General features: G+C 39.6%; 10 protein-coding genes across 13 annotated transcripts in view; 5 read left to right on the top strand and 5 right to left on the bottom strand.

The window, feature by feature from the left end:
- Positions 1–6,665, top strand: part of LOC133454642 (uncharacterized) — a 14,309-nt gene extending 7,644 nt beyond the window's left edge. The window contains exons 2-3 of the mRNA XM_061733363.1: positions 4,706–4,846; positions 5,903–6,665. Of these exons, the coding sequence (XP_061589347.1) occupies positions 4,706–4,846; positions 5,903–6,087 (326 nt within the window). The 3' untranslated portion in view covers positions 6,088–6,665. The remainder of the gene's footprint in view (positions 1–4,705; positions 4,847–5,902) is intronic.
- Positions 6,666–13,086: 6,421 nt separating this feature from the next.
- rab14l (RAB14, member RAS oncogene family, like) lies at positions 13,087–40,160 on the top strand. The gene is made up of 8 exons (XM_061734102.1): positions 13,087–13,229; positions 27,262–27,320; positions 29,442–29,495; positions 31,068–31,245; positions 34,148–34,214; positions 36,233–36,320; positions 37,003–37,033; positions 37,788–40,160. The coding sequence occupies exons 2-8, from the start codon at positions 27,269–27,271 to the stop codon at positions 37,963–37,965; spliced, it is 648 nt and encodes a 215-aa protein (XP_061590086.1). The 5' UTR covers positions 13,087–13,229; positions 27,262–27,268; the 3' UTR covers positions 37,966–40,160.
- Positions 40,161–40,290: 130 nt separating this feature from the next.
- On the bottom strand, positions 40,291–86,803 carry abl1 (c-abl oncogene 1, non-receptor tyrosine kinase). 3 transcript variants are annotated; one of them, XM_061734099.1, is made up of 13 exons: positions 86,324–86,803; positions 82,722–83,103; positions 79,253–79,324; positions 53,254–53,418; positions 50,737–51,032; positions 48,301–48,573; positions 47,557–47,641; positions 47,228–47,405; positions 46,026–46,210; positions 44,909–45,061; positions 44,745–44,834; positions 44,486–44,614; positions 40,291–43,455 (listed from the first exon to the last, which is right to left on the bottom strand). In XM_061734099.1, the coding sequence occupies exons 2-13, from the start codon at positions 82,846–82,848 to the stop codon at positions 41,801–41,803; spliced, it is 3,408 nt and encodes a 1,135-aa protein (XP_061590083.1). In that variant the 5' UTR covers positions 82,849–83,103; positions 86,324–86,803; the 3' UTR covers positions 40,291–41,800. The 3 variants fall into 3 exon arrangements, with proteins under 3 accessions (XP_061590083.1, XP_061590084.1, XP_061590085.1); XM_061734100.1 differs by lacking the exon at positions 79,253–79,324; XM_061734101.1 differs by lacking the exons at positions 79,253–79,324; positions 82,722–83,103; positions 86,324–86,803 and adding an exon at positions 60,625–61,193.
- Positions 86,804–90,306: 3,503 nt separating this feature from the next.
- exosc2 (exosome component 2) lies at positions 90,307–97,159 on the bottom strand. The gene is made up of 9 exons (XM_061734106.1): positions 96,829–97,159; positions 93,831–93,932; positions 93,649–93,694; positions 93,423–93,512; positions 93,281–93,346; positions 93,128–93,196; positions 92,620–92,793; positions 91,223–91,351; positions 90,307–90,691 (listed from the first exon to the last, which is right to left on the bottom strand). The coding sequence occupies exons 1-9, from the start codon at positions 96,948–96,950 to the stop codon at positions 90,611–90,613; spliced, it is 879 nt and encodes a 292-aa protein (XP_061590090.1). The 5' UTR covers positions 96,951–97,159; the 3' UTR covers positions 90,307–90,610.
- A 10,894-nt stretch (positions 97,160–108,053) lies between these two features.
- Positions 108,054–153,996, top strand: ric1 (RIC1 homolog, RAB6A GEF complex partner 1). Of its 2 annotated transcripts, XM_061734097.1 has the most exons (27): positions 108,054–108,633; positions 115,920–116,027; positions 131,606–131,685; positions 132,802–132,909; positions 134,612–134,757; positions 134,863–134,999; positions 136,018–136,109; positions 136,571–136,659; positions 137,183–137,327; positions 137,461–137,509; positions 138,702–138,872; positions 138,971–139,183; positions 139,691–139,729; positions 141,936–142,046; positions 142,269–142,358; positions 142,455–142,615; positions 144,114–144,252; positions 144,343–144,459; positions 144,539–144,946; positions 145,870–146,181; positions 147,586–147,744; positions 148,316–148,452; positions 148,585–148,865; positions 149,685–149,897; positions 150,044–150,221; positions 150,306–150,494; positions 150,598–153,996. In XM_061734097.1, exons 1-27 carry the CDS (start codon positions 108,493–108,495, stop codon positions 150,911–150,913), a joined length of 4,329 nt encoding a protein of 1,442 aa, XP_061590081.1. In that variant the 5' UTR covers positions 108,054–108,492; the 3' UTR covers positions 150,914–153,996. The 2 variants fall into 2 exon arrangements, with proteins under 2 accessions (XP_061590081.1, XP_061590082.1); XM_061734098.1 differs by lacking the exons at positions 108,054–108,633; positions 115,920–116,027 and adding an exon at positions 131,017–131,220.
- A 70-nt stretch (positions 153,997–154,066) lies between these two features.
- LOC133455181 (endoplasmic reticulum metallopeptidase 1) lies at positions 154,067–176,682 on the bottom strand. Its single transcript, XM_061734096.1, has 15 exons — positions 176,359–176,682; positions 172,372–172,676; positions 170,116–170,243; positions 169,891–169,996; positions 169,621–169,767; positions 169,381–169,473; positions 167,427–167,639; positions 167,072–167,292; positions 163,223–163,397; positions 162,934–163,124; positions 162,645–162,797; positions 162,252–162,454; positions 162,035–162,150; positions 160,493–160,656; positions 154,067–157,908 (listed from the first exon to the last, which is right to left on the bottom strand). The coding sequence occupies exons 1-15, from the start codon at positions 176,631–176,633 to the stop codon at positions 157,732–157,734; spliced, it is 2,667 nt and encodes an 888-aa protein (XP_061590080.1). The 5' UTR covers positions 176,634–176,682; the 3' UTR covers positions 154,067–157,731.
- A 19,856-nt stretch (positions 176,683–196,538) lies between these two features.
- Positions 196,539–201,924, top strand: oaz1b (ornithine decarboxylase antizyme 1b). Its single transcript, XM_061734095.1, is given in 6 exon segments — positions 196,539–196,735; positions 199,171–199,222; positions 199,224–199,310; positions 200,314–200,486; positions 200,749–200,834; positions 200,931–201,924. Coding segments are annotated over 6 exon segments (654 nt in total). The 5' UTR covers positions 196,539–196,610; the 3' UTR covers positions 201,062–201,924.
- On the bottom strand, positions 201,418–256,058 carry LOC133455179 (E3 ubiquitin-protein ligase UHRF2-like). Its single transcript, XM_061734094.1, has 16 exons — positions 255,744–256,058; positions 241,841–242,236; positions 240,154–240,470; positions 223,042–223,260; positions 222,632–222,741; positions 222,361–222,547; positions 220,295–220,418; positions 215,832–215,939; positions 215,596–215,700; positions 215,376–215,482; positions 215,094–215,256; positions 210,916–211,053; positions 210,494–210,761; positions 210,129–210,277; positions 207,068–207,166; positions 201,418–206,978 (listed from the first exon to the last, which is right to left on the bottom strand). The coding sequence occupies exons 1-16, from the start codon at positions 255,894–255,896 to the stop codon at positions 206,832–206,834; spliced, it is 2,790 nt and encodes a 929-aa protein (XP_061590078.1). The 5' UTR covers positions 255,897–256,058; the 3' UTR covers positions 201,418–206,831.
- Positions 256,059–263,278: 7,220 nt separating this feature from the next.
- Positions 263,279–281,467, top strand: LOC133455177 (uncharacterized protein KIAA2026). The gene is made up of 10 exons (XM_061734092.1): positions 263,279–263,671; positions 264,911–265,568; positions 268,595–268,795; positions 268,894–270,461; positions 270,594–270,655; positions 270,771–270,860; positions 270,975–271,090; positions 271,239–271,435; positions 275,000–276,940; positions 278,486–281,467. The coding sequence occupies exons 2-10, from the start codon at positions 265,144–265,146 to the stop codon at positions 280,435–280,437; spliced, it is 6,552 nt and encodes a 2,183-aa protein (XP_061590076.1). The 5' UTR covers positions 263,279–263,671; positions 264,911–265,143; the 3' UTR covers positions 280,438–281,467.
- mlana (melan-A) lies at positions 280,787–283,850 on the bottom strand. Its single transcript, XM_061734093.1, has 6 exons — positions 283,782–283,850; positions 283,572–283,675; positions 282,689–282,781; positions 282,391–282,487; positions 282,014–282,121; positions 280,787–281,472 (listed from the first exon to the last, which is right to left on the bottom strand). The coding sequence occupies exons 1-6, from the start codon at positions 283,809–283,811 to the stop codon at positions 281,404–281,406; spliced, it is 501 nt and encodes a 166-aa protein (XP_061590077.1). The 5' UTR covers positions 283,812–283,850; the 3' UTR covers positions 280,787–281,403.
- Between the last annotated feature and the right edge of the window lie 4,508 nt (positions 283,851–288,358).

Below are 288,358 nucleotides of genomic sequence, written 5' to 3'. Positions count from 1 at the left end.
TACACTGCGATCCACGCCGTGTCTTCTTTTGTGGCTAGTATTGGGTAGTCTTGCGATGTTTCCGATGATGACTCAGGGGCATGTTTTATTTTCTGATTCCACTTTGACGCCGCGGTGCGAGCCTCTATAGATGTAGCAAGGTCTGTTTTTCAAAATCCCACACTCTTGACAGCGGGCTATAAACCCTTTGTGGGATGGAGCCATGAAGCTGCGCCAACGCCGTAGCTGCAAGGCAGTGTTTGAGATCATTTCCAGTATCGAGGGTGTTGTGGGGTGACATTCGCTGAAATGAGAGAAACGCAGGAAAACACACAACGGGCACACAAGCCTTTGGAATCTGCAAGAGAGAAAACAAACAAACAGACAGAAGAACAGGCAGAGACACAGACAGCAAACATTTCAGGTCTCTAAAACTGAATCAAGACTAGGCTACTGCGATTATCTGTCCCCCAAAACTGTGGAGTGGGTATGTAGGTGAGTGAGCAGGTGTGTATGTCTGTGCAACTTTGTGTGTGCAAAGTGAAAACAAGGTTTTACTTAAATTGCAACTACAGTGGAGGGGAGAGGGCACAACTATGCCACCCGAAAGACCAGAAGCCAACAAGGAAGAAACCTGAACCCAGGCCTCCAGAAGCCACACGGAGGACCAGAAGAGGGCGGGAGGAGATCTCCAGCCAGCAAGCCCCGCCCCCTCCCAGCAGATGACAGAGGAAAACCCCGGGCAGAGCCCTGATGACCACGTGAGGAGGCAGCCAGGAAGCCCACAGTGATGGACCAGGACCCAGCCGAGCACCAGCCACCCGACATAGGCCGATCACGGGGCCAAGAGGTCCACACCCTCCACGCCCACAAACTCCACCTGGCAAGAGGCCAGCCTGCCCGGAGAGACGGGGCTACCTTGACCGTCGACGCGGGCAGGCCGGCACCCGCCCCAATGAAAGCGGGAACTCCAGAGCCAAAGGTGCGCCCAGCTGTAAGGGCAGCGAGGGGGAAGTGGAGATGGGCACGGAGCGCGAGAACGCCCCAACAAGGAGCCACCCAGACACGCCCAACAGCAAGGAGCCCCAAACCCAGGCTGGACAACGGACACCCATTCATCCATCCATCCATTTTATATACCCGCCTTATCCTTTGCAGGGTCATGGGGGTCCGCCAGAGCCCGCCACAGCCAACTACAGCGAAAGGCAGGGGCGCACCCCAGACAGGTCGCCAATCCACCGCAGGACATCCACCCAACATACACTCACTGACAAAGACATGGACATTCATTCTCTCACCACTCCCATCTCCCCCCTGGAGGCCCGGCACAGCCCAGCAGACACCCTCCAGGCAGCACGGCGAGCCCATGCCTGGGTCTGGCCATCAGCCCCCGTGGTCCCCCCGCCCCAGGCCGAATGTGGGAAACATGGGTGGAGGAAGACCTCACTCCCGCCCCTGGTGATGAGTGTGTGTGGGTGTGACTAATGTGGTAAAAACAGGGAGGGGGAGGTCAGGGCACCACATTTGACAATGCCCCCCCAGTGGTACTGGCCCCGATAGGAACCCACGTTCCCCACAGGCCACTCAGGGGTGGGCGGGCTCTGGTACACCAAGCCCGGCCGGTGCTACACCGCACCCCCAGCGCTGTCAGAGCCCCCAGTGTGGAGCGGGAGATAGCACATCAATCCTCCATTCACCCATGACAGAGAACATAGAAACCTGGGAATGAGTCCCCCAGCTGCTGCTGTGTTTTGGACAGAAAGGTCTGATGAATCTCTCAGATCCAATGATTATCCCACCTTTTCCTGTCTGTAGACTGAACTGTTGGATGGTGAGAGCTTCAAAATTCCCAGAACTGTGGTGGAAAGGCTTCAGAAAGCCCCAGCCATTTGGGGATGCTGTTCTTGGCTTTTGCATTCTGGATAGCTTTAGGGGCCGCAGCAGCTGGCTATTTAGAGTGAACCACAGCATTGCTCTGCCTAAATTTATGGATTAATCAATTAAATTCTATATAACTTTAGTATTTACATTTTTGGGGATGTTTGTATTTGACAAAAACCTCAGTGAAATGTATATACTATGTATGTACTAAAGGCAAAACTGAAAAAGTTATGTCCAAGATATTGAATACAAATTCACTATTATTTTTGATGATTCCTAAACGATGTTATGGCATTTATGATATCAAGAGACAAAAGGTATTTTTATGTTTTTGGGTGACGTACAGCACGGTTTTCAAAGTCAGCAGGACAGATGTAAGACATCTGTGGTCTATGGCCCAGCATAATTTGTGTATTTAGTCAATGGTACTCATCAGCCACTAATCCAGAAAGAGAATATTCTTATTATATATTATTCTGTCATGAACAGGTGTGTTTTGATAATGGGCTTGATGAAAATCAGCACCTTTCAACACCTTTACCAAGAGGTTTTGAACACCCAACATTAATAAAATTGTTTGAACGGTGCAAGAAAGTGATATTACGCCAAATAATTCCAAGAATGGCATTTCAAATAATGTTCCTTAAAGGTCAGCGGTTGGGATTAACTTCAAACCGTTATTTTTAACAGTAGTGTGTGTAGCATCAACTCCAATCTCTCCGACCTCCATTCCAGGATTGTTGCCTGTTAATTTTGATGGTACTGTCCTGTTGTGGATATTTTACAATATATGGCAGCAATGTACAAATAAAGAATGTCATAAAACAAAACAAAAAAGCCATTCAAAAAGGAAAGTCTGTTATCGCAGAAGTAATCTTCCAAAACTCCTCCGTGGAAAATAAGTGACTGCTGTAGTGAACTGGGACAGTTATCTCAGCACAGAAACCAAAACATGAAAAGGCATCTAAAAACTGCAAAATAAACACAAGAAACATTGGAGAGCTGGCATATGGTTAAAAAAAAGAAATATAATTTCTGTAAACCATCATTTACACTTTAAGAAGAAAACAAGGTAACAGTGGGCTAAAGAGAGGCAGTCACGCACTGTGGATAATTGGATGAAAGTGATATTCAGTGACTAATCGCAAATCTGCTTTCGGCAAGGAAAGATGCCAGAACTTCTGTTTGGTGCAGATCCAAAGAAACATAAAAACGACTTCTTGAAAAAAACAAGCACATATCCACAGTCAGTGATGATGATGTATCCAGGCTTAAAGAAGCAGTATCCTCCGTGGCAAAGAAGGCTGGAAGCTAAGATAAAGACAACAAGGACAGATGTGAACCAGCCATCAGAGCAGCTGTAGCTACAACGAAGAAAGATCTTCAAGATGAAACATTATACTCTCCATTACTGAGGCTTTGGAAATTGTCAAAGACTCACAGCTCTGGTTACCTGACTGAGAAGGTACACTGCTGAAGCAGACACCAGAGGAATAAACAGAATGTTCTCCACTGAACCATCTAAAGTCCATCCATAGTCTAAGTGGCTGGTGCATGGGTCAACAAGTGAGTGACGTCCAAAAAAGAATTGAAACAAATACCAAAGCCAACACCAGCCACTAAATGGCAGGGCAGTTGCTCAAGACTGTAAGATCAGATAATTAAATCTGTGAAAACCCTGGGCTCAGTACTAGAAAAGCTATAACTTGATGTTCCAAACATGGATACTGGGATACTTGAAGCTGTCCAACATCAACAGTACATTCAGAGCCCCTATCAGAAACTCAATGGTGCCGTGGAAGACAATGCTAGATGTCAATTCAAAGCCAACTGCAAAGGTTGCAATCAAGTACCAAGGAGATGCTCTGTCCCTGCTGCTGTTCTGCATATGCCTGAAACCTCTTAATCAGATTCGAGTTTAAAAAAAAATGAAGGAAAAGTGGCAATAGTCCCAAAATTGAGAAATCATCACCAACCTCCTACATGGATGACATCAAGCCAAATGGCAAATCTGACTGAGACGTTGACTCACTATGTCACCTCAAATGGTATCAAAGAGAAGCAAGATGACTGCAACAGAAAATGTTGGAATACTTGAAAGCAATATTGCACCTGTTTAGAATAGCTACAAATACTTTGATCTCCTGCAAGAAAATGGCACCCATGAAGAGACTACAAAGAAGTCAAGCATAACCAAACACCTGCAAAGAGTATAGGCCAGATCCTGGAGAGCCAGCTGAAAGGGAAGGATAAAGTGTAAGGCATCAGCACATATGTCCTGCCATGAACCTGGACACAGGACCAGATGAAGGTCACTAATGGCAAGGCAAGAAAGCACGTCACAGCGTGTTATGTCTTATCTATGTTCTCTTTTTCTAATCTTCCTTTGCAGAATTATAGGTGACTATATACAATTTTATTTATATAGCGTCTAATACAACAGATGTTATCTCTAGACGCTTTCCAGAGATCCAGAACATGAACATAAACATAAACCCCCGAGCAATTATTATATAAACAATGGCAGGTAAAAACTCCCATAGTGGGAGAAAAGCCTTAAGCCAAACAGTGGCAAGGGATTCTCTCTAAATCTTTAGTGTAGTGGAGTGTGTGTGTGTGTGTGTGTGTGTGTGTGTGTGTGTGTGTGTGTGTGTGTGTGTGTGTGTGTGTGTGTGTGTGTGTGTGTGTGTGTGTGTGTATGTATGTATGTATGTATATGTGTCTTTGTCTTTGTTGTTTCTGTCATTTCTTCAAACAAACTGTTTGCATAACACTTTTTTTACTCTCTATGTATGCAATAAACAGTACTTTTCTTCTTGAATTTTGTTTTGTACCACCGTTGCAGTCCAGGGGCTGCAGTGCTATGGCTGCAACATCATCCAAGGCCAGAGGTATGTGGACGTGGGCTGCTCCAACCCTGAAGTCATCACCTGCACCCACTCACACAAGGGCTTCAAACACCGTTTCTGCATCAAGACAGAGAGCAGTGAGCAAAACCTTCCATGAAGAATATTTTTGTGTCTTTTTCCATAACTCAGTGAGATAATGTGCTTGACAATAGGATATTGTTAAGTTATTATACAATAAACTCAGCATGGCATACCACTGGACATTAACATTATCGTTTCCAATCATACTTTTATGCTTTTTTTGTCTAATGGATGTGAATATAATATTTCTCTCTGCATAGAGGAGAGTTATATAAGTGTCCTGTGCTTTACTGAGTGAATTATAAGTCATTCATTGTTTCATGTTAAATCAATGAAAAATGTGGACATGTGAGACAGGGTGATGATGGGCAGATGAGCATGTCCAATGCAGCGTTGGCAATCCAGCTGTTTCTTTGCTTGACATCTCAAGGATATGCTCGCGTTTAAAGGGCTGATGAGGCACCTTTTGCCAGTTGCTCACAGAAACAGCAAGCTCAGATGGCCTCTTCCTGTCACGCACGACAAGCTCACGACAAGTCAAAATCTTGTAGCGGTATAGGTTAATAATCTTTGGCCAGTTTGCCTGTTAATCTTCACGTGACCCTGTCAAAATCAACCAGATGTTGTGTAGCTCTGGCCTCGTTTGCCCTCTGATACCAGAAATGTGTCCTTCATCAATTGGAACTCCAATGCCCTTTTACTCCTTATGTGCCTACAACTCAAAACCCAGGAACAGATTTTCAACTGGGCAATATATGCATTAGATGTCAGCACATTTAAATAATGAGGCTTGACTTTTCTTTTTTTTAAGTTGCTGCTCTTACCTGAAAACAATCTTACTCTGTGTTCAATTTGGATTTGAATAAATAGCTCTGCATCAAAGAGCTCTTGCATTTCCTCTGTTAAAGAGCCCAAAATGTACTGCTTGTCGGTCAACTGTTTTTTGCATTTCTCTCTCTCCTGTGTGTTCTCCAGATCTCTAAATGAACTTGCCATTAACCACTTGGAGCATTTGTTGCTTAGTTGTGCTCTTTTTTTCTGCTGAGCCAAACACCAGCTCATCATTCTTATCTGACTGACTAACTAACCGTCTCCTCCATCTGTCCCTCCAGCGGCCCTGGGTATCGTCCTGACCAGCGGCTGTGCTACTTCCAGACACTGCCAGCAACAGGAGCTGCCAGGGGTGCGGATCCACTGCTGTCATTCTGACCTGTGTAACAGCACCCCCCTCTGGCATTCAAGCACAGTCCACTACGTCTGTGCGCTGTTCAGTCTCCTGCTGAGGTTGTGGCTGTGATCTGAAATCGGTCTCTGGATAAACATCAGTGGACTCCTCTCTCTGCTGCTCATGTTAGTGGCAGAATAAACATGGTACTCAGTATGGTGTTACTGGTAAGCACCTGGGAAAAGGTTTTGCCTCACTGTTGGTTCGGACCAACAATCACACTGAAGGCAAAACAACATGATGAACATGTTTGAGAAACAAAAATACGCCACATACCACAGTCACCAGTAATCTATTATGTATATTCACTCATTCCATAAAAATAGCTTGTCTATGGGAATATATTCAAAGATGTGTGTTCAAGTAACACTGTCAGTTCAGTTGAAACACCTTGTAAAAGGCGATGTTTCTTAGATACATTGGTGCAGGAAGACATGCATCACTTTTCTGTGTTAAAGAATTTGCTATCTTTTTCAAGGTCAAATTTGTGTCTATTATGTTCTCCTAACATCACATGCTACTTACTTTTTAAAACAAAGTATAACTGTTTTTTAATTGTCTTGTGCAGTTCTTACTGGCCATACTTGAAAACACACCGCATGTAACTCTCCTATAAAATATTGTTCAGTGGCAGCATGTAGTGTTGTGATTTACTGCATTAAAATGTTTCACATTTTTCAAAAGAAAAATGTTTTGATATTATTGCTATTCATGCAAAGAAAATAATCTGAATCTGAAAGCCCAGCCTCAAATGAGAGAAATAGATGTACAGCTGACATTGTAAGATTACTGCAGTTTAACATAGAATAAAACTAAATATTATTATTTTAGGCTGATATCAGTTATTATGGGGTGATCAGACCAGCAAGAAAGTTGGTTTAGTTTTGTGTAAAATAAGGAGCTGTTTCAAAAATGATAACTTGATGTATCAAGATATAAAATTTGTGATATTTTGCACAAAAAGCAGGCCATTTCCAACAGGAAGGGTTGAAGTTACTATCAAAGTTAGTTGCACATTTGAAATTAACTTAGGTTGATTAAAGTGCTTTACATTTTTTAAATATGGTATCAGTTAAAAATAAAAACAACATAATATAATTAATGCACTTCACGACAAACAGAGCAAAAGCATAAAAAAATAAATATCGACAAGGTGTCAAGTTCGTTTCAAAGTGGAACCCAACAGGTGGGTATTAAGGTAAGATTTGAATGGAACAACAGATTAACTATATATGACTGAGCTCTTCCAGAGAATGGTGGCAGTTACTGAAAAAGCATGCCCTATTTCTGAGTCTTCTGATTGGAAGATTTCAGTGCTTTGACAAAAGGGTGCATATGAAGAAGCTCAGACAAATAAGTTGGTGCAAGCCGATTTAAAACATGAAAAACAAGCAATAAATTCTTCAAAATATTTCCTAAAGTGGACAAGAAGCCAGAGAAAACGGTGCCAGAACTGGAGTAGTAGTTCATTTCAAAAGCAAAATGGCAACATTACCGACTTACAGTAATCAAAGTTTATGGTTTAAAAGTTTAGTTTAGTTTAGTTTAGTTTATGCTTTTGAAAGCATTATGACTCTTTCAAAATCATTACAAAACAGTCAAGACCTCAAAGGGGCAAAAGTGGCAACACAGTCTCCCAGTAGATCAGAGCAACCATACAACAATTTCTGTCTTGCCTTCATCAAGATAAAGAAGCCTAGTTTAATGAGGGCTGCAGTGAGCTGGAATGTGTGGATTTTAGGAAATACATAGGTTTGGACATGTCAGTATATCAATTAAAGGACAGATTATAGTTCTGAAAGGGAAAAAAAAGAATCCCAATGTATGAATGTACAAGGAAAAATAGTAATAAACCAACATAGACTCATGGGGTACTCCACAAGTGAGAGGAGCCACAAAAGAGGAGAGCTCCTATCAATCAAATGGCTTGGATGAAAAGACTATGTCCACACACTGTTCAAGACGAGATGAAGAGTAGAGTAGCAGAAAAAGCATGCATTCTTTTGCAGCCCTTTTGGAAGGCTGGCACCTTGCAGAATCTTATTTGAAATAGTCTTCTTGGCACAACTATTTTTTCCTCACATTTAATTTTCAGATAAAAGTTACACATACTTGAAAATCTGAATGAGCAGTCTTGACATTTTCACATAATTGATTAACTGACATGGTATTTAACCTTCTAAGGCCTATGCTCTCGTTTGGTATTTTTATATGTTGTCGCTTCGGACCCCCTTATCATCATCATCATGTCTACATACATGTGGACATCACAGGTCTTAATCCCTCACAAGTGTTGTACGGAATACATGACTACATGTAGGATTGAGTCAGAATGCATACAGTCATCTACTGAAGAGAAGACACATGAAAATCTTTGCTATTATCGATCATATTCATGTAATCTGAATACCACTGGATGATTTTTGGATGACTTGTGAAATCAAACTCATGGCACTCATTCCTATTCTACCTTTCCCCACTGACACACAGCTGAACATCCATCACTCCATCCATCCATCCATCCATCCATCCATCCATCCATCCATCCATGGATTTCCTATACCGGCTTTATCCTTTGCAGGGTCACGTGTGTCTGCTGGAGCCTATCCCAGCTCATTACAGGCAAAAGGCAGGGGTACAGCCTGGACAGGTCGCCAGTCCATCGCAAGGCCACACATATAGACAAACCATACACACTCACACACACCTACAGGGAATTACGAGGATAACATGCAAGATCCACACATAAATTCTCCTGCTGCGCCAAAGAGTCGAACCAGGAACCATCTTGCTGTGAGGCAACAGGGCTTATCACTAAAGCCCTCTGCCATTATGGAAATAGAAATGGTTGAAGAAATGTGCCATAAAATATGGGTTTTTGAGATTTTCAAACGATTACATTCTGTTTTTATTTATATTTCACAAAGCATCCCAACTTTTTTTTGTAATTGGGGATTACATAAAACCCGCTGTTGCTTTACTTTGTTCCATTTTTTGTTGTGTTACAAACTCAATTAAAATGTAATAAAACTGATGTGTAATTATGTTTCTTTTTGTTTGTTTGATTGTTTGTTTGTTTTTAGAGTCTTTCTTTTTTTTCAAATTCTTAAAGAAAAAGAGTTACTTTTTTTTTTTAAACATTTTTACCTAAATCTATTATGTCTTATATAATTATATTTTATTATATCTTATGGGTCATTTGTCTTGCTCTATGCACCTGTTATGGTGATTGCCACCCATTAAAACCTCTGTGGGGTTCTAAGACCTCTAAATTGACCATAATTCATCAAATCTATCTGAATCCTGTTGTCCCTTTAGGAGGACATCCTGGGTTTTTTTTATGCCACACATGTAGGGGTGAGGCTTTCACAACTCCTGAACTCTTCAAAATGAAAGCAATTTCAGTTTCCACATTTAATGGCAACAAATGATGTCATCATTTTTTTGCAGATATCATGTTTGTGTTGCTAAAAATCCAATTGTTTCTTTAATATAAAAGTTAAATTTAGTACATTTTTTAAAAAGTCACTGTCATTTGAACCTGTTGACAACAACTTTTATTCAGTGTCCTTGGACATCATGAAAACCCCCATGGGTAAAATCTTGGAGCAGAGGGCTAAATGAGGCTGTAATGATTTGTCCAAAAATTATGGGAAATTAATCTGATTTGGAGCTGTCTGAAGATGAGGTAGCGCCAGAGGGGGTGGGGAGGATCCGGCCAGAATAACGTGATCCTTCCACGTGCTACGTCCGGCCGGAGAAACCCCACCCTGTCTGGTGAAAAGATGCGGCCTACTCACTCCTCAGGTTAAGGAGGAGACCTGAGCTCAGTGCGGGGCCCTCCCGGGGTTGGTAGACGATGGCAATGCCCAGGACTGTTAGGTAGGAGCACTGGGTGATAACATTTTTTTTTTTTAAAGTTGTATCTTTGAGGTTTAATTTTATTATTTAACAACTGCAGTGCTCTCAGTCAATCCAAAATGTTAATAATAATAATAAAGGTGAGGTCTGACATGCTTTTTTTTTTTTTACATTTATTATTGTATGTAGAACAGTGATCATACCATGGTATGATGATGACTAGTTGTGTTAGTGGAGCAGGAAAATAAATTATATTTCTATTTGCAGATCAAGGATGAGGGGGAGCAGGATCCTCGTCTTCCCAAGGAGTATCTGCGGAAACTGACTTTAATAATCTGTTGATATTTGTCTGTTCAAATAAATTGAATTGAATTGAAATGACTAGAAATCTTGGGCCAAGACACAACTTTTGCAGTATGCGTTCATGGTTGTGTCTAAAAATGATGCGCAGTGCCCACCCAATCAGAAACGGTACAGATATTGTGTGATATTTTTGAATGGATGATGAATGAATGGCACGATGGGTCCACACTTGAAAATGGAAATCTTTTTATTTTAAAGGCCATCGGGGGAAGGACCGAGCCGGGGGCGGAGGCTGTGACACACACTAATCCAGCAGCACCCCAGCACCCTCACTTCCCACCAACCTAACATCCCCTGGAGAAAACCAGCCACCACAGCGCCATCTCGGTCCTTTCTCCGGTCTAATGCTGCGTTCCATTTGTCCTCGGAAGTGGGGATTTCCCGGTTCCCAGTTGGATTTTTCAACTGGAACGCCCCTCGAAGTGGGATTTCCCACTGGGAAAGTGGGAGAGTCTTCACCACCCCCGAGTTCACATTCCAAGATGGCTGCCCCGGTTGTAAACAGTAGAAGAGAGCTCCGTAAAAATTCGTAGCACTTCATTCTAGTTTTGGTCACACTAAATCAGTCGTATACAAGTATTGTTCGGCATATATATTCTGCTATAGTGTAATTTACATTTTTCATGTGGTATATGCGAACTACAAACTTGTTTACCTACTTTGTAACTGGAACGCTGATAACTCGGCTGTGACGTCATTCCGAGTTCCGACTTCCGAGGTAAATGGAACGCAGCATAAGCGCTGAACTGCTTCATACGTCACTCAAACGTCACGTTGTCACGTGACCGATTCACTGACTGGGGTTCGGTCAATACCAGAGAGCCACATGAGTGAAAATGACAAAAAAAAGGCCTTTGACAGAAGGGCACTTTGGGCATCTGAGGGAGTAAAACACAGTAAAATTGTATCTGTACAAAGGTAGAAAACCATTAGGGAGCATTTTTTGGCAAAGCAGCAAAACTTGGCAGAACACTGGTCCCAAGCCCGGGTAAACGCAAAGTGTCAGGAAGGGCAATTGGGTTAGCATACTGTTGGTCAAAGAAGGAGAAGATAGATTAGCTGATATGATGATAGCATAGTTTTCTATGCATTTCGGGGTTTGACCCCCCCAAAATGTTTTCGCCCAGCGTCACCCACCCTACATATTAGCCTGCCCACCTTAGTGGGCCTCGCTAAACCCGGCCCTGTTGTGAACCGCTCTTAATCTGGCCCGTCACCTAGGACCTGTTTGCCATGGGAGACCCTACCAGGGGCGTAATGCCCCAGACATAGCTCCTAGGATCATTCGGCCAACACAAACCCCTCCACCACAGTAAGGTGGCGGTTGAAGGAGCAAGTAAGCAGTAAGATTTTAAACTCTATCCTTTGACTCAATAGAGAAAATAGAGGAAAACCCCCAATGTAGAATCTTATAGAAAAACCTTCATCCCTTTAAACAATTTCATAAAATCCTAACAGTAACTGTAAAACATGTATTTAGTGTTCTACTACATTCACTAAATTCCAGTATTGTGCATGAACGCGTTCATTGAACACGTTCATTTCTGCGAGAACGTTGAACTGAACGCAACATATTTACAAATAATGAACTTGAACGTGAACTTGTTCAGATCTGCAAATAAAGAACTGGAATTTGAACTGTTCAGATTATGTGAGTTTCAGCTTCACTGTTTAGGTCCAATTATTACGGAATAATCCTTCTCATTTCACAAACGGGCGGCCCGGACATTTAAAATACTCGACGAGACGACGACTTCACATTACATTACCCACGATGCAGCGCACACACTAAACATTCCTGTGCAATATTTTAGTAAAGCCACTTATTAAAAAATAAAAGCCACTAGGACAATACATGATTGTATACAGCAGGGGTCTTCAACCCTGCTCCATGGGACCCCCTGTCCTGCATGTTTTAGATATCTCCTTGCATCGACACACCTGATTATCTGGATGTGATCAGAATCTGAATCAGAATCAGAATCAGAAAGGGGGTTTATTGCCAAGTTTGTCAACACACACAAGGAATTTGTTGTGGTGATTGGTGCAATACAGTAAGAATAAAAAAAAAGATAAAAAATTAAAATATAAAAGCAAACAAATATATATGGAGATAAACTGAGAGATAGAATAAAGTAAAATGTATAACAGGGATAAACAGAAATGTACAATATATATGTATAGTCCTTATACTGATAATAATTTGATGCTGATGTGCAAAAAGGTGAAGTATTTCCTTATTTGTGAAACCGATACCAAAATATAACTTCACAAGATGCTCAATATTCCTCATTTTAACACAGGGAGAAGACTGCTCAGAGTTCTCATAAATTACGACTTTATTCTCGTAATATTACGACTTTATTCTCGTAATTTTACAACTTTATTCTCGTAATATTATTCTCGTAATTTTACAACTTCATTCTCGTAATATTACGACTTTATTCTTGTAATATTACAACTTTATTCTTGTAACTTTACGACTTAATTCTCGTAATATTACGACTTTATTCTCGTAATTTTACGACTTTATTCTCGTAATTTCCATGTTTTTTTTTGTCTTAGTTTGGCCCTAATACTCGTCGTATACCTGAGTAATGAATGTGAATACTTTTGACGCCTCTGTTCATGAGAAGTATGAACTTGCACAACACTGCTAAATTCAAGGTAAAGGTTATTTATTTATTTATTTATTTATTTATTTATTTATTTATTTATTTATTTATTTATTTATTTCTTAGGACCACAATACTTAAACTATCATAAAAAAAAAGGCCAAACATATTTTCCAGTGGGTCTCAGGAGGTTGAAGTGGTGGTGCAGAAACAGGCAGTAAACGAGGCTCTTTGTCCCAGAAGCCCCTTGCGTTGCGCGTAGGAAACCCTGTAGCGACGAGTTGCCATCTTGGACAGTCAGTCACACTCAGTCAGGATAACCCGCTCCAGCTCCGTTCTTAGCTCCACAATCACACCTTAAAGACCGCATTCCCGGTAAGGACAGACCCTCACACACGCACTATGTGTAATAAACCCAGGGCCGCCGCAGGCCTGGTTCAGCAGGAGCTGTGTTTGGTACGAGTTAGCTGTGGGGGAAGCTAACGGAGCCTGCTAACAGTAGCAGTTTTCTACTCATTACTTTCGTTTAGCTTCACTTAAAATGGTTTGATATTGGGATAATTACAATTACAACTAGTGCCGTGAACGATCCGTGGCTCTATCCGCCTCGCTTAATGAGGAAAATCTGCTGTGTTGTCCACAAACTAACACGTTCAAGCTACTGCTTTGCCGTCGTCAATTTAATGGTGTGTCCTGGCTTTTGTGGAATAAAGCTCAATCCTGTTGGTTTATTTTACTGCAGCCATGCCTGCTGTGTCGTGTTTAAATGTGGTTGACAGAGGAAGCAGGCTAAAGAGGTGTGTGAATCATTGTTATTATTAATATTATCGTCCATTGTCAGCGTTGGTTGCTATGGCTAACGAAAACTTTGCGGCAGAAATGATGGGCGGTGAAATATATATCTGATTTGAACATCTATCTAGTTGAGCAAGGCTTGGTTAGTTGTTATCTGGTGTTGTGCTCCGTGTTGTTTAGCCAGCCCGGTTAACCGCGGTTGAACTGGTTTGATATTGGATATTCGACATTCAAAGACATCCATTTAACTTGTGATACATACCACTGATTTTGGTCATATTGTTTGTGATGTGTTCATGGTCATTTAGAGTCTAGACTATATATCACAAGAGAGTAATTATTATAAAATCATATTATGGGCTGATTTAATGAGGTTTAATGAATTCAACACCCATAAAACTTGTGATACATAACACCGATTGTTTTCAAACCACTTGTGATGTGTTCATGGTCATCCAGACTATATAGCACAAGACGGTAATTATTTAAAAAAAAATCATACTATGGGCTGATTAATGTGGTTTAATGAATTCAACACCCATAATAAACAATTGGTGTTATGTATCACAAGTTTTATGGGTGTTGAATTCATTAAATCTCATTAAATCAGCCCATAGTATGATTTTATAATAATTACAGTCTTGTGATATATAGTCTAGATGACCATGAACACATCACAAGTGGTTTGACCAAAATCAGTGGTATGGATGTCTTTGAATGTCGAATATCCAATATCAAACCAATTCAACCGCGGTGCCCAGTCATGGAGCTGACGCCAGGCTGATGTCAGGGTTCTACATTGAAGCATTTTATACCAGACATCCAAAAAGGGTTTGCTAATTTGATTGTACGTGGAAGGTCTGGTTGCTTGTAAGGAAACAATACAATTATAGACTTTAGAGCAGCTTTTGCACTTCAGATTTAATGTAAATTATTAGCCATCGCATCATTTTCTCCTCTCCTCCTTCAAATATTAGACACATTTAGTTTCTGGACACTATTTCTGAATAATAAGGACCTTTTGTATCTGGCTCTGGCTCTGGCGCCACAATAATCTTAATTACCGTTACTTGTTTTGTTTTTTTAGGGCTTTTATTTATTTATTTAACAACTGCCATCAACATTTATTTGGCTTAAATGAGAGTATATCGTGGTAGAGCTTTATCGTGCCTGTAATTGATCATTTACATTTTTCACTGTTAACTTTAACTTAAAGAAGTCACATGATTTCAATAGTAGGCCTAGACATCACGTAGGCAATGTGACAACCGTGTGTGCAACACGATTTTATGATTGTTCACATTTTAGGCATCCAAAACTATGACTGAGTCTCAGATCATGAAATTTTAATTGACACAAATCGCTTTGTGTCAAATTCATTGTATTATATTTTATACCAATATTGTAATAACCTTACAATCGTTTAATAAATCCCATATAAATTAAGAATGACCTTTCATTAGCATTGAGTGTTGAGCCTTTAACCAAGTTATTTCACTCTCTCTGTTTACTGGAAATCAATATTTGCCCACTGCTTCCTGCAGTTGGACTTTGTAATTAAAGTCATGGCTTATATCCGTAGAAGTTTGTGGAAATGTTTTAAATTGTATCCTGTGTGTGTGCGTGTGCGTGTGTGTGTGTGTGTGTGTGTGTATACATATATACACACGTATGTGAACACCTTGCTTGTACTAAGTTGAACATCCCTTTGCCTTTTAAAACTCTTTTATGACATAGATTAAGCAGGGGACGGGAGACAGGGTTTCCGCGGGGTTTTAAAAAGTGATAAATGAAAATTGCCAAATTTAAGGCCATTAAAAGTGTTAAATTCACTCTCAGAGGTATTTTAAAAAAAAAATTGTATTTTTTTCAGACTACGAGTCGTCCTATTTTGATCGAAATTTGTTCCGTTAAAGTTTGCGTTCGAGTGGGCATCAGCACACAATCAAAGATCTTTGTACGTTTGGTGTTGATGTCATATTCAGTGGTCGATACACTCTGCACGCTCAGCTCAGCAGCTCCGTGGACTGGATGCAAGACCCGACATATAAGGAATGGCTGAGACCTGTTCTCGGAAATAACCGGCAAGCTTATTGTTTTGTTTGTAAAAAAAAACGATAAATGTCAATTGGATGGGAGCTAACGGGCTTCGGTCACACATGGAGTCGTCCAAACACACGAATGCAATGCGTGGTCTGCGACAACAGTCAACTCTGAATGTTTCGACTTTGTGTGCTGCTACACCACCACCACCACCACAGACGAGTGCCACGGGTCAAGCCAGCATTAACGCTGCTCCTGCTGCAACTTCGTCCAACCTCCGGGCGGCCATGGGCAGCACGGAGACTCTGTGGTGTCTGAACACTGCCATCAAACACCACTCCTTCCACTCGAATGAAGGACTGGCGGATGTATTCAGAGCAATGTTTCCCAACTCCGGATGTGTTTCTACACTCAACACTCAGTACATCCTATGCTGACCTCTTAAGGTTCTGCCAGAGCCTTTTGCTTCTGTCTCATGGACAAACCACGTAGAGAGAGGCTTCTCCATAAATAAGGAGGTGGAAACCTGCAACCTTTTAGATTAATCTTTGGAGGCACTGAGGTTAGTTTGTGACAATGTCAAAAGCTGTGGTGGTGTCCTCAAAGTGCCCTTAACCAAGGGCCTGCTGGCCTCTGTTGTCTCAGCAAGATCTCAGTACAGGCTACACCTTGAGCAAGAGCGCAAAAAGAAAGAATGTTGCTCAGACAGTGAAAAGGAAGGCTGCAGAGGAAGAACTGGAGGAGCTCCGACGGCAACGAAAAGTCCTGGATGATGTTTATACCATTCTTGAAAATGATGCCAACAAGTTGGCCGAGGAGGCAGAGGGGACGTTTGGGTCAAAAATGGCCCAGCTAATCACTAAATCAAATACACTCAGAATGGGATACAAAGAGAAAAAAGAGGAGCTGGTTAAACTATACAAAACCATCGAAGAAAAGGGCATGCAACTAAGACACTTGCCATAATTTTTTTTGTGCTCTTGAGGTCATATTAGCTTATGTTAATTAGCAGTTCACCAGTTCAGAAAGCTAATACCAGTTTGTAATGCACACATTGTTCTTGTTTTGAATGCCCACCAGTGTGCTGGAATTATCAGTATTTCACATTTTAAGCAGTCTATTTTATTGTCACTCAAGCGAAATAAATGTGAAACATCTGTTTAAAGGTCCATGATTAACACTTTACACTTAATGTTGTGACAGTTTTTTTTTTTTTTTTTTAAATCTGAAGGTAGTGAAAAAGGTATTAAATTGGTATTAAATTTAACATAAGGATTGCTGTATAAACCCTGGAGAGATGTCCCCTCAAGATTTCAGTCCATTTTGACACGATGTCACACAGTTAATGCAATTCTGTTGACTGCACATTCATTAACCTTCCATTCCACTGCATCCCAGTAGATCAAGATCTGGTGACCAGGAAGGCAATTTGAGCACATTACTACAATGCCTTTTTTGAGAAACTGGTTTACAGTTTCTCAAACTGTAAACCAGTTTGAGAACGGGTTGTAAAGATGGGTACACTGGTTACAAAGAGATGGGTATGGCCTTCAACAAAATCCATCTAGGCCAGTGGTCTTCATTCCTGTTCCTCGAGAGCTGCTGTCCTGCACGTTTTTAGATGTTTCCCTGCATCAACACACCTGATTCAAATTAGTTGTCGTCACCAACTTTTCATCAAGGTCTACACAACTGTGTTGGTGACACAGTCATTTGTTTCAGGGTGTGTTGAAGGAGGGAAACAAATAAAACATGCAAGGCAGTGGCTTTTGAGGACCTGGAATGAAGACCACTGATCTAGGCTGTGAATTGCCAAAACAGTTCTGCTACTATTCTACCAAAGGGGTTACAAGGAAAGGTGTTTCCATGATTTTAAAGTCCTGACCCTTCCATCTAAATGTCACAGCAGAAATTTAGGCCCCCTAGACCAGGCAAAGGTTATGTTTTTTCCCCTGTTTGTTCAATTTTGGTGAATGCCTGGTACATGCAGACAGTAATGGCACTATGTGGTCATGGTTGTGGTTCAAAATCGCAGTAGATAACTACAGTCATGATATATTCAGTGTCACTTAAATTACATTCCTTCTCCTTTCTGCTGCTTAGTTTTAACTTCAAGTTATATCTATTATGTCTGCAGGCCTAAATGCATTGAGCTGATGCCATGTGATTGGCTGCTTAGATATTTTGTGAAGGAGAAGTTGAACAGTGTCAAGTGTCCAGTAAAAAAACAAAGTCAGTTTGTTGATTTTATTTTACAAGTTAAACCCTCTTTTACTCTATGAATACTGGCTGTTAAGTGGAGAAGAGGCAGTGGTACTTCCAACTCTGGAGAGAAATTCAGTGTGGCAGTGAGTAATGAAAAGTGCTTAGATTGCAGCAGGTCACATGGTCTTTACTTCTTTTTTTTTTTTAGTGGCCCTTTATTGAAGTTGCAGACAGGAAGGGAGTAAAGAGAGAGAATGGGGATGACATGCAGCAAAGGTGCTCAGGCCGGGATTCAAACCTGCAACCACTGCAGGAGGACAGTAGCCTCAGTATATGAGCTGCTTGCTTAACCCACTGCGCCGCCAAGCGGCCCGGTCATTACTTCTTGATGGATACTTGTTTTGGTTATTTCAGTGACCTCACTTTTTGTTTTTACTCTTGCTGGCGATATCTATACGTAAAGATTAACCACCTCATCACATAAACGATAGAGGGAGAGTGGCTCCATGGAGGTCTAAAAAGCATTATTTTAAGTTCACCCCAGTATGTTTTGTAGTTTCATCAAATCAAATGCAATACGCCAGATCACAACGTTGAACATTAACTTTGACAGAGGCCTGCTATCCATATCTATTCAAAGGGTCCAACCAGGCATTACGGCAAATTTGGAAAAAAAAATAAAGTCAATTGTATATATAATCTTGTCTGAGTTCCTCAAAGCTCGCTCACACTTCAAATTAGCAAAAGGAAAACCTAATTTTGATGACAGGCAGATTTTCATTGAAGTACATGGTTCACTAGTATATTAAATATAATAACTTGTAATTAATTTATATAATTTTGATTGGATTTTGAAAAAGAAATGCTCTATTTTCCTCTTGTTTTTTTACTTTTCCAAAACGTGTGCTTGACTAAGTGACAGGTGCAGAGAAAATCCTCTTGCAGCTGTAAAGACCATAACACATTTAAGCACCAAGTCCCTAAAATGTCTCTCTTCCTCACTTGCAACTTTTATTCTTTACTTTTTTCTTATCACTGCTCATCCAGATCTTTTGTGCCTGTGTCAGTGTCAGTAATCTGTCCAGGCAAACATGGTCACTGAACTGCAGGTATGAAAGTGACAACAGCCTGGGTTCTGATTAAGCACTGACTTCTGTTCAAAGGTTCTGCTCTGGCAGCAGAAGAGCCTCAGATTTAAAATTAAAGAAATGGTTTATAAGCAGAATATTAAACACTGATTGCCCAGTTCAGATCTTGTGAGGCAAAAGGCTAGTATGTATGCAGTGATTTGAGTGTGAGCAATAAGGAGCCTCTGAATTTCAGAATGTTGTCAGAGCTAAAAATATCTTTGGCACCAATGATGTTTTCTTGTATTCTTGTGTACATAGTAATGTCAGAAGTATCTTGTGCTGGTATCATGCATTTTTTTTAGGTTCAGGTGATGTATCAAATTTCTTAAATATCTGTCCTTGACAACATCCACATGGAAGATGTTAATGCTGAATTTGTCATTTATTCAGTTTCTTCATTCAGTTTCTATACCAACTTCAGTTCTGTTTACAGTCATAGGAGGTGCTGCCACATCTGTTTCATGAAGTGGGTTGGAGGTTACAACACCTGTTGAAGAAATAATGGTGTTCATGTTTCTTTTAGTGACATCAGTCAATACAAACGTTTTAAAAATGCAGATATTTCTGTCTCTTGTTTCATATTGTTGATGTAATATATTTTACAAGATCCGTCTGCTGGTGGTAGTCTCACCTGTGAATGCGTGCATGTCTCGTGAGAAAGAGCGCTGCTGATACAAAGAGCAAAGAAATTTATAAGTGTTTTGTGAGCTGGCGCATTGAAAGTTGTAAGCATGCCAACATGCTTGGCATGTTTTTTTTCTTGGACTAAGGTCCAAATATTTTAGAAATCCCTTTCCAAAACTTCCCACAACTCTCTGGTCAAAGCTGCTAGTGGTTGCTTCTGCATACATTTATTGTAATGTCTACTGCAGGGGTGCTAAATGCATCTATCGCGATCTACCAGTCGATCGCAAAGGTAGTAATAGAAGATTGCATGTCATTAGAAAAAAAATTAGACGCTGGTGTAATGAAACTAATTTACTGGTACCATGTAAGTTTTTGTATTAGCAGTACAATCGAAGGCAGCATCAGATAACGGTTGAATTTTTCTGACCTTTAGGTCTCTGCACATGCGCGAACGACTCTAAGCCGTTATGCCAAATGTGGCAAAACTAACAACCGAGTTGTTACGTCCCTGTAAATGTACTATTTTTGTTTACTATTTTTATTCATTTATGAGTGTCTGCTACTGGGGTGCAGAGGTTTAATTGGCCATCACTAAATCACCTGTGAGCTCAGGTCCTCTGGTGTGGGAGGAGTTGGAGCTGCTGCAGGTGTGCTGATGAAGAGCGACGCCCACCTCTACCAGAAGCCAACCAGAGGGAACCTCTCCCCCTACAAAGCTGCTGCTGGAGCAGTGCTCGTTGGCAGTTGTCTCACTCAAACCCATGTGTGAAGACGTGCTGTCCGTCCCGGAGGTTGTGTGAGCTTTGGGGCTAAATGTTTGGTTTCCCTCAGCCTTTCTGCCCTTAAGTTTGGTTCCTGCTAAATCTTGTTTGTTGAAGCACTTGTGAATGGAAGCAGTAGGATCAATACTAGATGGCTCCAACGCCTGACTATGTAAAAGCCTAATTTTTTTGGAGGATTGATTTAGAATAGTCAGTTTAGTATAGGTAATTTTGTTGTACTTTTGTTTTTGTTAAAGGTTAGGTTTAGTTAGTGGATTTATTATTTTAAGGTTAGGGTCCAGTTCTTATGCTTGTTTCTTTGGTTTACGTTGGAGTCATTTTCTTTATATAAACTTTAGTTCTTTGGATTTAATTTGTAAACTGCTTCCGATCACTATTGTAAATAATCACGTGCATCATTTTTTTTTCAACCTGAACAAAAGAACCATTGGGTCAAAAATAAAACATATCTTTACTTGCAAAACATGCCTTTCATTTGCGGATTCTGTGATCCCTGTAGCAGAGTACGTAATATGGGGGCTCGTCTATTTTAAAAGGCATGGTTGGTGAGTAAGGTTGTGTTTTGTTTTTTTCTATTTGGCAAGGTAAGACTTGTAAACGCTTTTTGTGGGTTAAAGGCGAAAATGGTGGTCTTTGATTTGGAGGATTTTGTGGGTGATCCCACCATTGGCAAATTTGATGCTTGTCGCAAAGATGACTTAATAGTCATTGCGAATAACTACGGGATTGTAGTGAATGAGGCCTTGGTAAAACGGAAAATTAAGGATGTGATTTTTGTGAAGCTGGTGGACATGGGGGTACTGGTGGTTCCGGCAGTGGTTGAGCAGGAGGAGGAGAAGGAGGAGAAGGCCGAGACGGGGGCGAATGTGGCGCTAAGAGGTGATGCAGAGGATAGGCCCGAATTGGGAGGTACAGTGGAGCCCGAAAAAGTCGTGGCAGCGGCGGCAACACTGACTCCCGGCCTGGCGTCACCGGGCCTAGAATCAAGCTCGGACTCGGCCGACTCTGGGAGTTCCAGAAGTAGCTCTGCAAGAGCTAAGGCGAGGGTGCGCATAGCGCGCCTTCAGACCGAACAGCGAGAGCGGGAGAGAGATCGAGAGGAGAAAGAGAGAGACCGGGAGCGGTCCTTTCAGGTTGAGCTAAGGAGGCTCCAAATAGACTCGGAGACAAAAATCCGCATCCGCCAGCTGGAGCTGGAGAGTGAGAATCAGCGGGCTGCTATGTCCGCTAACATGTCTGGTGTCTCTCTCTCCCCGCCCGCAACCACTGTGACTGCGGCTGCAGTCACACAAACTTCATCATCATCCTCATCGCTCTATGCCGGTCCCGTTACCAGTGCTACCCCGGGCCCAAATCTGGGTACAGCTTCCCCTTTCGATGTTTCCAAAAATATTGGCCTTGTTCCTACTTTCCGTGAGTCTGAAATTGACTCTTATTTTGGGGCATTTGAGCGTGTGGCTACTGCCTTACGCTGGCCCAAGGACGATTGGTCCATTTTGTTACAGTGTAAATTGCACGGCAAGGCGCAGGAGGCTATCGCCACACTCTCTGTTCAGGAAAGTATGCAATATGATATAGTTAAAGCCACTGTATTGAGAGCATTTGAAATGGTTCCTGAACATTATAAACAGAAGTTTAGACAGCATGTCAAGGGCTCGAGTCAAACTTTTGTGCAGTTCTCTAGAGAGAAAGAGAGCCTTTTTGACAGGTGGTGTGTGGCCAGCAATGTAACTGATTTCAAAGCGCTCCGTGAGCTCATGTTATTAGAGGAATTTAAGAGATGTGTTCCTGAGCGCATAGCTATGCATCTGAATGAACAGAGAGTGACCACTGTGTCCGAGGCCGCGGGTTTTGCCGACGAGTTTGTTCTGACCCACAAAAGCGTTTTCAATGTGAAGCCAGCGGGTTCAAGCTCGCAGAGTAAATCGGGGTACGTGCGTAATAGCGCACAGCAGGCAGGCCAGGCTCCTTCTGAGCACGGCGGAGAAAAGAAAAAAGAGGAGCGGGTTTGTCATTACTGCAAGAAGCCGGGGCATTTAATTGCAGAGTGCAGGAAAAGAGAGTGGAAAAACATGCAAAATGGTTCTAAAAGTTTGGGTCTTATTAAGACAGAGAAAAAACTTTCTGATTCCTCTGTGTGTGTCCGCCCCGGGCCTGATCCAAGTTGTGAACCGTTCATTTTTGATGGTTTTGTTTCTGTGTCTAACAGTGAGAAGTCTATTCCTATTCTGATTTTGAGAGACACTGGTGCTCAGCAGAGTGTCATACTGTCAGGGGTCTTACCTTTGGGTGTAGAGACGGCCTGCGGGTCAAGTGCCATTATGCAGGGGGTGGAAATGGGTTTCATCGTGGCACCGCTGCACACTATTCATGTGAAGTCCGCTCTGGTTACGGGGCAGTTTAGAGTTGCGGTGCGCGATGCATTACCTTTTGATGGCATTTCTTTTGTCATGGGCAATGACATTGCTGGTGACAAAGTCTATCCTGTGCTTGAGGTACTTGATAATCCTGGTTTTGATGATGTTCAGCAGGACGAGTTGGGAGAGAAATATCCTGACGTTTTTGCGGTGTGTGCGATCACTCGTGCACAAGCACGCAAAGTAGGTACGGATGATTTTTCTAATTCCATTGTGATGCAGGCCCTTGCGGGGGACGAGCTGCCTTCTGCTCCTAAAGTGTCGGCACAGCGATCGGGTGTTAACATTAAGGGGGGGGAGGTAATCGGCATCCCAAAAGAGAATTTAAATCTGCCGGTTACAAAGGAAAGCCTCATTAAGGCACAGAAAAATTATCCTACACTGGAAAAATGTTTTGCTGCTCGAGACGCAGTGCAGGAGTCGTTGGGTTTCAGCCCGAACGAGCTCATTTTTGGCCACACGGTTCGCGGTCCTCTCAAGGTCCCCAAGGACAGAATTATGGCCGCGAACCTCTCTCCCCAAATGAATGTGTCTGACTTTGTGAGTAAGTTCCGCGGGCGTCTTAGTAAAGGCTGACGCCCTATCTCGGGCTTGGTGTTAAATCGTATCAACATATTTTTGAGGGCATATGTTTGATTTTGAGGGTGGGGGTGTTACGTCCCTGTAAATGTACTATTTTTGTTTACTATTTTTATTCATTTATGAGTGTCTGCTACTGGGGTGCAGAGGTTTAATTGGCCATCACTAAATCACCTGTGAGCTCAGGTCCTCTGGTGTGGGAGGAGTTGGAGCTGCTGCAGGTGTGCTGATGAAGAGCGACGCCCACCTCTACCAGAAGCCAACCAGAGGGAACCTCTCCCCCTACAAAGCTGCTGCTGGAGCAGTGCTCGTTGGCAGTTGTCTCACTCAAACCCATGTGTGAAGACGTGCTGTCCGTCCCGGAGGTTGTGTGAGCTTTGGGGCTAAATGTTTGGTTTCCCTCAGCCTTTCTGCCCTTAAGTTTGGTTCCTGCTAAATCTTGTTTGTTGAAGCACTTGTGAATGGAAGCAGTAGGATCAATACTAGATGGCTCCAACGCCTGACTATGTAAAAGCCTAATTTTTTTGGAGGATTGATTTAGAATAGTCAGTTTAGTATAGGTAATTTTGTTGTACTTTTGTTTTTGTTAAAGGTTAGGTTTAGTTAGTGGATTTATTATTTTAAGGTTAGGGTCCAGTTCTTATGCTTGTTTCTTTGGTTTACGTTGGAGTCATTTTCTTTATATAAACTTTAGTTCTTTGGATTTAATTTGTAAACTGCTTCCGATCACTATTGTAAATAATCACGTGCATCATTTTTTTTTCAACCTGAACAAAAGAACCATTGGGTCAAAAATAAAACATATCTTTACTTGCAAAACATGCCTTTCATTTGCGGATTCTGTGATCCCTGTAGCAGAGTACGTAATAGAGTCAGTGAGTTACCACAAACTTGAAGCCCTCGCCTTTTCCTTTTAAACTAGAGAAAGTTTTGGTCATCAAAAATGAGTGTTACAGCTAGACAAAGAAGACAAAAACGTATCAATCTCATGAGGAATGGGAGCTGGACTTTTTTTTCCACAATGTCATTTTCCAAGTGCATTTGTCTCATCTGCCACTCTACCATCGCAATACCAAAGAAGGGAAATGTGGAGCGGCATTTTTGGACTGTTTGAGAGGAGTTGAGAGAGAGAAAGGTGAATGAACTAAAATCCCAGTTGTCCGGACAGCAGTCATTTTTCACACAACATACTTCAAAAGTGAAAGCCACCACTGAAGCATTTTTCCGTGTGAGTCATCGCTAATAACAAGAAGCCCTTCCAAGATGGAGAGATGGTAAAAGATGAATTCGTTGAAGCAGCTGACTCATTGTTCCAGGACTTTAAAAATAAGGCAGAAATATTACCTTCAATCAAACCTCTGCAGCTGTCAAGAAGTACAGTTACACAGCGCTGTGAAGCCATGTTTGAGGATCTAACCCAACAAATGTGGAAGGACATTGGAGATTGTGTTTTTCATTGCAGGTGGACGAATCTACAGACGTGAGTGACACAGCCCAGATGTGCATTTTTATTCGTATAGTGTTCAGTGATATGACTGCAAAAGAGGAGCTATTAAGAGTACTTCCCATGAAAGAACATACACGAGGAGAGGACATATTTCAGTCGAAAAACTAATATCCCTTTGTACAAACTGGTGTCTATAACCATGGATGGAGCACCCGCAATGGTTGGCCGCGTGAATGGATTTATTGCCAAGTGCAGGCAGGACGATGCTTTTCCTGACTTTTTGAGTTACCATTGCATACTCCACTAACAAGCGTTATGCGCTAAAATGCTCAACATGAAAGAGATCATGGATGTGGCAACAAAGATTGCCTGTTCTATTCGAGCCAGATCTCTTCAAAGACAATTATTCCCTGCACATCTGGAGAAGGCTGACTGCGAACACTCTGAGTTGTTGCTACACACTGACGTGAGATGGTTTAGTCGAGGGAAGTTCCTGCAAAGATTTCGAGAGCTCTGTCCGGAGATTAAGGAGTTTTTCTTTGTAGCTGGACATGCAGAATACAAGCAACTAAATGACGGCCAGTGGCTGTTAGATTTGGCATTTTTAACCGATCTGACAGACGTGCTTAATGATATTAATCTAGAGCTGCAAGGAAAAGACAAAACGGTGATCAAAATGATCAGCTCGGTTAATGCTTTCAAATGAAACTTCTGTCCTCAAAGCTGAAGTGCCATGAGTTTGATGAACGCTTTCAAAACTTTTCTTTGCTCGAGCCAGTCGATACATTCATTTGCTATTCATTTCGGGAAGATGCTGTCACTGGCATCTATTATGTGGTGTTGCACAATATTGTGTCATTATACATTGTACATATAAAGAATCCTCAATATGTTTGAAAATAAATATGTTTTGCATTTTTGTAGTAGGTAGATCATTTTGACTTGGTCATTTTATAAGTAGCTCGCATGCTGGAAAAAGTGTGGGCCCCCCTGGTATCTTATGCTACACCATCGAAAAGCTCTCATTTTGTACTTTCACAGAACCATTAAAATTTTTGATTTGCACCAGCTATTTAGGAAAAACAGTAGTGAGAAGCTAACATTAAGAGTTTGTGGCCATAGACCATAACTACATCTGTGACATGCTAGTGAATCTTGTCTGTTTTCATACTTCAGAAGGTTCATGCGCGCAAAGCTCTATATCTCTTCTTTCCAGTCTTATTCTCCTTTTGGACGTTACCTTCAGGGATTGTCACAAAACCCCCTTCAGAGAAACCAAAATGTTTTTTTGAACCACGTTGTAAATATGGTATTTCTGCTTTTAAGTTGGACATTTTAACATGGGAGTAAATGGAGATTTTAGAGCCACCCTCTATCAGTCAGTCGAGGAACTGCAACAATCTTAGTTCCGCATGAGTGTCAATGCAGATATAAGATAGTTGGGCTTAGCCTCCATCTAACCCTATCTTTTGCATTCTTTTCTCTCACACCAACAAGCTTCATGTCCTCTTTCATTTCCTGTAGCTTTTCAATTTCCTAGACATCTAAAAAGGTTTAGGAGTTATGGTTATGAGAAGTACTCTGCCAAATCCTATTGGTGATGACAAGATTGTTATACAAAAAATAATGGGTTTTTACTTTGACCTAATTTTACTTTTTACAGTCTTAAGCGCAGCAAAGTTTGATCATCATATTTAAATAAAGCTAAATAAATCACATAATGACAAATATTTTTCAATGTTTCTTGTTAGTTGGCACATGCATTAAACAATCTTAGGGTAATTTTAACCGTAAACCTAATGGCTAATAAAATGGTTCAAGTTATTGCACATTTCATAATCCAAGAACTCAATTCATCATTTCAATAATTGACTATGAAAACAGTTCTTAGTTGCAGCCCAAATTACAACTGTCTTTTTATTTAGATATTATGAAAACGTGTTGGGGAAAAAAACATCCCTACTGTGATTGAGTTGTTGTCAAACATAAATGCTGGTCATTTGGTACAAGGCTGTGTAATTGGCAGCACTCTGTTTGTCATCCTATCACCTGATTTTACGTGGCATGAAAATATTCCATTGAAAAAACATGGAATCACAAGAAAGTGAGCTTTTTCCATTTTAAACATAAATGCAAAAAATTTCACCATCAGTGTTTTATCCTGAGTTTCCCATTTTGTTAAAATAAGTTTAAAAAAACACTTGTTTGAATGTGCTTTTTTTGTTTTTGTATGTGGACAGTAAGATTGGCATTACAAGTATTAATATATTTGCACTCTAAAGTCTTTAATTTAAGCCATCTGTGATTTATTCTACACCTGTTGCCCTTCTTGTGCTACTTAAAGTTTAAGTGACTAAACAAGCCCATTCTTTTCTGTTCCAGAGCCACGATGGCCACTGCACCATATAACTACTCCTACATTTTCAAATACATCATAATTGGTAAGTAAGCAGTGCATGTGACCATGAGTATGGAGCCATTACTTTCATGGAGATTAATTTTGGGGAGCATTGCGCTTTTGTATAAAGTCCTCTTTAATATAAGATATGATATATGTAATATAAACATTTAATGGATTTGTTGTAGCTGATCTTTTATCACTGTATTTTTTTTAAGATCTACACTTTAGTAGATTTTCTTTTAAGGCCCTTACATACTGGCTTTTCTTTGCAGAACATTCCCCCCTTTTGCCAGTGTCGGTGCCCGTATGCAATTGCTGGTTTAAAAAAAAGTCATAAAATCTGATCACCTGTTTTTTCCGCCTCCCGAGATAGACGAAAAGGAGGGACCGGTTGTATATGTATAACCGATACATATACCGCCATTCTGTAATCAAGTAAAAAGTGTGAGAATTTAACAATTTTCTGATCACGTAGTATGTGTGCTGACCATAGTTATAAGCACAGAGGAGCCGCACTTCACTCCAGTGAAAACCCATTCACAAATGAAACAGCAGCGGGTGAGGAAGACCCGGACACTTACTACTGGAGGAGACACAACGCTTTTATTTACTTTACTGATTCTGTACATACGGCTGAATCTGTCTAGTCCAGGGGTCGGCAACCCGCGGCTCTAGAGCCGCATGCGGCTCTTTAGCGCTGCACTAGTGGCTCCTGGAGCTTTTTCAAAAATGTTTGACCTTTTTTTTGTTCTTTTTTTGTTCTTTTTTTTGCTTCTTTTTTCTTCTTTTTTCCTTTTTTCTCCTTTTTTCTTCCTTTTTCCTTTCCTTTTTAATCTTGACATTTCAACTTTTTTCATGAAATTTTGACTATTTCCTCAACATTTCAACTTTTTTCCCAACATTTAGACTTTTTTCTCTAAATTTTGACTTTTTTCTTGACATTCTGACTTTTTTCTTGACATTTCGACTTTTTCTCGACATTTTTCATGACATTTCGACTTTTTTCTCTAAATTTTGACTTTTTCCCAACATTTCAAATTTTTTCTCTAAATCTTTACTTTTTTCTCAACATTTAGACTTTTCTCTCGACATTTAGACTTTTTTCTCAAGATTGTACTTCAACATTAATCATGACATTTTGACTTTTTTCTCGACATTTCGACTTTTTTCTCGACATTTCGACTTTTTTCTCGAAGTGCATAATGAAAAAAAAAATCTTCCCCCAGTTATAACTAACATAGATACATGCAGCATGTGTTTGTCTTCATTCTAAGGATTATACAAGACTTTTCATTTTTTGCGGCTCCAGACATATTTGTTTTTTGTGTTTTTGGTCCAAATTGGTCAACATTTTGGGTTGCCGACCCCTGGTCTAGTCAAACTGTTCAAACCTTTCCAGTCAACTTCTCCACACATCAGCGCGCCACACACACCATTACTCTCATCCAAGCCCCTCTCATGCACATCCATGCTTACACACACTCAGCCAGTTAAAAGGATGTGACACCCTTATAGCCTAATATGAAGAAAGTTGACAGCGTCATCTACTATGCTGTGGTTTTAAAAAAAGATTTATTTACCTCACCGTGTTGAGTCACCCTTTGTTTCTGGAAAGCTGGTTTTGTGTAAGCAAAGATGAATCTTTTTCAGGATTTTTCTCTCTTGCTTGGGCCAGTGTGTCAAGGCCAGTGGAGTAAAATTGGTCGCCCACTTTTACGTAAATGTTAGAGCGGCAGTATGCAAGCGCCTTTTTAGATTGATTACATTCACCCAGCATTCTTTTTGTAAGAACTATCGAATGTGATTCTCAAGACTTTGAAGGAAACATATTACTGTCTCATATGTCTGTACCCCTGAACATCAGCAACAATGAGGAGGGGTGTATGTTTGTATTTATTTGTACTTAAAACACCTACTACTTCAAAATTTTGAGCTTAAGGAGTTTAATGAAACGGTATACAAGGGAAGCCGTAACAGATGGCAGCTTTCTTCAATTTCTGCAATTTTTTTTCCGACCATATGAAATTTTAAGTGTTGTTGCTGAATGTCACAGATGAACTGCTTCATCATGTATGGGGACAACACTGCAGGCTTGAATAGAGTATTGTTCTTCTGCTGTTTTTCTTGGTTGACTTGAGCTTTTCTCTGTCTGTCTTCACAGGGGACATGGGGGTTGGAAAGTCATGTTTGCTTCACCAGTTCACAGAAAAGAAATGTAAGTGTTCCTCTGATATTTGATTCCTTTTCATCTGTGTGTGTGTGTGTGCCTCAGTGTATGTAAGGTTGCCAGGTTCTTCTGGTGTGCCTAAATGGCTTTAGATTCCTTTATGCGACAGCGGAACTCAGTAGCATAGAAGATAAGTGTGAGCTCAACACTGAGAGTCTCTTCTCTTGTGTTTGAGCCAGCTGCAGCCTCCCATTGCCATTCAGCCTGGCTGTGTTTACTGGTACTATTAACAAGCCAGATGCTGTGTTTCTCATTCATTTATCCATAATCATATCCTGAAATGCCTGTACACATATACTGCAATGATTCAGAAAAGGGTTTTGTGTCGATTTAAAAGAAATATGATATTTTCAATTTTCATAGGTCTGTGATTGCAAAAGTTTGGTGCTAGGGAGGGAGGGAGGGAGGGAGGGAGAAAAGAGGAAGGGAAGAAGGAAGGAGAGAGCAGGAGGGAAGGAAAGGGGAGAAGGAAGGAGAGAAGGAAGGAGAGAGCAGGAGGGAAGGAAAGGGGAGAAGGAAGGAGGGAAGGAAAGGGGAGAAGGAAGGAGGGAAGGAAAGGGGAGAAGGAAGGAGGGAAGGAAAGGGGAGAAGGAAGGAGGGAAGGAAAGGGGAGAAGGAAGGAGGGAAGGAAGGAGGGAAGGAAAGGGGAGAAGGAAGGGAGAAAAGAGGAAGGGAAGAGGGAAGGAGAGAGCAGGAGGAAAGAAGGAAGGGAGAAAAGAGGAAGGGAAGAGGGAAGGAGAGAGCAGGAGGAAAGAAGGAAGGGAGAAAACAAGGAAAAGAGGAAGGGAAGAGGGAAGGAGAGAGCAGGAGGAAAGAAGGAAGGGAAAAAAGAAGGAATGAAGGAAGGAAATGAGCCAGAAGAAAGAAAGAAAGAAAGAAAGGGGGAAGGGAAGAAGGAAGGAGAGAGCAGGAGGGAAGGAAAGGGGAGAAGGAAGGAGAGAAGGAAGGAGAGAGCAGGAGGGAAGGAAAGGGGAGAAGGAAGGAGGGAAGGAAAGGGGAGAAGGAAGGAGGGAAGGAAAGGGGAGAAGGAAGGAGGGAAGGAAAGGGGAGAAGGAAGGAGGGAAGGAAAGGGGAGAAGGAAGGAGGGAAGGAAAGGGGAGAAGGAAGGAGGGAAGGAAAGGGGAGAAGGAAGGAGAGAGCAGGAAGAACGAAGGAAGAAAGGAAAGGGAGAAGGAAGGGAAAAACAAGGAAAGGAGGAAGGAAGGGAGAAAAGAGGAAGGAAAGAAGGAAGGAAGGAAATGTGCCTGAAAGAAAGAAAGAAAGAAAGAAAGAAAGATACATTCCCGTTGATGACGTTTTTGTGTAACAAACATGGCAGATCTGAGAGCGAGATAGATTTATAGTTGAAAAGATGGAGTTGAATTGGTAATTTTTTATTCTCATTTCTATCGTTATCGGGATAAATGCCAGAAATAATCATGATACATTTTTTAGTCCATACCGCCCATCCCTACTCGGAACAATAGAAAGGTGTCAGTAAAATCCTATTATTTTAGTGAAATGGTAGCGGTAGATTACTCACAGGATTATATAAACTTTGATCTCACTTCTGCTCTACAGTCATGGCAGACTGCCCTCATACAATTGGTGTTGAGTTTGGTACAAGGATAATTGAGGTGAGCGGACAGAAGATCAAGCTGCAGATTTGGGACACAGCTGGACAGGAGCGCTTCAGGGCCGTCACTCGCTCCTACTACCGTGGAGCTGCAGGAGCACTTATGGTCTATGATATTACCAGGTAAAAAAGGTTAATTCTACACGTAATGCAAATCTACAATTGCTGCATGGTCTTCATGTGACATGGTTATCTGGAGTATATTGCAGGAAACCTGTTAGATGAAGTAAATGAAGGTGAAAGTATCTGATCACTTAAAAAAGAAAAAAAATTCAAACATGTCTTAATCCATAAACAAGTATGTGTCTAGCTTTTGTCCAGTCCTCTTGCAAAGTTGATATTATAGGTTTGCCAAACAAATGTGGGATTGTTTCCACGCTACAAACACCTCCAGTAGTTTCTAGGGGTGTAACAATATATCGTGCCACGAAATTTCGCGATACAAAAACGTCACGATACGTGTCGTGGAGGTGACAAAGTGTATCGCGATATTGGGTTATTAATATTAATCTATTGTGTTGACTAGTAACGCGCATCCAACCGCGACCGCACCTCGACCCGCGGACCAAAATCTTACTCCGCTCAGAAGAAACTAGTCCCGTTTTGCGGTCCTGTTTTGAGCTCTGAACCTTTACTTATTTAAGGCTGGTGTAGAGTTAAGCCTTACCTTATTAAATTAAACCTTTTTGGGGTCGTGAGTAGGATAAACACGGGGACAACTTCTGCTGAGCTCCAGTGTACTTTAATGTCCCTCAACAGTGTAGGATTTTAGAACATAAACACAGCACCTAGTGCTGTATCACTCCGCCCAATCTAAAACATATTAACAACTACAGATAAACTGACTAGTGTCATTATAGTCCCTGATTTACATCAGAATATAAAGAATATATTTATAAATAATGAACCCTGAATTACCAAAATTACCTTCTTAACAAAAATAAATCTCCTCTTACACTTATAAGGTGAGCATGAATCAATCTTTTTTATGATATAAAAATGTATTTATTTACTTTTATTTATTTATTTATCTAATTTTAGTTGTTAAATTAGAAAGAAAAAAGTCAAATCATACATGAGAGAAACTATTCAGTTTGTGGCAAAATATTTGTACTTGTATGAAACTGAAGATGCATAATGCAAACCTGACATTTACTTTTAGTTCAGTTTGTGGAAAATGGTTGGCCTGGCTTTCTCTTTAAAACTTAAACAGTTATAAACCATTACAAACTGTAACAATAGGGCAAATGTACAGTATTTTGTGTCTTTCAAATAAAATACATTTTTTCCAGTCATATGTTCCTCATTCAAGGTTGTTAAAAAAAATACTGCCATAATATCGTATCGTATCGTTATCGTGACCTCAATATCGTATATCGTACCGTATCATGAGATTAGTGTATCGTTACACCCCTAGTAGTTTCCCTAAGAGATTGGAAAATGGTTCCTAACTGAAAAAAGTAATTGTATTGTTTAAATTACTTGTGATTTTCATGCTGTGCTGGTGTAATCCACATTTACATTAAAACCAAAGAGGAGTGCTTTACCAATGCTTGTTTGATTGCTGTCAATGCAGCAATCGTATCTTGTAATTAAAGGGGTGCGCATTTTTCCCTCTAGTATTTCAAAAGGTGAAACCCGGTCCAAATAAGTCCTAATTGCTGAATGAAGAATGGGTATGAGATAAATGTTAATGGAAAATGAGAAGCCTTTAAACACGTATCTGTGGAGTATGTACAGATGTACTTTTAGTGCTTCAGATAAGATAAGTTTCAGTACTAAATATTTTAGAGTTTATCCTTACTTTTTATTGTGCACTGCTCTTGCCCATCATTACTGAGGGCAGGGCTTCTGTGTGTCTGTGCACTCGCCTTTGCAAGTGTGAGAGAGGGAAAGCTGCATTTCCACACAGACTCAGATAGTGGCACATCTATTTATTTATTTATTTTTTTTATTTATTTTTTGCACAGTGATAACACAATCATTTTTTTTTTATCATACAAGGACAAATAATTTGTGCAGGAGAGGAAAAGAAGCCCGAAGGGCTTATAAAAAATCCTCCCCTCAATACAAAATCACCAAAACAAATCAGTCAATAGCAAAAGAATAATATATAAATATATAAATTATATTATATAAATAATAATATCTATCCTGGATGAGTTGGATAAAATACATCATAGACTAATGCTTTGTGTATGGAAAAAGTGGTAATGTTTGTTGGCAGTAATGGATAGGAAATATAAAAGTTTCTTGTTACTAAAACAGGGTTTCCGCGGGGTTTTAAAAAGTATTAAAAAGTGATAAATGAAAATTGCCAAATTTAAGGCCATTAAAAGTGTTAAATTCACTGTCAGAGGTATTATTTTTTTTAAATTGGTATTATTTTTTACCTTTTACATTTTAATCAGTCTATTTTATTGTCATTCACAAAGTGAAATCAATGTGAAACATCTGGTCAACATCAATGAGTCTATAAATCTGTTCTGTATAGTGTTCTATAGTTCAAAATCTGTATTAATGTTAAAAGGTCCGTGATTAACACTTAATGTTGTGACCGTTTTTTTTTTTAAATCTGAAGGTAGTGAAAAAGGTATTAAATTTAACATAAGGATTGCTGTATAAACCCTGTCAGTTTTGGTTGAGATCTCTGCTTTTGTGCACTTTGAAACCAACTCCTTCTTTACTTAAACTTTTTGACATGGTAGTTGTTATTTGGACTGTAATGTATTGAAATAGTACGATTTTTGAAAATGAAGTTTAGACTATAAGAGAATAAGTAAATTACCAGGAAAGGAGATGGTTGATGTTGTAAAAGAAGTGAGATGTTAAACATCTCATATGAGATAAGCTACAACAGTATTTTCACGTGCATCCCTAACCTTCAGATTCTTAACCCTGTACTTATCTTGTTCTTGCTATGTTGCAACTGCTGCTTCTGTTAAACCGGGTTTTAGAGATCGCAGGATAGCATGACTTGGCTTGTTGTCATGGTGACCTCCTTTCCCCTGTTCATGTCATGCAGGAGAAGCACTTACAACCATCTCAGCAGCTGGCTGACTGATGCTAGAAACCTCACCAACCCCAATACTGTAAGTTTTAAATACCAGTTTGCTCTTGGATCTTTGTGTTTTTAGTTCCAGTATCTCTAAAACGTGTCCCTACATGTTAAAAAATGTCCCTTTATAACCACACTTCACTCTATATCCTTTCTCCTCATTTGTTTGAGTCGTATCCTCCCATTGCTTCATTTTCAGTGTCCCTCGTGTTCTCCCTCAGGTCAGCTTAAAACCACATGGCCTGTCCATTACTTAAATAGGTTTTCTTGGCAAATATGATTGGCTCTAAATCATCCTGCTCTTCGTCAGCAGATCGATTGTGCAACAGGCACTTCCTGCTTTTTATAGCAGCAGCAGAAACTTAGTCTCTTCCTATTGAATCAAAGACTTGTGTATACACATACGTAACACAGCTCATTCTGTTTTATCATAGTATATAACCAAGTCATTATTGGTGATTTAGATTTTTTTTTTTTTTTTTAAACAGATTCTACTAAGGGTAGGCTTGCCACCCGTCCCGTAAAATACGGAATTGTCCTTTATTTGAGAAAAAAATGTTGCGTCCCGTATTGAACTAATACGGGACACGATTTGTACCGTATTTTCATTAACTTTTACACCATATTCTAGTTGAATTATTGAAATAAATTAACCTTTACACCATATTCTAGTTGAATTATTGAAATAAATTAACTTTTACACCATATTCTAGTTGAATTATTGAAATAAGTTAACCTTTACACCATATTCTAGTTGAATTATTGAAATAAATTAACTTTTACACCATATTCTAGTTGAATTATTGAAATAAATTAACTTTTACACCATATTCTAGTTGAATTATTGAAATAAACTAACTTTTACACCATATTCTTCACCTGTAGGCTATATTCTACATCTGGGCTGATGTGGACATACAGTAGCATAGGAGGATATTTCAGTTGCTAGTATGGTTGGCTGTCTGTACAGTCATGCAAATTCAATGCTATTGAAGCACTTTAAATCAAAGCGTTTTGTTTTTTCATAGAAAATAAATACATTTCTATGCATTTTAGAAGTTTTGGGGATGTCATTTTTTTTGGCGCCTGCGCTGCTGAAGTCCCTTATTTCTATTTCTGAAAGGTGGCAACCCTAACTAAGGGGGTAAAATAAAGTTGCAGGTATTTTAAATTGAACTCTGAGAAGATGTCATTGGCCTTCTGGTGTAGTTGTGCATATGTCACATGTACTGTGTTGAAGACGTGCAAGAATGCGGATCCAGAATCAATCAAAACTGGCATAACCATTTTCTTAACTTGTTTTCGCTCAAGTATCTTATGGTGACCAGGTGGTGGCACTGTTGCATTTTATTCCAAGTAACATCGGGCCTCTTTGTTTTTTTCTCCTCCCCTTTGCTGAACTGCTGAGCACATTTTAATCATATGACTATCCAAATGAAAAGCTCATCATTCTGAGCTTAATTCAGTAAGCCATTTCCTCATTTTCTACTGATAGAAATAATTAATATAAAAAATATATTTGATTAAAGTTTAATGTTAACTCATTAAGGCTTTAAACATGGGCCCAGGTATAGTTATATATTACATTAGGCTTTAAACGGTCGATTAATGATTCATTACACCGGAAATGGAGCCGCCGTGAAGGTGTTGAACACAGTCGGTAAACTGTTTCCTCCACAATTAATACTGGTGATCAGACCATCTCTTGTCAGACAGTTTCTGAAATGCAGAGAATATTCACTTAAATAAAACATGAATATTTCATTTTAAACATGTTAGTTTCAGAGGAGTTACTGTTTCCAGACATACATTATTTGCATATGTACATTACAGGTCACAGATCAAAGCTGCTCAGAGTTCTGTCCCATTTGTCCCTCAGTGAATCAGTGTCTCAACAAAAATCCCAGCCTGTTTTTTGTTTGTTTTGGTGTTTTTCTTTCCTGTATTGCCTTCAGCTCTATTGTCTCTTGGAGGAGAAAGAAGAATTCCCTCAGAAAGTCTTTTCTGTCCAGGGGATTGTCACAGCTCTTCTTCCCATGTGTCTATTTTCAGGTGATTATCCTCATAGGAAACAAAGCAGACTTGGAGGCCCAGCGGGATGTCACATATGAGGAAGCAAAGCAGTTTGCTGAGGAAAACGGTGAGCCAGACACCAAATAATGCATGTGGGGAAGCTGGCAAAGCTGATTAAGATCATAGTTTGTTGGTTTTTAGTATTACTGAATAGTGGGCGAATTCGATACTCATAATTTTATTAATAATCGGTATCGGCCCCCCCCCCCCCCAAAAAAAAAATCGAAAATAAATAATTTCGTTTTTTTTAATTTATTTTTTTAAAGAAAAATTAAGAAATTTACTGAAATACTGCATTTTCTTTTTGTATTAAGAATGTTCAACATGCTCAAACTTAAGTAAACTTAAGTAAATATTTGCACTTAAAAAAACAACCTGTGTAGCCTTTAACATTAACTGAAATGCTGCTTGTTTTGTTTGATGTTCCATAATTTGCACTTTTGATGTGTGAGCCGTGCGAAGTGAATATTGCTGTCCTTCCTAGTTAAAGCAATAAATTGTTAAATGAATTCTTGTATTGAAATTTGTTTTCTCCCAAAAAGGTAAAAAAGGGTAATAATCATATCGGCTATCGGTCTTTTTGATTTCCCCCTAATCGGTGATTGAAATAATCGAAAAAAAGGCTGATCGGTCGGACACTATTACTGAATCAGTAACTTGATGGAAGAGCAGTGACAAATTAACTGGAAAGTTAAAAAATAACGTGATTTTTTTTTTTTTTTTTTTTTTTTTTTGTGTGTGTTGCACAGGTTTGTTGTTCCTGGAAGCCAGTGCAAAAACGTAAGTCTTTGCAACCTGTGCTACAGCACAATGTGGAATATAACTTATACTATGTTTTAGGGCTGGACGATATTTCGAGATTTTAATATATATCGATATATTTTCAAACACGATATGGTACGACACAATATCGTTTATATCGATTAAAAAATTTTTTTTTTTTTTTTTTTTTACATTTTTTTTAATGATTTTGATATAGCTTATTTTGTGACAAATTGACTTGAATGTTTTATTTGAGATTTGCACAAATGTTTTGTTATTTGCACAACTGTCAACCTCAGTGGAAAAGTCTGCCTGTTACTGTCTACATTGTATTAATTGTACAGTGTATTTTAATTTAATTGTTATGCAGGAAAGGGATATTTGTTTTATTTTATTCAAGAAGCATTTTTATTCTATATATGCAGGCAGTTTATTTTTATTTCATTTGTTTTATACATTTTGATATTGTGCAGACCTCTGTTAACAAAGGTACCTGTGTGACATTTGGCACGAGGCTTTGTATTAAAACTGACTGTTTTTTTAAGGGTTTGCCTCAGAAAAAATAAAGCTAACAGAGATGCTATGCTATAATGCTTTGGGGGAAATCCCAATTAAGGCACAGAAAAAATATTGAGATATATATCGAGTATCGCCATTTAGCTAGAAAATATCGAGATATGACTTTTGGTCCATATCGCCCAGCCCTACTATGTTTAATTTATTTGTTTGTTTATTTTAAACTCTGGTTTGCTGACATTTCCTCTGTTTTCAGAGGTGAAAATGTTGAGGACGCGTTCCTGGAAGCTGCTAAAAAAATATACCAGAATATCCAAGATGGCAGCCTGGACCTAAATGCAGCTGAGTCAGGGGTCCAGCATAAGCCCTCGGCCCCTCAGGGTGGTCGGCTAACCAGCGAACCACAGCCCCAGAGGGAAGGCTGCGGCTGCTAATGACCAAGCAAAAGCAACCCGTGCCCTGCCTTCCTTTCTGTCTGTTCTGCTCGCCCTCCCTTAACCCCACCCCTTCATTCCGACACCTCCTTATGTTCATCCCCCATTGCACCAGGAGCTTGGGAGAAGGGCTGCAGAGGAAAGGAACGGGAGGAAAAACATCGACCAGGGCCAGACTGAGCTGGGCTATGTGGACTACATCTCCTCCTCCTCCTCCTCTTCTTCTTCCTCTCTGCCTGTCTCCCTTTGTCACTGTTCCACTCCTTTTACTCTGTGTGTTTTTTCCCCATTACTCTCCTCTTCTGCTCCTCTCCAGTCATCCTGCATCATTCAGTCTCGTTCCCCTCAGTCAGTAGTGTTGTAGATGCCACCACACGTTACTGGTCACTGACACTTTAGATAGATATAATGTTCATACAGTAACAAAGCAAGACTGTTTTAATGTTTGGTTTTATAGCTATATATGAAATGTAAACACTGCATTAATTTTAATTCACCAATGATCAGTTTTGTCTAAGTGGAATCTGAATTATATTCCCAAACTCTCTTGCATGGTTTATGATTCCAGCATTTTATCCAAACATGCAGATGATATATCCCACTCGTGTTTAATGAGTGTCGGGGCAGAAGGCAATGACGTAGTTTATTGAGCAGCCGTACAGGTAGAGGCTCTGTGTGTGTAAGAAAATTGTAACCAAGCAAGCTTTTTGGATCCAAACCTATTAGTGGCTTTTATTTGTTTTTGCCACTACGCACAAAGCAAATCCTTTGCTAAATCAGATTAACTTAAATAAGATAAAGGTGGATATAATTTAGGAGATAAATCAACACTGAGAATGATAAGAATTACCCACAAATATATTTTGGGTGAATCCTCTCTCTGCTTTGAGACATCACAGGAAAGAATTATGAGTGTTTTCCAGCTGGCCTGTGTATTACAAAGCTGGACCGACGGTTTTTGGGGACTTAAGTTAAGATGTCACTTTATCAAAAGTCTTTTCTCTTTTTTGGTGGAAAGATTAATCTTTTTTTTTTATTTTGTTTTTTTTGCACCAGCTCTCCTTCTCATACATCCATCCCCAAAACACTCCCCATTGTCATATCAACAGGTTCTGTCTTTACCAGCATTTCTTTGTCATTGTTTGTTGCCTTATTACAATGAATCTTTGTTTTTCTGCACTTGTTCATACTGATAACAGGTTCCCCCTGATGTAATAAATTTGCTCTGTTATGATAATTATTGCATTTTACTGGAAAAATAAAATGCGGTCATTCATGGCATTACCATTAGCAAAGTGTCAGCCGCATGGATTTACAGCCACATCTTTACTATTTGGTTGTAAAAGCATAAATATGTTGCACTCCTTTCTGACGAAGCTGCACAGAAGACCTGATTTCTTTTTCGTGCAGTTGCGCTGCCTCATAAAATACCAAGCAGCATGGCCTACTAAAACCTGATGAAATCAAGTTATGTTTGTTTCCTTCAAGTACGATTTCTCTGTATCATAGCAACTCCCTGATTAGACGGCTGTATATATTGCTTCTAAACTGCTGGTGATGACATAGCTAATGTACTTTGGATTTAGAAATTTATTTGGTTCTGCCAAGATCTGTACAGTCGGTGTGCTAGTGGGTTGCCTGTAATTCATGCTTGGGAAATTCTGTAATATAGTTTCTATTAATAAATGTATGTAAAGGACAGACCCATATACACCCCCCAACCACCCTGTCTGCACAATGCTGAACCTGCAGATGGATTGATGGGAGCAGAAGTGGATTGAGATGATGTGCAAACTAGTATTTAAGTCAGCAAGCATTGCTCTTATTTCTGTACAGAGTGGAGAACAGGGCGCGTCTGTGTTGATTTATTGTTTTCGTTTTTTCACCCCATCATGGCTTCTGTGTGGGAGGGGCCAGCATCACTGTCTTAACTCTTGGGGAACAGGGTTTGTTATTGTGGAAAGTGGGTGGGCTGGGGCTTCCTTTTTCCTGCATCCCACTTCTTTGCAGTTTGAGTGACCACTTCCTGCTTTTGTCTGTCCAAAACTACAAAAAAAAAAGTACATATGTATAAATTTTTAAGCTGTGCTAACATTTAAATGCGTTCTTGCGTGTATATGATTTTAAAATGTTGACATTTTGATTTTAATGACAAAATACTCTAGACAGGAAAAAAATAAATTATACATAACCTGTTTGTGTTTGCCTTTTGTTTCTATCATGTTTTATATAAAGAAGTCATATCAGTTCAGATCTGGAGAAAAGCTCTCCTTTCAGTAATTTAATTAACTCAAAAAATCACACAAAAAAGACAAGATTCAGAAGTGGAGTTCAAGTAAGGCAACTGCTTTGAATTTTATTGCAACAAAGATTGCACCCAGGTTAGAAAGACGCACACACAAAAAAACATTTACAAATGAAAGCAGAGTTTGTCTACAAAATTGGTGATTGAGGCTTAGACAAATGAGTAAAGTAGTGGTATGTTTGGTAGAAGGAATGGAAGAAGGCAACAATAGCAGTACCATATTGAAGTCAAGGCAGGTAGCGCTGACTTGTCCTCTTGCATCGCATTCAGACGCCACGTGGGGTGACACTGACTGCACAAAGGCTGAAATGTCCAAGATTTAGAAACTAGATAAGCTAAAGATTGTTTTTTTCTCTTTTATCTGTACTTGTCACCCTCTGTTACAAATCATTTTGTGGCACAGCAAGTGACAAACGCTTCAGTCCAGTGTTTCCCCCAGGATATTGTTTTTTCTTTCTGGGGTGGAAGAGCCTCTGAAACAGCATTTAGACAATGTGGAATCATACTGCCATTCTCAGGAAGAAAGACCTGCTGGAGAAACGCTGAGTCAGTTGAAAAGCCCTTTGAAATGATCAAACAGCATACGAGGCCAAGTTGCTACTAATGGCTTTTTTGACTGGCAAATAGAAAGTTAAATCAAACTCATGTAGACACACACGTATATATATATTTATATAAAAAGGTCCAGTCTGAGGACAATACAAAACAGATCCACTGAGTTGTGGATCATGCACCCTGGTCCCCATCCAGTACAGGCTGCAGACAAAAGTTTTTGGTATGGTAAACATTTATATCCAATGAACAAAAACAAAGCTATTCTCAACCACTTGGCACGATTTATCAAAAGCCAAACTTCTGCATGTCAATGTTGAATGAAGAATGAAACAGCCCTGCTAATAGTGTTTAATGCACCATGTGTTAAAGTGAGCAGAGAAATGAGAAGATGAAGGCTGGAGGCTCATGGTGCCAGTAATGCCAGCTCACAATGCCGCTTTACCGCACATGGTTGCAAATACTGCAAAAAGCATCCATACAAAACATACACTAATACTATTTTTTTTTTTTTCTTTCGGCACACAACCAGTCACCAATAACTCGATGCAATAGTGTTGTAAGGTGCCCTGGAAAACGAGTTTTAAGTGTTTGTTTTTGCTCATTGTCGCAGCATCGATGAAAACACACCATCAGTGAGGGAGACAAATATCACAGGCTTATATGTTATTTTCGGTCATAAAGGGAGAAACGACAAAATAATATGTAAGACACTGATCCAAAAAATGATTCATGTCAAAGAATTGGCCCCTAGCCTTGTATTAAGGCTAAATGACAATGTGCATTCATAGTTAAGGCTGTGTGACGACATCCACGTATGGTTTCCTTAAGATTTCATCAATTGTAACCACAGGCTAAAAGTAAGGCAGGGCGTAGTGAAGAGTGAACTTGCACTGCTGCTGTCATTCAGACGTTCAGACAGAAGAGATACTGTAGCATACACAGTTTCCAGTCTAAGTAGTGAATGATTTCATGGGGCTACCTCTGAACAATGTCGCTGATCTCTTTGACAGAGGACAGCAGCTTGCTGAAGTCCTGCTGCATGTTGGAGCCCCCTGTGGCAGCAGGGCAGATTTGCAGGTCACACAAGTTCTTGTCTAGCTTGTTGATGGCCTCTCGAAAGGCAAACTTGTTCCTCATTTGCTGGATGGAGTCAACATAGCTCATGCAGTACTTTGACAGATTCTTGCCGGCCTCCAGCACGGCGCTGTGGCTACCCGTCTGCTCCGAATTGCGGGAGATGGCCGCCCGGAGCCGCTCGGTTCCCTCCAGCACCATCTCGCGGGTCACGGCTGAGTTTGGGGTGCGCTCGGAGGCCTGTCGGGGTGCAGTCTTGCGAAGAGATCGTCGGGTGTTCACTAGAGGGGTGAACGCAGTGGAGCTTTGATCGCCGGGGGAGCTGAGAGAGGAAGACAAGCCTCCGAGGCTCAGGGTGGTGGGGGAGGTGTTCACCAAAGTTGAAGAGGTTTTTAACGGTTGAGGTTTAGAGGTGGAACCTAGGGGCAGCTTTTTGGAGCTCTCGCTGATGGGTGAACGGTCACTGAGAGGGCCTGTGTGGTGTGGGTCTGGGATGGAAGGAAGGTACTTGGATTTAATGTCTGAGGGGGAAGAGGAGGGAGAAGACGAAGGGGACGGGAGTTCTTGAGTGGGGCTACGGGAGATCTTGCTGCCTCTGGTATTGGTGGGGGGCGGAGGCGGGGCTGGCTTGGGTTTCTGTAACTTTACTCTGTCCCTGGCGGGTAAGGGGTCTACAGTGTGCTTGTTTCTGCGGGCCCTGCACTCTTCTCCAGCTGCCCCCAAAGCAGGGAACTTAAGAAGCTCAGCATGTAGAGCATTGGTCCTGAAGTTTTCCTGCCCTAGCACACCTGCTCCTTTGGCCACCTTAGTGGTCAGCACTTGTGGACTCGAGCTAAACGTGGGGTCTGTATCTTTACCCAGGAAGGCAGAGGAAATATCTGGGGATGTGTTTAGACGTGGCGGGGGGGTCAGGGTTCCCATTCGAAAGGTATTCTCCCCTTTCTGCTCATTGGTCTTCTTTCGTGGCAAAGCAGGCTTGCCCCCTAAGGTGCTTGAATCAAAATGCCGTTGGCCCATATCTCTCGGCAGCGTGACAGATTTCCACTCAGTGCCATCTCTGCCATTGGACATAGAGGACCAGAGGAAACGCTTTGAATCGGAAAAGGATTCTTCCTCACTAGGTGGTGTTGTAGCTGCCTTGCCTCCTGGACCCGGCACTGCTGGAGCTCCTTTCTTTCGAGGGAACAAAGGTCCTGGGTAGTTTGGAGCCCCACAGCTAATACCTGCTGCCCCGTTGTTGTTCATCCCCAAGAACTTTGAGGATTCAGGGCCATGCGTGGTATCATTACAGGACAAAGACGCACCGTTATTAAAAGTGTCACTGTCTCGAGGATCTGGAGTTACAACTCTTCTGTCTGGGTCTCTGAAAGAGGAGCTGCGTTGGGGAGGAGCCGGGGCGTTCTTTTTCTTTTTCTTGATGAGGCTGAGAAATCCACTTCCCCGTGACTTGTCCTTGTCTTTGGGTATCAAGCGGTCGTCCTCATTTAGGTTGTTATCCAGGCGCTCTTTCCTTGGAAGCATTGGTGATGACACAGCCACTTCTGGGTCCACTGGGTCTGAGAAACAGCACAAGCGAAGGGAACAATTTGTGTAAAAATAAAGAAATAAAAAAAAAAAAGAGCTGTCAATTTAACCAAACTTGATTGCAAAATTACGACGGAGTATTAGGGCCAAACTAAGACAAAAAAAAATTGGAAATTACGAGAATAAAGTCATAATATAATGAGAATAAAGTCGTAAATTTACCAGAATAAAGTCGTAATGTTGCGAGAATAAAGTCGTAATAGAATAAAGTCGTAACATTACGAGAATAAAGTCGTAACATTACGAGAATAAAGTCGTAACATTACGAGAATAAAGTCGTAACATTACGAGAATAAAGTCGTAATATTATCGAGAATAAAGTCGTAATATTATCGAGAATAAAGTCGTAACATTACGAGAATAAAGTCGTAACATTACGAGAATAAAGTCGTAACATTACGAGAATAAAGTCGTAACATTACGAGAATAAAGTCGTAATATTATCGAGAATAAAGTCGTAATATTACCGAGAATAAAGTCGTAATATTACCGAGAATAAAGTCGTAATATTACCGAGAATAAAGTCGTAATATTACGAAAATAAAGTGGTAATTTATGAGAACTCTAACAGGAAGAGCAGTCTTCTCCCTGTGTTAAAATTAGGAATATTGAGCAGTATCTTGTGAAGTTATATATATAATATATTTAATATTACGACTTTATTCTCGTAATATTAAGACTTTATTCTCAAAATATCACGACTTTATTCTCAAAATATTATGACTTTATTCTCATTATATTATGACTTTATTCTCGTAATTTTAATTCTCGTAATCTTAGTTTGGCCCTAATACTCAGTCGTACAAAATTGACATAAAACACTCAAAAAAAAAAATCACTTTATCTTAGTGTTGAAGCCCAGTATTCATTCAAAGGTAATCCAAACCATATGAAGAAATAGAACGCGTTTGAAGAATAAATGTTTCTTCAAAGTAGAAAACAGTGGGTGACTATTTTACAACAAGCAACAAAAAGGCACATGGCTTCAGGCTTGCATCCCACCTGGACTGTCCCCATCCCGGTTTTCCATGTGTTTCCGGAGAGTTCTGGTCTTTGTGGGCAGCTCTGGAGCTTGTTGGATGGATGGTAATGTTCCTTTCTTCCCCTTCTTCCCCAACTCCTTCTCCACCTCTGCAATGATACATTTTGAACATATTCAACTAACCACATGGATTAAAAATGTGCAACAGTAAAACAAGATGTTGTGTTTGTTTATTTTAAGTTATTTGTGTAGTGTTTTAGCAAAGAAAGAAATGCCGACCATCAGAGATGCTGGATTCCTGGAACATGGTCTCGAACGCTTGGTGTGTTTCAGCAAAAGACGGGCGTTCTGCGGGGTTCCACCTCCAACCTATGAGAAGGGACCAGTAAGTATTAATACGAATTTAGGAGACTTTTCTAGACGGATGTTTTTTTTTTACTCACAGGCTGTCATGAGCTCGTAGACTTTCTCCGGACAGCCCTCTGGTCGGTCCATACGGTAGTCTCTTTCCAGTAGCTCATACACCTGGGACAGGTCAATGCCAGGGTAAGGAGACATCCCATAGGTTGCAATCTCCCACAGCAGCACACCAAAGGCTATAGATGCAGGAATATGACAATTATTCGTGTTTCACACAGCATCTCTGCAAGAAACACGCAAAGAGTTAAAAATAACAGACTACTTCTGAATAGGGGTGGGCAAAAATATCGATATGGCAATATATCGCGATACTTTTCCAGCCGATTCAATATCGATATTAAAAATTTGAATATCGATTTTTTTAAATTTTTTTTACATTTTTTATCCCTGATTTTTTTCCCCATTCTATCACCCAGTGCTCCTACCTAAGTGACAGTCCTGGGCATTGCCCCTCTCTACCTGGGAGGGCCCTGCACTGAGCTCAGGTTTTATTTCACGTTTTATTTCATTTTATAATTTATTTTTTATATAACACAATTGCCTGTCCTTAAAAAATGAAAAATAATGGACAGAGGTTTATTTATTTATGGATTTATATCTATACTGACTGATCACTGTGCCTGTCCCTGGTTTTAGTACCATCTTTCTTGTGTTTATTATCATTTGCCACATAATTAAAGCAACCTCATACTAAATTTAATGTTAATTTCATATGATGTAAATAATATGAAAAACATATACAAATAAGTTGTAACTTTAGCTTGTATAGTTATAATAAAACATTGTTTTGACTCAGTTTGTCCCATGAATTGTCACTATAATCTGATGAACGTGCAACTCGGATTTTAAGATCCATCACTATCATCTGATGTACATATATACAACTTGGATTTTAAGATGTGTAATGCATTTTTTAATTTTTCGGTGAACTATGTAGAATATAATAATCGGGATATCGCATAATCGGGATATCGCGATATGTATCGTATCGTGATGCGTATCGTATTGTGAGGTCCTTCCCAATACCCACCCCTACTTCTGAAGGAAGGAGCTTACACTCAAAAACAGCACTGAAAGGAGTATTAACACCAGTTAAAAAAAGAGCAAAATGTGTTGTTTACTGAACAACATCAACTGTACCCCAGACGTCAGACTTTATAGAGAACTTGTTGTAGGCCAGACTCTCTGGGGCCGTCCACTTGATGGGGAACTTGGCCCCAGCATGAGCCGTGTACGTGTCTCCGGTCATCAGTCTACTCAGGCCAAAGTCTGCAACCTTTACCAGGTGGTTCTCCCCAACCAAACAGTTCCGGGCTGCCAAGTCCCTGCAGGGAACAAAAAAAAGAAAGGATGAACAGGCTTTGGGTGCCATGACTTTCATTAAGATCAACAGCATCTGCTGCGGTGTTAAGATAGCTGTATTGTTTCGTCTGCTACAGAAGCACTGAATGAGTCTTAACAAGCTTCAAAATTAATTAAAAAAAAATTGGCATACAGAAAAGTCATAAATCCTCTTTCAGCACATTCAATAAAGAAGCTCGTTAAACGTGCCAGAACAGACCCTTTATGTCACAGTGGCTTCTTTGTGAAGCAAGGAGAAAGTGAGAAAAAGATGCTAAGGAATGAGGAAAAGAGAGATAAGATATTCTTACAGCTATAGTATAGGACAGGGGTATTCAACTATATTCGGCCGGGGGCCACATCTGCAAAAGGACTGTATGGAGAGGGCCGCACAATTTGAAAATTTGGGGGTTTTCAAAATGTATTTTGCACTCAAAGACGAAGACTTATGTATATATAATACATTTGTATATATCTAGTTTACATATGAATTATGTATTAATTGTCTCCAGATTTAGTAATTGTGAATGTTAAATATAATATTCAGATAAAGAAATATTTTAAATGCAAGTTCAATTTAAAACCATGCATTGTGCAAACTTAATGAAATTGATATTGACCTACTTTTAATAAAACACACCATAATGACAAAGCACCACTTTCCACCAAGATTTCCTTATTTCAATATTATATTAAGCATTGAGCACAAGCATTTCAGTCCATAGTAGCCAGTTTGATGTTATAAATAAGTAACCAAAATATTAACCATAAGCTCCTTATGACACAAAAAAAAAAAAAAAATCTTTTTTTTAATCAAACACCCCCTTTTTTTTAAATATGACCAGGGGCCACATAAAAGCTCCTGGCGGGCCGCATGTGGCCCGCGGGCCGCCAATTGAATATCCCTATGTTGTTGTCAGTATAGGACCTATACTGACAACTACCAGTCTCAGGAAAAAAAAAAAAAAAAGATTGAGAGAGTGTTTGAGCTGTACACCCACCTGTGTATGAAATTTTTTTTCTCAAGGTACTCCATGGCAGAGGAGATCTGTGTGGCCATGTACAGCAGCACCACAGCGTTGACCTCCTCTCTGTTGCACTCCCTCAGGTAGTCCAGCAGGTTACCGTGGGTCATGAACTCTGTGATGATGTAGAACGGTGGCTCTCGTGTGCACACACCTGCCAACAGCCCGGGGATACAAAATAAAACAGAGCAATTCTGATGCAACGTGTGGTTTTATGTTACTTTGATGTGCATTTATGGAAATAAAAGTCTTTTGGACCAAAAACACAAGAAACTGCGTCAGCTTTGCAAAAGTTATTTACATACCCAACAGTTGCACCAGGTTGGGGTGTTTGATCTCTTTCATAACGGCAGCTTCCTTTAGAAACTCCTCCACCTCCATTGTGTCCTCCTGAACAGTTATTGGCCAAAAAAATTTAAAAAAAAATGAAGATGCTTGTAGTTGCACCTACGTACCATCAGATGGTATCAATGTTCCACTAAATTTAAGCTCCCTATTTTATTGTGCATTTCATTATTATATATCCACAGTAGGGTTGCCACCTTTCAGAAATAGAAATAAGGGACGCCCTGATTTCAGCAGCACAGGAGCCAAAAAAAAAGCCCCAAAACTTCTAAACTGAATAAAAATGTGTTTATTTTATATGAAAAAACTAAATGCTTTGATTTAAAGTGCTTTAATAGCATTGAACTTGCATGACTGTACAGACAGACAACCATACTAGCAACTGAAATAGCCTATGTATGTCCACATCAGCCAAGATGTAATATAGCCTACAGGTGAAGAATATGGTGTAAAAGTTAATTTATTTCAATAATTCAACTAGAATATGGTGTAAAGGTTCATTTATTTCAATAATTCAACTAGAATATGGTGTAAAACTTAATGAAAATACAGTACAAATCGTGTCCCGTATTAGTTCAATACGGGACGCAACATTTTTTTCTCAAATAAAGGACAATTCCGTATTTTACGGGACGGGTGGCAAGCCTAATCCACAGACACTCAGAAGCAGAGGACCCTACATAAACATTCACATGGCTTCATACCTTTAGTGTCTTGACAGCCACGGTGAGATTGTACTTCTTCCAGACACCTTCATACACCTCCCCATACTGGCCCCCTCCCAGCTTGTGTTTCATGGTAATGTCAGTGCGCTCCATCTCCCACTTGTCATAGTTGGGGGAAACTCCATAGATGGTGGGCTTGTTGCGCTTCGGCGCAGGGTAGTGCAGCGTGGTGATGAGGCCATCCGACACAGTGGAGTGGTGGTGGACCAGCTCTGCCAGTGTGTTGAAACGGCTCTCTGATGAGACGTACAGCTGGAGGAGAAACAGTTTCTAACTGAGCAAATGCATGAAGAGGGCAGGTTTTATTTTCTTCTTCTTTTTTTTTTTTTTTTTTTAAGTCTACTGACAAAAAAAAAAACAAAAAAAACTCCTTGTTTTTGCATTTAATTGCAATATAAATTCTTGGGTCTGAAATGCATTTTCTGAAAATTGTGAAAGAAAAAGTGAGACTAGTGATAAATGGAAAAGTTCTGATCTTTGCCCATTCCAAGCTTGCAAAAGGCATTTGTCAGGAAACTGGTGGACGGAAGGATATTGGTCAGGGCTCAGTGGACACAGACTGTTCCATCATACAAGCCTTTCATATTCAAAAGATGTTTTTTCCTCAACCTTTTTCTTTTGCATAACTTTACATTTTAATACTCAGCATTGCACAGACAACAGCATATAAAAAAAAGACTACCCCCGTAGACTAATAGATTTTCAACAAATTTAATTGTCAGTTGGATGTTCTCCAAGCTTTAAAACAAAAAAAAAAGACAAATGCAAGAAAGAAAAATGTTTAACCCTTCTTCTTTTTCTTTTTTTACTGGAAGAAGTGAAAAAGTCAGTGGGAAACAAAAGCTGCTACTTGAGGGAATGCTGAGGTAATCTTAAATTACTGGGGAACTTTATCATACCAGACTTTTGACTTCGCTGGGAGGATGGAAAACAATATGAGAAGTGACCTTGTGCCTTGTGCATGTGTCTAGCCGTGTCTGCCTGCGTTTCTCTTTTTATTTTACTTTATGCGTTAGTGCACATAACTTGGTTACAGCTGTCTTCCCCCATGCACTTCTTAACATGGGTGTCAGTGTCTGGGTCACATCTCACGTCTGCTGGCTGTTACAAGACGCACAGACGTGGTTGGAGGCATTCTTGCCATAGTTAGAGTTCCTGAAGCTAGCTTACCTCGCTGCAACTCAGACAAGCTACGTGGAAGTGACTTCATGGGGCATTGCCAAAATGAGAATCAGCCATTTTCTTTACCAAAACCAAACGACTTAAGCACATTTAAACATTTTAGGGGCAATAAAATATCCAAATGATCATCTCCAATTTTTGACTTTGTGAGTGAAATTTTAATAATCAAGTTTAAGAGGAACAAAACATAACGCTGGTCCATTCTTGTCAGGCCATTACGCCATCTCTCAAGTGGGACTGGTGTGATACTGGATTACACAACAGGAGAGTGTTAAATCCTTTATTTGTCAAGTTCAATTTAGGACAAAAATACCTGCAGCCAGCAGGTTTTTAACCAGTTAAAGAAAATGAGTGATTTTAAGTCACTTTGATCAATAGTCATCTTTAAAAAGGAACTGAACACATTCTTGGTGCATGTATACTAGGGGTGGGCAAAAATATCGATATGGCAATATATCGCGATACTTTTCCAGCCGATTCAATATCGATATTTAAAATTTGAATATCGATTTTTTTTTTTTTTATTCCCGATCTTTTTTCCATTATATCACCCAGTACTCCTACCTAAGTGACAGTCGTGGGCATTGCCACTCTCTACCAACCCTGGGAGGGCCCTGCACTGAGCTCAGGTTTTATTTCACGTTTTATTTCATTTTATAATTTATTTTTTATATAACACAATTGCCTGTCCTTAAAAAATGAAAAATAATGGACAGAGGTTTATTTATTTATGGATTTATATCTATACTGACTGATCACTGTGCCTGTCCTTGGTTTTAGTACCCATCTTTCTTGTTTTTATTATCATTTGCCACATAATTAAAGCAACCTCATACTAAATTTAATGTTAATTTCATATGATGTAAATAATATGAATAACATATATAAATATGTTGTAACTTTAGCTTGTATAGTTATAATAAAACATTGTTTTGACTCAGTTTGTCCCATGAATTGTCACTATAATCTGATGAACGTGCAACTCGGATTTTAAGATCCATCACTATCATCTGATGTACATATATACAACTTGGATTTTAAGATGTGTAATGCATTTTTAAATTTTTCGGTGAACTATGTAGAATATAATAATCGGGATATCGCATAATCGGGATATCGCAATGTGTATCGTATCGTGGCTCAAGTATCGTGATGCGTATCGTATGGTGAGGTCCTTCCCAATACCCACCCCTAATGTATACCATATGCATGTGTGCCTCTGCGTGAACCCACCTTGCCGTCAGATGCAGTGTTAATCCTGTAATGGTAGACTCTGCCTTCATAGCGCAAAGAGATGGATCTCTGTCCGGGGCTGCTCTCGCTCTCTCGGACCAGAAAGCTCCCGTTGATGCCCGAGCTGAGCAGGTACTCTGCCGCGTTGCGTGAAACAGGCCCATGGTACCAGCTGTGCTTCTCCAGGCTATTGACCGGGGTGATGTAGTTGGACGGCACCCAACCTTGGCCATTCTTGCTCTGTGCCTCGCACCATTCACCGTTGTGATTGTAACCCAGCACACGCAGCTTCTCTCCTAGTTAGGTAGAAAGTTTCACATTAGGGCTGAAACGATTCCTCGAATAATTCGAGTAATTCGATTACAAAAAATGGTCGAGGAATTTTCTCTGCCTCGAGGAATCGTTTAATTTTGCAGCTCAAAGCAGGTATTTCGCCCGGACTACGTTTAATGCGGCACAACGCACTGACGCCGCGCACGTAAAAGGAAGAAGAAAGAGGCAGCGGATTTGTTTGGTTTTTGTAACATGCCGTGCTCAGGCGGGAGACACATGTAGCTCAGTGCTTAACTTTTATTTTCAATCCACTCTATACATACATAGGTTCCTCTAAACATCTGTTCCCGCTACAGTTTTAACTAAAAGAAAATGTGCTCCAATACAGCAGGTCTCATAATTTTATTTTGAACACTGCCAAAACTCAAAATCTTAAAGACTTTAACTTAAAACTTACCGTAACTAGAACTTAAAATGTGTTTGACACAAATGAAAGTTCAATTGAAACACGTGGGAAAAACACCTAATCTTTTAAGTGATGTGTGTTATCGGGTGTAATGGCATTTTTAGGTTAGAAATAAGAATATTTCTTGGTAAGATCCATAGTTTTTTGAGTGAAGGCAGTGAATTTGGTCGACTGGTGTAGGTTCAGGGTTTTTAAATACACAGCCATGAACCTACTGTATTATATAATTTAGTCTTAGTGATGTCAATTAACATCTAATATCTTATGTATATTTATAATTGCTCTTTAACTAAACAAAAATATGTTTTATCCGATTACTCGATTAATCGATGGAATTTTTGGTAGAATACTCGATTACTAAAATATTCGATACCTGCAGCCCTATTTCACATCCTAAGATTATACACGAGGCTGAGGAACTCAACAGGGCAGTTAGAGAAAAACAAGTTTCAAGGATTTTTTATTTTTTTGTTTTGACATGAATCTGGACAGTATATGATTGACATACTGTATCAGCACACTCTGGAAAATTATGTTGTGCTGGACATTTTCTTGTTTACTCCAGTGCCTGTGTTCCCTCCTTCCTTCCTTCCTCCATTTGTCTCTGATCCATCTGCAGTATTGTTTTACAGTTTGTTCAGTGGAAAAAGACCCATGTGTGAGACCATTGTCAGGAAATGAGAGTCAGATGGGAACGAGGACAAAGATGGAAGGAGAGGCGACACAAATAAGGACATTCCCATTGGCAGTCTTAACCATATGAGGACATCTGTTATCTCCAGATATGTTGTTCACTCGTCAAATCCAAAGAAAAGAATAGGAATATTTGATATACTGGCAAATCTAATTTAAATTGTTATGAATCATTTGTAACTAAAACATTCCATCTAAAAACTGGGGAATGAGAGTCCTGGTTTGTTTATGTCTGCAGACCTGAGCTACATGCTATCACTCTTTACATTCTCCATCTGTTTCCTTTTCTGCTTTCTATGTGCATTTAGGGCTGTTCGATTTTGCCCAAAAATAAAATCTTGATTTTTTTTCTCTCAAAATCCGATTTTCGATTACTTTGTGAATTGACAAAAGGCAAAGAAATGATTTCAAATATGCTGTTTTTTTATTGAACATTTGCCCCATTGGGCTTTAAGTGCAAACTTTGCTCTTATTAAACCAAAAATGAATGAATAAAGTGCAAAACTCTGTAAAATAAGTTGAAAAAAAGTTTTAAAAAATATAATAAAATATAAAGTTTTATCTCTGAAAAAAATCAGCACTTGCAAACATACAGTACCGTAAGTTATATTTCCAATTAAATAAAACAAGACATTTTCTAATTAAACTAAACTGGGTCTTTGCATGCTAAATAATAATGCAACCCATGAAGGAGGTAGAGGTGTGTAATGTCAGTCATTACATTTGCTATTCACATGTGCAAGTTTTTTGCAAGGAACACGAGCCGGTCTACCCGGTGGCATGTTACAACGCCCCCTCCTACACTAAAGAGCCTCTCCGATGGGGCACTTGTCGCAGGTATTGAGAGGTATTTCCATCAATCATTAATATGGTATCAATCATTAATATGTGTGCAGACAAGGTATATATAAAAAAAAAAAAAAAAAAAAGTGAAAAATCGATTTTACGATTTTCACTTTTTAACATCGTTCTAATTACATAATCGCGATTACGATTTAAAATCGATTAATCGAACAGCCCTATGTGCATTATGTAACTGAAACATGCCACCCCTCGAAAAAACAACAACGTAAATACGCGCTCACCTTTTGTAATGCTTAGTGTGTTGTCACCGCTGGCGACAAAATCATATAGTGCAACAAACAGATTGGGGTCATTCTCGCTGGGTCCTGCCAACAGGTTCTCTTTGGAGTTCCAGCGAGCTGCTTCAGTCAGACCCTGACCCTCAAACTCTGGTCTCTGGAGAGCTTCTGTAAAACAGGAACAGTGAGAGTGTCAGGATAAAGTTTTACTAAACAAGGACACAAACATCAGTGTGACAGAAATTGTGAGATCTTTTGTCTTCTAGTTTTACATAACCCCAAGAATTAAGCGCTTGTGCTGAATGATCCCTGTGTCAGATAAGTTCCTACACATCCCCTTTAACTTGCTGCTACAAGAAGATCATGCGATGTAATCATACTGGGGGATTAGAGTAACAAGCTTGATCATGTGACCTACACTGTCCTTCCTGTCTCTAAAGCTTTTCGTTTCCTGCATCATCCTTCTTGCATTAATTTTCTTTAATACCTTTATGTCAACAACTACTCCACATCACACCAGAGAATGTGTTTCAACGTGACACCTCATGGTATTCGTAAAATGGATGTGCTTGAACCGCGCAGACAATCGACTTGAGTTCAAAGGCTTTAGTAATGTTAATGGTAGACATTGCTTGAATTATGGCTATTCAGAGCAGTAAAACAGCTGGATAAATCTCAGAATGTGAGAAAATGGAAAAGAAAGAAGATTGTGTTTAACAGGAAGGTAGGAAAAGAAAGCAAAGTGAAGGAGTTTTACTGCTGTTTGGCCTAAACATGAGCTTGACTGCGCAGTTTCCTCAGATGTTGGCACGCATGTCCACACGCATGTCCACAGCTCACACAACTTTTTATCTAAGTCAAAAGGCTGCAGTACCATTAGGTTCTCATCTCCCAGTGAGACGTGTGAAGGAAATATTTCAAAATAATAATAATAATAATTCAAGATTACAGTGGAAACTAAATCATACAATCTTCACAATCAGAAAAACTGGAAAATTACATTCCTTGCTAGTAATGTGACATATTTATGAATTACTTATCAGGGTAACTCAGCAGACCTCACAAACTTTGTGAAAACTGGCCCACATTTTTAGTCCTCGTTTCCAACAAGTTTTACCGACCTTGCACCAGGTCTTTTGGTTTCCAGATTCAACACTTCAACATGTCCCAACATTGCCTGTTTTGCCGATGTGTTCATCTATCCACACCGCCGTTTTATGCATTAAAAAAAACAAAAAAAAACATAACGCAAACGATTGTGTAATGCTACTCTTAATTTTTAATGCAATAGCAAAACTGGAATTTAATGGCTTCTTTTGGTCATTTACTAGTTAAGCCCAAAACTTATCAATAATGCTTCTAACCTTAAAGAAGCTATTCCAATGCTAGAAATTCTTGAACCATGAGCAAATTTGGGTAGTTTATACAGAACAAGCACTACTGCAAGACACTTGGATATCCAGCAGGCTTAAAACGATTAAATTAAGCTGATAATGCACGTGATTAATGCCTACTGGCAAGTCAGCAGCAGCTTTTATTATCCGTTGGTGCCACGCCAACACCACCTGGCTGTGATCTCTGAAGGTGTAAAACCCAAACAAATTATGTGCATTGTTAGCCAAGGGAGCTCTGATAATCAAACTCTAGAAAATTTACTCAGACCTCACAAACTCCAAATGTATTCTGTAGATCCATACTGAACTGTTCAAAATAGTTCTAAATAATTATCAAAAGAATTACAGTTGCTTTTCTGAGCTTCAGCTCAGAATAGCTCATTGACACACAAAGGCAGGTTTTACCAAACCATGTCAAAATTGTACTGGAAAATGCCCGAGAACAAGTAAGCTCTAAGTTGAATAATGAAGTATAATATGACTTGGCCTCTACTCTTATTGTATAATTTCATGTTGACTGATAAAGTTGCATAAATCTGGAGGATACCTCTGCAAGCAGCAAGACGTACACTCGACGGCCACTATATTAGGTACACCTGGTATTCCTAAAGGTGGCTGGTGTGTGTATACCATGTTGCAGAAGAAAAAAAGCTAATAAATAAATAAATAAAGATAAGTTATGTTTTGAACCAAAGTTTGATTTCTACATTACATAATAATCCTTCCAATCACAAGATGTAAAACAAGAACGTGGTCTACGGGGAAGAAGACGCTGGTGGATTTTATGAAAGTCAAAGCAGAGATCCTCCTAGGAATACTACAAAGATGACACTTTGTTGCAAAACAAATTAACCAGAAGAGTCACATGCTGCCGCTCCAGATCATTTGGAATGTTTTTAAGAATAAAGATTCAAGCTAACAAATTCTTGAGGTCTTAACTAAATCTAATGTTTGTGACATACTTTGGTAAAAATATTACACGGACACAAAGTTCCACAGATTTTATAACTTCTAGGCAGAATAACAAAAACAAAAACATGTCTCATTTTGTTAGACAGATAGCTTCACCGAATAAAAAGAATGATTCATTTGTTCTTTTTGATCAAGGGGAAAGTACTGTAAATGCATTAGACTTTTTTTTTTTTTTTTCTTCTTGCAAAACTATGTTTTGCAAATCAAATGAACAATCCCTGCAACTTAAAGATTGGGAACAGAGTGTCATACATCTCAAGAAAAAATGAAAAAAAAAAAAAAAATCTGCACATTTGGTGAACCACATAGAAGCAGCTAGGATGATAAATAAGTGTCCATCAAAATGATGATTAACTTAAGATTTCTGACACTGAAGTGATCCATAATATAAACAAAGATGCACATGACCAGCGATCACAACTAATGACTAGCCTAATGGTCATCAAAGAGACCAGGAAAGTACAACAACTAGGAGAACCACTGGCTATACTTGATGCTCTAAACAGGAACCAGTGGACAACTGAGCTGGACTGCTGGTGAGTTACTGATGTTAGCTAATGATTGCCCATCTTGTTTTCAATTTACCTTTAAGGTGGCCATTTCCATCACACAGTTGAGCACCATACACGATGGCACTTCTTATCAGAGCTGTGAAATCTCATCTTTTCACCTGCATAACATGCACAGAGACAGGAAAGCTAACGTTCTTCAGTGCAGGAAAACTATAGCCTGTGTCCTGAAAGGCTGGAGCTTGTGTAACCTGCATTAATATTCAGCCTCAGGTTTGAGAAACAAACCAGGCATTTAATTCAGCAGACAATAAAAAAAAATGTGTACACAAGACAAAACTAATATTTACAGTCATGAAGATATTACAGTGACTCATATTCCAAAAAGCAGACCTAATAACTATCACGACTAGAAAAAATCTCAATATTGCCTATAAGATACACTTAATCTTCATCATAATCACCATCAAGATGTGAGTGGAGATAAAGATAGTCAGTTCAAAACAGAATCCTGGAAATATAAACCAACTGATTGCCACATTTTCTGACCGAGTGTCCCCAAAGTGACACGGTTGCATACTGGAAGAGTTTTGGGCAGTAACTGCGCTCTTTCAAGGTGACTGTTTGACTAGAATGATGACAGAAATCCCTCGACACATACTCCTCATGTCCTATTGTAATCTCCACTTTACAAATTTGGTCACAGATTAGACAAAATTTCAATCTGACGAACTTCTCTCTTTACAGGTTATTCGCAATAATGATCTCTTTCTCCCAGCCAAATTAGATCCTGTCTTTGTCCAGTGGCAGAGGGCAGGATTAAGTACATTCAGTGATCTCTACATAGATGGAACTTTTGCTACATTTGATGCTCTTTCCACCAAATTTAATTTACAGCACTCTAACCTGTTCTGCTATCTTCATTTTCACCAGTTTGTTCATACCATCAGCCCATGCATTCCTAGTTTACCTTCAAAAAAAGGAATAGATATCATCCTGCAAACTCCCATGCACCAAATGGGTCTCATCTCAAAAATGAATAACAGTGGATGTATGGAATAAATTAGATATAGATTTGAAATTATGTAGAACTTTAACTTTATTTAAAAAAACATTGAAAAGGAGGATGATTTCCTTATATTAAATTAATGAGTGGCTTGATGTTGATTTGGGTATTTATTTATTTAATTGGTGATTTGCTTTGATTTTTTAAGGATGAAGGTAACATGTAGACTGCACCTTTATTTTAAAAATCTTTTATTTTTTGAGGAATGTTTGTTATCCCTACAGAGGCAATTTGTTTTACGGGCAGTCTTTCTCTTACTTTTTGCTTTTATTTTATTAATTTAATTAATCTTTTTGAGGGTAGGCAAATAATAAGCTTTTCTTCAGCCTACCCCTTTTTCGGTCTAGATGTTATTTGTTTATTTGTATACTGGAAACTTTTTTGTTATGTTATCTTTGAACAATTGAACGTTTTCTTGTTGTCAGTTTTACTCTTGGTTTTTTTTTTTTTTTTTTTGTGTCATGACCGAAAATAAACTAAACTAAACTAAACATCACTCAATAAAGTCATGCTTGATAAGATCCGAGCAGATTGGGAAGAAGAACTTGGAATAAATATCTCAGATGCAACCTGGGGTGGTGCACTATATAGAGAATGGGTCAGCCTCATGTGCTCGCATTGGCTTGATTCAGTTCAAGGTTCTCCATCAAACCCATTATAGTAGAGTCAGACTCACTAGGATATACTCTAATGTCAGTGAAACATGTGAACGTTGTCATATAGCTAAGGTCGACCTGGCCCATTTGTTCTGGTCCTGTAATAAATTGCCTGATTTTTGGACTACGATATTTCAAACTTTATCTGAATCTTTTAGCAGAGATATCCAACCCAGTGCTGAAATGGCTATATTTGGACTCCCAGGGGAGGGTATATCAATGACAAATAAAAGTAAAAATGTATTTTCTTTTTCAACTCTCCTTGCCCGGAGAAGAATCCTGTTGGAGTGGAACATCAGAACATCAACCCAAAGCTTGCGCCTGGATGAAAGACCTGATTCTATTCCTCAAGCTAGAAAAGATCAAATATTGCATTAGCGGGTCCATCCAAACATCCCATGATACATGGGCCCCTCTACTGTCTTATTCTGAGACACTTAAAGTCCTCCCACAAAACTGAAAATTAGGCCGGAATAAATCCTTTTGTGCTTGTACCTCCTTGGGGACTCAGGGACCTCAGAAAACCTGTGTAATGATGATCACATAAGACAAATACCCTACTTGAATTGTCTTGAATATCCACCTTTTCGCATTTTTATTTAATTTCATTTTAATTAATTAATTTATTTTTATCCTACATATTTTCATTTTTGAAACCTTGCACTGGCAGCGTGGTGGGGACGAGTGGGGGGGAAGGAAAATTAGAAAAATGATTTGTGTTTAATATCTGTAACCAATGCTCATTTTCTGGAATAAAAACCTGTTTAAAAAAAAAAAAAAGAAATCCTTCCACACAGATACACAGAAACCTAAACATGCTAATGTGGTGCTGCTTTGACTCTTTGGCTGTGGAAACACACTTGATACAGTCTTGTGGCCCATAATGGGCCCCGGGCTCAGAGTCTCATATATATATATATATATATATATATATATATATATATATATATATAAAAAATCATTATATCAAACTTTTCTTTTTAGCTGCAACTTCCAAGCTCCATTTGTAACTGAAGATTCTAACCTTCTCAACGTGAAATCCCATCATGTTAAGGCTGACACTGTAGGATATCATGACTAGCAGCCAAAGTTTTCAATTCAGTTTATCCCTTGGTAACACTAACAAGAGTGGTGTGTTCCCAATGAATATTGTAGAATGAAAAACAGATGGCGTCAGAGATTCAGCCAGATAGAAAGAGGCTCGAGTGAAAAAGATGGAGATCTGAGAGTTAGCAAGAGGAACTATACTGCTGAGAGTTTAGGTCATAAAGTGTGGGCACTGCATTTGAGCAGCTCATACCACACATGTCCACTTTACGGGCCGCAAATACCACAGCTCTTTGTGAGAGGGTGACAGCACACAGACACATGGGCCAAGAAAACACACACTCAGAGGGAGGGGAAGGGACGAAAGATCATATGATAAATGAAACACGAAGAAACTAAAATAAAATAAATGCACAGAAGATCCTTTATCAGCCTGCAACAGTTGGGAAGTGGGAGAAATTACAGCATGTCTTGGATTCATTAGTGAGATGACAGACGCGATGATTAAATGTGTGTGGAACTAGTAAGGAATTCATGGTCATGACTGCATTGAGAGTCACGCTGATGCAAGATGTAAAACTTCTCCAAAAACCAGGCTGCCTAAAGAAGCTTAAAACAAAATTCTGTGATGATCTTGGTGGTCCAAGTTACATAAAATGTGTTTGTAACCAACTGGCTGGAAAATGTGTAACCAGGTAATAGCCCATGTCCAAAATCATTAGTGTGGTCCACTTCCATCAAGTCAGCCCAATTTCCAATCATAGATTTACAAAGGCACATATTTTTCCTTGCATCAACTAGGACAAAATGAGCGGAAAGTTACTAAAAAAAAAAGGGGGAATAGTTTTAATTTTACTTTTATGGCTCTATCTATTGTAGGTGACGATGAGAACAGGGTTATTGGCCAGAACCCAATGAAGAACACCAGTGGACAACTAAAAGATAACCCTGTTAGGCAGTTAAACACAGCAGAAATACAGTTTACAATATTTAGACTACAAGCCTATTGCTGCTGTACTCATTGACTAGAATTATCCCAACCATGTTAACTAGCTTACATCAAATGAATAAATAAGAAACTGTAATTTGGATGAGTACATTTCAGAATAAGATCTACTGTTACTTGTACCATATGGCCTAGACTTCTTTATCACCATCATCGACTTCAATGATGAGGATACCAGGGGAAAAAAAGACTAGAGTGCATTACTAATCAAATACTTTTCCCCCCTGCAAACCCATCTTGTCCTCCTTGATTCATGTGCAAATCGATTACCCATAATGTCATTAATAAGAAACAATATTTTCTAAATTCCTCATGTTACAGTGAGCAAATTCCAAGCAATGGAGAACAGCAAAGAAGTGAACGGGAGAGTGTAGGCTGAGATCAGACCTCTCTAATAAACAAAAGTTAAGTGGGACATGGTCAGGAGTCAAATTTCCTTGTATTCTCTTCTCTGTCTTTTTTTCCACTTTTTTCTTCTGCAGCCAGCCAGTGTGTCTGGCCTCCCTCACCCTCCCCTTCGCTTATTCTTCACTTTCCCCTCCCCACTCTTTAGTTTCCACATCTCAGAAGTCATTGTTGAGACTTAATGCTGTAATACCTAATCCTGATCCTTCTGCCTTTGCTCATTAACGCTTGACCCCCCCTATCTTTCTGATATTTGAAAACTATAAAATCAAGGCCCAAATCAAGAAACACCACCACAGACTTCAAGAAATATCCTTACCTTCCAAATAGCAGCTGGAAGATGACGAGAGGCCTTTCTTAGATTTACACCCCACCAATTTCAGGCATATCTCCAACATTTTCATTTGCTTTCTTTCCCTTCCAGCTGAAAATTGTGTTTTCTTGTTCAAACCAGATGTTCCTTGAACGTTTCCGTCTACATGTGTCCAACAAAAGAAAAAAGAAAACTCATACAAAAACACTAACAAAATGTGAAACAAGACTATGCTTAATTATATAGTGCGCTGCTTTCCCAACGTCCTTCCAGCTGCTTTCAAAAAATATTTCCTTTCCTTTCAAAAAGTGTGGGCTGTCCGGCAAAGTCTACCAACTTTTCCTTATGAGCGTCTCCATCTTTTTTTTTTTTCCCTCCTTATTGACCTCGGATTTTCTTTTGTCAATTCCACTCTAAAGAAATAATCATCAATCCAGCAGGGCAGATTCGATCCGAAAGGTTGCTTGACTTGCAGATGTGTCAGTTGAGTAGGCAGCAGGGCAGTCTGAGCGGTGCCATTCCTCTGTCCTATCCCCCGTGTGAGTGCGTTTCTGAGCAGGGACTACTCGTGCTACAGCTGCCAACAAAGGGCCTCTTTCAAGCTCGGCCTGCTGCACTCAATGACATCAGCTGAGCCCTCCCACATCCAAAAGTAGGAGGGAGAAGCTGCTATCACACCAGCGCTACCCCACACTCAAAACAATACAAACAACACCTCACCAAAAATCCAAACTTCATGCTAACATGTGACACAACAGGCTGGTTTCAAAGTTTGCACAAGTTGAGATTCAGTAAAAGGTGTAAAACATAGTTCCTCTACCTTTATTGAAGTCATATGATGATTACCAAACGCTCCTCCTCCAACTTTTGAACCCCCTCCCCCCTCTCCGTTTCTTCTACCATTCTCTCTTCCCTTCTCTTCCATGGTTTTTCCCACTCTTTCTCCGAAATGTTTACAGGTTGAGGAATCAGTTATGGAAACAGACCCGGGTTGTAAAGGCATAACTGAAGCTTTGATTCAACAGAAAAGAAAAAGTAACTGCAGCCAGTTTTCTCTGCACTTCATATTTCTCTTAAACTACGGTCATTTTCCATAAGACAATAAGAAATTAGTTGGGTTTTTTTTAAATATGAAAAATAAATATTTGAATCCAGTAAAATTAGGTTAATCTTGTGACCATGTAAATTTGAGACAGCATTGCTTTCCTATGTCTGAATAAATCAAACTATCCAAGCTTTCAAAACTATAATTTTTACTCTAATACCGTCACTTCATATTCAGCTCAATTTCTTTGTTTGAGCTGTTGATGGCTGTACATGACGGCTCTTCATCTGTTCAAAGCGATATTACAGGAAAATAAATCCTGTAGGTGCATTGAGATTTATAAAACAAAAACAAATACCATAAACGAAATACGGCATTTGTAAATCTTAAGTTGGTGATTTATGAGGTGTGCTTTATGTTTTAGCGTTAAGTACTTTGTGATTTTGTTTACTCATCCCACGTGCTTTGAAAGGACAATTGATCATCATTACTCTGAAACTGCTTTAGTCACAAGAACAGCTGCAATCTACTGACTAAGTCTGGCAAATATTTTCCATATCAAGGACAAACATCCTTGTGTGTGTGTGTGTGTGTGTGTGTGTGTGTGTGTGTGTGTGTGTGTGTGTGTGTGTGTGTGTGTGTGTGTTTAATTTCAGAGATAAGTGGCCTGTATGTGGGTGATGACATATTGTTTGGTATGCTGATGACACCATTAACATATTTCATGAATGCCAGACCAGTTAGCTGCTTCACCTGGTCACCGGAAATTCCACATGGTGAGCAAAAACGGCTAAGAATAACACTTACGAAAAAGTACACTAATTTTAAAAGAGCTGTATGTAAGAGCAATAATAAAACAAATCATAAAATGACCCCGATATGTCAACAGATATTTAAAAATCATGTTCATTTCAAATACTTATGTCACTGACAACAGCACTCAAGCCAGGATATTCTAGTTTAAAAAGGAGTTGCAGCCCTCAACTGATGTTTATGTTGTCATTTTTTGTTTTGGCCTGAAGCTCCACCCTCCACCTATCTCCCAATCATGAAGTCAGTATTGTTTCTGAAGCTCCACCCTCCACCTATCTCCCAATCACCAAGTCAGTATTGTTTCTGAAGCTCCACCCTCCACCTATCTCCCAATCACCAAGTCAGTATTGTTTCTGAAGCTCCACCCTCCACCTATCTCCCAATCACCAAGTCAGTAATGTTTCGGCATCCGGGTTGCCAGCTCGGCTCTAATTATCGCAGCCATGGCAGCCTACGTTCCTGCTGCATTCTGCAGCCTACCTGGCAACCTCTGGTCGGGGGGAGGAGGGGGAGGGTACACGCCGCTCAACAATATTTTGTTTTATTTTATTATAAGTGACTGCAGTACCAGTTTTGGCCATTTCTTACAGACGGCTCCTTTAATTGTTTAAAAAGCTTTCAAAAACAAAGTGAAAAGTTCTGTGAGTTACCCAATTTACCTTTGTCAGAGGAGAAGACCTATCACAAGTAAACAGTAACATTTAGCCAACTGTCTGAATTTGTTATAAGTTGATGAACCTGAAATATGTGTACACACTTGTGATGGTGGCACAAGTTGTTGTAGAAACCAACTCAGTGCCATTTTAATTTTTAGAAGAATGAAGTCAATCAGCCCATAATCAAATTTGACTTAATATTAAATGGATATCATTGTAATGCATCCTCCATATTTAGGTCAAATTTTGACTGCCCAAATTGCTTTAAACTCCTTTTCAAGAGGTAGCAAACACACACCTATGGCGTCAACAACGGCAAACAGTGCACACTGAAAATTAAAATCTGACAACCAAAATCAAAAATCCAGGCATCTTTGAGCATGCCTCAGTCTAACTGGCTTTGTAAGCAGCAGCTTCACCACCCCAACCATCGAGTCCCTACGCCTCTACGTCATTGCAACTGTGCTGGTATGGCAAACATTTGTCTTCCTCTCATCCACTGCCCCGAATGCCAATTAGGAAGAAATGTAAAACTCCTCGAACTCTGAAAAAGGCCTATTAACTTACCACAGTCACAAAGTGTTGAGGAGATGAGAGGATAAGGGCAAGAGGAGAGGGGCTGTTAAAAAAAAAAAAAAAAAAAAATGGAGGCAAGAGGAAAAAAGGTTGCAGATGGAGAAGCATGAAGCACATTGTTTGGAAATGAGCTCATAGGAGAATCGCTCTCATTTTATAATGTGGACCTAGTATGTTAACAGTTTGCTGACGTACATCCAGCCAAGAAAATGCTTTTTGGCAATTTGTTTCTCGTGTGCCCAGTACTGCTTTCACGACTCCTTTCTCCAAACCTTCACGTGGAACGCAAACTGTACTCCCATGCTCTCCTGTTTCAAATCAAACCATATTGGTACAAGACTTTTATTACTCACAACACATTAGATTTGGCACCGAGTTGACACTGTTTGTTTTTTGGGCTGTTTTTTTTTTTTTTTTAACTATTCGGCTTTAAACATTTTGAAGAGGGCAGAAGTTGACCAATGTTAAAAGTCTGCTGTATGTTTGTTCTCCTACTCACGCAAACATGGTCATACTGTCAAACAATGATAGACATGGAAGCTAGCCAAACACTAAGCAAAAGTCCTGTACATTTATGTTATGATCAACCAAGCAAATCTTAGAGTAATTCCATAGTCAGAAAAGGGTGACAAACTGTGAGTGAGGCACGGCTACATTCTAGTCATTCTGCTCTGCCTCGTCTTATATTAAAGATTCTAACACGGCACTTAAAAACAGTCTATAATTATAAAATAAAGCTAAAAATCACATATTCAAGAATACTGTATTACATTTGTGGTATATGTATGGATGCTTGCATAACAATAGGCGTTTTTATATTGATTGTGCTAATATCGCTGGATGATGAAAGCGTGTTTAGCGCTAGTTGGCAATGTAAACACGAGGCCTATTATTTGTCACTTCAACCTGAAGGCGAGTTGAGGGAAGGCGAGTCGGGAGGCGTTATCCTCGAAAAAAAACGTAACTTGTGTTGGTGTGTAGGATGGCGTATTGTCCCCATATCAGCAAGATTCATACTCCGTCAAACAGGTGTACCTTTCAACATGAGGATGGATGAACATAAGGATGATGGTTTTGGGCCGGATTTTTCATCTTGCAAGGCCTGTTTTGTCATTTTTGTGGCCAGTTGTTAAACAATGGACCATCCTTTGTGGTTCTGGACATACGCCGATTTCTGGTGTCCTCGTCTCCGAGGTTAAGCAGCTCCTGGATCTCCTCGTCTCCCCAGTTACTCATCTTGCAAATATAGATCCTACCTGTAACTTCCTGCTGCTGTTGTTACTCTCATCAGATGTGTCCTTATTTTACAAAATAATAAATAAATAAAAACTTCCCTTGTGGGCAGCACTGAGGTTATGTGATCTACAAACCCCTCCCACAAACCGCCACCCCGGGTTAGTTCTGTTTACATTAGCTATAAATACTATCAGTCCAAATGTTCCTGCTAATTAGGTTGTACTCAACACTGAGACACTGTGGTGGTCTGGCTAAGTAAATGCATTGCTTAAGAATACTGTCTATATTATGTAGATTAATACAGCCATCCACACCAAACATAGCAGAACACTTGCCACAACCACAAGCTTTTTTTTTTTGGATGGATGGATGGATTAAATCGAGAATGATCGAGACAATGGCCATATTTTTGAGGAACCATGTCATCCTTAGAGATGTTTTAAATAGTCATCAGGAGAACAATGTTCAGAGCAAACAAGATGCCTCTTCATAACTTCAACTGGCTGGTTGTTGACTTCGCTAAACAAAGCAATTAACCTAAACACTCACCTGCCCAGTCCCCCCACCCTCAGCCCACCACACTTGGTGACCTATGTACGTGCATTGTCACCTAATGAGAGCACTCAGCCTCCATCTCCTCGTCCACTCTTCTCTCCCACCACATTGTCAATAGGGGATTCTACGATTAAAAAAGTTTGTTACTTCAATGCAACCACTCTTACCGGTGCCACCACCCTCATAATCTTGGAAAAGCTACAAAATGTACTGCGTTTACTACAGACTCGGCTGATTATCCATGTGGGAATATGTGATACAGCCCGTCGACAGTCAGAACAGACCAAGGTTGATTTCAACAACCTTTTCAACCTCCTCAAACAAACTGTTAAATCTGTCTTCATTTCAGGTCCCATGGTTTCTACGCGACTCAGTAGAATCCTCTACCTTCACTACTGGCTTCAATCCACCTGCAGAGCTCATGGTGTGACTTTCATGGATAATTTCAATCTGTTTTGGAACAGTGGGTCTCGTTTTCACAAAGATGTTATTCACCCAAACAAATGGGACTCCCATGTGTTATCCACAAACATTCAGCGTGCGGTGGAATATGCCCCAGTAGACTGACTGACTGACTGACTGACCGACCCTGCACTCCTCCCCCCAGGACCCTCCATCCCTAGTTTCAGCGCAGGCCAGTGTCTCTCAGGTCACCGTTTCTAGTGCCAGCCCCCCTTACTGCCCTCCCTTGGTACCAACACCCAAATCTGCCCCCCCTTCCTCTACTATGCACCCTGGCTCTCCTGGATGTTCTGAACGCATTGCTGCTCAGTTTTCCCTCATTCCTGTTCACATCACCAACACACAAAGGTTTTCTCATCCACAGGGCAGTTGCAACGCTATGAACAAAAACAACCTCACCCATGTTAAATTTAGCGGCTCAACTTCCTCAAAACAAAATAGAACAATTGAATTTGGACTGCTAAACATTAGATCATTGTCTTCCAAAGCTGTATTAGTAAATTACCTAATATCAGATTATCAAATTGATCTACTCTGTCTTACCGAAACCTGGTTACATCAAGACGATTACACAAGCTGAAATGAATCCAATCCTCCGAGTCACACCAATACTCACGTTCCTCGAGCTACTGGCAGATGAAGAGTTGCAGCCATTTTTAATTCAAACCTATTAACCAACTAATCGTACTGTCAAACATAAGTAATTTGAAAGTCTCACTCTTAAGTCTTTCTCACCCAGTCTGGAAATCCTTGCAGCCAATCATGTTTGTTGTAGTGTACTAACCTCCTGGACCATACACTGAATTTCTACTTGAATTTTCAAAGCTTCTATCAAAGATCGTCCTCACCATTGACAAAATAATAACTGTAGGTGATTTTAATGTTCATGTAGGTGTTGATGGTGATTGCATTAGCATTGCATTTCACACTCTATTAGACTCAATTGGCTTCCATCAGAATGTTGATAAACCAACTCATAACTTTAACCACATCCTCGACCTTGTCCTGACATATGGAATTGATATTGATCATCTAGTAATCTTTCCACACAATCCTCTTAACTGACCATTACTTGATAACATTTGATTTCATACTGCAAGACTACACCCCACCTGATAAAACATTTTGTTCTAGATGTCTGTGAGACAGTGTCATAACCAAATTCAAAGAAGAAATCCCATCAGCACTATACACAATGCTGTGCCTTAACATAATTGATGGCTCCTATAATGACTTCAGTCCCACACAAATCGACTTCTTAGTTAGCAGGCCTGCAGACATTACGAACAACACTAGACTCTGTTGCTCCCATAAAAATTAAAATAATAAAACGAGATGAAGTCCGCTCCCTGGTATAACTCCAATACTCGACAACTGAAACAAAATTTACAGAAGCTTGAAAGGAATTGGCGTTCATCCAAACATGAAGAATCCCACCTAGTCAGGCTACATAGTCTCAGAACATACAGGAGAGCCCTGCGTAATGCCAGAGCTACTTACTATTCATCATTAATATAAGAACATAAAAATAACCCCAGGTTCCTTTTTAACACTCTGGCCAAACTGACAAAGAGTCATAGCCCTACTGATCCATGTATTCCCATAACTCAGGGCTGTAATGATTTGATTTTATAATGATAAAATCATTAACATCAGAGACAAAATCCTTCACCTCCTCCCTTCAATTGATGATGAATTAACCTCAGAAATAACTTCAAGATCTAATGTATATTTAGACGTCTTCACCATGATCGATATTTCTGAATTTACTTCACATCTAAATCCTCTGTCTTTTAGATCCCATCCCAACCAGATTATTTAAAGAAATCCTACCGCTAACCAGCTCCCTCTATAGATATGGTTAATCTGTCTCTATCAACAGGCTATGCACCATATTCTTTTTAAACAGCTTTAATAAAACCCCTCCTCAAAAAGCCGATCCAGACATTCTAGCCAACTGTAGACCCACATCCAACCTTCCCTTTCTGTGCAAGATCCTTGAGAAAGCAGTCGCTAACCAGGTCTGTGATTTTCTACCTAACAATAATCTATATAAGGATTTTCAATCACATCCATACACCATCACAACACAGAAACTGCTCTGGTTAAAGTTACAAATGACATCCTTACTGCATCCGACAATGGATTTCTCTCCATACTTATTCTATTGGACATTAGTGCTGCATTTGATACTATCGACCATAACATCCTTCTAAAAAGACTAGAGCATCGAGTTGGCCTTAAAGGAGCTTGAGGCCGGATTGAGGCAGAATTTATTGAAAAAATTTGTATACGTTTTAATTTTTCTAGTAATAATGTCAGATGAAGCGTTCCAAACCCAAAAGAATGAGCCCTCTAGTGTATCTCTCCGTTGCCTTGAACAGGCTGTGTGCTGCAAAATGTGCTGCAATTCCGGGCCCGAATTTCCCGCGCTGGGCTGCGGATGTGACGTCACATGACGCTGCATGCACGTTCTCCCCGTTCTCCCGTGCCGGCTTCACTGTTGGCTGCAGTACCCCCAACGGCCGTCGCGGTGAAGGGTGGCGCTAGAGAGTCTCATTTCTTAAAAGGAGCCTCAAGCTCCTTTAAAGGAACCGCATTAAACTGGTTTGAATCATATCTATCCAGGGTTTTTCCTGCATACAAAATTAGGAGGCGGCCGCCTCTGCCTAATTTCGTGCCGCCCCCAGCTCTCAAAACTCCGACGTCATGAAAATTGTTATTTTATGGCAGGCGTTGGGCTGGATGGATGTTATTTTAACTGAAGTTGCAGCATTGCGCCGCTGTGGAGGCGTTGTATCAACGACAGTGCACCAGAAGAAGAGAATTATTTTCTGCATTTTTCCGCAAGTAATAGTAAAAATCGGCGTCCTGGTTTTCCCTGGCTGTTCAAACAGGTAAATATTGTTTCTTTTGCATCCAAGCATGTTTATTAAAAAAAAGTTTCATCGCAAGGAGAAAAAGCAAGAGTGCACGTGAAACGGTGCAGACAATTAACGTGATGCGGCAATTTTGTCAGGGCTGAAAGTAGTGCACAAATATGCATGGAAAGTAATAGCAAGGGTCAGAGTGCAGGACAGGACGAGTTGGCGAGGTGAGGGTAACGTTAGTCAGTTTCCAAGTCATTAGGACCATATCAACGCGAAGCCAACGTTTATGTGATTTAAACATCACTTTTTATTCATCTTTACAGATCTTCTCAAAAACACAGAGCCAGTGGGTTTGACAAACGGTGGCTGAACCAATTTATCTGGCTCAGGCATACTGAGGAAGGTTTGGTCTGTTATTTATGCCAAAAGCACTGTGCCCGCATGCAGCAGGCACTATTTACTTTCCTTTAAAAAGACATCACAGTACCTGTTTGTAAACTATATGCTAGGTATCCGATACACTCCACTGACTTTCTCAAACTCACTGATCAATTGCACACTGTAGCCAGGCTCACACAAGTAGTTGCAATCAGTCAAAATGGGAATACAGTCACAATATGCAGTCCACTTCAAGTGAGATGCTAATCTCAGCTAGCACGAACTTTGTCATACTGGGTTACTGAATGCAGAGAAGAGAACATATTCACCACCTTTCATACCTCAAGAGTTTGAAGGCAAAAATAAGCCAATTACCAAAATGCTGGCGTATCCCTTTAAGGGGCTTAAATTTTAATGCATTTCTCTCCTCAGGAGAGTCCAAGTGGAAAATTACAATGGAAGATCTAGGTTAAAGTTAAAGCAGATAAGTGAGATAAGTGAGATAAGTTCCTAAAGCTGGCATACTGTGAAAGCAAACACAAACATATTTAATAGCTTACAAACAAAAGTTGTTGTATTTTTTTTAACATAAAGATAATTCATGGTTATTTTCACTGGGTTTCTGGGCATCATTTTCCTTCTGAACTGAAAGAAACTAATGTATGTGCACACTTGAGCATAATATGTATCACTTCAGTCATATCCCACTCATTTTAATTGTCTCATTGCAAATGCAATAAACTCAGTTTCACACATACACAGGCTGAGGAGCTAGTATGCTAAACTACCACTGTGGAAGATGAACATTAGGAATAAGACAAAGCAATTTTGTTTGTAGTAGCCAATATAAAATCGCTTTACAAAAACTATGTGAAAAACCTAACCCTTTGGTTGTTTTGACACATGCAATGCTTTTACATTCAGTGAAAGGCAGGCAGGTGAGTTAAGATATTTATCACTTGTCATCTGTAAAATGCTCCCTAAAATGGAAGAAAAAAAAAAAGACACATTAACTCTATTGCACATATGTGGAGTGCGGAAGGTGCTAATCTAGTTGTTTTCAGAACTTAGCCAAACTACTCAATTTTGACAACTTTTTTCTGTTCAGTTGTTTAATGAGTGTCCAAACTAAGAGCACCAAATTCCTTATGGCAAAGGCAGCAAGGAATATGCTTCATGGGGAATAAATGAGTGGGAGGTCTGCAATCCTATGATACAGCAAACAAAACAGACATTTTTGTTTGCTGTTATATTCTCCACTGTCCCTTTGGACTTAATTCAGTGATTTAACAGCACAAAAACAGTTTGATAAGAGCTTACAAACAACCTCTACATACTGTTTTTGTCCTGCTTTAAACCCTAAATGTTTTGCATACATTATCTACATGCCTGGGGAAAGACCCCATTTGTCCGTATGCCCACTGGAGTAAAAAAACAGCAGCACAGGAGAGCAACTCTGGCTACGAGACTCTTGAGCTGCGGTGGTGGACCTGCTCGGGCTTCTCTAAGTGTCTAAGTGGATCCAGATGCAGCGAGCATTGCAGGCCCCCTCTTATTCTCTTACAGTGCAATGAAGAGGAGTTTAATGCAACACAAAGAGACACGACAGCATACAGTTTAAGTCAAAACTGGGCTCACAAGGGAAAATAAACAAAACACATAATAAAATGGGCTAGACGAGGATTACAAAAATTAAAAAAAAATAATACATTCAATAAAAATAAAACTTAACATACAGAACATAACTCCTACAGTTAGAGAAAGAAAACATGAACACATTGGAAACTTACACAAAAACAGTTTCACAAAGAAGGCAAATGCCCCTGTGTCAAATGATGTCAGAGTGGCACAACTATAATATGTAAGCGTAAACTTTTCCGCTGATACCAGTTCTGCCTTTTTGGCATCTGAGGTAACAGGTTGTCTGTACAAAAAGTAGCAGCTGCTCGGGCATCGAGCAGTTTTAGGGTTCGTTTTTTTTCCCTACTGTGTGTGTGTGTGTGTGTGGAACCAGGTGGCGGCAAGCTCCCAAACTGCATTCCTGAATCAACTTGGAGGTTCTGTCTGTGAGCATGTGAGTGTTGTATGCACAAAATCTGTTTGTACAGTGGTGGAGGGAAGAAAAGAAAACGACCAGTCATGCTGTTTTGTTACCACGATGATACATTAACCAACCATAAGACAGGAATGGGAAATAGGGAGAAATCTTTTAGGAAATCGAACTCGGCAACACAAGCTTTAAGATATTTCAGCAGATACTGGTCCCAATCTCAATCCCAGATTCCTTAAATTATAGCATTTCAGATGTGGACATGAATTCAAATGACAAAAAAAACAGAGTGAGTCAGGGACTCAACAGAACTGTTTGTCCCGAACTGACAAGCACACACTTTCAATTGTTCTGTGCAAAACTCGGTGTCCCCAGTATATGAAAAATTATTTCGTAAAGCTCTTGTTAGCACGGGTTTATGTGTTATTTTTTTCCTTAAAATTAATCCCATTAGGTTTTTAAGTCTATAGTTTCACCGTTCAAGAATTTAAAGCATGAACTTATGATAATGATTAAATAAAGATGGCTGTGAATAATTTCGTAATCATTTATTTTTTAATCCCTTTTGCAAGTGTGAATAAATATGTGCACATGGAAAGAAAATTCAATTTACGGATACAATCATTACCCCAACTCTAGCCCATCACCCAACCCCTGAATTTGTCAGAAACATTGGAGTTTTTCTTTTAATCTCAGTACTGAATATCATATTTCAAAAGGTTATACCAGTTACATGGACTAACAGATGACTTCAACTTCCCAGTACGACCATTTGTGATAACTCTGTAATCCTGTTGATTTTTATTGGCCTGTTCCTTGTTTCTGCTTTTGTTCTCAGTGCTTATAATAATGTTTTTTGAAATGTATATTTCAATTATGAAAATGTAACAAAGAGGGGACGGAAAAAAGAGAAAAAGAAAGAAAAGAGAAAAGGGAGGGAGTAAGGGGGATTGCACCAGTTATTTGAGAGAGGAATGCGCAAGAGGTCACATACTTCTCTTCACTGCTGCAGCTTGCCCTAAGTTTAATTCTCCCAAGTTTTCTCTCTTTGCAAAATAGGCATTATTACTCAACACACCTCTGATGAAAGACATCATATGAAAACATATTTGATTCTCCAGGGAGCAGGGTGAACTGGCTCAAGAACCGAAGAGGCTCAGGAAGGAACACATAAATCATATAATCATACTTATTGGATAACAGTTGCACAACTTTTTCACTGAAGATGTTTTAGCATGAAAGAAGTACAGGTGAAATGTGTTAAATGAAGATTCACATATAACAGTTAAATGCTCTGGGGCCTCATTTATAAAATAGTGCGTAGGATTCATACTAAAAGTGTACGTGTGCTCAAAAGCCGAAAATGGCGTGCGCACAAAAAAATACTTATTTATAAAACCGTGTGCACGCACATCTGCTCGCAATGTTCGCTTTATAAATCACAGTCCAGCTGGAAGGTTGCGCATGTGAATTCGCCTCATATCCCGTCCTCTACACGCCCACATTATACCATAAATGGTCAATGCAAACTACTTGATGACTGTATTTGCATATAAATGAGCCTGCTGAGCATGCGCAGCGGCTGCCTGCAGCCTGTTTCTGCTGTGCGTCAGGATGAATGAGACATATGTTGAGCCGGTGTTCTGCCGAGATGTCCTACCTCGGCAGAAAATACTATTGTACGATCCCCGTTTCTTTTATCTCAGTTTCTTTTTTTTCCATGCAAATAGACGATTTAACAGCAGGAAGTCAGAATGTGCTTCCACATAGATATATGTGTGCGACGCTTCGGCGGAAGAGGATGATTTGACAGATGAAAATACCCTGTCAGATCACGCTTCCACATAGACATCAACATTTATCTACAGTATGTGGAAGTGTGATCTGACGGGGTATTTTCATCTGTCAAATCATCTTACCTGCCAATATCTATGTGGAAGCGTGATTTGACCGTTCTTTTTCTTCCGCCGACACGTCGTACACATAGATCTATGTGGAAGCACATTCAAAGTCAAAGTAGCTTTATTGTCGATAAAGTATGTCAAGACATACAGAGATCGAGAGGGACGTTTCCCACTTCCCACGGTAAACATGTAAACATATTAGGGGTGTAACGATACACTAATACGATACGATACACAATATTGAGGTCACGATAATGATACGATACGATATTATAGCAGTATTTTTTTTTAACAACCTTGAATGAGGAACATATGACTGGAATAAATTGTCTTTTATTTGAAAGACACAAAATACAAAACAATGCTGTGCGTTTGCCCTATTGGTACAGTTTGTAATGCTTTATAACTGTTTAAGTTTTAAAGAAAAAGCCAGGCCAACCATTTTCCACAAACTGAACTAAAAGTAAATGTCAGGTTTGCATTATGCATCTTCAGTTTCATACAAGTACAAATATTTTGCCACAAACTGAATAGTTTCTCTCATTTATGATTTGACTTTTTTTTTTCCAGAAATTTAACAACTAAAATTAAATAAATAAATAAAAGTGAATAAATACATACAATTTGACATCATAAAAAAGATTGATTCATGCTCACCTTATAAGTGTAAGAGGAGATTTATTTTTGTTAAGGTTATTTTGGTAATTCAGGGTTCATTATTTTATAAATATATTCTTTATATTCTGTAAATCATGGACTATAATTACACTAGTCAGTTTATCTGTAGTTGTTGTTAATATGTTTTAGATTGGGTGGAGTGATACAGAACTAGGTGCTGTGTTGATGTTCTAAAATCCTACGCTGTTGAGGGACATTAAAGTACACTGGAACTCACGCAGAAGTTGTCCCGTGTTTATCCTACTCACGACCCCAAAAAGGTTTAATTTAATAAGGTAAGGCTTAACTCTACACCAGCCTTACATAAGTAAAGGTTCAGAGCTCAAAACAGGACCGCAAAACGGGACTAGTTTCTTCTGAGCGGAGTAAGATTTTGGTCCACACGGTCGCGGCCGCGGTCGGATGCGCGTTACTAGTCAACATAGAATAGATTAATATTAATAACCCAATATCGCCATACACTTTGTCACCTCCACGACACGTTTCGTGACGTTTTTGTATCGCGAAATTTCGTGGCACGATATATTGTTACACCCCTAAAACATATAAACATAAAAAGTGCGCAGGCGCAGGCACAATTCTGACTTCCTGCTGTTAAATCGTCTATTTGCATGAAAAAAGAAACTGAGATAGTATTTTCTGCCGAGGTAGGACACCTCGGCAGAGAAGTATATCATTTTATCCTACGGGTAAGACGATTCGCGAAGGTAGGACAACTCGGCAGAACACCGGCTTGGGTGTACATGGATCTATAAGTCTGATATGTGATTACATTAAAAGTATGACATGAATCTGGCTTCATTTCACCATCTCACCGCCTGCGTCGCCAGTTCCCCATATCTTCAAAATGTTTGTGCGCGAGGGTCAGGGTTGGCGTAAAGATACACACATTTTTCCGTTAGTTTTTTTTTTTTTTTAAATCCCAACCTTTGCGTAGAAGGTGGCGTGCGCATCTTTCAAGCCCAGTTTTGTGCACATGCAAGCTTTATAAATGAGGCCCCTGGTCCTGGTCTTAGACTGTAAGTTAACAGAGTTCGAGAAAAGGGGGAAAAAATAAAATAATTTAATCCAGCCAAAATTGGATTCTGAGATGTTTGTTAGCTCAACTAAATCCATTTTCAAAGTTGAAAAAATAAATAAATAAATAAATAAAACACGACACCTAGAAAATGTGGTTGGAAGTCAAAATACTCCTGTATAAATACATCCAATTTAAGTCAGACTGGCCTAGGTGCATGTTCCCCTGCTCCAGACCCAGGCTTTGACGTAGAAGCAACAAAGGAAGCCAGTAACAACAGGGAATAACGACCATGCATCTATAATAGTGGAATCGGAAATAACGAGGACAATAAAAAGACATCCCTCCCATTTTTGTGGGTAAAGGACAATGAAGTGGTCTTATATAGCTAATGTTACGCCCTGATAAAGACCTTTTATAGGTTGTAATTTAACATGAATGTATATAGTCATCTAATAGACAGCTTGTAAAGCTGATCACATATCCATTACATTCAATAATGTATTAATAAATGTATCACAATGGCACTCAATGAGTGAATGTAATGTTTGTACGTTTATCCCAGGGAGAAAGTCTTCTCATTAGGGTTATGGTTTCAGGGCTAACCTGAAACCCCAATGATACCATTAAAGCATAATTGTGTAGAGCTACAATTCTCTCACTTCAGATCTTTTTTTTTTAATGCACAGTCATGATTGTAGATGTATGCACCAGCATATGTCTTAAGTGTCCTTGTGAAATCTGCAAGAGTTAAAAAGAAAACTTTTGATAGTTTAGAAATAAAACTGACTGTTTTTCAGGTAGTCAAGACTTAATGAGAAAGGGAAATGCTTCTCAGCTGCAACGTGTCATCCACCTAATATCAAAGGTAGTGTCTCTCTCACACACACAGTGTGTTTGTGTGTTTAATAGTGAATAATTTGAATACAGTGGTTAATAATCTTTAACCATAGCCCAGCCTTTAGACCCCATGAGCCCTCAACAAAGTCAGTGAATTCCAAAAAAGGGTTTCACTGAGAAAACTGAAACTAATACACACGTATACACAGACTCAAACACTGATAAGCTTGTATAAATTCTATTAGGGGAAAAAAAACATTCACTATAAATCACTATAAAGTTCAGGGAGAAAACAGATTAGATAAGTAAGAATCCATTCTTCCTGCAATCAGTGTGTGTGTGTGTGTATTTGCGTGCTCATAAATGTGGAGACATGACCAACCACAACAAGGGGCAAGCCACCAGGGCCTAACAGCTGGCCTGAATGAACGTGACTATGAGGCGCCTGTCTTGTGGGTATGCACAAGTGGGACACGCACAAATAGACATACAGACACATGCACGTGCACACACACGCAATTCCCATCTTGAGGATCATGGAAGGAGATTTGGTGTCTAGACTATATAGATTCCTCAAGTTCTAGCCAAAAAAGAGCCAGTTAGTGACTCAATGATTGATTCAGTTACAGAATACACAGTAATTGCAGCTGTCGTATTAAACACTCACACAGAATCAAATGATGTCACAAGATTAAGACCGTCTACCCTGAACCTTGTGTTGTACTTTAACTTTAAGTAAAAAAAAACAAAACAAAAAAAACAGCATCTTAATAATAATATCAAAATGCAAGAATCTTCATTTCCTATTGTTATTTTAGATTTTTAATAAAACCTTTTCTCCACCACTCTTGATTTAACGAAATTTTATCTTAGTCCAGCTGTACAGCCTTGAATCCATGATATGAATACACACCCCTGCATTGGTTTCTCATCTGACACCAAAAGCTTTATGATCTAAGCTGCTGAGATTTTTTGTAATGTAACTGATTATGACATCTCTGCACACGTCACATTTTTTCAAGATTACACCAAGATTACCAAGATTACACCAACTGTTGTGTGTGTGTATGTATGTATATATATATATACATACATACATACACCGTGTGTGTATATATATATATATATATATATATATATATATATATATATATACATACATACATACATACATACATATACCGTGTATGTATGTATATATATATATATGCATGCGTGTGTGTTTTTCCATCTCATATGTAGATCACATAGATAGAGATCACATAAAAGCAGGGTGTCATCTTTCTTGATCCTCACACTTGTTGACGCTTAACAATACTTGATGCGTTGCAAGGCCAGCCTCCAGCACTCAGAGGAAAAAAAAAAAAGCTGGGGTGAAGTTTATGAGTAAGAAGAGATTATCTGTTCTAGTAGCTTTTCGGGTGCTGGCAGCTTCTAGATTTACATACAAGGTACATTTCATAGACAAACTTTAGCATAAGTCATAAACACAATCTAAAAAAAAAGTATCCCTTTGTCAAATTTGTTTCAATAACTTGCGTGACCTGCTATGGCCGTTCATGCAAGAGTGTTGGCCTGCAATAAAAAAAAAAAAAAAAAGCCATGACAAAAAATCAGCTGAGCTGGACAACAGCCTTAAAGAGGTAATAATTAACACGTAGCGCAACTGGAACTTCCAAAGATGGCAGCAGCTGATATTTAACGTCACCTTGTTCTTCCATATAGTGTGAATGTGCTCTTTTCCATTAAAAAAAAAAAGAAAATCATAAAAAAATACTAATGAAATAAAAGATACAGGAATGCAACTTGCTTTTGAGATTTTAACTGTCATAAAATGTACTTTTTTTAAGGAAATTTTTAAACTGTAATTTCACATCTTGCATCTAGAAAAACTTGCCAGTGAACACATCTTCTTTCGTGGATGCCACTTGAACAGAACAACCTTCCACTCAAAAACTAGCAGTTAGGGATAATTTTACAAAGTTTAGTTAAATTGTACATATATGAAAAAAATGACAAGCATATCAATATAATACAGGATGGCTATGAAGGATCAGATTTAGCAGTTATCCTTATTTGTTGCCACAAACTTTATTTTTGGACTTTATACACTAAAAATGACAGAAAAAAAAACATGTCATGTGCAGACCTGCTATTCTAAAGAGGCCTGTTAACATAGTATTCCATTGAGTTGCGAGGTCTTAAAAGCATATTTAGTTATCTGAACCACATGCAGAGATACCCATGTGAAAATGCGGTGGGAGCTATGGCTCCAAGAAATACACTATTCTGCTATGTCCTTGCAATCCGTGCGAGATAGCCACCGAGATCGTACTTATCTGCTGTACAGAACACAGAGAAGCTAAGAACAGACAGGTCTCTGCTTGCCCCTCTCAATACCTGTGTCTCTCTCACAGGCAGCTGCATACAAAGGTCTGAACCTGCCTGCTGGGAAGCAGCATGGCGCTGGCTGTCCCAGGATTAACGAGCTCAGGCTTAACAAAAAGAGGGCGTAAAAAAAAAAAAAAAAGTTGTGTTGATGTTACCCTCCTCTTGCACCATGACTCATATCCCCTCTTATGGTCTAACCTGCTCATCACAGGAGGAAAGGGGCAGAAAGGGAAAACAAATACGCCCTGTCACTGACCCTTTGCAAAAGTTGACCCATTTATTGACAAAAGCTTTGGTTCTGTTTTTCTGACCTTCCTTGTCCTGTCCCCCTTGGTGTTATGCAAGACTTTGAGTCAGTGAAAAAAAAAACATCAGTGCAAAGTGTTTCTTCCAAGGTAAACTCCTATACTTTTGGTAAACTTATCAGTTAATTGGCTGCATGCAGAACATTTTTTAAATGCAAATCTCTCTCATTATTATAATCATATTTATAGTTATTACTGGAAGAAAACAAAAACTTTCTCCAAATAATCTCTTCCTGGTCCGCAGTATATGACTCAGACCAAGTCGCACATGCACACTTACACAAACACACAGACACTATAACAGAATAAGATGAAATTATTATTATTTGACATAAAAGGTGTGGAGTGTCAGTTTAGTTCCCAGACTCTTATGGTGGTTCAGTTTTCTTCTTCTTCTCTCTAAAGCAAGGTGAGGCCTTTCCCAATAATAATAATAATAATCTCATGTTATCTGAACTGATCAAATCAAATCAAATCTTTGTTGACATTGTCCAGACAACGAGACAGCAAGGCAAGTCCTGGGCACCATAACGTAAACAACCCAATAATGCAAGATAAAAAAAAAAAAAAACCCACAAGAATATATATGAATAAATATATATACAGTATTTACAGTTGGAGCAAATGTGCTCTAAATGCAGCATAAGGATCTTATGATTAAAAAGTGTAAACATGGTATAGTATTTGTGCAATAAGTAAAGAGCAGCATAGGTTGCAGCATTCAAATGAGGTAAGACAGAGGTAGCTTAGTGTGTGTGTGGGGAAGGGGTAGAGGGGAGGTCTTGTTGACCAGTCTGACTGCCTGTGGGAAGAAACAGTTCGTCATTCTGGTAGTTCTCGCTTTGATAGATCTGTACCTTCTTCCTGAGGGGAGGAGGTGCAACACGTCATGGCCAGGGTGGGATGAATCCTTAATGATCCAGAGGGATCTGTGGAGGCAACGGGAAGAAAAGATGGAAGAAATGCCTGGAAGCCGGGCTCCAATGATCCTCTCAGCCATCCTTGCCACCCTCTACAGAGAGCGTTGCTCTGCCCTGATGCAGCTGGAGTGCCACACAGCTAGGGAGGTGATCAGCACACTCTCGATCGTGCAGCGGTAGAAGTTCACCAGCAGCTTCCGGGGAAGATTAGCTCTCCTGAGTTTCCTCAGATAGAAGAGGCGTTTATGAGCTTTCCTGAGCATGGCCCTGGTGTTGTTGGCCCAGCTAAGGTCCCCTGTAACTTGTAGCCAGACAGAAACTTACCACTGGCCACCTTCTCCACAGCTTCCCCCCTAATAAGAGTGGTGTGTTGATCTGCTGCCCTGTCCTGCGAGAGTCCATGATCAATTCCTTCGTCTTCTTAATGTTTAGAGTCAAGTTGTGATCATCGCACCACGTTGTCAACCATACTACCTCCTTCCTGTATGTAGACTTGTTGTTGTTAGTGATGAGGCTGATTACAGATGTGTCGTCTGCATATTTAATGATGGGAGTGGAGGGGAAGGAGGGCGAGCACTCATGGGTGTAGAGGAGCTGACTGAGCACGCAGCCCTGTGGGGCCCCAGTGCTCAGTGACAGGGGAGGAGAGACATGTTTTCCCAGCCTCACAGATTGTGTCCATGTGGTTAGGAAGTCCAGTGTCCAGTTACACAGAAGAGTACTGAGGCCCAAGTCTTGGAGGTGGGGTATGAGTTTGTTTGGCAGTATGTAATTAAGGGCAGAACTGTAGACTATGAAGAGCATCCTTGCATATGAGTCCTCATGTTCAAGGTGTTCCAGCACAGTACGCAGGACCATAGCTACGGTGTCCTCCATTGACCTGGTTTCGTTGTAAGCAAAGTGGTGAAGATCAAATGAGGCTCTGATGTGGATAATTCTCTTGCAGCTAATGTCTATATGTCAAGCTGAACTGTCTCTCTCCTCTCCTCAAAATTCACCTTCACCAGGCTTTAAGGTTTGTTTTGCAATCCTTTCTTTTATTGCAGGAGAGTAGGGCTGGGCGATATGGACCAAAAGTCATATCTCGATATTTTCTAGCTGAATGGCGATACTCGATATATATCGATATTTTTTCTGTGCCATAATTGGGGTTTCCCCCAAAGCATTATAGCATAGCATCTCTGTTAGCTTCATTTTTTTCTGAGGCAAACCCTTAAAAAAACAGTCAGTTTTAATACAAAGCCTCGTGCCAAATGTCACACAGGTACATTTATTAACAGAGGTCTGCACAATATCAAAATGTATAAAACAAATGAAATAAAAATAAACTGCCTGCATATATAGAATAAAAATGCTTCTTGAATAAAATAAAACAAATATCCCTTTCCTGCATAACAATTAAATTAAAATACACTGTACAGTAACAGGCAGACTTTTCAACTGAGGTTGATAGTTGTGCAAATAAAACATTTGTGCAAATCTCAAATAAAACATTCAAGTCAATTTGTCACAAAATAAGCTATATCAAAATCGCGTTGATATCGCGTTTGAAAATATATCGATATATATTTAAATCTCGATATATCGCCCAGCCCTACAGGAGAGTTATAAGTTTTATTTGTGGACACATTTATGAACTATGTTCATTGAGAACGTTTTTTAAGAAGTACTTTAAGTTAATATTGTGCTTTTTGGAAAAGTGGACTGTAAATGGTCCAAACATTTTGGGAAAAATGGTGGTGGCATCTAATTCACTGTGAATCCATCAAAAAACAACTAAAAACTGACGGGTTTTGATTTATGGTAGACTACAAGAGCATTCCTGTATCTTAGCAATTTTATGTGCTGTGTTATTCTGGGTAATAAACACACAGACCACCATGAGGGCATTTTCATTAAACTATTACTAATAACCTGCTAACTATGAAAACAAGAGATGAAGTAGAGATGAGGTCACAACAGGTATTTATGAGTTATGTTTAAAACTATAAAAGTCAGCTCTCTGTGCACTTCCAGGTTTTAAGATAATTTTGTCTGATGGAAAAAAAAAAAACTAAACATAAGGCCCTAACCAGCAGAGGAACAGAAACAAACAGATTGCTTCATGTAACCCCACATTAAAAGAATCACAACCCAGCAGAGCCCAGGAGTTGACACCTCCAGGTAAAACATCAATCCTGACACAGTGGATATTGTACTCTAACTTGGAAAAGCAAGGCGTGGCTTCGTAACTGCAGTCTGTTACAGCCCAGGACCAAAAAGGCCTCCTTAGGTAGTGTAAAATCAAAAGAAAGTAGTAGTTTTCACATGCATCTTAATGAGCAATTTCAAGCAGTACACTTTAAATTTGGTTAATGTTATGTGGGTTTGATTTGTTCAAAACATTCCAAACAGCAAGACAGTAGATGTACTCATTAAAACACTGTTACAGGTCCTGAATAAACCTTACTGTTATATCACACTGTGAATGACAGTTAATCAGTTGACTGTGGCAGATACAGCAAGTGAACCAACACAACACCGTTACGGCTGTAATTTATTGCATTTTATGCTTGCCAGCAGCAATAAGTCATGATTTCCTGCTTCACTTCAAGAGTATTCACACTTGTTCAATTCGAGGTTCTGATAAATCAAAGCACTTCTAAAGTTTCTCCACATCAACTTTTGACAGCGAAGAATTATGCTGGAGACCGCCTGCATGACCAAACTGTGGTGCATCTTATAAGCTGCTAAAATGTATTATTCCACGCTTTAAATAATCCACAAGCGTGAGTCTGTTATCCAGCTGGCAACCTACTTTCTTAATGGAACGATCATTATTGAACTGATTGCATCTGTATGCACTTATGCATCATCTTTGATTGCGTAAGGACATGATCAACATCTTGAATTCTTCCTCTTGAGAGGCATTTTTGAACCCTTTTAATCTGGAGCTGTAAATACACATAAAGGCTACATCACATATCTTGGTTACCACAAAAATATTTAATTTTTTATAATGCAGGATGAATAAAAGCAACACATTTTGGAACAATTTGAAACCACCAGGTGTCTGATATTTTTAAATGATTAAAATGATTTTTATCCTGTTTATGACCATGAGGGAACTGCCGCAGGTCCCAGCTGTTCAATTAAAATTGATTATCAAAACAGTTGCTAATTAAAAGTACAGTTGATAGTCTCCTCATAGTGAATGTGTAATTTAGTTTGATGTGGCTCTGAAGACAATGAGGCATTCAATTATCTATTTCTAGACCAATGCACATATTACGCTTACAAAACTTTACTCAAATCCTTAAACCTACACTGCTCAACCAACTGCTGACGGTTTGAGAAATCATTCAACCAGCAACTGTACATATTCCATAACCTTATAAAAGAGTTTAGAAAAGAGCTTTGAGCTTACCGTGTTTGTCAAAAACATTGCAGGGCTGACTCACATGGCGCGAAGATTCCCTCTTTCCCCCCTTAATGAAGGCTGGCAGACTGGGTCTCCTTTGGTCCCCTGGAAACTTTCCCGGCTGCTGCCCCATAAGGGCAGGGTGCCAGGCTGCAGCCGGGACTCTCCAAGCCGGACTAAGTTGCTCACCTTCCAATGGATGGCTGCCAGGCAAGAAGAGGATCAGGAGAAGACAAGAGCCCCTTTCCTGACTCAGACTGTCCTTTCTGGGTGAACGGGTGATGCTGGCTACCTGCGTAGATCCGTATTACGCCGGTATGTCCCTGCTTATCATGCATTAATGGAGTATGTGTGCTTTAGATGACAGAGTAAGGCGTGGGACAGCAATCTAGAGGAGGGAAAAAAAGGACAAATGGTACTCAGTGATAACTTCAGTGAAAGAAATAGATTCAACATTAAAAAATGTTTTACTAATCTTCCAAGGGCAATTAATTATGTAAACTGTGACTATTGTGACAGTTATGACAGGAGGACTAATTATTTTAGGATAACAAACAAACTTCTGAATGCAAAAAAAAATTAAGTCTGTTTGACACTTCAATAAAAAGATACTATGACATTGTGACATTTCAATATAAAGATTACTTCTAGGAAAATATTCAGTGCACCTCGCCTTTGATTTTACAAATTTGGGATAATTTACTAGAAAAATTCTGCTGATGGAGAGCACTGTATGAATTGAGCTCTGGTGGTGCAAGGGCCACATATTGATACTCATCAAACCATTCAGTGAAGCCTCAAACCATTATTGATATAGTTAACTTGACAGACCTGTCCCACCTGGGTAAACACTTTGTTATAATCAGTCGATGATTTGCATCAAATCTTAACTCCTTATGGAAAAACTGACCTGAACCATGTCATCAAAATATTATTTAATGTATAACTCCTCTAAATCTTGGTGTTTCCCTCTATTCCTGCTCTATGGAGACAGCTGTTCCACTTAATTTGTGTTTTTAACGCCAATCATGCTTAAAAAAAACAAGTTTACTGCACTTTACTGTGGGCTAAACCCTTAACTTTCATGTTATTTTTTTATATTAGCAACAAAAGTGAGCTGGAAGCAAAAGGATATTTACTACGAGTGCACACACCCGTAACTCTACCACTTGTTTTATTTTAAAAGTAATGTCACAAACACTTCACCATCGATAATAAAGCCCCAACGTGACGAGGACTAGAATCTAACACTTGCCACAAAACACACGTAGGTAATGCGGGTGAGACTGAAAACTTACACGACTATAGAAACACTTATACTGTTGAGTATCTGGCGACCTCCAGCTAGGGTTGCAGAAATAAGGGACGCCCCGTTTCAGCAGTGCAGGAGCCAAAAAAAGGGACATCCCCAAAACTTCTAAACTGCATAGAAATGTATTTATATTATATAAAAAACAAAATGCTTTGATTTAAAGTTAAAGTGCCTTAATAGCATTGAACTTGCATGACTGTACAGAGAGACAACCATACTAGCAACTGAAATAGCCTCCTATGCTTGTAGTCCACATCAGCCCAGATGTAGAATATAGATACAGATGAAGAATATGGTGTAAAAGTTAATTTATTTCAATAATTCAATTTAAAACGGGGAAACTAATACATTACATAGTCTCATTACATGCAAAGCAAGATGTGTTAAATCTTTATTTGTTATCATTTTGATGATTGAATTGTTTATCGATTTTATAATATAGATTTTTTATGTAGGGTTTTCACCAGAGGTGGGTAGTAACGAGTTACATTTACTCCGTTACATTTACTTGAGTACGTTTTGGGAAATGTTGTACTTTGAGTAGTTTTGAATCACTATACTTTGTACTTTTACTTGAGTAGATTTGTGAAGAAAAAACTGTTACTCTTACTCCGCTACATTAGGCTACATAGAGCTCGTTACTTTTCTTTTATCCCTTTTATCCGCGTACGCGTCAATCTCATGACATCACTGGGTGATTCTTTGGGAAAAATGTTTGTTTTTGCATGTTTTGTCACATTTACACAGACTCAAACACACAGAGTTTCTATGAGTTCATGGGCTTGTTCTGCCTGGTTAAAAAAGAAAAGTACAAAAAGAAATTTTGTGCTACTTGTGCTTAATTTATTTTTTTATTTTGTTATTTCATTTATTTTATTATTTATTAAAGCACTTGCATTTACTTTAAGATTATTTTAGTTTAAGCTATCTTTTATTAATTTAAATTTATTTTATTATTATATTGATTTAATTTGCCTGAAGATGATTTTTTTTATACTTTTGTCTGTTTGAATGGTTGTGTTAAAAAAAAAAATCAGACGTTACTCAACAGTTACTCAGTACTTGAGTAGTTTTTTCACCAAGTACTTTTTTACTTTTACTCAAGTAATTATTTGGATGACTACTTTTTACTTCTACTTGAGTCATATTATTCTGAAGTAACAGTATTTTTACTTGAGTGCAATTTTTGGCTACTCTACACACCTCTGGTTTTCACAAGCCATAATCACCACAATTATAACAAAGGCTTGACATATCTCACTTTGAATGTAGTGGGAAATAATATATTTGTTTCACCTTTAGTTGAATTTACTATGAATTATTTTTTATTAAAATATAAGTATATTCAAATTTTCCGACCTTCACCTGTATATTATGACATCAATAAATAAGAGCATAATATATGTCCGTATTGGTTCAATACGGAACGCAACTTTTAATTCCCAATTCCGTATTTCAAGGGACGGGTGGCAAGCCTACCTCCAGCTAGGGTTGCCACCTTTCAGAAATAGAAATAAGGGACGCCCTGATTTCAGCAGCGCAGGAGCCAAAAAAAAAGCCCCAAAACTTCTAAACTGAATAAAATTGTGTTTATTTTATATGGAAAAACTAAATGCTTTGATTTCAAGTTTAAAGTGCTTTAATAGCATTGAACTTGCATGACTGTACAGACAGACAACCATACTAGCAACTGAAATATCCTCCTATGCTCTGTATGTCCACATCAGCCCAGATGTAGAATATAGCCTACAGGTGAAGAATATGGTGTAAAAGTTAATTTATTTCAATAATTCAACTAGAATATGGTGTAAAAGTTAATTTATTTCAATAATTCAACTAGAATATGGTGTAAAAGTTAACTTATTTCAATAATTCAACTAGAATATGGTGTAAAAGTTAACTTATTTCAATAATTCAACTAGAATATGGTGTAAAAGTTAATTTATTTCAATAATTCAACTAGAATATGGTGTAAAAGTTAACTTATTTCAATAATTCAACTAGAACATGGTGTAAAAGTTAATTTATTTCAATAATTCAACTAGAATATGGTGTAAAAGTTAACTTATTTCAATAATTCAACTAGAATATGGTGTAAAAGTTAACTTATTTCAATAATTCAACTAGAATATGGTGTAAAGGTTCATTTATTTCAATAATTCAACTAGAATATGGTGTAAAAGTTAATGAAATACGGTACAAATCGTGTCCCGTATTAGTTCAATACGGGACGCAACATTTTTTTCTCAAATAAAAAGGACAATTCCGTATTTTACGGGACGGGTGGCAAGCCTACCTCCAGCTAATGTTGAAGATAGCCATGAAAGCTAAGCTGCTGGTTCGAGTCCCAGACGCTCATGCAGCAGTCAACAGTTGGTTTTTGCACTCGCAACTTCAGACAAGTTCCCTTAAAAAATAAAAATAAAAAAAAAACATGTTTTTGTTCCCCTCTCTTTTACACCGTGCAACTGGGCCCTTTCCAGAAATCACAGCTATGTGTCTGTTTCAAACTTCCGTGTCCAGCTTCTTCTCCCCATTTGGTACCCGGACCCTTGAATCGAGGAGGCGGAGGGAAGTTGCAGGAGCTCGGCCGGCCGGAGACTGGTGGCAAACAACCCCGTCTCCCGGTGCTCTCTGCTCGGTCACAGTTGGCGAGCTCTTCGTTGTCGAGTCCTCCGTTCGCGTGCTTATTCATCGCGTTTTCACGTGAAAACCTGAGCAGTGGTCTCCGGCCGAACAGCAGCAGCAAGCGTCGCTGGCGCCGCCATACTCCCAGACGCAAGGTGGTTTGCACAAATATGTGGGTGGGGCCACGCGTGACGTCACCAGCCTGCGTGGGCTCGCATACAGCCTGATTTATGGTTTCGCGTTAAATCGACGCAGAGCCCTACGCCGTGGGTACGGCGTATGCTCTGCGTTGGTGTAACGCGGAACCATAAATCTGACTTACGAGCAGAGGTGTCAAAAGTATTCACATTCATTACTCAGGTAGAAGCAGTCTCGAGTTGTAAAAAAAAAAATCAGGGGGGATGGTGGATTTTATCATATGGGGACAGATAATTTGTGCTGAATACAAATAATATAATATATTACAAATAATAGCACTGACCAAAACACCTGCAGAAATACTGCAGGAATGACATAGCAGCAGTTAAATGCAGCCTTCTGTAAGCTTTAAATATCCACTGGGCTTACATCAAGTGCATCAAAACACAAAAATAAAAAACAGTTTTCTGAACTTATCAATATGACTCTGTCCTTCACAGGATAAGTAAAATGGATCACTGCAAAAACTCAAAATCTTAACAAGAATATTTGTCTTATTTCTAGTCAAAATGTCTAATTTTAGTAAAGAAAATCTCTTCACTTAAAACAAGACTCATCACTGGAAAAAACAACAATTTTCACCTGTTTCAAGTAGATTTTAACTTAAAATAAGTAGAAAAATCTGCCAGTGGAACAAGATTTTTTTGCTTGTAATGATAAGATAAATCTTGTCCCACTGGCAGATTTTCCTACTTGAAAATTTACTTGAAACAGGTGAAAATTGTCAAATAAGTTATTTTTCTGGTGTTATTTTTCTGGTGATGACTGTAAATGTTGAAATAGCAGTAATACCACATTCATTAATGAAATGACATAAGGGAAGGAAAGGGGGGGGGGGGGGGGGGGGGGGTAGCAGTTTTACAGGGGGGATGATTTTGACCGTATATATTTCAGGGGGGATGCCATCCCCCCTCAACTCCAGTACTGGGTAGAAGTATAGATACTAGTTTTAAAATATCCCTGTAGAAGTTGAAGTATCAACTCAAGTTTTTTACTCAAGTAAAAGTATAAAAGTACTGGTTTCAAAACTACTTAAAGTATAAAAGTAAAATTAATGTAAGGGAAAAAAAAGCCATTTAGGACAAAAGCCATTGAAAATGAATGCATCTTAGTATAATGCAAATATATTAAAGAACCTGCCGGAGGAACTCAGGGCCGCAGAGACTGTTGATGCTTTTAAAGGTTGGCTCAAGACTCACCTTTTTAAATTAGCTTTTAACTGAGTCTCCTTTTACTTGTTTAGCACTACTGACTAATGTCCTCTATGTTATTTTATTCCTCTTAAGTTCTTTAATAATCTTAAGCTTTTATTAATTACTTATTTATTTTATTACTTATTTACTTATTTATTTTTTAATGTTGCTTCTACTGTCTTAGTGCCCACAAGTTATCTTTTATATTAACATTCATTTATTCTGTTCTTAGTATGTTTTACACTCCTTTTAGTTCTGTTCATATCTTGTTTATTAGTTCTCAGCTCTCAGCTCCAGTGTTTTCCTCATGGGGGCCCTCCACGTCAGGAGCTTCGTCTGCCTACGGGGGACTGTCCAGGCCTGGATAGTTGGGGGTCCTGCTCCAGGGCCTGGATAGTTGGGGGTCCTGCTCCAGGGCTTTATAGCCGTGGTGTGGGCCCCTCTCTGTCTGGGTCGGCGGGGTCTCTACAGCGCGTCCCCTGTAGTCGTGGGCTTGGACGGCTCTCGGTGTGGATGGTTCCCATAGGATGGTGTTTCCTCACCTGGTCTATCAGTGCTCAGCCATACTCCATTTTTATCACAAGGGTGGGGGTGCCGGGTGTGTATGCATCTATATAATATGCTGTGTATATGTGTGTGTATGTCGTATGAATGAGGGTACGGGCGGTGAGGGGGTCAAGGGAGATTGTTTTTTATGTATCAATGTAAAGCACTTTGTGTTGCACCCTGCATGAAAAGTGCTATATAAATAAATAAAGTTTAAGTTTAAGTTTAACCATATATGTGTACTATTGAGCATTAACAAATGTTTCAGAGAGCAGAAGATATGATGACTAGTTGCCTATAAGTATTGTAATGGCTCAAAAAGTCAAACTTCAGAGGCATGTTATCATTTATCCTAACCTTTATTGGAATGTACATCCAAGTTTAGTTGCAGGAATCTGAAGGCAACGGATGTAAGAACAAAACTGGAAAAGAACATCTGAAACAACCACAACCAAATTCACTCTATCCGGATGGCGCAATTTAACTGGATAGTTTTTTTTTTTTTAAAGGCCGAAATTAAATAGAGTAACAAGGCTGTTTTTAAAATGTTTTAACGTGGAACCATAAATCGCTGGCGGCTCTTCTCATCCCCGAAAACGTCGGAGCAAATTTCTTAACAGGCGTTATTTGTATAAACTGAGCCCAGGTTGGGGATCTTAACGGTTACTTTAACACCTGAAAAAATATTAAAACTTAATAAAGTGGCATATTAACAGCGCTACAGCGGAAATTAAAACAGCTTTTAGCTCTCGGCTTCCTGATATGGTGTGACGTATGTGCAAACGTAAACCACGCAGTGACGTAGCAAGTGGTGTCCCAGTCCCTAGGGAAGATTACAAGGGCCCTACCTATTTTTAGGGTGAAGTGGTAGTGGGTGAGGGCTAGTGCTAGAAAGTAGGGTGAACATTGGGATTGGCCCTTTCATCTTTGATAAACCCTGAATGAAGGCATTGTGACGTAGAATTGTCAAATTGGTTTGATTCACCGCACAAATCGGCACAGATTACTTTGTAATACTGTATTTGACCCCGTCTTTGTACGTTTTGACCGTATAGAAACGTAATTCTTGCCATTTTAAGAATGAGATGTGTACCTGCTGTACTCTACTGCCGTTACTTTTTAACAACTTGTGCTATTATTTTACCTCTTATCATTTTATTTGTTATTTATCTTTTAATTGTGTCTTGCCGCTTTTAATGTTGATGTAAAGCACTTTGCTCTACAAATCAACTTGCCTTGCCTTGCCTTTGATAAGAACAGTGTGCCGTGATGACACAGCGACAACTAGGCAAGGCAAGTTTATTTATATAGCACAATTCAACACAAGGTAATTCAAAGTGCTTTACATCAACATTAAAATAGCTGACAGTTGGAGCAGACCTCAGGTCTACAGGAAGTTTGTTCCTCTGGTGAGGAGCAGAATAACTGAACGCTGCCTCACCTTGCTTGGTTCTTGCAATATGCCATTGCAATAATCCAACCTACTGAAAATGAATGCATGAATACGTTTTTCCATGTCTTGTTTAAAAAGTAAAAAGGTAGTTAATATTTTTTTTTAAACAAACTGTCGGATGTGTCAGTGTCCTGCTTATGTAAGAGGTTTTTGCCCTTACGTAAAGTTGTGCATTTTGACACATTTTCCAAAATTTTTTTGAATTAGTTAAATTATCCCCAAAGGCCAACTTTCTTTTTTTTTTTTTTAAACACAACACCAACCTGTCGCTCAAATGTCAGTTTGCTTTCAATTAAAAGGCCCAAATAGTTGTACAGGATGACACAAGTCACACTAAAATGAGTACAAATGTATAGAAAGTACTGAGTTTTATTCGCACACCATCATCCACTTTCAAATGTGTCTTACAAATGTTAAATAGTCTTCTGAAACAACCAAGCAGTTCACTTAGACATTTAAGACATTGGAAAATAAGCAAGTTCAGTCTTCACATGAAGTAGTAAGTGGTCCCATCTCAAAGCTGACCAATTTGATTTGGCTTTTGCGAGGAAATCTTTGAAGCTCTTTAACCTTCTTGTTCCAACAGTTTATGATGCGTCAACATTACAATCTCCTCCATCACCTCAGGTTTTAGGATGTCTTTGACCTACAGAGATCAATTTAAGAAAAAAAATATATATTTAAGACAACAAAATAATGCTCAGTTGAAATTTTCTTCAGAAATTGTGAATTCAGCATTTCATTGAATCATTTTCATTTACTGTATGATACTGTTAAACCAGCAACTTCTCCAAGTCGCAAAATCGGTTGAACTTGTTTAGCCACTCTACTGAACAAATGTTTTAACAAAAAGACAATAGTTTTTGAATGCCATTAAGTCTAACTTTTCGTAGAAAAAAGTAATGAAATAATCTTTCAGTTCAGTTGAGGTTGATACAATAAACCATAGCTATTCCAACCTGAGAGAACTTCTAACGTCAGAGGTAGAAAACGGTAGTCAAATTCACAATATGACCACCAGATGGCGCAATAAATACTGGAAAAGTCTACTTTATTTGTTGCAATCTCCTTCTATCAGCACTGTTTCCTTGTGAGAAGCAGCGGTTACATATACAAAATTACTGCTTAGAGTTGAAGGTGAAATGATGACATGAAAGAGCTCCCTGGTGCCTCCTACCTGGTGCTCGAGCGAAGATTCGAAGCAGTAGAGAACACTGGTGTCATACAGCGGGACTTTGTGTGCAGCCAAAGCCAGCAGGCAGTTTCTCAACCTAGAAATCACCTCTCGATCCGACAGGCTAACAGGCTGTGGGGACAGAGACAATGGATGGGTACAAAAATAACTTCAATTTACTGCAGTCCATACGTATTTGAACTGTGATGTACTTGGATTTATATTCTTCAATGCATTCACCTCAGAATAAAATGTTTAATTTTTCAATAATATGAAGTCTCAGCTTTGAGTTTATGAGACTAGTGTAACAACGTATTAAATTCACAACATAAAAAGCTTAAATATTCATGACTGCACTGATAGAGGCTTTCAGATTTTTGATCCACGGCTGTTTATTGTTGTTTCTTTTAAGAATTGTCAACTTTGGGAAATTACAGTGGCTGCGGCGTAAGTTTTCAGACATTCTCATCCCTGTGTTTTGTGAACTGCGAGACATCAAATGGGACATACAGAGGTGTTTGTTTCTTCTAAACTAAAGGAACATTCCACATTTAAATCAATCCTTGGTTCGATATTAGATGCTGAAGGAGTGCAAAATGTAATTAAAAACCAAAACAACAAGAATCAAAGCAGTTCTAAGTGGGACCAGACTGCGTTTGAAGCAAAATGGCAATTAATGTCTGTACTTAGGACAATGGAAAACAAATGAAGATAAAGTGCTATCTTAAGCGATTGTTGTGTTCATATATACCAAAACGAACCGATCTTTAGGGGGAAACGCTCCCTGTTTCGGAACAACTGCTCCAAACGGGACAGGTGTGAAAGCACCCTTAGTGTGGACAGGGTGGACTGAGGTCAATTTCAATTTTTTTTTTAAGTGTACAAAAAAGGACTTCGTACAAGTACCTCCTTCCAATCTATTATAAATCGACTACTTATGCAACACAAACTAACAGAGGAGAGTTCACAGCCTCTGCTTTCATAGAACTGCATCCGTTCTCAGATATTTGTGACAAAACAGGCAAGTGCTCTCATTCAAAACTGCTTCAATTCATGTCTTGCTATTTCCTAATAAAGGTTTACACTCCTTATATTTCTTAACTGGGACCAAAAACGCCCATAAGACACTGAAGTATGATCAACCTAAAGTTACAGTACACAACTCTTTCGGACTATCAACTGACTAAATGACACCGTTAGTCTGAAAATGTAAAAATACCAACAAGTGAAAAGGTCTGAGAACTTTACATTTGCACTGCTTTAGGATCTATGTCTTTTGTAAGGGTAACTAAATGAGACCAGTGGCATTTCTCAAACAAATAGCTACAAATAATTTGATCATGTTTCTATTAAAGAAAAAAAAAAGTGCAGTTACATTTTCGTTTCGGTTCTGATCTTACCTCCAGGTCGGTGTAGAAACCCCCAGCTTGCTCATCCTGTTCCGATGTGGGAAACAGCCACACATAGCCATTATTTCCAAGGATTATGGATGCGCCGCAAGGTAAGTTGTGGAAATGTGACTTCTGCCTCTTGATCAGAGAAGGGGAAACCTGTACCAGTACTCCCTGACCCAACTGGCAAGTCAGAAACACATCAAATGAGGGCTGTCAGTAAAATACTTTTTAATCAGGCAAAGCAAAAAATGTATATTAGGAAAAAAAAGATTAAAAGATGCATACATACTGGTATTATGTCTGAGATATCTATACTTGACTAATACATTTATTTACTTGCATCTGATCCCAATACTACATGTATAAATGCCTCTACAAGGATTTATTTTATATAAATGTTTACTGTAGAGTTTAAAACCCAGGTATTTGAAAGCAAACAACCTCAAAGCTCTAGATATCATTGAAGCAGGCGTATTATCACAGTGATGTTGTGCTTTAGTCTGTGCATACTTACTTTTCCATACTTTAAACTACGAGTATGAAGAGACAGGGAACCATCTGAGAACACAGACTGCACCTCTGCCTAAAAACAGGACAGCACAGACATTAGAAGTAGAAATAAAGACAGTTTCAAGTATAAAATTAATCAAAAGGAAATCTAACTTACACTGATTAGATCGCCCTCTTCAAGATACTCCCTCATGGTGAGTTCATCTTCTACTGATCTTCTCCTCTAAAAGACAAATTCAACCACTTTGGATAATGCAGTACTTCTAAGACTCACTCAACAGCCTTTTCTGTCATCTCACCAGTTCTCCTCCAGGCAGATTGATAGACGACAACAAGAGCATAGAGTCAAGTCTGGAGTTGGTCTCCACCTTCCACCTTTTTTGTTGTACCTACAATTAACCAAGAAATTCACAAATATTGGAAAAATAAAATACAAATAAACAAATATGCCCTTACTGATCAAAATGGCAACATAGTGTTGTTATCACACATTTTTTTATACAAAAAACAGATGCAGTCTTTCACCTCTGTAATTCTGCCAACCACAACATCTCCAATCTCGCCATAGAATCTGCAGATAAACGTTAATGCTGTGATACTGTAATTACATAATTTCTGCAAAAGCTGTAGACAAGTCAACTCTGAAAGATTCTGTCCACTGCAGACTTACATTGTAAATGTTTAAGAGCTTCAGCCCAGTGACTTACCTGGTCTGAAATGGTCTGACACATATAAGTTTGTCCACCCTCTCAACCTGCCCAGCTACTGAAGCAGTCAGCTTGTCATCGTCAACATAGGTGCCATGACCCCTTGGAGGGAAAATATGCACACATTTTAGATATTTCATATCATATTTTCATCAGGTGTTGTGTTAGTCTAGCAGCGAAGGATCCGTCATTATTGAAGAAATCAGATTATTAAATCAACATTTATATTAAGAGTAGGGTTGCCAACCGTCCCTTGAAAAACGGAATCGTCCCGTATTTATAAACTAAAGTAGACCTACGCGTCCCGTATTGAGCTGAAAAGGGATGCACTTTGTCCCGTATTACTGTGAGAGTCAAAAAATATTCATAAAATACCAATGAAAAATGGCAGAAGTTATTTTTTTCTGTTTTACTACAACTGTAGCCTACAGTCATGGCCTTTGAGGCACAAATATGTATAAGTTTTCTACAGATTTTCGGTTTGCACTTTTGTTACTGCACTAAATGTGCACTATTACAGAATGGATGTTCTGCTTTCTTTCTATTGTTTTGTATGCATTTATACAATTTTATGTTAAGCAGGACAGGTTTCTGTTTAAGAAAGATACTTATTTTATTCTGTTCATTTTGTTATTTTGTATTAAAGTGAATTGCTGGATAATAATTTGTTTTCCACGTTTTCAAAAATACACCCGACACCCAGGGCTCCTACCGAGCGCCGGCCAGTGCGTTTCCCGACGCACCAAATCTGCATGGAGGTAGGCATTTCTTGGCTTTGCTGCCGAACTTGGCGTGATAAAAACACATCCCTGATGGCTTTACCCGGCTGGCCACAGCCGTGGTGGAGACAGAGAGCGGTCGGAGCACACAGTCATCCACCGAGGCAGTCGGGACGGAGGTGGGCGTCGCCGCAAAACACTTCTTCCCAGCTAAGAAAAATGTATCTGCCTCTCTGGCCAACTGGAGAAAGTCTGTCTTGACAGAGTTAGTCACGGCTAAACGGACATATAGTCCAAAATTTCACTTGTCAGTACCACTCAAGGTGAACAAACTTACTTGTGATTTTTGAAAAGATCCATGTCTATAGAGGATTTAGGTATGATAACCTTCCTGAGTGGCAGCTGTATCATAGTTATCAGCTCATGAAGTCACCCACCCCCTTCAGAAAATTACATTTTAGATGTTGGTGAATATCGTGGTTTAGACTCATGTACAGGATATCTGTTAATGTTTCACTATATTGTGTTTGGTATCATTTTAAAGGGGACTTTCTAAGCATTAATTCAAGCTAAGATGTGAATCTTTCTGACCAACATAGAGGTCACTGCAGCTCTTTAAACTATAAACAACACACATTTTTACACAATTTTCATCTAAAAGATATACTATTTTTTAGCCCTGTGTTATCTAAGAACAACAGAGACACAAAATACAAAAACTGGAATACTCACAGGACCATAAGGATTCAGGAAATGTATAATATACCCATACTACATCATTGTTACAGGTCATTGTGAGGCTTAAACTAGAAGAGCATCATTAGGCTCCCATGAAACTATAACAGCCACTAATGTCACAAACTGGTCTTTATCATGCAAATACAGGATGATACAGCTGCCACTCAGGAAGGGTTATGATACCAAAATATCATCTACAGAAATGGATATTTTCAAAAATGATAAGCAAGTTTTGTGACTTTTAGTGGTACTGGTATCTGGTCTGGCCTATGGACTAATAGTCGGGGAGCTGTTGCAGGAAAAGCTCCTTAAAAAGGAAACATGGCTGGTGGTCGCCCAGCAGAGCCAGCATGTGATCCATCAGTTCAGAGGGCTTTGAGTCATCAAGCCCAGGCAGGGGAAGGAAGCTGGCGAGCGCACTCAGACTCAGACCGGCCACACGTCTCCTTCAGATGCGCTTTCAAGGTGTCAGACTTGTCAGCTGCCGGTGGGTTTTCAAATGAGACTCACCACCCTCGCCGCAGGTGAGTTGGAAAGAGCTGCTACTACATAGTAGTATTTGGTGCTGTCCGCCGTAATCTCTCTCAGTGCAAACTGCACCTCTGCCTGAGCAAACCAAGCCTTAACATTCTGCTCCCAAAACTGTTGCCATGTTGCTGTCTTTCCAGTTAACTCTGGAAATGTCCGAAGAAAATCGGGGTCACCAATGTAGGAGTTTGGGAACAAAACAGCTGATGAACGCTTTTTGTGGACGAAGGAAAAACTTGTGTTTTATTTATTTCAGTCTCTCCTTTCAACTGCCGGTAACCAACAGTAACAGAACACTAACAGAAAAGTCCTCATCATCATCATCTAACCCACAGAAACTACATACAGGACTGTCTCAGAAAATTTGAATATTGTGATTTTCTGTAATGCAATTACAAAAACAAAAATGTCATACATTCTGGATTCATTACAAATCAACTGAAATATTGCAAGCCTTTTATTATTTTAATATTGCTGATCATGGCTTACAGCTTAAGAAAACTCAAATATCCTATCTAAAAAAAATTAGAATATTCTGGGAATCTTAATCTTGAACTGTAAACCATAATCAGCAATATTAAAATAATTGCAATATTTCAGTTGATTTGTAATGAATCCAGAATGTATGACTTTTTTTTTTTTTTTTTTTTTTTTTTTAAATTGCATTACAGAAAATAAAGAACTTTATCACTAATTTTCTGAGACAGTCCTGTAGTGTCCTGCTAGTGAGTGGCCACTACAATTCATCTAATTAAATTCAGGTTCGAGACAAATAGTTTAAAAAAAATCGTTTCACTCACAAAAAAGGGGCCAAAAAAAAATCACCACGCCAGGAAAGGTGAAGGCTGCCGATGAGGTGTCCCTTATTTATTTTTCAGGGAGTTGGCAACCCTAATTAAGAGTTCAATCATGAAAGTCGTGTTTTTCAACAGCCTTGCATGTGACGCTATAACTGACCACACATCATTTAATCCTACATTTCTCCCTCTTTTCCATATATAGTCAGAACCCACCTCATAAAACCAGCTTCTGGAGTGATGACATCGCCAGGGACCACCAGATCTTTTTGGTCTGCAGCAGAAACTGAGAAAGGAATTAATTTCCTAACACTCGGTAATCTCATGTCCGCAGCCATGCTTCCTTCTGCGTCTCTTCTTCTTGTCTGCTGTTTCAATTGTTTCCACACAATTGTATAGACAACTTTTACCACCGGGTAGTTAGGAGTGATTCAAAGTGTTTGTCCTCCCAAAACATACGGGTTTTAAAACCGCCAGCGGATTCAAACTATAAGAAGCGTAAAATAACTACATCAGAAACAAAACACTTCCAACTCAAAGTGTTCCGTATCGGTGATAGAGGCGCAGTACCGCCCCCTTCTGGTACGGAGTTTCAAGCAGTCACATACTATTCTTTCTCTTTTGAAGTCTCTGTCAACCAGGGGCGTCAATTGGGTATGGCAAGGTACGGCAGCCACCACACCTTGGCTTCAAGGGAAAATGTAAATGTTTTTTTTTTTAAATACATTTATGGAATTACTCTGTGTCTATTTGTATTGATTATTCTATTACTTAATACATATAGAATAACTACAAATGCAAATCAGAGCAACATGATCGATTTCACTCGTTATTTTACACTGCAAAAACTCCAAATCTTAAGAATATTTGTCTTATTTCTAGTTAAAATGTCCAATTTTTAGTCAAAAAATCTCACCACATTTAAGACAAGACTCAAAAACAACCATTTTCACCTGTTTCAAGTAGATTTTCAATTAAAATAAGTGGAAAAATCTGCCAGTGGAACAACATTTTTTTGCTTGTAATGAGAAGATAAATCTTGTCCCACTGGCAGATTTTTCTACTTATTTCAAGTGAAAATGTACTTGAAAAAGGTGAAAATGGTCCAATAACAAGTTATTTTTCTGATGATGACTCTTGTTTTAAGTGTAATGAGATTTTTTGACTAAAAATGAGACATTTTAACTAGAAATAAGACAAATATTCCTGGTAAGATTTTGAGTTTTTGCAGTGAGCGAGACTGCATTTGAAAAAGTTCCAATTTTCTTGACCACACAGATAAGCTACATAGCAGACTTCTGTGATGAGTATTTGCTGGACGTGTTGATTGATACTCTAGTTAAGTTCTGTGACTCGTAACCTTGCCATACCTTAGCTTCCACTGAATTGACGCCACTGCTATCAACATACATCTACCTCAATTGCCTGTGTTGTCCCCCTACTATAGTTACATATGTAACTACAATATTTATATTGAATGCCCGTTTGTGTAAGTGTACAAATGTCCATCTTAGTTCTCTCCTACACTTTTTTTATTTGTTACATTATGCAGTGAGTTCACTGCACTCACTATATTCTTAGTCCCTTGTTTATACTAGCCTTCTCACGGAACTAAAAATAAATAAATACCAATTTCATCTCATAATCCTCTTGAATTGTACAACTTTCTTTTTTGAAAAGACAATAAAGTGTTATCTTATCTTAAAAGCACATTGCACTATTTATTTTACATGAAGTAGGCAAAAATATGATCTCCTTACACAAACCCTCTGGTAACAGGATTTAATTGAAGGAAATTTTGGTTTATCTATGCCTTTATCTCCTCCAGGCATGTAGTCAGCGTGGTCAGTGATGGAAAACGAGATTGAGCTGCAAAGATAGTTGTATCAGTGTTGATGTAGATCTGAGTGTCAGCAGCATATCAATGGAAATAGATAACGTGACAGAGGGGGAGTATATATAATATATAAAATGAAAAGGAGTGGACTAAGGACAGACCCTTCGGGGACACCAAAGGTGACAGGAAGACACTGGGACTTGGGAGCCCCCATGCAAACATATTCCATCCTGCCATAGAGATAGGATGTGAACCGGTCAAATGTACCAGATAGTCCAATTTCATGGTGGAGCTGGTTTAGGAGAATGTGGTGATCTACGGTGTCCAAAAGCTAGGTCCAGAAGAATGAGTAGGGAGGGAGAACCAGCATCTGCTGCCCATCCAAAGGTAATTTGTAACCCTAACCAGAGCAATTTCCGTGCTGTGGTAAGGCAAAAACAGCTCTTAAATATAGCTTGTTGTAGATATGCTTTTATAGGCCTATGCTGCAGGGGGACGCCAGCATGATCCACTACGCAGTGCCCATCACCCTTTCTTCTCTCCTCTTCTTCTCTTTCCTTTCTTCAGATCAACCCTCAGTTATTGATTAGAAGTATCTCATCACCATCATTGTTCTCCATTGTTCTTGTAGTTTGTTGTTGTGGTCAGCCCCCTCCTGTTCTCTGCTGTGCATGTTTGCCGGCCCATGCCTCAAGAGCTGCATGCTGACCTACAGCTCCACCCTCTGATCACCCCCACTGCTTGCTTCCACCGGTCTGTATAGTTGTCTGTTGGATACCTGCTACTGCTACTGTCATTTAGGAAACACTTTTATCCAAAGAGACTTACATCGGAGACAACAACACAAGCAAGAAATCACATAGGAGGGTCCAGCTGGATAAGAGCTGGTCAGATTGCTGAGAGTCCAGTTGGACACAGGTGCTGCCATGCTAGTGCTAGGGTTTTTTTTTTTTTTTTTTTTTTTTTTAAGTGTGCCCTTTCCACCCAACACAACAGTCCCTACATCTTAAAAGACACCATCATACAATCATCTTGTCATAAGTGCTTGCAGCTTACTCAGTGCCGAGCCATGCAAAAAGCTGGACATATCTTCTCACTAATTCTGATGAGCAGAGAAGTTTACTAGATGCAGAAGTGCTCCTTAAAGAGCAGAGTCTCTAACTTGCTCTTAAAAGTAGGTGCAGACCCTCTAGATCGGACAGAGTTTGGTACAGTAGGTCATTCCACCAATGAGGAACAATGGAGGAACAGAGTCTAGTTACTGATTTCACACCACGTTGTGTTGGAAGCACCAGGCGTCTTCCACTGGCTGAGCGGAGCTGTCGAGAGGGAGTGTAGCTCTGGATGAAGGAGTGAAGGTAGGCAGGAGCCGTTTGGGTAATTGTTTGTTAAGTCAGAAGCAGAGCTTTGAACTTGATGCGCGCCGCAACTGGAAGCCAGTGCAGGGTGATTAGCAGCAGAGTGACATGAGCTCTCTTGGGTTGATTGAAGACCAGACATCCTGCTGCATTCTGGATCATCTGCAGAGGTTTAATTGAGCATGCAGGAACAAGGAATTACAGTAGTCAATGCGTGACATGACCAGAGCCTGAACCAAGAGCTGTGTCGTATGTTCTGTCAGGTAGGGTCTGATTTTCCTGATGTTGTAAAAAGGGAATCGGCAAGACCGGGAAACCGAGGCAACATGCTCCTTAAAGGTCAGCTGGCTGTCTAACATGACACCAAGATAGAAAATGTGGGCACAAGTGTGGTGGAATCCAGCTGCACGTTTATTTGAGGATGTTAGGAATGACTGGCTGGACAGACAATAAGCTCAGTCTTGGACAGATTTAGCTGAAGGTGACGGTCTTTCATTCATGCAGAGATATCAGAAAGACAGGCCTATATTCGCATTGAGACAGCCGTGTTGCCAGGTGGGAAGGAAAGGAAGAGCTGGATGTCATCAGCATAGCAGCGGTAGGAGAACCCATGAGAGCTAATGATTTCACCTAGTGAAGATGTGTATAGTGATAATAGAGGAGGGCCAAGCACCGACCTCTGTGGTCTCCCTGGTCCCGGCTCATGCGATCTGGAGACTTGTCCTTGCCATGACACTCTGATGGATCTTTCTGCAAGGTAAGACATGAACCGCAAGAGGACAGATCCTGAAATGCCAAGCGTTGAGAGTGGAGAGGAGGATGTGGTGGTTGACCGTGTCAGAGGCAGCAGACAGGTCAAGCAGTATGAGGACTGAGGACAGACCAGCTGATCCAGCAGCCCGTACTGACTCAGTAACTGACAGAAGAGCAGTTTCAGTTGAGTGGCCCTGCCTAAAGCCAGACTGATGTGGATTGTACAGGCTGATGTTGCAAAGGAACTGTGAGACCTGACTGAAGACGTCTCTTTCTGGAAGTTTAGACAGGAACGGGAGCAGTGAGACCGGCCGTTAGTTTTCAACCTGGGCAGGGTTGAGTGTGGGTTTTTTAGCAGTGGGGTGACCCGGGTTTGTTTGAAGGCAGAGGGAAATATTCCAGATTTAAGAGAGGAGTTAATAATGTGGGTTACTGCAGGTTTGACTGTCAGTAAAATGCTCTGCAGCATGTCAGTATAGGAACAGGATCAAGAGGACAGGTCGATGGTTTTGAGCCAACTAAAAGTTTAGAGACTTCACCAGCATTAAGAGAAAGGAAGGATCAGAGAGAGGCGCCAGTAGCCGGTTGGTGTGGGCTGAGATGGACAGGCTGAGAGAATTGATTACTGATAGTAGCAACCTTTTCAGTAAAGTAGGACGCAAAAAGAGAGTTAAAAGGCATGAACAGTTGTCAGGTGTGGGGAGCGTTTTGGTTTTTATTCTGGTAAAAGGCTATCTTGGCAGCCTTTAAGCTGGATGTGAAAGATGACAGTTCTCTGGGTCTCTGGAAAGCACCTAGAGACAACTGGTGTTGTAACAGATGCTATATGAATAAAATTGAATAAAATTGAATTGAATTGAGTTGTGTATTTGTAAGTGGACCTAAAGCTGAGCGGCACCAGCTTTTTCCAGCACTTTTGACAAAAATGTGAGGTTGGATATTAATCTATAATTGGCTAGGAAGTCCGGAACAATGGCAGACAGAAGGGAATGATTTATCATTCTTGCTACTGTTTACTACTGTAATGATTAATGTGTTGAAAAAAAATAAAATTACCGGTCTGTATCAAGCAAATAAATCAGCCTAAATAGATTACTGAATCTAGTAAAACTGAATAAATATCTGCCCCAAAGTATTATTAAAACCTGGAAGGGCATGGGGAACCATCATCCTAGAAGAACAAACGACGAAGGAAAAGATCCTGAATGTTAAAGTTATTCCCCAAGTTTCCCCAATAAGGTTGGTCTCATCAACGAAAAACAACGGTAGAACTCAGGCAAGGCAAGTTTATTTATATAGCACAATTCAACACAAGGTAATTCAAAGTGCTTTACATCAACATTAAAAGCGGCAAGACATAATTAGACAGTAAATAACAAATAAAATGAAATAAAATTATGAGAAAAGAAGGTAAAATAATAAAAAGTACCAGTTGCTGAAAACTAAGGGCAGTAGAGTACCGCAGGTACACATCTTATTCGCGGTTTTCAGAAAGTATTTAATTTAAGAGTACGCTTAAATAACAAATAAATGAAATAAAATGATAAGAAAAGAGGTAAAATAATAAAAAGCACAAGTTGTTAAAAATAAGGGCTGTAGAATACAGCAGGTAAGTAGGGGCCTTTCTGTGTGGAGTTTGCATGTTCTCCCCGTGCTTGCGTGGGTTTTCTCCGGGTACTCCGGCTTCCTCCCACAATCCAAAAACATGCATATTAGGTTAATTGGTGATTCTAAATTGCCCGTAGGTGTGAGCGTGAGTGTGCATGGTTTGTGTGTATATATGTGGCCCTGCGATGGACTGGCGACCTGTCCAGGGTGTAACCCCTGCCTCTCACCTGAAATGAGCTGGGATAGGCTCCAGCAGACCCCCGTGACCCTGCAAAGGATAAAGCGGGTATAGATAATGGATGGATGGAAGTATTTAATTTAAGAGTACGTTTCAGTAAACAGTAATGTTTTTAGGCCTGATTTAAAGGAGCTGACAGTTGGAGCAGACCTCAGGTCTACAGGAAGTTTGTTCCACCGGGGGGGGGGGCAGAATAACTGAACGCTGCCTCACCTTGCTTGGTTCCTGTTCTTGTGACACACAACAAACCAGATCCAGATGACCTAAGTGGTCTGGGTGCTTCATAGGGAAATAACAGATCCATCGATCCATCCATTTTCTATACCCGATTTATCCTTTGCAGGGTCTTGGGTCTGCTGGAGCCTATACTAGCTCATCACAGGCGAGAGGCAGGGGTTCACCCTGGACAGGTCGACAGTCTATCGCAGGGCCACATATATACAAACAACCAGACACACTCACACTCATGGGCAATTTAGAATCACCAATTAACCTACTACGCATGTTTTTGGACTGTGGGAGGAAGCCGCAGCATTTTGGTCCAAGCTTTGTAGACCAGCAGTAAGATTTTAAACTCTTTGACTCACTGGAAGCGATTTCATGGTAGATTATTCAAGGTAATAATCTAACGGTGCAAGAATGCAAATAGTTTATTATTGGGGAGTAAACCGTTTGTAAGGATCAGGGATGTGCAGAGACCTTTGGAGGGGCAGGTGCTGAAATTTAGAAAGGGACACATGGAACACAACTTTAACACTTTCCGACAATAACTTTGTTACATTCCTTTGTTACATTACAATACAAAACACTGTTGTGTGTTGTATTGTAATACTTGCTCTGAACTTCTTAAACCTTACCCACAAACCATGCGTATTATAATAACAAACTAAAATTAATACTGAAAGTAATGGAAACTAATGGAAAAATACTATAACTATAATAACTCTGGTTACCCAATAATCAAAACTAAAGTATTGACAGAAAAACATTACAGATCTGAAACAACATAAATAACTGTTACATGTGCTGCCTGCTGTGCTCTTTGTTATCCAGCTGGTGATGGATCCACTGTTTTTAGCACCTCACTCCACTCCTCTTCCCTCTCTCTCAACCTCCTCTCCTTACGAGGCATGTCTGCACAATTAAATATCCTGATAAATAAAATAAAAATCTGATGCATCTGATTAGAAGATATTGGTGAATTAATGGCATGATGGGTCCACACTTGAAAATGGAAATCTTTTTATTTTAAGGGCCATCGGGGGAAGGACCGAGCCGGGGGCGGAGGCTGTGACACACACTAATCCAGCAGCACCCCAGCACCCTCACTTCCCACCACCCTAACATCCCCTGGAGAAAAGCAGCCACCACAGCGCCATCTCGGTCCTTTCTCCGCTCTAAGCGCTGAACTGCTTCATACGTCACTCAAACGTCACGTTGTCACGTGACCGATTCACTGACTGGGCTTTGGTCAATACCAGAGAGCCACATGAGTGAAAATGACAAAAAAAAAAAGGCCTTTGACAGAAGGGCACTTTGGGCATCTGAGCAAAGGGGGCGGGTGCTTGAGCACCCTCCGCACTCCCCTCTGCACGTGCATGGTAAGGATCAATAATCAGACAAAAAAATTATGATTTCTGCTAAGACTTAATTTCGCCGACAGGTGTCAGTGTCGAGCCACGTGGCGTCCATCTAAAAACCTTTTTTTTGTTGGTCACAATTTTTATTTTTTATTTTAAGAAGCTATACAAGTAAGAATTATTTCACATTTCACTCAATTCAAAACAGCTGATGACTATGATGTTATCAAACTCCAACATAAAGCCATATTTGTTAAATTTTGTTAAAAAAATTCTCATGCTCTGATTCTGCTGTTACACAGGAAGTAATACTTTTTTTTAATTTTTTTTTTTATTGAAAATCAACATCAACCATCAAAATCATACATCAAAAACCTGAAGGCTGATTTATGGTTCCGCGTTACACCAACGCAGAGCCTACGCCGTACTCTACGGCGTAGTCCTGCGTCGATTTTTTTTTTAACTTCTTTTTATTTCTTTTAACAAGTTCAGACATACAGTGCAGTCATATAGCCAAAGATACAGCAAGGGTGCCAGCATGAAGTAGTCCGTGGGTTTCTGCATCTGTTCATTGTCCGTGTGTCACATAATTAGGGTTGCCACCTTTCAGAAATAGAAATAAGGGACGCCCCGATTTCAGCAGCGCAGGAGCCAAAAAAAAAGCCCCAAAACTTCTAAACTGAATAAAAATGTGTTTATTTTATATGAAAAAACAAAATGCTTTGATTTAAAGTTTAAAGTGCTTTAATAGCATTGAACTTGCATGACTGTACAGACAGACAACCATACTAGTAACTGAAATAGCCTCCTATGCTCTGTATGTCCACATCAGCCAAGATGTAATATAGCCTACAGGTGAAGAATATGGTGTAAAAGTTAATTCATTTCAATAATTCAACTAGAACATGGTGTAAAAGTTAATTTATTTCAATAATTCAACTAGAATATGGTGTAAAGGTTAATTTATTTCAATAATTCAACTAGAATATGGTGTAAAAGTTAATTTATTTAAATAATTCAACTAGAATATGGTGTAAAAGTTAATTTATTTCAATAATTCAACTAGAATATGGTGTAAAAGTTAACTTATTTCAATAATTCAACTAGAATATGGTGTAAAAGTTAATTTATTTCAATAATTCAACTAGAATATGGTGTAAAGGTTAATTTATTTCAATAATTCAACTAGAATATGGTGTAAAAGTTAATTTATTTCAATAATTCAACTAGAATATGGTGTAAAAGTTATTTATTTCCATAATTCAACTAGAATATGGTGTAAAAGTAAATTTATTTCAATAATTAAACTAGAATATGGTGTAAAAGTTAATGAAAATAAGGTACTAATCGTGTCCCGTATTAGTTCAATACGGGACGCAACATTTTTTTCTCAAATAAAGGACAATTCCGTATTTTACGGGACGGGTGGCAACCCTACACATAATCCCTATGAGGATGAGTAGTCCATAGGCAGAGGGGTATGAGTACACATGTACTACAGTGCACGAGTGCAAGAGAGAAAACCAAAAAAAAAAAAAAAATCAAGAATACAAAAGAAAGTCACTTCTCACATATAGCAGATCACACATGTGGAATTTCTTACCGACAGCCATAAAAGAGAGCAAATCCCTAATCTCCTTCAAGTCTGCCCTAAAAAGCCACCTGCAGGAGGCTGCTACTCGTAACTGGGAATAATCAAAGCCTCTACTGCACATCCCGCTGTTCCTTCTGATTATTGTTTCTTGTTTTTGTTTTTTGTTTTGTTTTCTGCTTTTGTTTTGTATTACCTAGCTTATTCTATTTGTCTCATCACCTTTTTAGTCTCTCTCGGTGCAAAATAACAGTAATTCCCCCCTTTTCTTTTTTGTTACAATCTTCCCTACAAAGTACTGCTTCTTACCTGTATGTCATTCAATGTTATATGAGTTTAAAAAAGGTCTCCAATGTAAACAAGTGTAATGCTTTCTTTGAATAATGCCTTTTAGTTGACTTTGTATCAGCGAATCTGTCATGAAACTGTACCTGATCCTATGCAATTTCTTCTAATAAATTCTTCAATCAATCAATCAATCAATCATCAGTTGAGGAAATATGAAATAATTGGCGACCATTTAATCGAGAAGACATCCATCTTTAAATGTAGCCTTGCTGTTATGTTTTCTATGTAAAAAAGCTCCTTAACCTTCTCTCTCCATTGGGTTACTGTGGGGGACTGGGGTTTCAGCCAGGAGACCATGATCATCTTAGCAGAAACAAGAAGGACTCTCAATAACAATCTTTGATTATCATCTAGATCTGGGCTCTGCGTCGATTTAACTCTGTGGACTCTGTGGACTCTTTCCGCTTTCTGGGACTTAACATCTCCAGGGATTTGAAGTGGGAACTGAATTCCACGGCCCTTCTGAAAAAGGCCCAAAAAAGACTGTTCTTCCTTCGACAGCTGAGGAAATTCAGGCTGCCAAGTTCCATGATGGCCCAGTTTTACGCTGCCATCATCGAATCCATTCTCACCCACTCCATCATCACCTGGTTCCCCGCTACAGCAGCAAGGGACCTCCACAAGCTGCAGCGAGTGATACGCTCTGCAGAGAGAGTGATTGGCTGCCCCTTGCCCTCCCTGAAGTCTCTGTACGACTCCAGGGCCTTGAAGAGGGCTAGGAAGATCATGGCCGACCCCTCTCACCCTGGCCATGGCCTCTTCACCGCCCTCCCCTCTGGTAGGAGGCTGAGGCTACCTAAGGCTCTGAAAGCCCGCCACAGACTCAGCTTCTTCCCCTCAGCCGCCAGGCTCATCAATGACCCCCCCCCCCCTCCCGCTCCTCAATGATGACAAAAAAAAAGAATAATAATAATAATAATCATAACTGGACTATAATTTACTTAATGTATATATGCCTGCACTTTATTTTTGCTTATCCCTCACTGCGGTGTTTGTGTCTGTGTTTTATTTATTTACATGTGAAAAGAATACTCTGAGTAGGCACACTGTAACCAACATGACAATTTCCTATGTGTGTTACCAGTACTCGAGTTGAGGGGGGATGAGGGGGGATGGCATCCCCCCTGAAATAAAAACGGTCAAAATCATCCCCCCTGTAAAACTGCCACCTCCCCTTTCCATTCATTATGTCATTTCATCAATGAATGTGGTTTTACTGCTATTTCAACATTTAGAGTCATCACCAGAAAAATAACCTTTTTGACAATTTTCACTTGTTTCAAGTAAATTTTCACTTTAAATAAGTAGAAAAATCTGCCAGTGGGACAAGATTTATCTTTGCATTACAAGCAAAAAAATCTTGTTCCATTGGCAGATTTTTCTACTTATTTCAAGTGAAAATCTACTTGAAACAGGTGAAAATTGTTGTTTTTTCCACTGACGAGTCTTGTTTTAAGTGTAATAAGAGTTTTGTACTCTTTTTTTACTTTTTTACTTTAATCAGCACAAATTATCTGTCCCCATATGATAAAATCCACCATCCCCCCTGATTTTTTTTTACAACTCGAGTACTGTGTGTTACACAAATGGCAAATAAACGCAATCTGAATCTGAATCTGAATTAACGCGGAACCATAAACCGGGCTTGATGCTGCGTTCCATTTACCTCGGAAGTCGGAACTCGGAACTGGGAATGACGTCACAGCCGAGTTATCAGCGTTCCAGTTACAAAGTAGGTAAACAAGTTTGTATTTCGCATATACCACATGAAAAATGTAAATTACACTATAGCAGCATATATATGCCGAATAATACTTGTATACGACTGATTTAGTGTGACCAAAACTAGAATGAAGTGCTACGAATTTTTACAGAGCTCTCTTCTACTGTTTACAACCGGGGCAGCCATCTTGGAATGTGAACTCGGGGGTGGTGAAGACTCTCCCACTTTCCCAGTGGGAAATCCCACTTCGAGGGGCGTTCTAGTTGATAATTCCGACTGGGAACTGGGAAGTCCCCACTTCCGAGGACAAATGGAACGCGGTGATGAGTCCTCATAACAGAGCGGTGACGTCATATGTCAACACCACGCAGACGTCTCCTCCTGTCCAATCAGCGGCGAGTCTCGCCGCCTCTTGTAAAGATGGCGACGACGAGGCACCGAGATGTGAAGACTGGACGCTCAGCCCTCAATAAATACCGCTGGTCCGGACTCCGCACCAACTAACGCGGCACGGACGGAAATTCGCTCGATTAATTTGTCAGTCGCAGCCCCGCTATTCAACATCGTCTGCGGCTGTAGGTGTCTCTCCCCCCCCCGGTTTCACCGCTCTTAGCTCGAAGTTGGTGCGGCTCCAGAGCTGGCCCGGGGCTAGCCGCGTAGCTGCGGCGGCTGCTCGGCTCTCCCCGTGCGGCCACTGTGCGCCAATACCCCCGGACGGTGCCAGAAACTGGGTTTATTTTAAGTTTTTTCTGCTTTCACGGAAACAGCCGCTCATGGGTCACCTGAGTTATTAAAATTAAACCAGCACTGTTGCTTCAGAGTGTCTGGCGTTGAGTTTTCCGTCATGTATTTCCTCACCGGCTGGCCCCGGAGGCTGCTTTGTCCGCTGCGGAGTGAAGAGGAGCTTTTCCACATCCAGCCCAGCTCCCAGAGGTTTTACTTCGCCCTGCTGTCAGACACACAGCTCAGCATCTGGTTCAGCCGGGTAAGTTGTGTAAATCACACACATGAACGTGTATTTCATGTCAGTAGTTTCACTTCAAGGTGCAGTTATCGGACTGCGTATCAGTCAGTGGAAGCTAAGGTATGGCAAGGTTACGAGTCACAGAACTTAACTAGAGTATCAATCAACACATCCAGCAAATACTCATCACTGAAGTCTGCTATGTAGCTTATCTGTGTGGTCAAGAAAATTGGAACTTTTTCAAATGCAGTCTCGCTCACTGCAAAAACTCAAAATCTTACCAGAAATATTTGTCTTATTTCTAGTTAAAATGTCTCATTTTTAGTCAAAAAATCTCATTACACTTAAAACAAGAGTCATCATCAGAAAAATAACTTGTTATTGGACCATTTTCACCTTTTTCAAGTACATTTTCACTTGAAATAAGTAGAAAAATCTGCCAGTGGGACAAGATTTATCTTCTCATTACAAGCAAAAAAAATCTTGTTCCACTTATTTTAATTGAAAATCTACTTGAAACAGGTGAAAATGGTTGTTTTTGAGTCTTGTCTTAAATGTAATGAGATTTTTTGACTAAAAATTAGACATTTTAACTAGAAATAAGACAAATATTCTTAAGATTTTGAGTTTTTGCAGTGTAGAATAACGAGTGAAATCGATCATGTTGTTCTGATTTGCATTTGTAGTTATTCTATATGTATTAAGTAATAGAATAATCAATACAAATAGACACAGAGTAATTCCATAAATGTATTTAAAAAATTACTGCAGCATCTGGCTGTGTGTTCTTGTTGTTGAGTAAAAGTGTAGCTGCAATAAGAATGAAGAAGGCAATCAATAGTACTGCCGTTGGGTATTGATCAAACTCCCTATACACCTGTGAAATAGGTGCCAGATATGGTTTTTGGCGTCTTCATAGTTTGAGCACATTCCTACACGTGTACATCTCACATAGGCGTTAGTTTCTCAGTCTTTCCTTCATCTAATGATTTGTCATTTTCTTTAGACTCCCCATCACTGCTCACAAGTAAGGCAGACTCTGAGACAAGATGTAATTGTAGAAAATAGAAATAGAAAGCCTTTATTATCAATGTACATGTACATTGGAATTAGGCAGCAGCTCCGTCAAAGTGCACACATGCAAAGACTATGTAAGCAAGGAAGCATAAATGTATATATATGTACACACACTATAAACAAGAGTGAATGGGAGGATAAAAAATGTACATGGATGGGTGGGGGGATATTGCACTTAAATGAATGGAAGAATAATATTGCCCTTGAAGGGATGGGAGTATTGCACATAGATAGTAGAATATTGGGACATTGTGGATAGAAGGTAGAAAAATATTGCACAGAAAATATGAGGTAGCTTATAGGCTGAGAAAGTTCACAGCTTTGGGGAAGAAGCTGTCCCTGAATTGTAATGAAATGTTAATTTAACTCTAATATATGCATGGGTTCAAAGTTTACAGTACTGCCAGCTCATTGGTAGTTTGTTGACCTCTACTCTGTTTGGTAGCAGCTCAGCGGTAAGTCAGGAACCTTTCAAGATAAATAAAAAACACAACTACACTGTCAGCACTTGAAGAGATTCTCACAAATTGGAAAAAAAAATACTTAGGAACAAAACAGTGACTGAAATAAAGTCATCTCTTGAAATCCTCCACTCACTTATTTCCTTTGACAGGGTTTTTAAAACAAGGCCTAAGATAATATTTTTCTTTTATCACGTAGGTTTAGTCATACACAAAAATAAAGAATCAAATTATGAAGACAAAACTATTACAACAAATACAACCTGATGCTCAAAAATAAATAAATAGAGGAAGTCAGCAAATGGAGTCTGAGAGTGAAATGAGGATGTATGGTATGAGCACTTAGTTTCTGTCAGAAGTGTTAAAGGTATTTTCTTTTCTACTGGTGAGGATGTTAAAATGTTGGTGGAATTTGGATACATAATTGTGAGATCTGCTTGTCCAAAAAATATGCCAGTTAAAAAAATATGCCGTTTGTTTGTTTACTCATGTGATTATTGATAATCTCATATAGATAGATAGATAGACTTTATTAATAGACTCAGGGTCCATTTAAAAAAGACAAACACACATATAAACGTCATCATATGATTCCTGATATGTATTATTTATTTTTATTGTTAAGTTTAACATCTGAAGCAACAGCAAACACACTATTTAATTATAAAACCACAAAAGGGGGGGAGGGTCTCAGTCAATATAGCAATTATCTGAAAATACATTTTAACATGTGGTAAATAGTGATTCTCCACCTCGACTTCATCTCAGCTACACACATCCTTAATGTAGTCGCAGCTGTCCCCAGTGGTCCCATGTCAGCACAGAACCCACCCATCACTCTGGAGTCCTGCCTTATCCATTCTTTACTCCCGTGGATGGCTAGTTGGAGAACACCAAAGCAGTAGGTGGTCTCAGTATGTTTGCTAGTAAAGATAACTATAAATAAACATGATAAACACCACAAATATTTATCATAATGTTGGAGAACTACTAGAGTTATCAACATGATGAGCAAACTTTACTGCTTTTCACAATAGTTGGTAGTATACTAAGTTTATGCTGATTACAGCTGCACCAGCTGTACTCACTGATCTGTCAGCATTACTAGGTGTCAGGAAATCATCTGCTTTGATCTCTGTTTCTTGACAAACACAAACCAATGCCTATACAAGCAAGGCAATTGCCACGTTTGAAGTTAGCCCTTTGGAAACTGCAGTCATACCACACAATAGCTCGCAGTGACGTATGATGCCGTAAAACAAAGTCATAGGAGTGTGCTAATTCTTAAGATGATATTTTTAGTCCTCTGTTTCAATGGGTATTGGTAACGGTAGAGGAAAGGGGTAGATGAAAAGCTGGGTAAAAGTGAGATTGGGCCTAAGATTAGAGAACTGTGACATCCAAGTCAACTGTCTGTTCTTGCAGCTGTTGAGCAAAGGGACCAGTGATGCAAGATAACGCCATAAACTGAGCACAGTCATCAAATGACTAGTGATACATCATTTTGAAGAGAAAAAAAGAAAAAAATAGTATTAGTGATTAGCTGTGAGAGTGAGGAATATCTATCAATAATGGAACAAGTCATTAATAATTGAACCCATTGTAGTTGTAAAGGTTAACACTTCATGCTGTGCTGTTTTTAAATTGAAATTTCAAACCTTTGCGATAATGGAGAATTGTATAATTCTGCCTTTTCGTTGATAACACAAAAAGGGGCCATTAGTCTCAATAATAGTCGGCAGTTTAGCACATTGTTTACAACAATCTGTGTTCCATGGCGTCTGTATATTATTGAGATGCAGCAACAATGGCTGAGGCTTACTGTTAATTTCCTGAGGTGCACACAGGATATGACCATATTTTGCTTCCCCTCTTTCTCAAGAGCTCTGTGTATCTATAGGTATCAGTGAAGCATCTAGGAAAAGGAATGTCTCTGCAGTGTTGATTGGAGCAGTGACTTCCTCTTGACATGCACCTCTGACATCTGCTATGTCTGTTATGTAGCCCTGCTGTACACAGAAAAGAAATGTTATGGAAGGTTGTGTTTATTTATTCAATTATTTTATTGAACCTATAACAGACGGGAAGTTCAATGTAGTATCAGAATTTTGATAAGAGATTTAGTATTTCATTTGTGTAATAGCTTGCTGCAATATCATTATATAACGGTGATATTTTTCCCTCTTCCAATCTCAGTTAATGTCTATGAACATGTACATATTTTTGTAAAATGTACTGGTGCATTGGAAAATTACATTTCTGTCTGTATTTGGTCAAAACAACAAAACTTGTTTTGTCTACACTAGGAGTAAGTTGACCCCCAGCTGGCTTCTTTATGTTCTGCTGCATGTTTTTCTTTTCATAAACACGTGCTTCGGGTTATTTGATGAATTAGCTGATTATACATTTTCCATTTCCATTCTTTGTTGCTTTTTCCATTTCTCTTAGCCATCATTTTGCCAACAGGTGTAGTCTGTTTCGAATTGACATATCCTCAGCTGCAGACTGTGTAACACAGTAGCCTAGCCCGAGTTGCTGTTCTGTTCTGCCATCCCGCCACAGCTGTGCATGTTGTTTGTGAACACTTGGCTCTTGGTACTTGCAAAAAAAGAGGGGAAAATAAAACACACCAGTGTTGTGTTCCACATATAAGTGAGAGCAATTGTGCAATCACTCATTCCCCTGAGATTTCTTCAGTGCTACCAACTACATGGGTACATTGAAAATGGTAATGCAAGGGAAGCATATCTGGGCACGTTTTTCATTTGCACTGTGCAAGCTGTTGCAGTTTTGTGTATTTTGTTTCTTTGAGATGTTTTCTTGTTAAGGGAAATCTTTCAAAGACACTTCTCCATCTTTATGGTTTGGATAAGTGCTATAGGGCTGTCTGAATGTGCAATGTTTTATAAATGTGATCAGCATCTTTAAGAGGGTAAGATTATATTACATGTCATAGAATTCTTTTTTTAATCAATATGTAGCGTTATTAAAGACACAAAGCTGGTCCATGGCATAAAAAAAAAACACAGTTAAGAAAACAGACATAATCCAACATGCATCATTTTTATATATAGACTAAATCGCCAGTGATTCCAAATGCAAGAGAAGAATTTGACTGAACTTATTTCACGGTTCATCATTGTTGAAATTACACTGTTTTCAGAGTCCAATAACCTGCACATAAGTCTGTACATGAGATTACGCACCACAGCAGAGCCATCGCTGACAGACATTTGACTTCAACGTGTAACCTTGGCAGCAGCCTCATGCCATCATTATATGCTACATTAAGTTTCTGCTTGCTGCTTTTTCTGTAGCACTGCCACAAATTGGCAGTTTAGCTGGAGTTACAATGTGCTTAGGTGTAATCTTCAGTTATTGAACACATACTAAATTTGCAATTCAACATATTACCTTGTCCATACATCATATGACACTCTGTAAATGTCCCTAATTTCAGACAAGTCGTCAGTTATATAAAGTCCTAAGTACGGTATTTAGCCATATCACAGACTTGAAGGACTACACCAGACAGAAATCAAAAAATTACACTTTACTGTCCTCCCTACTCCTAATGATCATAATCTTACTCTTTTTTTGCATTGTATTAAATGCCAAAGCCATATTGAGAGCAAACACTTAGTAACTGCTGAAGACCAGCCCCATATGGACAAAAACGTCACCAAATTATCTGCATACATTAAGTGGTTGGTGATAGTGCTACTGATCATACAACAAGTTTTTCAGATCCATATAGCATTAAAAAGATAGAGACGCAGTACTTCCTTGTCCAACTCCATTGCTTACGCTGAAGGGAGGTGACAGAGTTAACAATGGTTTACTATTGATGTGATTTAATTGTGGAAAGTTATGTTTGTGGAAGAAATGACAGCAACGATTTAGAGATTGTGTTTTTCAGGTAGAAGGCAGCAAATAAAGAAGATTGGACAACTAATAAAACATTTTAATTCTGCAGTTGCAAAAAAAAAAAAGTTTAGTGGTTTTGTTGTGTAATTAATGAAAAATATTCTGTTTACGGTCTCTGAAGTTTTGGACAGGATGCTATTAATGGCCAATGAGGTTAAGAATGCTTTCATTTAGTGAAAATATGTAGTTCAGTTTTCATGACAACTTTCCAAAAGCCTGAATTTCTTAGAAATGCCCCCAGTTGGTTCACAGGAAGCCAAGTCGAGCTGCATTGTCATCAGCCATTTGTTTGTAACTGCTGGAGATGTTTATCTTCATGCAATTTTTCTTCTCTGCCTTGCTGATTTTTCTCTCATTAAAATCTTTGCTTTGTCGCTCCTCTCACTTCAACAGTCTATGAAGCTGCGTGATGCTGTCTTAATCTGTTCATTCAGAATATACGTAAAAATTCAGACTAGTTCGGTTTCTCCATCCAATTTTATGCAATTTTCTTTTATGGTAACAATTTAGGCTGGGTGAAATGGGAAGAAAAATCTTTCATACATTTTAAAGCTGAAGACTGATGTAGGATATAAATTAGTGTTTAATATGAATTGGGTAAGATGGTAATTTTTAACTTTGTGAAGTTACTGAAAAGGTAACCTTAAAAATAGAAAATAATTCGTCTGTATAAAAACATTGACCCTGTGACTTTAAAAAAAGAATAAGCAGGTATTCTTGAAATACTTTTTTTTTCTTTTTCTGTAGACTTTCAAAACTGTATGTACTGTAGTGTTACTGAGACATGATCATAGTCAAACTCTTAATCCAACATTAATGTCTTTTTCCATTTTATCTCTTAAGAGGAGATGGGTTTTTGTTTACCAGTTAGTTGCTTTATTAAAATTTAATTTGAAGAAAAGGACACTGTAGAGCAGAAACCTTCTCTAATTACTGTAACTTGGTATTGGCTTAGCTAGGATCACGTGAAACATTTTGCTTGCTCTTGTTACCTGACCAACACACAGTCATGGTTCTCCTGCAGTGTCAAGCCCTGTTGTGTCTAACTGTAAACAGAAACATCTATCTTTCTTCAAAAGATTAGAGGTCACCATAAATACTTTTTAAAATGTGGGTATGAAGCGATTAAGCTTAAGTTTTATGTCTCTGCATGGATCTGGAAGGCCATTATTACATCCATTATCAACAGTAATACTGTTTTCAGGATGGTTTAATATCTTTTGAAATTCTTTTGAAAACATCCTGAGCTGTTTATAACCAAAGTAGTTAAAACTCTTCAGCTTCAAAGCATGGGGTTATACATTTCCTGTCGGCAAACACCTGAACTTCCTGCAGACCATTTCTGAAAGGCTCAAGATTACGGCTTTGCCAAGGGTTGAAGTTTTAGATGATGAGTTCTTTTATTACCAGCACTCTTCTTAAACAGCTTTGTTTATACTCAAGGCTTTATTAGTTGTAGATAAACCCCGCTAAATCAACTCATTGGTTCTTGGTTCTTAAGGTCAACAAACTCAGCAGCAGTCTGTGTTTTTAAATATTTTCATTTTTTTCCCTCTATTGCATAATACAAACAGTATCCCACTCTTTTATATGCTGAGGTTAATTTCTTTCCACATCATATAGACCATATTTGGTAATACTTAAGGTATGGTGGGGTTTTGCATGTTTTTTTTGTTATTTTTTTAACAGAAGAGTTAATGCACATCAACACAGATGGAGACCTCTGACATAACTGTAATAAATGTGTGAAATGTTTACTTTATGAGGCAGTCGGATTCTGTGACTTGGAAGACTTTTGAAGTGCTCATTTTCTTTTCCATTTCCCCTCTTCTTCAACCTCAGCCCAGCGTTTTGATAGTCAGCTATATCGAATCTGCAAAGGCGGCGGCCCAGTTTGGCTTCTACCAGAAGGCAGAATGGAAACCAGATGACTCCATGATAGCTGTGGCTGTAAGTACAATGTCATCTTATCATTTTTCTTCTATTTTTCGATGATTATGTCATGTTTTGTATCATGCGGTTGGTGCAAAACCTTATAAGAATGTACGGAAAGTATTCAGACCCCTTTACATTTTTCCCTCTTTGTTTCATTGCAGCCATTTGCTAAAATCAAAAAAGTTCATTTTATTTCTCATTAATGTACACTCAGCACCCCATCTTGACAGAAAAAAACCCAGAAATGTAGAATTTTTTGCAAATGTATTAAAAAAAAACTGAAATATCACATGGTCATAAGTATTCTGACCCTTTGCTCAGTATAAGCCACCGTTTAAGCGAGTACAGCCATGAGTCTTCTTGGGAATGATGCAACAAGTTTTTCACACCTGGATTTGCGGATCCTCTGCCATTTTTCCTTGCAGATCCTCTCCAGTTCTTAGAATGTGAATGTTGGTGAACAGCCATTTTCATGCGAGTGTACATTCATGAGAAATAAAATGAACTTTTTTGATTTTAGCGAATGGCTGCAATGAGGGAAAAATTAGGGGTGTAGCGGTACAAAAAAATCACGGTTCGGTACATACTTCAGTTTTAAGTCACGGTTCATTTACGGTTTATTTTCGGTACGGTACAGGAAAAAAAAAACATAAAAATTGCTTTTTGTTTAATTTTCAACTTTTGCAAACTACGGTTTATATACTTTCTTATAAACAGAAACATTAAAAAATAAAATATAAAAATAGAGATAAAAAAAATACTGTTTACATCTATTATCAAGTCCTCCAATAAATAGACTATTCTCAAACAAAATATAAAATGTGTGTTTAATACTTGTGTTCTCAACAATTGAGTATGGTCGCAGATCCGCCGCTATAAAAAAACAGATGGCATTAGTTATATCTTTAGCCCGATCTGAATTACTGTTTTAAGTTGATACACTGCTGCTTTCTTTCCTTGAGCAGCGGTATTCACGTTCGCGTACTGCCGTTTCAAATGTGTCATGAGGTTTGACCTGTTGCTAGAAACATGTCCGATTGCTGTTGAACAATGTCTGCACACTGCTCTCGTGTTATCTACTTGTCCTTGTCCGTTGTTGCTTTTCACCGGGAAACTGAAGTGTTCCCAAACAGGAGCCCTTAAAGATAAGAGAGGGTCTTCAAGCCCCGGCTTCTTGTTCGTATCAGCCTTGAAAGTCCAGCGCTGACTACAAACTTCGAATCCGCCAGATGTCCATGTGGGAACTCAGATTTGAAGTATGCGCTGCACGCAAAACAACCCTGTTTACTAGCTACTGTTAAATATTGTACCGTATTCGAATCAGTACACATCTGCACCGTAGCAACGGCCCTGTACCAAAATGGTTAGGTACGAATGCGTGTACCGTTACACCCCTAATACATATATAATTTTCCAACAAGTAGTACATAGTCCATAGTAGACACATCCATCATTTTATAAACAAAATCTCAACCAAACTAGCTGACTCTTTTCTTACACTTTGCTACATACCTTCTCTATCTTCATACTTTGTACTCTGCTGATCATTGTGAGACTGTGATTTAATCTACTCAAAGTGAAGCAGTGTGGACTGCTGTGAGCCGTGTACAGGGAATTAATACATTGGTCCAAGAATACAATGCCATTTAAGCTCATTTGGTTAGTCTAAGAAATCCGCACTTTTGTCTGTTTTTGTAGATGTATGCACATCACCGATAAGATGAAATTACTTGTTTTAACCCAAATCTTTCTTTATGTAAGCCCCCACAAGCTTATTGATCTTATTGACCTTTGCTCTGCAGTTACACACTGGTTTCATTTTTTTACTTCGTAAAAGTATTGGACACTCATCAAAACAAGATTAAATTTAACTAGTAAGATTTACCATTGAGCTCGTCTCTGAATTATCTGTTTTTGTGCCTTTTCCACCTCATACACACATTTTAATACCTTTTTAATTGTTTTTTTTTATTGACAAATACTGACTTTATCCCATATAAAACTGAAATCAGAGATACAGCTAAAATGAAGAAATGAACAGTTCAGCAGCATTAACAGCCTCTTACAGCAGAGTGCCCATCAGGCTGAATAGTGCTTGCCTGGAGCGATGAAGATGTTATTTGAAATACTGTTTCCTGTGACAGTTTTATATAATCTGGTCTTAATCCACAATTTTACTTCCTTGACAAGTAAAAAGTAGGAGAGAGCACTTTCACTCAAAGAGAAACTGTTTTGCTCCTTTCATCATAACTGAACATAACGAAGTGAAGGAAGTGCCACGTTAAGTAATCTCACAGAGAGCAAGTGCCTGAATCAGCAAATGAGTCACTTCAGGTTCTAAAGGTCATGTGATCAGCAACACAAAAAACAAAAGTAGACGACATCCAAACGAAAGTGTCATTATTCAGGAGAGTCATCAGCATCTCTCGCAAAGATCCACTCATTTGTGTTTGAGCATGTTTGTATCCATGCTCACAAATGTGTTAAGACTGTCAGCTTTCTGAGGTAAAACAACAATTTTGTCATTGTTTTTATTAAGCAGTTTTGGTATATACATCCCTATCTTCAATGTTATGTAAAATATGAGAATGGAATGGAAAATCACTAAAACCTGCAGTTTATTGAAAGCGGAACAATTTTCTTTTGTCTTCATTTTCTTTGAAAAACATGCTCATTATTAAGGCTCTAGAGAACCACTCCACTGAATATATTAAGGAAAGGTGGGAGAAAGAAGGAGGTTTACAAATAACAGTGGAAGAATGGCAGGATATATGCTCTTCTCAGTGGAAATGCACAAAATCTCATGCATGGAAGGAATTCTGCTGGAAGAATGTCGCAAGGTTTTTTATTACCCCACATGTGAAGTCACATTACGACAATGGTAACTCTCAGTGTTGGAGAAATTGTGGTTGTCGAGTGGTAAATCACTTTCATATTTTTTGGGCTTGTCGAAACATATTGAAATACTGGACTGACATACATGGAGCCATACAAACCATCTTTAACATACAAATACCTTTTGATTTTAAAACCATATACCTGGGTCTTTACCCCCTAGAATTGAGAGGTATTGATACATACTTAATGGGTATATTATTGACAGCTGGGAAAAAGGCTTTAACCAAAAAATGGATGATGGCTTCGGGGCCTACCTCAAACGATTGGATAGATGTGACTTTTGAAATATATAAGATGGAAAAGATCACCTTCTCGATAAATCTTAAGATGGGCTACTTTTTACAATGTTGGGAAAAATGGAGGCAGTATATTGGCCCCCAGAGACCAGATTTGGATATAACAATGCATTGAAGGACATTGTTTTTTTTTTTTGTTTTTTTTTGTTTTTTGCATCTCCATAGGATACATTCATCTTGGTGCCTGTTTTGACCATTATAGTATGTTTATGAAACAGTGAAGCCAAACTGCTGTATGTTCCTTTTACTTTATCTCTCTCTGGATGTATATAGTTATACACTTATCATTCAATATTTTTATTTTTATGGTACGTATATATGTATATGGGTGTAAGGATGTGCTTAAGTATATACGCACAGGTGTGGGTATGGTGCGTATGAATATGCACATGGCTTTGCTTATTTGTTGTACCCATTTAATTTTTTTCCTTTTCAAAAGTAAGAAGAAGTGGACTATAAGTTGATATAACAGGAAGAAAGGCTGAGAGACAATTCATGTATGATTTCAGCACCTCTGGAAGTACAGTTAGGTCCATAAATATTTGGACACTGACACAATTTTCAGTATTCCAGCTCTGTACAACACCACAATGGATTTGAAATGAAACAATCAAGATGTGCTTCAAGTGCAGACTTTCAGCTTTAATTTGAAGGTATTTACATCCAAATCAGGTGAACGGTGTAGGAATTACAACACATTTTATATGTACCTTCCACTTTTTAAGGGACCAAAAGTAATTGGACAACTAACATAATCATACATCAAATTGTCAATTTTTAATATTTTGTTGCAAATCCTTTGCAGTCGATGACAGCCTGAAGTCTGGAACCCATAGACATCACCAGACGCTGGGTTTCGTCCCTGGTGATGCTCTGCCAGGCCTCTGCTGCAGTTGTCTTCACTTCCTGCTTGTTCTTTGGGCATTTTCCCTTCAGTTTTGCCTTCAGCAAGTGAAATGCATGCTCAATCGGATTCAGGTCAGGTGATTGACTTGGCCATTGCAGAACATTTGACTTCTTTGCCTCTTTGGTTGCTTTCGCAGTATGCTTCGGGTCATTGTCCATCTGCATTGTGAAGCGCCGACCAATGAATTTTGAAGCATTTGGCTGAATATGAGCAGATAATATTGCCCGAAACACTTCAGAATTCATTCTGCTGCTTTTGTCAGCTGCCACATCATCAATAAATATAAGAGAAGACTTCACCAGAGGAAATACAGAGGAAATACAGATGGGTTACACAAGGTGTAAACCATTGGTGAGCCTCAAAAACAGGAAGGCCAGATTAAAGTGAACAGTTCCTTCCCTTCTCCATACTCTTCTCTTTCCATCATTGTGGTACAAGTTGATCTTTGTCTCATCTGTCCATAAGATGTTGTTCCAGAACTGCATTGGCTCTTTTAGACGTTTCTTAGCTAACTTTAATCTGGCCTTCCTGTTTTTGAGGCTCACCAATGGTTTACACCTTGTGTAACCCATCTGTATTTCCTCTGTATTTCCTCTGGTGAAGTCTTCTCTTATATTTATTGATGATGTGGCAGCTGACAAAAGCAGCAGAATGAATTCTGAAGTGTTTCGGGCAATATTATCTGCTCATATTCAGCCAAATGCTTCAAAATTCATTGGTCGGCGCTTCACAATGCAGATGGACAATGACCCGAAGCATACTGCGAAAGCAACCAAAGAGGCAAAGAAGTCAAATGTTCTGCAATGGCCAAGTCAATCACCTGACCTGAATCCGATTGAGCATGCATTTCACTTGCTGAAGGCAAAACTGAAGGGAAAATGCCCAAAGAACAAGCAGGAAGTGAAGACAACTGCAGCAGAGGCCTGGCAGAGCATCACCAGGGACGAAACCCAGCGTCTGGTGATGTCTATGGGTTCCAGACTTCAGGCTGTCATCGACTGCAAAGGATTTGCAACAAAATATTAAAAATTGACAATTTGATGTATGATTATGTTAGTTGTCCAATTACTTTTGGTCCCTTAAAAAGTGGAAGGTACATATAAAATGTGTTGTAATTCCTACACCGTTCACCTGATTTGGATGTAAATACCCTCACATTAAAGCTGAAAGTCTGCACTTGAAGCACATCTTGATTGTTTCATTTCAAATCCATTGTGGTGTTGTACAGAGCTGGAATACTGAAAGTTGTGTCAGTGTCCAAATATTTATGGACCTAACTGTATATCCCTTCTCTCTTTCTGTTCTCTCATGTTTGGAGATTGTAATATATTTGAGTGCACTTCGAAATAAAAACAAAATAAAAAAAAAAAAAAAAGAAAAAAAAAAAAGAAAAACATGCTCATTTTGAATTTGATGTCTGTGAGAAATTGAAGAGGCTGGGACAGGGCTGTGTTTGTTGTATTGCACCATCCCTTCTTCTATCAATGCTTTATTAGCTGTGCAGAGCTGGGGAAAACAGTTTTTAGGTAATACTGCTATGGACACGAGATTTGGTTCAGAAGTCAGTATGTCAGTGAGTTGCACATGTTTGTCCCAAAACACCACTTCTTGACCTTCAGGGAGGGTATTTTGAGTCACAAAGGCCTGTTGTGCAAATTAGACAAGGTTACATAACTTTTTAAATGAAAAATTTGGCAAATGACAACTTTGCTACATTGTCTAAGAAACATGTCCTAGAGTATTTAAGGCAAAAATGTATTCTCCAAAGAAGTAGTGAAAATATAACTTTATATTGGCTGTTTGATATAGCCAAAGAAATTGAATAAAGGGGTAAAATTGAGAAAGTAGCTATGTGTATAACAACCACTTAGCTGGAGGATGTTCATCTACTCTTTCTTTTCCCTTGTCCCAAACTCTTGTCTTGATGCCAAAATATACATGAAGGAATGCTGTGAATGTGTCTGGGAAAGCAGTCAGTCAGACTCTCTCTCATGATCCGTTAGTCTTAGCACTACAGGGAACAGGTGCAGAAGTTAGAAATACCAGGGCTAAGTCACTACTAACATCCTGGGTTTCACTTCCACACTTCATCTAGTCAAAGGGCTGAAGATTGAACCACAGATCTTCTACTTATAAGAAATCAATCTTTATTGCCTGTAATACTAAAGATAAATGTTATTGGCAACTCTAACTGTTCTGCTTTTGTCCATGATTATTATTTCATTTTGGATCATCTCCAGTCACTCAAAAAATGGACAACTGCACTGCTAAAAATTTTATAGTGCCAAATTTGAATGTCTTTACCAGTCTGTTCTTGCCTCTTTTGATGGTTTTGTTTTGTTTGTTTATTTTGGGTGTGTGTGTGTGCGTTTTTTAATCTTTTTGCTGTCCTTTTTAAACTGGACATTTTAAACCAAGTGTCTGAAGTGACAGTTCAGATGTCCTCTCATACATTTTGTTAAAAAAATTTGAAGGTGTGTAGCAGGCCATTTGTCCATAAATATCTATTTAGTTATTGACACCTATTGTATATCATTTCATGAACATTACCTTTTTTCCCCCAAAAAATGTCAGTAATTTTATATTAAGAAAAAAAGCTGTTTTTATGTCATGTCGCAAGCCTCTACGTCTTATTAGCTGGTAAAATTGGACCTATGTGAACTACCTTTTTTTCACTTTTATACACATACACCCACACAAACATGCCACTTCTCCACACCATTAGTATTGTTGTTTAATTACATAGAGAGAGCAGATGTGGGCAACAAAACAATAAAGACTAGCTTTGGCCTTTATAGTACCAGCTGCTTCCCAGATGTTTGGCTGCTCACAGATCCTGCAGACCTCAAGGCTAACGTAATCATCCTCATAAACCATGGCTAGGACTATCTTTAGCTGAGTGTGTGTCTGTATGAAACTGAGGGTACAAAAGAAATAACTAAAGCAACTGACAAAATGAAATGGGTGCCCCACCCCCTCACCCCGAAAAAGAAAAAAACAGGAGTCAAAAAATGGTTAGTTCTTCAAGCAGGGGAAATTCTTCTTACCATTTAACTTTTCTTTTGTGTGTTTTGGGATCAGTCCGGGGCCAAAATGTTCCCTCTGTTTTTAGACTCTCACAGCAGCGCTCAGAAAAGTGTTTTCCCCAGACTTGTTTTCAGTCGGCAAGAATTTGCTGCAGTTTTTTTCCCCAGAAATGAGGTGCACATTCATACATTCAAGCAGCTTGCTTGAATGTTCCAGGTTGTATGTAAAGGATTTATGCGATGTGTGGTAAGAGTTTGCCTTTGTTCAGTGAGAGTCAGCAGACTCGGTGTTAATAAATAAGAAACCAAACATTAAAGATTATAAGATTCTGCCACACATGATGAAAAAAAGTTAAGATGAACATATCCTGCAGCTATTGTTTTTCTTTTTCTGTAAACATAAGGTTCCGCTTAGATTCAGATGTCCTTTGCACTTATGTACAATGTAGATATAACAAGAGCATGCAGTACCTGTGGTGTAAATATCGCTGAGACTGCATCAGATGGTTTTTCGGGTCTGAAATGCTGATACCGGGTCAGTTTTTCTTTCTTTCTCACTGTGTCAGCTGCTTGATTACACTGATCTTGTTTGTTCTGCTTGGGATGAAGCCAGTATTTGAAAAGTTGATCTGGTTTTGTAGAATGTATTTATTTATTTTTTTAAAGATGTTTTGGCCCTAGTGGCCTTTTATTCAAAGTAGGTGGACAGGAAATGTGTATAGACAGAGGGGGGAAGACACGCAAGAAAGGATGACAGGCCGGGATCATCCTCAAATGCTGCCCATCCTGTATCACTGTTGTCTTCTATTTATTTCCCTCTTTGCTTTTTTTAACTTTACAGTTAATTCTGGCTGTACCCATTGACTGTTCTGGTCCAAGTGATATGTGACATCATATTGGTGATTGATTTGTTTTGTATTATCTAGTAATCAGTACCTATGAACAACACACTGATGTTGATGATATCTTATGATTTAAAGATGTCTTTAGATGTCTCATGTTTCTGTTTGGACAGTTGATAGCGTTCAGAGTACTTCCACATGCCTTTGCTCTTCCATTTTGTAAACAATACTTGTAGCCAAAGTACTGTTTCTCAGGAAAACACTGCTCACCTTTGCTTTGTTAAAAATTTTGCTTGCATTCTTGTTCATTCTAGTCACCACTTGCATTTCTTATCTTTGCCTTAAATGGAAGGCAGTAGTTTCTAAAACACAGGTAACTTCAGGGAGTGCAGAGTCAGACAGTCTCTCTGGGTCTTGTTTAGACATGCAGAAGAGTCTTCAGTATAGTTATAACCCGCTTTTGCCAACCTTTGCTCTTCTTTCCATGAAAGCTTTCTCTTTCACTCTGCTAGCAGCCCTCATTTAAGTTCTATGAGGTAGTTTTTTTTTTCTTGTTCTGCTCTTGTTTTTAAAGTACTGTACCTAGAATATAATCTAATATTTGATTATCACATCTTCACATACCAGTCATTCAGTATTTATATGCCTCCATCCATCTTACCAGATTAAACGTTCTTGATTTATGACATGCACTTCAATAGTCGCGTTATTCTGGGCTCACAGGTCAGATCTTAGTCCCGTGTATTTTAACTGCACGTTTTCTTCTCTTTGTGTTTTTTTTTTTTTATTACTTCACATGCACACTTTGTCTTGAGAGTCATCCTGTTTTGCAGACTTGTGGCAGAAACTGAGATTCTTCCTATCTGTCCCAGGTGCTGCAGCTCATTGTTGCAGCTCCCATAAATGAAAGCACACAAACAAAAAAGCTTTTCAACTTTTCCTATGCTGGGCCACTGATTGCCCTCGAATCTCAATGCCTGCTTCTTTATGGGGCTTGAGTTGACAATGACTGGCATCCTGGCTCTTCCTGTAGCATTACCTCCGCATGTGTGAACATATTGAAGCCGTTTTCACATTGGAACACTAAAGATGTTCGGGAAAATTTGCAGGCAATTTGCTCTAGACTTTTTTCTGCAATGATTGTTTACTCCCGCACTTGACAGCAGGAGATTTTTTTTGCTGGACATTTGCGGTGTGAAATACAAGGTAAGAGATTAATGAAAGCAGCTGAATGCCCAGGAGGCTTCTGTAGCACTATTAACTCTGACCCAGGTCCAGTGCTTTAGCAGCCAGATAGAACTGGTTCTGAGCTGGGCACTGAAACCATTCTGGTCCACAAAGAATCGTTAGATTGCATCTCAAAGGTGGTCTTCTTCCTCTATTCATTATTAGTTTCAGCCAAAATTTACACTGTTATGCATTGAAATAAACTTTGTTAGTTTCATGAACGGTATGTATGCGTGAGTGCTTTTAATGTGTTTCTGTGAATATACTACGGATGAAAGGAAGGAGGTGTTGAGAATAGGAGACACTACTGACAGTAGTCCTGAGCTGCCAAATAGATTTCCTGCCCCTCCTTCTGCAATCTTTGATGTTTCATTGAGATCCCCGTGTCCTGTAGTTGGTGTGCTTTGAATGCATAGTGGCTGGTTAGTCTCATGTGACTTCCATCTGTCAAAGACTTATGATGCTATTATGACTTCGTTGCTCCCGGAGGCTTGTTGAATAAAGATCTGTTCTACTGTATCTCTGGGAGGTTTTAACCAAAGCATGTCACAAACAGTCTTAGCAACAGCCAAGATAGCAGCCCATTTGACCTGATCTGTTGGCTGCCTCCAGAGTCCCAAGTGTTGACCAGACTTCATAATTCTCCTTCTTCAGCTCAATGGCCTACTACACCTGGGGTGTCTACCCTTGGGTTGAGGATCTCTGCTATATCAAATACCTGGGGGGTGCAGCTCAGTTCAGCTGCCTAATAAATATAGACAAAAAATATTCCTCATTCGAAGGAATTCTTTCCAAGACATTCTTATGCCAGAGCCCTCCCAGTAAACCCTTACTTTGGGCCCACTGGGGATGTCTAGCGTGCTAACTTACCTCTAGATTGTGATCATTTGACAGTTCTGCTCTCCTATTCACCTGAGTGTCCAAAACAGACAGCTTTAAATCCTATGATATGACTACAAAATCAGTCATCTAACTGTGGCCTACAGAAGCTGGATGTTATGTCTTACTTATAAAAGCAATTCTGTAAACTTCCAAATGAATCTCCTCTGTCAGCACTTGTTTTTTATTTAAACTACACAAACTCTTGCAAAAGTATTTAAAAACATTCACTACTTTGAGGAGGATCTGAAAGTCTTACAATTGCTTCATTACTTCATTAAACTGTGAAATACTTTAAGGGAACCTATTATGAAAAACATGTTTTTTCTTGCTTTAACATATATAAAGTGGTCTCCCCTCAGCCTGCCAACTCAGAGAAGGAGGAAAGCAACCAAATTCTGTAGTGTCTGTACAGCCGCCCGGATCAGCCATCCAGTGTGATGTGGCTTCTACGAGCCGTTCAGATTCAGCTCCCTTTCGTTACGTAACGACGGGCGCGATTTACATAGGTTGGCCTCCGATGTGTGAAACCACACCCACAACTAACTCCGCCGGCCGGAGCTTCCGCCACTTTTTCGTAGCGGTGTATCGCGTCATTCAGGCAGCCAATCAGCACAGAGCCTCATTATCATAGCCTCCCCGCCCACTCAGAATCCCGCATAGAGATGGAGGTTAGAGACTGGGATGATAAAAACATGGCTCAGAGGCTGAATTTCTAATTTCTTTTAGCAAAAACAATCAAAGGCTTATTTTAAAGACATTCAAGGCCTGTTTAAAATAGGTATTAGATGCCATAATAGGTCCCCTTTAGTATTCTTCAACCAGCTGTGGTGGGCTGAAATGCAGCGGACAGGATATTTCTGAATTTCTCCAGGTGCGCAGGCTTGTGTGTGCGTGTGTGCGGAATCAGCACTAATTCTGAATCTTGAAATTCTGTTTGTTGACTTTCAACAATCGTATCAATATTCTTCAAAAACGGTTCAAATCGCTGGTGTTTGCAACCAGTGACATGACAAACTACTGCCCCAGATCTGAATCTGAAACTAAAGAAGTTATCTTTGCTGATGTCTGATATAAGTCGAGGTATACAGACCGTAAAAAATGGGTGCTCTTGTAATTTTTCTTGTTGTATTTTAACCGCAACATTTTTTATTTTTTTAAAGAGAAAAATATTAAATGATCAGCCAAAATGTTTGACTACCTACTACTAGAACCTTTTTTAGAAGTGTGCAGTCAAGAATTAAGGATATATTATTATCTTTAATCAACAGAAAATGGATAAATTCAAGGTCTGGAGGAGAATCTGTGAAGTGAAACAAGCATACTTGTACAAAAGTGGTAACTTTAGCGTCAATACTGACTTTATGTTGGTTGGGAATTTTGACACAGTTGTAGCACAAATATCGATGAGTGAGGGGAAAAAAATTCCAAGAGCAAAAGTTTCACAAGCATGCAAAAGAAAACCAAGTAAAGAAGAAGTGCTTAGATTGGAGAGTAGCAGTAAATCTGAAAGCAGAAACGGTTTGGAGGTAAAGAAGAGCAAATTTTTACAAACAAGTAAAGATATTAAATGTAAGGGCTAAGCTTTGAGGCAGAGCAGAACAATATCTGAGCATGAAAATGAAGAATTGTGCTTTCAAATTGCAAATGTACATTCTTGATTGAAGATGGGAGTGCTCGCTCAAATTCATTTATGCTGTAATAAGTAACTAAAACAATGTGATTATCTTTACTATGTATAGTGCCAATATGGAAATGAGAAACTCTTCAAACTAACTGCATAACTGATTTCCTTAGCTGAAGTTTGTCAAACAGTAAATTATCTGAGTGTCCTTCCTCACTTTGCTTCAATTGGAGCAAAGAAGACTTCTAATGGTGTATCATAGTCAGTAAATCCAGATTTCAAACTCGGAACAGACATACTTCTGGTATGTTTTATATTTTTTATTTTCTGAACATAATGTGAATATCTTGAAGTTGGATTCTGATCAAAAACACAACATCTGTGACTGTTATGTTTACTATGTCATGACTTTTTTCCCTTTCAAATATTTTCACTTTATTTTTATTCATATTTGTTATTGGTCACAAAATGACCAAACAAATTGTTTCTTCTTTTGAAATTGAGGTTTTTTAAGGTGCTTTTCATATGAGAGGTATCCCCTTCTGTCTTAAGTATAAGCAAAAGTAACAGTGTTGTTCTGCAGTCTGCCCTTTTTTAACTCAATATCACTTTTGTGGAGCTCCAAGGCTGATGATGGGTTTAGCAGACCTCAGTTTTGGCTCCCTGTCCTCTGTCCTTTTATAAACTAGCTGCCAGTAACCACAACACCACACCATGGAAGTGAAGGGTTGCCGTAGTATGCCATCACAAACAGAGAAGAAACTTTTTATACAGAGGGGACAAGTGAATAGAATGTAAATAGAATAATTTTGTTTTGTTTTTTTTGTTGAACTTACTTTGTTTTTATTCATTCGCATTCAAGAAATGTATGTACAGCCACAGGAAAGTATTGGCAAGGTGTAGCTGACATTGGAGTCCAGAGCAAGCGTTGTTTCATGTTTCAGTCAACAGGCTGAATTACAGAAGTTTCCTTAACAGCAGTGTTTGTCTGCCTTTTGTGTGTCTGTGCAGTTGTGATACTATATATCAGGGGTCTCAGACTCCAGTCCGAGAGCACCACAGTCCTGCATGTTTTCCATGTTTCCCTGCTTCGTCAAGGAGACATCTAAAACATGGCGGCCTGGCAAGGGTGTACCCCTGCCTTTCAACTGTAATGAGCTAGTATAGGCTCCGGCAGACCCCACGTGACCCTGCAAAGGATTAAACAGGTATAGAAAATGGATGGATGGATGGATGGTTGGTTCTTGCAACAGAGTTTGTTTGTTTTGTTTTTTGTGTATGGGTGTGTATCATTCATTAGCCCTCTTGACAATACCATATTTATTGACCCCTAAAAAAAACAACCTGATTCTGTCAAAGAAAACTAAAATCACCAACAGTGAAAGCAGGAAAGGAAAGACAAGAACGGACAAGATGGTACAGTAGGAACCGCTTGGTGACTGTATGGTATGTTGCAGGGCACGAGTGGGCATGTAACATGTTGTGTGGTGTTGAAAGTGTATACACAGTAACGTAAGACAAACAGATATACACAAACAGAAAAGGGGAGGAGCATTCCCTGTTTAGTTTTATAATTTGTGTGGGATGCCTGTAGGTCTGTGACATGTCTGAATGTTTGTGTCTAGGCTGGGGTTTTGGGGTTGATAAATGGGTCAAAGACGTATAAGGCCTCATTTGGGGCGACCGTACTTTATCTCAAAATTAATAGATTTCCATAACAAAATTTATATTTTAATAAGGATCAGTAATTAAATTAACTGTTCAAGAAAGATAGACACATGTTTCCTTTCATTTTTTGAAAACCATTTTAAAATACATTCTATCCATAATGGCAGTGTCATCCTCTTACTTACTCTAAAATTCATAAAACTGATTTAAAATGTGTACAAGGTGTATCCACTTATGCATGCTATACCAATAATTCACATTTGAACCAAAACTGATAGACATTCAATTTTGAATTTGATACAGAATTGCCATTTGTTGGTTACCCCACATGACAGGTGGTCACCCCACATGATGCTTTCAAGTTTAATCAAATATAACAGGGTAACAGTTAGCTATATGATCTAAGCTAGCTACTTCTCACCACATATCAGTAACAAATTTACCTTCAAAATATAGATTTGCAAATAAAACGAATTATTTACAGTTTTAGGGTGGTCACCCCACATGATATCAAAATGTGACGTATACACTGCAGCAGTTAGAAAGAGGATTTATTTGTAAAGGAGAGAGAGACTACTGACCTGCAGGTTGTCTCTCTGGGACCCTCATGGAGTAACTGGCTGATGCAACATCCTCTTTGAGATGATTGTCAATATTAAAGTCCCTCAATTGTATTTTTTTCATGGTCACCCCAGATGATAATTCAGACAATGAACGTATTCGGACAAGATTAGTTTGTGTATTATGATTGAAATGTGTGTACAAATGTTCCATAACTTTGTCAATAAATCTAAAACAAGTTTGAAAGTATGCCCAATAGGGCAAGCATTATTTTTAAATTGTTTTAATGTGATTTAAAACCAGTTGTCCAAACAGAAGTCAAGGCTGGACGGTCACCCCACATGATGTTTTCACACTTCAGATGGCAGAAAATGACCAATAACCAACATGTTTAAATAAAATAAGAGTGGGCACATGTAGAAGGAACGTATTAGACATACATGTTATATTTTTTATTCATTTTTATGTTTATTATTAGGTAAAAAGTTCCATCGGACAGAAAAAGTAAGCGTCACGTCTTTGACCCAAATACTGATTACATGAAAGTAACATGTACATACTATCTGTGTAGAAATATATGTACATGTGTCTTTAATTACTCATTCAAGTGTAAAAATTCCAGAGCACCTTTTTAAAGGGAGCTTAAAAAGGTTCAGTCATCTGAGGAAATGCAGATGCTACCTGGCCTTCTTCACAATTGTGTTAGTATGCTGTCCAAGACAGGTTCTTTGAGATGGTCACTCCCAGATATTTGAATGTGTCCACTCTTTCCACTCTGAGCCACTGATGAGAAAAGGGGGGAAGCTCCTGTGCTGCTTCCTGCTGGAGTCCACTATTGGTTCTTGTTTTGCTGATGTTCAACAAAAGATGGTTCTCCCAGCACCTGTCCCCAGGTGGATGGCCTCCCTCTATAGGCTGTCTCCTCATTGTGGGATATCAGTCCCACAACAGTGGTGTCAGCAAACTTTATGATGACAGTGGAGTGAGAAGTGGCCTCGCAGTCGTGGGTGTAAAAGGACAAAAGAGGGCTGAGGACACAGCACTGGGGGGAGGGATCAAATGTCACTGGGGAGGCGCAACGAGATGGGGTTGACCCAGCCCAACCACTTTGGTAGACCCACTGTACACCCACCTGCACAGGCAGGAGTCCAGGCATAGGTCTGGATGAGACTGTGGTTTTAAATTCTGAGCTATAATGAACAAACAACCCTCACATAGTTCCCTATACCAGTATCCACACGGGAGAGGGCCCTGTGGAGGAGGAGGATGGATATGGCAATGTAAAACAGTCAATGTGCTTTGTATTATAATAAAGCTGTCCAATTTATTTAGATGTTTTATTTCTTATTCACACATCTGCTCAGCTCTTGCGGTGGTGAAACAAAATTGAGTGTTATTTGCAGTAACAGTAGTCATATTTCATGTTCCTTCCTATTCAATGTTTCCATCTCATAGCCTGAAATGGCATTGAGAGGCTTTGTAAATTTGTTAAGACCATAATGTAATCTAATTTTAGTGTTAAAATCCTTTTCACACCCATGCTTACTTAAAAATCACTCTCACTGTGTCTGTTGAAAATGTGTTTTTTTTCCCTCTAACGCTCTATTTTTCGCCCATTCTGTAGATAAAATATGTGATTGTGATTGCTTCTCCCTCTGTTTTCAGACTGCCAAAGGCTACATCCTCCTGTTTGACGTGTTAGGTGGAGGGGAGGAAAAGTACCTCTATGAGCCTGTCTATCCAAAGTGAGTGCAGCACACATTCAGACTTGCACACAGATTAATACATATTAAATGGAGCAGAAAGAACAGAGCTGCAGCAGCCTTAAAGGGATACCCAACGGCTGTTAGTACAGATATCATTGTCAAGTATTACCTATATGAATGATGGGGGTTATGGGTGAAAATGCAATACTGCATGTTTTCTAGCCACAAAAAAGGACAAAAAAAAGCAATGCAGCATGATTTGTGTTTTATCTGCACTGATGAAATAGTGGACATGGCAAAATAAGCTCAACAGACTTAATCCTGTGTTTGTTTGTAAACGTTGAATTAAAACAAACAGGTTTTATTTTCATTCATACAAGTACTTGACATCAATAGATATTTTTATCTGTGGGAATTTTCAGTGTGCTGCTGTTGGTTATCTTTGAATAAAATGTAGTTTTAACATTGTGGAGGCAGCTGAACTTCATCAGAAATCAACCCTGTGATGTCTGTTGGTGCAGATGGTAAATAGTGGAAGGATGTTTATTATCTGGGAAATGTCCCACACAGCTTCTCATGAAAATCTTTTGCTTTAGTTATCTGGCTGGGGCAGGTGCTTTTTTGGGTAGCAAATACAAGACACAGTCAAAGCTAATTGGAAACTCCAGCTTTATTCTTATACCCAATTCTGAATCCAAAGCAATCACTTTGTCCATCTGAACAAGAAACTGCAGAAAGTAGTCACCTCCTTCACCTATTTAAATATCTGCAGACCTGTTACCATATTTCAGAATGGGATATTAAGAGAAAATTGACGGGCAGGGAAAGGAGTTATGCATTTAAAATTTTAATCGACAACATTAAAATATTCAGGAAGTCAAAAAGTCTTGAACCACGTCTCCTGCTTTCCCCTTATTCTTTAAGTTTCCCCCTATTTCTAAGCTTATTTTCAAAGTGGTTATGTGCAGGCAGCAGTGTGTATCTGTGTTTTTCACATTCCCGGACAAAGTATCAAAAGAAGCCGGACAAGTTGAGGCATATTCAGTCATCTTTGTCAGCCAACAAGCTTCAAAAGAACTAACGTTTTGCATACACTAAAAAAAGAATTTCTGAAGGCGTGCTGGTGGATTAATGTGTTTCTATCTGTTTCCACAGAGGTGCTCCTCGTGTAAAGGTGACCCCGGGTTATAAGGAGGAGCAATGTGCCCCTGCTCTGTCTTTAGAGATGAAGAAGCCTGTGGATCTGGAGGCCCCTATCACCAGGTAGACGCTCTCTCAGGATCTTTTTATGTTCCTCTGTTGTGTCTGCCTCACACCCCACTCCTACTCTCTGTCTTTGGTTGGTCAACAAGCCCTCATTTAAACAGACATTTAAATAGTGCTTATGAGCAGCCTGAACGACATTTATTTTCTCTATCTCAGCGGATGTGCTTCCTGTAAACTATAAGCAAGTGGCATAAATATTGCTTGTACTTGTGCATAAATTCAGCGCTTTATCTATCTCCATGAACAGATGCTTTCTGGTTTTGCACATTCCCTTTTAAAGCCTTAGAAAACAACGCTATCAAAACAAAATCTGTAGTTTTTTCTTCTTTATTATACATTGCCATCGATTTATACACACCAAATTTCATTCACATTATTTTGCTTTACCCTGGATTTTTTAGCAGTGGATATAAACCATTAGCTATTTATTTAGTGGATATGACTGTTGTAATTCTTATAGGGGCATTCGCCTCAACATAATGGCTTGAAAAAGTCTCTTCCGCTTCAGTTGAGAGTTAGTATTGGCAGTGAGAGAATGCTGCGATCCTCTGAGAGGCTCAGCCCACTGTTGTTTGGAAAGACAGAGTTCTGTAGAGAGAAAAGCAAAGCAAAAGCCGGAGGAGCAGAGTGATGGACAGATGAAAGGAACTGAGTGGAAGTGATGAGTGACTTCAGTTGTCCCAAAATAATAAATTCTGTAATTTTAAGGATTATAATTTTCTGACCAGATTCCACATTGTGGTCTGTTTAATCTTAGTTTAGGATTCTTGTGAAATTACCCCCATGACAATTTTGTTCTCACTTCCTGTAGCTGTAATGTTTTTGTTTTATATACCGCCAGTATTAAGGTTTGTTCCTTCTCTTTAAAAGGGCATTAAATCTTTAAAAATGGTTCAACCTCATTTGTAGAATTTGAAAGAATACTAAAGTTCTATCAGCTTATTTAATGACAGCATAAACCATGTCAGCATAGTCACTGAAATTGTGAAATTGTTGTACGTTTAGTATTCATGAAATTCTAAAATAACAGACGAAGAGAAATCCCCTTATTAGGAAAATAAAGAACCTTCAAAAGGGACTGCCAGTTAAAAAGCTTGTGTTCTGTCCCTTATGGTGTTTTATTTTATGGTTGTTTTTTTATGTTCTTTTTGCTTTTTTTTTTCTCCAGTTGCTCACCTTCCCCAAATTTACCCACACTGCCTTGATCTACACATCCTGTCTTTTGTTTTCTGAGTGACACCGACCTTGATGTTAGAAGCTTCCCTTTTGTCTGTATATTTCTTGTTTGTCATTCACATCTCTGCACTCATCTGCTAGTTCTCTGCTGTGTGGCGGAAATTATAGGCTAGTCACTTAAACGAAAGTGCTTTATTGGCATTTGACAGGCACAGCTTTGATTGTACAGGAGATGCGTGGGTATCTCCTGCTGTGAAGCTGCAGTAAAAGAGCTTGCCTCCTCCACAGTCGACTGTGCTTGTACTCTTTGTTTCTTTTCATTTTCCTGCTTCTGTCACTCTGAGTTGTGCTGAAGAATGGGGAAGCAGAGGGAACACTTTTTCAGACAATGGCACACACACAAACACATTGTTCTTGCTTCCCTTGTAGGTTTGGAGACAGTGAGATAAAGCACCACAGCTACACCACAACTGGTCAGAATCAACATTTATTTTTCTTCTTTTTTTCTCCTCCTTCCCAACAGTCTGCAGTCCCTCCAGGAGGACTTACTGGTTTGTACTGCAGATGGCTACCTCCATGTTCTGCACTGGGCCGGGCTAAGCAGCAATGGACGCAAGGCCATCTGCCTTACTACAATCCCCTTTTCATTAGACCTGCAGTCTGCTAGAAGTAAGAAAAGAACCATTGAAATTTTAATATTTAAAAGTTTATATCAACTTTTCAGGGTGGAATTCTCAGAAAGACACTTTCAATCCTCTGCATGCGTGTTTTCAGGTGGTCCCTCTCTGGACCTGGAGGGAGTTTTTATCCATTGTATGGAGTATTGCGTAACCCTGGATGGCTTCGCTGTGGTTCTCAGTGATGGACGTCTGGGCTTCATCACACCTCTGAGCAACACCATCACAGCAGATGTAAGGCCACACACGGAAAGCAGAACATTTCTTAGAGTTTGCACTCGAAAGCAATGCAGAAAACTGTACGTATGGCGCTGTTGCTCACTGATAAGAGAAGCAGTTTAACTCTGTCAAAGTGTGTGCTCTCTAACAGCACGTCAGTGTTGCAGAATTAGTGTCTAAGTGGTGTCTAATATGGCATGTTCTGCAATACTGACTCTCCCCTGCATGTACAAACTATTCAAGTATCCTCCATTCCATCTCTGTCCATTACAAACATGAACAAACTGTGTGTAATAAGTTTTTAAACAAAGGTTAAGCATAGAATGCCAAGCAATTAATTTATCATGGCATTGACCAGCTGAACTAAACTGAAGACAGGGAACCATGCTTGAACTTTTTCAAGCAGTAAACTGTGTGGTAGTATTATAATTTCTATGTTTTATGATGATAACCATGCTTTACCTATGCAAAGAGACTTGCGCTTTCAATATTACTTTCATCTGTTAAATCATAATAACCACTTCTCAATGCATACTGTGGTTATGAAACTTTAGCATATACTTTTTCTTCTAGTTTTGAAGCAGACTTTGATATAAGCTGTGGATGTTCTGCAAAATTAGTCTTTTGATCGGAGAAGTGCTTTTTTCCAAATTAAAGAACATAGAAAACAACAAAATTGTTCAGACTGATGATGCAACATGTTAATTTGAATAGGTTTTGGTTTTTGTGATTTTATAAACCTGGCATCATCTTAATGTCACTCCCTATAGTTGCGCAGCCATGCTTGTTCTTGGCAGGATATGAACAGTTATAACTGCATTGCCACAATATTTTTCACATCCTAAATGGGCAAAAGGAGTCGTTTTTATGCATGGAATGGTGGTTATAAAACTAGATCAGATGGGGGGTATCAAGGTTAACCATGACAATTTAAGTGCACATTACCCATCCTGTTAAGCTGAAAAATGGAACCATTATTATCTATATTACTGTTATTGTTTAAATCAAGTCATAAATGTGTCTGTGTGTCCAGCAGCTACAAGGGGTTTGGGCAGCAGACGTGACCGATGGCACCTGCGTGGCTGTCAACAACAAGTACAGACTGATGGCTTTTGGCTGTGCCAGGTCAGTGTAAGCTTCTCGCTCTGTCTATGTATTTACAATACAGAGTAGGGTGTGTTTGCTTGCATTTGTGTGTTACAGCAGGATTGTTGCTCATGCGGTGTGTGTTCGCTCTGAGAATGTGTCAGTCTCTGTTTGCAGAGGGTTCCTAACGTGTGCTTGTGAGGATTTCCTTGTGGATTATGCAATCTGCCTGGTTGGCAGGAATTTCTCTCCTCACCGCTTCCTACTTTTACCTTTTCAGTGTCAGAACCAACTCTGTTGGCCTTGTATCGTGTTTTTTTTTTTTTTAAACAACTGATTTTGTAAAGCATAAGTTGGCAGCAACTATAATCATAAAATGTATTGTGCTTTGATTATCAATAATCACATTAAGAAAAGTGCCTTGGCTTGATGTTGATGTTTCAGAAATAAATATATTAAGGATCCAGTGCATTTATATATGTTTTTTCTTTTAAATAAAGCGGCTCAGTGCTGGTGTACATGATAGACACCACAACAGGGTCCATGCAGCTTTCCCACAAACTGGAGCTCACACCGAAACACTATCCAGGTATCGTATCCCTTCATCCCTTTCTTTCCCCCTGTCTTCCTTTAAATCTCTTTAATCTCTTTACAAATCTGCTCTAAACCAAATCCTACACATATTTGTTTCCCTGTTACACACACATACAGAATATGTGTGTACGTATGCATGTACACATACACAGCTCCCCCTAGTGGGTGAACCCCCACCCCAATCCTAATTTTGATCAAATAATATGATTGGTCATCTGGGAATGTATTAACACTTGATGTCATTCAGAAGTTTTGTTATTCACAAACTTTTAAAAGAAATATACAAAACCTGAATGAACATTAAGGAAAAATACAGTACATATACAATTCTTAGTGACTAAATACAATTTATGTGAAATGATAAGTGGGCTCACATGAAATCCCAATAAAGAGCGTTAATTAAGTAATTTATTTTAGATAAAAGGAAATGGTCAAATGCTTTCAGTGGAATTCATTTAATAGACAAAAATAGCAATGACATGAATCTAATATATACATCTTAAAATGTTCTTGTTTAGACATTTATAACAAGACGGGTGCTGTAAAGCTGATCTGCTGGTCACCTGACTACAGCGTTGTCATGGTTACATGGGAGTGTGGTGGCCTCTCACTGTGGAGTGTTTTTGGAGCTCACCTCATCTGCACTTTGGGAGAGGACTTTGCGTAAGTGGACACACACAAACAATACCCTGAACATACTCTAAACATGACTCTTGTCTGGATGTCCAGTATTTATACTTCTTTTGTTTGATTGTGGTTGTTTTATAATCTTTATATTCTTGTGATGTCCCCTCAGGTATTGTTCCGATGGTACCAAAAAGGACCCTCTTAAAATCAGCTCTATGGTATGTGAACATATCCACATGGTGCTGTGACTATTTTAAAGATTAAATATTGTTGAACCTTCAGTGGGCCTTTCAGATTGGCAGTGGATTGTGACATCACACACCCAGTTGAATTCATCTATGTGTCTTTGACCAACTTTAGCCTCTTGTGACAGCCATCAGTGGCCAAAAGACAAGTATATAGAAATATTCTATATTATAGAAATATAATCTGTTGAGCTTTGACAGTTTTATTATTTTATGCTTTCTTAAACTATTTTTCAAATGTATCAAAAATTTGGCCCCAGAGCCACTTTCAGTGTTTATTCAGAGACAAAACAGCAGCAGAGTCACCAGGAGCTCTACAAACTGTAACTGTCAAATACCTTACCGCATAACAACATTCGGACAATCAGCTTTCTCAGTAAAGAGCGGTCATCTCTGGAATGGACTCCCGAATGAAATTAAATTGGCATCAGATAGCAGAATCTTTGCATCCATGGTTAAGAACTGGCTGAAAACACAACAGGATTGTACCCACTTTTGAAATGTTGTTAATGTGTGTGTTGTGATGCGTGTTGAGAGGGAGTGAATGAGTGAGGGAGTATGTGTATGATGTGTGGAGATTGTGGGATTATGTGACTGTTTATTTTGTGATTGTTTTTAAATAGATGTAATTTTATATTTTGTATTATAGGTCTTAGATATTGTTGTATTGTATTTTATTGTTAGAAAAGCCCAACTAGGGACAGGAGTTGCAAATTAGCAATAGCTATAAACTCTATGTGCAGAACATCAGTTGCTGTCATTGTACTGAAACTATGTTTAAACTGCATTGTCCCTATCAACTAAACTAATAAAATAAAATATTTGAGAATGTAATAAACAGTCTAGTTTTTTTCAAAATACTCAATGTGTTTTATGGTCTCTCGTTGGTGTATGGTTGTGAGAGAGTTCTCAGGCTAGGTACCATACAGATATATAAAGCTTTAAGCGTTATTGAGAAAAAGTTGTGCCTAAATTTACCTTTGCGTGGTAGCTTGAACCTGAAGGACAGATCTCAAATAAGACGCACCCTGCTTAAGACGGGTGGAGTGTTTTCAACTGACACATTACGCCTCATAAACTCAGTTGCTCTGAAAGCAGCTGTAAAGTCATGCTTTTGTTGTGTGGTCATTATGTGTAATAAAACTTGTACTCTGCCCCTGTCTAGAGCTGGGGAGCAGAGGGCTACCACCTGTGGGTGCTCCCTAACAAACAGGAGAGGAGGAAAGAGGATGAAGCACAAGATGTTGAAATGGTTTCACCTCCTCGGCCTTCTCTGCAGGCTGGCATACTGCAGTTCCACTTCATTAAGAGTGCCCTCACAGTCAACCCCTGCACGGTGAGATTTACAAGGGGAGCTCATTACCGTCCACTCACAAAAACACAGTCACAGTAAAGCTTCATGTTGTCCGTTTTGCTTCTCTCTCACCTGTACAGAGTAACCAGGAACAGGTGTTACTCCATGGTGAAGACCGCCTCTACCTGACTTGTGGCGACCCCACACAGATCCACAGCACCTCCGATGCACACCCGCACACACACTTGCACCCGCGTGACGGCAGCCCGCTGCACCAACCCTCCCACCCAGACTCTTCTCTCTCTCAGGGACTCAGCACTTTACTTGGACACAAGCATTGGCATGTCGTCCAGGTAAGGACGTGTAGACATCACACCTAGCACAAGTAAGAGCTCAGAAAATGCTTTGCTTGCCACATCAAGGATCCCACCTTTACACCCTCAAGACATCTTGAGCAGACTTAGAGTAATTGCTTTGAAAGGTAAAGTTAATTTACATCATTATAGATTATAATCTGTTAAAAGACAGCTGAGAGTTTGCTCCAATTAGGAGGTTGACATGGTGGCAGGGTTTTCTCTCTGTGTGCTTTCTTGCACATGTCCAGCATTTGGTAGTGTTGGCAGTTAATTAGTTTGTACTTCATACACAGAGACCAACTCCATGAGTATAAACGTTTTTATTGGATCATTGAAAACAAGTAGAAAAAGCCCATGAATATTTGGTAACAACTAAATGCAAATACTGGTCACATCATCAGGGGACCATTAACTGGAACTTTACAGTCTGTGTGGGTGTAAAAAGTTTGTTCATCCTATTGTGTCTTTTTCTTTCTTCCTTTCTTTTTCCTTTCTATTCTGCAGATTCACAGCACATACCTAGAGAGCAACTGGCCCATACGGGTAAGTGTACGAACCAGTGTGTTTGTGAATTTTATTCCTGGTCCTTTCTGTTCTGGTTCTTTGAATCTGAACGTCATTAAAGTATTATTAGATACACCCTAAATTATTGTTTTTTTTAAATGTAAAAACAAATTAAACAAAGATCAACTTTCTTTTTCCACAGTAGCTGGTAAAAATGCATATTGTACAATAGAGATGAAAATAAAATAAAACGCATCATAAAGAAGGAAAAAAAGAATCTTTATCAGGTTGCACATCCCCTAAACTTTGTTTATTTATTTGTTTATGCTACAATAGCCAATTTTTTTAATACAAGGCTATTGGTGTTGCACTTTCTAACCATTTATGTGTTTGGTTGGGTTGTTTCAGGACATTTAATCAAAAAGCACTCATAATTAAAACAGCCTTGTGCTTTTGTCCAGGTATGAATGATCATTTCAGCACTGGGTCTTTTGCGTTTCCGTTCAAGTTAAATAGCATAACAGGCAAATTAAGGTGTTTTAGTTTTTAACATCTCCTCTTGGAGGAGAATTGGTGCCTCAGCACTGGTTAAACCAGCCTACACAGACTGTTAAACTAAGAGGTACTTGAGTTGCATTGACTCAAAACTTGCTTACGAATTTGTGTGTTTTTGTGCGTCTTCTTAAGAAACTGCTGTGTCTGAAGTTTATCATTTGTTGCTTTGATTCACTCTTTTTTTATTTTAATACTCAGGATTGCTGCTCTCGATCCTGTTATTCTGTCTTGCTCAATTATTGCAGTTTACACTGCATGCTTGAACCTCCCGTTGATATGCAGCAGGCACGAATAACTAAGATCGAATGTTTGTTTGCAAACATACGTGATCATTCCTATTCTAAAAACTTACAAATTATAGCAGTTGTTGTTGATAATAAACATGAAATGAGAGATGAGGATAAAATAGTGGCAATAGTCAAGTGTTTATCACTGCAAGGCTCACCTTAACAGGACAGGATAATCTCAAAAGTACTTCATACCAGCACTGTTTTTAAGGATGAGATATGTCCCCCAGATCTGGTTCCTGTAGTCGAGGCAAAACCCATGAAATTCCTTAGTTCCTTCAGAGTTTCTCTTGTGAAAGTACAGCTTGGGATTTATATATTTTGGACACCTTCATACAGAAACCAAAATCCCTCTTCATCTGAAATTTCCTAGCTGACACCTTCCATCCACCTTAACTGAACCCTACAATTGCAGATAAAGAAAAGGCGTCACATAGCTTGATATTGACACCACGGTGTTTCCTGTGTGCATGGTGTTCTCTTGATCTGCTGTTGATGTGCCAGACAAACCTTTTGTAATTTTGGACAAGTTCTACCTTTTAAGACACTAGATTTCTTAAGGAACATCTTTTTCTTGATAGGGTCACTGTTGAGATTTTTTTTCTTTACATGATTCATTTTAATCTAATTGTAATTATCTAGACTCTATTGCAATACAAATTCTCTCAAGAGGCTTTTCAGACCCAGAACATGGCCCCATTAAACAGATGATAATAGTTGTCCAAATTGTACTCTTTTATAGCTAATCCCTTGGGTATTCTTTTACACTCACAATGTTATTGCTTTTCAATGACAAGGTCTCATTCATGATATGAAAGCTATTTGTGAGCTGTGAATTTTGAAGTTGGAAAAGATTTGACAGGAACACCTAAACTTCTCTTGGATTGCAGGAGTAAATCAACTCGTTGATGCTATGAATTAGAACAGTGTGGATCCAAATGATTGTGAGGTTTAGATTTACTTTTCTTTCGGATTGTGATTTGTTCTAATTTTCTTTTAATACGCTGCAATTTTTTTTTTAATCTAGAAAAAGTTACAACATGATTTACTTGTTTTATTTTGATTTCCATTTCACACAAACCGTCAAACTTTAACCTTGGTTGCATTAGTAGTCACTGCACTGAACCATTTTTCATCATTTTTAGTCATTTGGTGGAAAACTGTTTTTTTTATTTTTTTATTTGCTCCTAAGATAGGTGTGTTTTTAAATGGAAATTTATAATTGTACATGGAAAGTTTTTCCTGTTTCTCGTCAGTGACGGTTTTTTGTATATTACCGCACAAGTAAAATGTGTGCAATATAAAACATCTAACACCATCAATGCCGTGTTGGCTTTGTGGGTCGTTCTATGGTCTGTCAACACTTGAAAGACTTGTATTAATTGCTTTGTGTGCGTGTACAGTTTGCAGCCATAGACACAGCAGGCCAGTGCATGGCGGTGGCGGGAAGGCGGGGCTTTGCACACTACTCCTTATTCACAAGGAAATGGAAGCTGTTTGGGAACATCACTCAGGTATGTTGATCCTGTTAGTTTAGGGATATAAAAACCTCCTTAACGGCATCAGTGCAGTTGTCAGAAAATGATACATGACCAAATCTTTATCTGAAAACTCACAAGTCGTATTAGATGTAGGGTTCCTCATTCATGGTTTGCAGCTACGTTTTGTTAAAATATTTCAATTCTCGAGTTTAACTATGTTTCAGATGAAATAAAAGTTTTTGTTTTCCAATGAAGGAGCAGAACATGACAGTGACAGGAGGTTTGGCTTGGTGGAAGGAGTTTGTGGTCGTGGCCTGCTACAATTTTACAGACCAGCAAGAACAGGTGAGAGTGAAAACACCACTTAACCTCATGAATGCATTTAAATCCCACTTGACTAGAGTTGTTTGTCTCACGGTGATGTCTCTCTGCCGACACCAGCTGAGACTCTATCAGCGCTCTTCCAACCTGGACAACGCCTTCGCTTCAGTCACGAAGCTGCACTCAGATACTCTGCTACTCAACGTCTTCAAAGACATGGTGATCCTTTTCAGAGCTGACTGCTCCATCTATCTGTACAGTCTAGAGAAGAGGAATGATAGGTGGGTTGTTTGTCATTTGCAGTTTACCACAAATCTTTCTTTTTTTCTTAATAATGTCATATGTTTGCATTCAGTTTTTTGTACCTGGGGATTGAAATGCCTGAAAATACATCTGTTGCAATGCCCAAATGTGGATTAAGAGGTAGTTGCATCCAGATCTCATGGTGTTTTTTTTAAACTGGATACTGTTTCTTCTTGTGATGGACTTCAGATTCTGAGAAATCCCTTTCATCATTATTGTTAGATAATAGTGCTATCTTGCTGAAATTTCCAGAGGGAAATTAGGCTTAAGTAAAAGCTTTTGATCTACGGTAAATCCAATCACATGCTGCGACTGAGTCTGTGAATTTTCATCTGGCTCAGATTCTATCTTTAAACATTTGTCTCCCCCGACTGACCAAATGAGTAATTACACAAATGTTGACAACATTTATGAAGTATACGTAAAGCAGGGTTGCCCACTTCTACGACGGAGTATTAGGGCCAAACAAAAAAACAAAAAAAGGAAATTACGAGAATAAAGTCATAATGTAATGAGAATAAAGTCGTAAAATTACGAGAATAAAGTCATAATATGACGAGAATAAAGTCATAATATTACGAGAATAAAGTCGTAAAATTACGAGAATAAAGTCGTAAAATTACGAGAATAAAGTCATAATATTACGAGAATAAAGTCGTAATATATTATAAATATATAAATATAACTTCACAAGATGCTCAATATTCCTCATTTTAACACAGGGAGAAGAAGCTCTTCCTGTTACGACTTTATTCTCGTAATTTTACGACTTTATTCTCGTAATATTACGTCTTTATTCTCGTAATATTACGACTTTATTCTCGTAATATTACGACTTTATTCTATTACGACTTTATTCTCGCAATTTTACGACTTTATTCTCATTATATTATGACTTTATTCTCGTAATTTCCAATTTTTTTTGTCTTAGTTTGGCCCTAATACTCCGTCGTACACTTCTGGTCCTCTTTTAAAAAAAATGTTTTTATTAGGGATCAAGGTTTAAAAAAAAAAAAAAAGAATATAGCTCTTTAATCTCTGTCTGCTGGCAGACACCAGAACTGATTGTAGCCACTTAGTACTGGATGTGTCCGGACTTGTTTGAAAGGCATCACAGATTTATGATGGAAGTTGTATTTGAGCTAGCTTGGAAAAAGCAATAATAATAAAAAAAAAAGATCTAGCTGTCTCCCTACCGTCCTGAAGCCAGGCTCTGTGAGAATCATCACCATGGATTTTGGGTGGTAAAGTTAGGTAACCTGGTTACAAAGTATGTAATTTTGCAGATCGTCAGTTGTACAGTCAAGTGGACAGAGTTCTTTGTCCCTGTCAACCCCTGGTGCGGCATGATGCCACAGGGAAATCAGAATAGCTCACTGATGAGATGCTGTAGGCTTGTGTACGGTGAAATCCTGGGATTGGTTTCTCCTTGGACTTACTGACTTATAACCAGCTTCGTTGTCCTGGTCATTTCAGTCCAAACCCGTCAGTCAGTGTGGAGTTGCTGCAGGAGGTGTCGATGTCTCGCTACATCCCTCACCCAGCTCTCGTGGTCTCTGTCACACTCACATCCGTGCGCACCGAGACTGGCATCACATTGAAAGCTCCGCAGCAGGTAGCACAAAAATGATTAACACACAAGTCTGCTGAGCTTTAACCAGCTGTATCTAATGTATCTCCATGTATGGGTGTGTGTTCACATCAGGCCTGCATGGCAGAGAGCATCATGTTGAATCTGGCTGGCCAGTTGATCATGCTGCAGAGAGACCGGTCAGGACCACAGGTACGAGAGAAAGAGACGCCAGCCATCAACAAAAAGCTGGTGAGTCCACACTCATCTATTGGATTGAAACTTTTCATTTTCTGTACTTCTCTACCAGCTCTTTCCTTTTTTTACCCAGCTACCATTCAGCCCTCCTGTCGTGCTGGCCCAGTGTGTGGAGAACGTCTGGACCACCTGTCGGTCCAACAAAAAGAAGCGCCACCTGCTGGAGGCCTTGTGGTTGTCCTGTGGAGAGGCAGGAATGAAAGTGTGGCTGCCGCTTTTCCCTCGAGACCACAGAAAGCCCCACTCTTTCCTGTCCAGGCGCATAATGCTGCCTTTCCACATCAACATCTATCCTTTGGCGGTGCTGTTCGAGGACGCCCTGGTGCTGGGCGCAACCAATGAGACTGTTCTCTATGATGGGCTGCAAGGATCATCTGAGCCACTGGAAGCCGTGTTTCCCTACTGCACCGTAGAGAGGACATCCCAGATCTACCTCCACCACATCCTGAGGCAGCTGCTGGTTCGCAACCTGGGTGAACAGGTCTGTCCACAGGCATCATGCTAGTTTATGGAAGGGGTTCTGTGAGGGAGAAGTATGGAGCCAAATCAATGCCAAAAGTTTTGCTAATTTGAAAATAAAATTTGAACCTGAAAATTCTTTTTTACCGTTTCAATTTTTTTTTTCCGGTTTCAGAACTTTTTATTTCAGTTTCAAATCCTTTTTTTCAGTTTCACGTCTTTTTTTTTCAGTTTCAGTTTTTTTCAGACTTTTGGCCCCGATGTGGCGTGGGGGGCGTGGCATACTAGTGACACATTTCTGTTTAAAAAGCTGTTTTAGACCGTACTTGGCACCAATCGCAGTATAAAAGCAATAAACTATGCCAGACTGTACAGTTCAACAGCCACACTTTAAAGTTTGACATTTCCCACTTCCATGTACTACCAAGTACGGTCTAAAACAGCTTTTTAAACAGAAATGTGTCACTAGTATCCGTTTTTTCCACTGCCAATCACGTGAATATGGTGTATATACAGTGTCGAATCATACTTCTACTGATAACTTCTGCAACCTACGTTTCCTGAAGGCAACAGGACTGAGTAACGTCCCCCGCCTTCTCTGTTCTGCTGTCACTCATGATGCCACGCCCCTCTCAGTTGATGCCACGCCCCCACGCCAGATCGGTCTGAAACTGAAAAAAAAAAAGTGAAACTGAAAAAAAAGATGTGAAACTGAAATAAAAAGTTCTGAAACTGAAAAAAGATCTGATACCGAAAAAAAAAAAAATTGAAACTGTAAAAAAGAATTTTCAGGTTGAAATTTTATTTTCAAATTAGCAAAACTTGATTTGGCTCCATAGTGAAGCAGCTCAATCGCATTCTTTGTTTGAATTTTTTGAATAAAACACATCTGACAAAATGCAAACAGTTTGAAGTAATTAAATGTGACAATGTTTCCCCTGGCAGGCTTTGATGCTGGCTCAATCATGTGCGTCCCTCCCCTACTTCCCTCATGTCATGGAGCTGATGGTTCATGTGGTACTGGAAGAGGAGGCAACGTCACGAGAGCCCATACCGGACCCGTTGCTGCCAACTGTGGCGAAGTTCATCACTGAGTTCCCCCTGTTCCTCCAGACCATCGTCCACTGTGCTAGGAAGACGGAGTACGCCCTGTGGAACTACCTGTTTGCTGCTGTGGGAAACCCTAAAGACCTGTTTGAGGAGTGTCTGATGGCTCAAGATCTGGACACAGCAGCCTCATATCTGATTATACTCCAGGTACTGGCTTGAAGAATAAAAGATAAAAACAGCAGATGTTGCTGTTCACTTAAAGCAGCACTATGTAACTTTTCCACCTTAATATAATATTTCCAGAGTCATTGTGATGGTACATCAACTTCCAACAGGTTTAATGACACCTCTGTCATGGTCTGAGGGGTCTGTATCGCCTTCACTGGCACTATGTAACTTTGAGGAGCATGGTAGGAACCCTGCCACACTAAAAAACTAAAAACTTTTACGGCTTTGACTGCTTTACGGCATACGTCACTTCCCCTTCCTTCCCGATTCGTAGTCGAGACGAAAAAGGGCGGGGCGTGGAGCGAGAGCTCAGGAGAAGCTGGTAACCCACTCCACACTTAACAGACGTGGGGAAAAGATCGCTAATGGTTTAACTTTTCACCGCTTTCCTGCTTGGAGGCAGAACCACGGAGGCCGAGTATCTGAGATAAAAAAGAGTCGTCGGCTTGGTTGGATCGCGGCTGTAACGACCAAATAAAACCTTCCACAGTAAACCACAAACAAACACTCACACAGACCGGGGTCGGATCATTCACACGGGTTTTATTCCCCACTTCTCCAGCTAAACGCAGTTGCTGGCCAGCTCTCTGCGCTGCAATTAACCCCAATCTTAAGATAAAACTAGTTTGTTGAGGAAAAAATATTAACTCTTATTTGTAGCTGCAGAGGAAAAAAATAATCTCACGAGGAAAACAAAAATATTGCTCACGCCTCGGAGCCTCTTCAGCATAATATAGCAGTGAAAAAAGTAAGAGTAATACAAAACATGTACTGTATTTTGTACTATTATATACATTTATTGAAACACATGGCGAGTCAAACATTTACCAAAGCAGCTGCCAAACACTCCTAAACAAGGTAGCCGGAGACGGTGGTTCTGCAGAACTGCGGCAGTAAGTCCCTACTAAAGAGTGGCGCTCCGACGAGGAGCTCCATTCTTTGATAGGGATTTGATATGGCCCCAAACCGTTAATAATCATTATTTTCTCCATATACCGCTCCCTGGCTTCCTTGTTTAAGGTATCCCGGTAAATTCCAGTTCCTTTCCAGCAGTTTAACATCTTTTTTTTTGTTCACTTGGTGAAACAGAAAAGTAGTTTTGAAAGTCTGTCCCGTCTTCATTCACTATCAAAACAAATGCACGCGACGGGGACAGGATCTTTCTGGCAGTACGTGCTGGTGCTCATGGGAAATGTAGTGTTCTTTCTGGTAAAACACTACCGCTTTTGTCCAAAGCAGCCGACAAACTCAACAAAAGCTGAAAGTTACATTGTTCTGCTTTAACTTTTCACAATACAGAAATTATCATCGCTACGTACATTTTGGGTGATCAAAGCTCACATCTCACAAACTTAATCTTGTCTTTCCTCTCTTCCATTACAGAACATGGAGGTTCCAGCTGTGAGTAGACAGCACGCCACGCTTCTCTTCAACACAGCACTTGAGCAGGGCAAGTGGGACCTCTGCCGACATATGATCCGATTTCTCAAAACCATTGGTTCAGGGGAGATGGACACTCCTCCAACAACACCCTCTACCCAGGTGATGAACCTCAAATTCACTGCAACCCTTTGTTTAATCTGTCCACAATGTCACCTGCCAGTGCTGAAATGAAATTTGTTTATCTAAACATCACCGGCATTGTTGTAGTAAAGACATTGGTGCTGGTAACCATACCTCTGGCATAATTCCCAGCTTTATCTGTGCAGAAATGATACTGAAAGGAAATCAATATTTATAATATTATCTATTTAACAATTCTGCAGGAAAATCAGCAACAGTTCATTCTCTAACTATCAGTCACAGTGCTGCAACGCAAATGTGTAAATGATTTAATATAATTTAATTAGAAACAGTTGTTTGAAAGCTTGCAGCACAGCAGGAATTGATTAACTCTTGCGGTACAAACAACTGCATACGTCTGAAATGTGGCATCTTGTTTTTCAACATTTACTGTTTTTGTTTGTATGATCTGAACCCTGGATTTATGATTATATATGATATAATATCTGTGGTTGCTGGGGGTCATTTTTAGAGTAGGAATTTCACTGCTCTCTGCTGTTGTGTCCTGTTTAATGTAACAAAGAAACTCAACATGTGAATCATTTTTCAGGAGCCCAGCTCAACTGGAGGCTTTGAGTTCTTTAGAAACCGCAGCATCAGCTTGTCTCAGTCAGCAGACGCCATCGCAACAGGAAAATTCAACCTGCAGAAGACCTTCAGTATGCCCTCTGGAGCTTCTGTTAAAGGGTATGTACACACATTCAATCATACATAGCTTGAGTTCACTAAAATTACATTTTGTTCAACTGTTTCCACATTAACATCTGACTATTTCCATATGTTCCCTCTCCATGTTGCATGTGCTATCCCCACCCCCAGTCGGGACGTGGATTGTCCAGAGAACATGTACATCGACATGATGCTGTGGCGCCACGCACGCCACCTCCTGGAGCAGGTCCGCCTCCGAGACCTGGGATGCTTTTCTGCTCAGCTGGGCTTCGAGCTCATTGGCTGGTTGTGCCGTGAGCGAAACCGCGTGGCCCGAGTTGAGGATTTTGTTTCAGCTTTGAAGAAACTGCACAAGGATTTCCTCTGGCCATTCCCCGTTATTCCTGTGGGAAGCCTCAGTTCACCGCTGAAAAACGGCCGCTGTCGTACAGGTGAGTGAACAAGATATGGAAGGTTTACTTTAAAAGTTGACCCTGGGATAGGGCTGGGCGATATATCTAGATTTTAATATATATCGATATATTTTCAAACACGATATGGTACGAGACAATATCGTTTATATCGATTTAAAAAAAAAAAAAAAATTTACATTTTTTTTTTTTAATGATTTTGATATAGCTTATTTTGTGGCAAATTGACTTGAATTTTTTATTTGAGATTTGCACAAATGTTTTGTTATTTGCACAATTGTCAACCTCAGTGGAAAAGTCTGCCTGTTACTGTCTACATTGTATTAATTGCACAGTGTATTTTAATTTAATTGTTATGCAGGAAAGGGATATTTGTTTTATTTTATTCAAGAAGCATTTTTATTCTATATATGCAGGCAGTTTATTTTTATTTCATTTGTTTTATACATTTTGATATTGTGCAGACCTCTGTTAATAAAGGAACCTGTGTGACATTTGGCACAAGGCATTGTATTAAAACTGACTGTTTTTTTAAGGGTTTGCCTCAGAAAAAAATTAAGCTAACAGAGATGCTATGCTATAATGCTTTGGGGGAAACCCCAATTAAGGCACAGAAAAAATATCGAGATATATATCGAATATCGCCATTTAGCTAGAAAATATCGAGATATGACTTTTGGTCCATATCGCCCAGCCCTACCCTGGGATAACTACCAATCAACGCTAAAGACAGCCTGTATTTACACGGCATTCCTTTAATTCTTAACCTGAAACATAACCAGCATGCAAACTAAGGTTTCTCCTACTCTAGTTTACTTATGTCTTTTATGTCACCTGAAGTGCTGAGCTCACGGCTATTGAAGTCGCAGTCTGCAGACAGTCTGCTGACCAGCGACATGGACACGGGCCCACCACTGACGTCTCCTAGCAACCACGCCTGGATGGACAGGCTCGGACAAAGGACCAAAGACGTGGACACAGCTTCATCCGCTCACTCCAACCAGCACTCACCACAAACACACGACGCCTTCCTGTCGCTCCTCACAAACAAAGGTAACGTGATCTCAGCAGTTAATCGATCTCCAAATTGATTAAATAGAGAAAGTAACTTGGGCACACTCCTGTTATTTAAAAACATGAAATGGGATGTAGCTTTTATTTTTTCCTGTACATTTTTCTTTCCCGGTTCACTCTTCCAGTGGAGGAGTACAGCATCGGATCGGCCACAGACCTGACGGAGACCAGCTCAGTGGTGGACGGTGACTGGACAATGGTCGATGAGAACTCCTCCACTTTGAGCCTAAGTCAGGCTGAGCTGGAGCACATCTCCATGGAGCTGGCCAACAAAGGCCCACACAAGTCACAGGTGCAGCTCAGGTGAGGCCCTCTCTTTCAATACTGGGTTTTATTTAACATGAAAGTGAAACGGATACTGAATCTGTGTGTTTTTTGTTTTTTAAGGTACCTTCTACATGTGTTCATGGAGGCGGGCTGTTTGGAGTGGTGTGTTGTGATTGGTTTGATCCTTCGAGACTCGAATGTCATCAAGCAGGTGATAAGCTTCCTGGACTGTCCCGAGGTTCCTTCTGAAACTGTGCAGAGTATCCGGAACGGTCTATTGGCTGTGGATACATGGGCGTCCACTGACTGGTGGGTTGAATACCTCCTATGTCCATGTGTTTTCTGTTCCCAGTTTTCTCTCTTGTAACCTTTTTCTCCTGTTCGTTCTCTCTCTCTCTCTCTCCTCCTCCAGCCTGGGATACAAACCATTTTTAAGTTTAATCCAGCCACAGATGCAGGAACTCATGGAGTCTACGTCTGAGCAGGTGCAGCCCGAAGCTTTCCAGCCCACAAGTCAAAACTCCAAGCTCGGTGTTTCCGAAGGACTGGGAGGAGTCGCGGTACCTCGGCCCGAAGAAAGCAGAGGAGTAGCCACTCCGCTGGGCCTGGCCTTGCCTTCCCTCGAACCTGCAGGAGTTTTTTCTCGTCCCCCCTCGGAGGACTGTCCTTCTGACCAGTCGGAGGAACAGGGAGACGAGGAGGGGACCTACGACTGCACCTTGTCCTGAACCACAGAGCCTCTCCTGGACTTCGACCTGTGACTTTCGGATTGATGGAAAGAAATTAGGAAGCAGCTGACAGGAAACATATTTTGTGTTTGTGTGTGTGAGTGACTGTGACTGTGTGTGTGCACAAAAAGTACCTCTCTTCGTAGGTTCTCACTTCAGTCAGTATTATCCAATCTTGATATTTTTTCATTTGTTTTTTTCCAGTTGAGCCTCCTGCAGATTCTGAACTACCTGAGGCGCAACTTTCATCCCAGGTTCAGTCTGACGTTCCCTCTAACATTTTGCCAAAATGCGCTATTTGGGGGGAAAAAAAGGTCACCTGTGTCAGTTTTTACTTATACGTAAAGTGCAGCACATTAAAGCACCAGTTTTGTTTTATTCCCAGAATTGTCCAGACAGAAAGCACCTATTTTGAGTCAATGGGAATGAATGAGAGTCAGTTCAAAGAGTTGATCATGCTACAGAACAAAGCTTCAGTCATGAACCATCTAAAAGATTCACTGAGGTGTGTCTGAACCTACATGCACAAGAGGTGTTTCATACTTTCATACCTCATTATTTTGATACCTTTTCAGCAATGTTATGTAAAAGGGCGAGAAAAAAAGATTATTTTTCTACCAATTGTCCATCTGGAGTTTCCCTGTGAAAAATTCTCCTTATATGAATTCTGTGTAATTCTTGAAACGTTATAGGACCCCTGAGGTTATTTGAGAGAGGAATCCTTGCTGTTGCAAGTGCATACTAGTTTCCTAGCATTCATTAGTGCTGTTTGTCTAGTTTTTATACACCAAAGCCCAGACCTTTCAGGTCAAGGTCCAACAGTGTCCGAGCCAGAGTCTGGCCACACCTTTTAGGCCCAAATGCTCACCAGGCCAGACCCTTTCTTGAAGTAGATTTGAGGCAGTGGTGCCAGGGGAAACATCTGCTACAAAAACCAAATCCTGTGATCATGTGTCCACCTTTTTTCAAATGTGGTTTCAGTTTTTGAGAGTTGAAAATGGTCTCCATGGTCATTGCATCAGATCATTGTTTTTTTTTTTTCAATTATTTCCCCACTTTGTCACCCAGTGCTCCTGCCTAAGTCAATCCTGGGCATTGCTCCCCTCTACCAACCCCAGGAGGGCCCTGCACTGAGCTCAGGTCTCCTCCTTACTTGAGGAGTGAGCAGGCAGCTTCTTTTCACCAGACACGGTGGGGCTTCTCTGCGCGTGGAAGGATCACGTTATTCCGGCCAGATCCTCCCCACCCCATCTGTCCCCGGCTGGCCAGATGGGGGCAGTGTATGGCTGCATGTTTTTGAGAGGGGAGCACGGGAAGAAAATGCAAACTCGACACAGAAAGGCCCTTTCGCCCTGGGTGCTGAAGTAATGAGGGGAACTTAACTCAGCACCCAGAGCGTCCCCGGCGAGAATTGAACCCAGGACCTTCTAGCTTTGAGGTGGCTGCACTACCAGCTGCCCCACCATGCCCCTAGATCGGGGGTCGGCAACCCGTGGCTCTTGAGCCGCATGCGGCTCTTTAGCGCTGCCCTAGTGGCTCCTGGAGCTTTTTCAAAAATGTTTGACCTTTTTTTTCTTTTTTTTCTCTTTTTTCTTTCCTTTTTTCTTCTTTTTTTTTTTTTTTTTTCTCTTTTTTTCTTCCCTTTTCCTTTTTTAATCTCGACATTTCGACTTTTTTCACGAAATTTTTACTATTTCTTCGACATTTTGACTTTTTTCTCGACATTTTGACTTTTTTCTCGAAATTGTACTTCAACATTAATCTCGACATTTCGACTTTTTTTCTCGAAATTTAGACTTTTTTTTCAACATTTCGACTTGCATAATGAAAAATAAATCTACCCCCAGTTATAACTAATATAGATACATGAAGCATGTGTTGCCTTCATTCTAAGGCTTATACAAGACTTTTAACTTTTTGCGGCTCCAGAGATATTTGTTTTTTGTGTTTTTTGTCCAATACGGCTCTTTCAACATTTTGGGTTGCCGACCCCTGCCCTAGATCATTGCTTTATTTAACCCATTTCCATTTTAAGATCTTTTCCATCATTATGAGACTGCAGTTTTATTCCCGCACAGCAGTGTTAAAAGCAAAGCATCAGTATTGTTTGAAATCACCCGATAAGAGAACTGAAACTTCGTCCAGTACAACATGCATATCACATGATTTTGAGTGTTTGTGTGATTCTGTGTGGATTTCTGAATTTGTGAACTGCATTGTATTCATAATGTGTTGTGACCGGGGACATCGATCACCTGGAAATTATTTTATCGTATTAGTCTTCATTATTGCTGTTATTTATTGGCATTACAGCTGAGTGATAATTTCTGAATTGATAAAAGGTTGTTTTTTTTATGACTGATGATAACCTTTCCCACCTTTCCTAATCAAAGTGGTGCATTGGCTCTCAACCACAAGCACTAAAGGTTTGTCGGAAGCATCAGTATTATATTGTGCAATCTATTGAAATGTTACTCGAGCTTTGTTTTATGTTCACCACTTCACTTCTCTTTTAATTCATTGTAAACCAAAACACGTTTTACATTTTTTATTTCTGTTCAAACTTGGACTCTTGTTTTGCTCGAACCTGCAGCAGAGTGTGGGCCCCGTGTCCACTTTGAACAAGCCTACAGCCTCACTACGCTGCTCCGCTGTAAGCTTTACTTGACTTGAACGTGGTAACTCCATGAACCAAAGACTTTAATGTCCAGAGGCCTTCTGTTAAAAACCGGCTGCGAAGTCGAGTCGTTGTGCAGAGGACAAAACCTCAGACACAAACCCACTCTCTCATCCTGGAAATGAGCTCAAATGCTCCGAACTGATGCTGACGTCATACCAGACCGTCTCCCGAGGAAATTAAAGCTTCAGATCGTTGGTGGATCCAGGTGGACAGCGTCCCTTACCTGTTGTAGTCTGAAAGTATTGCCTGACGACTTGGATTAAAGTATTTTATCTCTGGGCCAGCTGACATCCTCAATGCAGTCTAAAGCTACTTTCTTGTACATTACCCTTTTCTACTCATGTATGATTTTCTACTTCATTTCCCCCCCTTGTACATAATGACGAATAAATTATTTTTAAAAGGGGTTCGTTTTTGTCTTGAGATAACCAGGTTTCTCGGATAAAATTCAAGCACACAAAACACGATGCAGGAAATATTAAAGAAGCATTTTAATTGTTGCGCAAGTGCTTAATTAAATCAAGCTTTTTGCATAATAAATCATCCTTCCCATTTAACAGATATCCTGTTAACCAGATGAATCCCAACCATCCAAATAATCAACACCAACAATGACAAAATGATCAGTTTAACAAACAAAAGGTTAAGATCATCAACAAATTTAACATGAATAATAAAACTGACAAACATCCACATTTAGACGTGTTCCAGTTGGTTCCTCATGTGAAAGTCCGACAGACAAGAAAAAGAAATTAGTCTACACCGAGCAGTGCTTGGTCAGTTACAGCAATACATTAGATTCTGTCGCTAAGTTACCATTTTAATTCAGTTCATTTAACAGAAGTTTGTATTTTACACGAATCTCTCTAGCAGCTTAGGAGTCATTTCACAGCATTTATGTCAAACTTCTCCCCGTTCAGCCGGTCCGGATCGGTCCCGCAGCAACAGCAGCTCATCCCGTGTTATTCATCCACAATCACACTCTTCATTATACACATATAAAGTCAGACAGTAAAATCTCTGCCACAGCTTGAAATGTTCAGTGACTCGTCTTTCGATTAAAAAAACAAAGCTCTTTTTTTCTTTTTGAGTGTTTGCATAATAACTGAAGAGTTTTCTGCACATTTGTCATTTAAAATCCGGCTCTGGTCCACTTTTGTGCACCACCAAGCTGGCTTTGAAGACATATAGTAGTTGACTTTTGTCCCCAACTGTGACATCAGCTATAAAGTTCAATGATAATCAATAACCCTGCTGGCTGCTGTTCATATTTGTGTCTCCGGTACTAACAGCGGAGTAGCCTCTTCTGTTCTCCCAAACGTGCATTACTAAATATTTCAAGAGGCCACACTGGTGTTCCCTACATTACGTTTTCTAGTGGAGTTGCTGTTGCAAACCATTTACGCCTAAAACGTGGACAGAGAAAGTGTTTTTAATCTTAGTCAAACATCAAAACTCCTGTCACCTTGTAGTCAAAAGTTTTTTTAAGCAACTCTGGCGCCAGCAACGCGTCTGCAGAAAGCTGATAAGAACAATGACTTCTGACAGAATAACCACAAAGCTTATCTTCCGATTAAATCACACCAGCTTCTCCAGAAATTAATTCTGGGAAAAGTCTGTTTAACGCAATCAGGAGCTCCAAGAAAGCTTCAGCATGGACCTGGTGGTTGTGTCGTCACTTTTGCCCAAATAGTGCATTAAAAACAAAGACTACGGTATTTGTTTAAGACTGTGATGTTCACTTAGGGCTGTGCGATTAATCGATTTTAAATCTAAATCGGATTTATTAATCAAAATCGATGTTAAAAAAGGAAAATCGGAAAATCGATTTTCCTTTTTTGCAGCTGGCTGCATTACAGACAGATCACTTTACTAAACTCAAGGGGGATTTACAGTATCTTTCAATTGCACTTCATTCCCAATAGGGAAATTTGTTTGCTATTTTTCTTTAAAAATAAAGATAAAATATTTGAAACAATTTATTCCATTGTCTTTTGTAGTTTTACCAAAAAAATCGAAATCGAAAATCGGGTTTTCAGAGAAAAAAATCGGGATTTTATTTTTGTCCAAAATCGCCCAGCCCTATGTTCACTTACACAAAACAACAGTTTTTGAGATCACAAGTATGTTCTTTGTCAGATTTCATAAACTTAACTGGAATTTAACCCTTGATTACATGAAACGGCGTGTGAGGGTCACCCCGTGAACAAATATGCTGAAATTGTTGGGAGCCCATCAGAATAATCTCCCCTTTTAATAACAGGAGGCCTCAGTCAGCTACACATCAACTTTAGTTATAAACATTCATCCTTAAGAGCTTTAAAAAGCGTAATCTTGGTGTTGGACATTAATGTTTGATCACTGTGGAGGTAGTGGTGCGTTACCATGCTGACACATGTAAAGCAGGTCTCAAGAACTGCATTGATGGTGTAAAAGTGGACCAAAAAAAACAACAAATAAAACACCCAACACAAAAACACGTGGGCACTTATTAGTTAACACCGCAGCCTCCCTCCAGAAGCACCGGTGGATCGTTTTACATTTTTACATTCCCAGACGCACAAACACAAAAAAAGACCCTCTAGTTCAAGTCATGCCAGTTGGAGCAGGGAGACGTCAGGCCGGGGATCGAACCCCGAAGACGGAACTTTATGATCAAGATATCTGAAATATTAGACCAGTTGTTTTTCAAATCCAGCCACTTTTGCAAAGTGCATATCAAATGTACCCCTCTATTCTCCCGGGCATCCCTGTATATAACCGTTAATTTATCAACAAGGACAGATACAGATTTTTTAAATCAAATTTTTCATATTTTGGAAAACATGGAACAAAACTGAAACAAATGAGGGGAAACAAAAGATCAAAGGACTAAGGTAATTCCTCATAGAGTCTTATCTCCACAGGTGTAAAGATGTAACAGCTGCTGCTGGAGACCCCTCATAGCAAAGTCAAGTTTTTACAAAAGTATAACTATAATTACAGTAAGAGCAACTGCAGCTAAGCGTCACTTCAGTGTGGAACAGAACAACATGAACGTGGTGCAGTCTGACTGCAGAGCTGCATTGCTGGTTTTCCCACATAGCCACCTGGAGTCAGGGAGTCACTTCAGATCACAGGATTGTCCTCGTTTCTTTGCACTTCCAAGTCTTGTCAAACAGGCGACCCTGAACACGTCAAGTGAAATGCTCCAAGGTGTCAGACAAGAGTCAGTATTTTCCTCTTCCTCTAAGGAGAGCTACTGTTCTAAGGAAAGCCATTGTGGTTTTAGCCTGATGCATTTGTTTAACAAGCACAATTTTCGGCATCCTGCACTCCACGTCCTCGGACATTTTGCACAAATATGCTCTTGTGGTTAGGAATGATGAGCATTTTCACAGTTAACTTGTTTGCTAATGTAAAACCTACTTCCTCCAAGTATAGAGGGTACATAAAACAGACTTTCAAATTATTAAGTGTGCCAATTTATGAGCTAAACAGAAACCGATCTTTGTTACTCATCAGTATGTTACTACACCTACAGTGCAGATAGTGGTAGGGGTGTTATTTCTTGTTTTGTTTTCCAGAGGAGGCTTTATATGCATTCAGTCTGACGACAGCGGACTAGAGAGGAGGGGAGATGTACATGCCATACTAATCATTTGACAGGAGTGCTAGCAGAAGAGGTGAGTGACACGGGGAAGGGGGTCATAGTGAGGAAATAAAAGGCACAACTGATTTGAGTAGAAAAAAAATAAAAATAAAAAAGGTAAACTCCTTTGTTTCGCCAACCCAGGAGTGAGCACAAGGCGTGTGGGAGCCTGAGTGTCTGTCTGCAGGCTGACTGCTCAGCTTACCTCTTCATGTCTCAGTTAGCTGCTAATCCTACTGACACAGTGATGGAGGTCTCTCAGGCAAAGCTGGGTCAGTGTGTGTGTGTGTGTGTGTGTGTGTGTGTGTGTGTGTGTGTGTGTGTGTGTGTGTGTGTGTGTGTGTGTGTGTGTGTGTGTGTGTGTGTGTGTGTGTGTGTGTGTGTGTGTGTGTATATATAAAGGCAGCTGGGCCAGTTCTCCGTATCTTTCTTTGAAATGTCTCGGGGGTTCCCCCTCCCAAGGCCCCTGGCTCTCCTCTGTATCCACCTCTGTGATGTGTGACGTCCTCAGTATCGGTACATGTCGTAAGTACTGACCCAAGAAGAGGGAAAAGCCCATGTGGGAAACTTCTGGAGGATGTCCTTCAGTTGAGCAGTCCTTTGGTCTTCACCAAAGAAATAGTGGGAAGAAAGGGCAACTGAGATCATCCCCTCAGGGCCGGCTGGATCCGGTTCGCTGGGAGGCTGATAGACGGACAGAAAAGTACGAATATGAAAATAAATGAATATGTTAATTAACAGAATGATATCTTATACCTCTATAGGGCTGGGCGATATGGACCAAAAGTCATATCTCGATATTTTCTAGCTAAATGGCGATATTCGATATATATCTCGATATTTTTTCTGTGCCTTAATTGGGGTTTCCCCCAAAGCATTATAGCATAGCATCTCTGTTAGCTTCATTTTTTTCTGAGGCAAACCCTTAAAAAAACAGTCAGTTTTAATACAAAGCCTCGTGTCAAATGTCACACAGGTTCCTTTATTAACAGAGGTCTGCACAATATCAAAATGTATAAAACAAATGAAATAAAAATAAACTGCCTGCATATATAGAATAAAAATGCTTCTTGAATAAAATAAAACAAATATCCCTTTCCTGCATAACAATTAAATTAAAATACACTGTACAATTAATACAATGTAGACAGTAACAGGCAGACTTTTCCACTGAGGTTGACAGTTGTGCAAATAACAAAACATTTGTGCAAATCTCAAATAAAACATTCAAGTCAATTAGTCACAAAATAAGCTATATCAAAATCATAAAAAATAAAAAATAAAAATAATCGATATAAACGATATTGTCTCGTACCATATCGCGTTTGAAAATATATCGATATATATTAAAATCTCGATATATCGCCCAGCCCTATACCTCTATATTATATCTTTAGACAACCAATTTTTAAATCTGGAGCAAAGTATTAGAAGCAAAGAGTTATTGAGTTTGTCTAAGCCTTAATGAAGAAAAGAGAAGGGGAAAAAAAGTAATACAATCAACTTTCACAAAAAAGCAATATTCAAACACAGGAGAGAAGTGTTCCAGCAGGAACTAATCTCCTGCAGACATCAATAACCTTCAGATCACGATCGGCTGGAATCCTGATATGTCAGGAATGAAAAAAATGAATAGCATTTGAAATACTATCAAATCTGTCTGAGCTGGCAAAACTGGTTTACTTTACTGGTGGCACTTTACTTTCTTTAAAAAAAAAAATATTTTAACAGATGCAGAAAAAGACGGGGAGTATTGTATTATGCTAAAATAAAACTTAGTGGAACATTTCAACATGTCTTAGGTAATGAGGTTAGCAGGTCAATGAACCAGCATTTTCTGAACCTACAGCCACACGGTTGCACCAGATAAAATGAGCCCCTCTCAAATAAACACATTTGTTTAAAAAAAATGATTAAGTGTTAACTTAATCTTTCACAGTCCATAATAGTTGAAATAGCTGAAAGTCTGTACTGAATGGTTGATATTTTCTGGGCTTCAAACACACTTCTGATGTAGAAATCACAACATTAACTCAGAAACTCTCAAAAGAAAAAAGAAATAAGCACCGTCAGAGACCACAATTGCATCTGCAAAAGTTAAAAACTTAAACAAGATCACAAACGTCTTCTTTGGGCCTCAGCTTTAGCAAAAAAGAATTATTTGAAGAAGAGTGTAAAACTCTCCCGGCTAATTAAAGTTTTAAATTATTCTTCAAAACTATCAATTGCCAGCCCTAGACTGAAAAAGAAAGGATGCATCTGAATTGCTGCCGTCACCCACCTCAAAAACCAGCATCTGTGACGACACTGAGGTCTGTGCGTTCATGTGGCAAGAGGAACTTAAGGCACCATTAATGTGGAAATGCTTTCTGGGTTTTGGAGCGATAGAGACGTTCATCTAGATGACATCTTTTTTCATGGAAGATCTTGCTCAGTGAAGCAAAGCCAACTAACATGCTTTACAACATGACTTTGGATTAAAATAGTAAAAGGTGAGCCGCTCGGTGGCACAGTGGTTAAAGCAAGCGGACCATGTACTACAGCCCTCCTGCAGCAGTCGCAGGCTCAAGTCCCGGCCTGCAGCCCTTTGCTGTATGTCGTCCCCATTCTCTCTCTCTCTAAACCTTGAATGAAGGCCACTACAGCCACAAAATCTTTTTTTTTTCTTAAATAGTAGAAGGTGCTAAACTGGCCTGTTTGTAGTCCAGACCTGATGAAAACACTAAACTCATTATGAAACAAAAACTAGATCCAACAAAGTGGTAAACAAGCCTCTGGTCTATTTTGGAAAGTCTGAAAAAACGCCTGAAAAATAAAATGGAAAAAAGAGATTTAAATGACATCCAAGTTATTTATTTCTCTCTGTATCTGTATCGTTGACAGCCCAGATTTTTGGAAACAGAATTACAGACTGTTTGACCTGGTCAACAGCCTTAAGGATGACCACTGAGACCCGACTCACATACTAACACCACATAACTACCCAACCATGACATCTAAAATACATATTTAGAAACATTCTAATGTTTTAGAAAATTAAATGGATAACTAAGTTATATTACAATGCTGAATCATATATTTTGTCTTTTTTTAATTTAAATACTAATCTGAAGTCCTACTTTGATCAATTCATTCAAGACATTACTTTCACTTACTCTGAAAAAGTCAAGCTAAATAATCTGCATGGGGGAAAAAAAAGCAAGAGTAGAAATATGAAATGTTGACGAGAATAAAAAGTTAACAATGTCCTTCAAGCTGCAGATATTACCTGTATTTCAAACCAAAAGGTCCACCCGGTGGTACTGATGCCGTGGGAATAAAAGATAAAATATTCTCCGCTCAGGTCAAACTGAGGCGTCCCATCTCCAAACGACCAGGTGGAGAGGCTGGCCCCTCGGTGGGGCATCAGATACAGAGACATGTGGGAGGGTCCTGCATGAGAACATTAGTACTTCAGTACATTCAAATACTAGTCACACATAGTATTAAAGTTAAAGTAACTGCCTTGTTTTGTGATGATGAAGCTCTAATTCAAGCTAATCAATCCCAGATCCAGCCTGGTCTAAACATGTGGTGTTTCACGGGGGTCTGTTTTGGGCCCACCCTCTTTTTGTTATACATGTTGCCCCTGGGGTCTATTTGTAAGAAACATAATGTATTTTTTCATTGGTATGCTGCTGATGTACATCTGTACATGCCCTTCAATTCAAAAGGTAAGGGTTCACTACAACATCTGCTTGACTGACTAACAGACATAAAATCCTGTTTGGTTAATTTCTAAAGTCCAAGCCTTTCTCCCTCTTTCTGACCTGGAGAAAGTGATACATGCTTTTATAACATCCTCCCTTGACTAATGCACTGCCCTGTATGGGGGTATGTACCACACTTCTATCAGGCACCTGCAGCTGGTGCAAAATGCTACTGCTAAACTTTTAACCTGTAAGAAAAAGAGGGACCACGCATCTCACCAGGGTTCATCTCCCATAATGGGACTTTTTAAATCTCTTTTGAAGACACATCTATTCTCCTTGGCTTTTGGCACAGATTGGGTGCCCCCCCCCCCCACACACTTTTTATCACTTTTATCATTGTAAAGTTTCATTTTAAGGGTGCTGTTACATTATATTTAATCACCATTTATAATTTTATATAATATACTGTGTTTGATCTTTGTTTTGTGAAATACTTTGGTTTCAAATGTGCTATATAAACAAAGTTGACAACAAGCCATCTAATTCTGAAAGTAAAAAACATTTTCAAGAGAGATCTTTTCTAAGAGAATCTAATGTCTTTTTTACGACGGAGTATTAGGGCCAAACAAAAAAACAAAAAAAGGAAATTACGAGAATAAAGTCATAATGTAATGAGAAAAAAGTCGTAAAATTACGAGAATAAAGTCATAATATTACGAGAATAAAGTCGTAATATATTATAAATATATAAATATAACTTCACAAGATGCTCAATATTCCTCATTTTAACACAGGCAGAAGAAGCTCTTCCTGTTAGAGTTCTCATAAATTATATTCTCATAATATTACGACTTTATTCTCGCAACATTACGACTTTATTCTCGTAATGTTACGACTTTATTCTCGTAATTTTACGACTTTATTCTCGTAATATTACGACTTTATTCTATTACGACTTTATTCTCGCAACATTACGACTTTATTCTCGTAATTTTACGACTTTATTCTCATTATATTATGACTTTATTCTCGTAATTTCCATTTTTTTTTGTCTTAGTTTGGCCCTAATACTCTGTCGTACTTTTTTGATATACTGTGACTCAAAGAGAAAATTTCACCTTTCACACTGAACATCATCTTGACGGTTCCCCAGCTTGTATCCTCTTTGGAAAGCAGGCGGAACTCCACAGGAGACCTTGGAGACACTTTAGCGGCAGGAAGGTACCAATTTTTCCTATAAATGCATCAAAATATTTGTGAAGAAAAGTGTAATACATAAATAAAATCTGTAGTGATTAAATACATATAAATGTGAGAGAAAGCCATAAGGCTGACCGGCTAAGGAACTTCACAGGAAGGAACCAGGGGTAACCGCAGAAGGGTCGGTCCTCCTGGCAGTGCGTCCGGACGGTGTCGTTGATCTCAGGGATGTGGGGTGTGACGTGCTGCATGCCCGTGAAATCAAAGCTGTTTATCCAGAGGCCGGAGTCTTGGCTCTCTACTTGGCCCTGGAGATTGTGGAAGGTCCGACTTGTGTGCTGCAGAGCGAATAAAGTAGCTTTGAACTGCTGTATTTGGTTGATTTGACATGCCTGCTAATGTATTTATATTTTTCCTTAATTTGCCTTATACATGCATATTTAATGGTTATGCATATGAAGTGTTATGAAAACGCCAAAGTTTCTTGCAGATCTTGTACATTTGAGTGTGTGTTCTGCAACGTCAAACCTGCAGAAAGACTCTCTTTGGCCGTGGGCTGTCTGGACTGTCCGAATAAGGAAAGAAGAGGCCTCCAGCGACCAGCAGGAAGATTATGATGAAGACAGAACCCAGACCGGCCAGGATCCACTTTGTGCTCTTCACCAAGTAGATGAAATGCAGCTGAGAGACATAAACATGGGTTAGGGGACTGGACTGGATCAGCGGTCCACTCTGCTATCTTTTCTAACAAACTAATAAAGTACCAAATTTTCATTGAAATCAATATGGACAAAAACCTAGACCACAGAATACTCACAAAAAAAGAGGAGAGGAAGATGGTTGCCAAGGTTACTAAAGAGGCCATCACCACCTCAGGAGGTATCTCTGTTCCACTGCGACCCATGATGGGGGTGAAAATCTCAAACACCACCCAAATGAGAAACATGAAGTGGACGTAGGGTAGGGCCAGGCCCAGGAGGTAAAGCACGCTGTATTTAAAAGATGCTCCTGGAGAAAAGCAGTCCGTTAGGAATCTTGTGACTACACCCCACTTGCTCTTTGCTTTAAATAATATATTTTTAATCACTAAGTGTTTAAGTGTTTACCTCTGTGTTTAAATTCTCTTGCCAGTAGCAGTCTGGTGACTAGCGGGAAAGCAACCATTAGCATGGGCACGTAGGCGGAGCACAGGCCCAGATGGGTCAGCCACACCAGGCTGCAGCACCACAGCAGCAAGCTCACATCAAAATAAAGATCACCCAGCTCCACCAGACGGACGCCCTGTAAGGAGAACACACAATTAAGACATATGACCTCATAGAGAAACTGTGACTGGTGGAAAATAAAATGAAATGTAGGTAAGGCATTATGCTTTTTTGGCGGGGGGGTTGTGGTGGGGCAACCTCAAAGTATACTACTCTAAGAGCTTGGGCTCATTAAAGCAATATAAACGTCATCTAAGTCAGAACTCAATGTTCATTTGTATTTATTTTGAATATTGAAACAATCACAAATGAACCACAGGTTTCATCACTGTTCATTTCCTTTTATAACTGTTTATTAACCTTTCAACCTAATATTTAACTGTAGAAAAAATCTCTACTAAAAATAAATAAATAAAATCTAATTTTAGCTGAAACTGCAAATCAGGTAATATCAAACTATGATCTTTCATGGGCAGAAAGAGCTGGAACAAAAAAACTTATAATAATAATATTTGAATTTATAGTTTTCGACAACAGCTAGTCCTCTAATAACTGAAGCTAAAACTGAAGCAAAACTAATCATAATTAAAGCAGCAAGCAGCGATGAACGGGCCCTCGCGCGTGCAATTTCCACCAATAAAGGTCAAGGACTAAAAACTAAGTCCGATGACACCACCCATGACTCTTTATGTCAAACCATTCAAAAGTTATGGCAGAAAGTAAGAACTATCAAATATGGACCAATCAGATGAAGGGGGGCGCGCTTTTTGGCGTCTATCGTCGCCACCGTAACGCTTTTGACTGAGAACAGTAATGCCCATCATCGCAGGATCAAGACGCACATTTTGATGTATAACAAACCTGGGTGCACGTTACGGTTCGGGGCGAAGAAGCGGCCGAAGAAATGGCATAAATTTCGCCAAGATTACACAATTAATTCAAAATGCCCGACTTCCTGTTCGGTTTCCGCCATGGCGCCAAGAGACTTTTCTTTAAGTTGCGCCATGATACAGGTGTGTACCGATTTTCGTGCATGTACTTCAAACCGTATTGTGGGGCTTGAGGCACAAAGTTTTCTAGGGGGCGCTGTTGAGCCATTTTGCCACGCCCATTAATGCAAACCATGAAATATCAAAATTCAAAAAAATATGCAAAACTTGGTGACTTTTGGGGCACGTTTATGGGGGCAAAAAGGCCCTCATTTCGTCGGAAGAAAAACAAAAAGGGCCTTCGCACTGTCAGTGCTCGGGCCCTAATAATCTTTAAGGAATAAAGAAATCTGTCTGCTCCAATTAAAAACAGCAGATGCATTTGGATCTATGTTGTTTTTTTGTCCAAGGAGAGATTACGCATTAAGGAAAAGACGTACACTGCTCTTTGAATATAGAGTTTGTTTTATCAAATTGACATGCAACCAGATACAAGTTTCGTCCTTGTTCTTTCTGGAGTTGATGTTTCTGTAGCTTCAGTTTCTGATAAAAACTCTTCTGTGGCTTTGCTTCCAAGTTCAACTCTTCATTATCAGCTAAATGTCAAACACACCGTACCACTCAATCTCAGCCATACATTCCAAGAAAATCGTTTTTTTTTTTAAAAACAAGAAAAAAACCTTTCAGACTCTTTTTAAATGAGGCTTTATTTTAAAGAAGAGATGTTATGTTAGATAGCAGAAAAAGCAAATACTTCCTCCAGCACTATCAAAAACCTAGACAGAAAGAATGAGAACATGTCGGTGAAAAGTCATTTGCTTCATGAGTGTGTACATGTGCCTGGATGACGACAGTCTGTCTTACAACTGTGTACGTTTATAATCCACACAAATAAAAAAAGAGCAGTTGTGCTGTCCTAGAGTCTGCACGTGGCTCCTACACACTGCACGATTTTTGATCGTCGCAGACAAAAGATGGCTGTTGTGACAGAATCGTGGAAATATCCTTCATCTCAGCTGTAGTCGGCAGTCTCACATTGTACAACACGAGTGATGCCACGGCCATTGTCACACTGGTCTTGCGACCAAAGACTGCCTGATATAATTTTCTGACCACTGGGTCTACTGACCAATGAATATGTAACCTGAGATTACCTTTTAAGGCAACCTATCGCAATTCCTTAAAATAAAAAAAAACGGAGAAATGTAAAAGAAACGTTATGACACTCAGAGAGAATCAGATTTGGTAGAGTCCAGCAACAGAAATGAGCACTGTGAAATTATTGCAAGTTGTCATACAAAACATTTGTATCTGCAGCATGGGTCACATCACGATACCATGCAGTACTTTTGCAAAACTGACGTTCAAAGTTGGTCTCTTCTCACAAATCTTTCTTTTTTTTTTTTTTTTAAATTACAGAGGGGTTCATTTTCACTTTTTGTTCGTTTACTGCTTTGCATGCTGGTGATACAACAAACATCCCAGCGCATCAGGTTGTAGCCTAGGACACCAAAGTGAATCATTGTGTAGTCGGTACACACTGTTCTTAACCTCTTACCAAGCACATACATACGAGTTGTAAAGTGTGAGATGTAATGATCTTATGCGACCACAAAAATCATGCAGAATGCAGAAGTCTTTGGAAAGAAGCAGCATCTTTGAAACAAAGAAAAGTGTGTAAAATGGAAAGGAAGTGTTACTTGCGTACTCTGTAGACTCTTATAGTTCATGGAAAGAGAATCTAAAGGTATATTAATAAAAAGTCCTTAGCAAAGCTAGAACAGCTTATTAGTCTTCATTAATAAAGATAACAAAATAACCCACATTTTCTGTTCAGCACTGTAGCCACGCTGACAAAGAGTCACAACTCTGTTGAGCAGGGCATTCCTGCAGCTCTCAGTAATGAACACTTTATGAGCTTCTTCAGCAGAAAAACCATCAGAATCAGAGAAGAAATCAACCAGGCCCACTCAGCAATGGCTGTGGGCATTTCTTCAGCAGACTTCCTCAGGACCTGTAGCTGCTGTCTACACCTATAATATATATATATATATATATATATATATATATATATATATATATATATATTCACCTCTGTAGTACACCAACTAAACATGTGTCAGTCATATGTACATTTTATATAGAACTCTTAGTTCTCCAGCTACACACCATTAACTATAAATCTTTGCCTCTCCTTTGTCTGTTCTTAATTCTCTCCATCCTATCTCCTTCCTCTTTTCTTCCTTTACCCGGCTGGCCTCCGACAGGAGGACCCCCTTTAGGATCCAGGTCCTGCCCAAGGTTTCTTCCCTCCTAAAGGGGAGTTTTTCCTTGCCACTGTTTAGCTTAAGTTTTTTTTCTCTCACTAGGGGTGTTTTTACCTGCCATTGTTTATGTTTATGTAATAATTGCTCAGGGGTCATGTTCTGGGTCTCTGGAAAGCATCCATCCATCCATCCATCCATTATCTATACCCGTTTTATCCTTTGCAGGGTCACGGGGGTCTGCTGGAGCCTATACTAGCTCATCACAGGCGAGAGAGGGAGGGGTTCACCCTGGACAGGTCGCTAGTCTATCCCAGGCCCGCACATACGGACAGACAACCAGACACACTCACACTCTAGAAAGCACCTACAGCCAATTTGTATTTTAATGTACACACTATATAAATAAAACTGAACTGAACTGAATAATTTCAAATGTTTTGGTTTGTCTTCAGAAAACGTGTGTGAGACATCACAGGGTAGTTTGTTCAGTGATTTTTTAATAGTTTTGTTGTTGTTTTTTTACCATCACTAGTTAATTAAAGGAACTCACTCACCCCATAGTACAAGTTCTTGGCCAGTGTGTGGATAAGGATCATCTTTCCGGTGGCAGCAGCTCCGTACAGACAAATGGAAGCGTAGAAGTGCGTGTACCAGAACATGGAGCGGCCCAGCAGAGTGACGAGAAGGGCTACGATTAGCACCGACAGCAGGGTGATGAACCAGCTGAGCACCGCAACGCCCGTGGCACAGGCCAGGTCACGAACATAGCGCGTACCTCGGGGAGAAGGACATGAACAAACTTCAAATTTCAATAAAACACACAACAGTGACAAATAGGACAAATGCATATAAAACTCAGGAAACGACACAATGCAAGAGCCAGCGCAGGAAATAAATACAGGGGCCTACCTCCGCTGCCAGGAAGGGAAGCCTTCTTGGCTAGATAGAGGAAGGTGGCTGTGGCAACCACGTAGTTGAGGATGGTGCCTACACGAGCTGGGTAAGCCACCACGACCACCCCAAGCAGGTCAAAAAACACCATGTTGCCATGACGATACTTTGAGGAATCAGCCAGCATCTCTGACTTTAACAGGTACTTGAGAACATCCAGGATGTTGTCACCTAGAAACAGGAAGTGACTGCAGACTTTAGATGCATGACACTCAAAACAGCAGACAACTTATTAGGTCTTTGTTTTTTTTTATTTAATTTTCAACAATTAGAGGAAGTAAATAGTTTACATGACCAAATGTGAAACTGTTAACTCTGTACCATGTGACAATATGTCATCGTTTATAGAAAGTACACATCACATGGAGATGACTGAGTTTACTGTCATTCCTGCAAAGTCTGAAAAAAGGCCACTTCTGCAGTTATTAAACTACGAGCACGTAATCAAACAAAAGATAATAGTAAATAACTGCTTGTTTGCTGAGATGGACGATGTCTTTTCAAATACACTGCAGCTCCTTCTTATTTCTGCATTGATTTAAATGCTGCTTTATCTATTAATCTTAAACAGTGACGGAAGATGCATCAAGATGATTCAAGATGTACATAAAACTTGCACTACCAAACACCCTTGATACTATATAAATGATCTCAAACAAAGATATTCCTCTGGCAACCAGCACAATCTACAATGAATATTACTCCTTCATACTCATGTAAAAGAGGAGAAATAAATATGTGGCGGTTTTCACTAACAGTTATGACTCATACTCCACTAGTCTCACTTACATACACAGGTTCAGAGTGCACACTGGTCAGAGTGTGATATAATAGCATTAAAAAAAGAAATCAGAGCAGTGTGAATAAGCAAATTTGATTCAAATAGTATTGACTGAGAACAGGTTTATTGAAAAGGCCAAAATCAAAACAACAGTTGGAGACGCGTTTATTCAATAATCAGAAACTTGAACAGAGTTGAAAAATCTAGTTTGATAAGGATCAGTAAGAAGTGGCTGAATGTGTTACTGCCAGTGAAGTTTCTTCTGTCCATGTTGGCCCCGATACTACAACCCTCGCACATGCACACACAAGACAACGCTCCATTGTTCCTCCGCCTGGTGGGCCCACAAAGAGTAAACAACTGAGTGAACAGCATCTATTTGTTCTGCTAGAGTTCACAGCTTGTGATTTACCCATAATGGCCCTTTTTGTATTTTTTCTGTAAATAAAAACTGATATCACCATACAGTAGATACAGTCTCATAAACTTTTAAGACTCTTTTTAACATAAATCCATTAAAAAATAAAAAATAAAAGAGAGATCCAGATTGATTATAACCTAAGCACACGCAAAAGCAGAAATTTCAAGCAGGTTTTTCCACAATTCAGCCCTGTTCATCACAAGCCGTAACATGAGTAGCCGGTGTATCGTCTGCTCCTTTTCTGTGTCCTACTCTTCACCTCACAAAGCTGTGCTGCCTTTTCCTTCAAAAGACTAAAAATACTCTCTACCTCCCTCTGAAATCTTACGTCCTCTAATAATTCATGCCTTTCATGACGAGTTGCTGCGTAAGAAGAAAAAGAGGAGGGAGGCATCCAGCAGCTGTGTACAGATGGAGGAAAAATGCAAACCGTCTTTGGTTTTTAGTGCTGACAGACAGGATTTCCTGCTAAGTTAAGCAAAATAGTCCTCAACACAAAAGCACAAAGCAGATTAGAAAAGATGTCTGTTATGGTTGCATTCATCACATAAATAATCTGATTAATATACCACTGACTGATCTGAGACTTGAAACTAACACAGAAATTAGTGGCACGCCCACTTCCCCCTTAACAGACACACAACAATAAGCCTACAGATAGAAAGATTAATGTATATTTGTGAGTGAATGCACGTGTGTCAGTCGTGTACCGGCTCTCTGTATCGAGTCTGTATGGATTCTGTCCGCAGTGTCATATTTGGTGTGGTAGATAAAACCATTTTCAATGAAAGCTAGATCAATCCCTGTAAAAAGAAAAAAAACAAGAACAAATATAAAATCAGAACAGAATAGAAACAACATTTCCTTTTATTTTTTTAATAAATCACGCAGGATTTGACTTTTAACTTTGACATAATTTGTAAACTAACTCTGACAAATTATAATCTTACCTGGGATGTGACCAAAGTCCCTGTATATGCGGAAGTCTGTGTCGGAGGGAATGATGCCACTCTGAAAGACTTCCTGGCCTACCACGGAGGCAAAGGGGTGTTTTGCTGCGTTGACGTAGGCCTGAACGAGCCACGGGTTCTCTGGGCCTTTTAGAGAGAGGGAGGAAACGTTGCTGGGATGTTTGCGACACAGGAATATAAGAGTCTCTGTGGATTATTCTGCAGATAATAAACACAGTAAACAGGGTGGTACAGTTTCTGCTACAGTACCTGTCTGGAAAACAACTTCCTTGCCTCCAACACCTGCAGCCTCCAAGTTGATGAAAGCCCGTACCTGCTTAGCCCAAGGATGCTGTGTGATGAAACCATGACTGGCCTACATTTACATTTAGGGAATGAAAGAGAGAAGTTCACAAAAAAAAAACCCAACATTTTCATTCAATTGCAAACAGGCTGACATTACACCCAAAGTTTGTCACACATTCATTCCTTTACCTGCAATATATTTTCTTCTGCTCCATTAAAGAGAAAGATGACACCATGGAGAAGAGGAGTGGGCTGGTTTGCCAGAGAATGGAGGACTTCCAGCATAACAGCACAACTTACTGCATCATCACTGGCACCTATGAGAAGGAGATCAGTGCATGTGTGCCAGGAATACTAACTAGTTAAAGAGACACAGTCAGACGACAGACACGTGTCTGGACCTGCCGTTTACAGAGAGGCGTGCAGCAGTGCATGAATATCATCTTAACTAGTGGAGCAGTGTGAGTTTAACGACACACAGACACACAGATGGTAGCGCTGGCAACTGTGAGGCACAGCAGGACAAAGTCACAAATGCATGGGGAGTAGGCTCAGTGTGGAAACACGAAGAATGCGACAAGCTGTTCAAAAACTCAGCTCCCACTACTTGTGCGGTGGTGAGAGCAGAGAAGAGAAGGAGCATGTGACCAGGGCATGTGATATCTAAAGATTAAACAGGACAGGGGTATGAAATACTTTTCACTAAGCATGTATGCAAAGAAAGAAAAAAAAACAGCCTAAAGATCAGGAACATCATGTGCTTTGGCCTTCTGGATCAAATGTGTGTGAGCGGGTGGGGCTGGTTCACAAACTGCCTGGATACCACTCATACTCCTGTCTCTGCCACTTATGTCACATCGAGTCTGAAACATTTCTTGTACAAATCAAAGGGAATGTTGTGTTCAGCTGGGAAATAATCTGATTACAAGCACCTTGTATGATTTCTTTGTTCAGGTCGCTGACTATCTTTCCTCCCACTCCACTCCCCTCGTCTTATTTTGTTTAAATTTTAAGAACAAATGTTTGGACTTCCAGGACATCAAAAGCTAGTGTGTGTATCTTCCTGGTCCACACCTCTTGGATCAATTTCCTGTTACCGTTGAAGCTTTATGTATACATTTGTGCTGTGAAGAAAACATGTCTGCCGAACAGGCTCAAGATGCATTTTTGTTCATACTATACACAGTTCATTACAAAAGTACTAACGTTTTGTGCACTATGTTGCTGTTGCCTTTTAACTTTCATATTGTGCAGTCCACTTGATAGCACCTCATGTTTACCACACCAAACGCTTGCACTTCAGACAGCTATGGCTCACAGACTGCACTAAAACGTAAAGGGCTCTTTGCTGCTCCAACCAGAGATGAAATTCTGCTTTTTAGTCTTTGCAGAAAAAAACAAAAAAAACAAGACAACCTTTGTATGTTACCATCTGACCATGCAAGTTGCAAATACATTAATTTGCCTATTGCAGTTAGTGGTCAACGGTCATAACTAGGTATGGGGCGATATACGATATTATCGTATATCGCGATAAAAAACGGCCGCGATAACGTTATCGTGGGGTACTGTAATTATCGCCAATTTTTTTTTTTTTTTTGGTCACACAACCAGCCAGGTAGAAGCCAGTGTTATTTTTTTCATGTATTTTATTAATATTATTTATTATTATTATTATTTATTTAATATTTTTTCAGAGAGTAGTACAATCCGTGTGCATTTGACTACTGTGGCACTTTATTTTCACTCAATCTTTGTGTTGGCCATGCAGCTTTTGTTTTGTATACTACAGAGCAGTGCCTTTATTTTATTATTTTTCCAGAGAGCCGTACTAAGTAGCAGGCAGCCAGCCACTGTTAAAGTTTCAGAGAGTAATACAATCAGTGTGCATTTGGCTCTACTTTGTCACTTTATTTCTATTTGTCACTTATTTCTTTCGACTCTCAGGGAAGTATTTTCTTACAAAAAAAGAAAGTTCAAATAAGTACCGGTACCGGTACTATAGTTTACACTTTGTAATGCATAACATTTACAGTACACTATTGGTTCTCTACCTCAAGTGTCACTGTGTTGAGAATGATTTGAGAATAAATGTTCTGAAGGAACCAGTGGATCCACGGTTAGTGTTTTTCCTTGCATTTTAAGAATTTTATAAGCGACGCGCTAATATCGTGATAATATCGTAATCGTGATATTTTTGTCCACTAATACCGTGATATGAAATTTTCATATCGTCCCATGCCTAGTCATAACCCTAACACTCAGAAAGACTATTATGGAGTCGGATACAACTTGAAAAATCAAAAGATTTGTCCTTGAGGTTAAAAATATAAGAAGAAAATTATATCATCATTTTAAACCTGTTCTCAACAGTAAATATAAGAGTTATCCTGTAACCCTATACATTTTCTTTTCTTTTTTCATAACAGACTAATGGTTTTGTACCTGGACTGTTGGCCACTGTGTCAAAATGGCAGTTGGCGAGCATGAAATGCTGGGCGCCGCCCTTTGGCTCCAGCCTGACAGCAATGTTGGTGACATGGTCATAGAAGCTTGTGAAACCTCCAAGAAAGTCAATGGAGAAAGAGCCAGTGGGATGTTGCACATCTACTGTCAGCTGATGAGGCCCTGCTGCTGTCTTTTCTCGAATGTTCTCTATCTCCGCCAACAAGTATTTCACGGTCAGGACCTCATTCTCCTGACTGCCCACCGGGCGAGGGCCAACGCTGGTGATCTTCTCCAGGTGTTGTCTAAATTTCAAGGTGAGGAAAGATTGAAAGACAAACAAGAGAAAGAGAGCATTGCAGTTATGTTAAACTGTCAACCAAACCCACTTGTTCAATCCCATTACACCACAGATAATTAAAACTGGGAAGCTCCAAAGGAAAATGTTTAATCTTTTTGGAAGTTGATCATCTTTACGTATAGAAAGCCAGTGCTCACAAATTAAGATTTCTTATGATCTATGTGTAATAAGTTATTCTTACATCAGTCAGTGCTGTCCTTTAATGATTTAAATCACCCAAGATTTCATTGGAGTTGTATGTACTGATTACCTTTGTTACAATAACACTTTTAACCTATCCAAATACATGTGTGATGATAGGAGTCACCTTGATCTTCAAAGCTGTATTACATACATTTGTAGAAGACGTATCCCAGCTTACTCACATGTTTGCACAAATACCTTGCGTATGTACGTTTCTGTGAGTGTGTGTCCATGAGTTTCAGACAACAAAGTCTTTTTTAATTTATGGCGTAAAAAAAGTTGCTAAAGAATTGGGCAATGCTTCAGTTCAAAGTCGGTGTCCTCAAAAACCTCAACACATCAACTGAAGACGGATCCTGAAAACTGAACAGAACACTCTTCAGAATGAGTTGGCTTTGAAAAAAATGTATAGATAACAGCTGTCCTTGCAGCCCTGGGAGTAGCAGCAAAAGTCAAGGACTGGACAATCATTCCTTCACTGGACAAATCAGGAAAACAAGTCCAGTAAAGACGCTTTTACTTATCTCTCTGTAAGAAAACAATTGCACTTGTTTAATCTATATGCCAAAACAAATCCTCACACCAAAAACAAAAAACCCTGCAACTTGTCTGTAACTATGCTTTCAATCGCCAGAAAGTAATCTTTTCTGTTATCAAACCATGGAATCATCATCAATGACCTGTCAGTGACGTTGTTGTTTTAACTCCACTGTTTCAGCAGTCTTTAAGGCACTGGTTCATGCTTTTATCGTAAATCTGGATTAGCAACCATGATTGTAACCAAGCACGCTCAGAGCCCTAATCAGTTCACTTGCAGCAGTCTTTTGCAGAACAACTGGCCAAATGATAGCAAATCCTGCCACCCAGCACTTTTAAACTCAGCCCCAGGCCTGCTGGCCTCAGATTTGGAGCCATAATCCCTGCATCCATCCTCATCACATGGACTGAAAAACCGCAGAGTGAAGGAGGACTGATCCTTTAATCTCAAAACGTTGCAGAAGCTGCAACATTTCTACAGACATACAGGCTGCATCATTAATAAAGCTTTTTTTCAAATGGAAATTTGATCAATTATCTGTAATTGAGGGCCCTGGGTATTAACGATGATATATAAACGATAAACTGAGACTCCTAATCACTCTGGAGATGCATTTGTTTTTCTACTAATAATTCAAATTATTGGTTTACAATAGCAATTAACTTGCCAGCCTGCTTCCTTTCAGTTGCCCATTTTCTTTCAGGGTAGCTCCAACAGCTAAATTATACTTTAAACATCTGTGCTTTCAGAATTTTTATTAAATTAAATGACTCATGTTATGCTATCGCACTCACATCAATTAAATTCAATTTTATTTATATAGCGTGTATTACAACATAAGTTGTCTCTAGGCGTTTCCAGAGACTCAGAACATGATCCCTGAGCAATTATTACATAAACATAACATAAAAAAATGGCAGATGAAAACTTCCCTAGTGGGAGAAAAACCTCAAGCCAAACAGTGGCAAGAAAAACTCCCCTTTAGGAGGAAGAAACCTTGAGCAGGACCTGGACCAAATAGTTTCTATTACTGTTTAATTGTTGTTTCTGATTTGTTTTAATTTGCATCAACGTGAAATGATGTATTTTCCAGTATGTTTTAAAGCACCTTTACATATGAAAATGTGTCAGATAAACACGTGTTGATTGTATTTTGATTCAAAAACCATATACTATGTGTTAATATTTGAAGGTTGTGGATAACTAGACTTGGACAGATTGATAGCATGACATGTTGACTGTAGGGGGGAGTACATGTCATAAAGATCAGTCCAAAAATGTTGCTGTGCCTTCCTGTGTGTATGAATGAATGAATGAATGAATGAAATGAATGAAAATATATTTATTTCAGTCAGGTCATTCTTAATGTAGACTGTAACTGAAAGCATTAGTTCACATAAAAAAAAGAGAGACCTAACCGAAAAGGAATAGGCTGAAGCTATTGCTTATTTACGCCTACCCTTCTCACATGATCAACTTATTCAGATCAAACATACAAAACATAGTAGAAAAAAATAAATCATATTGTTTACACAATCCCGAGCATAATTCCGTAATAGTATCATCTACTGGATCCCTCATATTTTTCAAACACATTAAACTTAAACAAACGTTTGAATGCATGAATCGACTGGCACATCTTCAATTTTTCATCAAGTGCATTCCATATATTTACACCCCTTACAGTAATACATTGATCTTTAATTTTAGTCCTAGACTTTGGTTTTTCAATCATACGTTTCCCTCGAAGCTCATATCTACTTACCCTTATTTTAAACATGCTTACAATTTTACTAGGTAACAATCTGTTGAACACTTTGTACATTATCAATGCTATTTTGTATTCCACTAAATCCATGAATTTAAATGCCCTTAATTTAATAAATAGTTCATTTGATGGTTCTCTATAACTTGATTTTGTGATAATCCTTACCGCTCTTTTTTGAAGAATAAAGATCGGTTTAGTATGGGTGTAACCAGTACTCGAATTGAGGGGGGATGGCATCCCTCCTGAAATAAAAACGGTCCAAATCATCCCCCCTGTAAAACTGCCATCCCTCCTTTCCATCCCTTATGTCATTTCATCAATGAATGTGGTTTTACTGCTATTTCAACATTTAGAGTCATCACCAGAAAAATAACACCAGAAAAATAACTTTTGACAATTTTTACTTGTTTCAAGTAAATTTTTACTTGAAATAAGTAGGAAAATCTGCCAGTGGGACAAGATTCATCTTCTCATTACAAGCAAAAAAATCTTGTTCCACTGGCAGATTTTTCTACTTATTTTAAGTGAAAATCTACTTGAAACAGGTGAAAATTGTTGTTTTTTCCAGTGATGCGTCTTGTTTTAAGTGTAATGAGACTTTTTTACTAAAATGAGACATTTTAACTAGAAATACAAATATTCTAGTTAAGATTTTGAGTTTTTGCAGTGATCCATTTTACTTATCCTGTGAAGGACAGAGTCATATTGATAAGTTCAGAAAACTGTTTTTTATTGTTGTGTTTTGATGTATTTGATGTAAGCCCAGTGGATATTTAAAGCTTACAGAAGGCTGCATTTAACTGCTGCTATGTCATTCCTGCAGTATTTCTGCAGGTGTTTTGGTCACTGCTATTATTTGTAATATATTATATTATTTGTAATCAGCACAAATTATCTGTCCCCATATGATAAAATCCACCATCCCCCCTGATTTTTTTTTACAACTCGAGTACTGGGTGTAACGTTTGAACGCTGTGTAAACACCTGTCCTGCAGGTCCAGGTGAGGGTGGACCGGAAGAGGTTTCCATGCAGGTCTCACCACTCCAGAGGAAAGGTCAGCTTGTTTTGGATTTTGTTTTTTTCTCTCTGACAATGAACATGAATGAACAGAAATGAAACTATAGCATGAAACTCACCTGGCTCTCACTGCGTTAAATTCGCCGGTGGGTTTTCCGATGACAAGCTGCTGCAATGACAAATGAACAAGTGTCCACAGCAACAAAATAAACACACACACCAGGGAGGCTGTCAGCCCTTCCCGCAGCAGCTCCAGGCTCACTTCGGGCTTCCTCTTGGGGTCACTGCTGTAGCCGTTGTCTTCGCACCGGTCTCGGGGTCCCTCTGTGTTTTGAGCACCATAACGCTGAGTGCCAAGAGGTTTTAGTCGCCGTACAGCGGTATCGCTCTCCATTTTTGAGTACTCAACACATCTGCTGCTCGTCCGCTCAGTCTGTGAACCAGCGACGGGTCGCACTGAGGACCAAACTTCATTGGGAGGGCGCTGCGCGAAAGCGCTTCACTGTCTTCAACTGGTCTAATGCCGCGTTCCATTTACCTCGGAAATCGGAACTGGGAACTGTGAATGGCAGCCATCTAGGAATGGTAACTCTGGGGTGGTGAAGCTTCTCCCACTTTCCCAGTAGGAAATCCCACTTCGAGGGGCGTTGCAGTTGAAAATTCCGACTGGGAACTGGGAAATTCCGACTTCCGAGGACAAATGGAACGCGGCATTACATGTGCAAAAATACGGTCTTAATATTTTATTTGATTTGTTATTTACTGTTTAATTGTGTCTTGTCGCTTTTAATGTTGATGTAAAGCAATTAAAATTACCTTACGTTGAATTGTGCTATACAAATAAACTTGCCTTGCCTTTGACAAAGATATAAAGGTATAACATCCTACTTACTAATGCCGCGTTCCATTTGTCCTCGAAGTCGGAATTTCCCAGTTCTCAGTCGGAATTTTCAACTGGAACGCCCCTCGAAGTGGGATTTCCTACTGGGAAAGTGGGAGAAGCTTCACCACCCCCGAGTTACCATTCCTAGATGGCTGCCATTCCCAGTTCCCAGTTCCGATTTCCGAGGTAAATGGAACGCGGCATAAATATTATCCGTTTTTTTGTGTTTGTGTGTGTTTTTTGTTTTCTCTTGTACATTACTCATTTTTCTACATTTTATATTGCTATTTTTTATTATTTAGCTATATATTGGTTATTTCTATTTTAATTTTTTGTATAACGTTGAGCGTGTGTGTGTTTGGCTGCTGCACGATTGAATTTCTCCTCTGGGAGATCAATAAAGTGTTCTATTCTATTCTATTCTATTCTATTCTATTCTATTCTATTCTATTGAAAAGAGGTAAAATAATAAAAAGCACAAGTTGTTAAAAAGTAAGGGCAGTAGAGTCGAGCAGGTAAGTATTTAATTTAAGAGTACGCTTCAGTAAACAGTAATGTTTTTAGGCCTGATTTAAAGGATCTACAGTTGGAGCAGACCTCAGGTCTACAGGAAGTTTGTTCCACCGGTGAGGAGCAGAATAACTGAACGCTGCCTCACCTTGCTTGGTTCCTGTTCTTGGTAACTACAACAAACCAGATCCAGATGAACCTCAGGGGTCTGGGAGCTTCATAGGAACTAACAGATCAAGCATGTATTTTGGTCCAAGACCATTCAGGTCTTTGTAGACCAGCAGTAAGATTTTAAACTCTGTCCTTTAACTCACTGGAAGCCAGTGTAGTGATTTGATGACCGGTGTAATATGGTCCAGTTTCCTGGTGTTTGTAACGACTCTGGCGGCAGGATTCTGGATCAGCTGCAGCTGCCTGATTGATTTCTTGTTAAGGCCTGTAAAGATGCCATTGTAATAATCCAACCTACTGAAAATGAATGCATGAATAAGTTTTTCCATATCTTATCTCAGAAACTCCTTACTGTAATTCTAGCAATGTTTTTCAGGTGGTAATAGCCAGGTATCAATTCACCTAATCTGCCTCCCTTACTCATCCTCTCACTCGCTTATTTGTATTTCTCCACATTATGACCATTAACTGATGTGTGACCCAGGAAACAGCTCTCATCACAACAAGACGTGTGTGTGTGTGTGTGTGTGTGTGTGTGTGTGTGTGTGTGTGTGTGTGTGTGTGTGTGTGTGTGTGTGTGTGTGTGTGTGTGTGTGTGTGTGTGTGTGTGTGTGTGTGTGTGCCTCATCTTTTTACAGGCCATTACACTTCTTGTAACAGCACAATACAATGTTTAACAAAAGTAAATAGAATGATAATAATGTAAAGGTACTTTAAATTAGCTGAGTAGAGTAACAATAAATTATTATATTCTGACATTAACATATATTTGTAGGCTTTCAATATAATTTTATATCAATAATTTACGCTGAGAAAAACCTTAGAGTTTTACAGTAAAATACAAAGTATGCTAAATGCTATGATTTAGTTTTAGTGACACAGTTTCTTAAAATTTAGCTATGAAAAAGAAACAACCTCACTTGGAAATAGTGCAGTAAAAATCACAATAAGAAACATACAAATATTTAGGTAAATAGGTAAGATGGAATTGCAGTGACAGATAACAGATATAATAAATAAGGGGAAAATGTTAAAGCAGAATTCATCCTCTATACACGTACAACCAAGCGTGCACTCGCCTCTTTACGGATGATGTTGCATATTTGATACTCACCTTTATGAGACCACTGACAGGTCAGCGTGAAATGATTAACACAGTCATAAAGTACTTGGTTCAACTCCCAGCAGTTTCCATGTTCTGTTTGTGTTTGCATGAAGCTTCTCCTGGTTTTTCAGTCTCTCTCACGCTCCACAAACATACGTCAGGTTGACTGGTGACTCTAAACTGTGCATAGGACAGTTTAGTAGTTTTTCTTGTCGGAATAAAAAAAAAAGAATAAAACTGAACAGGGACTAATGCTGGTTGCCTATACTATTTTTGTTGTTGTTGTTTATAAGTAATTTAAGTTCATATTGTTATAGGGAAATGATGGTGTATTTTATAAACACTTACAGCTAAAGGCCTCAGACTCTCCTCTCCTGAAAGGGGGTTTGGTTCATCTCCTTCTTCCACAGCAAACATATACAGGAAATTATGCAGAAAATGTCGACGTGTGGCTCTATATGCTAATATGATGAAACAGACAAGATGCAATGGTTCTGAAATCAGGACTGCCAGATGTGATACACTAAAAGACAATCAAAGTTAAAAAGAATGTCTCACATAAACTCTCAGAGAGGCTTGTTCCTTGTCCTCTTTAATATGCATTAAGCTTACTTCATTATAAAATAAATTTAAATCAGCTGCTCCCCAAATGTGTATAACTTATACTATCTAATATGTAAAAATGAAGACAAAGAACATTTTAAGAATATTTGAAAAGTATCTTGACTGCTCATTGATTGATGTGCTGCAACCCACATGTATACATTCAAGCCAAATAGTCATTATTAGTACTAATTAGAAATGTATGTTCAGAGTACAAACATTAGACAATCTGCATTTAATCAATAACTAAGGTAAAATTACAAAAAGCTGGATGGGAAACCACAAATATACACTTAATAGCTGACAATCATTATTTATACAAAACACTGAAAACCATGGTAACTTCTAAGCCAATGAAATTGGCAAGCAATTTTAATGTTTAATTTGATCAACTCCTATCTTTAATTACACTTTTGAAATACAAAATTGTATTCTGCTTATAAAAGTTAGATTTTTATCAGTCAGAAAAGCAATTAAAGATATCTGGAATATTATTTTTACTTTTAGAAAACTTATTTTAAGATACAATTTTTTTTAATTACTTTTTCTGAGTTCCAAATGTAATTAACATATTTTTAAATCTTTAAAAATCATAAGTGGCGACATTAACATTTAACAGCTAGACTGGATATGTATTATTGATATCCGTAATTCAGTTATTTTACGATTCAAAAATAAAACACTTCAGATATCCACAAGGGAATTCTGCCTGTCCACAATCTTCATTTCAGATATATACGACTTAATTCTGCCAAAGACAAATGGCGTCACTTTTTCCCATTCGGGTGTACTGGGCTCTGAATTTCAGATATGAACCTCTCAGTTTTGGATAACAAGAAAGATCATTCTGCATATTTGTAATAAACTTCTTAATTTGAAAAACTCCTATATCCACGACTGAAATGTCATGTCATATTTTTCATTTAAGAAATTAGAATTACATTTCAAGCATTTGTACTATAATTTTGACTATAAAAATACTGAAAATGTTAATGTATAATTTCCATATTTTGCATTAGAAAAAAAATACTGGTGTATATATCTGGAGTCATGATTATGGCTAGAAACAATTGTATTACAGATATCCATGAATGTAATCTGTAAAAAAGTAGACAGGATGCAACTTTAACATAAAAAAAAACGTTTATTGATAAACACAATACATTGACATATCTATAAGTCTGTTGCAGCAGGTAAAATTATATTCCTACTAATCAAATTGCCATTGCAAATATTGAGAATTACAATTTGACTAGTCAGAGCTTAATTTTGACCAGTCTTGATGGTAATGTTCAAGTAAAACTATATTTCAGAATATCTAAACTTTATTTCTCCAATGTAACATTTTCTATTTCAAATATCTTAAATCATTTAATCCTCAAATCATAAGTGGCTATTTTAATATTTGTTAATTAATTTGTTAATTAGGTATTACTTATATCTGCAATTGAATAATTCCTATTCAAAAATAACACTTCAGATATCTATAAGGTAATTCTTCCTGTCCACAATCGTCATTTCAGATATCTACGTCCCATCATTCCTGGCGAGGTTTTCTGGGCATGTTCCACTGGGAAGAGACCCCAGGAAAGACCAAAGACACGCTCAATGGACAATGTCTTTAGGCTGGCCTGGGAACCCGTTGGGATCTCCCCAAATGAGCTGGATATAGTGGCCAGGGAAAGGAAAGTTTGGGCTACCCTGCTTAGGCTACTGCCCCCGCGACCTGACCTCAGACAAGCGGGGGGAAATGGATGGAGAAACTTCACAACTAAACACACATGGAGCAGCATGGTTTTAGACTTTGAACACCAATTTGACTATATTTGTCAGCAGAAAAGAAGAGGAAATATGTGACGTCACTGACTCGCTCAAGACAGTCTGTGTAAAATTTTAGTCAGGAAATAAGCAAGCGTTGCTGACATAAGATGGCCAGGTGGAGAAAGAATGAAGGTTATTTTGAGGTTGATGGATGTTTTTTCTAAACAATTTAGCCATGCCTTCAGAACTAGGGTCACCTGAAGCTTACTGTGCAGCTCACTATCATTTACTTTTTTCCAGATTCAAACATAAAAATTACGTCTGTACAATAGAAGCTCAACATTATTTGGCCACATTATCAGTCCCATCTTGCAAGTTTCGAGAGGACCCAGTTGGTGCCACACCTGGGCAAACACCTCGTGTTTTGAGCCATCAGTACTGTGTACTTTCATCAGATTGGCCTCATTATTGCTGTGTTGAGTTATTGTTTACTTTAACCTTTTGCAAGCTCATAAATGCTGCGAATACTAAATGTTATAAAAAGTAAATATATATTTGTCATATACAAAAAAAAAGAGTCAAATGCAAACATTTGGTGTGCTCCTTGTTTTTTCTTTGTCAGAAGAGGAGTCAGACCAACCATTGAGATCAGCAGAGAGCACATTGAATTTCAGCTTAAGAAAGGGTATACTATCAAAAACATGGGCAAAATACCAGGATACTCCTGATCATTCATCTATAAGAGATATTGGACATACCTGTGAGAAGAAGGCTGTCAGCAGTTGATGATAATAACTAGAACATTATGTCAGGTGTCTTCAAGGCCAATATCCTAAGTCTGGGAATGAGGTAAGAAGGAGTCTTAATCTTTACTGTAATAATTCATGACTATATGTCAGTTTCTTATAAGAATTATCATCTTCTCCTTTGCGAACATCTGCTTAACATGTGAGCCTTGCTACTTGCTGAGGGTGTGTTTGATACACGGTCCAGGGTGCGTGAGATTTTGGCAAGTATAACTCCTTCAGCTGCTGTATGGAGATGGACTCGGAGGTAGATCTACAAAGACAGGTAGATCAAACACACCATACCTGAACAAAGTAATGGGAATATGCACCTTCTCAGGTTTATTTTGAGGATTTTTATATTCATCATCTTTTTTAAAAAATCCAATCAGATTGAAAATTATGTTTATAATTGCAGGTTAAAAGTTACTGTCCATGCAGAAAATCAAACATTTTCTCAAGCAGTTTTTCCTTCTTTTTTTAAGCTTATCTTTATAGGTGGGGCTTTGTGATTCATGGTGCTATTGATGGACGCTCGCATCTGATTGCCAACTGCAATCACAGCACAGATTGTGCCACAAGTATTCTCGTTTCGTAAAGGCAGTGTGCCTCCGTGGACTACGTTCAAGAGTTGACATCTGACCATGGAGGAGAAAACATGCTTGTCGCTTTATTCGTGCATCTAGTTCAAGGACTTGAACATCAATGTTTCAAAATGGGAAAATCAATTCCTATTCAGAGAACCGAATATGCTTATAATGTGATGTTTTTTGCATGCCTTACAGTAGTTTCATCTAACTCTATATTGATAAGGAAGTCTAATGATGGTATATGCTTAAATCATTGATAAGGTGGGATTAGATGACTTTTTCCCACTCCTTTTCAGATGGGTAAATCAACTCATTATGTGTTGTGTTCTTTTTTATGTTTCGTACATTTACTCGTATGTATGTCCACTACGGTGTGATTACTTTTCAGTTTCTTACTTGTTGTGCGTTTTTTTTTTTTTTTTTACTTTTTGGATTAAACTACTACTACTATAGCGTACTGTATGGATTCTGAGGTTGTGAACCTGGATAATGAAGTCCATAGACTTTCATTGCACTTTTTTTTTATCTTCCTGAGATTCAAACCATGGAGCATTTTAAACAGTCTTGGACTCATCATTCATTGCGAACAGAGAACGATCGCACACCAACTCAACTCTGGAGAGAGGACAAGCACAAAAACATGACAGAAGAAAACACAGTTATCGACAATGTGTTAGGGGAAAATCCAAACAGCGAACAACACACTGATGCCATCCTCACTCAGCATGGATTTCAGATGCCAGCATTAGAGGAAGAAGAGTATCCAGCAGTTATTCTTGAGCCACTTCATCTGGGCCTCACTCAGGAACAACAGGCATCTGCGAACAATGGAATCCAGCACATTTCTGATTTACAGGTTTGATTCTCGCAAAAGGGCCTTCTTGGAGTTTGCATTTTCTCCCCGCGCTCCCCTCACAAAAACATGCAGCTATACACTGCCCCCATCTGGCCAGCGGGGGACAGATGAGGTGGGGAGGATCTGGCCAGAATAACATGATCCTTCCACATGCTGAGAAGCCTCATCCTGTCTGGTGAAAAGAAGCGGCCTGCTCACTCCTTGGACTTGGGCTCAGTGTAGGGCCCTCCTGGGGTTGGTAGAGAGAGCAATGCCCAGGATTGATACTTAAGTAGGAGCACTGGGTGAAAAAATGGGGGAAAAAAATCAGGATCATTTTATTTTTTAATCAAAAAAAAAACTGATATACATTTTTTTCCAGTGAGTTTTTTCAATGAAGTGTGAAACCCACTTCAGATATTTTCAACGTTATTCGCGTTTATATAAGAAATACTGTGTCAAACAGCATGTTGTTTCTGTGGTTTTGTCTATCTCATTGTCCGCATACATGAGAAAACATTACATTTTTATAACTCATTCAGAACCAGTGAGCTTTTTCCTTCTTTTCACAAACGTAAGTGTTGATATGCTTCTTTTACTACTAGCTCAAACTAATTTCACTTTTTTTTTAAAGATTTTGTGGCTCTAGTGGCCTTTATTCAAATGGTAGACAGGAAGGGGGTAGAGAAAGAGAATGGGGACGACATGCAGCAAAGCGCCGCAGGCTGGGACTCAAACCTGCAACCGCTGCAGGAGGACAGTAGCCTCAGTACATGGGCCACTTGCTTTACTACTAATTTCACTCGAACTTGTTACTAACCTTCATTATGTTTTCACATTTTAGTGTAGTGAAATTCATCTGTTCTATGAGAAATATATGAATAAAACTGTTTGAAATTGATTATATTATTATAAGTAACCCTTATTATAATGAACTTCTAAAGACTTGACACCATTGCCAAAAAAAGATTTTACATTTTTCTCTACATCATTGTGTAAAGTCCTGATCAATTACAAAAAATCCCAAGCCTTTTAAGGTCTTGACTCTGGGATGGCTGTCCTTTGTGGTAAATTAGTGCCTCATGCTCTTCAAATGACTCAATTTCTGCCCCACAATTCGGATGATGTCGTCCTGGAATATGCTAGAAAAGGGAAAAAAATGATTTGATAGGAATAGGAAAAACAGCTCATTCAATATAATAAGGTAATCGTGTTCTTTTCATCTGATACATATCACTGCTGAACCTTTCCACTGTGAGGCTCCTACTGTACCTATTAGATCTATCCAGGTTTTTTTTTTTCCCCTGGCCAAGAGAGTGTCTACAGATGAAAGGCTACACATCCTGCAGTCTATCGTCTGTCAGACTGCTCAGCTTACGGTGAGTTATGCCCCACCATCCTATGAAAGAAAATTAGGCCATATGACTTGTAAATTGTTCCATGTTTCAGCTTCATATACATATACATATACACATATATATACATATATATATATATATATATATATATATATATATATATATATATATATATATATATACTTGACTTCCTGTTTTACTTTGAAGGTATGTCTTTGTCTTGTTTTCTGATTGTTTCTTTGGCCTTATCTCCCTTATTATTTGCACCTGTGTCTCATCGGTCCATGTGAGTTTATCTCGTCCTGTTAGCCCTGTCTCTATATATTATCTTGTCTTACTCTTCCTCCCTGCTGGTCGGGCTGTGAGTTTTCCTGGCTTTGCAGTTCCTCCAAGTCTGTGCTTTTGGATGTCTTCTTCTTGGTCTGAACTTTTTCCTGAAGGAGGAGGTATTTAGTTTATTTTGGACTGCTATATGTGAAGCCTTTTTGTTTGATTAAAACACTATAGTTCATACTCCTACCAACTTCATCTCCTGCATTTGGGTCCTACAACCAAAATCCTTACAGTTATATGTGCAATTTGTAACTCCTTTAGACGGCGTACATAACAGTCCTTTACCCTGTATGAACTAATTCTTAAGGCCAAGTATGTAAAAGAATATTAATCCATTAAGGCCTCTTAAGGCTACCTAAAACACGTTTTAGACAGCATACTGAAGCACAACAGGATCAACCTTCTCTTTAAACCATTTTTTAACCTATCTGTATATTAATTTGTAAAACCCCAAACATCTTTTTCTCCCACATTATTTTGTTCTCAAACATTCAAGTCCTCACACCCAGTAGATTGAGCTCATCACTGATATACCAGACCTGCTTCTAATGCCACATGAGTCCTCTAGGGACACCATACCAGTCCCCTGTAGGTCTGCCCTCAGCAGGTTGTTCTTGTGTCTTCCTGTTGTTCTCTCTTGTCGTGGGAAGAAGGTTGTGACAATTCCTCCTTAAAGTGCCCTGGGGACCACTGACCATGTAGGATTTGGGTGCAGATGTCACAGTGCCAGCTGTCTTAGTATCTGTGATCCACACAGGGTCTCTGGTGAAAAGTCAGAGAGCGTTCTCACTCTGTACCTGAGGTCATAGTTGCATCAATCCACCTTCCCTCTGCTTCTCTGCCCTGCACTGACTGAAGGCCTGGGATGACTGGCTCGAGCACTGCCGGAAAAGCTAAAACTCTGTGTGGTTACATGCACATCTACGTATGTAGTTGTGCAAAGATGAATTATGTTTCTGTGATACTGTCCTTTCAGCTGGCTATGACCTTTCTTTCTATATCAAAAATGATATGCCTTCCCCTGTGACGTTCTCATAATCAGGGTTTGAAATTAACATTTTCATGAACAACACAGTCACAACAGGGTCCAAAAATGTCAACAGCCAGTATCATTCAGTTACATTCAAAACCTGATTAAGCTTAGGATACTTTCTCATATGTCTAGTAGGTTAGTAGTAGATTTTTCTGGGAGCAACTGTCACTTTCCAGGCCCGGTCACAACATTATGGATCAGCCAGTATGTTTATTTTGTTTTCATGAAATTTTAGGCTTGGATCATGCAGCAGCCATGCAGCTGCAATATTATTCAAAATTGAGTTTTACGTTAGGATGCGAAGGACAGATAAAGTAGCAGTTACTTCTGGAGAGTGCACGTGGAAAGATATCAGCAGGAAAGAAGTCCGACCAGCTCCACTGAGGGAAATCAGCTTCCACAAACCAAAGAGGCTAGGCAGGCAACTTCCAGCAGCTTCAACATCTGCTAGGTAGAATAGTATCACCCAGAGGCATGTATGATATGGAGGTTTAGCTCTTCACTTGAAGTAGTTCCCTTATCTCAAGCATACAGCGACGGAGAGGAGTCAGCCCAGAGCGGTAACTTTTGTACAAGGCCAATTCCACGATTTTTGGAGAGAAAGAAGATGAAGAAGGCTGAGTGATTGGGACCAATCACGGCTCCAACGAAGGGAGGGCTAAGTCTAAACCACATTTCCTTGCCATCAGTTTAGCCAATTAAAATGTAATCATTTATCTAATATTTGCATTTTTGTCAGTATAAAATGATGATGCAGATTCTGTTCTGTGGTCCATCTGGGAGGTCTGCTGAATGGAAAAGGTATGTGTGTAAGTTTACTTTGAATCTCAAATAAGAAAAACTTTAATTGAGAGAAGTTGGTTGTCTTCATTTCTAACTACCGGTAAGTGTTTTCTTTCTAGTATCAACAAAACACGCAGGTTTAAAATAACTAACAATTTGGTGACCCAGAGGTGAGGTGAAAAGAAGTCCTCAGCGACAAGGTATGGATGCAGCAAACCAGCAGTGGTCTGTGGATGAGACAACCTGTCTTTTGCCGGAATGGTCAATGGAAAAAGCCCAGGTGAAACTGGAAGGTGCTACTCGTACCAAGCCCGTATTGGAGCTAATACGGAAAGATATGACTGCGAACGGGTACAGACGTACTGCAGAGCAGATCACAAACAAATTAAAGAAGCTCAAAAAGGACTACAGGGACCCAAAAAAAAGACCTTGGTTAAAGTGGCAACAAATAGACCGGCAAATAACGCCACTGGAGCCTTGAATTTGGCAATGGTGATGCTGGAGGCTGTTTTCATGTTGTTTATAGAGTTGTCCTCCATCGAGGGCAAGATGTCCTATATCAGAATTAGAATCATAAATCAGAATCAGAATCATATTCATTATCAGGTTTATCGGTCAAGTCAGGTCAAACAAGACAGGGAATTTGACTCGGTTATTTTCGCTCACTGTACAGTAAATAGACAAATGACAGCTTTTATTAACATATATACAATTTAAAAAAAGGGAAATGTGCAGCAGTATGAGGTAGACATGGTTATTGAAAGGTGCATTGTTACAGCATATTGTGGTTATTATTATTATTATTGCACAGTGGTTGATTATTCTGAGACTCTATGAGTGATGAGAGTTCATCAGAGCAACAACTTGGGGGAAGAAACTGTCTCTGAGTCTGGAGGTTTTGGCTACAGAGCTCTGTAGCGCCGTCCAGAGGGCAGGAGTTCAAACAGACTGTGTCCTAGTGTGAGGGATCTGCAGAGATGTTACTTGCCCGTTTCCTGGTCCTGGACCGGTACAGGTCCTGGATAGATGGGAGGTTAGTCCCAGTTATCATAGACCTAATAGTCCATTGCAGTCTGGCCGATCCGAACCAGACAGTGATGGAAGTGCAGAGAACAGACTGGAACATGGCAGAGTAGAAGGTGGTCAGCAGCTGCTGTGGCAGGTTAAACTTCCTGAGCTGACGTAGGTGGTATGTGGTTTATAGAGTTGTCCTCCATCTGGGACAAGATGCATAGCCTACCTGTCAAATTTTGGATTTAAAAATAAGGGAAATTTTCTGCCACCCGCTGTCCTACCCGTCCAGCCGAGGTTACATTTTAAGACAGGTTTACAACAAATCTAAAATGTCCAAATAACCACTTACAAACTACAATTATGTGCTCAGAATCTGATAGACTGACCTTTGTTGACACTGAAATGCTGTGGACTTACGATGTATTGTAGGAACATTTTAAACTCTTGGGGGCAAAGAGATCTGTCTATATTTGGTCGAACTTACCTTAGTAAAGTTGAAAGCATATCCCGAATTCTACACCCTTCATACTCATTAGCTTTAGACTTATTTTTTATAAAATAACTTTATCTGGAATAATAGAACACATTATTTAAAAAAATATGTCCTGGTCCAAAACTATAATGAACTATTTTGATTGTTTGAATGTTGAATTGGCTCAAATCCTACTTAAAACACCCTGATAGCTTATGGCATCTTTTTCCAGATAAGGTATTTAATTCTGTTGGAGGATTACATTTTCTTCTGAAATATGATTATGACAATAAGAAGCTACCTCTTAAGCTATCCAACTTTCGCCACTTTGAAACAACAGATACATTCTTCATTGAAGCAAATCTCTGTATTATAAAGAGTGGATGGATAGAAATATCTGGTCAGTGGTTGACATTCTAGATATGGATGGAGAACTGTTATCGTATAATAATCTTTGTGCTAAATTTGATTTTTTTCTGTCACCCTAAGCAATTCTGCTGCCTCATTAATACTATTCCAAAAGTATTCTTACTCTTGGTGAAAGAGGTGGTTTTACATACCATGCCACTGTTAACTTTACCAAACCTATTTATTGGTGATATACAATTTCTTGACAAAAAATGCAATAACCTTTTAATCAGACAGAATTTGACAAATGACTTATTCCCAAAACAGATAAATAGAGTACTTGATTTCAGAGATATGGATCCTGACAAAGTACTACAGTTAAAAACAGTATTCTTATGTTATCCTTAACCACCCAAAGCTAAAGAAGTACATTTTAAACTAATTAATGATATCTATCCTTCTCAGGAATTCCTTAGACTAAGATTCAATTTTGAAAGTAATGTATGCTCATTTTGCAACTCTGAAATTGAAACCATGGAACATATTTTCTCCTCTTGTAGCCACTCCCAAAGATTCTGGAACCAAGTGGAAGAATGGTTTAGACAAAAGAATGTATCTGTTGAACTCAAATCACATGTAGATAACATGTATGGAATAGTGACGGAAAAGAGACAAGATAATTTGCCGACTAACAATACTCATAATGGCCAAATTCTACATTCACAAATCGAAATTAATGAAAACTCCACCTATCTTTAATGCCTTTTATAACGAATTTAAGTTGTACTGTAAATCCCTCAAGTATATGAACTTCAAATCTGCGAACAAACTGCAGTGTATTTGTATTCAGTGTTATAAATTAAAAGATTCTGATTGTAATGATGTATAACCCTACCAGAAGGAAATTATAACCGCAAAATGTCTTTTATCCTCGTTTTCTTTTAAGCTACAATTATTAATTTTATTTGTCATTATTTTATCATAACATTTATGATGTTTAGATAATGTATTTATTTTATTTATTTATTTTTTCTTTGTTCCTTATTTTCTATTTCCTATTTCATTAATTTGTCCACTCAGTACAGGCCTTTTCTAATGTGCTTGTTACATGGCACCTTGGATGTGACTTGTTTGTTTGTAAATTCAATATTTTCAATAATAAAAAAAAAAATCCAAGTTGTTTCCATGGTTGTTCCCGTTGTCGTCACTAACCTCGCGAGAACTGCTAACCAGGCTCTTCCCCCAAACTTTTTTTTTCTTTTTTATTGAAAGACAAAATGCAAACAGCACAATACAACCACCAGGGGGAGACACACACTCAGCGGCGGAAAATCAGGACGCAATGAACTATAAAAATACATTAAAAAGAGCACACAAACTTAAGGTCTTGATGGCCTTTGCACTGGTGGAGAGTCTAATGGTTCTTATATATTGTTTGACCTCATTTTCAAAAATACAAAAAAGAGGCTTTTGATTGATATAACGGGATTTGTGAGTAAACCATTTTGCCAATAATATAATGAGATTAATGTTGTGGGGGGGGGGGGGGGGGGGGGGGGGTTTAACAGATGGATAGTCAATGAAGCCAAACAATACATGTTCAAAGCAAAGGGAGAAATGTGGTTCAACACAAACACAAATCAAATTACAGATATAGTTCCATAATTCTGTAGTGAAAGAGCAACTCCAAAATAAATGAAAAACATCTTCAGGGGATTTCTTCCCCCAAACTGTTGCTCGGATGAACTCTCATCACTCATAGAGGCTCAGAGTAATCAATCACTTTGCAATAATAATAATAATAACCACAGTCATATACTGTAACAATGCACCTTTCAATAACCATGTCTACCTCATGCTGCTGCACATTTCACTTTTTTTAAATTGTATATATGTTAATAAGAGCTGTTGTTTGTCTATTTACTGTACAGTGAGCGAAAATAACCGAGTCAAATTCCCTGTCTTGTTTGACCTGACTTGGCCAATAAACCTGATTATGATCAGAGGTGTCAAGTAACGAAGTACAAATTTCTACCTTACTTAAGTAGAAATTTTGGTTATCTATACTTCACTGCAGTAATTATTTTTCAGACGACTTTTTACTTTTACTCATTACATTTTCACGCAATTATCTGTACTTTTTACTCCTTACATTTTAAAAACAGCCTCGTTACTCTATTTCATTTCGGCCTTTAAAAAAAACTATCCAGTTAAATTGCCCCATCCTGATAGAGTGAATTTGGTTGTGGTTGTTTCAGATGTTCTTGTCCAGTTTTGTTCTTACATCCGTTGCCCTCAGATTCCTGCAACTAAACTTGGATGTACATTCCAATAAAGGTTAGGATAAATGATAACATGCCTCTGAAGTTTGACTTTTTGCACCATTACAATACTTATAGGCAACTAGTCATCATATCTCCTGCTCTCTGAAACACACGTTAATGTTCAATAGTACACATATATGGTTCTTTAATATATTTGCATCATACTAAGATTCATTCATTTTCAATGGCTTTTGTCCTAGACATCGTTTTGGTAGCTGACTCTACCGCTCCCCGCAGTTCTTGGCTGCTGGGCAGAGTTCAGGTCACCTTTGCAGACAAACAAGGACATGTACGGTCTGCACGTGTCAAGACAAAGACTAATGTGTTTGAAAGGCCGATCACAAGAAACAATTACAATAAGGGATAAAAATGGTCGGTATGTTATTGTTGTGGGAAAGCTTTTTAATATGCCTGTAGTGCTGGCGAATATATATGCTCCAAATTGGGACAATATGCAGTTTTTTAGAGACTTGTTTTCACGATTACCTAATCTGGATACTCACAATCTGATTTTGGGGGGAGACCTAAATTGTGTTCTTGATGCAACTTTGGACCGCTCTAGTTCAACAACCACGGTATTAAGTAAATCTGCACAATGCATCAATTCTTTCTGTAACGCGTACGGTATATTCGACCCATGGAGATTCACAAATCCAACTTCCAGGCGGTACTCCTTCTACTCTCCACCACATCAGACGTATACAAGGATTGACTATTTTTTATTAGACAATAAATTGACCCCTATGGTGACGGAAGTGGAATATTCTGGTATAGTAATATCCGACCACAGTCCGGTCATATTGAAACTTTGCTTTCCTGAGAACACGCCACCCCAGCGGACATGGCGTCTTAATACCAGACTGTTGGCAGATGACAATTTTACTACATTTATTAATTCTCAAATAGATTTTTTCTTAGAGCTTAATGATACCCCTGGGATAGGATGTGGTACCTTATGGGAAACCATGAAAGCATATATACGAGGTCAAATCATTTCATTTAGTGCAGGTGAAAGGAAAAGAAGGATGAAACGCACTACTGATATAATGAAAGTGATAAAGGAAGTCGACCTGGCACATTCTATAGCCCCCTCTGAAGAGTTACATCGAAAGAAGATTTTGCTCCAAACTGAATACGATGTACTGATGAGTCAACGTGAGGAGGACCTATATTTTAGATCAAGACAGGATTTTTATGAGCATGGTGAACGCGCAGGCAAACTCTTGAGCCACCAATTGAAACGATCAGCAGCTACAGGTAGGATAGTGGAGATTGGGGATATTTTAGGAAATAAAATTATAGATCAGAAGGGTATTAATCATCAATTTAAGTCCTTTTATAAGGACCTGTACACCTCAGAAATAAATGACAGGGAGCGTGTGAAGAGATTTTTTGATGAGCTGCAAGCACCGGCCTTAGAAAGGGCGGATGGAGATAGCCTAGAGGAACCGTTGTCTGCAAGGGAGATAGAGAATGCGATTCGGAATATGAAGACGGGTAAGTCCCCAGGCCCTGACGGGTTCCCAAGTGAATTTTACAAGGCATTTGCTCCAAAACTAATTCCCCTGCTCTGCAGGGTATACAGGGAAATTTTTGATAAAAAGGCTCTGCCTCAAACGATGTCACAGGCTATGATCTCTGTGCTCCTTAAGAAAAATAAGGATCCACTTAAATGCGAATCATACCGTCCTGTTAGTTTACTGGGGTGTGATTATAAAATATTGACCAAAGTATTGGCGACTAGGATCGAGCCTATTATAGGTAAAATAATACATCCTGATCAGACAGGGTTTGTTGCTGGGAGACAACTCTCCAATAATATTCGTCGTCTGTTCAATGTGATATATACTGCGGAGGATAACGTTGATCCTGAGGTTGTGATCTCCCTAGACGCCCATAAGGCCTTCGATAGAATAGAATATTTCTATCTGTTTACCGCTCTTGAGAAATTTGGTTTCGGCCCTAACTTCCGATCGTGGATTCAGGCCATTTACAAGAACCCCCATGCTATGGTCAGAACAAATAGTACAATATCTGAACCTTTCCCCCTCTTCCGGGGTACAAGACAGGGATGTCCTCTATCACCCCTGCTCTTCGACATTGCCATTGAGCCCCTTGCAATAATGCTGAGGAGCGCTGCTGGACTGGAGGGGTTACGAAGGGGAGTGCTGACTCATAAACTGGCTCTGTATGCTGATGACCTCCTTCTTTTCCTGTCAAAGCCTGTCATGAGCATCCCTGTGGCCCTTGATATTATTAGAGATTTTGGTGGGGTGTCTGGTTACAAAATTAACTTGGAGAAAAGTGTTCTTTTCCCGATTAATAAGCAGGCGCGGAGATTATCATTCCAGGCTTATCCTTTCACAACATGCAAGGATAAATTCATTTATCTAGGTGTTACCGTAACAAGTACATATAAGGACTTGTTTAATGATAACTTCAAAATAACATTGGATAAGGCGAAATTAGATATGGAGAGGTGGTCATCTCTACCACTATCATTGGCAGGGAGGATAAATTCAATTAAAATGACTACAATGCCGCGGTTCCTTTTTTTATTTCAGACAATACCAATTTACATCCCTAAATCGTTTTTTAAAGAACTGAATAAATGTACGTCCACCTTTATATGGAATAAAACAGTACCCCGTATAAGAAGAGAATTCCTGGAGAGGTGGAGAGAGGAGGGAGGTCTGGCCCTACCGAATTATATGCATTATTATTGGGCAGCCAATATACATAAGCTATTATTTTGGGTCTCACAATTAGGGGAGGATGAAACTCCAGTGTGGGTACATATGGAACAATATGCTTCTAGCCCAGTGTCCTTACGCTCTCTGATCTGCGCCCCTCTACCTTTAAGCAAACACCTTTGGTCAAATAGTCCTGTTGTTCGTGATTCTATTAGGATCTGGGTCCAATTCAGGACACACTTTAAAGAGAGAAACGCCCTCTTATCTGCTCCCATCTATGGAAATCATTTATTTTCACCAGCCCTGGGGGGAGCAGCATTTAAGGAATGGCATCGAGCTGGGGTGGTATGCGTCAGAGACCTCTTTAAAGATGGTGTATTTATGTCTGCTGTTCAATTGGAGAAGGAGTATGGGATTCCCTCTAAGACCAGTTACTTTAAGTACTTCCAAGTACGAGACTTTGTGAAAAAGACGTTTTCCACATCCCTTGAGTTGTCGCAGAGTGGGTGGGTAGACGAATTATTAGACATTAACCCAATTCACAAAGGGGTGGTTTCCATGCTGTATGGCAATATCCAGAGGGTGGCCTCCCCATCTCTTGAGCACTTGAAAAGGAAATGGGAGGAAGAGTTAGAATTGGACATATCAGACACTGACTGGAGAAGGGCGGTGGAACTCATTCATTCCTCTTCTATATGTGTTAGACATGGCTTGATACAATTCAAGGTGCTCCACAGACTCTACCTATCGAGAGAAAAATTGGCAAAAATGTATCAAGGGGCTGATCCAACTTGCCCAAGATGTAAACAGGTGCCCGCCAATATTTGCCACATGTTCTGGTCCTGCCCCAGACTGAGAGAATTCTGGACCAAAATATTTGAAACCTTCTCATCGATTTATTCAAAGGAGATAGAGCCTGATCCTCTGACAGCCATCTTTGGGGTGGCACCAGAGACAGCACAATTAACTGTTAACCAAAAGAATGCAATAGCATTCTCCTCATTGCTGGCTAGAAGACTGATCTTATTTAATTGGATAAAAACTGCACCACCATCCCATAAGCGATGGTTACAGGAGGTGATGGCGCACCTTAAACTGGAGCACCTTAGATTTACTCTGCAGAAGAATACGAAGAGATATTGCAAGGTCTGGCAGCCTTTTATTTTATATTTTGAACTCAAGTTTCCATTAGCCTCATCATAGTCGGCAGCTTGTAATCGCCCCCCCCCCCCTCCTTTAATTCACTATTTTGTTTGACTACATTTTGCCTTATTTATTATTATTATTATTATTATTATATTTGTTTACTAATTTTTATTAATTTGAACGTATATTCTGTTTGTTTATTGTTGTTGGTTTTATTTACCCTTTCTACATATTTGTTTAACTTTGTCTTGGGTGTCTGGGTCCCTTGAGTGGTGGGTTTGTCGGATGTCTGATGTAGTGTGACCTGTGTGCGTGCTGTCTCGTTTGTAGTTTAGATGTATATGTTGTGTACTGTACTTTTTGGTGAAAAATCAATAAAAACACTTTGATTATTATGAAAGGCCGATCACAAAACTGTGTCTTTTGCAAGCAGCACCGTAAGAGTGTTTCTTGGACTGCTTTAAATGCGAGGTCCCAATGGTTGGTCAAGTACTAGTGACCTCTGACCCCAGAACTGGTTTGATGGCTTATCCTAAATGAACTTTAAGGAACATGGACATGGACTATAAACTTCATAAACATGAACAATATTGTCTGTATTGCTGTATAATGGTTTGCTTGTTTGATTGGAATTGTTATGTCTAGCCATTGAACAATTAGGAGCCGGTGTGTTGCAGCCATTATACATGTTTGATCATTAATAGTTTGTTGTTTATTTCATTATTGTTGTCACATATTGAACGCTAGGTGGTGTATGGGTGCAAGAGGTGATTTAGGTGCGCTCACGAGTGCAGGTGTAACTGATTGCAGGTGATTGAGACCGGGATGAGCACACAGTTTGTGACCGTGTAGCCATATTTCCTTGGATCATGTTTATACTGGAATAAACAGTCATATGTTTATGCTGCTGTATGTGTAGAGGGATGTGCAATAATGATTATGCTGCTATATGTGTAGAGGGAAGTGCAATAATGCTGCTGTAGCAAGGTATTTTTTTGTGTAGAGGTGTTTTTTCAGGACATTGCGAGGGGGCATGCAAAGAGCGGGGGGATATGACGATGTGTTTTTGCTTATTGTGATTTTATATGTTTTTTTTGTTATATATGTGGTGCCTGGAGTCTCTAGTTTGTCCAAGACAAATTTCTCCCAAGAGAGACAATAAAGATAATCCTTATCCTTATATGTATTTGAGTTCATGCGTCCAAACTTCTATGTCTCGGTAAAGCAATCCCTGAAGGACTTTTGAATAGCAATTGTCACAACATGGCCTTTTTCCCCCTTACTTTACTTTTACACTTTAAGTAGTTTTGAAACCAGTACTTTTATACTTTTACTTGAGTAAAAAACTTGAGTTGATACTTCAACTTCTACAGGAGTATTTTTAAACTCTACTATCTATACTTCTACCTGAGTAATGAATGTGAATACTTTTGACACCTCTGATTATGATTATGATTAAATAATAGCCAACCCTAAACACACACCAAACATAAACGTGCCTTTATTGTGAAGGGCCAGCGGAAGCGGCCCCGCGTCACGTTGTGGTGTGGTTTCCGGTCCGCGGCTCTGCGAGTCATTACTGAGCAGAGAGCCGTCAGCCGGTCGTGTCTCTACCCGAGGCCGGATGGTAAAATCCAACCTCCAGCGGATCCTTAACAGTCATTGCTTTGCTCGCGAGAAAGAAGGAAAACAGCAGCCCCCTAGCACCATGGCGGACCTCAGTAGCGGTATCTGTGACATGATCGGGCAGTAAGTGAAGGACGAGCCGCGGTGGGGGAGGGGCGGCCGGAGCACCGCGAGGCGGAAGTGAATACATTTGTTTAAATGCTTTTAAAACATGACGACTTCGACTGGATTTCAGCGAGATTTTCCCAGGCTGCTGTCAGCATCTCCCCCAGGAGGGGTCAACTTTGCGGCAGCGGTGCCGGGCCCGGCGGCGCCAGCTGCGTCACTGTAGTTAAACTGCGACACCGCAGCAGCAGGAATAAAACCTGATTCATGGTCCCGCGTTACACCGACGCAGAGCTTTACGCCGTACGGTGCGCGTCGCCGCGTAACCCTACGGCGTAGGCTCTGCGTATCAGCCTTAACTGTGTTGTTGTTTTACCAGAAAATGTAAGCGTTATGTAAAACTGTAGAAAATGTCATCAGAATTGAGAGATGACGTCTCAATTTAATTAACTTTACGACCCCATCGATCTGGTTTGTGGTCAATGACTTGATTTCAATGATTTTAAATGGGGCCCGTGTTGAGGCTCAAACACACACATGAGGGGGGGTTAAAACATCTGAGCTCAAGCTGTTACATGAGGGTTAGTTGATTTAATTTCAGCATGCACTGCTCTCATTACGCAACTCTCATTTTTACAGCAGCGAGCCTCGATAGGCAGAACAATGAGGTGTGCAAAAAATGTTTAATGCTTATTTTTTCCTACATACAAACTAGGGCTGTTCGATTTTGCCCAAAAATAAAATCTCGATTTTTTTTCTCTCAAAATCCGATTTTCGATTACGATTATTTTATATATATATATTTAATTGACAAAAGGCAAAGAAATGATTTCAAATATGCTGTTTTTTTATTGAACATTTGCCCCATTGGGCTTTAAGTGCAAACTTTGCTCTTAGAGCAAAACTCTGTAAAATAAGTTGAAAAAAAGTTTTAAAAAATATAATAAAATATAAAGTTTTATCTCTGAAAAAAAGAAATCAGCAAATCAGCACTTGCAAACATACAGTAAGTTATATTTCCAATTAAATAAAACAAGACATTTTCTAATTAAACTAAACTGGGTCTTTGCATGCTAAATAATAATGCAACCCATGAAGGAGGTAGAGGTGTGTAATGTCAGTAATTACATTTGCTATTCACATTTGCAAGTTTTTTGCGAGGAACACGAGCCGGTCTACCGCATCTGGCTTGAGGGATGCCCGGTGGCATGTTACAACGCCCCCTCCTACACTAAAGAGCCTCTCCCATGGGGCACTTGTCGCAGGTATTGAGAGGTATTTCCATCAATCATTAATATGTGTGCAAACAAGGTAAAAAAAAAAAAAAAGTGAAAAATCGATTTTACGATTTTCACGTTTTAACGTCGTTCTAATTACATAATCGCGATTACGATTTAAAATCGATTAATCGAACAGCCCTAATACAAACTTTGGAGTTGATCTCGGTTTTTCTAAGTGAAAATGCATTTTTCTGTTGCTTTATCAGCATTGTTTTAACGTTAATCAGGGTTCCTACGGGTGCTTGAAATCCTTAAAAGGGCTTGAATTTCAATGTTGTTTTCAAGGCCTGAAAAGTGCTTGAATTTTAGTTTAAGTGCTTGAAATTATAACTGTCTCTTTCACTAAATTGGGATCAGACTGCATAGTTTAGTTATTACAAGGAGAAATAAAATCAGTAAGATGAAACATAACTAGATGTTTACAGCACGATACAATGTACATAATTGTGATAAAAAGCGGAAAAAATAATTGGGTATATATATTCCTGTAGATATTTTACCCCAGCGATAAAGTGCTTGAAGGTTTTGAAAATTACCATTGAAGGTGCTTGAAAAGTGCTTGAATTTGACCTTGAAAAATGTATAGGAACCCAGGTTAATATTTATTTGTAAGTTATTTTGCTGAGTCAAAAAGAAATCACTAGAATTTGGTGCTTTAGGTGACGGTGCATAAATCCTTGTAGATGTACTTTAAGGGTTAATGTCAGTCACGGATGGTGAACCATCAACTACAAATAAGCTTATTTTCACTAAGTTTTTTTCTTCATTTATTACACTGCTCAGTAGTATAATTACAGTGCAGTGGAGCACAAAATAAAATGTGCAGACACATTTTAGATGTTAGTAGATTTACAGACTCTACTTTATCCTACTACTACTTTGAAAAGGTATAAATGAGTCTGGGTTTATGTTTCGAACAGCAAATATTTGTGGGTGTTTGCCTCCCACTACATCCTTTCTTTACTACATACATTTCTTTTAAATGTTCTTTTAACAGTTATGTGAACATTTTGTCATAATTAGACAAAAACTGTAGGACTGTTTGTTGAAGCATTGAGGCCTAACACTTGCTATGAATTAAGCACCTCAATGTCAGGACGTTTTGTGGAAAAAGCCATAATAAAATCAGCACTGCAGCATTTGCATAATTGCCCTCTCTGTTCCCCGCTCCAGCTTGTCCCTGCACTGTAGTAGTACCCGCGGCCCAGGGCCTCTGTGGTGCTCCTGATGCCCCTCTCCCACCCCTGAAGATCCCAGGTGGGCGAGGGAATGGTACACGGGATCACGCTCCTTCAGCTCGGCTTGTCTACACAGTAAGTTGATGGGTGCAGGGGTGTACTCAGATGAGCTGTAATGCTATTGTTTTTACTTGAAAAAAGTGTCCTTTGAATGATTATTCGACCATGCTCTGACCACTTCCTGCTGGGGATTAGACTGTTTGCAAAGCAGAGCTGCTGAAGACACATCAGTGGTTTTACTATACTTGGTTATTTCAGCTTTCACTGATGTCTCCTTATTCATTTTCTCTCTTTCACACATTATATACAGTACAGACTAGGGCTGGGCGATATATTGAGATTTTAATATATATCGATATATTTTCAAACGCGATATGGTACGAGACAATATCGTTTATATCGATTTAAAAAAATATATATATATTTTTTTTTTTTACATTTTTTTTTTTTAATGATTTTGATATAGCTTATTTTGTGACAAATTGATTTTAATGTTTTATTTGAGATTTGCACAAATGTTTTATTTGCACAACTGTCAACCTCAGTGGAAAAGTCTGCCTGTTACTGTCTACATTGTATTAATTGTACAGTGTATTTTAATTGAATTGTTATGCAGGAAAGGGATATTTGTTTTATTTTATTCAAGAAGCATTTTTATTCTATATATGCAGGCAGTTTATTTTTATTTCATTTGTTTTATACATTTTGATATTGTGCAGACCTCTGTTAATAAAGGTACCTGTGTGACATTTGGCACGAGGCTTTGTATTAAAACTGACTGTTTTTTTAAGGGTTTGCCTCAGAAAAAAATGAAGCTAACAGAGATGCTATGCTATAATGCTTTGGGGGAAACCCCAATTATGGCACAGAAAAAATATCGAGATATATATCGAGTATCGCCATTTAGCTAGAAAATATCGAGATATGACTTTTGGTCCATATCGCCCAGCCCTAATATACAGTACAGACCAAAAGTTTTGACATGCCTTCTCATTCAAACAAATTGGTCTGTACTGTGTATAGATAGATAGATAGCCAGCAATGTTTCTCATGTGCATTATTTTAACTCCCATCACAGGACCGGAAGGTGACAGTAACAGAAGAGCCACCAGGGAATGGGCGCCCTGGGATACTCCACTTCCAAAGTCGTCTCACAGTTACCAAGACAATACAGTGGGATGCTGTACTAGGCAACAACGCACTCTATGTGGAGATACCTCTTGACCCTCTTCCTGAAGGTAGCAAAGAAAGGTAAGGCTGAATTGGCCGTCATAAAAGGCTTTTAGACCCAGAGCAGATGTGCCAGCTTATATGGTGGTTAACAAACAGTTCAAATTAGGATGATTACAAAGGTAATAAGACCCTGGCAGCCTGTAAGCCTTATCATACAATAACAAGGATTCTTTCCTAAAGTGTACACCCACTGAAAAACTAAAGAAGTCGAAGCAGAGCTATGAAGATATGCTTGAGCTTCAGCTCCCTTTTTCTAACCTATTTTCTGTTCTTTCTCCAGTTTTGCAGCTCTTCTCGAGTATGCCGAAGAACATCTGAAAGTTGTTAGCGTGTTTGTCTGCTTTTACAAGAACAGAGATGATCGTGGTATGTTTTACCAGAACACCCCAGTTGGTTCTATATATTCATCTGTTGTATCCAGACTGTGAATTTTAATACATTATCATTGCTTTATTCTTCCAGCTAAACTGGTGCGTACGTTCAGTTTCCTGGGCTTTGAGATAGTGAAACCGGGCCATGCCCTCGTCCCACCTCGACCCGATGTTTTCTTCATGGCCTACAGTTTTGACAGGGACTCTTCTGACGATGAGTAGTACTTCTGACAACGCCCCATACCTATTTTTCTTCCTTCCATTGTATACTTTTCCTCACAGTCTCAGCATATGTACATTAGTTTTTTGTTCAACTCGGGGCTTGTAGCTTTGAGTTCAAGTAGTCACTTCCTCATGCTTTTTGTGTTCAAGGGAATTTATAAGTAATGTATCTTGTTTTCAGCAACTGTTTTATAAGACTGTTATTACAGTGTAAAATAGTTGCCTAAAAAAAAAGGAGGGATTTGATTTCTAAATCACACTGCTGTCATGAGTCAATTTACAATAAAATATTCAGTTTTCTGCATGTCTGCTTTTCTTTTTAATGACCCATTTAAGATTAGTTTTAATTATCCAACATACAACATGCATCATCTGGTTTTTACTTGGATACTACAGCCTTGTTTTTTTCCCCCCCCAAATTCCCCCTTAATTCAAATGAAAAATCAATGGGACCAGTTTTTTTTTGTAGCCATGTTAACTTTAATTTCAAGCAACAGCCCCAAAATTTGCACTTCCTGTCTGAGCAGTTCAGACTACGAGTGTAATGAAAAGGTGAATCCTGTTGCATGTCTGATGTAGGTGGTTTATTTTCACATTGAAGACCTTATGAGTGTAATGGTACCAAGTGAGAGGAAAGTCAATAATCCAAAGTGCTTTTGCTTCTATCTGCTGTGTGTATCTATTATTATTATTATTATTATTATTATTATAGAAATTGTTTTTGGAGGTTGGGAAAAAAAAAGATTGGAATTTTCTCCCTTTTGATCAGTGTTCTAAACCTTCCCCCCCACAATAGTGTTGAATGTTGTTCACCTGCATAGTGGTACCTGTTGTGCTTCTGTGATAATAAAACAATAAAAATACTTCCTTTGTGTTCAATGTTTTACGAATTTATGCTTTTGTGAAATAAGATTATGTAAAATGTATTGTGCAACTGTAATCTGGTGCTAAATGTGGTTGGATTTGAACGTCATGGTTACAAAAGCACCGGGGTTGACATGCGACTCTTCCAACCAGCAGGAGGCTCCACAAGAACCTAAATTATGCAAGAGTAATGAGTCCAAGATGTCTGAGTAGGGCACGTTGTTATTTCCAGCATGACTGCTCATCTTTCACTGGAGCATAAATTATGGCACAACACCAGTCAATGTTGTGTAATCTGTTTTTACAACAAAGACGTGTCACAGTTAATACAAACTTGAAGTAAGGTGAGTTTTATCCTGGCAGTGATGCATTTCTACAATTTTAAAGTTATATATGGTTACAAAATTTGATACCTAAAAGCAGGTACTCCCTTCAGTGGGAACAGTTAATTATTCAAAAGCAAACAAATGTTTTGGTTCTCAAAGAACTGCATTGAATGCGTTAATGCTTCCTTTTCTTTTTGCCTGTAGATAATTATTGGGAGTTTTTCATATGAGCAGGAAAACAATTCTCAAAAGCAGAGGGAAAGGAAATTGGTTCCGAGTAAAATTTGTTTTCTGAAAAATAAAGTTTTACACATTTAAAAAAACAAAACAAACCTAGTTCTTGAATCCAAATATTTAATTGGTACATATCAAGTATTATGACATGTAAAAAATTTCAGATCACAATACGGAGCATTAAAATTCTGACTGGCATTTGCTGCAAATGTTTGAGGTTGCCAACATAAAAAATGACTGATTAAAAAAGAAGAAATGCAACTTAAATGGCAGACAGAGATATTAATAAGCATTATAGGAAAATCAAACATGACTTCTCAAACTTTATTCTTCAAAAGAATGCAATGAAAATAAAACACAGCACTAAAGCCAAGCGTCCACAAGACGTCTAAAAGTTGTTAGTACTGACTGTCGCTTCACAGAGAGCAGAAGACGGAGGAAAAGACGGGAGTCGGGTGCAAAGGTCACAGCAGAGAGAGGAAGGAGGGCTGTAGCTTGCAAGTCAATGCAGGAATAAAATAAGACTCAGCAACAGTGGAAAATATGCACATCACAGTTAGCATTAAGAACAATATTAGCATTTGTATTTTCATGTTGATTCAAAAAAAAGAAAAACCTGAATAACTGAACAGAACCAAGGACATAACCACAAACAGACAGCCTGCCAATGAGAGGGAGTGTTAGGAACAAGACGGTGCCCTGATGGACAGCGTTCATCAAGGGCCTGCATGTCAACAAAAACATATAAACTCATGTGCCAACTCAACGGACGCTGTCCTTAATTATGCCTTAAACAGAACATGGCTGATCAGTCTAAACATGACTATGTCACAGAAAAAGGGCAACATTTTCCCACAAAACCAACTCAGATATAATATATGCAGTGGAGCACTTCAGATGGCTTGTTTACATCATGGGTCAATAAAGAGACGGTGCCGCTGCTCTCCATCAGATATTCTGTTTGGGTCCTATTTGATCTGCCAACCGTGGATACTTTTACACAACACAACCAGCACAGGAAAAAATGTAAATGCTCAGCTGCTTTTTAAAAAAAAAAAAAAAAAAAAAAAAAGTTTAACTCAGATGTTGAGTTTTATGTGTTAAATCTAAGTTATTTTGGTTACAGACCTCTATGTATCCAGCAAGAAATGCATATCATAATCCACAAACCCTTTGAATGATAGAAAATAATCAAAAGGTACCAAAAACTGAACATGGATGTGTGAGAGCACCGGCGTTCCTTTAAAACCAGCTATCACAAAAGTGTCATTTTTGCAACACAGAAACAAAAGAATCAAGTTTGGAAAAATATGATAAAAAAAATGTTAAACAATTTAGAATTATAAGGGAAATACCAATGAAAAATGTCTGTAAGCGATGGCTATTTTTTAACATGATTGTAGAGGAAATGAGCAGAACAGAAGCTGATAATTTATCAAGCTGCCAAGTGCTTTTAGTTGTCTAGTTTTAACTCATCTTGCAGAATAGTTACATATAAGGCAAACATTACAAAACATATTTTTCTCCAAAATGAAGGGTTTTATAAAAGTCAAAAGACGGGTTTGAGCTTTCTTTACACATACTTGCCCTAGTCATTCTATGTAGCAATGCCAGTTCTGACCACATGGGGGCAGCATATCACAAGATAGTTCATGTTTCAGCTCCTCGCAAGAGATGCAACGAATTGCACCCCTAGTGGAACACAGTGGTATTACAAAGCCGCTCAATATCACACCTTGTTGTCAGTGGCTCTTTGGTCAAAGCAGCGTTGATATATGCCACCATGAGTCCAGAAGCAGTATTAAAACAGAGTGTCTTTAAAAGAGGTATAGGAGGAAACTTTTCAGTTTTCATCTGCCATTCCTCACTCATTTTCATTTTAGGCCATGGACTGCTGATGAGCTAGAAAACAGGCATGTAAAATAAAAACATTTTTTAAAATACCCCTCCGTTAGTTTCTTTATCCTAATTGGCTTATAGAAGCATATCCTTGTTTTCCTGTACAGGAATAATAAATCAACTCTTGTCTCATATGATTCTTGTCTTTTTAAAACCAATTCTGAACGTTTTATGCAGTGTTATCAGAATGACATGACTTTGTTTTGTCCTGGGTTTCTGAATTCTGAAGTGACTTAAAGCAGTTTCACCACATGCTGGTATATAGTTACTCGCACTCATTTTGTTTTGATTTACAAGTCCATGGTTTTACTTTGTCAGTTTACATCCCAACAAGTTCTTCTATTTTTCCAATTCAGCACCTCCTGTCCTTATTCTGACACAAAAAAAGGCCATTCATCTCTGTCTGGTTAGCTGACTGGTCAAAAATTAAACTAACTACTGCACAGGTATTATGCAAATATGTTTCATGGTGATGAAAACGCATACATAATTATGCATTATGTTCAGTTCAACAGTATCTACACCATTGTGTGTGAAATTTTGGACTTTGTAACATCATATATTTTACATGCAGAAAAAAAAACCTATTGAACACACTAAAGAATAAAAAGGGAAAACCCCAAATAGGGTAATATGACTTATTGAACACAAGAAGATCTCAAATGTTTAACATCGCATAAAACACAAGCAGCCCAACAAGAAGTTTGCCAGAATACAATGGTGTGAAATTGTTATTTTACATCATGAATTAAAATGAAGAACTTAAAACTTATTGAAACGGATCTGTTATTGAGTGCTAGCGTTTGGTACTTGACAGTACTGAAAGCACTGCAAGGCACACTAATCTATCTTTGTCTGTTACCGGGCAGGATAAGTGAATGATCGTTCATGTCAACATTAGACTGGTCACAGTGAATTTTAGATCAAGGATATATCGAGTTTATTTAGGAGTGCTGCACATTTTGGCAGTGACCCTTGTGCTCTGATGGTGTTGATCCACATAACCATCATGATGCTTGGAAAGCTCTCCGTTCAGGAAATATAATTCAGCTGCCTCTTGTTTGGTTCTACCACGGCACACTGAGCCACATGCATCTCAGGCTCCTGGATGTGATGTGAAAATTATCCTTATAGCCCAACTCATCAAAATACCTTTCTCAAATGGAAAATCAAACCATGCTGGATACTCAGAAGACTCTAATGAACACTGATTCTAACAGGTAGAGCAATACCAGATGAATATCTGCAGAGCAAAAACACAAACTAACCCTCTCTGTGGAAAGTCCCACCTGATTGTGGTTGCTTGGTAACACCACCAGTGAATGTGTCCTTTCAGATGTCACTGGAAACAGCATGCAGGCAGATAATCAAATGCTTTGAGCATTTCACAATGTTGCAGGTAAAAGCCAATTATTTCATTATCTCAGAACATTTTCTGGGGATTGATAAAGTAAGCTACCAGAACATAATAATTTAAAAGTAATTCATATGTCGTTCTTGGCTTGTTCTTTTTTTTTTTCAGATGTCGGATATTTGATTCTTCTCTCTCTCCTCCAGCTTTGTGTTTTTCTGAAGTAAATGCATCTTAATGCTTCAAATTAAATCTACGGAGACTTCCAACACTCCAAGCAACCAAAGGCAGCATGTTTGTTCTCTGTTAAATACAGAGAAAGTTACATGTGGCGAGACAATTAATCCCTGTTAGGTAAAGGCTTAGCAATGGCATCACTTCAATAAAATGTTCCTAACCGGTCTAGGAAAATGAGCCAAATACAGGATTTGCTAATATAGTGGTGCTTTTTCACAACATATTGTGCCTAACTCTTAATTTTACCTTGCCATAGCAGGTCAAATCTGTGGGTGTCTCCTCCTTCCTAAGCACTGTTACTTGGCAGCTGAGCAAAATACTCAGATCAGCTCAGTATTTGGATTTTAAAACTGTATCTATGGTACACAAAATGCTAACAGGTTGGCAGGACCTGAAATGCTGAATCGAAGATAAATTTGCCCACAAAACAACGTACCGCGTGCCAATTAATGGATGCAGCGGACTACATGGTGGAAACTGGAAATTAACAAATCTTTCTGGAGATGGTTGGTGGGAATATGATTTGGGGTGGGTTTTTTTGTGCATTTGTTTTTGTGCCCACCTGTGTAAGGATTAGGGAGCTTTAAAAATGTTATTTGAATTTCAGGCTGGTGATGTTGATGGCGAGAGTCCAAGTTCAGCAGTTGAGGTCAGTCCCTACTGAGGTTGTTTGTGTATGAATGATTGTATGCATAAATGGCTGTATATGCAATATACATTTGCCCGTGGTTAAGTACATAATATGAGCGCAGTGCATTTCAAAGTGGAGCTGTAAGTACTTGACGGTATACAAGGGTGCACGGAATGAATCCTCATGTGCGTGTATGAACGTATCCAACTTATAAGCACAATTTCAAGCTCATCGGCCCTTGCTGTAGCCGGGAAAGAACTGGTCGAGCAGAATCTGAAGCGTCTTGTTTTGGGTCATGAGATAGTCTTTGCCCAAGTCGTGACGGCAGGCGGGGCAGGTGTACACCTTTGCTCGGAACGACCGCTGGAGACAGGTCTGGGGATGGAAGAAACGGTGAGAAATAGATTGCACACAAAAACAGAGGAGGAACTTTTGTGCAGTGGGATGTGGAAGGTGATGTGTACCTTGCAAACGTTGTGTGTGCAGATGGTGGTGATGGGCTGGAAGGCCAACTCCTGGCAGCACACGCACATGAAGATCTGCTCCATCTTTCGCAGGAAATTCTTTGATGTTCAAAGAATAAAGACATGCATCAAGGTAAGCATATATATTAAGCAGTGATGTCCTGTTCTGATCCGATCACGTGATCAGACAAATTCCTTTAAAAACGATCAAGATCAGGTAGAAATGATCCGATTCTTTTCATTTGTTTCACTAAATTACATTTAATTCTTTCTTTTTTAGCTACTTTTATTATGGTGATTGTTTTTGTTTTTTTTCATTGACTTTTTTTCCTTCTCTACTGTGCTTGATACCTTTCGTTTTAGCTACTTTTATTATTGATTCACATGTCTTTTAATTACTTTTATATTGACATACTTTTATATGTCAAGAAGAAGGGTATACACTGTATATATGTATTATTATTATTATTATTATTATTATTGTTATTGCTACTATTATTCTTTTATATATCGGATACTCTTATATCGCAAGAAGGGGCCGGACTAGATAAGCATTTGCTTCTTCCTGTCCCTTCTTGAACAAAACTGGTTGTGCTTTATTATTATTGTTGATGTATGTGTTTTAAATTGTTTTGTTCAAGATGAATAAAGATCAAATCAAATCAAATTAATAATTACATACATTATTCATTTTTTATCTATCAATAATTTACACGGTTAACAATAACAGTTGTCGGGTGGCAGTAGGTGTAACCTTCAACCTGGAGCACCTGTTGTAGCTGGTGTAGCAAACAGCTAAATCAGTGTTGTCTCTATATTTAGTGATTTTTCAAAGCCTTATAGCAACTTTAAAAAACAAACAAACAAAAAAAAAAACAACTGAAGACTTTAGTAGAGTCAAACTTGATGGCTCATAATCTTCCTGACTTTTCTCAGCGAGCAGCCCGTGGTGCCGTGGGCCCCCTCCCCCATACCAAAGCATTCTTAAGGCCCATTCATGCTCCATGCAGAAGACGGATACACGGATGGACGGACCCTTTCATCTGTCTCCTCCATCATTTACGCACATAATTTGGTCTGTTTTCAGGGCGCTTGTGGATCCGTCGCTTGGCGCATCAAATGAAGCAAGACCACAGCAAACAGCAGGGGCAGTGTTGAGCAGTATAGCTAACATGCAAGCAGCAAAAGGAACAAACCAGAGGAAGAGGAACAGGAACAAGAAGAAGCAGATGCAGAAGAAGATAGAGGACACCAACTGTAGACATGGCAGGAGGTTTTGAAGACAGGGTGTGAGAGTGTGTCCACCACTACAACTAAGACATCACGTCGCCTGGGTACAGGGACAAGCAGCGATTGAATGAGCTGGGAGGAGATCGCTCAAAATTTGGAGTGCAAAAATGGCAAAAAGGTGAATGGAGGTGTGTCCATTCAGGGATCAGGGAGGGACTGATACTCCCATATCTTTGTTTTCTTTTTTACGATTATACTTTCGTAATTTACCCGTTTGCTTTGGAGTTTAAAAAAAAAAAAAGGTGTTAATTTTGTTTTGTTAAATATATTTGTATTTATTTTCTTGCCTAATATATTTCTGGTTTGCTGTGCACTGTTAATAAAAACATTTACAGAAACCGTATGCATATTTACATTACTAACTAGACTCTAGAAGTAGAATATCTGACACAAGAGGAACTCACAAAAACACCTAATAAAAAACATCTGGGGCCTCAAACGGACGTGCCTATTTGTGTACATAAGGGAGTATAAATGGGCCTATATGCAGCTCAGTCCTCCAGCAGTCGCTCTCAGCTGGAGTCAGAACAGAAGACGTTCACCTCTCCGCTTCCAGACTGCAAAAAAAATAATTTATCAGGAAATCCAAAGCTGGCTGATTTGCACTGGCCCAGCCCCACTGAATAATGCATATGATAATTAATATACAGTTCTAATTAATGTAATAATTCGAATAAATAGAATAATATTGAATGGTGCTGCACTTGCCAAAAAAGAGTTGGAATTGTGACATAACAAAAAAGAATCGACAAAGTAAAGTTAATTTATAATAGTTTTAAACATGTTTACAGTATTTTCTACTCCCATTTTGATCTCTCCCATGATACCTGTTTCCTACAGCATCTATTATAATTATATAGTTCTTTATTATAAAGTTCTTTATTTTCTGTAATGCAATTAAAAAAACAAAAATGTCATGCATTCTGGATTTATTACAAATCAATTGAAATATTTTATTATTTTAATATTGCTGATTATGGTTTACAGTTTAAGATTAAGATTCCCAAAATATTCAAATTTGTTTAGATAGGATATTTTAGTTTTCTTAAGCTGTAAGCCACGACCAGCAATATTAAAATAATAAAAGGCTTGCAATATTTCAGTTGATTTGTAATGAATCCAGAATGTATGACATTTTTGTTTTTGTAATTGCATTACAGAAAATCACAATATTCTAATTTTCTGAGACAGTCCTGTAGAAAGCAACTGGCTTTTTTTTCTTGGTTAAGAAGATATTTCAGCTCTCATCCACACACAGGACCAATCTCTGCTATTTGACTTCCACCACACACTGAAACACCAGCTGTCCATCATCAGAAACCTACAACACTTGTCTGAGAATGTCTCTACTTATACTGAGGGAAAAGAAAGGAAACACGTGAAGAAAGCCCTTAAAAACCTGTGGTTACAGTAGCATAGCAGGGCCTTTGTAAAATAAACAAAGAAAAGAATCATAGTCTTTTTATCTCTTAAGTAACCAAAGCATGTATGTTAACCAGGCTGGCGATTGATGCAAAGCTAACAACAAACAAACCAAACAAAGGGCAGTCAGGGATTAACATGCAACTTCAATGGAAAAGAAAATATAAATGTCCACAAACAGCTCACAAGTCTGAAACTCTCAATCAGCCAATAAGAGCTGAAGAGAGGTGAAAACATTTGCCAAGAACCGATTAAAAAAAAAGAACTAAAAAAAGACTAGGCTTCTATTTAAACATTTTGGGACTCTGAGGAGCAGGTTTGAAGAAACTACGCCCTGTTAGTGTCCTACCGGCCCCTCTTTAAGGTGTTCCATGGCTTCATCCCAGAGCTTCTTGTTGGCTGTGTCTTCCTGGATTAACTTCTGCTGCTGCTCCGACAGCTGAAAGGTCTCCTCTATCTTCACACGTTTAGAGGGAGGCTCCTCCGGTTTTGACAATTCTGGTAAAGACATACAGTAACGGTTAAAAGCACCAGCTTGTTTTGGAGAATAGAAAAGAAAAGCATTAAAGCAGTGTATTCCTGTGAGAAATAACATCCTGGTGGTTATTCATCTGTCATCTTGCAGGTGATTCCCTGATCACGCTTTTCTCACCTGTCCTCTTCTCACAACACCTGGTCTGATCTGCTTTGAGCATGATCTGTGAAAGCACCCACCACTTTCTCCAGCTGTCTTCTGCGCTCCATTACTTTGTGGCCCATCTTCTTGTACTTCATCCACTGGAAGCTCTTCTTCTTCTTCCTCTTCTCCTCCTTCTCCTTCTTCTTCTTCATCGTCGTCATCTTCCTCTTTCACCTTGAATTTTTGTTTTCTTCGTGGCCTCCCCCTCCCAACATAGTGCTTACTGCGGCCACCGCGACCGGGTCTAGCGCAGGCCTCCTTTTTTGTTTTGTTAGCCATGGCTGCCTGGTAGCCCGGCGGGTACTGCGGGAAAGGACAATAGCACATTTTATTTCTGGGTTGTGTGGAAAAAATACATATACAAGTTCAAAAACTGAGCTAACTAATGAAAAATACCAAGTGGAGTTTTACAGAAGGAATGTACATGCATGCACAAGGCTGCAAACAGCTCTCCAACCTGAACAGAAAGGCCCAATTTTTTGATCCTCTCCATCCCTTCAGGCGTCCATGGTGCTGGTTCCAGATCGTCCCGTCTCAGCAGGTACCGCCAAACCAAATAACCACACTTTCCAATTTCTGGCCAGTACTTAACAACCTGTCAGCCAAAACAACAGCAGCATTACATTTCACATTTCATTGGCATCGTTATTGTTGACAAGTTGACCCTTCAGCAACACGTTGATGTTCTTACTAAAAATAAAAAAGCTACTCTTCGTTAGGCATGGGACGATATGAAAATTTCATATCACGATATTAGTGGACAAAAATATCACGATTACGATATTATCACGATATTAGCGCGTCGCTTATAAAATTCTTAAAATGCAAGGAAAAACACTAACCGTGGATCCACTGGTTCCTTCAGAACATTTATTCTCAAATCATTCTCAACACAGTGACACTTGAGGTAGAGAACAAATAGTGTACTGTAAATGTTATGCATTACAAAGTGTAAACTATAGTACGGGTACCAGTACTTATTTGAACTTTCTGTTTTTGTAAGAAAATACTTCCCTGAGAGTCGAAAGAAATAAGTGACAAATAGAAATAAAGTGACAAAGTAGAGCCAAATGCACACTGATTGTATTACTCTCTGAAACTTTAACAGTGGCTGGCTGCCTGCTACTTAGTACGGCTCTCTGGAAAAATAATAAAATAAAGGCACTGCTCTGTAGTATACAAAACAAAAGCTGCATGGCCATCACAAAGATTGAGTGAAAATAAAGTGCCACAGTAGTCAAATGCACACGGATTGTACTACTCTCTGAAAAAATATTAAATAAATAATAATAATAAATAATAATAATAATAAAATACATGAAAAAAATAACACTGGCTTCTACCTGGCTGGTAGCCTTGTGTGACCAAAAAAAAAAAAAAAAAAAGAAATTTGGCGATAATTACAGTACCCCACGATAACGTTATCGCAGCGGTTTTTTTATCGCGATATACGATAATATCGTATATCGCCCCATGCCTACTCTTCGTATGCATTTTTATCGTAAAACTTCTGAGTTTCAACATCAACAGAAGTTTTATGGTGATGTTTTACTCGTACTTTATTGAATCTGTTTCCTTTACTTTTATTTGCCCATTTGGATCGCTCTGTCTCAATCAAAGGAACCGACTGATGAGTATTGTGGAGGCGTGTGGAAGGATCGCAGGCGTGAAGCTAAATGGTCTAAAATTGCTCGACGTAAGGACTTTAAAGAAGGTTCGGCCCATCCTGGCCAAACCAAGCCACCCTCTTTGTCAGGATTCTGCGTTGCTGCCATCTGGCTACAGATATAATTTGCCAAAATACAAAACAAATGCTTAAAAAAAAAAATCGTGGCTTTTGAAATAAGTTATTCTGATAGCTGTATACCAAATTGACCCTCAGGGATCCTAGAGCTACCCAAGATCCAAGTTCTAATACTAAATGGAGCAACTCCAGCTCATAACATTATCCCCACTGGTGTCCTTTTGGGTCCCCTGGGCGAGGAACCCCCACGGTCCAGCTTTGGAGCAACAAGACCTCAAGTCCCACTGGGAGAGATTAAGCAGCAGAGTAGTTCTGAGTGCTGCCTGTTCCGATGGATTTGTGAGATTGCTAATCCACCCCAAAGGTTTCAACGTCACATGACAACCATGTGGTAAACTGCTCATTTCAAGATCTATTTCTCACTATGTCCTGTCCTTTCTGGTATTGCACATGTAAAAAGGATGACTGCAATCAAATAAAATATGCTTTTCTCCTCACACGTGGTTGAAAGCTCTTCTGAAACCCTCTAAATTGTTTTACGCCTGGCTTGTGTTGACAAACATAATAACATGATATCGAGGGATGAGTCAGTGTTGGCCTGTGGTGTTTTAACTTGAAAATTGACCGGACTCTCCATGACACTGTTGAGTCTGGCTCAATCTGCTGTGTGTAAGTTGACACGGCTGGGCATCAACATAGATTTGGCACGTATCTTTAGTAGACGGAGTGAATGGTCACTTCTGGGGCGCTTTTAGAAAAGCAACAATTCACAGCAGTTGGCATGGTACAGCCATTTTCGTAGCACTTCCATGCCCTGCGGGATCCAGGGTTTACATAATAAGCACTTGGCATGATGGGTGCATTACTTTGCCAGCTGCTCTTCTTACCCTGATGTGACCATCACTCAGGAACAAGATAAATCTGGACTCACCAGACCACATGACCTTTTTCTTTTGCTCCAAAGTCCAGTCTTCATGCACCTTGGCAAAAAATTATGTTTTTTTTTCCCCTCCCCCTATTTTTTTCTTCAGGCTACACAGCTCTTCAGTCCAGAAACCTTGAGTTCTCTTCACATTTTATGAGTGGAAATATTCTTACTGAATCAGAATGAATGAGAATGGAGTTTAGTCTCATTATACATAATGAAAATACAACAAAATTATGCTCTGCTATTCTTTTAAAAAGGAAATAATGAAGTAAAGTGAAGTGAAGTAAATCAATCAATCTGCAAAGCAGTTTTAAATATATATTCTGTGAAATTGATATAATAATATTATATATATAAACTATGCCTCTTTGTAAAGGTAGATTAAAAATGACAAGGAACTCAGCAGGCCTTCATAAGTCCAAGCAGAAATATGTCTTAAACAATAAAATGTTGCTAAGTAACTAATGTCTGCAGCTACACAGATCCTTTAGTGTTGCGTAGTGGAAGTGCATGCCGTGGACTCTGTTGAGTGTGTGTGAGAGTTTGTGTTAAATGAGTGCTGATTTGATGCGCTGTGATGGAGGTTCTGGGACATGAATTATTCCTTCGTCTTCAGTTTTTTTAGTTCTCTTTTCCTTTTAGTGTCCTGAACAGTCTGTTGAACGGCAGTGGTTCAAGCAGGAGTGTATGCTGTCTCTGAATATCCTGCTTGCTTTCCATCTTTCCAGCCTGCAGGGTTTATACGATATACGGTGCCCTGGTGTGGTAGTTATCTGGTGCAGTGGAGTTGCCATGCTTCCATCATTAACGACTGCAGTAGATTTGACTCAATTAGGTTTTACCAAATATTCAAGTGATCTCCAATCACAATGATTCCAGAGGTTTTCTTACCACTATTTCATCCCCTAACATGATTGATCACTACCTCCAGGTTTAAATAACGCATTTTTGTTTCAAATTTTCTTTCCCCCTGATTTTTGCTCTACCTCAGTGACAGCATTGCTCCCTCTACCAACCCCGGGAGGCCCTGCACTGAGCTCAGGTCTCCTTCTTGCCTGAGGAGTGAGCAGGCCGCTTCTTTTCACCAGACAGGGTGAGGCTTCTCCGGCCGGACGTAGCCCGTGGAAGGATCATGTTATTCCGGCCAGATCCTCCCACCCAGGACTGTGTGCATGTTTCTGTGAGGGTAACTCACATTAGGGAACAAGGGAACACGGGGAGAACATGCAAACTCCACACAGAAAGGCCCTTTCGCCAACCCCACCCAGGGCGTGGGCGCTGAAGTCGTGGGGGAACTAACACGCACTTCTACGCCCACAGCGTCCCCAGGACCTTCTTGCTGTGAGACGGTTGCACTACCAGCTGCGCCACCGTGCCCCCCCGTCATCAGAGAGCTCTTAATCCAATTTTAGTAGTTCAAGTAGTAGTTCCTTACTCGTTTTATTTGCTTGATGCAAACTAAACTATGATCTATTAGCTTAGTTAAATCTACAGTATGACTTTCTTTTTTGTGTTGATAGTGTATGAAATCAATTATATTGAACTTGATTTGTCCCAAATTATTTACTATAAATTATGCAAGGATTCATTTTATTGTAAGTAGTGGTAATATAAATTAGGTAAAATGTAAAAAAAATCTACTTTTTATGTGTAAAAACCTAACCATATCTATGGTTAGTGCCTTCATTGGCAAAACCTTTTGGCCAGTGTTTATGCATGTGTTTTAATCTTGCAGCAGCTGTTAGTTTTTTGTGAATCCACAAGTCCAAGGGTGTATTAAGGGTGTGTAAAAACCTTTTAAAGTTTAACTTATATTTTAGAGGTCCTGACTTGCACCTGTACTTGGTCCTTTTTATTTTATGTCCAGAGCTTTATGTTATGTTTGCGCTGCTTCTTTAATGCTACTCACATTATTAGTCTATTGTAAATCCATATTAGCAGTTGTTGTTTCTCTTGCCCATACCTTGTAAATACCGTCGTAGCGGTTTCCTTCCTCTGGAGCATATTTGCTGATACGTCGACCTTTGGAGCTGCGCACCACTCTCACTGGTTTTCCTGCCCGCCAGTTCCTGGACTCTGCTCCATCTTTGTCGTTCAGTGGTGCATCGCAGTTTAGGGCCAGTGCTCTGAGGGGGTGAGGAGTAAAGTCAGAACTCAGTGATATGTGTGAAATCATCCACGTGGGTCATCTCGGTGTTCATTACAACATTTTATGCACACTTATGATCATCTTTAGGTGTTTTACCGATTCATGTGAGTCAGGGTTTGGTCAAAACAGTGTTCTCCAATTCGTTTGTTTCCTGAGAGGTCACGACCACCACTGCCTGTGTAGGTGAACTCATCTCCCCGGTCCTACCAATGGCATTCACCATAACACAAAGATCAGCAAAGTGTAGAACTCCTGGGCCTCACACGTACCTCAGCTGAAGAGCAATGAGAATGAAACAACAAAAAAAGAAACCCACCACTTCATCCTCAAAGCCCCCGGCCAACACCAGGGAATAAGAGCCGTCGTTGCTGCGCCCATGGATGCCGCCCACGTGTGGCCTGTGAACACCTGCCTCGCTTACCTGAGAGAACGAAAGCACAGAGACAGACAGAAGTGTGGAATTAGACAATAAAAACAGCTTAGACCTCTCTCAGTTTTTATAATTACTGTGTACTTGATTACTTTTGTACTGCACTGTAATAAGGAACCAACCTGTACTCTGAATTTCCAAGTGGTTCCAACAGGAACACCAGGAATAGGTCCATAGTGGTTCGAAGGAACAATTGTGCATTCTTTAGTGCGCCCCACACAGGCCATGCCCTGCAATTACATTAAAGAAAGCCTTTTATCACTGTAAAAACATTCAAGGGCAGAAATGGGCTCAGAAATGTTTATATTCCATTTACTTAGTTCATTAATCATGAGTATATCAAATGAAACAAACTTTAAGTGGAGAAATTAAAATATACCTCCAGGAAGAATGGCATCTCATTTAAATGATAGGCGCAACATTTAAATTGAACACAATAATGATTAAGTCAAGAAAAGCATTTCATTTTAACGGTTATAAAACTGTTATAATGCTAATGTGAAGTATGAAGACTGTGTATCTCTCAGCAGTTAAACGTGCCCAAGCGCACAAGCCAGACTGTTTTCAATTAGTCCATAGAGAAAGGGAGCGCTCTGGTAAAGAAAGGAGTTATTTTCCATTGGACGTTCCAGGAAAGTGGCTAAGTCGGGCTTAATGGCATTGTTCACATTACACCATGGAGCAGAGCGTCGGGGAGACAGCCCAGCCTGGATGAAAACAAGCCACGTAATTTCTCAAAACTATTGCCATGACCAAAAAAAAAAAAAAGGTCTGAGGAGATTTTAGCTAAATATTTATACTTTAAACAGATGCCGTTTTTAAAAAAAATACACAAATTGAAATGCATGACAAATGCTTCATCGTCGCATTTTCTGCCTCAGTAACCCAAATGATACAGTTTAGGCTTTTGCCAAGTAAACACTCGGAATGCAATTTTATGGTTTGTGCCCTCTGATGCCGTCAATTGGAGAAAGTTGGAACTTTATAAGGGGTTCATAATTTTAAGGAAGAACCTCATGTACTTGATTTGGGGTCAGATAGTTGTGAATGGCATCAAAAACTGATATCATCTAATTTGAGAGTGAGAGTTGAGAGTGAGCCGTGATGTGCCCTGGAAATGTTTTGACTGAAACACATTTTTGCTCAAACTCTTTGTTGAGAAGGAGAAAAGAGTTAACGACTGCTTTGGGCACATTTCTGGTGTCAAGAGTTTGCAAAAACAACTATAGATTAGTGAAGGCTCTAACTACTATTATCTTACAGCAGTTTTCATTTAAATAAATCAGCTTCTGTTTGTATTTTACAAACAGGGTATTGTTTAACTTTTACAAGCTTATGAAGAGTTCTTAAAGGTAGGGTAAGGGATTCTACGTGATTTCTAATGAAGAAGTTTTTTTTTCACATTCAGTGAATATATAACTTTTTATCATCTGCTAGTTCTGTTGTTTCAAATAGATATTGATGTCATCCAGAAATCCCCTTACCCTACCGTTAAAGAAAACACCTGATCCCTTCTCTGAGATGAGACATGCAACATCAGTGGTTTCAGTCTGTCACCCTCTAAAGTGGTGGAGTGGGGAAGTTGGTAGAGCGTTCGCCCATGAACCTGATGGTCAGTGGTTCGAACCCTAGTTCCTCCTGTGTCCACCAAAGTGTCCTTGGGCAAGACACTGAATCCCCCGGTTGTCAGGCCAGCGCTGTTGTATAGCAGCTCCGCCGACAACCGGTGTGTGAATGTGTACGTGTGAATGTCTACAGCAGGGTATTCAACTAGATTCGGCCGGGGGCCACATCTGCAAAATGACTGTATGGAGAGGGCCGCACAATTTGAAAATGTGGGGGTTTTCAAAATGTATTTTGCACTCAAAGACGAAGACTTATGTAAATATAATACATTTGTATTATACATTTGAATATATCTAGTTTACATATGAATTATGTATTAATTGTCTCCAGATTTAGTAATTGTGAATGTTAAATATAATATTCAGATAAAGAAATATTATTTTGAATGCAAGTTAATTTTGAAACCATGCATTGTGCAAACTTAATGCAATTGATATTGACCTACCAAGCATCTTAAACTTAAATGCGATATGCATTCTCTGCACACATTACAAATAAAAATCGCACCTTGTGTGAACGCATTCCTGGCATGTCATGTTTTTCCCCACTTATTCCACCGAACACCGAAAGTGTTTTTTTTGCTATTTTCGGCCGAACATTCGGTGCATCACTATTATTAAAAAAAAAATTTCAACAAACACCCCCTTTTTTGAAATATGACCAGGGGCCACATAAAAGCTCCTGGCGGGCCGCATGTGGCCCGCGGGCCGCCAATTGAATATCCTTGGTCTACAGTGTAAAGCACTTTGGGGCTGTAGGAGTACAGCTGGAAAGCGCTATATAAGTGTAAGCCATTTAGCATTTACCAAAGTGGAATCACATGACCAAATTATGATGATGTAGCAGCGCTACCTTTCAACTTGTCAAAAGTCAAAAGTAAATATGTCAAAACGGTATACCTCTTTTTAAATTGTGTTGATAGGCAAAGTAAACCAGAGTTATGATAAATAATTTACACAGTTCTTTTTTCTGGATATTGTCATTATGTTCAGTGCAGGAAGAAACAGTGAAAACAGTCCACTCAAGAAACTGAACTAAACATGACACCGACTTTCTTATTGGCAGGAGAGAAGAAAACAAATCAACCAATCAAAAAGTATATGACAGTGCAATTAGTTGCTGAGGACTCGTGTTTTTTTTTTTATATTTATTTTTTATTTTATTGAGGCATTGTCAGCATTTTAATGTAGAAAGTGTATATAATTTTGTTGTAGGTTAAATTTGTACATTTACAATTTATATTATAATTCAAATTATAAAAGTGGATCGTTAAAAAAACATGTTTGTTGATTTCACAGTAGGAAAGAAAATCAGTTTTTCATTTTAGGATTGTATGTTTTTGTCTGATTTTAGGTCCAATGTGTCAATACAGTACATCAACATTTTAAAAACTGTAAATTCACGTGTGCGGTTGTGCAGAAAAAAATGAAACTGCACAAGGCAAGGTAAACTTTTTAAGAGGAAATATAGAGATAAAATAGTAGTCAAAAAAGACTGTAGAGGGCTAATTTGATTCCCGACACAGGGTACATGGTTTTCCCTGCCAAAGGCTGCCAACATTGTCCACATGATATAAAACAATAAAAAGTCACTTCATCTTAAAGACTTCCTTCAGTTCTGACATTCACAAGGTGACAATGTCCATAAAACAGCATAAGAAGTGGCTCCCCCCACTAGTCATTTGGAAGTGAATAAAACTTTCACAGAAAAGGTGAAATGTCTTCCAGGACATTCAAAGAAAAGAAATAGACCAATCTATTTCTGTGCAAATAAGTGATTTGAGTAATTAATGGAAAGCAGAGCTTGTCTACATAGGCTTTACAAATAAAATGTTGTAAGGCTGAATTCAATTCCAAAAGATCACCAACTACAAGTGCAACTGTGTTAACCTGACTGATGGAAATATAAATGTGAGTGAGTGATCAGCCACTTAAACCTGAATGTATTTCCAGTTAAAAACAAAAAAAAATACAGAGCAGTTGTCAGTCCCCCTGTTATTGTTGATACAGCGGGGCAAAAAAGTATTTAGTCAACCACCAATTGTGCAAGTTCTCCCACTTAAAAAGAAGAGAGATGCCTGTAATTTTCATCATAGGTACTTCAACTATGAGAGACTGAATGGGGGGAACGAATCCAGGAAATCACATTGTAGGATTTTTACTGAATTAATTGGTAAATTCCTGGGTAAAATAAGAATTTGGTCACCGACAAACAAGCAAGATTTCTGGCTTTCACAGAACTGTAACTTCTTCTTTAAGAGGCTCCTCCGTCCTCCACTCGTTACCTGTATTAATGGCACCTGTTTTACCTCGTTATCAGTATAAAAGACGTGTCCACAACCTCAAACAGTCAGACTCCAAACTCCAGTATGGCCAAGACCAAAGAGCTGTCAAAGGATGTGAGAAACAAAATTGTAGACCTGCACCAGGCTGGGAAGACTGAATCTGCAATAGGTAAGCAGCTTGGTGTGAAGAAATAAACTGTGGGAGCAATTATTCGAAAATGGAAGACATACAAGACCACTGATCTCCCTCGATCTGGGGCTCCACGCAAGATCTCACCCCAAAACATCACTGCTCTAGAGGAGATCTGCACGGAGGAACATACCAAAATACCAGCAACAGTGTGTGAAAACCTGGTGAAGATTTACAGAAAACGTTTGACCCCTGTCATTGCCAACAAAGGGTATATAACAAAGTATTGAAATTAACTTTTGTTATTGACCAAATATTTATTTTCCACTATGATTTGCAAATACATTCTTTAAAAACCAGACAATGTGATTTTCTGGATTTTTTTTTTTAAATTTTGTCTCTCATACTTGAGATATACCTGTGATGAAAATTACAGGCCTCTCTCATCTTTTTAAGCGGGAGAATTGCACAACTGGTGTCTGACTAAATACTTTTTTGCCCCACTGTACATGCAACATACATTCAGTCTTGTCCTCTGGTCTCACCTTTCCCCAGTCCCTCTGACTCTCAGTTGTAGCAGAAGGCATTTTCGCTTTCTTCTTGCTGGCCTTGAGCTTCTCGCCGGCCTTGACAACTTCACTGGTGTCATTTTTACAGGTTGGACAGTACCTGGCAAAACAAAAGGATGTAGTTTCCTGTTCACTGACTTAGATTTTTCCACTGGTTTACATCAGCATATTCTGACAGTCAAGTAAAAAATGCTGAATATTTATACTGAGTATACCGCACATGGTAATGGAGTTAAGTATTGCCATTTATTTTTCTTTGACAGTTATTTTTTTTGTCAGACAAGCAGAGGTTGGATAAACTACAACATGTGAATGTATTATGTCATTTTAAAATGTTATTAATTTTAACCTTGATGTTTGAGTTTATTTATTTAATACAGGGACAACATATATTGGCATATATTGATAAGAATTAGGGGAATTTAAAGCCATAGGCTAAATATTCATCTTTTGTCCCTTGGACAGGTTGACAGCCCCTTATAAATAAAAATCAGTTATATTAAATGTAATTATGTTGACAATATTTTCAACATGATTCTTGATGTCGAGTTATTAGCCAAAAATCAGACCAAAGTATTTCAACTGTGAACTACTTCAACCGGATTTTCCTGCACACAATATAGGAAAAAAACAAAAATAAAAACATTCATATACATTAGGGGTGTCACGGTACACACAAGTCACGGTTCGGTACGTACCTCGGTTTAGGGGTCACGGTTCGGTACGGGTTCGGTACAACGTAAAAAAAATACAAAAAGTCCCAAATGTATAAGACGAGCTGTCAATCACATGGCGCTGAAAACTCAGATAGTCACAGACTGACTCAGTTCCATCTTTGATACAATTTAAATAAAAAAAAAACCATAACTGGTCTAAAATTACACAATCTATTTAGATAGATATAGACACAGCGGTCTATAACATAATTTCTGAGCTCTATAACAGAGAATAGACTCGGCGGTCTCGTTGACAACAACACAAAGCTCATTCAAATAGGCAGGTGGTCAAAGCTACCACAACATTCTGTTAAGAAATTATTTAAGAAGGTTACACTGACTCACCAATGGTAGTTGACTCTTCCATAACCCAAAATAATCCAGGTAACGTGGAAAACGGGGTAACATTCAAAACTTTGTACAAATTTAGTCCTCTTTTAAACTTTAGCGCTAATCTCCTTCACGGCAAATTTGCTGTGACTGTTAAGGCTGATTTATGGTACCGCGTTACACCAACGCAGCACCTACGGCGAAGGTTGCGCGTCGCTGCATAACCTCGCCGTAGACTGCGCCGTACCCTACGGCGTATGCTCTGCGTCGTTTTAACGCAGAACCATAAATCAGGCTTTACACCCAATCCGCGTTGGCTCGCGGCCCTGATGCGTTCAGGACAGTTGTAAATTAAGAATAAGAACATTTTATCGTTATTATAGCCTACAATTTATGATGATATATGAATTGCACATATATTTATTGATATGCACAGACTAGCACACATTTAGGTCTGTAATGGAACGTGACTGTTGATATTTATAAGGGAAAAAAAAACCGATGATTGATTTTTTTTTTTTTTAACTCAGTCAGACGTATTCGCCGTATGACTGCGTGCACCGAACCGTGACGCCCGTACCGTGACGGGACGGGACGAATACAAATACCGTTACACCCCTAATATACATATATGTACATATAAAACACCATTGTCAGCATACATTTGGCAGATTACAATTGGTAGACAGACACTTGGCAAATCGTCGATGTATAAACTAAATAGCAGTGGCCCTAAGACCAATCCTTGTGGGACTCCAAAATCATTTTCACATGTTATGGATTTCAGGTTGTGTACTCTTACACACTGCACCCTTGATGTGATGTATGATTACATCCATTTCAGTGTGTTCACGGAACAATTTAATTGAGTCAGATCTACGAATGCTACGTTATCTGTAAATACCCTTCAGTGCACATTGAGTCTCACTAATCAGTGCTGTGTGATTGTGCAGTGGAGACTTTTGTAGCCAACTACTGAGTTACACTATCTCTCACCAGTCCTCGTCATCCGGGATGGTGTTCAGTGGAGGGTTGAGGCAATAGATATGGAACGCCATGTTGCACTCATCACATAGCAGCTGCATGTGAGCATCCTGCTTTCCACCACACACACAGCAGGAGCAGAATCGACACTCCACATCAGGGTCGGCCTTGCAGTGCTTACACTCTGGCCCGCTCTTCCCTGGAGTAACAAACATGCATTTGTATGTGAAAACGGAAAGATACTGTGGTACTGCCACAAATCAGTGCGACGTCAGAAACATACGTTTAAACTGTCCATCTGCACTTGAGAGCGGACGAGCTCCTTGTTTCTCCACCTGGTAGATTTCATCTAGGAACTGAATTTTGCAATCTCCGATTAAATCTCCAGGACCTCTACAGGGGAAGAAAGTAAAAGAGGGAGAGAAATTAAAGGACAGTTTCTCAGTTTGTTTGTTTTTTTTAAAGGATTTTTTGGACTCTTAACAGCATTTATTTTTGACAGTATTCAAGGAGGAGAGTGGAGAGAGAGCAGGGGGAGACATGCAGTAACAGATCACAGTGTGAGATTCAACCAGCTGAAATACACAGTCACAGCTAAAAATAAATAAATTAAATCTACTTTCTATACTTTTTTTAAATAAAAAAAACAATCTCTCTTTTCTATCGAATTCAATTAGGAAGGAAGATCATCACCCGAGAAGGATGTTGACTCGGAGTTCCTTATTGGTGCGGGAAGTTTGAGTATGCGTCACAATCTCTCCATCGAACCAGAAGCCCCTCTCATCTGGCGTCTCCAAGTTGTAGTTGACCATCACATGCATGCCCACCTGGAGCTGGTCCCACCGCAACAAGGTCCTGGCACGTGGTCGTACATGTATCGGTCGCATCTCCACCACGCCATTCTCTGGATAGCTGGAAGAGAAAGGAGAGGAGAAGATTACCATCATGATTGCTCTTGACCATTACTTATTTTCACATTCATGTTTACTGTTAAACTACCATTCAACCCTTCTCACTAAGTTTCATCAAAGTGGTGTTAATGTCACGCATTCTTTACCAAGTATGAATGATGCTGCAATGGTAACTACATTAAGTGCAGCCAGTGAAACAGCTGAGCTGTCCAAGGGCAATTATCAATCATATCCTAATGGGAACAAAAGAGAGCAGTGCAAAATTACCCAATATAAAAGACACATTCAGAATAGCATTTCCTGTAAAAGCAGACAGATATCCACGGATAATATAAATATGTTGGACAACACCTTGGAAAAAAAACTGAAATGATAAGCATGGATATGAAGGAGGAGGCCTGGAAACCCCCTCTGTGACATCAACCACAAGTGTTCTGAAGAGTGCTTCTCAAGCCTTTTTTTCCCCTCATACTGTAGTGCACCATGTTGCGAATGTCGGAACAAACAAGCCTGGAATCTGGCTGACACTCGACCACATCATGTCAGTTAACCATTTTAGCTTGCCTGGCTTAGCTTAAAGGGGACCTATTATGGCATCTAATACCTATTTTAAACAGGCCTTGAATGTCTTAAAAATAAGCTTTTGATTGTTTTTGCTAAACAAATTAGAAATTCAGCCTCTAAACCATGTCTTTATCATCCCAGTCTCTAACCTCATTATCTATGTGGGATTCTGGGTGGGCGGGGAGGCTATGATAATGAGGTACTGTGCTGATTGGCTGCCTGAATGACGCGATACACCGCTACGAAAAAATGGCGGAAGCTCTGGCCGGTGGAGTTAGTTGTGGGCGTGGTTTCACGCATCGGAAGACAACCTTTGTAAATCGCATTTTGGTTACGTAACAAAAGGGAGCAGAATCTGAACGGCTCGTGGAAGCCACATCACACTGGATGGCTCATCCGGGCGGCTGTACAGACACTGCAGAATTTGGTTGCTTTCCTCCTTCTCTGAGTTGGCAGGCTGAGGGGAGACCACTTTATATATGTTAAAGCAAGAGAAAACCTGTTTTTCATAATAGGTCCCCTTTAAGCTAATATATGATCCTGTTATTTTAAGTGGACATAGCATGCAACAAAAAAGGGAAAAAAGGGAATATGAACAAGTAAAGTAAAGTTACAGTGGGGAGAACAAGTATTTGATACACTGCCGATTTTGCAGGTTTTCCCACTTGAAAAGCATGTAGAAGTCTGTAGTCATAGCTACTCTTCAACTGTGAGTGACAGAATCTAAAAAAAAAATCCAGAAAATAACATTGTAAGATTTTTAAGTAATTAATTTGCATTTTATTGCATGACATAAGTATTTGATACATCAGAAAAACAGAACTCAATATTTGGTACAGAAACCTTTGTTTGCAATTACAGAGATCTGAACCCAATAGAAAATCTTTGGAGGGAGCTGAAAGTCCGTATTGCCCAGCGACAGCCCCGAAACCTGAAGGATCTGGAGAAGATCTGTATGGAGGAGTGGGCCAAAATCCCTGCTGCAGTGTGTGCAAACCTGGTCAAGAACTACAGGAAACGTCTGATCTCTGTAATTGCAAACAAAGGTTTCTGTACCAAATATTGAGTTCTGTTTTTCTGATGTATCAAATACTTATGTCATGCAATAAAATGCAAATTAATTACTTAAAAATCATACAATGTGATTTTCTGGATTTTTTTTTTAGATTCCATCACTCACAGTTGAAGAGTACCTATGATAAAAATTACAGACTTCTACATGCTTTTCAAGTGGGAAAACCTGCAAAATCGGCAGTGTATCAAATTCTTGTTCTCCCCACTGTATATACATAACTTTATGTTATGGGGGGGTTCCTGTGGATTCCGTGCTGATAGATGCTCCGAAGAAAAGGCAGGGGAGTCCCGGTGATCTTAGACGGAGACTTCACCACTCTCTGCAGGCGTTTGCAGCTGGTCAGGATGGGCTCAACAACATGGACTCAACAACACAGCTGTAGAAGTTGCTGGATCTTTGGTGACATGCCAAACTTCCTCAGCCTCTCAGGATGTACAGGCCCAGCTGAGCTTTCTTCACCAGCTGTGTGTAGTCAGTGTCCAAGTGAGTTCCTCGCTGATGTGGACCCCAGATATTTAAAGCTTCTCACTCTCTCCACTTCCTTTCCCTGTCTTAGCAGTGACTGATGAGCCTTCTCTCCTTCTTCATGTCCACTATCCCCTCCTTGGTCTTGTCCGTGTTTGAGGGCGAGGTTGTTCTCTTCACACCATGTCACCAAAGTGGCCACCTCCCTCCTGTAGGCTGCTTTGTCCCCGCCGGAGATGTGTCCTATCACGGCTGTGTCGTCTGCACACTTCAGGATGATGTTCTGAATAAATCTGACCAGACATCCTCATCTCAAGTATCGCTACCCAAAACAACACCCAGAACAAGTACCGCTAGTGCTTAAATGGGAACTAGCAGAGTTGTGCTGGTACTCAGCCTGGCGCTCACAGGGGTGAGACCTGTCGCATGAAACACCAGCAAGCCTACCAGCATAGGGTCGTGGGCCGCAGGATTATCAATTGCAGTTCCAAGCAGGCATCCACTGCATCAGAAATGACAGCTGCATTTAGCCGATGCCAAGTTAGCACAGGCTGTCTGCTGCTTAGCTCAGCTTTATCCTTGAATCCTTCCAGACCAATCCACAGCCAGATGAAGCCATCTGTTAGTACAATTATCAGCACAACAAAAAAATGTTTCTTTAAAATATGAAGGAATATGCCCTGCTACAACTTTATTCTCAGATCATAAGCTATACTAAGAAGTCTAGTGCTAGTGATGACAACTAGCCATTAGCTATGTCCATAGGCCACACCCCTAATTATACATAAATGTATTACTTCATATAAGCAACCTGTTGTGCTTATATGATGTGGTAATGTGAGTGTGAAAATCTAGCTATACAGGTCAAAAGCATTTTGGTACCAGGGAGTAAATATGTTTGTTTCATCTGACAAGTTGGAGATTTTAAACATGGAAGTCAATTGACATTGGCTCACTTTAGGAGCCATTTGTCAATTTATGAACTGCAACTGTTTTTAAACTCTACCCAGAAGAAGAGTAGTCAGCCCTCGTAAGCCTGCAGGCACATACAGGTTGGTTTAAAGGGGACCTATTATGAAAAACACGTTTTTTCTTGTTTTAACATATATAAAGTGGTCTCCCCTCACCCTGCCAACACAGGGGAGACAAAATACCATGAATTTCTGCAAGCTCTCTGACCCCCGCCGGACACAGTCCCCCAGTGTCACGTGGTTTTTTTTGAGCCGATTAAAATCTGCTCCCGTCGTTACGTAATGACGGGAGCAGATTTCCAGAGGTTCAGCCTCCGCTGCTGAAACCACGCCCACAACCAGCTCTCTCCGCTGCTGGAGCGGTCCTTCCTTCAGCCAGTCGGACGCGGCGCCGTGGCGGAGCGGATCCGGGTTAAATCATCCAGGTTCCCGGGTGGTTTGGGAGCTGGGTCCTTGGGGGTCCGTCCAGGGTCGGACCAGCTTCACCCTCCGAGATTTTTAGCCAAATCTGTCGGTTTGATCCCCGGTAACGGGCGATGCGCATAGGATGCGCCCCGGAGCGGATCTGTGCGCCCGCCGTGGGGTTGCGGCGCCCGTCGCGCAGCATCCGCCGGGCAGATCCGGCTGAAATTCCGCTGGTCGGTCCCCGGGAGTCCCTGCTATCAGTCCAGGCCGGTTCCTGCGGTCCCGGCCGGTCGGAACCGGTCAGATTCCCCGGTTAAAGCCGCGGTGATGCGCGCTGCTCCAGCCTACTTCCTGGTTCCCAAAGCGCGGTCCGTCCGACTAAATTGTCCAGGTTCCCGGCCGCTTTGGGAGCAGGGATTTCTGGGGTCTGTCCCAGGTCGGACCAGTTTCACCCTCTGAGATTTTCAGCGAAATCTGTCAGTTTGATCACCGGTAACGGGCGATGCACCCCGGAGCCACGCTGGGTGCCCGCCGTGGCTCCGGGGCCAGCGTTCAGCATCCGCCGGGCAGATCCGGCTGAAATAGTGCATAAATGTTATTTATATACAACTCATATTTTATTTTTTAACAATAAAGTTGCCATTTGTGAAAATTCAGTGTTGTGATTGATTTACAGGCTCGGGCTGCTCTGGCGGAGCGAGGTTTATTCTCCTCCCCTGCTACACGTCATTCAGGGAGCCAATCAGCACAGAGCCTCATTATCATACCCCCCCCTTCCCTTAGAATGGAGCACAGAAAAAGAGGTTAGAAGCGGTAAAACTAGTGACAGGGCCCACAAGCTGGATTTCTGATTCATGTAGAAAAAACAAGCTTTAGATTATTTTTAAGACATTCAAGGCCTGTTTAAAATATACATTAAATGCCATAATAGGTCACCTTTAAGTCATCAGAACTATGCAGATAACTACAAGTGCGAAGATTGTTGCAATGTGTTGCACAATACCTAAAAAATAAGCTAAATAACACTCGTAAATTACGTCTACAAGGCAGATTCAATAGATGTCCTCTGGGTTTTAACCCAGAAGCTTTTATGTCGTAAAAATGATAAAACAAACGACTTTGCTCCCCTTTCATATATCAAATAAACCCATTCACATACAATCTCAATACTCCATGAAATATTTACCCTCAGCAGCTATCTTGGCAGATTTGTGAGTAAAGCAATATGGAGAATTTCTATCTTTTTTTTGGTCTCCTATCAACTCATGGACGCTGACAGTCAATTTTAATGCAATAAACTCACCACATCTGGAGAAACAGCGCACCACTTTACCCGCTGGATGAGTATTTAACTAAAAGCCACTTGTGACTAAGAAATTACTGGAGCTGCTTTGAGATGAAAGTGAGGAAACAGGACATCAACATTAATCTCCACTGTAACTGTAGTGTAATTGTATTTTTAGTTCTAACTAAAAGTCAGACATTAAATTAAAAAAAACTCCCAGTGTGGTTTGATCAAGCTTGAGTCATCTATATCCTGCATGGGATTTCTGGGAAGTGCTGCACATTTCTGCTTTACAGTGAGTGAAGGTAGAGGGACAGAAGATGACCTGCAGCCAAAAAAAGCAGATATGTTGTAATAGTATAATTAAGCTAAACAAACGTCCTTACAGTGTCACTGTTTCTCATATCTATTTAGTTTGTTTTAAAGCTTTCATTTACAATTAAAGGGACATTCTGGAGTTAAAACAACCATACGTCTACTGCTAGATTGCAAAAGGTGCAAACTTTTTACCATTAACATGACCAAAATGTCATGAATCAAAGCAGTTTTGAGATAAAGTGAAAGATGTATCTGTAGTAAAATGGCAATCAATGTTAGCACAGGGGAGGGAAGGAGCTATGTCAAAATAAAGTGGAATATCAGATCTAGGACAAAAGGAAAAAATGCCTTTCTACTTGAGTGTTAATATGGATAGGGTCCTTACAGACAAACCACTGTCATTTTAATTTTGTTTGCGACCAAAAAAAACGCCTAAAAAGGACCATTTGTACAGGCATCTATGAAACTAACTGTAAGTACAAACTACATGGCCTTCGCTTCCAACAAGTGAAAGAAGAGGCAATCAACTCTCCTCCTTTTACATGTAATGACACAAAATTCAGTAGTAGACTTGTACAAACTTATTACAAGTAAGCAGCGACTGAACAGAGACAACTATACAAGCAGTCTTTTTTCTACATTTTTTTGTTCACCAAAAAAGTTAAAATGATCTTGTTTTTGCTGCAGGGAGCCTATCCACACAATCATTTAAGTGGAACTGGATTGTTGAGTCTTGTCTTGTTGAGGCTTAAAATAGCTATTTAATTTGATGATTTGATAACTGTCCCAATCGTGAACATGAAATGCTATTTTGCTGCAAACCCATATTCTGTTCTAACAAAAAATGCCTTGATTCATATCCTTTTGGTACCTAACAAAAGTTTAATACTCTCCTTTCAATCTTATAACAAATGTGACTGCTGTAACTCTGAAATATTCATTTATTTGCAGGGTAAAATTATTATTATCATTTGTAGTAGTAGCCTAGCACATTCTATTAAACCACCCACCATAAAATAACAACATTTAAACTTCTTCTTTTTACCTTTATTGGATTAAATAAATGCATGAGTTTTAAAGATGTTACAAAGTGTGTTTTGTTGCCTTTGGACGGAGCCAGTTCAGCCTTTTCATTCAGGATCTGTGGGAGGTCAAGGGCAAAGTAGATGATTGTGTACATGGACAAGCAGTGCCTGCATGTGTGCTTGTGCGTCTTGCAGGGAAAGCTGAGCCTAAACTGAGTAATTCCGCAGTTTGCTCTGATGCCAAACCGACAGCAGATCGTTTTGTCACTATAGTACTTAACATATTGAAACGCTATGGTAGAAAACTTGGTTTACTGTATTACAGAGAAGGGTACGGCACATGCTTTAATCTGACTGAAGAGGACCCGCAGACACAGACTGTGAGAGTTAGAAAACAACTGCTGTACTCCCAGGAAGAGGAGGCCAGGACGCAGTGCAGGGATTTCCTTTTTTAGGCCCAAGGGATTAATGTGGGGTTTTTTCTTTTTTTTTTTTGGAAGAGTGGAGGGGGTGAATAAAAGCAACACAAAAAGCACACAGACACACGCCAACATCGAAATGTGTCCACACACACAGACGCAGAGTTAAAGACCATCAACTTGGAGGCACAATGAGACTCAGCGTGAACAGAAGGAGAACAGGGAGCACCACAACAGAAGCAGAAATGTCAAAGCTTCTTAGGACCACACAAGGCCTCACTCTATCCAGCTTCAGGCGCATGGACTTAAGTAGCAAAGCAATCTAAAAATAAATAATTATGTAAATACTAATTAATCAAATAGTGATCTGAAGTGATCAACTTGTTTATAATCACTCGCAAAAGATAGCCGAAAATGAACTACAGTATGAAATAACATAACTGTAAATGAGAGTAAATAGCCTTGCAATGGCATACATGGATTAGGATCCCTGACTACTTTTCTGAGGGAACATTTAGATGAAACATGCTTTATTTAAGACTGTATTATAAAAATGTAAGTGGTGAATGCAAGTTAGCAGCAATAATCGGTGCTATTATTGCCTCCCACAATAGACTTTAACACAACAATTAAATCTCTTTCTAAACCTACGACAAGGGCCTTCAGACAAATTGAGGTCTATTGTTAACCACCATGAAAAATTAAGAATAATAAAAAAAAAAAAAAAAAAAAAAAGTTATGTGTGCTGGTACTTTAAAATGTTTTTGGCTACTCCTCATCCAGCAGATCTGCATGATTACAAATTGTAGACCACAAAAAGACCATAACAAAGCAGTTAAAACACACACCCACGTTGCAAAAGCCATGAGTTTCTTTCTGTGGATGCTTCTCGACCCACATTGTCGAAATGATCCAATACTACAACTCCCACTCAGAGTTAGCCAGCATACAGCTGCAGACAAAATGTCTTCTAATAACTAATGAAACCTGTGGAAAACAATTCCTCTCAGACGCTGGCCAGAAAAGAAAAAAAGAAAAATCTTGGTAGACCATTTTGGCACTAGGAACAGCTGCCAAACAGTTCGGCAGTGATTCAGCAACATCAATACTCTGAGCAACTGCCCACAGTTAAAGGGCGGAGGCTGCTCTCTTGTTATTCGAGTGGTGTACAACAGATCGGTATTTGACCCAACCGACACGCCATTACTGGACAATTCTATGACACCAATGGGAGAAAAAACTTTTGAAAAAAAGAGTTTACAGAAGGATACCAAGGTACTTGACATTAAAAGACTGCATATATAATATACAATATAAATATCTGAGACAAGGTCATAGTTTAACTCTGGCTTTTGTTTTTATTGTTACATTCAATATGGGGACGTATTACTCAAAAAACAGAAGAAGAAAACAGGAGGGGGTTTCTTTCAAATCTATCAAACAAACTACCGGTAGTTACCTCTTTTTATGTGAGCTTGAAAATTCGTACTTCTTAGATCTAATTTTAGAGGAGTACTCTCGTGGCCAAAGCTGCAATTATACTATTGGTCGGCACAAATCCACAAACTGACATATATGTTGGTTCTCTGGTGCAAAATGGAGGGACAGTCCTGTAGTACATTGTTGTTTGCATTGCCTTCCTATTACCGACGAACCCCTCTGGGTTTACAGGCTATCTGGTGGCAATATACACTCCTAAAAAACTTTAAGCAAATGCTTAAATGCTTTTTAGAGCGATAAATTGTTTTTTTTTCTCTAACTAATCAAAATCTCTTCTGCTATCTTTTCCAACTTTATCCCTAAGGACAGGTTCAGATTAACAGTTCAGATCTGTTTTTATACAGATACAGATGAATTTTATTGTCATTGAGTTAGCTGCCTGACACAGCAAACTTTGTTCCAGTACAGCTCGTCCAAGAGAACAAAAAAGAGACAACAAATGACAACATAGGACAGGGGTAGCCAGGTGCTTATGGAGCCAAATCAAGGCCAAAAGTTTTGCTAATTTGAAAATAAAATTTGAACCTGAAAATTCTTTTTTACAGTTTCAATTTTATTTTTTTCAGTATCAGATCTTTTTTTCAGTTTCAAATCTTTTTATTTCAGTTTCAAATCTTTTTTTTCAGTTTCAAATCTTTTTTTTCAGTTTCACGTCTTTTTTTTCAGTTTCACATCTTTTTTTTTTCAGTTTCACTTCTTTTTTTTTTCAGTTTCAAATTTTTTTTTCAGGTTCAGACTTTTGGCCCCGATCTGGCGTGGGGGGCGTGGCATTTTAGGAAAGTTATTTATGAAACATTCAATTGATGAACCAATCTCTCCTCATTGTATAATTTGTCCCCCTCCTGAAAATGTCACTAAATTAACAATAGAAGTGTTGTTATTTTAACATTTAGTTGCTTATTAGCAAGAAGTCAATAAAGAAGATATCACTGGGATTAAGGGTCTGGTTTGACGTTTACATAAAGCAAGTTCACTTTACAAATACAACAGAAAATTATCCCTCTGGACTCGACTTTGATTTCCGGAGTCATAGCAACGTATACAAAGGATACTGCCGCTGAACTCCCATTGAATAGACACGTAACCAAACAGGTGGTGTAAGCAGGACGAAAACCAGACTGGTATCAACCAAAGAACTGTCCAGTGGAGTGGCAGTAGGAGCAGCCGGTAAATGTTGTCTCTGGAGGAAAAGCTTGTTTGTCGAAGATGTAATTATAATTTCTGTAGCCATCTGTGTTGTTTTTAAACAGCAGCTTTTAGGCGCTCCTGAATGAGTCATCACGTAAAGCCCGTGACCTGACCAATGATTAGTTCGGTATGTTCTGTACCGGTGGAAACAGCCAAGTACCAGACCCATCTCATAAGAGAATTTTCACAGAGTAAACTGATTTGGCTGACCAGGCTATTCCTTTTCTATGTTATGGAAAACTGTTAAAAGTGTTAACAAGTGATGGCAACAAAAACAGGGGAACCTTTTCCTACAATATATTTATCTTTAAAAGAAATAAAAATCATGTCAATTAAAGTCAATATCAGACAAGCATACAGTCCTTCCAATTTCTCAGTTTGGTTTTTGACTCAACAATCAAACAAGGACTGCTCTGTCTTGAAGGAAGGCACAGAAGAAAAACAATGGGCAAAAGAGACACCAAACTGGAAACTGAACCCACTTAATAAGAGACCACAGCACAGTAGATATACATCAACACTCAGGTAACAACAGACATTTCCAGATAAACCTATACTTCTTTATATGCTAGCAGGACTTTTTCAGTTGAATATATTATCCATATTAATAAGAATCCAGAGCTCTTTAATAAGTCTTTTAAAGTGTCTCCCTTTAGCGTAACCTAACCATAACAATAAATTTAACTTAAACAGCAAAATATCTAGCGTGATTACAAACGATCAATAGATTTCTCAGACTTGAACAGGCGGTTTTAACAGCGGGAAACTTAATTGCTCTGTCAATAAAATTTCCAATAAAATAATTGCGTCATTACAACTATTTCAGATAATCATGATCATGGTAAATCTTCATAATGGTCTTTTTTGTCCACTGTTATACACCATTTAATAAAATTCACTTGCTGATAATGAGTTGAAGCCCTTTTAATGATGTCATCAAACTGTTAGCGATCTTAGGATCCATTCACACCAGCCCTGTTTGGTCCCCTTTAAACAGACCCAGAGTTTTTTTGCTCGGAAAGTATTGTTTGTTTGGAGGATTGTGCAATTGAAGTCTGAACAGGGTCAAAGATTCTGGGCCTGGCCAAATATGAAGGTCTTTGGAAAAGCAGAAAGTGGACTACAAAGCTGGGCATTAGGGGTAAACATCTATACAAATGCAGGAGTAGCGCAATTTCCGGCTGAAATGTTTTGCAGTCAAACACAGAGTGAGGATGAGGTGAAAGATCTGATAGAAGTGTTATCAGACGAAAATATGTCACAATTGTTGGGAAACACTAGAGCAATGAAATTTGCAAACCAACTAGCCCTGAGTTAGTGCTACTTAAACCAATTGACGAGTGAGTTTTCTTTATCGTTGTATAATCCACAATCACGGCATAAACAGAACAGTTAGCTAAACTTTAGGCATGTCTCAGGGACATCAAGGGCTGCATGTCCACTCATTTTTTGCTTCTCAGATATAACAGAGGTTATTTTTGGTTCCAAACACCTTAGGAAGGGATTAGATGGTGTTACGATGGCCTCCAATACAACTGTGCGAAACCTTGGTGCTATTTCGATCAGGATTTGTGGTTTAGACAGCATATTAATCAGGTTTGTAAAACAGTGTTTTTCCATCTCCATAATATCTCAAAGATTAGGAACATCGTCTCCCAGAGTGATACAGAAAAACTAATTCACGTGTTTGTATATTCTAGATTAGATTACTGTAATGTACTATTAGCAGGATGTCCAAGTAATTTGCTGAATATCCTCCACCTGATCCAAAATGCAACAGCACAAGTGCTGACAGGAATCAGCAAGAGAGACCAGGGGGCTCATGTACAAAGAGTGCGTGGATTTCGACGTGAATCCGTGCGTGGAATTCTTGCGTACGCAAAAAAAAAAATTCAGATTCTCAAAACTGTGCGTACGCCCAAATCCACACAGGTTTCTTTGAACATCACAATCAACGTGGATTTGAGCGTATTTGCCGGAGCACAACACTCCTCCCTGTCTCCTTCCTAATGTAGTTATATTTGAATATGATAATGAGGATAATTATCCATTAAAAACCGCTCATCTTAACAAGGAACTTGCAAAAACAAGTAAAACAAATTTAAAAACAAATCTGCTGTTAGCTGGAGACACTCCTGTCAAAAGGCCAGAGGCCTGGAAAAAATAATTTATTTGGGGGCATTTCTTCTGATTTAAAGGGGACATATTATGGCATTTAATGTATATTTTAAACAGGCCTTGAATGTCTTAAAAACAATCTAAAGCTTGTTTTTTCTACATAAATCATAAATCCAGCCTGTGGGCCCTGTCACTAGTTTTACCGCTTCTAACCTCTTTTTCTGTGCTCCATTCTAAGGGAAGGGGGGGGGGTATGATAATGCGGCTCTGCGCTGATTGGCTCCCTGAATGACGTGTAGCAGGGGAGGAGAATAAAACTCGCTCCGCCAGAGCAGCCCGAGCCTGTAAATTATCACAACACTGAATTTTCACAAATGGAAACTTTATTGTTAAAAAAATAAAATATGAGTTGTACCGGAATATAAATAACATTTATGCACTATTTCAGCCGGATCTGCCCGGCGGATGCTGAAGGCTGGCCCCGGAGCCACGCATGGCTCTGGGGCGCATCGCCCGTTACCGGTGATCAAACCGACAGATTTCGCTGTAAATCTCGGAGGGTGAAGCTGGTCCAGCCTGGGACGTACCCCAGAAATCCCTGCTCCCAAAGCGGCTGGGAACCTGGACAATTTAGTCGGACGGACCGCGCTTTGGAAACCAGGAAGTAGACTGGAGAATCTGACCGGTTCCGACCGGCCGGGGCCGCAGGAACCCGCCCAGACTGGTAGCAGGGACTCCCGGGGACCGACCAGCGGAATTTCAGCCGGATCTGCCCGGCGGATGCTGCGAGACGGGCGCCGCAACCCCACGGCGGGCGCACAGATCGGCTCCGGAGCGCATCCGCGGCGCATCGCCCGTTACCGGTGATCAAACCGACAGATTTGGCTGAAAATCTCGGAGGGTGAAGCTGGTCCGACCTGGGACAGACCCCCAAGGACCCAGCTCCCAAACCACCCGGGAACCTGGATGATTTAACCTGGATCCGCGGCGCCACGGCGCCGCGTCCGACTGGCTGAAGGATGGACCGCTCCAGCTCCGGAGAGAGCTGGTTGTGGGCGTGGTTTCAGCAGCGGAGGCTGAACCTATGGAAATGAGCGCCTATGGTGACGTCACCATAGCCCGACTCAGCACGCTTATGGCCCTTTTCCACTAGTACCCACTCAACTCGCTTCTACCCGCCACGCCCCCATCTTGCGCTTTTCCAATACGGGTTGAGGCGGGTGGAGATGTGCCAAGCAGATACTTTTTCTGTAACCATTCTGCCGAGATTCTAACCGGGCTGAGCCGGTTAGAACTGACGTCATCACATTACAGGCCACTGTTGGTCGGGGGGCGGGGCCGTCAGACGTTTGAATCAAGAAGTGGGAGTCAGCGCAAGAGCGACTCGCTGCGATTTTATTATACAGCGCAAACGTCTGTTTGGTAATCCAACTCTGAGGTGCAGATGTTCATAAACCTGGTGGCTGACAAGAGAATTAAAAAAGGGATGTAGACGGGTGATAAGGAACGATCAGATCCACCAGGAGCTCTGTTTTCTTCTCAGCCGCTCGCGGCTAAAGCTGATTTCTCATGAGCGCCGACACGAACAAAGGGGTTGCGCAATCGAGTACGTCACAGCAGCTTCACCCCAACCCGCCCACTTCTCACCTGGCTGTGGAAAAACAAACGGGGACAAAACGGATGGGACGAGCCGCGCCGAGGCGAGTCGGGCTGAGTAGATACTAGTGGAAAAGCGCCATTAGAACCTCGGCAGAATAGGTACAGAAAAAGTAACTGCTTGGCACGGCTCCACCCGCCTCGGCCCATAGTGGAAAAGCGCAAGATGGGGGCGTGGCGGGTAGAAGCGCACTGAGTAGGTACTAGTGGAAAAGGGCCATTAGTCCCGGACTCCATCACCAGGAGAAACACTTTCTGGAGTCCTGCAGCACCTGCAGCTGACTCGATATCAAACTCTGAAAGTTGCCTAAACATTCAATAACAACTTTATTCATTAATTTCTGAGTCACATCAGTTCGTACCAACCAACCTTTCCCTGACATCTTAGTTTTATTTTAAAAGACAACTTTACAGAACCGGTTCTTTGCTGCAAAATGTATTTTAATGTTTTTCTGTCTAGACACAGTTATGGGATGTTTATGATCTGGCTTTTATCTCGAGTAGTCGTACCATATGGTCGTCATGGTGACAGAGATGTCTGAACTGTCAGCAGCTCCAGCTGAAAGGTTCATGTTCAGGTTCACGGCAGCGATCCAGAAGTATCCTCTTGGTGACCTAAACCCAATGATCATCCAGTCTTAGTCCTGGACCAGCAGGTCTATGTGGTCCCTGAATGCTCCCTCCCTCATGATCCTGCATCAGCAGGTTCCTCTAATGGAGCCAAGGCTGCCGTTGGGATTTGCGGGTTCAATCGTTGAGCTCCTGCCTTTAGTTGTATGTTTAGATCATCTGGTTGATTGTGAGATTGTTGCAGCTCCACTCGTGTGTAACTTATCTGGTGATGTGGGGACTGTCGTGTCCTTCATGTGTGGTCGTGAACTTATTGTTGACGTCATTTTCTCGTTTCCTCATATTCTGGACTTCACTGCATCACCAGTGAGTGTCGCCAACGGACAAAAACTCAGAAAAGTGCGTACGCCAGACATTATTTGTGCGTGAAAGACCGCAACCTTCAAATCACTCTTTGAACATCCGACCGTGAGCGTAGAAAGTGGCGTACGTACGCACGTTTTTTGTGCGCTGCACGTTTTGTACATGAGGCCCCAGGTCTCTCCAGTGTTAGTCTTCCTTCATTAGATCCCCCTAAAACTTATGTCAAAGACCTGATAGTTCCTTATGTTCCTAACAGAGCTCTCCGTTCTCAGAGGGCAGGTCTATTCATAGTTCCTAGAGGATCCAAATGTAGATTTGGTGGACAGATCTCCTGCTATCAGGAACCATTACTATGGAACCAACTTCCAGTTTGGTTTTAAAGGTGGAGGTGGTGTCAGCCTCCTTAACCCAAACGTAAAACCTTAGTGTTTAATAAAGTCTATAGTGTAAACTCTAGTGTGTTAGGGCCAGAAGTCATAGCTGCAGCAGCAGAACAAGACAGCTGGTTTTAAACAGAAGATTCATCCTAGATATGCTACACTGCAGGGGGACACCAACATGATCCACTGAGCGGTGCCCATCACCCCTCCTTCTCTTTCCTTTCTTCAGATGAACCCTCAGTTATTAATCAGAAGCATCTCATAACCATCATTGTTCTCCATTGTTCTTGTAGTTTGTTGTGCTGGTCTTTCCCCTCCTTTTCTCTTTTGTGCATGTTTGCAGGCCAGAGCTTCAGGAGCTGCATGCTGCCCTGCAGTCCCACTCTCTGATCACCCTGCTGCTTGCTTCCACCTGTCTTTGTGGATGTCCGGTGGATGTCTGTTGACATCCTGACCTGAAGTCCCCACCTCTGACCACCTCAGTGTCTGCTGTCGTTTGTATAGTCATCCCTGTAGTACACCAGCTAACCATTGTGTCTGTGTCTATCCTTTCTCTGTTCTTCATTCTCTCTTTCTGATCTCTTTTTTCCTGCTTTGCCCAGCTGGCCTTCGGCAGGAAGGTCCCCACTTATGATCCAGGTCCTGTTCAAGGTTTCTTCCCTCCTAAAAGGAGTTTTTACCTGCCATCGTAAATTTTATCTAATAATTGTGCGGGGGTCATGTTCTGGGTCTCTGGAAAGCGCCTAGAGACAACTTGTGATGTAATAGATGCTATATAAATAAAACTGAATTGAATTGTTTGTCTTGTAGTGTCCTCTAGTAATTCTTGGTGCAGCGCCACAACAGACAGGGAGGGGAATACATCACTTAAAGGGTTCAGTTTGTTTCACAAAGAGCATTTTGTGAAAGCAAACTCAGACCAGTTGAATGTTGCAATTTCAATCGAATCGAGTCCCCAATCGTCTAGTCTATTGGACTATTAGGTCTAAAAATGGCCTTATGGTATAACGGCTTATAAACTGAAACAATTAAACTGTTAATCACAGTTTTGGTGTTTGTTAGTATTGCATTAATCTCCTAAAGACTTCACGATGTAAACAAAAGCTTTGTATCCTATGATAGCATTTTGATTTTAGAAAGGTTATCTCACAGGGAGCAGTTTTCTTCAACGAATTTACAAACAATATTAAGTGTACCCTTGATTCAACAAATGTTTAACCAATCAATCATATTTTAGACTCAAGCACACACCCATACACATTTCTTGCATAAGCACATGCCACATCAGTTCCCAGGAGCAGGTAAGAGGAAATCCCTTTTATCGCTCCTTTAGATTTCGTGGCTCATTATATTTAATAAAAATACAACCAAAACATGGCAAATCATTTTTTTCCTTTCTCACACTACGAAGGCAGGTGTTTTTTTTTTGTGTGCGTGTGATTGTTTTCCTTCTTTTTTTGCGGAGAGGGGTGGGGGGGGGCATGTGGTGTTGGAAGACAAAGCAATCTTATCCCCTCCTTTACTTTCCCCTCAACAAACAAAACGATGGAAGACATTACCACTCCCAGGACAAAGAGGTATATCACACATTTAGCATGGATTGAGACAAGCTCCCATTAAATACCACTGAAGATGAGGGCTAATACATTAAATAACTTACATTTAAGTGTAGGTTTTTGTTGAGCATGAGCATACCTTCTGAGATTGTTTTTTTGGCTCAGGCGCTGAAGATACGAAGCACATATTTGCTTCTTACAAAAAAGAGCCTTTAAAAAAAAAAAAAAGTACTTTGAACATGTTAATAAACTGGTGTGGATTATTGGACCCCTGCAGGAGAACTCCTGCCACACTGCATATGATAGCACAATAAATCAAAGCACAGTGCCAAGCAGCTGCAATACTGAGGAATGTCAAGAGGGACTGAAACCCACACAAAATAAAATACATATTGACAGTACAATAAATTGCTATATAATTACTCTGGAATAACAACCCTTGATAAAAACACACATTCACATGCACTGCTGCCATAGACAAGACTATGGAGGCTACATCTCACCAGTCTCATGTTCACAGCAATTACAGACAAAAGCTGAAGGAGCCGAGCAAAGAAGTAATGCTCCCGAGAACTCATGGGTTACCATGGAAACACTGGCTTCTGAATGAATCTGCTGGAAAAAGGGAGAATGCGAAAGATGGAGTCCAAATTGTAGCATCAACTACACAAATCGCATGGACTGCCAGGAGGGCGCAGGCTGTAATTCCAGCAGAGCCGCCACGACTGGATGCTTACAGCTACAAATACCTTACATGCAGCATATATTTATGTTTAGAGGAGCCTACACTGCCAACAACAAAATTATTTTGCCACAGACAAGTTCCTTGTGATGTATTTACCAATAACACCATACAAGATGCAGCAATGTATATTCTGTTTCTTAAATAACAGCGACCAATCTCAACATATCTTTCTGCCTCAGCCGAAAACACTATCACTGCCATAGTGCCGGTTTCTGCTAAAATGCTTGGATTAAAATGAAGATGATGTATTGCAGCAGCACCATTCACCAGCAAAACAAGCCATTTACTTACTCTTCATATTTAATGTGGTAAACTACTTCCTCCTGTTTCTCCTTGGTGTCCACTGCCGTAGTGTCTGTCTGAGAGGTGGAGGCTCCGTTACTCTCAGAGTTTAACGCAGCATTATTGCTGTGACTGTCCGTTGTTTGATCTTGGCCGTGGGCCTGTCCCTGCTCAGCCTCCAGCTTTCCATTAGTCCTTTTTGGAGGCCGACCCACCTTACCCTTGGTGGGTGTTATCTGTCCTTTCGGCAAAAGTGTCACGTTTTCGATGCAAGCCTCAAACCAGGCCCCAATGCTCACATCCCTGCAGTCCACCAGCTCATTGATCTGTGGAGAGAAAAACACAAAAATGACAACCAAAAAAAAAACGGTTAATTTGTGTGTGTATTTTGTATTACATACTGATACATACTCTTTTTCTACATATTATATATTTTCAAAGAATGCAGTATGTTTGGTATTGAATCAGATGTTTTCTTATCTTAAGGCACCTAGTTCTTCAGAATTCTTCATAAAATCCACTACAAAATTCTCGTTATAATGATGTCACTTTAAGCATAAATTTGAGAAGAGATTCATATTGAACCCTTAAATGAGAACAAAAAGATGTTCAATCCCTTGTAATATTGCATCTATGGAGCTGCAAACTGATTTGGTGGACATGCCTGAGCTAACACCAACATTATGCTGAAAAAGGAACTCGTTATAATACAAGTGTCCTGTGATGTTAATATCAGTTAAGTGCAATTTCTAGTAAATGGGTTAAGACGTGAAAAAGACATAACAAGCAGTAATGTTCCTACTAAATGGTCTGTGTAACATTATTTTGAAAATTAAGTGTTTTATGATGCAAATCTTGCACAAATTTTGAATGAATCCCATTCACCTCACTGAGTTTTGTTTGTGCATGTGGATTCTGGGGTGTTTAAAGTGTGTGACCTTGATATCCAGTGATAATACCCAGATTTCAACTTATGTCGTTGATCTTCCTGTGCACTAGATTGTTTGTTTTTTCCAGTTGCACAAAAAAAAAATCCAGTCCCACAGAAATAATTATCAGACATGACAATCAATCCACAAATCTATTTCAGACCCAATATGTAAATAGTTTTTTAGGGAGAAGTGATCAATCAATTATCCTGTATTATATCTATGTCAATGGTAATGTTGGCGCTATGACAAACTGCCACATCTAGAAACGCATTTGAAGGTATCAAATCTAGTGTGCCAAAGCATGCTCTCTCATTGGCCCTTTACAGACATGAGATTCATAACATTAATGGCTTTATCAATCTTTGAAAGTGTCAGCATTTGGTCATTTAGAAATTAGTCCTTTTAGCATTAATGCTACCATTTCCACAATGCTAGACAGCTCATCAAGTGAGGAACGTCACTTGGCAAGTACACACTGAGCTTTATTACTGCCAATCACAATGATTGCTTAAAACACAGTAGTGGTGGATGGAAGCAGCTTAAAAATACTTTTAACATGTCTAAGTTTACTGAACTGTCAGTGTTATACATGTAAAACTTTAACTGCACTGTGATAATAGAATAGTGGTTATCAGCGCAAGAAAACGGTCTTTTTGTTTTTCACTGAATGAACCATATCAATTATCACTGCTGTTTGATCTGGAATTATTCTCAATAAGTGAAATTACATGTCTGATGAACTTCTGAGACGACCCCATCCTCACCTTGTACTTCCCAATCCCTGGGTCAATCAGCGTGTTCCTGCTAGATGTGGGTGGCTGGGTGTCTTGTGCTGGACTGGAGGACTTGAACCCATTTTTGGTACTGGTTGAGTTACTGGTTGCACTGGTGTCTGGCTTGGTTTCATTTCCATTGCTGGTAGTGATGCTGCTGTTTTCAATGTCCATTTTGGTTAAAGTATCCATAGCTGCAGGAGAGACGGGAGCTGGGGAGTTGCAGCCTTGAGACTTGGAGTCAGACGAAGTAGCAGTACAAGATGCGAGATCTGAGGACTCCTTGGTGGTGGGGCTGTCTGGAGGGTCTGTCTGAGAGCGAATCAACAGCTGGACGATGTCGTTGAGACCCACATTATAGTCAAATAAGGTCTGTCCATCTTCCATCTAAATAAAGACAAAAGAAAATGCATATGTATATGTACATGTATGTAAAACATCAAAAATCCACCCAGGCAAAAATTCATAGGTTTGCTTCAAATGTTTTGTAGATTATTAGCAGTAATTCATTTCTAAAGTTATCATCTAATCCAGTGGTTCCCAAACTGGGGGGCGCACCCCCTAGGGGGGTCGTGGCGCTATTGCAGGGGGGGGCGCGGCGAGGTTGGAAGGTAGATTTATTTAAAAAAATATATACCGTATTTTCTGGACTATAAGCCGCTACTTTTTTCATAGGTTTTGAAACATGCTTATACAAAGGTGCGGCTATTCTGTGGATTTTTCTTCCACCGCTCGGGGCGCTCTAACCGGTATTACAATCAAAACTAAGACAAAATAAATGCAAAGAAGAATACACTACTTCTTCTTTAGCAGATAGAAGTAGGTAGAAGCAGATTTCAAACAGATAAATAGATAAATAAATACCGGTTATTTTCTCTTGGTTCTGTCCCGTTTTAATCAGCAAAGTTGCTGCCGTGTTAAAAGACACTGTTAGGAAAGGATCTATTTAGGTACAAACATGTACATCATTTACACTTCAAAATCCTTCTGTACATGTAGTAAATATCTAATCTAACATAAATATCTGCAGCTTGCATATCTTTTTTTTTTAAATAGAGCGGATGCGGCTTATATACAGGTGCGGCTTATAGTCCAGAAAATACGGTATATATTTTTTTTTAAAGATTTTTTTATTTCTTTAAGATTTTGCCTTCAATACATATGTGCAGTGAGAGAGAAACAGGAAATAGGGGGAAGAGAGAAGGGGAATGACATGAAGTAATGGTCTGGCCGGGGGAATCTAACCGGGGACCTGCTGCTTCAGGTCCCACAACTACCCGGTGCCACTGGAAGGTAGATGCATGTGGCAATGTCTCACCTGCAACCCGGTTTGAGAGGATCTGTAACATGAAGCGGCTCGAAAATTCTGTTACGTACAAAAGGGGGGGCCTGGCAAAAAAAGTTTGGGAACCACTGATCTAATCAATTAAAAGTAACAATCAAAGACTAACAAATATTACCCTTATAGATATTCAAATAAGAACTAGTGGTGAGGAAATTCAATTCTCAGATGCATCTCGATACAGATGCAAACAAGAGAGCAAGGAACAGATGTCTTTAAGGCTGTGAACATCCCTTGATCTCACCCCGTTTTACCTTTCCTGGCAAACAAAACCCATTCCCTTCGCAAAATTATCTTTCACGAAGTGGTTCTGGTACCCCTGCCGTAAACTACAAACTATTTTCCACCAATACAGAACATACTGAACCAGTTGCAACAGGATGGGGACAGGCTTTATGCAATGACTCATACAGAACCAAGAGCCAAAGAGCATCAACTCAAAACAACAAAGATAGCTGCAGAATTACCGACAACACATTGGATCAACACTTTTTTTGTTGTTTTTCCCCAACGTTCCAAATGTACTTCATCCCAGTTTCACTGTATAGAAAGAGAGAGAGAACTAAAACTGAAATAAAAAACCTAGTGTTGAAGCTTTTACACAGGATTTGTGACTTCTGAGGCAACAAACTTGTTTATAATACAGGACATTAACAGTAGTGAGGTGGATGACTAGTGACTTTCTATTACTATTAGAATTTTGCAAAACCTATATATTGCAAAGAAAAGCCTGTAATGGAACCACCTAGTCAAAAAAGCCAAATGTCGCAAAAACCTTTTTTACGCTTTCATGAGGTGGGTTTTCAGACATGTCCATAGTCCATTTTATTGCAAATGTAATGGAAACATCGTTTCTGTCTCCAATATCATTGGATGTGACAGAGTCGGTCACATGACCAGAACATACGACCACTGCTTTCATCTTCTGTAGGCTATTTTCGCAACGACGGTAGTTGCAATAGCAATAATTCCATTTGTGGAAAGCTAAAGATGTTCTCATCCATCTTTTTCACAGTCAAGATCTTCTTTCTTTTCAAGATAAATCTTGCAAGACAAAATTTCAAAAGAATTACGTTTAATCACAAAACATTGTTCAATGGAGACACTGATCCCACCACAGCGGTATCCTGTCGCAATTTCAGAATTGTCACTTTTGTTTGTTTTTACTACTACTATACTACTACTACTATTATACTACTACTGTCATTTAGTAGACAACACGAGCAAGAAATCACATAGGAGGGTCCAGCACGGATAAGTGCTGGTCGGACTGCTGTGAGTCCAGTTGGACACAGGTGCTGCCATGCTAGTGCTAGAATTTATTTATTTATTTTTTTGTTTGTTCCCTTCCCGCCCAACACAACAGTCCCTTAATACAAAAAACTACATCTTAAAAGACAGTTTGTCATAAACATTGAGTTAGACTGTATATATTCATGAAAATCTAGCTAGGTGTGGTTAAATCATAATTTGTGGATGAAATAGACTGACAATAAAATTGGGAAATGATTTTCAAATTTTCAAATAATCATATTAGAAAAGAAATGTGATCATTTCTGTTACTCTCTTTTAAATGTAAATGACCAGAGATGTAAAAAGGTTGTATGTTGGAATTTTTAAAAGGGAATTGTAAAAAAATATATAATATAAAAATAAGGTCCATACAACATTCACATTCACTGTTTTCTGAGAGTGAAGCATCCCCGACGGTAGCAGTGACAACAGTCTGCATTCATTGCATCCTCCTTGGCTACGAAACACATGAGGTTCACAAATGAGGAAGGTAACATTGAGAAATGGCCACAAGTCAGGTAGGCATACTAAGATACCAGCTACTGCTATTTATACAATTTAGTTTAAAAAGAAAAAATATTATTATTATTATTATTACGGATAAATTATGGTTAGTGTACATTTTTCACTGATAAATGAAACACATTATTGTTGTCGTCACACAGTTTTGTCTCTATCAGTAATTTCATTATAAGCCAGAATAAGCAAGCAATTTGGAACAAATACTCTGCATCTCCTTCCTAATAGATGCCCGTACCACATGAAACAAACACCACTGCCCCACAGAGAGCCCTCAGACAAAAAACACAAGGTTGCATGTGAAGGGCTAGCAACAAATACATCAAGACTGAAGACTACATTGGACATAATGTAAGGAAGAAGATTGTCACCACATTCAACAAAGAAAATTACAATACAAGCAATTTTTGAGTAATTTATGTTCCTTAATGGTGTATTACGCCCTTTAGAAATAAATGCCAAAGTGCTGCAGCTCTAAGTAGTTTTTTTTTCCCAGAGAAAAAATAAATAAAAGATATGAAGGCATGCATTAAAGTGATAGGAGATGTAACTAGGAAAAAAAATATCTCGGTTTCTATGACAACCAAAAGAGCCCCCCCCACCCGCCACCCCCCACCCACTGAACACCCAGCCCCCACCACTCAGAATCATATATACAACCGCTGAAAACAACCAACCACCACGATCCTTATCATCAGTGTGACCCATTCAGGTAGTAGGGGACACGGGCATCACAAAATGGTTCTGTCAAAAACAAAGGACGATTAGGAACCTTTGTTTAGTCTTCTTCCAGATGGTTGAGTGTTGAGTAAAATCTACAGTTTATGGTGAAGCGACTGTGGAGCTTATAGTGGCCTGGCCAACTTATAAAATACATTTGCCATTCAGTTGAGCTCTCAACCCCACAAAACCCTTGTACTGCTGGGGGAGACGAGCATGGCTGCCACCCTCACTCACGCTCCCCTTCCCTCTTCTTCGTTGTTTGACAATGGAGAGGAGGGCGGCTGGAGGTGTAGCAGTAGAGCAGTGAGGGAGCAAGCGCGATTTTCCCCATCCGTCTCCTTTTTTAATAATCTCATGGAATTTAGATCAGAGGAGCCGTGGTATGAACACAGCCGTACAGTGGTAATTATACTCACCTGTGCTTCTGCTGTGGTCTTTCTTGAGATTTATTTGTCCGTCTCACTACCTAAGCTCAGCCTTCGATTGAGTAACCGTCAATCCTACATTGAAAGCATTTGCTAAATGCACTGAGAGAAGAAAGAAAAAACAAATGGATAAGCAGAAGGCATCGTACCCAGATGAACAATAAGCGTGCTGTCAGAACCTGCTGCGGGAAGCTTCGCTCTTAATAAGTTCAGGTTATATAGATGGAGACCCATGCACACAGACAGAATATCAGAATGCCAAACAGTGGAATTGCACTGCACCAAATACAAATGTCTTTCCTGTTTCTAGGCGTTCTCCACAGTGAATTCATTAACATCAGTGTGATCAGGCTCTCGCTGCAAGGTGTTGACTTCAGTCACACTCAGCTGCATAACCCTCAAAACAAAGAACAACCAGCTAAATGGGCAGATGATAACAAAAATCTTTAGAAGCTCATGCAGGCAGCATCACTTCGACAGAATGCAGTTACACAGGCATCGTCGTGACATTTTCACCCCCATATGCAGCGTAATATATAAAGCGCATAGCCTCTGCTGGCTTCATTATGTGGCACAGTGAAACAATGATGCTGTTGTACACATGAGGTCTTGGAGAGTCTTTAAAACTATCAAATAAATGACTGCATGTGCCAACACTGGTTTTCACAACACTGCTGACTGGAATGAAATTAGAACTAATTCACAAAGTTGCAGCTTAATTTCAAAAGGAACTTCATAAGAGTAATTTCTTATCAGCACAGGCACAGAAGAAAACCCAAAGGAAATTGGACGAAGACAAGACAAAGACCTGTAACTGCTGTTAAAAAAACCCCACAATGAGCATTTGAAATCCACTCTTCAGATATGGAACCATACCAGCGTGTCTGTATCGAATCTCCTGCCAAGAACAAATCTGTTTATTCTGTTGTAAATCTGCAGCCAATGATGGCTATTAAAAAACAGAAACATGTGATACAGTGAAACCGCTATAACATTACTGTGTAAACGTTCTACAGAATCCTCCTTATGGACTTTAAAGACCGCTAAAGTAAAAACAAAACAAAACATTAAAGTCACTAACAAACCTAGTTACCATCTATGCCCGCAGTAATCGGTAAAGGACGTGAGTTAGGACGGAGTGGACGTTTTCCACTGAAGGGTTCAACCTTCTACAACCTCTACATGTTCACACTAGCGTGTGGTTGTAGTTTGATACTTTTAATAGAATGCATACAGAAAAACAATAAAAAGCTTGTTAAAAGGTGCTACACAAGAATGGACCAGTTTCCGTAAACTAAAATTTGATCGGCACAACTTAAGGAGTGGAAATTTAATCGCTGAACAGATTATTATCCTCAGACATTATCCTCTTGATCAGGCGACTGCCAAAACCTCCAACTCCTGCGCAATTACTCCTTGTCTCCACCAACACCCCCCCACCCCTTTTGTGTGTTAGTGAGGAGTTGAGCAAAATAGGTCATATTACCAAAAACAATGGCATGGGGTGTGTCTGCGTGCCTGGCATCTACAAGCCTCCCACTTTGCTCTTTTATGCTTCAATCTGCCTACAGTCATTTAATCTTAAAAAAAACAGGCTATTTCTCATTGACAATTAGGAAAGACTGCAAAGGCTGTTTGTATTTTTAACTTAGATTTGCAGTTTTATTTTTGTTTAATTGGTGTTATTTCCCACATTTTCAAGCATTACACTGACACTGTCAGAACATTTTAGAACTTAGATTTCAATGAGCTGCCTTTAAAAGGAAGCAATAACAGGAATCAGGTTGTTTCAAAACTGGTTATGAGACAACTCCATTCAGATGTAAATTTCAGATGATGCTTTTTTATTTTTTAATAAAACTGACTGAAAAGATCTAAACTGAAAGGGACTTTCTAGAAGCTTTAAAAATGCCTAGTAATCTGAGCTAAACATGAGAGTACCAGCATAAAAACCTACCATTGAAACTGCATTTGTATTAGCTGACAGGTGATAGGTAAAAGACATTTGACTACTGGGCAATCTAATACTATGAGAACGAGTGGCTAAACTGTGAAAACACGTGAGTGTTAAAAAGAAAAGGGGAAAAAAACCCTGCAGTTGTAGTCTCGCTTCAGCGGCTTTCTTTGTCTTTGCCCTTTGTCCAGTCTATCTGTCAAAGAAGGGTGTGACTGTGCACATGCAAGGCTGCAGCTAACACCGCTTCCCTTAACCATAAACAGCATTGCGATACCCCTCAGAAAACCCCATCAACCCGAACAGTCACTACGTCAATCCATGTATAATCAAATTGTAACAATATCTAGGTCACAGCAACCGCCTGTGCTAAAGAGAGCAGGCCAATAACTACAGCCCAACAGGCAGCAGTTAACTAGAAGAGAGTCCAACTGTCTAGAAAATTGGTGGCTGCTTCAGTAGGAAAAAGAAAAAGCAAAAAAGGCATAAATACATATGAACTACATGCCTTTCATTTCGCAGAGTTTCAAACAAAAAGTGAAAGCTCTTTTAAATCTTGTAAATGTGGAGCCAGCTGCAGAAGGGAGGGCGGACGCTGAGCAGAAAGGCCACATGGTGGAAGGTGTGAGACTATGTTTGCAAATATGAGTGACACGAGACATTCAATGCGAAATAGATATGCAAGAAAGAGTCAAGCAGAGGAAAAACAAAACAAAAAAAAAACAAAAGCAGCATATAATGTGTATATTCCAAAAATGGAAACAAGACACTGAGACCAGTGTCTTCTGGCTTAGGATCGCTCTGACTGAAGGCCAAGCATGACTTTGAACTGGTGAGGCAGCATGAACACGAGCTGGAGGGAAAAACAAGACGCCATTTTGAAAAGAGAATTAGACCGAGTTGCTCTGCTACAAGTCTAAATCCTAACAGAGCGCAGGCACCACTGTGCATGTAAGGGTACTAGCCAGTGTACCCTGCATGTCACTGGCTCATTCCATGCATTACTTAGCACATGGAAATCCCCTAAACATGGCTCCCCACTTATACCCATGGAAAAAAACAAAAAAACACAAGCACAGAATTTATTACACATTCCTGGCCTCTGATCGACTACAACATTCAGTAACCCCAGTATAACTGACTGGTTGTTAAACCATGTGCGGTTTTAACTGTGTGTATGCAATACTATTGAAAAAAAAAAAAAAAAAAACAATTCTGAACTCTAAAAAGAGCAGTCATGTTTTCTGTTTGAAATGACTGACATACTTTACAATAGATTTATTTATCTCAGAGAATTTTTCATATTGTTGCCCTTGTTCAGTTTGCCAAGTTTCTGAGTCTAAACATTTTAAAACAACCTTTATAGATAAGTCTTGCAGCATTTTCTTTCGTCAGGTCATGCAGCACAATCTATATCCCACAGAGAAGAATCTCTACACATACGGTAAGTATGTATGATTCACAGCATGCAGACTCCCTTGTCCTTTCAAATTATGCAAGAGGAAGTAGGTTAAACAATTGGAAAAATGCGAATTACCATTTTTAAAAGAGTTTCTTGTCCAAAAATACCACCTGACACATTTGAATCAAGGAAAAGGGAAACTAAAGTAATTGAAGTAAGTTCAACATATACTGGCTATTTGTCCGTAGACTTGTGATCCTGTCTGATTCATGCTGCGTTAGTATCAGCTCTGCAAAGTTATGCAGAAACATGTGAGCAAATCTGGGCACCTCCTGCCAGCAGCAAACATCCGGTGCTTATTACTAACACTAATTTTTCACACATGAGATATCATGACTAACTCTGGCTGAAGTTCTTTCCCTCATGTAATGTTGTTAACATATTTAGACAAATAACCAAAAATTCAATCCAAACTGAACATTTTCTACTGCTTGGCATTTAAATGTTCTTTGCTTCTGCATGACTGTACTTATACATAGGTGTAATTTATAATAATCATCCTACTTTAAGTGTAAGAGAAGCAGATGGCAGTTTTTGTTGTCTCCTGAAACTAACAAGTATGTGATAACTTTTGCCATTAATACTACCAGTTGTCCAAGATTGGGTCACGCCTAAGCAAAGAGTCCTCGACCTTTCTCTTTATGGACAATCAACTCCTCTAGCTCTTCTGAAGAAACACTAAGCGTTTTTAGATTGGATCCCACTAATATCGCTGAATGATGAACGTGCGTTAGGTAACATAAACAAAAGGTGAGGTATCAGCCAATGTAAAAGGGGCTACTCAGGTGTTTCCATGCTAGTCAACAGATATAAGCCATTTTTACATTGTCATATACCCTGCATTGAAACACCGGAATCTAGCATGTTGATTTTCCTTTTTACATTTACTGACTTGGGGTGACGTATACGAATATGACTTACTACCAGCAATGCAGACCAAATTGTCCATCCTTTTGTATAGGGACTGAATAGTGCTTAGCAATGGACCCAGTACCCCATAATATTCGAGCACCCCAGACAAAGTACCACCAGGAACACGGTTGAATGCCTTCTACAAGTCCATAAGAATTTGACCGTAAGGGCAAATTCCCAGGCTTTCAGGGTGCACATAACATGTGGCCACTGTCCACAACACACATTGATGTAACTTATCATAGTTATCCTATCATAGGTGTCAGAGAAGCATATGCAGATTGTTTTCTGAAACTAAGCGGCACGTGGTTACTTTTGCCAGAAATACTATGTTTAAAAACGAAAATGCACTCTAACTTCTTTTCACAGTAAGACAATGACCAACATATTCTAGCTTGACTTGATCTTAACCACCAAAAAAAATCATCTCATTTGCAGCAGTTCAAATCACAACTTGTACCAGATTTCCGTGTTTAAATTATGTTTAAATAGTATATGTTCCATAAATTCTTAACCTTATGGTTTATCAAAGGTGATTAGACCATGAAAGGTACAGACAGAAAATAGCTGATATATCCACGCAATGGAAGCTTTCTGTAACATCTGTAGCATCACATGGGCTGCTCAAAAGCTACACGAATTCTGCAATGTTGTTCATCTCTTCCTTCCCTCCCACCTCCCCTTTTTCCATAGTCAACATCATAGACTGTATAAAACCACGGACGAAGCATTTGGTCACATGACCCATTGGTTTCTGAAAACCGATTTTGAAGTAGGGCTGCACGATTAATCGTTAAAAAAACGCGATCTCGATTCATGCTTGAACGCAATCTCATTTCCAAATGACGACGATTTAATTTTTTTTTTTTTGGATGTTTATTGTTTTTATGTTCAATGTCACCTGTTACAAAGTTGATGCCAGTCTTTTATCAGGCACCATCATATTTTTTGTAACGTTTACCTTTTGTATCGGCAGCTTCTTAATAACAGCAAAAGGCAATGGGGGGTTCATCCCAGCCAGAGGAATAATTTGTTGCCTCAGAACTACAGGATCTGTTACAAGTCCCCTTTCTGAAAGGGTGTTCAACTCAGGGAGGAACAAATATTGTTCAAAATTGTTATTATTGTTTAAATTATTCAAAGGTTTGTGTAAAGAAGACAAGAGATGTTTATTGTTATTATATTTTTGTTCAGCTGTTGCAAAGTTAAAGTAATAAGTGCAATACATTTTATATTGGAAAAAAATCGTGAGAGAATCGTGATCTCAATTTCTAAGCAAAAAAATTGTGATTCTCATTTTGTCCAGAATCGTGCAGCCCTATTTTGAAGCCCATTTTTCTTAGTGCGGGACACAGTCATCTTGCTTCAGACGCCGACAGAAACACGCCCAACCAATGTCAACCATAGTTAGCTTTGCTCCCAGCCCTTTCAGCCAAACCCCACCGAAATATCTGCAGAGGTTCCTTCAGACGTTGGCAGCGGGATATACCTTTTAACATGTTGCCTCAACGGCGAAATCAAAAATGACAGTCACATTTACCCAAGACTGGGTTAATACAAACAGGTGGTTGCTTCGCTAAGCAGAGTAGCATGACGATTATGGATGAGGAAGCGATAGCAGCTAGTCACTGGCTGGGCAGAATCACAATCATTTTAGAAATATATCTAATGCTTTATATAAACTCATCTAGCGTGATACAAAATAATTCACCCCCCTTAGAGTTGCTATGGGTGTGAAATTAAACAATTGAGCACTAAATGTTTTTTTTTTAACCAGACTGTAAATGTGTTCATTTTTGCTCTAAAGTTGGATATTTTAATATGGGAATCCATGGAGATTAACTCGTTTTTGGAGCCAGCCTCTAGCGGCCAGTGAAGGAACTGCAACAAATCTTAGCTCCGCATTAGAGTCAATGCGGAACTAAAGATGGTTGGCGCTTGGTCAGCATCCATATCTTCTCAATTCTTCTCCTCTTGTTCTTTAGTGTGCTACATGCAGTCATCTGGCAGAACAATGCAAATGATATTGCCCCCTGCATTCCCTCTAGTGCACTGCAATTACAAATTAACATTTACCACTAAACCAAAAACACCTGAGAGACAGGTATGCAATTTTATATGACAAGGCAAAAACAAAATTCAGCATCAACAAATTTTTATAACTGAGGTTATCAATTATGTTGCTTAATCATTGCAGCCCTATTTTCCTATGCTAGCCCATCTTTCTAGCACAGCGCACGCGTCATCTCCGGAAACCAGTGCACAAGTTCAAAATGTTCAACAGAAAACGCTGAATGGAGTTTTGTAAACTCTGAAAGATCACGCGGGTTCTTATAGGTATCAGAGATGCATCAACTGTCATTTTCTTGGCTGCTTCTAATCCTTTACTTTTTTTTGCCTTACAGCAGGGATGTCCAAATCTGGTCCTCAGGGGCCGGTGGCCTGCGTATTTTGGATGTTTCCCTGCTTCAACACACCTGATCCAGTTCATGTGTAATTAACAGACATGTGCAGACCTTGATCCATTTATCTGAAGCAGGTGTGTTAAACAGGGAAACATCTAAAAGATCTAATCAGAGCTCATACATTAACTGTCTCATTCCCCCGCCTCCTGAAGTATAAGCTGCATGTACTTTAGGGATGAAAAAAATATCAGCAAGTATTGGCTGATATCACCAGTTGATTAATTGAGAATGAATGAATTTTACTAAAATCTAGCAAAATCTACAGAAAATTTGAAAACAAAAACATTGTCATTAAAACTGAATAGACATTATTGTGGGATTTCCTTCATTTTGTACTTACAATGAAGGATGTGGAATGAGTACATAATTTTAACTGCACGATATCATATGTACTTTTTAACAACTTACTGATGTTGAATTTGATGTTTAATCTGCAGGGATACATTCAGGGGCGTCAATTGGGTATGGCAAGGTATGGCAGCCGCCACACCTTTGCTTCAAAGATTAAATGTAAATGTTTGTTTTTTTAAATACATTTATGGAATAACTACAAATGCAAATAAGAACAACATGATCGATTTCACTAGTTATTATACACTGCAAAAACTCAAAATCTTAACAAGAATATTTGTCTTATTTCTAGTTAAAATGTCTACAAACAATGTTCACCTGTTTCAAATAGATTTTCACTTAAGATAAGTAGAAAAATCTGCCAATGGAACAAGATTGTTTTGCTTGTAATGAGAAGATAAATCTTGTCCCACTGGCAGATTTTTCTACTTATTTCAAGTGAAAATTTACTTGAAACAGGTGAAAATGGTCAAATAACAAGTTATTTTTCTGGTAATGACTCTTGTTTTAAGTGTAATGAGATTTTTTGACTAAAAATTAGACATTTTAACTAGAAATAAGACAAATATTCCTGGTAAGATTTTGAGTTTTTGCAGTGAGCGAGACTGCATTTGAAAAAGTTCACATTTTCTTGACCACACATAAGCTCCATAGCAGACTTCTGTGATGAGTATATGCTGGACGTGTTGATTGATACTCTAGTGAAGTTCTGTGACTCGTAACCTTGCCATACCTTAGCTTTGACTGAATTGACGCCACTGGATACATTGTTTCTCTTATTGTGTTATATTCCCTGTGTATCAGTAGAAATATGACACAGATATAGCAGTTAAACAAGACTTATTCCAAATACTACATCATTTGACTTAGGGCTGTTCGATTAATCGATTTTAAATCGTAACCGCGATTATGTAATTAGAATAGTGTTAAAACGTGAAACTCGTAAAATCGATTTTTCACTTCTTTTTTTTTTTTTTTTACCTTGTCTGCACACATATTAATGATTGATGGAAATACCTCTCAATACCTGCAACAAGTGCCCCATCGGAGAGGCTCTTTAGTGTAGGAGGGGGCGTTGTAACATGCCACCGGGCATCCCTCAAGCCAGATGCGGTAGACCGGCTCGTGTTCCTTGCAAAAAACTTGCAAATGTGAATAGCAAATGTAATGACTGACATTACACACCTCTACCTCCTTCATGGGTTGCATTATTATTTAGCATGCAAAGACCCAGTTTAGTTTAATTAGAAAATGTCTTGTTTTATTGAATTGGAAATATAACTTACTGTATGTTTGCAAGTGCTGATTTGCTGATTTTTTTTTCCAGAGATAAAACTTTATATTTTATTATATTTTTTAAAACTTTTTTTCAACTTATTTTACAGAGTTTTGCACTTTATTCATTCATTTTTGGTTTAATAAGAGCAAAGTTTGCACTTAAAGCCCAATGGGGCAAGTGTTCAATAAAAAAACAGCATATTTAAAATAATTTCTTTGCCTTTTGTCAATTCACAAATTAATCGTAATCGAAAATCGGATTTTGAGAGAAAAAAAATCGAGATTTTATTTTTGGGCAAAATCGAACAGCCATAATTTGACTTATAAAGTTGATCACAAAATCATAAACTACTAAATTGATTTTTGTGCGGCACAGAGTACAAAGTTTCCAACTGTCAGTCCATGAGAGGACCGCCTTCTTTCCAGCAGTCAGCCTTCTGTGTCCTGACTGTACATTGTGCGTGGTGACGCCAGGGTGTAAACAAATATACTTACTGTAGGGCACGTGGAGCGAAAGTGTCATTTAAAAAACAAAAACAAAAGCGAGGATGGCTTCCTTATAGACAAAGCTACAAATGCAGAAATGTGGTTTCAATTATACGAGCATTTTAAAACAACTGCAAATGAAAATAATGCTCAATCGGTTTTTTTTTGGTTTTTTTTTTTTTTTTTAATTCTTTGACGTGGGATGTATTTTAGCAATGAACTACTTCGGTGTACATGTGACACCAGAGTGCGATGTCCTCCTTCTCTGTGCAGGCAATGTAAACAAACATGTCTGCTGCGGGACATTTGTTGCATGCGTTTATACTCAGCTCGAACCCAAACAATGTAAAAAGAAAACCCCATTGAGATCAGTCGTGCATTCACGTTTTCCCATAGGATGGCAGACTACGAGCCCCGGGCTCTTGCAGAAAAACTATTGGCGAATTCCTATCAAAACAGGAAGCTCGCATGGGTCCAAAACGGCTCCAAGACCGGAGGAGCGCTCAAAGCTGATTTATGGTCCCGCGTTACACCAACGCAGAGCCTACGGCGTAGGGTTACGCGGCGACGCACACCGTTAACGCAGAACCATAATTCAGGCTTCTCTGGTCTCCAGCAGCAGAACCCTGTCAAGCGTCAAAACTGGCCGTGAGCAAGACGGACTGGCACAAAGATCGGGTTTACCTGCTTCCCTCGGTAGAAGAGCCGCTGCTGTTGTGGGCTTACATTGAAGATGTCTTGTATTTTTACGCGTAAAGACTCAATTTTAGTCAATCTAGAAAGATCCTCCACGGTTCGTGTCTCCTTCCCGTCTATGGTACGAACCTGGATCCACATCGTCGCACCGCTCTATCACGCCTCAAATAAACAACTGATAATGCAGTTTTTTTTTTCTTGGCTACGTATGTGTTTACACGCTCAAATAAGGTAGAAAATTAGTAATTTCAGGACGCCATCGCGTTTTCCTCTGCAGAGGCAACGTCGGACTGACTCGCGCAGGAGGTGTCTCACATGAGGTCGCGGCGCCAAGCAAATCTCGCGAAGAAACGGTACAGCAGCTCCGTCTCCGTTAAAGGGACAGTTCTCCTTTTTTTTTAAATTCGACAGAGACCTTGAGCCATACACACATTTTATTTTGCTTATTTTAACCAACGCCTCCTCATGTTCCATTGATTGCAGATTTTATTGAGTTACTAGGGTGTAAATCCGCTTCTAGCCTGATGACAGCTGCAGACCTCAGACCCCCCACAGTCAGTGACCCTGTACTGAATGATGGATGGATGATGGATGATGGATGATGGATGGATGGATGGATGGATGGATGGATGGATGGATGGATGGATGGATGGATGGATGGATGGATGGATGGATGGATGGATGGATGGATGCAGTGGCGTCAATTCAGTCGAAGCTAAGGTATGGCAAGGTTACGAGTCACAGAACTTAACTAGAGTATCAATCAACACGTCCAGCAAATACTCATCACAGAAGTCTGCTATGTAGCTTATCTGTGTGGTTAAGAAAATTGGAACTTTTTCAAATGCAGTCTTGCTCACTGCAAAAACTCAAAATCTTACCAGGAATATTTGTCTTATTTCTAGTTAAAATGTCTAATTTTTAGTCAAAAAAAATCTCATTACACTCAAAACAAGAGTCATCACCAGAAAAAAAATAACTAATTTAACAATTTTCACCTGTTTCAAGTAAATTTTCACTTGAAATAAGTAGAAAAATCTGCCAGTGGGACAAAATTCATCTTCTCATTACAAGCAAAAAAATCTTGTTCCACTGGCAGATTTTCCCACTTATTTTAAGTGAAAATCTACCTGAAACAGGTGAGAATGGTTGTTTTTGAGTCTTGTCTTAAATGATATGAGATTTTTTTTACTAAAAATTAGACATTTTAACTAGAAATGAGACAAATATTCTTGTTAAGATTTTCAGTTTTTGCAGTGTATAATAACTAGTGAAATCAATCATGTTGTTCTGATTTGCATTTGTAGTTATTCTATATGTATTAAGTAATAGAATAATCAATAAAAATAGACACAGAGTAATTCCATAAATGTATTTAAAAAACAAACATTTACATTTTCCCTTGAAGCCAAGGTGTGGCGGCTGCCATACCTTGCCATACCCAATTGACGCCCCTGGATGGATGGATGGATGGATGGATGGATGGATGGATGGATGGATGGATGGATGGATGGATGGATGGATGGATGGATGGATGGATGGATGGATGGATGGATGGATGGATGGATGGATGGATGGATGGATGGATGGATGGATGGATGGTGACCTAGGATGTGCTTTAATGTGACGCATAAGCAGAGGTGTCAAGTAACGAAGTACAAATACTTTGTTACCTTACTTAAGTAGACATTTTGGTTATCTATACTTCACTGGAGTAATTATTTTTCAGACGACTTTTACTCCTTACATTTTCACGCAATTATCTGTACTTTTTACTCCTTACATTTTAAAAACAGCCTCGTTACTCTATTTCATTTTGGCCTTTAAAAAAAACTATCCAGTTAAATTGCTCCATCCGGATAGAGTGAATTTGGTTGTGGTTGTTTCAGATGTTCTTGTCCAGTTTTGTTCTTACATCCATTGCCCTCAGATTCCTGCAACTAAACTTGGATGTACATTCCAATAAAGGTTAGGATAAATGATAACATGCCTCTGAAGTTTGACTTTTTGCACCATTACAATACTTATAGGCAACTAGTCATCATATCTCCTGCTCTCTGAAACACATGTTAATGCTCAATAGTACACATATATGGTTCTTTAATATATTTAAATTATACTAAGATGCATTCATTTCCAATGGCTTTTTTCCCCTTACATTACTTTTACTTTTATACTTTAAGTAGTTTTGAAACCAGTACTTTTATACTTTTACTTGAGTAAAAAACTTGAGTTGATACTTCAACTTCTACAGGAGTATTTTTAAACTCTACGCATAAGGTCAGAAGTGGGGCCTTTACGTTAATGTAACATAGAGTGGGGTGGGGGGGACAGTCTGTGGTAGACGATTCAGAGGGGGGTCTGGGGCCTTGTTGACGAGGACACCTGCAGTCGGGAAGATATGTGAAACTTCAGCACATTCACAATGCTGATTTTTGAAGTTAAGTACTTATTATTATCATACTTATTGTATCAGTTTAGTTATTATACTGATGCCTGTTGTCAAATCACATTTATAGCCAACACATATGTGTAAGAAAAATTAACACTAAAGAAACTCATAAGACTTGCAGGAAGGTAGGACTGCATAACGTCTAAATAACACATTGTATACCTTGCATCAAAATTGTATTTGTATTTTTGATCATTTTGTAAGTGAAGTTTTAGTAAAATCCAACTGTTAATCTGTTACCCCACACACTGCATCACTGCTGAGCCAAACTTCCTTGTATATCAGGGGCCCTTGGGCATAATTGCCTAATAAACAGCAATCCCAGCTGTATCTCAATGTTTGCAAAAGCCTCAACTGCCAGAAGGAGATCAAGTACCTGCTCTGTCCACTACCGGCACTTAAATTAGACGTTGAAGATATACCTATTGTTATCTGACAGTTGCTTAATAAAATTCAGAAAACACTGTTTTAGCATGTAAACTAAGGATTCTACGTTTTCCCGACCTCAACCTCCAGCACTTACACTATATACTAGAACTGGAGATGCAGGGCTCATAGGAGGGGTGTTCAATGCTTTGAGCGTCTTCTTCCTTGCGTTGCACCTCTCATGTGCCTCTTTCCATCTCTTTCGCTGGGCACGCTGTGCTCTCTCCGTGCGGTCTTTTTGCAATAGCTTCTTCCCTGTTTTTAAGTCTTCCTTCCATTTCTGTTTCTCTTTTTCTAAATATTGCTGTCTCCTCTCTGGATCAGCATCACGCCTAGCGCGATAGCGCCTTTGCTTTTCAGCAGCGCTGAGGGGTGGACCATCACTCTGAAAGAAAAATAAAATAATACAATTGAATTGTTTAAAATATGTAGACTAAACTCAATTAGTTTACTATGTGTAAAATATTTATTTGGACCATGAATAATGGTTTTGAATTCTGAGTAAACTGAGGAGTTGCAATCCTGTTACTGCAGGGCAATCCTGTTACTCTAATCACAGCAACAGGGTTGCCCCTCACAGTAACAGGGTTGCAAATCCATGCTAATGTTAGCTTTTTCTCAAAAGATGAAGCTAGCTATTTACCTAACTGTTAGCATTTACCAAGAGAACACTCTTACATAAGTAAATAAGTAAAAACTTTTTTTAAAGTATTCATATTATACTGGAAATATGCGTAACTGGGTTGCTGGTGGTAGATTGAGACATCCAAGCAAGGCTGACAATGTTATAAAAATATGAAAAATAGAAGAGAGGACATACCTGTGCTCCTCTACCCATGCTGAAGGTAAAGTGTTTGATGATGTAATTTCCAATGTGTCATGTGACACACACCTTTCTTCTTCTTCTACCATGCTAAAAAGCTTAAGGTAACAGGATTGCAGCCAAAGTGTGGGACACAGATTCCATTCGTAATAATACTTATTTAAAATATTTTTTTGATAAAAAAATTGCTTTCCACATCTACAAGAGACATCTATGGACAAACAAATACAAAAGAAAGTAGATTTAAATGTAATTTTAACAGTTTTATCTGATATTCAATTTGGTCACCAAGGGGCTGGGACAAGTGGAAATGGCATATTAGGGGGTACTCCCAACTTATTTGGTATTTTTAAAAATATTTTCAAAACATTGTTTCTCCCAGATGATTTAGATTTGGTCTAAGGACTAGTAAAACTTACACAAAAACTTGATGATTATGTATTTTGTACACAGTTTATTTGAAATTTCATGGGTGGGACGTCAAATGTCCTCCAATTCTGGAATGACCCATATGTTCAAACATATACTGTAGTATATGTTAGGACATATAAGGACTATATAAGATTATAGGGTGTGTTATGATAGTTGTTCATGAGGCAGGTTTTCTTTCAATACATTTTTATCTGTTATTCCATATTCAATCCCTTAACTGCAATACAGTTCAAACTAAAGTCAGCGGAGCTAAAGGTTTACACATGAATGGATCAAAATTGTGGAGGGATAATGTAAGAGTTTTGAAGTTTAAAGCCACATGCTCATTCTTTTGTGTAGAACACAAAACCATCAGTGCTCCATTGCTTGGCTGAAAACAAGTCACGTTTGGCTGTTTATTTACATCAGAGGAGTGTGAGACATACAAAAAACAGCCATGTCTGGACACTTTAGTTCCTTTCCTCTTGGTATATTTACGGTAAGTTTGATTTTATAATTGTAAAAAAAATTCAAATGTTTTTTAGAGATTTTCTATTCTTTATCTATTATCTATTCTTTATAGTATGATAAGATAAGACTTAAGATAATATGAGAGAGTTTTAAAGCAAAGTTAGGTAACAAAATGGATATTTAAGTGTAACTGTCAGTGATAATCTGTTGTGTACTATTAATATTTACATATGACGTATGTAAGGATGCTGTCTGTTCTGCTTTCAATACAATCATTCCACATAGACTGGTCAGAAAACTGAGTCATCTGGGCATGGGCGGTTCCCTGTGCGTATGGATACTGGACTTCCAAAGCAACAGACCCCAGAACATCAGGATTGGAGACCCACACATCCTCCACTCTCATCCTGAACACAGGAACACCACGAGAAGGTGTCCTCTACTCCCTCTTCACACATGACTGCATCCCCATTCACACCACCAACACCATTGTAACGTTTGCTGAGGACACCACCATTGTACAACTAATAACAGACAACAAGCAGAGCCACCACTGAGAGCCTGCTGACCTACTGCTGCACAGCAGTCTGGTTCACCAGCTGCACGGTAGAAAACAGGAAGGACGTGCAGCGGGTTGTGAAGGAGGCAAAGAAAATCATCGGCACCTACTACTACCCCCCACCACAGACTTTTACACCAGGCGACTACAGAAGAAGGCAATGCAATGGACCCTGGACACCCTGTTCTCCCCCCTCCCATCTGGCAAAGATACCAAGAAAACAAGAACTAATGCTGCGTTCCATTTACCTCGGAAGTCGGGACTCGGAACTGGGAATGACGTCACAGCCGAGTTATCAGCGTTCCAGTTACAAAGTAGGTAAACAAGTTTGTAGTTCGCATATACCACATGAAAAATGTAAATTACACTATAGCAGCATATATATGCCAAACAATACTTGTATACGACTGATTTAGTGTGACCAAAACTAGAATGAAGTGCTACGAATTTTTACAGAGCTCTCTTCTACTGTTTACAACCGGGGCAGCCATCTTGGAATGTGAACTCGGGGGTGGTGAAGACTCTCCCACTTTCCCAGTGGGAAATCCCACTTCGAGGGGCGTTCCAGTTGAAAAATCCAACTGGGAACTAGGAAATCCCCACTTCCGAGGACAAATGGAACGCGGCATAACACAGACTGAAAAACAGCTTCTTTTCCACAGGCTGTGAAAGCCATCTAGCGGCCATAGTGGGAGTTTATTTTCCTTGTGCCTTTTCAACCCCCAAAACGCTATATCTTTTTAAGTAATATTAAAATCAAAATTCAAATGGCACTGGTTAATTGCCATGCATATTAATCGTATGTGGTCAATCCTTTTATTTTTGCTATTTTCTTTCTCCATTTTTCTTGATAGTTGTCTCCTTGGGATAATCTGTCTTCCACAGACGGACATTGATTTATATATATATATTTTTTTTTATTTAACCTTTATTTAACCAGGAAAATCCCATTGAGATTAAAAACCTCTTTTCCAAGGGAGACCTGGCCAAGATAGGCAGCAGCAATTACAACACATAGTTATAAATCACGAAAAACACCAACAGATAAGATACAATTAAAATTAAATTAAAACAGCAAGCAAATCACAAAAAACAGGTACATGTAATGGAGTCTGCCTCAAGTATTTTCAATTTAGATTTAAAATTTCTCAGAGAAATTAACTCTGTTATACGACGGAGTATTAGGGCCAAACTAAGACAAAAAAAATTTGGAAATTACGAGAATAAAGTCATAATATAATGATAATAAAGTCGTAAAATTACGAGAATAAAGTCGTAATAGAATAAAGTCGTAATATTATGAGAATAAAGTCGTAATATTACGAGAATAAAGTCGTAAAATTACGAAAATAAAGTCGTAACATTACGAGAATAAAGTCGTAATGTTGCGAGAATAAAGTCGTAATATTATGAGAATAAAGTCGTAATATTACGAGAATAAAGTCGTAATATTCCGAGAATAAAGTTGTGACATTACGAGAATAAAGTCGTAATGAATAAAGTGGTAATTTATGAGAATAAAGTCATAATATTATAAAGTGAAGTTATATTTATATATTTATAATATATTACAACTTTATTCTCGTAATATTACGACTTTATTCTCGTAATATTATGACTTTATTCTCATAATTTTACGACTTTATTCTCATTACATTATGACTTTATTCTCATAATTTCCTTTTTTTGTTTTTTTGTTTGGCCCTAAACTCCGTCGTACTGTTAGCCTCCAGTAATCTTGTAATGTGTTCCAGGCTGAAGGAGCAGAATAAACAAAGGCTCTTTTGCCCAGTATATAAAAAAAAATCCAACATGCATGATTATAATAAGCAAAAAGTGATTGTGTATTTTAATTTGCAATGGACCCTGAACACCCTGTTCTCCCCCTCCCATCTGGCAAAGATACCAAGAAAACAAGAACTAACAGACTGAAAAACAGCTTCTTTTCCACAGGCTGTGAAAGCCATCTAGCGGCCATAGTGGGAGTTTATTTTCCTTGTGCCTTTTCAACCCCCAAAACGCTATAGCTTTTTAAGTAATATATTAAAATTAAAATTCAAATGGCACTGGTTAATTGCCATGCATATTAATCGTATGTGGTCAATCCTTTTATTTTTGCTATTTTCTCTCTCCATTTTTCTTGATAGTTGTCTGTCTCCTTGTGATAATCTGTCTTCCACAGACGGACATTGATTGATATTTAAAAAAAAATCCAACATGCATGATTATAATTAGCAAAAAGTGATTGTGCATTTTAAAGTGATTGTGCATTTTAATACATTATCAACACAACTTTGACACGGAACCAACCAGGGAGGCTTGCAGCACCAGGCTGCCCCCAGCTCGCCGGGTGGAAGTGCAGCATCTCCGGGAGGTGAGCTGGACCAGCAGTAGCAGCAGCAGCAGCAGCCGCCGGGCAGCGCTCCTTTGTGTCCTCACCGCGTTCAGAAAACGCGGTGCAAATCTGTGCTCTGAAGTGAAAGTATACATTTGACGGCTTGACAACCTGTCTTCAACCGGATAGCAAGAGTGATCATTACGATAGTGAAGTGTTTTAAGCAGCCGCCGTTTCTACTCGGGCCGTCCTGCTGCCACTGACATCACTCCGTGCGATGACGACATGATAAACCTGCGTAACTTTTGCTCGCCTCAACATTAAATTGGGACAAAATTATCCAGTATGGACAGCGAGCGCAGCAACTGCAGGCCTCAAATCGGAGACAAAAGCCCGCGGAGCCGCTAGCAGACGTCCGTGGCTGCTACAGCTCGCTCAGGTAACGCACGTCGGGACCAAAGCAAAGCCGCGGCTGGTCACTTTGATCCGCGGCTCGTTTCCCCGACGACCCGAACGATCAAAGGCGCCGCGCGATCAAAGCGCCGCGCCGCGGGAGTCTCCCAGCATGACGCAATGAAGTTTGTTGACTCGGGTGTTGCAGGTTTGAATTGGCCTGAGCTAACTCGCTGGAGCTAATCCGAGCTAACTAGCTGTTTTAATCCAAAGGAGAAAAAAGGAAAGTTTGTAAAGATCTGCGAGTTGGAGGAAGTTTAACAGCTCGTGGTTTTGAACCCCATCACATGTATCTTATCATGTGTTTGCAATAACGTGACCTGTATCAACAACTTGCCTCAGAGTGGGGATTTTATTAGGATCTGTGTGGGAAAACATGACTACGAAACGTTTGTTTATCCAGATCTAGCTTCCATTCAAACTTTGTAGGAGTGTTATTTGAATTCAAAGTTTGACTTAAGTGACACCTGTTAACCACCTCAGGTGCCTGTGCCGTGGATCGGGAGCAGGGGCGAAAATCCCGGGGGGGACAGGGGGGACAAGTCCCCCCCATTAGTAAAGCTGTCCCCCCCTAGAATAATTTGAGACAGAATTAATAATTTTGGAACAATGCAGTAGTATTTAGTAGTGATGCACCAAAATGAAAATTTGTGGCCGAAACCGAAATCGAAAATAATAATAAACAGTAAAATCTCATTACACTTAAAACAGGACTCATCACTGGAAAAAAACAACAATTTTCACCTGTTTCAAGTAAATTTTCACTTGAAATAAGTAGAAAAATCTGCCAGTGGAACAAGATTTATCTTCTTATTACAAGCAAAAAATCTTGTTCCACTGGCAGATTTTTCTACTTATTTTAAGTGAAAGTCTACTTGAAACAAGTGAAAATTGTTGTTTTTTCCAGTGATGAGTCTTGTTTTAAGTGTAATGAGATTTTTTTTAACTAAAAATTAGACATTTTAACTAGAAATAAGACGGATATTCTTGTTAAGATTTTGGGTTTTTGCAGTGTATTATGTCAGATGTGCTGTATTATTGTCACCTTCCACCTAATACCATTGTTTTGTATTGCTCTAAGAAAGGTCTTCTGCCTGTTTGCGAGATAGAGATGAAAATGTCAAAATGCTGTATTAAAGGAAGGCTAAAACTTGTATTCCTTGTCCCCCACTGGATTTATTCTCTAAAATTTTACTGTTTATTGTCCCCCCCAACTATGAAACAGGATTTTCGCCCCTGATCGGGAGGATAAGACGGACAGAACCACGGGGGAGCTCACTGTGACTGGCCACAGTCACCACATCTGCAGCACACTGGTGTTACGTCTGCACGGTGCAAATGGGTGAGCAACAGCTGTAAAGACATCTTAATATCTGAAGAGGGACTGAGTTATGTGAAGCCAAGAGTGGAGTAGCTTTACATTGTCCTGGTGACCACCTTGCTCCAAACAACACTGGCATGTCACAGTTCTCAAACAGTGACCTCTTGCTGTCTGAGGTCTGCATTTCCACCAACAGCAATAATTCTGAGGATGATATGAGCTACGAGGTTCAGCAAGCTTATAGGATATTCTCTGGCCTTCTGCTGGACAAGCACAAAGGGATCACCAGCCCATTCGTTCATCCCAACGGCCACCATGAGGTCCAGCGTGGTACCGGGGGAGTCCAGGGTCGGATTCAGTCACAACTCAGGCAGTCCATGTGCCTGCAGAGGATAGAGGAGAAGTTTATGAACAAGGAATATGAGACCATCACGGAGTTTGTTGCCGACTTCAGGCTGATGTTGGAGAACTGTTACCGCTACCACGGTGTGGACCACTGGATTTCCAAACAGGGTCAAAAGCTAGAAATCATGCTGGAGCAGAAGCTTACGTTGCTGTCCAGGTAAAGGTCAATTATTTAGATTGTTGAACTACAAGACTAAATAAAAGATACACTGAATTAATTGAAGAGCTACATGAATGTGTGTGTGAATGGATGAAAAAGATAAGATAAGTAGATGCAGTCTATTTACCAAATAAGATTGTTTTGCTGAAAAAGTCATTTAAATGTATTGTTTGTTTACATTATTTATTTTAATAATATAATCAAGGTTGTTCCAAGCTGGGTTTGTGTAGCATATGTTCACTGCCTGGCCAAAAAATAAAAGCATTGTCAGACCACCTATAGCTTTGATCCACAAGTACTGGCAGTATTTTTCAGTATCAGATATTTTTTATTTATTTTTTCTGTCATCCAGACTTGTGTTAAATTTTCATTAAGCTCTTGTATTGATGATGTGAGGGTTAGGCCTTTACATAAAGCCTTCTTCAGCACTTCCCAAATGTTTTTCCTGGGATTAAACTCTTTCAACATCTGAGGCTGATGGATCCTGATATCTTATTAGAATATGTTTATGCCGTAAAGAAAAAATAAATCAGTTGAGGACTTAACCTTGTCAATGAGAATTGTTACAACCAAAAACGTAATAATGGCCAATAACGTAATAACTGCCAATAACGTAATAATTTTGGCCATTTCAAATGTAATAAGGCCAATAGTGTAATATTGTGCCAATAATGTAATAAAACTTTTGAGCCAATAACGTAATAACTTTTTGCCGATAATGTAATAAGGCATTACATTATTGGCTGGTTATTACGTTATTGGCCTGGTATTAAAAAATTATTACAAAATTATTACATTATCAGCAAAAAGTTATTACATTATTGACTCAAAAGTTTTATTACATTATTGGCACATTATTACACTATTGGCTTTATTACATTTGAAATGGCCAAAATTATTACATTATTGGCAGTTATTACGTTATTGGCCGTTATTACGTTTTTGGTTGTAACAAGAATATTGAGGTAGGTAGCTGGCTTAATGTTTCTTACTTTGGGCTACATAATATTACTCAGGCAATATCTAACCAAGTGAAGCCACCTCAGATAACAGTGCTCCTGTGGGCTTGCACATTAAAGGCATGGTGGATGCATCTCTTCATCTGGCACTCTTCTTAACTTGATGTGCCTGTCACTCTGGAATGGTGCAAATGTGGATTCTTACATTATCCCAGAGTCTTCTTTAAGGCCACACAGTAGTTTAGTTCCGATACGTTGTTTTCTTTGCATTACGCATGTGAAAGATTGATATGAGTTTGGCTGTTGATTTTTAATTTGATTTCACAGAACGTTTTGATCATTTCAGAGCACAAATCATTCAAGACCTTGTAGTGACTATATTCTTGATAGTGGTAATGAATGATGGTTCATTACCACTCTTCCAGGTTTTAATACTGCATTTGACAGTTTCAGTCGCATCAGCATCACTTTGTTGTGCTTACTTGCAGACTAGTAATTTGACCTGTCTTTAACATGATTTCCACCAGCACCAGATGTGTATTGTGAGATGGTTATTTAAAGCCCAAGAAGCTACGAGCTGCATCCGTTAACGTTGAATAACTTATTGTCAGCTGAAATGTGTTAATTATTTCATGGAAGCTCTTACTTGTTTGTTTACACAAGTTCAGTTGGTGGCTATTTATTTATTTTGACCAGGCTGTGTATTTTCCCTGCATTGATTGTGCTAAATAGCAAGAGATATTTCTGATAATGAAAGGTAATGAAATAAGATCTGTTCTGGTAGAGTTTTTCTAAAAACAAACGTTTAATTAAAAAAAAAAAAAGCTTTTTCTTTTGAGGAAACATCTCTTTTGCCTTGGGTGACAATAACTCCTCACGTTTTTTTTATTTGTTTTTTTAGTGTGTGTGTGTGTGTGTGTGTGTGTGTGTGTGTGTGTGTGTGTGTGTGTGTGTGTCCGTCTTTGTGTGCGTGTGTGAGCTTCCTGATAATCTGTCAAAAACCAGACACCAGGAAAAAAGCAGCGTGACCTTTTGCACAAGCAAAATTTTCAACTCATGTATTTTCTGTTCACACAGCTGAGGAGGTGTAATAAGTTGATTACCTAATAATTTGATGAAAAATATGGTGGTGGGCTCTCATTTTCCGTGGCTATTTCTCGAGCCATGTCTGTCTAATTTTATACTATGAGTTGTTGTATGTACAGATTTCAGATTTTTTTAGATTGTTGCTGGTGATTGTCGCGAAGCCTCTGACAATCACCAACAACAAGTTCTCAACAAAATGAGCTAATGAAAAATTTAATCTGAAATAAACTTGGTATTTGCTCTGCTGAAATAGTTTACCATCAGAAAGGAAGGTGTTAAATGACAGTGGGTACTGTATCTCTACTTCCTTGTTATTTGATCATTTAAAACTATCCGTAAGGTGAACTTAATGCAAATTCTGAAGCTATATGGGGGGAAAAAATAGTGTTCACTTGTTCTGCCGTTTGCTGTCAAGTCCAAGAAAGGATGGTTAACAATTTTTAAAAGTTTTTTTGTGATCTTTCCATTCAGGTGTCATCTTTTAAAAATCAGTGCAATCATTGTTTTAATAGAGTTAGAATTACTTATGTATTATTCTGTGATTTGCGTAGTTTCGTGTAGCAGCTTACAGTCAATTGAAAAAGAAAGTAGATCTACTTTCTTCAAGCTTTAGCACTTTTTTTAACTTATTTTGCAACATTTCAAAGTATGACAAGACGAGACAAAAACAAAACAGACCACAGTAAAGGTACAGAAAAATTAAAAAGGGGTTAGAATGGAAAAGTTCAGGTAGGAGGTAGGAGTGAGTGGTGTGACAAGGGGGTGTGTTATGAGTGTTAAAAGACTTCATTCAAGAAGAAGAATAATGATGATACAATTATAATTTTAAGGATGTTATATTAAAACTGATATTAAGAAAAAGTTGAAAGCGTGATAATATTAACACAATACTTTACAAGCCTAGTTAAACTAGTTGTTTGCATCTACTCTGAAGTCACTTCAATTATGTCTGCAATTTTTATTTTTGTGATGATCTAGGACATTGCGAGAGAAGACAACCCTGGCTGTGACGTCTAAAGGGCATTTTGGTGTTGAGGACGAGCGGAGCCCATGGGGAACGTCCACGAGGAGGAGACTGGCACCCCGTAGCCTAACTACAATCACCGTCGGTGGACATGAGTCTGTCATGGTACAGGCACTACGCATGGAAGAACAACAGAGGGCCAAGGAGGAGAAGAGGTAATTCAGTGTTTTAAAGTAACAAGTAGGTATTTTTTTCAATTTGCTGCTAAAGTTTTATCTGGGGCTAAAATTTGATGTTTGTCCTTCATTTTCAGACAACGTGAACTCGAGAAGAAAGAGGCAGAAGAAATGTCAGCCAAGGAACTGGAAGAGTGGGAGCAGAGTTTACTGTCTCAGGCATCCCCCCACACGGTGGACACCCTTTGGGAACTCCCTGCTATCGGGCACTTTCTCTGTCTAGCTCAGACTGCCCTTAACCTCCCTGAGATAGTATTTCTCGAGCTGGAGCGTTGTTTGCTGATGCCACGATGCAGCCAGCTCCTCTCCAAAATCATGTCTTCCCTACTGTCACCCCCTCAGCGGAGAGCGACTGTGCACCAACGGCCTGCGTTGCCCTATCGTCGCTGGGAGTCTGAGCTGAGGCAGCGTGTCATGGGTTGGTATCGAGCTGTCGGAGCTTCCCATGATCAACCCCGGCGGGCTGAGCAGCTAGGACTTTCCCACCAGTTTTTCAGAATACTGGGAGAGGTGAGTCCTTTGGAGGACAAACCCTTTCATCTGCTGCCCTTCTACCAGCGGGCTTGGATTTTGAAGGGGCTGTGTGACCATGTGTATGAGACGCAGAAGGATGTGCAACACGCTGTGCTGGCCCAGCCCATCCATGAATGTCGAGAGTCTATTTTGGGCTATGACAGCAAAGAGAATGCCTATATACATTTCCCGCATTTCTGTGGGGCAGACCTGAGAATCTATTGTCAGAGCCCCAGCACACCGCCATCATTTCCGTTTCCATCTATTCTGGTGAAAAGTGAAAAAAGGACAGCGGGTGATACTATGAAGGGAATAAAGAATGAGAGGGTTAAAAAAAAAAGAGAATCTGAAGATTTAGGAAACAAGACAACAGGGACACTAGAGGTTTTCAAAAATGAGAACATAGAAATAGATAAAAACAGGTTTCATTTGTGGTCACTGATGACAGAGGAGGCATCTGAGTCAAGTTCTTCTGATGGAGACTCATGCAAAGACTCGAAATCTGACTTAAAAGCACATTCTAACTTCTTATCTCCCACACATAATAGTCTTTTGGGAGGACGGGGTGTGAACATTAATGTGAAGAAAGAAATTTCTGATGAAGAGCAAGGATCCAAGGAGGAGTGGGGCTTCTCATTGGGTTCGGAGCGTGCCATTAAACCAGAAACGGATCTCTTTCTGAATGTAGGGGAGCACAGCTACACAGGTCGGTCGCCTGCTCACTCAGGAAATCTAGGCTTCCCAGTTAGACCTCTGGGACTCAAAACGGAGGTGAGTCCCACTCAGGGAAACCAACCATTTCCCTGTTTGGAATGTTTTGGGAGCAAAACTAGTAATGTTAAGTCAGCAGGGCAAGCCTGCTGCTGCGGCAGAGCTGGACAAGCAGCGGCGTCGTCCTTACAGAACACTCAGAACTCAAGCGAAGAGAGGATGAATAACCAAATCTGGACTAAAAAAAGAAAGCGGAAGGAAAAGCATAAGACGGAACAGCCTCTAAGGGAGAGAACAGAACACCAGCGCCTGCAGCAGGGGGGCAGGATGAGGCTTTCTCCGTCTGAGGCTGCCAGGTCTACAGTTCTTAAGGTTGCCACAACAATCAAGAAAGAGGGAAAAAAGAGCAAGTGTAAAATTGGTGAGAAAATGTTCAATATTGATTCAAATTCCTCGGTTCCTTTTATTATGGTTTCACCCCCACCCTCACAAAAAAAAAAATGATGTCATGGTTAAATTGCATATCATGCACTATTGCATATCTTATTGACAGGGAAAAAGCCTGAATCTTCAAAGAAAATTAAAGAGGAGTCTCCATCTGAGCCATCTTTTAAGGTAGTCACTTTGTATTATGCATGTCATTGAATGGCCTTTTTAAGAAATAGTTAAAAAAGTTTGTAATAATGATATAACCCTTTGTACACTTGTCTTTTCTTTTCATCCGATACAGTTGGTTTGTACAAGTCTTGAGGAACTGCGAGAGCTGATCAGTAAGATAGAGGATGAGCTGGATGACTTGGAAAGCACGGAAAAGAAATTGGTTGGTGCCAGTTGTTTCTGTCAAGAGGTCCAGAGAGAACAGTGTTCATTTCACACATTTCAATGCTGGTGATTTCCTTCCTTTTCCTCCCGTCCTCCATGTTTTAACTGACAGGGTCGGTGGTACTGCAGGAGAGAGGCAGTAAAAGAGCTCCATAGCACTCTAATTAGGCTTCTAAATGAGCTTTTACCCTGGGAACCCAAACTTGTCAAGGCCTACCAAAGGAACAGGTATGACATTTAGTGAAAAGTTAAATAAAAAGTTCATCAATATCAATATTAACTGTCAAATATTTGTTCTGAAAAGAATAAAGCACACAAACTTCATGTAAATACATCATCTTTGTTAAGATCTATGTATCTTTTGCTTCTGCAACAGACTTCGTTTGAAAAAGGAGTTTGATGATTTCAAGAAGCACCCAGAGTACAATAACTTTGTTCGTGAGGACTGCGTATCATCATCATCATCAGATGATGATTGCGATGAAGAAGAGATGGATGTGGACACGCATCATTGTGGAGGATTAGAAGAGGAGGACCAGGACCATATTGTTCCTAGGGGCCTTTGGAGTGGAGGTAAATCAATTAGACTAGAATGAGTGTAACATTCGGATTTTGGTTGCTATAATGGGTAATATAAATCATATCTCTGAGAAGTAGTGCAAGAAAGTTACATTGTCATGAGTAGAGAAACAGACATAGTGACCGAACCATCACTCTCCAACATATCTAAGTTTTTTATTTGCTCATTTAAAGAGGGTTCAATTCAGTTCTGTTTAGTACAATTCAGTTATACTTTATTAATCCCAAAATTCAAATTATGTGTTAGAGCAGCGGTTCCCAAACTTTTTTAGTCGCGCACCCCCTTCTATGTCTCAACCCGGTTGACGCACCCCGATCCCCCACCCCTTAAAAAAAAACGCAACAAGCTTTATTATAGCCATATTAGAGTCGCCATGTTTATTCATGCTAAAATGACCAGAACACACATATAACATAATAATCACAATCACAACAATGCTCTCGCATTTAAATTAAACTGAAACACTCTAACACAGTTCCAATATAATGAAACAAAGTTATGCGCAGGCTTCCACTTTTAAGAGTCTCTCTCATGGAAGGTGCGTTCCTAAACCTGAATTGCGCACATGAGATGAGGTCTCTCCTTGTCCTCCATTTGCACAAATTGATGAAACCAAAACAAACTAAGCAAACGTAATTCATTTGGTAGATATAGTCCAGTTACTACAGAATAGCCTACAGTTCAGTTGAATGGCCTAACGTTACACCCCCCGAAAAAGTGTCGGGTCTGACACATCCACAGCATTAATTATGCAGGGCAGGCTGCGAGAGTGCGCATGGGTTTTATTATAATTTACACATTCACCGGCTAGAAACAACAACAATCAAACAACAACAACCATTATTCATTGCATTATTACATTTGTGGGAAGTTATTACAACATTGAAAGTTGAAGATTTTCACTTCCCCACAAACGTAATAAATCTCTACAAACGTAATAGTTATTACATTTGTGGGAAATCACGTGTTACGTTTGTAGTAGGCAGCGACTATTACGTTTGTGGGAAATGTATTACATTTGCAGGATTATTACATTAAAAGCTGCATATTTTTATTACGTTTGTGGTTTATTACGTTTGTGGGCATTATTACATTGGCGGGCGTTACATACGTGCATTTTGAATAACCTGCATTTATTTATTCATTAAAATTACAGTTTTTGATTTAAAATTTTACAAAGGAAATGTTTATTTACACATCTTTATTGTGTGAAAAAAAAATTTTTTATCAGACCGCCATTACATTTTTCATCTCGCACACCCCCTAGAGGCAGCTTGCGCACCCCTGGGGGTGCGCGCACCACACTTTGGGAATCCCTGTGTTAGAGTAACTGCCATTATTTAAGTCTCTTTAAAGAGTCCTTACAGATGGTTATAGGTGTGGGCAGGAAGTATATCCTGTAGCTTGTCTGTGTTGCAGTGGATATTTGTGGCTGCTTCTGACTGAAAACACACACCTTGAACCACTGTTATTAAGAGGATGCCCAGTGTTCTCCATTATGTATCTTACTTTATGAAGCATCCTTCTATCCTGCTATTCCCTTAATAGATGACTTTAAAAGAGATTGCACTCTCCACAACATACATACAGAGGATATGCAACATCTTGCTGCAGACATTCAAGGACTTTAGTTTCCTCATTAAATGCAGGATGCTCTGTCCCTTTTTATAAACAGCATTGCAGTTTGGTCTCCAGTCCAATCTGTTGTCCAGGTGTACACAGAGGTACTCATACTCCTCCATCACCTCTTCTTCATCTCCCAAATAGGGTTAGACTTATTCCTGATCCTTCTGAAACTCCCAGTTATCTCCTTGGTCTTGTTCATCTTCAAGATTACATGATTGTTCCCACATCATGCCTCAAAACAGTATACCAATTTTCTGTACTCAGTCTCCCATCCATCACGGAGTCTTCTGATAATTTTGGCAGGTTACTGGACTCTGACTTATACTGGAAGCCTGAGGTGTACATAGTGAAGAGAAATGGTGAAAGTACTTTTATCTGAGGTGCTCATGGGCTGCTGACCAACTTATCAGACTCGGTACATAATATGGATGAAAACTTCAAGCTAACAGTTCAATATCTGGGCTGCACAAACTCAGTTTAACACTAGCATGTCCTTTTGTTACACCATCAATGGTGGAAAAACACTGCAGTTTGACTGCTCTTACTGTGTCTGCTCTTCTTCAAATGTATCTGTTCATTATGACTGAAAGCCAGTAAAACAATAATGGGGTCCTGTATGTGTTCCTGCTGCCTCATAGCAAGAATGGTTTATGGAAGACATCTCCTTTTCAATTTATTGGGGATTTAGGGTCTCAATTAGGGCATTATTTGACCTTTAAAAAAACATGATCAGCAGTTTTTACATGTAAACAACTCCTGTTGCCACGGTTACTTATCATAACAGGTGGTAAAAAGTGTCTGAAGTAACTGCAGAAATCCCCCAAGCAGCACAGGATCCAAACTGCTACTTCTTCCGAAGCACAACTGCTATTTTTTTTTTTAATGGAAAATCTTCCAAAAATAAATGTTTGCATGAAGAAAAATGCCAAAAATTTAAACTCAAAAGGATATGTAATGCCATTGGTATGACTGGAACTACTGCAAAAAGCTGTGGTCAAGTGTTGTCAGCATGTAAGCTCAAGGATTTGAAACACACATTTAAGGGATATAATTAACTTTGTATTAAAATTTTAGGATATTTGAGAACCTTGGCAACTACAACTGGCCAGTTTTGTAACTCTGTTAAGTGAAAGATGGAAGTTAATAGAATGACTGTGTGAATAGTCAGAATGTGCAACTAAAAACAAACATTTACCTTGTATTCTTTTGTTTACGGTTTATATAAAGAAAGCTTGTTTTGACATTAAAAAAAAGTTAACCTGAATTGTTCCAAAAAAAGCAGGCTGTGTTTTTATATATTTATTACCTTATCAAACCGTCATGGAATTTTTAAAATCAGTATCTCTATTTGTTGTTCATTTCATTTCATTTTCATTTTGTTCTTTATTTCATTCAAAAAACAAAACAATTTAATACAAACACAAATACAAATGTTCCTAACTTATGAATGAAAAGGGAGCAGAAAGAAGAAGAATCTTATCTGATCTGCCCCTTTCACAAATAACATAAATTAATAATAATTAAAAAAACAAAAAACTAAGTGAATAAAAACAACTAAAATAAAATTAAAATAACATTAAATAAAATTACCACCGCCTACGGGTATGTCAATCAAACTCAACATTTTTCGTTATATTTCCTTAACATACAGGTTTTAATTGTTCTTTTAAATGTAATGTTTGATTTGGATTCTTTGTTTTCTTTGTTCAGATTGTTCCATAAATTGATTCCTTTCACAGAAACACAACGTTCCATCAATTTTGTCCTGCATCTTGGTTTTATAAAAATCTCTGTTCCTTTTATGTTATACTTGCTTTTTCTTTTTTCAAATCTTTTCTGAATGTTGATTGGTTGATTGGTTGTTGAGACATGAATGGGTACTAGTGTTGCAAATCTGTTAATGTCTACTATTCTCTATGTTATGTTTTCAGCAAACACCAGGGAGTTGAATGCTGAGTCAGCTGCAGAGAAAACTGTGACCTACGTACCTCAGAACCACCTAAAACACAGCCCAGAGAGCGCTAAGATTACTTTTGCTGATTTGAGGGGAGAATCAACATCGGAACTGAGCCCAACAAAGCAATCTCAAGATTTGGCATGGACGTCGAGGATGTCAGCTCATACGTCAGTGTCGCCCACACGTGCTGTCCCTCACCCCAACAGTGGACTACCCAAGGGCTACACACCCATCCCCACCCTGCTGGCCAAGAGTGTGGGGAACAAAGTGACCTTGATGAAAAGACCGACTGATTTTGCAGATGTGTCCAGCGCAGATGGACAGACGAAAGGGTCTTTGGCTTCCCTACGTTCTTCTGTAGTTAACGTGTCAAAAGCTTTAAAAGCAGATTGTTCTCCATTCAGCTCCCAACAGAATTTGCAGCAAATGGCAACACAAAGGCCTCAGCAGGTGCAAGTATTTGGGTACCCCGGAACAACAACAACAGAACATCTTCTGAAAACAGCAGAAGCCAAACCATCCCAAACTGAACCAAAAAGCCCTATCCAAGTGATGTACAAAGTACCTGAGGGACTGAGTGACCTTGTAAGGAAAGATGGCAGCAGCCCCGTCAAGATTTCTGGTTACTCTGCTCTGGATCAGAACACTTCAGAGCAGGTGATGCAGCAAGTGGTGATCCTACCTTCTAACCTTCTCATTCAAAAAGCAGAAGCAAAGATGTCTCCCTCAAAACATTCTAAGGACATTCAGGTCACAGTGTCTAAAGGGGTCAGCCCTGTATGCATATCTACTGATGTGCCTGGGTTCAGCATTCCTGAGAATAAAATCCCTGTTCACCAAGTAGCTCCATTGAAGGATCCCACAACAGGGAAGACGTCTCCTTTTATTCCCCCTCATCTGCTGAAAGAAGGCCTAAACACAGTAGGATCTAAGGGGACAACCGTTTGCAGTGTTCTAGCCAGCACATCGCAAGGTAGCACGTCATCTGGTTCGAACATCACAACTCATTCCAGTGCAGTTTCTACTGAAAATGTTAAATCTACAGACCCTGGACAGGAGCTGAAGACTGTCTGTATCCGAGACTCACAGTCCATCCTAGTAAGAACTAGAGGGGGGAACACAGGCATCGTCAAAGTCCAGACTTCCTCAGATCAGAATGCAATTGGGGCCTTTCCCAGCTGTCCAGTCATTACTATATCCCCTCAGTTTAAAGCCTTTCTTGTGTCAAAGACGTCAACACCCCTCTCTTCTTCTGCTCCTTCTCAGACTCCCCCTTCCACTGTCACAGCAGTGACGGGTATCTCAGCGACCCTGCCACAGAAGCACAGTGCTTTGGTATTAACGGCCCCTTCCAATAACACAAATTCTGTTTCCACCACAGCAACAAGTAGCATTCCTGTAACAAGCATAAAACCGAGAAATGAGATTAAAACCACTTCTAATGCTTTAAGTCGAGGCTCAAGTACCTTGCCAGCTTCTGGAGTTGAAACAAAGGTTTCCCAACAGCTACAGAGAACTCATGTTGGTTTTCACGTTCCAGTTTCAAGTAGTTCTGGGGCTCCCCAAGTCCTCGCACAACAGTTAGTCACCAACACAGGTGTGAAACGTACCAATCCAGAGGAGAGATCCCCAATTACTAAATACATCCTGGTAACCCCATCTTCTTCCTCACCCTCCGCCTCAAATGTAGCCATATCAAAAGGCACAAGCCTCTCCACAAACTCAGCTTCCAGTTCAAGAGTTGTGTTCATCGGCCAGCCCGCAGCGCCATCGTGTATCAACTTCATGGGAAGCAATCCACAGCAAATGAACACCTCATCATCACCTCTAAAAACGGCATCAAGTCCATCCCAGTCTCTTCCCAGTGTCACCTCAGAGGCGTTGTCCAAGGCTAACAACATTACTCTACCCTCAGGTAGGTTTCTTTAATGTCAGCTTTTCTGTCAATAATTTATTAGTTATTTCTTCATGTGTTTTATTACAGTTGTAAAATAAAAAAAAAAATAAAAATCAGGGTGTAAGTTTGTGTTGTGGGAAATTGTTAAACTATGTTGTTCCTAATGCCTCAGCATTAAATATCTATATTAATCAAACGTAATAAAATGTACTTACGTCAACTTCACACTATATAATTGCGTTAATGAATAGGCGGGAACATTTCTAGGATATAAACTACTTTGTTTTACCGAAAAGCGCATCAATTAAAAAAGAAATAAAGGATTTAGTTACAATGACATAAATCTGTAGAGCTTTTTTAGTTGACGCATTAATATATACAGACTGAACATGCAAGATACAGTATTGACATATTTCTTGACCATTTTAAGTTTTGCTGGGTTTTTCTTGCTTTACACACACCTTAGATTGGTTTAGTTCACATGTTTGTCATCAGGCTACAGGCATTACTCCATACAAGTAGATGCAGGCTTCCAGATGGTTTATAAAAGACTAAAATGTCACGCTCTCATGTCACGCAAGTAGTCAAGGAATGGGCAAAGCAGCACTTGATGGTGCCCTGCAGAGTGATACTGAAACATTCACAATACATTGTGTGGGGTTATTGTGGAGTGGGTTTACTCCCCACAGATCCCATCAGAAGGGTTTCCATCAAGTCCTTGTTTTCTAGGCTGTATGCTTTGGGTTTCCATGTGGAAATGTGATTTTTTTCTGCTAATTTTCTTTCAGAATTGCTATATGACCCTTTGGTCTTGAATAGTATTCCAACCCCTGCACTAAAAAAAAAAAAGAAAAGAAAAACAAGTTAATACATTTAAAATGTAAATATTGACAAAGTTCATAGCTGAGGACTGAACTGGAGTATGTTGTTTATTGCTTTTAGCGACACCCATTTCAGATGCAAAAGCTTAGCCCGCACATATTTAAGCATAAAGAAAGTAAAAAACTATTATGTGCACAATAAATAGAAAACTTTGGTCCAGTGGCCCTAGTGACATGCTGTCCTCATGGTTGGCAGTCTGTGTGGTTGCTGAATCTCCTCAAAGGAGATCAAGATCTTTTGGTCTGTCCAGCAACCTTCCTTCTCCACTGAACAGTTTGGGTTTTTTCTACCAACTTCTCTTACTTTGGTGGAGGAATAGTTGACGTTCCTGCGCTCTGCAGGTCTGTAAATGGTGTGGAAGTTCTTTTTTATCCTTCCCAGATCTGTTCCTTTTCACTAACCCTGTCTCAAAGGAGCATGTGCTTCCCTCACCATCAGCTTTGAGGTCTTATAAATGAAATGTGTTTAGCTACCTGTTTTTGTACTGTATGTGTAGAGTGATTACAAAAAAAAAAAAAGATCAGTCTGAAACACTAAAAAATGAAAATCCTTTTGCTGGCACTTTATGTATGGATCAATACTCTCGACCACCCCAAAAAAGACAATGCAGTCTAAATATTGCTTTAAATATAAAGAATAATAAGTTTGAATATATGTTGACAACTATTATTGTGTTACCAGGGGTTCAAATCCAGTTGTCGGGGACAACGACTACTATTGGGCAGAATATTGGTACCCTGTCACAGTCTCCTCTGAAGGGGGTACCAGTGTCCTACTCAGGAACATGCTGTCCAACAGCCACCACCAACAACATCGGACTGGTCCCAGCAACAAATGTAATTACAATCAAAAGTTCTCCATCCCAGCTTGGCACTTGCAGTTCTTTCACCACCAGCTCTTCACTTCGAGGCATCCCATCCCTCTCCGTAAGTTCCCAGTTAAGCTGCTCCACATCCACTTCTCCTGCTGTCACCATGGCCGCAGGAAACATTAACAGGAAGGAACTTGGTACGCCTGCAAGTGTGCTGTCCAACAGTTCTCTTGCTCAGATGACCACGACGGTTGGGAGTAGCACAGTCCAAGCACCAAGCCCAAACCCGCCCCAATTAGACCGTGGTCCCTTGTATATTAAAAGTGGCATTAGTGAGGAGAAAACACCTTTCCTGTTACCTTCTCAACATACTTGTGATAAAATCCAAACCCCTTTTACCTCTACACCAACCACCTGCACCACATTCACCGCCTCAACTAGTGGCACAGTCCAGCAGAGGATCATCATCAACACCTCTGCGCCCCTCACAGCTGGAACACAAATCCTTCTTAATGGTGTGCGGTTCGTAGTCCCTCCCCAGGGTTTGGGTCCAGGAAGCCATGTTCTCATCATCTCTAGCCCTGCACAAGTGCCTACTGCCAGTTCTACTAGCACTGGAGCGTATGTATCCCCAAAAGGGGCAAGTCATGCCAGTTTAAGCCCACAAACACCAATTTTACGACAATCCACGGCTAGGCTGCCTGGTATGCCAGTTGTAAATTCTTTCCCAGCGTGCACCCCAGCAGCTGGTCCATCTTTGTTGGCAAGCACTCATCAAGTCACCCCATTCAGACTTACGGGAACACCTGTCCTGGGTTCAACGCTACCCGCCCAAAAAAATGTTATATCAGCAAATTTGAGGCTGCCATCAGCACATGCAAGTAATTTTGCATCGCCTGCTGTTAGTACACCCTCTTTGCTGTCTTCTACACTGAGTTTAGGAAGTGTACCAGCCCCAGTTTCCCCAGTGGTAAGTAGTGCGTCTGCTCTCGTTTCAGTCAAGGTAGCTGCTGGTACAGCAACTCAAGCTGAATGTTCACTCAACAAGTCGTCTGCTTTAGCATCCCCCTTGCCGGCAACTCTCTCATCATTGCCTCTATCACCATGTCTTTCAGTGGGTGCTCCTTGTAGCCCCATTATACCAGTTCCTGCACCCCTCTCCTCAACTGCAGCTTCAATAGCAACAGGGCACCAGCAGGTGATTGCAGTGGCTGCTTTTGGTTCCACTTCACAGCTCCAGCACACAGCAGTTAGCGCTGCTGCTCCCTCCCCAATTCATCCACAGGACGTAGTTGAAACAGGACTAACGAATGCATCTATCAAAAAAAATATATCAGTCATGCCACCAGTGGTTGTTGGTACACGCAGACCAATATTGCCTACTGTTGCAGTCCCACCAATTGGGTCCAGGATGCAAACACTACCCATTGCTACTGTTCCACCAATTGGAAGCACTGTCAGCACTTTTGAAACGGTTCCTGTGGCGGGTCCACCGTCATCAAGCACTGTTATAACTCCAACTCAACCGATCACATCACTGATGTCTAAAAACGCAGCTCACCCACCTGTCATATGGACCAATGAAGCACTTACAAAGCCCTCTGTGCAGACTTCAGCCTTGAGTAAGCATAGCAGTGTAACATCAAAGCTGCTCATTAGTCCTGATGGTGCTGTTTTGAGTACTTTTCAGTGCCAGGTCAATCCAGCAGAGATGATTTCCTGCCCTAAACCATTGGATGCACTGGTGATTTCGTCCAACAGTTCCACAGCACAACAAACACATGATTCCACTTCACGGCCTCCACAATCAGACACAAAATGAACCAACTGAACCAGAGCTATGTGACAGACGAACACAATTTATCAGCTGCTTAGTCTTTCCAGGGCTACAGTACTGTCTGTTGTCTGTATCAATAGCTGCTTCCATCTATAATTTGATTCAACTTACATTTTTGATACAATAAGTTTAACCCTCTGGTGAGATCTTTTTTTTTTTCTTTTAGAAACTTGGTTTGTCAAACATACTGAAACTGTGTGTTGTCTGTAATAGGTTGCTTCAGTGGAAACTACTGAGATTGTCCTAATATGAATGTTCTAGACTTTCAGAAATTAATTTCATGGCTAGTAATTTGCAACAAGTGAGAGGGCAGGGTAGATTTAATCAATTTCAAGCAGAGCCTTTGCAAATAAACTTTTCAATGCAGTTAGATACTGATTCGCAAAATAAATTGTTTATAAGTCATGATGGTAAGTTGTTCTTCTTTATGCCATTTTGAAAATACATGTGTTGGCATTCAATTTTCATATCTCTTTTTAAAACTGTACTCCTTGAAAAACTACACTTTTTTTTTAGAAATAGAAACTACTAGATACATTTTTACTACATGTTTGAGTCAATATTAATGGAGTTTTGGAGTCACATTTATTTATTTTTACCATATAGATTTTTCAAAAATATTTACTAGATACATTTTCATGGAACAAGTGTGGACAATACTGCATGGAAATAAACAATGCAACTGTCTGGAATAAGTGTTGTTTTTTAACACAATGTATCATGAATTCATTTATTGTTGTTTGTTGACATAACATTAAGTTCATAAATTGTGTTTGTAATCTTTTTTTAAAGGGAAAGACATTTTTTCCCTCTGTTAATGTATTTAGCTGTGAAGCATGAGGAACCATATGAATAGTAACATCTCATTTTACTAGTGTCATAAAGAAAAGGAAGTTCAGAGTTCATTCTTCAGTGTTTCCCATTTTTCTACCATCCGTCAGCACTCGTTCTTCAGGGGGAATAGGGAGGAGGCATTGGTCCCGAAGAAATCTTTTCATAGGCTGGAGGAGCATTAGGAACCTGAGGAAAAGCGCAACATTTATTTTATCATCAAGTTTATGACATTTTTAATGACTTGAAATGTTGACTACAGAGTTGAGAACCATATCTTTTAGATTGTGTGGATCTGATCTTTCATTTCCTAGTACCAGAAGAAAATGAAAGGTGTTATAAAGTAAAAATCCTGTGCAGCAGTTGCTCCAGTCATATAGGTAGGTTGTTAGTGAAGACACCTGTTCTAAATATACAGGCTGATCAAGAAAAATGACAGGGTTTTTACTCTATGGTACCTGGATTATCCACCTTTGCCTAGTACAAATACTTCTCTCTGGAGCGAAACATTTTTAATACCTTTACTTAGTCTGGTGACCTAATAATCTCCCTCTGGCATCCACTGCATTACTTCCACTTCACATGCTCTAGACTGTGCACAGAAATGCTCTCTGTCTCAAACTTAAGATTTCACAAGTTTAAAGTCTGCCAGTTAGCAACGTCAAAGTAAAACAGTGATTATGCCACAAAGGGGGTGTCAGACAACTCTGATCTATTAATAATACTGTACCAGTGGTCTGAAGCTGCCAAAATCAGCAAGGGCCATCTTGTTATCTGCTGAAGGTCCAGCCTCTGAGTACTGGCCTCCTGTGTAACCTGGTGAACCTGATCTTGGGCTCTGCCGATTAAGAGAAAGATGTGTGAGGGATAGTGGGAACATTTCATTTCAGAGGACAGAGGTATACTGTAAGACATTGGAGATCTGGGAACACTGAATTATGTTTAAAAATCAGGGGACTACATTTTTATGAAGCAAATTAACTGCTTTACATTTAACTTCACTTATATTTTTTTAATACCAGTACCTTGCTTGAGTAGAATACAGCATAAATTATCACAAATACAATGGGATGGATGGTTTATTTAAGTGAAATGTTGATGTCTAACCCTGATTATTTTGTAGCCACTTCTCTTCTTGAAGTACCAGCAGCCCAGGATGAGGAGGGCTGCAAGGATGACCACCAGGAGGGTGATGCCCACCGCCCTGAGATACACAAGACAGTTCAGTTCGTATTCACATCATTACTATAGAATTTGTAGTATTCGCAAATATTGCTGAATACCAGAGATTTCATATGAGAAGAAGAAATAAAAGCTATATGTTACATCCAAGGCCGTGGGTGAGGCGTTCAGGTGGCAACATAGTTTTCTTTTTTCTTTCTTTTTTTTATTTAAAGGGGCTTACTCCTCAGCTCTGACATGTCCTCTATGGCCGCTGGCAAAGTAAATGTTGAAGTCTCCACGAGGCATCTCGTTTGTGCGATTGCAAAACATCAACCTGAAAGAAAAACGACTTTAACAAAGCAACATAACAACTGCAAAACTCAGTTTAAGTTTGTACACTTTTATTAATGGCCTATTAAAAAATATCTGACTATTTGTCGGGTATGTTATTGGACATTGTGCAGAAAAAAATGTGTAAAACAGCGATTAGTAATCCTTAGCCTATCTACACAATGAATTTCCTTTGATAGATGTCCTGAACATTTCAACATTGTTTTCTATTGCGAAGTGACTGCAACACTAACATGAAATCCTTACTCCGCTTTTTAAAGAACATAAAACTGGAATTTGGGAATGTGAAACATTTGGCCACTTTAGTAAATTCCCTTTGCTTCCTAATAATCTGAAACCAGATCGATTAGAGCATAGAATGCTCTCAATACTATTTTTTTTTCTCCTGGTAATGAGATTCTTTACCTTCATAGCATCATGAAAGAGTATCTTTGGGGACTCAAATTTTGAGCAGACAGCATTTTGGCAACCCATGAAAACCCATAGATAAGTTTAATAAATTTGCTAAAACTATTCAAGGGTCACTTAACGGCCAAGATTACGAATTTGTGTGCGCAGTGAAAGCAACCATTATGAGGCAATGAGCTGCGTAATGGACAGTAAATCTGAGGCACCTGTTGCAGTAGGAAATTATTGATGGCATTTACAGATTTTGAATGTCGTTTTCTTGTGAGTTATTAAAGGCAATAATAATAATATAACTAATGATAATAAATGGCATTACTCCTATTACCTTTTCTGTGAAACAAAATTTAAGGAAAAAAAAATCTTACCAAGTTGGACACTTTGACGACAGCACTTCCTCTGCTTGCCTCCTCTGAAAGACTGGGTCCAGAGAGTTCTGTGTTACTTCACTCCACAAATATCTCACTTCAATCTGTGGGAGAGCAAAGAAGGGTAAGGGGAAAAAAAGACAAAAAAAACCCTCATGACCGTCACGGGTTAGAGACTCATGGTTAAACCCATTGAAGCGAAGTAATTACCGTGAAACCCCGGGGCCCTAAACGCAACATTTTTGTTCACTCGTGAACCTTCAGCCAACCGCTGCTGGCCTTTCATGTGAGAAATAAAGTGCATGATCATGTTTGTGTGTTTTGCACACAATCATCTACATTAAATATATACAAGGGGACCTGGTAATTTAAACACTTCAGCCACGGAAATAATACGCTTGAAAATAAATTGAAAATAATCACAATTTGAACACGTTAAGTAATACAATAATAGCTTATGATTGTGTAACAGGCAAATATATATATATTTTACTTAATACAGTCCATCATGACATTTGGTGTAGTTCAGATTCAGATTCATACGACTTTATTAATCCATTTGGGAGGTCATATACAACAACAAAGAAAGGAGAAATAAAACACCCCCCAAAACCAACACCCATATAAAAGATAAAAAGATATTGCACTGTCCTGGTTATTGCACAGTCCGGTTTGTTGTTGGTCAGACAGACTGACTGACTGACTGACCCCCCAAAGTCCCTCTGTTTTTCTGTTCTCCTTCCCCCCAGTGAGGAGTTGAAGAGTCTGATGGCACAGAGACAAAGGAGTCCCCCCAGTCATGACTGTTTACAAATGTGCTGAGCAACTTTATTTTATTTTTTCTCAAGCATAACTACAACATAAAAGGATGCTTGAAGCTGCTGATATGTATATCAATAATTAATAATCTTTGATCATCAATCCAGACAAACACAATTGGATTAATAGTATAAAGAAAGTTTATTATTTCCAAGTCTTTCTATAAACATGTTGATTATCATTTCATGGTGCAGGGTTAAAAGAATATACATTATTTATGTAAATAACGTCACCAAAAATCACTAGCAGTTAGTTGTTTCTGTTGCAGAGATAATAAGTGGAGGATGAAAAATTTGCTCTGGTCAAGAGAGATTAGTTTGTCATCAAAACAATATCTGTTGATCAAAAGCATCAGTCATCATGTACATTAGGGCACTTTTCCCACATTTCATTACATGGAAACCCAAGAGAGGTGAAGTCTAAGTAAAGCAAAATATGAGCAGAGATATTTAAACTTGCTGAGGTTTTTTATTCAGCTGACTGGGAAAAAAAGAGTAAATATGAAGGATAATAGAAAGAAAAACCACTGTAGAAACTATTGCAGTTTATCTGGTAATCAGAAGGTTGTTTGAACTCTGGGACCTCCAGTCCACATGTCACCATGCACATAGGCATGATGCTGAGCCCTGGGTTTACCTGTGATGTCACCTTTGCATTAGTACACAGTGGAGAGCCAGATATAGTTTGGTGTTGAATAAAAGCCAACATAGACAAATATGCGGGGATTGAACATAGCTTTAAGTGTAAAGTGTTCTGGGTGGTTGGTTCTGTGTGAATAATAGTGCTTCATAAATAAAGTCCAGTTACCATTTGCCCCTCCTCTTTGAAAAAGAAAAAGAAAACCCAACAAATGTTCTTGGAAAACAGTGTGTGGAGACATCAGAAAAAGGTGAACAATCTAGCAAAAAACAAAACAAACAAACAAAAATGTTACATTTAGGAGCAGAGAGGCCCCATTTTTTAACAATAAAACTTTGTGGCAGGGTGCATCATGGTTTAGGCTGCTGCTCTGTCTCAGATCTCAGATCTCAGATGACTCACAATCACTAAGAAAAAAGTGAATCCAAATTTAAACATACCGGTACATTTCAGAGAAGAATGTAGAGGCAGTAGTTTTTTAGACTAAACTTTAGGAGAGGTTTGTGATGCAATAGAAGACACTGATCTAAAAAACAAATACATAATTAATGAAATGGTTGAAAAAGAAAGATATCCTTGTTTTGTGACAATTCCTGATTTTAGCCAACAGATGTCGTGGTATGATTTGAAGAGTGTTGCTCAATCACAATACTCCAGACAATTTAGTTGTGTTGAGACTGCTAATCTGTTCATGCCTAGGGGTCATTTCAGGGGACAGCTATTCAGAAGTGATTTTCTGCTATATGCATGGGTTTGGATGCTTTCGTTGGACATTAGGTACCGGTAGCTACTTTGATGGTCACTGCTCATTCATTCAGGTGTATTGCTTCAGAAAAAAACAACCTTTTAAAGATGTTTTTGTTTCCAATTGAAAAATCTAAATCCATGCTGTCCAACTAGTAAACATATAGGAAAATGAAAATCCATCCATCCATCCATCGTCCGCCGCTTATCCGTTCCCGGGTCGCGGGGGCAGCAGCCTCAGCAGAGATGCCCAGACTTCCTTCACCCCAGACACTTCCTCCAGCTCTTCCGAGGGGAGTCCGAGGCGTTCCCAGTCCAGCCGAGAGACATAGTCTCTCCAGCGTGTCCTGGGTCTTCCCCGGGGTCTCCTCCCGGTGGGACATGCCTGGAACACCTCCCTGGGGAGGCGTCCAGGAGGCATCCGGTACAGATGCCCAAGCCACCTCAGCTGACTCCTCTCAATGTGAAGGAGCAGCGGCTCGACTCCGAGCTCCTCCCGGGTGACCAAACTCCTCACCCTATCTCTAAGGGAGCGTCCAGCCACCCTGCGGAGGAAACTCATCTCGGCCGCTTGTATCCGCAATCTCGTCCTTTCGGTCACTACACAAAGTTCATGACCATAGGTGAGGGTAGGTGCGTAGATTGACCGGTAAATCGAGAGCTTCGCCTTTCGACTCAGCTCCTTCTTCACCACGACGGTCCGGTACATCGACCGCATAACTGCAGACGCTGCACCGATCCGTCTGTCAATCTCCCGCTCCATTTCCCGGTGGAGAACCATGGCCTCGGTCTTGGAGGTGCTGATTCTCATCCCTGCCGCGTCGCACTCTGCCTCAAACCGCCCCAGCACATGCTGAAGGTCCCGGTCCGATGAAGCCAACAGAACAACGTCATCTGCAAAAAGCAGAGACGAAATCCTGTGGTTCCCAAACCGGATCCCCTCTGGCCCCTGGCTACGCCTAGAAATTCTGTCCATAAAAATTATGAACAGGACCGGTGACAAAGGGCAGCCCTGCCGGAGTCCAACATGCACCGGGAACAAGTCTGACCTACTGCCGGCAATGCGAACCAGACTCCTGCTCCGATCATACAGAGACGGGACAGCCCTTAGTAGAGGGCTGTCCGGCCTTCTCCAGATCCACAAAGCACATGTAGACTGGTTGGGCAAATTCCCATGAACCCTCGAGCACCCTGCGGAGGGTGTAGAGCTGGTCCAGTGTTCCGCGACCGGGACGAAAACCGCATTGTTCCTCCTGAATCCAAGGTTCAACTATCGGCGGTAATCTCCTCTCCAGTACCCTGGCGTAGACTTTCCCGGGGAGGCTGAGAACTGTGATCTCCCTATAGTTGGAGCACACTCTCCGGTCCCCCTTTTTAAACAGAGGGACCACCACCCCGGTTTGCCACTCCAGCGGCACTGTCCCCTTCCTCCATGCAATGTCACAGAGGCGTGTCAACCAAGACAGCCCTACGACATCCAGAGACTTGAGGTACTCAGGGCGAATCTCATCCACCCCCGGTGCCCCGCCACTGAGGAGCTTACAAACTACCTCAGTGACCTCGGCTTGGGTGATGGATGAGCACGCCTCCGAGCCCCAACTCTCTGCTTCCTCAGTGGAAGGCATGTCAGTCGGGTTGAGGAGATCCTCGAAGTATCCCTTCCACCGTCCGACGATGTCCCCAATCGAGGTCAACAGCTCCCCACCTGCACCATAAACAGTGCCGGCAGAGTACTGCTTCCCCCTTCTGAGGCGCCGAACGGTCCTCCAGAATTTCCTCGAGGCCGACCGAAAGTCTTCCTCCATGGCCTCACGGAACTCCTCCCAGACCCGGGTTTTTGCCTCCAGGACCGCCCGAGCCGCAGCTCGCTTGGCCTGCCGGTACCTATCTACTGCGTCAGGAGTCCCACAGGCTAACATAGCCCGGTAGGACTCCTTCTTCAGTCTGACGGCATCCTGTACTTCCGGTGTCCACCACTGGGTTCTAGGATTGCCGCCACGACAGGCACCGGAGACCCTGCGACCACAACTTCGAGCCGCCGCGTCGACAATGGAGGCAGAGAACATGGTCCACTCGGACTCAATGTCCTCCGCCTCCCCCGGGATCTGAGAGAAGTTCTCTTGGAGGGGGGAGTTGAAGATGTCCCTGACAGAGGGCTCAGCCAGACGTTCCCAACAGAGCCTATCATGAAGAAGAAGACATCGAGGACCGCTACGTCGCCCAGATCAGTGTCCCCGGGGCCCCTCCCTGGAGCCAGGCCTGGGGTTGGGGCTCGCTGGCGACCGCCTGGTGGCCGGGTCTTTGCCTGTGGGACCCGGCCGGGCTCAGCCCGAAACGGCGACCCTCCACTACTCTGGAGTGGAGGGTCGCCCAGGGTGAGAGGCGGCGAGCTGGTGTGGGCTTGTTTATAGCCCCTCAGCTCAGCTGCCATGTTTTGGAGTTCACCCCGATGAACGAGAGGGTCGCTTCCCTGCGCCTTCGGGTCGGGAAAAGGTCTCTCACTGTTGTTTGTGCCTACGGGCCGAACAGCAGTGCAGAGTACCCGGCCTTCTTGGGGTCCCTGGGAGGAGTACTGGATAGTGCTC

This window comes from Cololabis saira, chromosome 11, assembly GCF_033807715.1.
Source record: "Cololabis saira isolate AMF1-May2022 chromosome 11, fColSai1.1, whole genome shotgun sequence".
NCBI classification, from domain to species: domain Eukaryota; kingdom Metazoa; phylum Chordata; class Actinopteri; order Beloniformes; family Belonidae; genus Cololabis; species Cololabis saira.
Note: the sequence above shows the minus strand (reverse complement) of the source record. Positions and strands in the feature narration are given on the sequence as shown.

Coding starts and splice junctions, on each gene's coding strand:
- exosc2 (XM_061734106.1), bottom strand. CDS start 96,950: ATGGCTGCGGACATGAGATTACCGAGTGTTAGGAAATTAATTCCTTTC. Junction 93,695..93,830: donor GTCAGACCATTTCAGACCAG/GTAAGTCACTGG, acceptor GTTTATCTGCAG/ATTCTATGGCGAGATTGGAG. Junction 93,347..93,422: donor ATCTGCCTGGAGGAGAACTG/GTGAGATGACAG, acceptor TTTGTCTTTTAG/AGGAGAAGATCAGTAGAAGA.
- ric1 (XM_061734097.1), top strand. CDS start 108,493: ATGTATTTCCTCACCGGCTGGCCCCGGAGGCTGCTTTGTCCGCTGCGG. Junction 137,510..138,701: donor CTCTTAAAATCAGCTCTATG/GTATGTGAACAT, acceptor GCCCCTGTCTAG/AGCTGGGGAGCAGAGGGCTA. Junction 146,182..147,585: donor CATATCTGATTATACTCCAG/GTACTGGCTTGA, acceptor CTTCCATTACAG/AACATGGAGGTTCCAGCTGT.
- LOC133455179 (XM_061734094.1), bottom strand. CDS start 255,896: ATGTGGATCCAGGTTCGTACCATAGACGGGAAGGAGACACGAACCGTG. Junction 240,471..241,840: donor CAGGGATTGGGAAGTACAAG/GTGAGGATGGGG, acceptor TTCTCTCCACAG/ATCAATGAGCTGGTGGACTG. Junction 215,257..215,375: donor ACCCTGACTCACATGAATCG/GTAAAACACCTA, acceptor TCACCCCCTCAG/AGCACTGGCCCTAAACTGCG.
- abl1 (XM_061734099.1), bottom strand. CDS start 82,848: ATGGGGCAGCAGCCGGGAAAGTTTCCAGGGGACCAAAGGAGACCCAGT. Junction 51,033..53,253: donor CACACTAAGCATTACAAAAG/GTGAGCGCGTAT, acceptor CTACCTAACTAG/GAGAGAAGCTGCGTGTGCTG. Junction 45,062..46,025: donor TATAAAGTCTGACGTCTGGG/GTACAGTTGATG, acceptor CTGCATCTATAG/CCTTTGGTGTGCTGCTGTGG.
- LOC133455181 (XM_061734096.1), bottom strand. CDS start 176,633: ATGGAGAGCGATACCGCTGTACGGCGACTAAAACCTCTTGGCACTCAG. Junction 170,244..172,371: donor CACAGTGGCCAACAGTCCAG/GTACAAAACCAT, acceptor TCCTTCTCATAG/GTGCCAGTGATGATGCAGTA. Junction 167,640..169,380: donor AGACTCGATACAGAGAGCCG/GTACACGACTGA, acceptor TCCTGTTTCTAG/GTGACAACATCCTGGATGTT.
- mlana (XM_061734093.1), bottom strand. CDS start 283,811: ATGTTGCGTTTAGGGCCCCGGGGTTTCACG. Junction 282,488..282,688: donor GGACATGTCAGAGCTGAGGA/GTAAGCCCCTTT, acceptor TGTGTATCTCAG/GGCGGTGGGCATCACCCTCC. Junction 282,122..282,390: donor GTGGCTACAAAATAATCAGG/GTTAGACATCAA, acceptor CTTAATCGGCAG/AGCCCAAGATCAGGTTCACC.
- rab14l (XM_061734102.1), top strand. CDS start 27,269: ATGGCCACTGCACCATATAACTACTCCTACATTTTCAAATACATCATA. Junction 36,321..37,002: donor GCAGTTTGCTGAGGAAAACG/GTGAGCCAGACA, acceptor TGTGTTGCACAG/GTTTGTTGTTCCTGGAAGCC. Junction 37,034..37,787: donor CTGGAAGCCAGTGCAAAAAC/GTAAGTCTTTGC, acceptor CTCTGTTTTCAG/AGGTGAAAATGTTGAGGACG.
- LOC133455177 (XM_061734092.1), top strand. CDS start 265,144: ATGTCACAGTTCTCAAACAGTGACCTCTTGCTGTCTGAGGTCTGCATT. Junction 271,436..274,999: donor TAGGGGCCTTTGGAGTGGAG/GTAAATCAATTA, acceptor TTATGTTTTCAG/CAAACACCAGGGAGTTGAAT. Junction 276,941..278,485: donor CAACATTACTCTACCCTCAG/GTAGGTTTCTTT, acceptor TTGTGTTACCAG/GGGTTCAAATCCAGTTGTCG.